Source organism: Callionymus lyra, chromosome 11, assembly GCF_982586985.1.
Source record: "Callionymus lyra chromosome 11, fCalLyr1.hap1.1, whole genome shotgun sequence".
Classification (NCBI taxonomy): Eukaryota; Metazoa; Chordata; class Actinopteri; order Syngnathiformes; family Callionymidae; genus Callionymus; species Callionymus lyra.
In genome coordinates, this window is record NC_141828.1 from 19,587,881 (window position 1) to 19,804,831 (window position 216,951).

General features: G+C 37.0%; 2 protein-coding genes across 2 annotated transcripts; one reads left to right on the top strand and one right to left on the bottom strand.

Moving 5' to 3' along the window:
* The first annotated feature begins 1,436 nt into the window (after positions 1 to 1,436).
* On the top strand, positions 1,437 to 86,733 carry LOC148069554 (VPS10 domain-containing receptor SorCS1-like). Its single transcript, XM_087802199.1, has 27 exons — positions 1,437 to 2,615; positions 39,995 to 40,062; positions 41,449 to 41,548; positions 43,682 to 43,840; positions 47,000 to 47,073; positions 52,938 to 53,002; positions 54,434 to 54,552; positions 54,836 to 54,925; positions 56,294 to 56,473; positions 58,235 to 58,381; positions 58,540 to 58,642; positions 58,781 to 58,857; positions 61,056 to 61,147; positions 61,268 to 61,375; positions 63,135 to 63,252; positions 63,365 to 63,498; positions 64,041 to 64,154; positions 64,237 to 64,408; positions 65,985 to 66,171; positions 67,232 to 67,365; positions 67,437 to 67,560; positions 73,510 to 73,622; positions 74,408 to 74,542; positions 77,999 to 78,098; positions 81,324 to 81,432; positions 83,585 to 83,739; positions 86,474 to 86,733. The coding sequence occupies exons 1-27, from the start codon at positions 2,142 to 2,144 to the stop codon at positions 86,530 to 86,532; spliced, it is 3,510 nt and encodes a 1,169-aa protein (XP_087658325.1). The 5' UTR covers positions 1,437 to 2,141; the 3' UTR covers positions 86,533 to 86,733.
* Positions 86,734 to 93,004: 6,271 nt separating this feature from the next.
* Positions 93,005 to 170,322, bottom strand: LOC148069555 (VPS10 domain-containing receptor SorCS3-like). The gene is made up of 27 exons (XM_087802063.1): positions 169,727 to 170,322; positions 141,244 to 141,311; positions 136,222 to 136,321; positions 135,937 to 136,095; positions 134,107 to 134,180; positions 132,935 to 132,999; positions 130,256 to 130,374; positions 127,281 to 127,370; positions 125,932 to 126,111; positions 125,696 to 125,842; positions 124,779 to 124,881; positions 122,471 to 122,547; positions 122,291 to 122,382; positions 120,542 to 120,649; positions 117,462 to 117,579; positions 117,261 to 117,394; positions 115,865 to 115,978; positions 114,903 to 115,074; positions 109,126 to 109,312; positions 105,563 to 105,696; positions 105,217 to 105,340; positions 104,800 to 104,912; positions 103,825 to 103,959; positions 102,693 to 102,792; positions 101,780 to 101,885; positions 101,545 to 101,702; positions 93,005 to 96,260 (listed from the first exon to the last, which is right to left on the bottom strand). Exons 1-27 carry the CDS (start codon positions 170,204 to 170,206, stop codon positions 96,196 to 96,198), a joined length of 3,522 nt encoding a protein of 1,173 aa, XP_087658189.1. The 5' UTR covers positions 170,207 to 170,322; the 3' UTR covers positions 93,005 to 96,195.
* Positions 170,323 to 216,951: the final 46,629 nt, after the last annotated feature.

Sequence of the window (216,951 nt, forward strand, 5' to 3'; positions counted from 1 at the left end):
TTGATTTATTTTGGTTTTAAATCCTTTCAGTGCTTCAGCAAATACATTTGATGGATCGAAATAACCCTACATACATATAAAGATACAGTAGAATGTGTCAAAAATGGGATCTTATTATCAGACATCTGTGATCAAAATTATATTAAATATTAATTGCAAACATAGAATGAAGCACGATTGATTATTTGATTGAATCACAGTCAGCAAAAGAAAACCGACAAACAAACTCTGTCTACAGCCACCCACGAGGGAGTCCTTGACCTCGGTACAATGTGATTCTATTCAGTGAAGCGCTGCCAAGTCTTGGCATTATGACCCGTGTAAGCAAAGGTTGAACATTAAGTCGGCGAGATGAATTTAATGTAAGAACATGTTTCCGCACCTGGGTCCTTCTGCAAAGCTGGTCCGATTCAAGAGCAACTGAAAATGTGTCTAAATGTGGTGAAAAGGTTAAAAACTGTAAGTCAACGTCTTGATTAATGTTGCTGTGTCATTGTAAATATATATAAATATGTCCATGATATTTTATATCTTTCAAATTTAAAATGTTTCTGCCTGACCCACAGTTTTAAATAGGTTAGGTTAGGTAGAACTTTATTGATCCCTCAGGAGGTCTCCTTTGGGAAATTGTTTACCACCCTTTTACGACATCAAAGACTGTTACAAAGACATTGTTTCTTTAAGTATCATCGCACTTAAAACTATATAATTAAAGATGGTGAGAGGTCTGTAAAAAAAGGCAAAAAATCTCACTTTAATTTGCGAGTGAAAGGGAGTCTATGAATGTATTTTATTTATTTATAAAAAACCATTGAATTCAGTTGTAGCCTTTTAGCATCAAGATAAAAGCACCAGTAACCAACATGGAAATCCCTTGATCAGCGCAGGAGTTTCCGTAACAAAATTACATATATTTATTTAAACTCCATACAAATAACATAAGAATTCCACAACATAATACTACTAGAGTGAAGGTGATGGAATGTGTTTATGAGAAGCTAATTCTACTGTTGCCATGATGCACAACCCCAAAATAATAACAATTACACTTTTATTTAGTTTCAGTTTGTTAATTTGTAATAGTGTTTTTGTAACTGATATTTTTGTCATTTACCCTTCAGGGCTACCATAGAATTGTGTTGAAAAACAGAGGATAATTGATATGCAAAATAAATGTTCTTTTTAAAGAAAACACTTTTTTTTTTTTTGAAGATGAAACCTTGTTAACTGTAACCAGGCTCACTCTGGTGTGATGGGTCAAACATCGAGGGTTGTCACTGCACATCATCAATCCAGGAATTCTCCACCTCCGATGGACTCGTTGTTTAAACAAAGCAGGGCATGATTACAGCTGGATGAAGGAGGAGTGAAGCCATTATTACGTCATAATGGACTCTGCTCTTGTAACCTTTGGTTCGCTGAGATTTCAGTATAAAGTAATAAGTTCAAAACATGGTCATGATCAGGGACTTATTGCCTCTTGGAGAGGAAGACTTTAAAATTTGAAACATGGGAGCGATTCAGGAAACAAGGGTTTTGACATTAGTTCATCAAAATATATTGAATAAACAAACCACCATTCACCAACTTGCCGGCTTTTTAAACAGAATAGTCACAGAATACAATAAGAAATGAACAAAAAAATCAAAGCGCTGTTGGAACTAATTGATTACAAAAAGCGAGTAAAGAGCCTCATTAATCCTCGAAACACACCAAAAATCATCACAAGCCTCAGTGAGAAAGCGAGGACCGTTTTATACGTTAGCACCTAATGGATGATGATGATGGCTTCGACTCTTTCATGAAGTTGCTGGCACACTGGCCAAAAAGAAAAAAAAAAAGAAGCACCCCTGGAGAACGTCTGCTGAGAAGTATAAATTGAACTTAATTACATTCACGCTCGTTTTCCCCACCCAGGTTGAAGCGAGGATGGAGCCCTTCCCTCTCACACTCTCTCCTCATTTGGCTCCAGCTCCTCCTCTGGTACAGAGTTGGGATCGCTCGTGCCCTGCTCCTCCTCCTCCTCCACCTCCTCCTCCTCCTCCTCCTCCTCGCCACAGCCTCCTCTCCTCCAGGTGATGACCAGCAGATAGAGGCGAACAAAAAAAAAGAAGATGCTTTTTTAACCAGACTGAAGTAGAATGGAGACGCGTCGGAAGCAGTGCGTATTTCTCCTCCTTTCCGAGTGGATTTGTCTCGTGAACCTAACTTCCATCGTGGCCGTGGAAGCGGAGATAAGGTGCGTGCCATCCTGCCAGGAGCCCCTGGACCGAGCCAGGGACATCTCTCTGTGGGATTTGGAGGATCTGGGTGAATATGTCGGATTACCGGAGGAATCGGATGAAAGTTCACCCAAAGTCCAGGAGAGCGTCGACGGAGGAAGCCGGGATGATAAACTTTCTGGGGTCCAGAACTCCACCGAGGAGGAGGACGACGCGTGGTTCCACGTGGACGCCGCAGTGAGACGCGCGCGGAGGAGCGCGGGGACCTGGTCCGCGGATGACGCGCCGTATTTGGATCAGGTGGAATTCGAGTTGACGAGTTCCACGTTCGCGCTGAGCGGGGACACCGCGCACAACCAGGCGATGGTCCACTGGTCCGGTCAGAACAGCAGCGTGAGTACCGGATAACGGGACGCGCGCTCCGGTGCGTTTTTACGCACGGACACGGTTTTGACGCAGTGTGAAGTGAATCATGAAGATGTTGCTGGAGAAGTTTGGACTCGACGAGCTCGGGATCGAGAGTTCATTAGAAATAGAAAGAAGTTGATATCTGCCCTTTATCTGTGACATTTATGAATTAAATCTGCGACAATGTTTTATTTGCAACTGCTCTTTTTAACTATATGACCCAAAAAAAAGGTTGATCCATCTTGCATTAATTGTTATTTAAAAATGTGTTTAATGGCGTTCTAAACTTAAAACCATTTTAAATGTATGCAAAGTCAAAACGTAAAAATGAACAAATAATGTTTAATATATTTGAAAGCCATTATATCACCTATAAATGATGCTTTTCCACATTGAAAAATCGATTGAACATGTCGTGTTAGAGCTTGGTGTGTCTTTCATAAATCAAGGTGGGGCTTCTTCTTCATCCCCCCCGACGAGCCAGTTTTGCACTGAAGTTCATGAAAATGCTATCTTAATTTGAGATTTATCTGCACTCTCGGCGAGGATGTTGGCATTTAGATGTTGTTGTCCATTTAGCACCATATTTTTAGTGAGCTCCAGACAGCGGTGGACTGTGCAATTAAAATGTAATAAACATTTCAGAGACAGAAAATGAGCTAAAAAGCCCAAATGAAAGATAATGATTTAATAGATAATTAGAATAATACGTTTTAGACTCATTTTTGTGGCTTTTGCTTATAAACAATGGATGAGAATCATATTTTGTGTAAAATCAATCATTGAAAAATGTGTTTGTTGTTGATCTGAATGTGTAGTGAAATCTTAATTTATTTGGACAAATAATATAAAGACACAAAGAAAAAATTATAGAGTTTAATTTAAATGAATATATATACACACATGTTTCCTTTATAACTACCATCTAAGTTCTTACATCAATAGCTATGACATTGTAAAGACAAAAAAAGTGCTTTTATGCATATCCATGTATTCTTTTAGGTCTGTTGGTCACATGGTACACACAGATGATGCGATTGATAAATAATGTTGTAAGAAAACATTCCAGTTATGCATCTAAATGCTTTGATTCATTAAAGCACATTTTGAATGATTTAAAGTGGATTTAGGATGATCACAGATACTGACTAATAAAAGTTGCTGTTGGCTTTTAAGTTAAAAGGTTTTTTTGACTCATGCTATTGACGGCATGGAAACCATAAGCTGTTTCTCCGAGTTTTAATAAAGAGCTCACACGCAGTTTCTCGATAACTGTCTATTTTTGACTTAAGAGGGAGAGGCTGTCAAAGAAAAAAAATCAGTATAAACTTAAATATTTAATGAGGTACTTGAAGAGATAACTCCTGTGAGAAATACAAAAATAAAGACATATGAAAAGATTCACATGAGGCTCTATTTTGAAGTTGAATCCCAGCATTGCAAATTCAGTTCGACTGAAACAGCAGCACCTTTTCCAAAAGTATTTTAACCTTATTCCATTTTTAATATTCAGAATACTCACATGAGCTGCCTTTGCTTAACCCTTCAACCCAAAGCAGGCTACTCAAAATCCAGTTGGTATTAAGTACTTCACAAACTTTTGAATCCATCTATTATTCAGTGAGTTCTTCATGTTTAAATCATGAAACTGATAACATACATCGTTTTGGTTTATTTTCTCTTGATTATTGGTAAATCATCAAGAGAAATCATCCACTTTAATCATACATGTGCGATTCTTTTTGAAATATTTTTCATATATTACGTTTGAAATCTCTCACGACTCCAGCCAATTGGCAGGATTATGCTGTAAAACAGAATGGATGTTATTGAGAGCTATAACGCTTTGTAGTACTAAATTTTGCATCCAAATAAATAAATCGTGGAGGGGTGTAGTTGATTTTGGTTTGGTATTTTGTGGTCTTCTGGCTTGTCAATATCCTCTGAAATGATTGGGGAATTTCAACCCCCTTTGTTATTTTTTTGAGATTTTCACCAGTTAAAACAAGTCAATTTAATCTGGATACTTTTAATGTTAATTAAAGAAATTACTCTTCTATAAATATTTCAGTAGATTTTATCTATGGATGGTCCAACAGTAACGTCACTACGATGGGAAATATGCATTTTCTTTCCCCACGAAAAAAAGAAAATTCCGCACAGGTTTGTGTGTCTGAAATGCAAATATAACTATTTAAAAGTAAAATCACTCTATAACAGCGTGACCTTGGATGCTTTCTTGTGAATTTGGAAAGCAGAGATGCAAACATGACTAAATATATTCAGGGGGTATTTTTTTGCTGACCCACTGGTTGAGTTTGCTAATGCCAAAACCCGAAAAAGAAACATAGGTGCTCCCTATTCTCGACCGAATACGAGCATTTGTCCATTTTTGTTCCACCAATTAAAAGTGTTACAGTGACACTTGAGGAATTGAGATGGAAAGAAAGATTCCCCAGTCATGCATTATTCAACTTCTGGCTGATTAAGAAACACTTCGAATTAGTTTTGTAACATGCAAATGGAGACGCTGATACAGAACAACATTGACTAATTTGAATAGAGTAATGAGAAACAACCCATTATTCTTTTTTTTTGTTGCTGACACCACACTTTAAACAGAAAAGTAACATTAATGTCACAAATAATATCTTTTGATCCATGCAACATCAACGTCCCTATGGTAACAAAAATGTTCTACCTTCATAATGAAAATATGATTTAAAATACATTTGCCTTGTATTTTAACTAATTAAAAAAACAACCTAAGATGGCCCCTAGTTTGACCAGTCCTTTCATAACAATCTCGTCTTTGTTGAGTTGCATCAAAGACCTATAAAAAAAACAAAACATGATGATGATAATATTCATTTCAAACAAGAGGCACAATTCAAAACAACCTTCGTAGCCACTTAAGCTAAAAAATATATGTGGCGTTGATACTTTCAGTACGTGTCATTGTTGGTTTTAAAAGGTTTTCATCAGGAAAAAAAACCCAACAAACAGCTAGTTCCTCTAATAACCTTGTAACAGAAAAAAGTATTTGGGACTCGGTAAAACTTCTGCTTCCTTTCCATCCTTCTTCATTTTCTTATAATTAATTGTTCTTTTTTATTTAGTGAATTCTTGTGGGCATATTTTTCCGATGGGTTGTTGATGGTTGTGCATTTCCTGAGGTAAAATTTCTTTCTTTTTTTTACCTTTTAGTCTGGTTTGATAACCTCAGAAACCTCCTCCAAGTGTTCGAGTACAGAAGTGTTCCCAGGTCAACAGAGAGTCATCATCTCTCTCTAGTGTGTCCCTGGGCTTCCTCCCAGGTGGACATGCCTGAGGAGTCATCTAGGCATCATCCCGACAATATTCCTGATCCGCCTTTTGATTTGGCTCTTTCTTAAAGGGCAACTAATGTGAAAACCCAACTTTCTTGACTCACTCACATGTTTCAAATGTTGAAGTCTTCCTCTCCAATATGCAATAAGTCCCTCATCATAGCCATGTTTTAAAGTTCTTAGTTTATAAAGTTCTCCCCTGTCTAAAATCTTAGCGAACAAGAGGTTACGAGAGCGGAGTCCATTATGATTTAATAATGACTTCACTCCTCCTCCAGCCAGCTGTAGATACGCCCCGCTTTGTTTATACAAGAGTCCCTTGGAGGTGGAGACCTCCGGGATTGACGACACGCAGTGACAAACCTTGATGATTGGCCAATCACAGCAGAGGTTGGAGTAAACAAGATTTAATTTAAGAAAATTGAAGCGTTTTCAGTGGATGGGGCTTAAATACATTTATTAAGTTTTGTTAAAACAGACACATACTGATGATATAATGGAGGTCCAAGATCAATTTAAGAAACACTTAAATAAACACATTAGTTGCCCTTCAAGACTGTGACACTGCATTCGTTTGCTTGCCGATCTCACGCTCCATCCGTCCAGTCCCCCCCGCTGGTCCCTCATTGAGATAAAGTGACTCCAAGTAAGCGAAAACCAGCAGTTCAGAGTCACACGGACCAGCAGCATCTGTCACCTGAGCTAATGTGGATCATTGAAATCAATGGAAACAAACCGGCAGCTAAATAAACTGCTTCTCACGTGGAAGTTGACGATGGAGTTGAATAGATGATGTGAATATAAGTAGATCAAATATACATCTTCCAAAAAAGATGGATGAGCCGTCGCTGGATAATCACTTTTGACGCCTTATCATGGGTGTGTGTCGACTTCTGACAGCACACTTGCATCATCTCATTACTTTGAATATTCCCCCGAAAAGGATACAATTTGATTTAAAAAAAAAATCATTAACAGGCTCGTCTTTATATAAACGATCTGCGAAATAATGACTTTTTTTTCCCAGCCACAGAATCTATTTCTCTCACGTTGCTCCTGCGCTTTCGTGAGTCGCACATACGGGCGCGATCACACTTGCTATCGTTGGCTTTTCGTGCAATTATTTAGCATCTGTTCGTCAAGAAGCCTCACAGTTTCACAGTTGGTGTATCTATAGGGTGTGTGACGTGTTCAACTCTATATCTGTGTGATTTTTTTCCACCAAGATTCTCTCCCGTAACTAAAACGGCTTCAGATGCAAACGACCAAAGGACATTTACTAAATAGTTAATTTAGCCTCCTGCTAATGAAAACCCCTTAATCGTACAACCAAAAGCCTTTTAATAGGGAGAATTTATAGGAAATTAAAGGGTTTTTTACTTCACTCTCTCCGTTAATGGGCACATGAATCTATCAGACGGCTGCTTTTAAACATCATTGACTCAAGACAAGCGTGTAATCAGTTGAAAATGCACCTCCAAGCAGGTCGTAATGGAGATACATGAAGATCCCTGCTGCTCAGGGACCAGCTCTACCATAGCACATACATTACCTCCTTGTTTTACTGAAACATCGAGAGGAAAGTATGATTAGAATATGGCTTAATCTAATTTCACAGATTGCCTTTTACAATCTTATGCTGATGCGAAAAATAGATTTGCCGGCGATTATCTTAATTGCTTAACGCCACCGTGAAACAAATCTGACTCGTTTTAGTGAAATACACTGATTTGTACTGTGACAATTAGCAAATTGCTTTCGGGAAAACTTTGAATATAAGACGCAGTCCAATGAAGGTTCATTATCAACTGGTTAAGAATGAAGAGTGCTTTCTATTAGACAGTGAAATCTGGTTACTAAAAGGTTTTTTAAAACCAGGAGGAAATGCAGAAGCATTAGCAATGAAACATAAAGTATTAAATATATTCAATCAGTGAAGAATGCTGCTTTTTTACAACAATTTTAAAGCCTCTTGTCTTGAAAGTTTATTGTTTTTGAGCAGCATCAGATTTACAAACCTCTTCAATCATTTAGTTGTATCTGTTAAACTACTAGAGGAAACAAACCTGATTTATTTTTTGTTTTTAAATGTTTTTATTTATTCATGCATTCATTAAAATGTAATTGAACAGAAAGAAAGTCGTACAGAGGAGATGAAAAAGACACCTTAACGCTCGTGTTATTTCTGGGTCAAGGTGACCCGGTTGCCTGAAAACAAATAATCCGTGGTATCCTTTGTGTTGTCTCTGGGTCAGGGGAACGACCTCCACCACTGCATATGTATTTACGGAAGCCAAGGAGGTCGTTCACGTTGACCCAGAGACAACATCATGTTTAAGCAATATTAAAGTTAATATAAAAGGAAGACATTTCGCCACATTTTTATGGTAAATCCAGCGACGAACGTTCTGGAGTTTGATCACACAGACTGGGTGCTGAACTGTCTGTCTCTGACGCACACAGTAAAGCACTTAAAAGTCATCTGTGTGTTTGTGTTGGCGGTTGTGTTGGTGATCAATCCTCCATGGGAATTTAATACTTAGGCTGAATGATGGGCTGGTGTCCCTTTCCCTTTTCATTAATGGTGTTTACCGCTGTCTCAAATAAATCTGGTCAATATGGAGGAGAAAAAAGCAGTCCCCAGATCTGCCTTGAATTATACAAGAAGTTTGAAGTAAAACATTGGAATACGATTATTTATCAGCTAAATGCTTTTCCAAATGTTATTAAGGACATTTATTTTGTCTTGCCATGGTTTAAGCAACATTTAGTTATGTTGTTAACCTGTGGTTCTTGCACCGCTTTGTCTTTCCAAACTTGCAAATCAGGAAACACACACTTGAAAGAGTTAAGCCTTCAACGGCGTTTCAGGTTGAACGTTCTCTTTGATGAAATCAATAGCTTTTCCCACATTGGTCAGTTCAAGCATCGAGCGCATAGTCCTTTATTTATAAGAGAAGGAAATGATTTAAAACTGGGATATACAAAGAACAGCAGCGATGCTGTGAGCAAAACAGGATTTTCTTTCAAGTTTCTTTGCTTCATGATGCATTTTTCCTTTCCAGAATAAGAAAAAAAAACTTCAAAAAAGCCGACCAGGTTTTTCAAGCAAACCTTCTGGCATGCAAGATGTTTTGTCTTCTTTGTTCTTTGCTCCGAACCGTCCCTCACAAAACAAGGTATCAGCTTGTCTTATACAATATTTCTTCTTCAAGAGGTGGAATGCTGTGAGCAACGTTGGCAGAAATGGCCTTCAAATAGTTTTCGTTTTTTTATTTCAAGTGTTCTATCACCCGTATCAAATAGTCAGCACTTCTTTTAATGATGTATACACATCTTTTTCCATTTACAACCTATACTGCCATTGAGTTACTCGTTTTGTTTCTTTTGTTTTTGTTTCACTTTTGTGTTTAAGACACACTTTGATTTTCCTTATGAAAATGTCCTCATTCTGCAGTTGTAGAAAACTCACCTTATAGGATTTCCATAGTGTTGATCCATTTCTAGATTCTCCTGTTTGGTTTCCCTAATTGGATACAGGATGTTTATTTTTGTCACTATTCCGTTGTTGCAGCAGTAGTCGGATTAAAATGAGGGGGATGGGTAGGTGAAGGGAAGGCGGTGGATGCTCCAAGTACAAAGTAAAAACTTTATGTTGGGTTAATAATGTAAAGTACGGGAAGGATATTAAGATAGGCGACGAAGAAAATGAAGGCAGGGTAGCTTTATAGACAGTAAAATAGCGTTATAACTTGTTTAAAGTTCACTGGCAGGTAAATTATTATGATTTTAATACTCATAAAGCATTTTTTAAATATCATGCTGTGGTTTCAGTTGCACCAAGTCATTCCTTTCTTGTTCCAAGAGGATGTTGTGACATATTTGAGAGGTGAGACGCACACAAGGCGACACCACGGTCCTCTTTATTAAAATGTGTTTTTCTGGGATCCCGGCGAGATCCAAACAATCAGTGACACCTGACATTAACATGAATCTCCGTCGTCGGCGCTGAGACAATAAGAAACCATGTCAGGGCCCAATACACTTCACACTTTCACCGCCCGAGGTTGTCGTAATAAATAGACCAGGTTGTCAAACTCAATCACCAAAAAAAAAATGGCCGAAACAGAATTAAAATAGCTAAAGAGTCGTAAACTGATTCATGATGAAATATGAAGCATCAATCAACCATTTTTAGACGATAATTATAGAACTCCTTGTGCCTTGGTGTCAAGATAAATAAACCAATTGACAGACAAAAGTTTAGACTTATTTTACCTCATTTTTCAATTTTCTTTGTTTATTTTATAGTTTGGGCATTTTAGATGGTTCATTTATATTCTTACTCATTGCTAAATCACTCTTTTAATTAAAAAGAATGAAGTATATCAAGTGGAAATCTTATTTCTGGTCGTTGTTGCCGTGTTTTTAGACTAGGGCTGTAGTGATACACTTATCTAATGATATGATACGATATAATCAGCTCATGATACGATTTTACTACAAAATATTCAGTTCACAGTATGACTTGTCAATATATTATACTTATGATACAATTCAATTTAGTATTTTCGGATCAGGATACGATTCTGCTACATAATATTCAGCCCACAAAACGATTAATTACGATATATTCAACTCACGATACGATTTTGCTACAAAATATTTAGCTCACAAAACGATTAATTACGATATATTCAACTCACCATACGATTTTGCTACAAAATATTCAGCTCACAATATGATTTGATACAATATACTAAGCTCGTGCTACAACTTCATACGATATATTCAGTTTGTGATACGATTTCATACGATATATTCAGTTCCTGATACGATTTTATACGATATATTCAACTCATGATACGATAAATACGATATATTCAGCTCACGATATGACTCAATAAAATATGTCCAAATCACGATACAATTCAATAGGATATATTCAGCTCACTATAAGTTACGATACAACATATTCATCTTACGATATGATTCAATACGATGCAATCTCCTCACAACATAATTTTAGTACAAAATATTCAGCTCATGATTTAATATGATATGTTCAACTCACAATCCGATACAATACATTGCAACACACTTGTATAATTTGCTCAACAATCTTAGTTGATACTGAATTTTAACTCCTTTTGATTGTTTGACTCTGTTTTTTTGTTTGATTAAGGATGCGAAGGATGTAATGATCGCTGCCCTCTAGCAGCTGGAAGTTTAATTGCAACACAAACACGGACACAAGTTGTACATTTTTGCAGGTTAATTGTGATGAAAAAATAAATAAAACAATCGAAAAACACATTAACACATGCTATTACATTTTAATAAAAATATATATCTGTCATATGAATATAAATTAATCCGTAAAAGGCTCCAAGAACTTTTGTGTTGTGAACCACGGTTCTAGATTGTACACACCGTCTCCCTGACATTTCTATACCACGGTCAAGCCATAATAACCTACGTCTCAAGGTCTGTAGACTGCTGTCTGAATGGTGCTATCGAAAATATCCATTGTTCGATTGTGAAGTTGACAATTTCTGTCATGAATCATGTTTTTATTGCACACAGGTCCTGGAGATCTACAGAAATGTGAGGGATAGCAAAGACATACAGAGAGACACAAAGGCCAACAACAGAACTCGCATTGATTCTGACCGCTTCTTGTTTTGAAAGCTCACAATTATTTCAGACACACGTGTTGCTCACTTGGCAATAAATCAATGTGCAGGCGTGCATGAATTTTCTTTTGAAAGATGGTTCGCTGTAATCAGAGCGGCACATGCTTCGCAGACTGCACACTGAAGGGTGTCTGTGCCGCCTTCAAGTGCCCTTCTGAAATCCTACCATACTCTTAATAGTGCAAATTAACCCAATATATGCAATATAAGTTAGAAAATAAATGTTGAAATGTTCTAAATCTGTCAATGAAGGAAGAAACTACAAACATTTGGCAGTGTTTCTTATTGTTCATTACATTTGTGGACACAGTGCAGCCAGGGAGGAGATAGTTTTTGATTTGTGAGGCAGGATGATGCATCTGCTTCTTCCCGTTGGCTCCACCAACTGGAACTTGTTTTTCAACCAAGTGTGAAGTGGACGGGATGAGGATTTTCTCCTGGAGTCGGATCTCTTTCGTCTCAGCTGGAATACGTTGGATATTTATGAATGAATTCATGTTAAGAAGATCAATTCTCTTTGGGGTTTTTCTCATGAGTTAGTGAGTATGAAGAAGAATCTGCACTCATAGATGGTCATAATCTATGGCTAGTGACTTGAAAACATCAGTTGCGGAAAATGAGTTTCGGTACTTCCTCCCAGATAAAGTCATATACCGTATTTTCCGCACTATTAGGCGCACCGGATTATAAGGCACACTATCAATGAATGGCCAATTTTAGAACTGTTTTCACAAATAGGGCGCACCGGATTATAAGGCGCATAGAATAAAAGATACAGTCAAACGTTTGACTGGGGTTGCGTTCCGCATCCACTAGATAAAGCTGTGCTAAAGGGAATGTCACAAAACAGTCAGATAAAGTCAAACTTTATTAAGTGTTCTGACAACTCCGTTCACTCCCATGGTAACGATTTTGAAATGATGTTTAAAAGGCTTCAAGCAGCAGCGCGCGAGACTGGTGTCATGAGCATGACAGCTGGTGTTGTGTATGACCGCTAGACCGCGTGTGTATGACATGTTGAACGCACGTGTATGACTGGTTGAGCGTGCAGCTGAGTGAATTTGACTGTACAACAACCAAGACACACTCGCTCAAACCGGTGGCAGTAATATCACTCCATAGACGTCCGCTATGATGTGACTTGCATTTTAAATCCCACCCCGTGATGATGCAATGACGTAATCCCGCCCACGGTGTGTCGGCTCAGACGGCGCAGAGTCATGAAAGTGTTTGTAAATAAGTCACCCACCAGGTTATGTTCATATGTAAGGCGCTCCGGATTATAAGGCGCACTGTCGTTTTTTGAGAAAATTTAAAGGCTTTTAAGTGCGCCTTAAATTGCAGAAAATACGGTACTTAGTTTTTGGTAGTGACATGTTAACGAAGCTTCATGAAAAAATGTCCTTGTTTCGAGGGGCCACTAGACTAAGGCTCTCTTTCTACATTATAATCTATTAAAGAAATTAAATCGAATGAAACTTCATGTAAACTGAGGGCTCCACCTACAGAGCTCATCCAAAAAGACACATTGAAATACCTCCATACTGCTCGTCTGTAAGGTCCATCTTGTATTGAAGCCTCAACATGAGAAATTCTTCCGAAAAAAAAGAAGAAAGAAATCTATACATTAAGTTTGTTTTTGGCAAAAGCTACTAGTCCATCAGCCTGATTCATGGCTGCAATTCGTCGCTACATTAAAATGAACAAACATACTTGTCTTTAACTCAAAAAAGGATTACTATGAAAATAATCCCAACCCTGAGTTGACACGATGGTGAGAAGAATTGAGTGAGTGAATTGTGGATAGTTTGATAACTCTTAACCTGCTCTTGCCGTTACAAAGCGTGTTTGTTCTTTATTGAGTATTTTAAAAATGCTTTATCAGCATCTGACAGTGATAAAATAACATTTTCTTCAATATATATTCATAGTCAGTCTTCTGAGGCTACACTATTACTCATCTCGGGATGCTGCCAGAACAACTTCCCTTTTTATTGGACAGTAATGTTTCTACTTTTCTTTTCATAACTCCTCTTATTTGAGGATACATGAAGCAACAGGGTAGAAATGTTTTAGTGTTCTTAGACCCTTTTACTAAAAGTATCCTTACTTACAGTACTTCCCACTCACCACATTTATAAGTCCAACACTAATTGTATAAAGAAGGCCTTCTCACAGAGGATTTAGAAAAATAAGGACACTCATTCATCACATTTTATACATGTTCGATCCATTAAGCTAACGAATGAAGAGACAAACTCGCTTTTATCTGTATCACACTTTAAACTTTTCAAAGCTGCTCTTCAGTTCCATTTCTTGTTGATTTTTTAAAACTCTTATTTTACTGTTTTACTTTTATCTCTCTGTGTCATAACCTGTCGTAGCTTTCTGTTGGAGCTGCAGGTTGGAGGCTGGCCAGGAATGTGAAAGTGCATTTCTTTCTTGTGTCACGTTGATGCATAACTTTCCATAAAACTTCCGAGTGGATGAACAATTCCTGGAAAGGTCATCTGTCTATAAGAAGGTCTTGTGAATGGGGAAAACATAGCTCATTTTAGTTTTCTGCTGACATGTCTGAAGATATCAAAATATGTTTAATTGACACTTAACTTATGAGACTACTTTTATGAAAATAAATAAATAATGTAAAATAAAAATATTTCAGATGCATTTTGCAACATGTTTGATGTCTTCCATGCTTGGCTTTTCAATTTTTTTTACGAAGAGTTAATTTATGAAAAAATGTTAATTGTGCAAAAATTGCCAACTGAGTTCATGATTTAACTCAATCAGTATAAATCATAAATTATCAAAGGACAACTAAACTCAATTTCCAAATACATTCATTATTTTAAAAGGCAACTCATGTGAAAACCCAACTTTCCTGACTCACTCACATGTTTCAAATGTTGAAGTCTTCCTCTCCAAGATGCAGTAAGTCTCTCATCATGACCATGTTTTGAAGTTAGTACTTTATAAAGTTCTTGCCCGTCTGAATTCTCGGCGAACTAGAGGTTCCGACAGTGAAAAGTCCCTTGAAGTTGGAGACTTGTGGTGACGAACATCAATGCTTGACCAATCACAGTAGAGTGGTTGTGGTTATGATGAACAATATTTTAGCTCCAGAAAAATGTAGTGTTTTCACTGGGCGGGGCTTAAGATAATTTTCTTAAGTAAATATTTCAATGAAAAGAGAGTTTTGTACAAAAGGACACATCCTGATGAGTACAATAGAGTCAAGGATATATTTAAGACACAATTAAATCAACACATTAGTTGCCCTTAAAATGACTCGGAGAGAAAATTAAAATAAGAAAAAAAAAGTCTATGCAAAGAGCTGCAATAAATGGTTTAATTTAACTTTAATTAAAAATGGCCCAAGCTATGGTCGTGTTGTCTTTAAAGAATATGTCCACGTTTTCAACCATTATTATTATCAATAACTGATAATCATAAAGTAGGTGCAGTGGACTCAATAAGAGACCTATATGTGTGATTGTATTGTGCCTTTGTAGCTCTGGTCCATGGTTTGATAACAACTCTAGTATTATGAACGACTGTAACGGTTTGTTCTCTTCTAACACTTATCGGATCAGCTGAAATGATGTACATCGAGGCCTGAGCAGTCAATCAAGATGGGTTGTTAAAATATAGGAGTTCTACTTTCGAATTTTGTGATTATTTTCAATGAGTTTCGTCCTTGTCCAAGGGCGACTTGACAGAAGGTAAACGGTCACTCTCATCGATGCATTCATTCATTCATTGAAGAGATTGAAAAGTATTTGCAAGTCGCCATCCTCATAATAACCCATCAGCTGCTGCATGTTGACCCCAGACAACTCTTGCTGAACCGGCATTAAAATAACCAACACTTTTAGGATCACTAGAAAACGTTTAGAGAAACAATATTGGGTCGGCGTGGTTATTTTTGAAATATAGTTTATAGGCATTTCACAACCATAAAAAGATAAAGAAAGGAATTTATATATCCTAACTTGTGTCTTTTAACTTGATTGTCGATACATTAGATGTAAAATGATTATAATGATTCGTCTTGACGCAACATTTTAATAAAATAATTGTAAAAACGTGGTTCCAGAGCTTATGTTAGGGCTTTGTTTCCTTCTTCAAGTTTCCTTCCTACAGTATTATTTTAAAAGATGTCACATCAGATTAGTCTTCACCACCTGTCTCGAGCCTTAAAGCCACAATAGATGAGAGATCCAATCAGATGAATGCTGCCGGCGTCGTGGCACTCTGCTGGTGTAAAGCTGATGCTCTCCGTGGCGAACCTTCCGGGGCTCAGACTGAGGACCCTCCACTTCATACCCCGACCTCTTTTTCACCATTTCACACTGGATTATTATGTCCCCGTCACTGTTGTTGTTCGGTAGCGCCGCATGGGGTCGGGCCGGATTCAGAGTTCTTATCGGATCAGACAACCCGTCAGCGCCGACCTCCACCAGCCTGCTCGTTGACGGACAGGCCATGGGTGGGAAGAAGAGTGTAGAGGGGGGAGCAGCACCGATTCCTCTTCATCATTATGATGAACTCACAAGCGCGGCCAGGAAGACACCGTGACATTCTGACTTAACCGAGTAAAGCACCAGAAAAATAATTTGTCTTTGTGACAAATACAAGGCTGTGGCACCGCCCGCAGTGTTCAGCGCCGCTCCGCCAAGACACCGGGAAGGGATTCTCTGACACCAAGAAATCCTGCTGAGCTTTTCTTTTCTTGTGCGGGCAAGCTGCGCTCACGGTGTTTCTGCGGCTTCCTCAACTCTGCCTGACAGATAAATAAATATATTACAGCAGAGAGAATCGTATAGCAGCAATAATGCCTGAAACGTTTCTCACCATAAATTCCTCTTGTGTCCTATTTCTTCTTACTTTTCTCCATTATGGTGATGTGCTTCTGATGTCTTCTTGGCCATTATTTAACTTAACTGCAAATCTGCACAAAAAAAGTCTAGGATAGCATCAACCATGTTTCTTGTTTGGTAAACTGACATTGCAGTGGTGCTTTGGGGGTTTCAAATCTGACACTGGATGAACGAGAAACAAATGTGTTGAAACTAAATTATTGCGTTTATCTTCAATAAATTGTGTAATCAGGTGAGTTTTTTTTATGGCAGTTTTTGCTAGTTCAGCAGTAGTAGCTGGTGATAAATGTTCTAGGTCTGACTCTTTGTACCAGTACATTTATCGACAATGAAAGAAACAGTCAAAACTAGTGTTTAAACTTAGACAATATTACACTTTACTAGCCAATAGTGATTAATAATAAATGTTTGCAATTTCTGTCTCAACAAGGACACACAGACACATTTTAATTACACAATATTAACCCATGTGTTTTCTCTTGGTCAAGGTGACCCGTAGGCCTGAAAACAAATGTGTTTTTAGAATCCTTTGTGTTGTCTCCGGGTCAAGAGAAGATACCGTAAACACATTTTATTTCGGGCCTCGGGGTCACCTTGAACAAGAGATAAATCAAGGTTTAGAAATTAAAGCAAAACTATTGAGAATCTGTCCTCTGCACCAGACATTCTTTCTACCCACTCAACAAAAATACACAATACATTTATTCAAACTGTATATAAAATTAGAATAACAGGATCTGGGATTGAACAGACCAAGCCAGCATCCTCGAAGTTCAAAAATGGTGCGCGGTACCAAGTGAGCTAACGGAAATAATAACATAAAATAACCTTTATATATCGCAACTATAGGGGTCACTTTTTCTAACGCCCCAAATCCTAATCAGAAACGCTTCTCCGCTACTTTTACGAAAATTAAAAACAGAACGTGACTGCATTAAAGCTAATATAATTTATCAATGTGTTGAATTCTGCAAACTTATGAAACTATCACTGTTCATGATTATGTTAAAATTACATTTACAAAAAATATTACAATAAGGAAATAAATTTAAAAAAAAGCCAGGTGGGAGGCAGGATGGGCCTCCACCGGTTTATAGGCTTTATTTATGTGACCAACAAACATTTCTTGACACGTGCAGAGACACAGCCTTAAAAAAATCCTAACCGTTTTCTAAATAAAACCCCTCAGACACTAATAATCAATGCAACGCAAGTTATAAAACTCTTAAATTCACCCACAGTGGGACCAATAAAGGATCGTCTTATAATGTAATATTTATTCAATATAAATGATCTATTGTTTCTTGGCCGGACCAGCACTGGGCCACTGCCCAAACGGTTGGTGGACCATTGGTGTAGATTACAGAAAACAAAAATAAAACATTCACAAATAAGAAGCTCCCGGCATCTGCTCAAGTGTAAATCGACACCCCTTAGTAACTAATCAATGCTGTGAATCCTTCCAGCTTGTTATTGACTCCAGTTCTTCGTTCAGTTAAAAAAAAACTTTGCAGTGAAGCAGCTTAAAAGCTTCAGAGCTGCCGGCGGTTTCGCTGATCACCTGCTGCTGACTTGTGAAGAGGTGTTTGAGCCGCAGGGCAAACGCCAGATTGTCATGGTCCCAACAGTATGGTGAATGGTCACTGTTGTGTTTGTGTATTTGCCTGTGAATCACTTCTTATTTTTCTCTCTTTTCTCTCTTTTCTCTCTGTGACTTTTCTTGCTCTTTTTTTATTCAACCATTCCAAGTAATGTTATTTTATTTACCAGAGCAACCGGTGATAGTTGAGCCACTTCTCGGCTGGTTCGGCTGTTGTTGTTGTAGAACCTTTGGTACTTTCCCTGGCTTTGTTTGCACATTTTTTATTTATGGACATGGTTGGAATATTTAGATGTTGCCATGATTTATAAAATAGTCTCAACTTGTTTAACCCTGTGTCCACTCCTGGGTCTCTGTCTCACTCTTTCCCTTCGGCACAGAGCAGATATAAAACATTTGTTAATATATCAGGACTGACTTGTTTGTTAGTTTTTAAAGTGGAAACCACACAAACAGTGAAAAGTCAACATGAAACTAAACTTTTTAGTTTAATCAAAATGAGATTTAGTCTTTTAAGGGTGACTTTCATCAAAGCAAAAACTTTCATTTTTTTTTAAAGTTCAACTAATGTGTTGATTTTAATGTGTCTTTTATAGATGTTGGACTCTATTGTACTCATCAGTATGTGTCTGTTTGTACAAAACTCTCTTTTCATTCAAATATTTACATTAGAAAATGTGCTTAAGCCCCGCCCACCGAAAATGTTCGTCTGGAGATAAAATCTTGTTGACCATAACCACACCACACGTCATCAATCCAGTAATCCTCCACCTCCAAGGGACTTGTTGTATAAACAAAGCCGGCGTAATTACAGTTGGCTAGAGGAGGAGTGAACCCCATTGTTGCGTCATAATGGACTCCTCTCTCGTAACCTCTCGTTCGCCAAGATTTCAGACACTTCCTCAATGAATCTCATGGATACTGATCTAATCACTAGTGTAACTTAACTAGAACGACTACAAAGAAGTAGTAAGAGGTTGTTTACCAAACACATTTCTGGAGGTGGAGTGACTTCTCACTCGGACAGAAATTACCCCTTGCTGTCAAATTCTGGCTCGTGTTGATCATCTCATCGAGCGCCTGAAGCTTCGCGGCTCAGCAGGCTTCTGAGGCCTCCTGATTGAACCAGCACAGGCTTTGATTTACGGCGAAGACGCAAATTAGGCGGGAACATAAGCTCACAGATGAAGGTGGATGTTTAAGAGGATCTGCCAGTACGTCTGACTGCTGGTTCCTGCTGCAGCTGTTGTGTCAACACAGAGATAAAATCTGACATTAACGTTGTGCTTTAATTTACATATTTAGACCAGGAAACTCAATGATCTTCCTGCTATTTAGATCACTTGAAGCATTTTGTTTACACCATGATGGATTTGTCCTGCAGAGCTTTTTTGAGCCCCCAAACGCCCATCAAAGATGGTAGCAGACAATGTGTTAAAATAAAAGATTCTGAGTGTGTATTGTAGCGTAAATTAGTTCTTGTTGGTCAAAATAAATCAGTGTAAGATTCCTCTGCTGTTGTCTGACTGACAATGAGTTTCTCAACATGCAGATTTTTATCAACAAGTTTGCTGCTAGACATCTGTCTGCTACAGACCCAGCTGCCGAAAAGACTGTCCTAATATTTGACACCAGGGTTAGAGTACAAATTACTTTTTAAAATGCTTTTTTTTTTGTTGCAAAATATAACCAACATTTCTTATTTTTATTAATTTTTTCGTTTGGCTTGGGAGCGTTGTTGTGCTTTTTCTTTGGCCAATCATTTATCAGGCATTTTTAAAAGGGAAACTTATTAGTTGATTTGAGTGTTATCTTAAATAGATGTTGGACCTTTATTGTACTCATCAGTATGTGTCTGTTTGTACAAAACTCTCTTTTCATTTAAATATTTATATTAGAAAATGTGCTTCAGCCCCGCCCACTGACAACTCTTGGTTTTTCTTGAGATAAAGGAGGAATCAACATTTGATTTTTTTCAGAAAAGTTGGGTTTTGACATTAGTTTCTCTTTAAAGAGCATTTTAAAACTTAAATATCTCTTTAAATTCCCCAGTTATTAAGATATTAAAACTATGCTGATACTTCCAGATTATTTTGTCTCTGTTTTAACCGACCATGTATTTGTTTGTCAAATCGTTTTATTTCTAGTTTAATCCTACTAACACTTTATTTTCAACCTTTTTACGTAACTTATTTACAATACAAATGGTTTAATAGCCCCTCATGGGGCTGTGAGTGCAACACGGCCTCTGAAAATGATGCAAGTGATTTAAGGAAAAAAAGGCACTCACAGGAGATGGTTTTCAGAATGATGATTTCAAATCTCTTTAATCATTAATAAAAAAACATTTATTTTCATTTCATTGAAAGTGCAGCGTGGCTTTTATAGTTTATGATTACAGTGACCTGCTCTCGGTGGGAAACCTGGTACCTCCGAACTTCAAACGACTCGAGCTCTGCACAACATCTGGTCCACGAGGAAGAGTTGCCTTTGTTAATGAGCTGCTGTAAATTGATGTGGCAGACAAAAGCCTCCGTACGTTCCGTGTCCCACCGTGGTGGGTTTGAAGTACAGTAGAAATCTCTCTCATGCTGGCTTCTGCTGCTCCATCACAACACAGACATTTATTTATTTATTAAATGCTAAACAATGCTGTTTAATGTGGTAATGCTACGGAGAGGTGATCGCTGCTATAGACGCCCCTTGAGTCTTTGATTTCGCTTCATTGGGTTGTTTGTTTCATATTTACCCACGGAAGTCAGTGGCTTATTAGTGTTTGAACCGTCCGCGCTCGGTTGTCTATGCACGCTCCACTATTCTCTTTACCTCCGTGACATTTACCTTCTCCGGTAATTAGAATCAAATCATCTTTTGCCGCTCGCATCCTACTTATTTAAAATTCTTTTTATGCAGTGAGTCATATCACACGATGCCAAACGAAAGAGAAGGAATATCAACTGCTTTAAATCAATGAATGAATGAAGCTGTTATAAACTCTCTTACATTAACAGATGTAAAGGTTGACAAATATTTATTTGACCTTAAAATGTCAAACTTTTCTTCTATTTGATTTGTAAGTGCCTAATAATAACATATATCTGACGTGAAGTTGTCATTTTAATTTATACTGTCTTGACTTGAACAAGGAAAAACATAAAAGAGAATACAATTAATCAAAAACTAAATAAATTAATAAAAAAGTATTATATATAAAAGATTAAATATAGAAACCACATTCAGACTTAACTGAATCCAGATCAGTTAACGATGCGTGTGGAGACGAAAAGGGAGGAAAAGCCTGTCATACAAAAACATCTTCTTTGTTGGTCATGTTTTGTAGTAGTTGGAAGGTAAAAAAATAATTCAGAGGATTTGAGATTCATCAGACAGTAGATTCATTTTTTGTTTTGTTTTTGCATTTACAAATCAGCAGAAAACTGCCAGGAAATTACATGGTCCAAGAAAAAGTGTGGTACTAAAATAACAGGGAGTTTCCTGGTAGTTTTTATAAACGAGCTAATGCTGGTCTGCAGAAAAAACAGCGTTTTAGTAGGGCTTTGGATATTTTCAAATTGCTGAACTGTCAGCAAAACCGAAATAATGAAGCAAAAACAAAATTGCTCAGGCAGAGATGGTTACATTTCTGTCAGCTTAAATCTTGTGAATGCTTCAAGAGACTTTAGTAGTAACCCGCCCACCACCTCTTACACATGTTGCACTTAATACCAGAGATTTTGATTTATATTATTTATATTTCAAAACGAGGTGCATGCTGACACTAAACAGCGCTAGCGAAGTATATTTCCTGAATCATCGGTAATTAAAACATTTAAACATTCAGCATTAACCGCCTCTGAAAAGGCTTCAAATGAACCAAGAGAGGCGCATAAATGCATCAAGGCTCCAGCAAAGTCATCACGTAACCCTATTAATTAATGACACTACTTTAATTTGAAATCTATTGCCTATTTATGAAGAAATCATATTGAGCTGCTCCGTAGGTGTTCAGCCTGGTTTTTAACAGGCTATGAAATGAGCAGGATAGAGTCGCTTTAAAGAACTTACTTGTAATAAGGCTATAATTATTTGAGCATGACTATTGCAATTATGTGCTCATAAGACCATCAAAGTCTCATCCTCCCATTTACAATCTGATATCTCACGGCTGCAAAATGAGAACTCATCCATCTCTCTGGTGAATAATCCCCAAGTGTGATTAATTTATTCTCTTCTTTTTATAACAGATTATTGCAACCTTGTACTCACACAAGTGTTTTAGTCGTCAACCATTTATGTAGGATCTACCTTCACACAACATTAATTGTTCACAAATATTTGCGTGTCTGTCAATGGAATGACGACCTCTCCCCCGGGGTCCCTACAGGCCCCTCGCAACCACAGTATATCATCATCATATCCTTTATATATATATATATATATATATATATATATATATATATATATATATATATATATATTATCATTATATATCATTTATCATCACTATCTCCATCATTTATCATCATTATTGCCATCATTTATCGTCATTATCATCATCATCATTTATATTTATGTTCATCATCATTTATCATCATTATCTCCATAATTTATCATCATCATTTATCATCATCATTAATCATCATTATCATCATCAATTGTCATAATTTATCATCATCATTTAACACCATTTTTCATAATTTACCATCATCATTTATCATAATTGATCATCATAATTTATCATCATTATAATCATCATTAAAATCATCATTATCATCATCATTTGTCATCATTATCTCCATTGTTTATCATCATCATTTATCATCATTATCTCCATCATTTATCATTATCATTTATTATCATTATCTCCATTATTTATCATCATTATCTCCATCATGTATCATCATCGTCATCTATCATCATTTATCACCATTTATCATAATTTACCATCATCATTTATCATAATTTATCATCATAATTTATCATCATTATAATCATCAATTATCATCATTATCTTTGTCATTTATCATCATTATCATCATCATCATTTATAAATGATTTTTCATCATTATCATTGTCATTGATCATCATTTTCTCCATAATTTATCATCATTTATTATCATCGTTTATCATCATCGCTTACCATCATTTATCATCATCATCATCATCATCATCTTCGTCTATCATCATCATCATCTATCTACCTTTATTATCTACATTTTCTATCGTTATCTTCTTTATTTTATTCCTCATCTTTTGACTGATCTATTACAGATGCGTGTAGAGACAAAAACAGAGGTAAGAGATGTCATGCCAAAATGTGTTTCATTGTTGGCGATGTTTTGTAGCTGGTGGGAAGTAAAAAAGAGATTTTGAATTCAGAGGGTGGTGGGCGACTGATTTATCCGTTGAAAAAAGTTTTGTGTTTTTTTTGCATTTGTAAATATATATAGGACCAACTTTATCCAATGATGTCGCCGCCACACAGAACTGACATCTCAGATACCAAAGCTGTCACGACATCTGCAGAACAGACTTTAAACTATACTAAGATATAGTTTGTGTGTACTGTGGTGATGTGTAGTCGAATACAAGATGATATTTGTCCCATTATTTTGTTTTATTACTTTTTTATTTCAGCAGGATTGAGCTTTTGTTGCCAGATTTCATTTTTTGGTTGTATTGTGTCATTAAAAGAGACGTATGGATTTATTTTCATTTTCTTTCTCCGCATCATACTATATAAATGACATGTTTTTACTTCCTTTATTATCGTCTAAGATCGATCACAAGACCGAACAACATCACATTTGTCATGATTGCCTTCCCCAGACCATTGAAGGTGCATTTTTTATTTAGTTTTTCCATTAAATCGAGCCATTACAGCAGCTACGCATTTACCTTTCTTCTTATTACCTGTCCGACTGGATAGAATCCGCGGGGTGCCGTCATTCTATAATTAAAAAGACTCTGTGGGAGCAGAAGTTAAAACTGTGTGTACATCAAACCAACCTTACAAGATCAATGGTTGAGGAACATGGAATATGTGCACCAACTGTCAAAGTTAGAAAAGAGCACAGCCGTTCTTGTTACCTGGTAAACAGTCGACACATCCAGAGAACCTTCGCTCTAACAAGCTGCCTCACAAGATTCTGCTCCTCATTTGTTCCCCTGCCACGCCTCCCAGAGCATCATAACACAATATTAACGAGAGTTATTTCAGGGATGTGTTAAAAATAAAAATTAATCACGCGTTTTTAAACTAACTGCTCGTAACGTACATGTTGTTTTGTTGTTGTGTCGCAGGATTTATGCCGGGGATTTTAAATCTGTCCCATATAAGTTTGAGGGGAGGCTGCCGACGAGACGGGAGGTTATTGTTTATTTATAATCCATCATTGTTTGTTTCACTAGTGTGCAGTTTATTGCGCCGCTGCTGACTTGATGACACCGTCTTCTACTCAGCTGTTCTACTTCTCCAAATGTTTATTCATTTAGAGCCCCGGAACAAAGTATGTCAGGTTTCTGAATCAATTAACCTCTCATTGACTTGGAAAAGTCTGAACGTTTAAGTCGAGACAAGCCGTTAATTTGAGGCGGCGAGTTCTTGTGTCTGTGGTTTGGAAGTAAATGAGTGCCATGGACTTCACATATGGATTTGTAAAACTGATAACAATAAATATATATTGAGTCTAAACAATTCAATGGAAAATAAATTAAATGTAAATAAATGCAGTTGAAGAAATTCTGTGTAAACAAATTTGGTACGGACAACTAAGGAGAAGCAATTGATCCCTGACATTACGCCTTCGACATCACGCAAAGGTCACGTGAAGAAGGAGGGAGTCGACACATAGATAAATACTACTCGACAGATTGCACATCGAATTTCTTACATTTAATTTTTATTAATATTTAATTTGTTTGCATACATTGAATTTCTTTTTACACATTCACTTTTTTACATTTTAACTTTTTTCATGCATTGTAAAATATATATATTGAAAAAATTGTATATTTAAAGTACAATGACACACATTTACCTCCATACTTTGGAGCGTCAATTGAATTTGAAATAAATAAAATTGCTGTTGATTTCATAATCATGTTGTCATCAGAAACTCTCAAGCGCACCTGAAACACACCGTCGATGAATTAAAACGCCACTTTGCAAATTTTTTATTAATATTCCAGTCACTAACTCCTGCAACAATTGCTTTTATAGAATCATCCATCTGGTTAATTGCAGCAGCTAAATGTGATGACAGTCTTATTGATGAGGCAACTTAATTCCGACAGCTGATAAGGCCAGATCATCACGCGGCTGAGAGTGGGAATGAATCTCGGCGGTTGCTCCGTTGCTCCTCTCATTTGTCTCAGGTGGTCATCCCTCAATAACAGCTTTCTCAATCCCCCCCAACCTCTATCCTGAGGCTTCATTTCGAAGATGTAATCCCCGAAACCTAAGCCTCCGAGTCTCCATTAATCCTCAATTTATTCTTACATGATGATTACGTTCGTATCACTGCTTTTACATTTAAGGTTGTAGATTTGAAGAGGATTAAGGTGTGCTTGCTCTTGGATGTCAGGTAATCCAGTTGGAGATGAGTTCCATTTTTTCGACGAGGGAAATATTGATAAAATAAATGTATTTTTAGAATTAAGATGTGACAGATAATACGTTCATGACAATACATTTACCGCAGATAATTCATACGTTTATATATATAAAAAAGCAAGTAAGTAAGTAAGTAATATTTATTTATATAGCGCATTTCGAGACCAGGTCACAAAGCCCTTAAACAATCAAAACAATACTCAAAAAAGTACATACTTTAAAGATCAAGATAATAATGAGAACAACACAGGAGTTCCAGAAAATCAAGGAAAAGCCTGAACAAATAGAAACGTCTTAAGATGTTTCTTAAAGGAGTCAGTAGACTCCATCAAACACAGAGGGAGAGGAAGATCGTTCCAAAGCTTAGGAGCAACAGCCTGAAAAGATTTCTCTCCTCTGGTCCTGAACCGTGTGCGTGGAACCATAAGTAGATTCTGATCCAAAGACCTCAGAGCCCGAGATGGGGTGTAAAGCTGGATCAGATCAGTGATGTAAGGAGGAGTCTGACCATGAATAGCTCTGAAAGTAGGAACCAGAATTTTAAAGTTGATCCTGAAAGAAACTGGAAGCCAGTGAAGAGTTTTAAGGACCGGAGAAATGTGAGTTCTTCTACTTGAGCGGGTCAGAATTCTCGCTGCAGAGTTCTGATTCAACTGCAGGCGAGACAGCTCCTTCTTGTTAAGGCATGAAAACAAACTGTTACAATAGTCCAGACGAGAAGAAACAAACACATGGATTACAAGCTCCAGATCATGTTCCGACAACATTTTCCTAAGTTTAGAGATTTTTCTCAGTTGAAGGAAACTTTCTGGTCAGTTTTCTGCAGTGTCGAACAAGAGACATGTCTTGTACTGACTCAACCCTGGAACCTTATCATCAGGAGCAATCACCAGATACGATGTGTAAGTTATTAGTGGTCAAATGTAAACCAGATAATGGGAAAATCTGTCTTATCTAGTGTTCCGTTAAAGTTTACGACCGATAAAATGGGAAGAGCGTGAAGGTGGAGAAAAATAGCCGATGCTGCACATTCCCAGAAATCCACCAATCCTTAGCGATGTTGCTGTTATTGAAATTTTCTCAACCATTTAGAGAAACACAAAGCTTTCTTTGATCATGACCCACATAACGATACATTCCGCGGTGATCCTCCCAAAAGGTGTCTATTTGAGTTTATGACGTGGGGAGAAGAATTGTATTCACTTCAGTGAAGCCGTGCACGAGGCCTCCAGCTCCGGCAACTGTGTTGAGCAGAGAAGGATACGGACTGACGAGGAAACAAAAGTTCAGATACAGGACAAAGTTTTTTTTTTGCCAAACAGACACGACAGATTCAGTAGTGTATCCAAAACAGTCCTAGAGCCCTTGTACAAGTATTTTTAAAAGAACAGAAAACACCCTTTTTTCCCTTCCAGTCAGCAAAGTTTTAAATACTGTGAATAAGTATTTCAGCTTCTGAAGTTGTCTGTGAGTCATCGATCCCATGATCCTTTGCAGGAACACACTTTATACTAGTGATGTCAGTGGGACTGTAGCCTCAGGAGATTTGCAAATAAAGTCATGTAGAGAAATATCATCTGGCTTAAACTTTCATTGACTCTTTTATGAAAAAGTGTAATAGTAGCCCTGGGAGGCAGCAGCCAGAGTCGTGATAAAATCCCCAAAACGTTAATCAAAGACTCCACATCATCATTCGAGATGTCAAACCGTTTTTTTTTTATTTCTCAAATCACGCTCTTCAAATACATGTATTTTTACATCTGCAATTACTGCTCATTTGAAAATCTTCTGTTATAAGAGTCATGTGACGGATGTCCTAAACGTATATATATCACCATGTGACTCAAGGATAACTTCACAATCAAGGTTGTCATCGACTTGATTAGATCTGATGAAGAAATGTTCATTCAACACTGATTTGTCAAGAGTGCTACCAACCTTGAGTACAGTATAAAAAAAGCATAAATCCTGAAGGTTTCAGCTTCAGAGACATATAAAACCTGTATTTACATTTACAGCGTAAAATCAAATAAATACAAAATTAAGTGATTTTTGAAATGCAATTTACTCTCCTTAAATGATAGCGGTATAGTGCCGCTGAGCCATCGTTTGGTGAGCTCCCACTGCCAGTCAGGCATACTAACAAGATGCTCTAACTGTCTCTGTTGGCTTCTTGCCCTGGATGACCTCATGTCTAAACCTAAGGCTGGGCACCCTGTGGAGGAAACTTATGCTCAGCCTTCTGACTCATTTCTCTCTTTACCACAGAAAAACAAAGTTCTCATTATTGCTAAGTCTTAACGGATCCATCTGTTGCTCTCCATCCCTTACTCACTACCCAGAGAGAACCTTGACCTGAGGCTGGACCTCACTTCCCCATCGGCATCTGGTGTTTCTCTTCCCTCCCGTTTGGGGGTGATTATGCAGACTCAGCCATGAAACATTCCAGCTCGAAGTTAAGACCTCATTTGTTTTCCTTCCAAACGTTTTATTCTTTGTTGTTACTGATATATTTGAGTAAACTACGAAGAGTACAGTTGACGTCCTGAATAGCCGCAAGAATGTATTCATCCTACAAAGCTAATTTTGTGCACCTGCAATCTTAAAACACATTCTCACCTCTCTAAGCCTTACAGATGGAGGAGCTGATTTGTTAGTATTTCATGAGTTATTAAACAAGGAGTCCCAGGAGTGGAAGAATGCAGTACAGAGAAATCAGACGAAGTGGTGCCAAGACCCACTGAGGGAAGAACAAAAAGAGAAAACACAAAAACAATTTACTAACAAAAAAACATATAAAAGTTCATCAAAAAAGGGTGGTCCAAAAAAAGGGTGTCAGGTGGTTTGAGCATAGCAACGAGCTGACGCTGGTCTGCAGAAAAAAACCCACAGAAAGCAGAGGTCGGAAAAGGAAATAACTAAGCAAAATAACACTTATCAGGAAATAAGACATAGCATGTACTAAAACATATTAAAACTGATTGCTCATGTTAAATAAAACCTATACATTGAGCTCTCATGAGGTTTACTGTTGGCATGACTGACCGCCAGAAAAGGGTCAGTAACAATGTATTTCTGCCGTAAGTGTCAACATTGAGACAAATGTTGAACTGAGGTGGAATTATAAGAAGATAATTTTTGGATGCAACATTTCAATCTGCAAAAAAGTCTTTACTACTCAGATAAACTTAGGTCTTGAAGCTTTGTTCAAATGGACCAAAAATAACAGTTGCAAGTAGGCAAAATATATCCGTCACTCTCACAACACTGATCACACACGAAATGTATTCTAATCCATTGATAATCCCTGAGCTGCTGAAATACTTCATGTATGTGTATTGTCTATTAAGAGCAGCAAGTGCACATAGATTTATTGCATGACTCACCCGTGTGATAGAAGAACCTTCAAAGTGAATATATTAGCGAAGCGTTAACTGCAGATGCCCCAACAACCTCAATATCCCTCAGAAAGTTTCGGAGCCGACAATGTGTTGAACAACATCTGCCTGCGATTCTGGATTCCTCCCAAGTAAATGCATAAAGTTAATTGCTGTACAGATGGGAGGTATAATTCTTCCTAATTTCCAAACTGCCAGGCCTCGTTTTACCGTGCATGACAGTGTCCATTAGGTTTCGCTCTGTTGTCTTTGTAAAGGCCATTTCACCAGAAGGTCATAAATATTTTACCCCTGTTATGACTGATAACAACTGATCTGAGCGCCTGTAAAATGCCAGCCACACCAAATTAAAGATCCGATTTCATATCCGTTTTATATTAAAGGCTAAATGAGACGGCGGTGCGAAAAGTTTAATGTGAAGCTGTTCAATTTACTGTACTCGCTGAAATGCCTTCAAGCTACTTTCAATTGATCAGAAACAGAGAGTCGGAGGTAGAGAAGTTCATGAATGTGTCATCAGGCAGGGATGTCTTATTTAAAACCGAATAAAAAAGTTCAATGATCCTATTTGAGGTATATCTATAGAGTAAATCAAACAAAATGGCCACTTATACAGAAAACTTTATTTATGTTTCTAGTTTTGTATATTTTTACACCTGCCAAGGAGGTTATGTTTCATGTTTATCGTTTCATGAAGACTTACTGAAAACAGTGAAAGAGCAACTAATGTCAAAATCCAACTTTCCTGACTAAACTCACTTTATAAAGTTCTCTCCCGCGTCTGAAATCTCGGCGAACAACAGGTTACCAGAGCGGAGTCCATTATGACGTAATAATGGCTTCACTCCTCCTCCAGCCAGCTGTAATCACACAGTGTTTTGTTTATACAACAAGTCCGTTGTAGGTTGAGACTACCCAGATTTATAATGCATAGTGACAAACCTTGAATCTTGACCAGTCACAGCAGAGTGGGTGGGGTTATGGGTTAAACAAGATTCATCTCCAGATTGAAGTGTTTTCAGTGGGCGAGGCTTAAGCACATTTTCTAATAAAGGTCCAAGATATATTTAAGAAACACTTAAATAAACACATTAGTTACCCTTTAAGAACGTGAACATGCAATATGTTGGAAATGTGTTCAGAATTTAACTGACAACAGACATATAGTACTTCCTGGATTGTGAGTATTCCTTCAAAAAAAGCCATAGATTAAGGCAGTAAAATATTTTTCTGTAAAAAATATTTACTTTAATGTAATATTAAAATACATATGACATCATCACTTGTCTTTGCAGCTGAAACACTCTAATCACGATACTTAATTTGTTACTTGACTTTGCCCTGCTTGTTTTATCATTATGATTAAAAAATACAATTGTTATTTCAGAACACAACATGGTTGGTGGAGCATTTGGTTGAATTGCATCACCAACATTATTTTTTCTTTCTCACATGATCGTCCTCTTAGTCTTTTATATCTGGATAAAAAGTGTTTTTCAAACTTGCCCTAGTCTGTAAATATATTCTCTGAAAGATTATACTGTTAAAATAATCACCTTTTAAGATGATTTAAGAACCAAGTACATTTTAGCAGGTCTTCGAAATGTTTAAAGTTGAATTTTGCTTCATACAAATGTGTATTTAAAAAAAATCGAATATCTTCCCTTGGGAGGTGAAACTCTCTGTATCATTTTTACCTCACTTTTCCAAGGTCCCTGAAGTAATCCTCCTGAGATGTTTTCAACTTCCTTCCCAACGCTCTGTTGTACTTTCTCCGGCTATTTTGCCTGAAGTCTTGCAGCTGTGAGAGAAGGGCATGTGGCGACTGTCAGTCACCACTCCTGGTGACATCACATCGCAAATAATAGCTACGATCATTCCGGACTCTGACTCGTGAACAATATTATTTAGGGCACGACAAGATCGACGTCCCTCGCTTTCATCCGCGGCTAATCTTAGAAGCGTAGTTTGCGGCGCTGATGTTATTGCTAAAGTAAACATCAGTCTGAATCAATACTGAGGTGGAATTATTTATGACAGATGGGCAGTGTAAAGAAGGGAGATAATCAAATTCATTTCAACACACTCGGAGACCTAGAAGGTCTTTGAAGATTCACTCTCGTCTGATATCACTCACAGAGCAGCAGATATCGTCATTTAGAGGTTCGACAGAAAATACACCTTTTTTTTCACGGTGCTTATTCGGCATTAATTTGCTGCGTTGCGACATATCAGCAAGACTGAACTGATAGATATGTATGTTCAGGAGACGAGCTTCGTAAGGGGAAATAAATTATACTTTCATATATATGGTTGTGCTTTTGTCAAACTCATGGTGAGTCAATAACGTGTCAACGTCAAGGCCAAATCGGGTTTATATATATATATATATATATATATATATATAATAAGTATTCAGTCTTTAATGGAGACGTTCTCACATTCAGTTTAGACGTTAAAGAAGGGTTGGTTCAAAACAGAAACACAAATTTTGTTTGGCCTGTGAGGAAACAAGGATACTAACATTTGTGTTAATGGCTACAGCATAACAAATATGACACATCATTTTAATATTTTCTTATTCTCTAGTTAATTTTTATTTGCCAAAGCTTTAAAACAAGACAGAAAGAAAACAGCTTTTATTGTGAAGAAACTTGCTTAATAATGTAGTCATCAAGCTCAGTTGGATGAGGAATGTTAGCGAAGCCAATATGAAGTAAAATAAAAAGAACAAGCTGACTTGCATTGGCAACACAGGATGGGAAAGAAATATATATATATATTCTTTAATTATTCTTTATTTATTATTATTATTATCATTAAAAAATCAGCATCATTCAAAACCAGTAAAAGGTCAAAGCAATTATGTTGAAATTTAAGCTTAAATTTAAGTTTTATTTGACAGCCCTTTGGACTTGTTTGAAGAAGCACAGACTTGCATTTTATGGAGAAAAAAAACAGACCAAAAACATGTTATCTTGGATAAATCAAAGCTCTTTCATAAATCCACTTTAGTTATTCAGGGTTTCAACTCGCTGTGAGGGTTTAGGTTTGAGCTCTTAGTCTAACTGATTTTACCCCCATGGTGGAGAACACAAGTAAGACATTCATGTGGTTTGAGAAATCTAAACAAAATAACACCGAGCTCCAACATGGACCTGGATGACTCGGGACAGAGTAGCTGAAAGATGCCTGCTGTTCCATTTGCTCCTCTGGACTTGGCTGTGAGCCCCGACAGACATTGCAGGTCAATGAACTTCATTTGCAGTACTCAGGGGTGTTTTGCACATCCAAGTAAAAGGAGTCTAAAAACATTCGGGACAGGGGCCGTCTCCAAAGACTGCTGTTTTGGTGTTGTTGTCAAGCCATTATTTACCTCCGACTTCTATCGCCATGCTCCACGGGAGACCAGAATTAGGGTGAAACCGCCAGTGTTTTGTAACCCTGAACTTCCAGTGACCCAGGTTTGGTGTAGTGGGGTTTGGCATTTCATAAAGCGGCGCTGATATCCCAAGTGGTAACTCAGGAAAAGTGAAGGACCAACAAGAATAAGAGATAAGAAACACTCTAATCCTGTTTACCTGGAAGCTGCGTGAGGGTAATAATAGCTGAGAGATGTCAAACAATCAGAGGCATCAGATCTGATGGCGCTCAGGAGGAGAGACTTGATGTTGTCATGTTTGCTGCTGGTGAATAATGCAGAACTGTGTTTGCCTCCTCCACTTTTCTTTCAAGAGCATTTCTCTTCAGTGTCAATGATAAACCATCTGTGCAGATATTTTCCTGTGAGCAGCTTGTAAAAATCAGACACACAATCAGGACATATGCGATCAGACATTGTGCTCAATTTTTCTTGTTCCGACTAATATTGTTGTGAATGTCATTACCACGAGGCCACAAGGACAATCTGCCTGAAATAGATCTTTTCATTAATTTCTGGAAAACAGATGCTTGAAACCAAATGTCACAAAAATTGTCCTTTATTTATAATCTTTCTCGCCCAAGCTGTTAACTTCCACTTATTACTCACTTATCTGCAGTGTTGACTTTTCTTTTTGGATGATTTGTTGTGAGGTTTTGATGTTGTTCGGTTACACATTAATTTGACATGTAATCTGCTGTCTTTGAATTGCTAAATGTCAGTTTAGGATTGTGACTTAAGGCTGGGACTTAGACAACGAAAAGACATCAGAGAGATCAGAATTGCATTAAAATCACATCAGTTTTAATTGCAAGGAGAGTTTAATACAGAACCTTCTCTTTCAATGTCCGATTTTCACTCTGAAGTAAGAACTGTTTCGGCCACAATTTTAAGTCCATCGTAAGTTATTGATTATCTGAGAGGCGAGAACACAGTTCAATACCGGAAAATCACAGACTACAATGAATTACAGATGGTCTTAAATAACGCATACAAAGGTTATAGTTTTCTTTCTGTTTGCTTATCTAAGGTTTGTGCACCTTTTTGAAATACCAGTAGATAACCCTTGTGTTATCTCTGGACCAAGGTGACCCAAAAGACAAACAACAAACAAACAAATGTGTTTGAGGTATACCTTGTGTTGTCTCTTGATCAAGGTGAGCGACCTCCACCACTGCATATACCTTGACCCAGATATTTCACAGGGGTTAGGCAAATTTTTAATAACATACAACACACACTATTTTTCCATCACCTAAACTTACAACAAAATAATGGGGACTTTAACCTCCATGATCTTGATAAAATGCAAGAATACACTGTTCTTTTATTTACCACATGTATTAGGTTTCAGACCCGCCTGCAGAAATGAAAATCTACTAAGTATGTTTTTTGTACTTTGCTTACATCTGAACCCCTGAAGTACCATTAACACTTTCATATGAATTACATTTTTTTTACCCAACATTAATATTATTGATGATGAATTTGATGAGCAGTGATGATGATGATGATGATGATGATGATGACGTTAACTGCACGACAAATAAGAGCTAATCTAGTGATGTTTCTGTTTGATTCGTTTGGATGGCATTGTAGGACTTGAAATACTGTTAAAGCAAGTATTGTTCTATTCATGTACATGTTGCATCCTGCAATCCTTTGAAGTAGACTAAAATACCTTACATAAGAAGACCACCCAGAAAACTTTAGCGATGTAAACCTGCAGTCAAAACCAGGGCATGTGAACAGCAGCGGTATGAAGCCATACAAGTGAATGAATTTCATAACCTATTTTAAATGAAACATTCATTTTCTCAAACTCAACAACTCACATTATTTTTACCTGTTATAAAAAAAATGGGCAAATATATTCAGGCTGTTGGGGTCTTCCAGTGGGTTGCTGTGAATGTCTTCCTTTGGTTGACTATGTGACTCTTGTGGGTTTCTTTAGTACTGTAGTTACATAAAGTGAGAGCACATTTTTCATGTCTTTTTATTTTTTATTTTTTTTAGCTCTGCCTGAGCTCCCAAATCCCAAAGACACTACTACAACATTTCTCCCTTTTCTGACTCACCATTCCTGGTTCAACATGTCACCTCAAAAGAGAAATATTGGCTTAAACCAGAATCAGAATTATTGGTGGAAGGTTCCATATATTAGGTTTTTGTCTAGGTACATATGTTCAAAAATAAACATGGAAAAAAAACCCTTAAACATAAATAAACATATAGTTCCACCATTTACATATTAATGTGCAACATGTTATTAAATTTGATGTTGATTGATGATGTTTATCGTGATATAAAAGTGGCTTCACTTTTTTTCTTAACCAGAGCTCAGACACACGCAGAGATTTGAGAGTCATCATTATTTCTAATCGCACCACGAAGCGATCCCGGAAAGTCTTTCCAGCTTTCTCAGGAAAATCGTCGTAATCTGCCCCAAGGAAGAGAACTACTTTCGAAGAAATCACCGAGACACGCCCACACACCCGCTTCACTATTTTATTATTTCTAAGCACATACACTGGTTCCATACATCTACATCTTATTCCGCCAATTTCTTTCTTCAACTTGTTTCGCTGATGCTTTGGCGACCTTTAGTCCTCGCACTGTGAGGACCTTCATTCTACAAAAATATCGACAATTTTTTGCCATCACTAATAAAACTCAAAATATATGCTAGAATACTCAAGTATGTTCGCTTCCCACTGGGATTTCTGGTTTACTCCCACAGTCCAAATAATAGATGATGGTTGCGATGAATAAAAAAAGGAACTGATGTGTTTGAAAATGTTGGAAAATAAGATTAGAATTATCGGATGAATGTATAAACTGATGTATTTATGACCAGAGAGGAACAGATGATCTAACAGATGATGCTGAAACAAGTGAGATTTTTCATTTTCATGATGAAGTTTCTAATCAGTCATTCCTGTCACACGAAGATCCAATTCAGGTGCAAAATAAATAGTTTATCAAAGTGAAACTAAGTGTATGCAAAGTGCACGAAAAGCCTTGTCCCTGCTTGATTTTGATTAGTCAGTGAGATAGAGCTGGGAACGCAAAGCTCAGCAGTATTTTAAAATTATTTTCCGAACATAAGTGCTGCCACAGAGGTTATTGTGCCAAGAACATTGAGCCTCCTTGAAGCGGAAATACATAAACAGCCAAAGTAATGCTGCCATCATGATCAAAGTTGTGGACGTCGCCCGGAACCTTAAAATAGAAGAGCGTCTACAGGGATATTTAATTACATATTGAACATTCATTTAAGAACGATACCTTCGCCGAAGAGAAAGAAATATTCCGAGTTCATGCTGAGACCAACACGTCGCCAGGGGAAGAAGTGAGAAGTAAATGAATCAACACGTGGGCGTTAAATGGAAGGAGGGAGGAGAGGAGTCGGCTTCCAATTGGAAGGTAGCCAGTTCAATTCCCGTTACCTGCACCTTGAGCTACACTCTCAACCCTGAATTACTGTTGCCGTTGAAGCAGTTGAATCTGAATGACATTAAAACCTTTCCAGAACTGCAGGTTGTTAAATACAAAGGAAGGTGATGCATTTATTGCAATTTACAGCTTCTTTTTCACAGAAGTAATTATGGAAACCGCTGTAAGTGTGATTACAGGGTGAATTTCTTTTTTTTTGTGTGCAAAACGTGTTCATTATTAAGCCATAGAATGAAAGTACTTTTCATTCATTGAGGGTTATTCAGTCGACCCACGCTTTGCTGAACACCTCGTGTGGTGTTTCAATGTCAAGGACGCTCAAGAGTAAACATAAACGATTGATTGTTATGTACTTTGTGTGTTTATTTATTATTTAAATCAAGATAAATCCATGTTTTCTCTCCTATTTGCTTTTGGGTTGAAGCCGGAGCAGACGGCGTGGGTGTGAGCTAATTGACGTCCCAGATGAAACTGGTTCTGATTATGGCTCTACCACCAAATGGTGGACTTAACTGAGAGTTACTGGGACGCGCCTCATGTGTGCACCGAGCGTGTCTCTTACAGTTCTGGTTCACTGAAGCAATGGGCTTCATGAGTTTGAATCTGGCGAGAGGCGGGGGGTCGTACTTGTTAGATTTTAATGAAATCCTCGAAGACAACATATGTGAGGGGGCAGATCCTTAGTCTTTTGTATCCATTTAGATGATGTGTTTCCTTTTCTGTTCATGAATAGTATCCTTGTTATCTTTATAACACATGATAATTGGAAAATACACATTAAAAACCCGAACAAGATGCTGTGAAAAGACCCAGGAGAGCGATGTGATCAGCAGATTTTATGATTGCTCTGTGCAAACAGGGCGTCACAAGGGTGTTCATTTGTCTAAAGGGTGGAGGGAACAATGCGAACAATGATGCTTTGGAGACTTCAGCGAGGAAAAAAAAAGCTTCTTTCTAAAGCCGATGCAAAAGATTATAGACCCTAAAAACGTTAATAAAAAATATAAATTCTGAGGGTTTACATATTCATGTGCATCTGCTGCGCGTTCTTTGTTTGAAAATAATTACCACAGGAGTTTAATCAGAATATTTTCCTCTAATTTGGTGGAAACACTTAGGAATCCCAGATGAAAGGGTTTCATTGTTTCAGTTGCAGTGATTGCAGACAAATGAAATAATTTGGGTTCAGCAATCGTTTCTGACCGAAATCTTTTCTTAAATACATCATAAAAGCTTCTTGTTTGGATGGATTGTGTAATTCAATGTATTTCTTTACCACCAAATGCAATTATCAATAGGGATGGTCTGATGAACTGGATGGTGATCTCTGCACTATTTTCCTTTGTTTTGAACAACTGTTCTAATGAAACGTCACATCCTTTTTTAACTGATGGCGCCACCTACTGACCTCTAAACAACATGGCACTGTTTCATGAAGCAATAGTTGAGTTAATTTCATTCATTTTTGCTATAGAAAAACCGGTTTCCTGTAAAAATGGAGCATGAATAAAATAAACAATACGATTCAACAATGTAAAAAAAAATATTATCATGTTCATCCCACTCTTGACACCATTTACTGCTGATTTAAAATTCCTGATCCTGGACCCTCCATGTCATACACAGAGGAGGAGGGTTTGAAAGACTTTTTCTTGCAAATGTGTCAGAACTGAAATGGTATTACTCAGCGTGCACCATTTCCAATTGAACCTCTCTGTGAAGGACCCAAGAGACACCGAGGCCCAAGTTTGAGGGGCCTGGGACTGATGCAGATTGAGTTGCTTGAAGGACGACAAATTGCATGAGGCACGAGGGTAACTTCCCCCGACGGAAGGGGGTTTTCAGGGGCCTTACCGTGGTTGAGCTGGAGATCTAGATTCACCCCACTTTGGAGACACGTTCCTGTGTATATATATATATATATATATATATATGAATTAATGAATTCATTAATGAAACAAGATATTTATGATCCAAAAATACAACAACCAAAAATGATCTAATACATATTGGCTGATGGTTGAAAGCATTTGTTGTGGGATTATGGGATGGGATTATACCAACACATTTGTAGTTAAATGGTTGGATGTAAAATGTATTAAGCCTTCCAAGAAAGTGGATAAATAACTAGTGGATGATAATGTATTGATGGAAGACAAACAAAACAACTGGATGAAGTTTAATTTCTATTCGAGTATGATTGTGTGAGGAAGCATGTGATTGATTGTTTTTATTTATTTGAATGGTTTTGGACTCAGTTTAGTGGAGGGACTTAATGTGAAAGAATAATGATAACAATATTATTTTTCCTGATGAAATATCAGCAAAATCCTTTGCTTTTATACTTAGAGGAAGTAATATTAAGATTGTATTCATTATATTTAATATATATAATTTCAACATTTGTTCAATAGAATAAAATAAATCTTCAAACTCATTAAAAAAAAAGAAGAAAGAAATAAGCCTTTCCATATTACATTGAAAAAAAATTAGAACGTAATGTTAATGATAATCGCAGTAATTATTGGAAGATAACAAATAAATAAATATAATTAAATTTGGATGATATAATAATATAATAATATAATAATAATGTCATATTTTCACTTGTATTTAGATAATAGAAATGTATTCTGGATAAATAAATAATACATTTCATTGAATTGAAAATGACATTTAAATGAAAAAAAAGAAGGATAATTCCAATGAAAATACAGAAAAAAAAAATGTCACACCAGTTAATTCAAGATGTGATTGATTATTTATATTATAATTTTTTTAGTTTTTTGAATGGATTTGGACTCAGTTTAGTGGAGGGACTCAATGTGAAAATGATAATCATGATAAATGATGAATAATGATAAAAAACGTTTTTTTCCCGATGAAATATCTGCAAAATCCTTTGCTTTTATACTTAGAGGAATAAATATTAAGATTGTATTCATTATATTAATCTCCTTTCCAATTAAACATTTCAACATTTGTTAAATTGACTAAAATAAATCTTCAAACTCATTACAATTTTTTCACAATTCAATGATGTTGATCTTTCTGAGCATCTACTCGTATTCTGTCTCGACAATCAAATGCCAAATAAATAATTGAATTCTAGCAACAATTTGTTCTGAATAATATGTTTTTGAAAAAGCCTTTCCATATTACGTAAAAAAAAACAACCTTAAAACGTAATGTTAATGTTAATCATAGTCATTTTTGGCAGATAACAAATAAATAAATATAATTTAGAGTTTTTCAAATAATAATGTCACGTTTTCTCTTGTGTTTTGATAATAGAAATTGTTCTGGATAAATAAATAATACATTTAAATGAATTGAAAATGAAATTTAAAAAAAAGAAGTATCATTCCAATAAAAATACAGAAAAAAAATGTCACACCAGTTAATTGAAGTTTTCACATTTTCTTAACAAGGCATCTTCTTTCTCTTCGGTGGCTTTTCCCGACATTCCTCTGTTTTCCCTCATGTGTCGTATTCTGTCTCCGGCATCATACATTTGAGATTTATTGTTATTGGGATTAATTTACACAGCCTCTAGAAGCGCACTCGTCATGCGTATCATGTGAACCAGTGTGTGCGGTAAAACACGCATGACATTTTTTATAGCGCTCTTCAAAGGAAGGAAGAAATAACGCTGCTGATATTTATGCAGCCTGCCAGTCTGTGTTAGCAGTGAATGATAGCGTCAACTTATTTATTCATTTAGTCATTGCCTAGGAGCAGCGGCATTCACGCAAAGTCCGGTGGGGCTTAAAGATCATTGCAGCATATATATGAGAAGGTGGTCCGGTGAGAGCGTGTGCATGGCTTTACTGCCGCTGACAAGGCACCGTGGTTCGGTTTGGGTTTTAATAAAGTCGACTCACGAGGGAGCGTTAAAGACAACAATGTGCTGCACGTCTGACTTTGTATGTATAGCACAATCTAAAGTGATTCTCTGTCTCTTAGGTGATACTGATGTTGACCAAGTATTACGACTTCAATTCCGGGAGAGTGACAGAAAGTTCATTATGGAGGTAAGAATGCCACATTAAATATATTTTTTATAGTCAGAAGGTGAGAAATTAAAGGTTGTATTTATTTCATTATAAAATTATGTTTAAAGGGCAATTAATGATGATTTAAGAGTCTCTTAAATGGATGTTGGACTCTATTGTACTCATCAGTATGTGTCTGTTTCTACAAAACTCTATTTTCATTTAAATATTTACATTAGAAAATGTAATTAAACCCTGCCCACTAAAAAACCCTGTTTTTCTGGAGATACATTCTTGCCTACTTTAACCACGACCAATCTTCTGTGTTTAGTCAATCATGGAGGTTTGAAAGTCTCCAACTCCAAGGGACTCATTGTATAAACAAAGTGGGGCGTGATTACAGTTGGCTGGAGCCATTATTACATCATAATGGACTCAGCTCTCGTAACCTCTCATTCGCTGAGTTTTCAGACGGGGGAAAACTTTATAAAGTAATAACTTTAAAACATTGTCATGATGGGGAACTTACTTCATCTTGGAGAGGATAGTTTTTTTTTGCTTAATTATCATTTTTTTTAACTATGTTAATGGAATTATGCTATGAAAAGGGGAATTAAGCTATAAAACTCAAAAGAAAGTTGTAGAAACAATAATTTTTTACCACAGAAGAAAGTTTTTCGTTAAGAAATAACGACTGTATAAACTATAAAGTTGCATTTCCAAATACAAATTTAATCTTCAGAGACTCAAGGTTATTTACTGTCTCCGTTATTCTTTATCATCTCGTCATTCTTCTCGCTCTGTGAAACAACAACACTAAAAGCCGGAGAGGAAAGCATTTGTTCTTGTTTTGTTGTCTCCTGTAAATCTTTAAGATCCATTTCCATTATTTGTTTTGTTTGTCCGAGAAACAAGCCCCTGTTGTAGAGAATTTTGCTACCGTTTGTAGCAAGAACATTGCTGCATGATGTTTTCTTTGTACATATTAAGCATGTTTTTTTTTTTTTTTATATAGGTACGATGTTAGTTTCTTTTGATGACATAAATGAGCACTAAAGCATCTGAAAACTGATTTGTTGATATCAATGAAGCGTACAGTTTGTTGTTGTTGTTCACGCTGATGATAGAATGTCCTCTGTAAACTAATGAATCCTAATATTGTCAACTATCGCAGCAATATTTGCTGCCAAGAGCGTCAACAATATGGTTACCATCTCACGCCACACAGGACATTCCTGTTTATTCTGATAATTAAAGGAATCTCCATTCATCTAGCAAATTGCCTCATGACTTCTGCTGTTGCAATTTTCCGCCTGCCTGACAAGCCTAATGATACTATCAGCATCTTAACTAGAAGGTGTTGTCTGGCCTCTCGTCTTTTTCTACTCAAAAGTCTATCTACTTTGTGCTATAATTGAATTTTAGGTCAACTGATTACGGGACAACGTATGTGAAACTTAATGAGAAAGTTGGGCTGAAGACCATCTTGAGTTATCTGTACGTGAGTCCCAACAACAAGAGGAAGGTAAGTTTTGCTTTGTACTTTGTCAGTTCTTTTAAACTTTTTTTTTACACCACAGACTAGTTGATTCTTGTCAAAATAACCCCAAAGTTGTTAAAGCATATCAGGAGGGTGATGGTCTGATGAAGCTTCATGAAACAGTGTCATTTTGTTTAGAGGTCAGAAGGTGGCGCCATCAGTTTAAAAATGATGTGACGTTTCATTAGAACAGTTGTGTAAAACATGGGAAAATAGTGCAGAGACCGCCATCTAGTGGACACTAGAAATAATGACACTGCTTTATGAAGCTTAATCAGAACATCACTAGTGATGGGTCAAAAAAAACTTAGGTGGTCCAAGATTACCATCTGGATCCACAAGACACTTACAGTGATAGTTCACCCAAAGATGAAATTCCACTCACTTTCTACTCACCCTTATTTCGACCAAGAGTTTGGATTATTTTCAGAGTAATCTGTTCCTTTTTAGAGTTATAGACAAAAATGTTAGTCAATGCTAACATAGCGACTAGCGTTAGTTAATCGTCGTCTTCATCCAAAAAATGCACTTAAAAACATCAAAATACATCCATACTGTTTTTTTGCAACGTCCCTCTTGTATTGAAGCCTCTTCATGAGGAATTGTTCCGGAAATGCGTTTATTTTAAGTTTGTTTTTTGGTGAACGTTGCTAGGCTAGCTGCTAAACCAACAACGTAAATAAATTGCAATGGGTTTCAATGAGGAAAATACGTCAGGCAGGACCTCAGAGACTGAGAACTTCTGCTACAAACAAGTATATACTTAGTTACTTTTTATCAAGTCTAATGTTAAGGCTTTAATACAAGAGGGACGTTACAGACGAGCAGTATGGACGTTTTTGGATGTTTTCAACTGCTTCTTGGACGAAGATGAAGACGAAGAAAACTTAGCTCCAGTCGCTACATTAAAATGAACATACATTTTTATCTATAATTCTAAAAAGGAACAGATTACTCTGAAAATAATCCCAACTCTTAGTCGGCATGAGGGTGAGTAGAAAATGAGTGAAATTTGAATTCTGGGTGAACTATCACTTTAAACTTATGACACTGATTTACTTCCATATTTAGTTAGATCATATCATTAAAGATGACTTATCTACATTAGTAGCACAAAACATTAAAAAAACATCTTTTATTGCCTTTATAACTTCAAAAGACAGAGTCATTTATTTTTCACAAGCTATAAAAATTCATGTATTTCAAAAGCAGCAGGGAGCTTCAGCAGACAATTATCACACTTTTAAGGTGGCGTTAAAGACGAGCGTTAACAGGTTGTCATAGTGAAGCAGGAGGAAAGATAAAAGAAGGAGGGAAGTTAAACGAACATCTGAGAGAAAGAGTCTCTTTTAGACTAGATTAGAAAGATGATGTTGACGTCTCACACACATCTGGCCGAGGTGTGTGTGAGACGTCAACATGAGGAGCTTTAAAACTGTAGTGTGTGCTGCGACATCTTAAGGATTAATAAATAAACGAGTGGGTTTTAATGTGAAAATGTGTTTGAAAAGTCAACAAGTCTTGGACAAAAATGGGGAAAAAATGGACTTAATGAGTCTTGATAAAGAGATAAACATGTAGATTCTATTTGAAATATTGAAGCTGATGATTAAATAAAATGTAATAACCAGTTATTAACAGTCTCTCAACGCTCTCCTTTAAATACTTGATAGTCTGAAGAGACGCACATGAGCACTTTGATTGGATGACATTAAAGTATGTACATATTTCTGATAAAACGCTCAATTCCTATGTCACTTTTTATGATTATTTTTTCTCCCTATTGCTCCCATAAATCATAAAAACAAACGGTAAATTGACTTCAGCAATTATATTTTTCATTCCCTGCTTATGTAAAATATGGAGCGAGGTTTATTGTTTCATGCTGCCAGGTTATTTATGTTTCTGCGGTTGATTATTTATTGGAAAAAATTGAATATTTCAGAGATTGTTAGTCGTGTATGTCAGGTGTTATTATCCTGCATATCAATCTCAAAAAAAAAAAATAACAACCAACCCAGACGCACCTCGTTTTTGAGAGCAGCTCGGGCGGGATGGAGCCCTTCGGCGGGGAAGCTGTCAAAGATGTTGATTCCCTCATCTCTTCCCTCGTCTCAGATCATGTTACTGACCGACCCGGAGGTGGAGAACAGTCTGCTCATTAGCCTCGACGAGGGGGCGTCCTACCAGAAACATGCCTTAGCGTTTGATATCCTCAGTCTTCTGTTTCACCCGGAGCAGGAGGACTGGATTCTGGCGTACAGTCACGACCAAAAGGTAACAAGGATCTGACGTCGGGAAAACATCTGACAAGGAATATCGGGCTGAGGGGCTGCTGTGTTTATTTGCTGATCACGCGATTGTTATGGCTGTCAAAATAACTGTCACCCGCCTTATGGAGCGTCAGAACAACTACAGAAATATAGGAGGATATTTGAAACTTTATCTATAGTTCGTTGCTGCCTGTCACTCACAGCAACCAGGCTTCATGTCCACATGTCACAAGTTTCAGCATCAGCAGTCTCTAAAAAAAATACATCCTATTGCAAGAACTCTCTGAGGTAAAAGAAGGATAACAAATAATAAAAAAAACACTATAATCATTATTAACGTTATTTTCTCCATTTCTTTTGTTAAATATTTTTGACTGCTGGAAACTCTTATTATATTTATTTATATAACGATAGAAAATGTATGTAATCATTAGGTATGAGTGAAAATAATTAAATTAATATAAATTCACCAGTCTTTCTAATGTTTACTATAATGTTTTTTATTTAAAAAAAACATATTTAATACAATATATACTTAATAGATATATATATGTATTATATTATGTTATTATTAAATATATATTTTTTCTTTTGAGATACTATAAGTAATAATTATCCAGTTTGTATCTTTATACAGTGAATTATTTTGAATACATTATTGGATGTTACAGTCATTAAAAACAAATAATTGTATCTATATTAACCTTACTTTTTACACATTACTTTACCAAGAAACTGATTCCTTGTTCTTTGATGTGTCTCTTTCATATGATTCCATATTTTGTATTTTATGGCATTCTTACATTTCTTAATAACATTTAAATTATTAAATTATTGTTTACGTAAAACTTATATTAATTAATGAATACTTTCAGGATTTAATAAATATTTATAGTTCTATATTCTAAGTGCATTTTGAACGATCTTTGGAAATTAAAATACAAATGAATAGTAAATAACAAACAAATAAAAGAAGAGAGTATGTTTATTAAATCAAAGATAAGAAACAAATGTTGTTTTTGGATTCAAATGTCTTTCTCTACTCATCGACAAGGTTGTGTAAATGTTGGTGAACAACCTTCATACACTATGATGCAGCTTCACATGTAATAAGGCAGTGGAAACGTCAGTTGAAGGTTTTCATTTTGTCAACAAAAATCGACATCGACGCACTACAGAACACATGGAAACGCACAAAAACACACACCGTGTCTCCCACTATTGCCAACATAAACTCACACGAGCTCTTCATTACACCGCGAGAACTCATTGTCCGCACTGCTCAACGGCACAGACATCAACCTCCACCTCCCCAGCCGGCTATTGCAAGACTTGATTTTCCGAGTGAAAACCCAGTTAAGGTCTGAGAAGTGAGATAAATGGAGCGGCGAGGAAGATGAAAGCTGCCCGACCGGTCAGAATAAAGACACCTCAGACAAGTTTTTGCCTGCGGGTTGCTCTGTAATTTCCTTTTAAGCAAAATCTAATCTTTTTCTTTTATCATTTTTAAGGTGGGTTTCGTTTTCCAAGTATTGATCGTCTTTAAAAGTCCTGAGCTCTATGATAAGTCAGAATGATGGGCCTAATCCTCGCGAAGCCTGCGGCTTTAACTGCATGTTGTTCGACATTATGGCAAAATGACGCCGGACAACAGTTCAATTCCAGGACAATAGTGAGACGTAATGGCTTTGCGGGGAGAAAATTGCACGATGACGGTGAAACTATTTATTTTACAATCCCAATTAGAGCGGATTCCTGCTGAGTTTCTACAAAAAGCTTTTTTCTTTTTTTTTTTTTAACAAGATCAATTTGCATAATAAGATGTATGCGTTTCTCTGTTAAGCAGCGACGCAACATCTCTACAACTCTCTCTACTATATTAGTGGTTGTTTTATATGTGCCCAACGTGTTTGGATCAGCCACACTTTGAAACGCTGTTTACTATGAACCTGCCAAATGAATGTCATGAAAGTACTTAAATCTGCAAATCATTTCTTGGATATTTCAGTTCACCGTCGAGCCCTGGAGCTAAAATAAGGCAAATGATTCTCTGCCTGGCGCCCAGAGGGGGGGGTGAAATCATCAAATCAATTATGAATCAGTGTTTGTTTTGTATCTTTTTTAGATGAGTAAGTTGGTCAAATTACCGTTTCCTCTCAAGGCTCTTACATTGATTCTTAGTTGAGCTTTATTTTTTTAACTCTAAAAGCAAGAGAAGCAATTTTATATTTCCTGCAATTCTACTCTTAGGTTTGTAACCATGTTTCACTCCCAAATATTTTATTGGAAAACCCAAATTAAACAAAATGTATTCTTTTTGTTTAACACGTTTGCCACTTCCATCACACACACTTTATTTTGATTCAAGGCAAATATTTTGAATAATAGAAATGTTTTTAAAAGTGAAAGGTTTTGTCCCATAAAAGTAATATTTTTAATATCTGGCAGTTCTTCTACTGTACATTTGTGATCATTTAATAGAAACAGATTTGAAAACAACTAGTTTTTAGTTTTAAACATTGCTGATGATTCATTTGAACTATTGCCACATTTAATCGAGGAATTGTAGAATTTTGTTTTATTTTTTAACTTTTTGTCAATTATTTCAAGTAATATTTTCAACATCTAGTAGTTATTTTATTGTATTACTGTTCATTTGTGACCATTTAATAACCATTTAAATGGAAACAGTTTAGAAAAAAAATAGTTCAGTTTAAACTTTAAACATGGTACAAATTTGAAATGAGATAATGCTGATTAAACATTTAAACTATTATAAATATATAGAACAAAACATATTTACTCATATTTCCTAGTTTTTTTTCCTAAAATATTTTTAATATTTTCGATAATAAGTCAACTTAAATCATTATTAACATGATTTTTCCCATTTTTTTTGTAAAATATTTTGTTGGACTGCTGTAAACGTTCATTATAGGTATTAATAAAACTATTATGCAATTATTGTGTATGAGTGGAAATATTTTGATGATTTCAATTCACCTGTTATATATCCTTATGTTTAATTATTGTTTTTATTTAAATATTTTTGTAAAGATTAGTCTTTATTTCATATCCTTTGTATATATATTATTTATGGTATATGATGTATAGTGTAATCCCATTGCAATACACTGTCTAACTCCCAGTCTCACGTTCTCAGCTCTACGTGTCCGTGGAGTTCGGCCGAAGATGGCAAACAGTCCACGAGCGCGTCGTCCCCAACAGATTCTACTGGTGAGTCGCTCCTTCATCTCGTCACGGAGTGTTTGTCTTCGCGACGCGGACACTTGTCAGACCTCGAGTTCATTTGCATCGATTTCCCTCCCTGGCTCACGTGCTTTAACAGATTGGGTGTGACCTCACTTTCCATATCTGATGATGATGGATGATTTGTGCTCACGGCTCCGACACATTCTTCAGACTCCGACACCGACGGACCCAAAACAAACTATTGATGCCGACGTCTGTATGGCAAATTAATTACATCACGCCATCTTGTTTACGATCACTAGATTAAAATGCTGTTGATTTGTTTGATGGATTGACTGCAAGAAAGAGTAACTTCAGTTTAAAAATGATGAATTCACTGAAAAACGTTGTTAAATCTTCAGGTGATTTAATTTTCCCTGTGTAAGTGGAATGATATCATTTTACTACAGAAATGTGTTAAATCACTTGTAAACAAATATATTACCAAAACATAATTTAGTTTTCGAGCCATTAAATGTTGTTTAAAGAAAGACATCAGTCTCACCTCCAAAAACAGACACCTGTGTAGACTTAAATTACCTTTATAATTACTTTTCAGAATATAAAAACATGTATTGCCAGTGTAAAAAAACCCCACAGGAATTATTGTGGTGGCATTACTGAATATAAAAAGGAAATATTATGAATTAAATAAGAAGGGATTAATTCAATAAAACACAATAAATAAAAATTAAATAAATGGTGATCACTGTATAACAATATATATTTAAAAAATCTTATAATATATATTACAGATATTAAATACAGTTTTTTTTACTATATTATTTTAAATAAATGTGTTATTTCACAAATGTTTACAGACAATAATGATGACTGATGAAGGATATTTTAAAAATATAGTGTGGAAAAATCAACGTAGATTATTGTATATGTTGATTTGGTGACCTATAAAGATGCCAATGTTTAAGATAAGATAAGACACAGATACAATGGATGTCAACAAAAATAGTAAAACTGATGTTAAAGCTGAAGTAATTTGTTTAGAGAAGGACGAACACAGAGATATTTAATATAGTTTGAATGAGAAAACAACATCCTACTTACTGTTGGGTAAATAAACATTTCTGGCTCATTATTCAAAGATAATAGAGCAGATCATGCGTGTGTTGTTTCTATTTGCACACGAGACAATCACATCTGTATTATAACTTCAAAAACACCTCATTACGTCGTACGTTCTTGACTCGAGCGTCAGCGGCACCTATCAATAGTGCAGTGATTGTAAATGAATCAAACTGTAAAAAAAAAAGAAGAGATTTTTAATCTTAATCTCTTCAATCAAACTTTTTGTTCCTTCAAATTAAATTACAAAATGAAAGTGCTACAGCTTGATTCGTATCAGCCGACAAATGAAAGCCTTTTCGTCTTCGTCTGTCCTTTTATCGCAAGCACTGGAGAGTCTCAGATTTGAGTAGGCAGATCATACGTCGATAAATAATGGATGGTTCCTCCTTCTTCTTTTCTTTTTCCTTATTTTAAAGCGTCTAGTTTACACACGCCTATAAATATTTGATGGGTGGAAGGCATTCTGCTCATGAAATATAGTCGGAACAGTGCTGACGCACCACATCATCACTCTTTCTCTTCTGTGGCGAACAGTGTCGAACGTCTTCCTTCCGACACAATTAAACACTTGTTAGCAAACGCTTAGTGTCTTATTAACATTCCTGAATACTTATGAATAGTTTGGTGTATTTTTAGACGAAAAAAAAAAAAACGTCGGGAGAACCAGGGCTCTAGCTAATGCCAGCTGAACTACAGCGATATGGAAAGTAATGTTCAATTCTTCATATTAAAAATGTGTTTTGTCGCTTTCGGAAATAAGTCTGCTGAGGCAAGCCAGTAAATTTACTCCGCGTTCTCGATGAAAGAATTACTTTCCTCGCCGCGCACTGATTCCTCAACGTGATTTACCCAGAAAAATATGCCGGCTGAAGACGCACTGAGGTGTGTGTGCTAGTTATCGCGGGAACAGAGTAACATCAGCGGGGCCTTTATTTAAGAGCAAAGTGAGCTGCTGTTTGCTGATAGAATTGGATGAAGTATTTGACAGAAAGTCCATTAAAAGAGATGGAACTGAGAGGCAATTACAGAGTGCTGAGGGAAGCAGGGCGGGGTGGTGGGGGGGCGGAGAGGGAAGGGGTCTTTATATTAGAGTTCAGACGCTCCACGGAGAATGTGAAGAAAGAAGCCATCGTCTGTCACAACAGCGGCTATTAATACAACAAGTGGTCACCCGGAGCCTCCCAGTGAAATGGCTTAATACACCTTAACCATAAAGTCCAGCTGAGGTCATGCACCGTTTATAGATTTTTATTTCAAAATGACACCCATGTAGAAGGTCAGAGGACGGTCAAGATCACGACCCAAAATCTTTTAATTATCCCGTCATGTGATCGGGAAGGTAACGACTTCCGGTACAGGGACGAGAGTACCAGTCCGTGAAATAGTTGTTGCCGGGCCGCACAAGAAAAATATCTTCTGAACAATGTTTGGCACGACCCATCTTTCATCAGTTTTCACAGAGAATTGCATGCACAACATGTGCTTCATCCTTAAATAAGGGCCACCTGATTGAAACCTGTTTCTTTCACATAATGAATGATGTCACTGATTGAACTCCACACTGCTATTTTTTGAACACGCCCCTTTTACTTAATTAGTCAATTACACAGACCCAGGAGTATTCATATCATTAAAGTTGGGTATGTTGGTTCCTCTGACTTTACTACACCTGCTGGTGTATTATTTTCCATTAATAATTATGTTTTATACCTAAAAAAGTGATTTATCTGATTAGTCATGTTGGACTGCTATTATTCTGAACATAGCTGTATATTGTTCCATTTATTATCACTTTCATTTAGAAAAAGAAAATTGATTTTCTTTGAAATAACATCAGCGGTTGACTCTTGACTAGTGAAATAATGGTTAAACACACACGTACAGAACAACATCGTTGGCATACAATCAAACATACATTCGATTGATTAAGCGCTTTGTGATCCTGGTCTGGAAAAGTGCTATACAAATAAAAATGACTTACTTACTTACTTACATAGATCTATCATAGAAATATCGTGTCGTAACCAATCCTTGGTGAGTCAGCGTTATGGTGTTTTTTCTTGCACTTAATTGTAGTTTATTTTGCAGTTCATGCTATTGTATTTTTTACTTTTTTTTCTATCTGAATGTCGGTCCGTGAATATAATCCTGACATGTAACCGGTCCGCGGTACAACAAAAGGTTGCGTAACCCTGTCCTAATGGACAGCAACTCTGAACAATTAAGTCCTAAGATTGCTGTGCCACGTGGTTACCAAAGAATACTTCTTCTGTGCAGCTCAGTTTTTCACCCGACTTAAACATCATCCTTGAGCAGATTTTTGTCTTCATCGGTGTCTAGGATTGACCTGACCTGAAGAACAACTGTGCACATGGATTTTAATTCAAAGTAAAAAATATGAATACTTAAAGATGAAACACGACCTGTTGATAAAGGGTTTATATGAAACATCTGCTGAATGAAGATGATTGATGGCAGTGAAATTGTCATTTCCCTTCACTCACCCATGATCGCATCATTTATGAAACAACAAATCAAAGACAAGTCTGATTACAAAACGACAATTTTAAAATGCTAAACTATCATCCGTATAGTGCCACAGAACAGATCACATTGGCAGGACCAAAAAAGTAACAATTAAGAAATGAAAAGGTTATATATTATATGCCAAATTCATTGTTTAAAACAAAATCAAGAATGGAAATCCTAATTAATTGAATTACTAATTAAGCAATAAAATCAAATAATTTAAACAAAACCATTTTTTTTGTTTTAACTAAAAACTAATGAAGCCTATAATGAATATTCATTTTTTTAAACAATTTTTTTTAAATAATATTTATAAACTAATGCAGAGCCAGTATCCACTTCTTTTCAAACATATTGAACAAGGTAAAAAGTAAGTTAAGTAAGTAAATGTTATTTGTAAAGCGCCTTTTGCCTTTCTGATCCCTGAGCTGGGGTGTAAGGCTGGATCAGATCACTGACCAGAATTTTAAAATGGATCCTAAAAGAATCTGGCAGCCAGTGAAGAGTTTTAAGGATTAGGGAAATGTGAGTTCTTCTACTAGAGCTGGTCAGAATTCTCGCTGCAGAGTTTTGTATCAACTGCAGACGAGACAGCTCCTTCTTGTTTAGACATGAAAACAAACTGTTACAAAAGTCCAGACAAGAAGACATAAACACATGGATATAAGCTCCAGATCATGTTGTGACATCATTTTCCAGAGTTTAGAGATTTTTCTCAGTTGAAGCAAAACAGTTTTTGGTCAGTTTTCTGCAGTGCTGAACAAGATACATGTCTTTGTCAAATACAACACCCAGGTGTGTGAGGCTCAGTTTGACAGACCCAAGTACTGACTTGACCCTGGAACCTTAAAAAGAAGAAGTCGCCCTGTTAGTCGGCCAACGTGGATGTCCACTCTTCATGGTGTCAGCAGAATAAACTAATATTTTAATAAATAATAATGTACAACAATGGATAATAATGATTGTAGTTCAAATAAATAACTATTTTAGAATGTATTTGAAATAAATAAATTGGTTAAAATTGCATCTCTCACTGCTATTGATCAGTTTTACAAACATTTTCTGTTAAATGTGTCTTTTTTAAGACAGTTCAATTTAGGGACATAAAAAGTGGGATATTTCCAGCTGCATAGGAGGTATGCAGGGGTAAAAAATATTAGTTTTCTGATCACGCAGGGGCGAGTTCTTTAAAAGTAATGTGATCTGATATTGGTTTTTGGATTGTATCAAATCTTCAAAACATGTTTCGTGTTCAGGATTCTGAATTTGGATTAGATTGTTCGTTCCAGTCCTAGTTTTAATCAGAAAATAAACCTTCTGTATGAGTTGATTAAAATCTTTCAATAGGATCTTAATAACTTGGAAGAGTTTTAGGATTTCAAGTTGGATTTCAGGAAGAAAATCTATCAAAATTTGAAAACTGGTGAAATAATCAATTTGCATCATTTTGTTTATATAGTTTTTTTTATATAGTTTGCATTTAATTTGCTCAACTGGTGCAGTGAGGAAGTACATAATGGAGACGTATGATACCAATTAATTCTTCCAGTATAGTGAAGTAAAAATAAAAGTGATCTTGAAGTCTAGTAAACACCCAGAGTTATCATAGTTAAAACATGGCATTTGCAAAATCTCTGTCAATGTATACCAATTTTGAAAACATAATCAGAGATAAACCTTTCATAATAATTTTTAACCCTGAACGTCCTTGTTAACTATTTTCCTCAAGGGCTTTACCTAAATATCTATCAGACCATTCTTTTTTTAAATTTAAGACTTTATCAAAATGTCCACAATGTATTTTATCTTATGTATTTGGACTAAAAAAGCAAAACGCAAAATGATTTGGTCATCTTAAAAACTGTGTATCTGGATAAGGGTGATCCAATCCAATGTTTCTTCAAACTACTTTCATAAAAGTAAAACAGAATACAAGCTCCTGGAAGGCAGAAAATGAGATTTTCAAACCTGAATCTTTTTGATCCAGTTTACATTTTTTCACGCAACTGGCCAGACGAGCACGTAATACCGATTATTTTCAGCTTAATTCTAAATCGGGGTCAGGGAAATGTCTGCTTTGCTTGATATACAACAACTTTAAATAACCAGCATGCATCAGATCAGTCAGAGGTTTGAAACATGAGTCACATGACTGGTTGAGCCACGAGCTAAAATGGTTGTACAAATATAAGAGAGAGACATAGAAATCATCGATTGTTTTTGCTATGTTTCAGGTCCAGATTGGGTTTGGATAAAGATCAGGGGATGATCCACCTGGAGATCAGTGTATCTGAGGGCCGTGAGTATTTCAGTGTTGCAACCAGCATCAGAATAACGTAAAGAACTAACATGTAGATTCAAAATTGACACAAAGTAAGTTAATTCAGATAAAATGTATAGCTTTTGGTGTGTCCTCTTTAGTCATATGTTTGTTTTACATGACTACATTACAACATACACAGTTTGTTTGTTGCCATTATCTTCTTCTTCTACTCTATACAAACCATCCCTATATCTCAGAAGTCTTCCTCTGATAGATATACTGAGGTCTCGCCTATAAAGCTTTACTTACTTACTTTCACTCTCTGCTTGTCTTCTATCACTGTCTGTTTGCACAATACTCTCATTTAATTAAAATAATTACATTAGAAAATAAGCTTAAGCCACGCCCGCTAAAAACTAGTGGTTTTCTGGAGCCTAAATAGAATGTACCATAACCACGGCCACTCTGCTGTGATTGGTCAAGCATCAAGGTTTGTCACCCTGCGTCATCAATCCTGAAAGTCTCCAGCTCGAAGGGATTATAGACTTTGTATAAACAAAGCGGTGCGTGATTACAGCTGGCTGGAGGAGGAGTGAAGCCATTACTATGTCATAATGGACTCCACTCTCGTAACCTCTCGTTCGCCGAGATTTCAGACAGGGGAGAAATTTATAAAGTAATAACTTCAAAACGTGGTCATGATGAGGGACTTAATGTATCTTCAACATTTGGAACAGATAAGTGAGCGAGGAGAGATGGGTTTTCACATCAGTTGACCTTTGAAAAACAAATAATTCGAATTTCAGAATAGATTGAAAAAAATCTTGCTCCCGGTATGATGAACCCCCTCCCCCACTGCATGTGGGCGATTCAAGAAGTGTACTTTGTAAACTTCCTTCAAGGGTAATTTAATAAATAAATAAAGACTTTTAAATGATTAACAGACTTACATTTTTTATCTTTATCTATTACTTGAGTATTCCTATATTCATTAGCCATTATTCATAAGATTAGTTATTAATCTCTGGACAGTCTGGGGTTATTTTAATAATCTTGATCTTTCCTTTTTTTCACCCGTAAATTCGCAGTTCATTACAAAACGTGCCCTTTTTTTTTAGAGCAGTAGTCTCAGTGTGTGATCCAGTTTATTCATTTTTCAAGGGCCAGTCTGCGACATGGCTTTTTTTTTTTTTTTTTTCTTGGCCACAGAGCAGACGGGGGGGCACTTCCATAAAGCCTTGTGTGTTAATGCTGCGTCCCTGGAGAGACCGCCTCATTTGGCTGACACTAACAAATTGGGACAGCTTTCTCTACTTTGTCTATAAGTAGGAATAAGGATTAGCCTCCAAACTTTCCCTTCCATGGTTCACTTACTACACAACATAAGCAACCTTGATTAGGCTCTCCAGAAGGTTTTTTGTTTCCGTCCTTGTTATAATTTCAGCGCTCTTCTCTCTCACCCTACAGGGTCACAGTATATAACTTGTAAACTTCAGAATTGCTCAGATGGAAACAAGGGCAGGCCGTTCCCGGGATTTATCATCCCAAACTCCCTGGTGGTGCAGGATGAATACGTTTTCATCCAGGTGGGTTTTAATTGCAAGGTCTGGCGTCATTAAAATGCAATTAAAGTCCTGCATTCAATTGCATCTTAATGTACAGGCATGTTTTTCATTAAAGATGAGTGGTCATTACAGCGGGAAAAATGTGCTATGAAATTTAAATCACAGACCTGTGTGTAAATACAACTCCTTGACATTCTCATGAGGTGCAAACCTATATTTAGGTCATGGTTTTACTGGTTCAATTCAACAGACGGAACGCTGTGAGGCGTGTATAACGGACTTGTTGGTTTTATTGCTTTTCCAGGTGCCAATCGGAGGCCGATCTGTACATTATGTGTCCTATAAAAGACATTCCTTCTACCCCATGAAACTTCCCAAGTACACGCTGCCCAAGGTGAGTCAATAAAAGATTCATAAATTGAATTCATCCTATTATTTCCTCCTAACCACGTAATATTGTCCTGATATTGACAAATGTGTTGAGATAGTTGTCATACCCAGTTATATTAACTGACACACACAGTTTTTTATTCTTATAATATTTAGAATAATCATAATACATATAAAAATCACATTTTAATGGCCTTAATGCTAAACTATTGTGTTGATTTAAGTATGACTTAAATAGATGTTGGACTCATCAGTATGTGTCTGTTTGTATAAAACTTTCTGTTCATTGAAATATTTACATTAGACAATGTGCTTAAGCCCCGCCCACTGAATGTTTTAATGGAGCTGAAATCTTGTTAACCATAAAACCATGTCCACTCTGCTGTTATTGGTCAAGCATCAAGATCATAATGGACTCCACTCTCGCAACCTCTTGTTTGCTGAGATTTCAGATGGGGGAGAACTTTATAAAGTAATAACTTCAAAACATGGTCATGATGAGAGACTTACTGCATCTTGAAGAGGAAGACTTTTGCAACATGGGATTAAGTTGTCATAATTTCATTGAAATAATATATCAAATTATATATCAAACGAATTTACAAATTATCTTACTTGGTCTAGATCTTCATCCATTACCCCTACACCTTCAACAATATAGAAATCAAATAATGTAAACACAAATAAAAAACATATACTAGACGAAGGAGTTCAACTATTGTATCTTGCTTTCTTGTTCACCATTAAAATAAAGATGGGTCTCTATTGAGCTGAGCCAAAAGGTAAAGCTTTGAAAAGTGACTAAAAAAAGATCATGTCAGATACAAATGACCGCAACTAGTTTTCTCTGCGTGGTGCTTGAAAAAATTACCTGGACTGTATTCAGTATTATATTTCCTGAAGACACCTGCACATTTTACATGATCGTCTACGACGCCCCCTTTCTGTGAGCTGCCTTCTACATGTTGTTTGACAAGCTTCATTATTTTATTCTAGCATGCCGAGAACTGTCTGCATGTCATGTTATTTCCAGAAATAGAGCTCTTTACGTACCCACCTGTGTCAGCGTGAGACGTATCCTGGTATGTACGGATCCATATTTGCAAGAGAGTTCATTTATACTTGAACCAAACTGTGTTTTCGCCAATGAAATCTGTATAATGGCACAGCAGGATGGTTGGCCACATAAGAGATTGTTCTTAGCAGCAGGGGTGTATTGCCTGAAGTATCTTTGTGAATGTGTTCATTTCCATTCCTCCATCTTTTCCGACCCACTAAAATGTCCTTGGAAATATCACTTACCCACTTCAGATGCCGACTATGGGGTATTGAGTTTGTCTTGAAATTCGTTTTTTCGCTCTCTGTGGTTCAGGATCTACAGATAATCAGCACCGACGACAACCAAGTAGTCACGGCCATCCAAGACTGGCATCAGAACGACTCGTACAACCTGTACATGTCCGAGTCCCGAGGGCTGTTCTTCACCACGATGCTGGAGAGCGTTGTGAGCAGCAGAGGACCAGAGGGCAACATCATGATCGAGCTCTACGAGGTAGAGAGTGACCGGGAACTTGTTGTGTGGGTGCAGCTGCCTCCATATGCTTCTCTTCCACCACGCTAACTCACACTAAATCACTTTCCTGGTTTCTCCGACCGCCGCAGGTTAAGATAAATGCTAGAAATAATCACCTCATAAACTCTCTGACTTGTAAAATATAATTAGTGTTAAAATCAATGTTGCACTTTATCCTAATTTAAACAAATTCAACCAACTATAGTCCTTACAGTTTACACTTAAAACTGATCTAGTAAACTTTCAGAATTTTAAAAGATTTTAAAAGATTCAGCAGAAATCGTTAACAGAATAAAAAAAATACAGGAGCGAGGACAGCAAACAAGCTGAATGAAACATTAAAAGCAATCAAAAGCACTCAGGACTGCAGCATCCTTGTTTTTAAGTGTGTTTTTATGTGGTGCGCGGCGGTGCTCTTGTCACTGCAAGTTCTTAGGGCAAGGTATAAGACAAATTGCCGTTAGCAGACTAGGTTGAGGATATACGCCAGCAGACTCTCACAATTGTGTATGTTGTGCTGAACACTTATATGTGTAACCCTAACCCTAATCCCACTTTTAAAACTCAGAAATTAATTATAAATAAAATGGAAACTGTATTGAAAACGCTTTAAAAGTCTCGAAAACAGTTGCGTTATATATCATTTGAAATCCCAAACCTATTCCTTAAGATATTTCATGAACACAGTACCCGTCTACGTTACTAATAATGCAAAGTGATTTCCCTGAAAATTAATTCCTGGTTCATCAATATTATTCAACATCAATTTTGCTTTGCAAATGTGTGTGTTGGTATTTCCCATAAGGGGTTTCCACAGGAAGCTCGAAACATCTGGCAGAACCCACACCCCCGAAGTTTATTGTTTTTTGATGCAAAATGTAAATTTTATTCAATCAATTTCAATTTATAACACAACCTCCATTACTGTGGAAGCAAATGTCACAAATGAGTTGTATAATTGGACCTGGATTTGAAGCAGAGAGGTTGACTTACATTATCATCCATCAGTTTATTTGCTAGTTATCCACAGCTCCAGAGAGTTGAAGCCTAAATTCTCCAGAATTCTCTTCTTTTTCCAACCATTTTTGGGATGGAAAATGTCTTGGATAGTACAATTTCTTAGACAGAATTAAAGCACCAGCTGTTGAGGTGCTCAAAAGCTTTGCATTGTAATCAAAAACATGCACTAGCTTGTTTTCGTTAGCCGCTGTCTCGACTTTTTCTCGTCAGCCCAAAACCAGCATTATTTCACTATGTTGAACATGGTACCCTGTATTTATAGTGGCAGATGTGGTGGGATGAGGCAGTACGCATCACTTCCAATTACTCTCATCTTCGCAGCCAGGCTTGTATTATTTATATATTTCAGACACACACCTGAGTCTACATGTACTAGTCGTTAGTCTCTATCAAGAAACAGAATAAAGCAATTATCATAGAGGACGTGGATTGTTCCCTGTTCCATTAGTTGCAGAGAGCTGCGATAGTTCCACATGAAAGACTCTACCGTCGTCCACACAGATACGGGAAATATCTGTGGGCTGCACCATATGTTGTTATTATTTTACAGATGGTCCAAAATAGTGCTCCCTGTCAGAGAAACTATCACTTTCAGACATCTCTTTCTCCCCGAACTAGGCCTTCAGCTTTGCTTAAGTTTGAATAATTTATAGCCTTTTTTTCCCCCATCCTTTTTTTTGTTTTTTTCTCCCTTTCACACGGTGTCTCTTATGTTTGCAGGTTGCTGGGATTAAAGGAGTCTTCCTGTCAAATAAAGTTGTAGAGAACCAAGTGAAAACTTATATCACGTACAACAAAGGAAGAGACTGGCGGCTTCTGCAGGCACCAACCGCTGATCTCCAAGGAAACAGGATCTTTTGTGAGCAGGTAAATGGGCCACTGACACGAAAATACTTTTGGTTATTTAGATTTTAAGCAAAAGCCTTCACCACCCACGGAAGATAAGCCTTTTACATTTGTGTGACATAGTGGTGTGAATTTAATTCTCACTCTCTGAATCTACATCTAAAACGTGTCTTTGTCAGCCGCACTGCTCGTTACATCTGCACCTCCATGTATCGGAGAATCCTTACACCTCCGGTAACATCGTAAGCAAAGACACGGCACCAGGAATTATCATAGCATCAGGTGAGGGGATTATTGGATTTTCACCTCAACCTATGCAATCCTTGATTAAATATCACATCCTCTTTTTGGATTGTGTTTGAAGCTACAGGATTATTTGCAATGTAAATATGCAGTTGATTCCATTGCTTTTGTGTGCAGGAGTTGTTGGGCCAGAATTGACCAGCGCTAATCTCAGCATCTACATCACATCTGATGCTGGAAACACCTGGAAAGAGGTAAAAAAAATATGTGGATTTCAATTCTGCTGATATGAAAGATAATGTTTTTATTAAGGCTAGGATTCTTTTCAGTTTTATTTCCTTCTTTGCTGGGCTCAGAGACACATTTAGCTCCATTCCTATAAGGTGGACTAACAATTCTCTTGGATTTTTGATACCTCTTGAAGGCCTCCTGCTGACGTCGACGGGTAGAGGAAAACAAAAAAGAGAAGGAAGAACGGAAAGACAGGGAGTTTAGGGCGGCAGTTGTCCTGACAGGGAAAAGATCCTGGATACTGTGTCACTATCACTAGGCGAGTTGTAGGAGATCATGGATCTAACAGAATGCTCCGGGGGTGCTGAAATAAAACAGGTGGAGCAGAAGGTCTCTGTGGGAGATTGTGAGTTAGATCTGTACAGGTGATGTGCACTCAAGAGAGACATGAAGACAGAGCTCTGTGTAAGTACCGAACTCCTCCAGCAAGCTCAGACTTGTGCTGTGTCCCATAACATTATGATGAACTTCACTGCTCCTCCAGCCAGCTGTAATCACACCCTGTTTTGTTTATAAAACGAGTCCAATAGAGGTTGAGACTTCCACAATTTATTAAGCGCAGTAGAAAGAACAAATGCTTGACCAGCATTCACAGAAGAGTGGGTGTGGGTATGGTAAACGAGATTTAGAATAGGATCAATGCATTTTGGAGGTTCTATTGACTCCATCAAGCTTCACAGCACCTAAAACAAGTGGAACAAAACAATAATTCTAGAAAATGTATATGAATCCAACATAAGTATATATTAGTAAGTAAGTAAAGGTTATTTGTAAAGCGCCTTTCTAGACCAGGGTCACAAAGCAAAAAAAAGCCTGCACAAATAAAAATGTCAGATATCAGCTGAATAGGAAACGAGTGATTCAACGATAGCTTTCAAAACTCTTCTCGTATCAGTAGCTTGTGTCACGAACAAGGTCTACTAAGAACAATGAATAAAAGCATGTATGAATAATAATTCAGTCTGTGAGATTTATTTAATGTGTGAATTAAACGATGAGTCCATTAAGAAAGTTTCTATCGTTAGCTACAGATTGACAAAGTAGAAAAAATCTCAGATTTCGGCAGAACAAACTAAATATCTGTAATACAGGATTTACTGTTTTTTAATCACATTGCCAGGTGGAATCAAATAGATTGTGAATATGATCGGGATAAGAACAGACCCTTGTGGAACACCACACCATACATATTTTCGTTAATTCAATAGAGGCTTTGCCAGGAGAATCCGTTGACAGTTGGCTATAATGTTAACGATAATCCGTACCCATCCCTAGTTTTGATAATAATCAATTACTGTAGAATTAAACAAGGTTTCATTGAGGTTCAGTGGAGGGTACTTGAGGAGTGAGGGGTACTGGATCCTCTAGCGGGAGGGTTTGTGGTAGCGATAGGCATCCAAACCTTGAAGGGGCTGAAGATTCTGTGTCAAGGATTCTACCTAATTGAGACCATGACTCTCAGTGGATAATAGGGTGGAACGTCATATCCAGGTGGCTGGAGAGATCCTTAGGTGGAGGGATTCAGGCATCTTGGAGTTTTATTCATGAGTGATGGAAAACCTTTTCAGAAGGCCTACAGGACTCATTCCTGTTACGATATTCCAGGTATGTCTATCTAGTAAGAGGCCCTGTGACGGACTAGGAGGCTCTTTAATGACTTGGTAATGCTTCGATGTTCACCAAGAAAAGCTGAAGGAGGTTTTTGGGTGAAAGTAACAGGTCGCTTGATGGATCAATGAATGAATCAACTGGTGGTTAAGCACTTAAAGGTGGAACAGGACAAGGAAGCTGAAAGATGTATATGATTCCAACATATGTTTAAATTGTGTCAGCTGTCAGCCGAAACCGGAAGCGAGTGATTCAACGACAGCTTTCAGAACTCTTCGGGTGTCAGATGCTTGAGTCACAAACAAGGTCTATTTAGGAAAAAGAATAAAAGCATGTATAAATAATAATGAGATTTGAAGAGGAGCCTTGCACTAAGATGTGTCTGATCTGTAAAAAGAACAAGACCAAAGGTAGTACATCGCTTTTTCGCCGCAGGCACACGGCACCCAAAAGTGTTTGTTGTCAGGTCTTCTGTTAAAAATAAAGATGCTTTTAAACTTTCGACTGTCACCTCTGTCCTGCTGCGATTAAGCTAGGCTGCTTCCTTCTGCAGGTTTTTCAGGAAGAGTACAGCGTGTTTTTCCTGAATCAAGGAGGATCTCTAGTGGCCATCCGACACACACCTCTACCAATTAGACACGTTTGGTAAGACGCTCCATGGATGTGTTTTTGGAAGCTGAGTCTTCAAAGGAAGTAGAGAGAATGCTTTCCTGCCTTCTATTTGAGTCTGGTCTGTCTGTGTTCTAACTATTGCTCTCCCCCTAGGCTGAGTTTTGATGAGGGCAGAAACTGGGACAAATATAGCTTCACCTCCTCACCGCTTTACGTCGACGGTGTGCTGGGGGAGCCAGGAGAGGACACCCCCATTATGACGTAAGGAACAGAGATGTGTCAGTCCCGTCTCTTTATGTTTGTAAGGTTTGTCCGAGTAAATCACTTAAGTGCCGCAGGGCGTCGAGTCACTTAGAGGTTTTTTATTTGTTTGTTTGTTTGCACCTGTTTCCCGGCAGGGAATACTTCTCCGGCTGCTACTTTATCAAATATGAAGAATGACATGATAACAAGTGAGAATTATGTCAGAAATATGGTTGGTTTAAAGTCACAACAATTTTACTTGCAAGGAGAGTTTAATACAGAATCTTCTCATCAAATGTCCCATTTTTACTCTGAAGTAAGGGCTGTTTTAGTCACAACTTATAGTCCATCGTGAGTTATTGATTATCCGAGAGGTAAAGTTAAAAACAGTCAAAACACAGACTGCATTACGTTTCATTATTGCTCTTTAATGAAGCATGTTTTTCCCTAATGTCTTCTCTGAGTTAAGAAGTGCCATTTGCGAGATTCATTGCATTTTCAACTACGACCAAGTTTTAAAACACAAGCGATGATTAATGTAATTCCTGTGGCTAAGCAAATTTGATAACACACTCAAACTATAGGCTCCAGCCCCCTCACAACCACATATGGGATTAAAGAAAATGAATAAATTAATGAATAATGTAAATAAAAAAGATCCAGTCCCAAAAAGACACAGAACTCTTATCTATGTGCTATTTAATACCATGAGATCGTATTAGTTGTATATTGGCTGTATTATAGCCCTTTTTATTGTGAATTATTTATTTTTAGTCTTTGTTTTTTCTAGCGGGAATTTTTACATGATTTTACATATATGGGATGATTTATCGAAGTAATTTATCAAACCGATTTAATCATGTTTTATAGAAAACCCGCTGTTTTGAACCGTTATAATTAAAATTGTATAATAATTTGATAGATTTTGTGAAGCTCAGTCTCAATAGTGTTAGTATTTGATTGAACAGCTTCAATAATAGAGAGTAAGTTTAAATTTGACAACCAACTTGGCCTCGGCCTCACAAATCCTTGATCAACTACAAACTGTATTGATGTGAATAGAATTGAACGATGGCGTGATCAGAGTTCAGGGACTGTCATCAAGAAAACCTTATGGTATTATCTTCTTTTCAAAACCTTTAAAGAGGAGAGTAAGAATATCAGTCTAAAATATTGGAGACTTTTGAATCAACTACATGCTCTCGAAAAAATATGTTGAAATAAAGTGTCTGACAAATATGGTGAACAAGAACGTTAACAATATTAATTGTTAATTTTCTTTGTAACCTTAAACTTCATAGAAAAAGTAATTTTGATTGGAAAAGATGTGAAATTAGAAGATTGATATTGAGAAAAAAAATTGCTGACATTCCTGTGTTGCTTGTATAAAAAAATACATTTTAAAACAAATGAATTCAAAGAAATGTTCTGGTTGATTATTGGTCTTGTGTTAAAAGGAGCTGAAATTGTTATTTAATATGTATTTAAATGTCATTTAATTTTGACATAATGAATAACTTTTTATGTATATATTGACAATTACTACAAAATATTACATCAAAATAAAAAAGTTTTTCACCTGAACACTCACTTGTGGTGGCCTCATATTAAAAAGTCAAAGCCTTGTGCTTTATTTTTCTTCAATCTCCTTAAATTTGAAGACTAAAATCTCAGTGAATATATTAAAATCCATCTTAACAAAAGATAAAGAGTTTAGCGTGTTACGTAAGCTACTTAAAGGCTTTGACTAAACTTCTTTCCTCCCTCCTTCATGCAGGATATTCGGGCATTTTAGCCACAGATCTGAGTGGCAACTTGTCAAAATCGACTTTCGCTCCATCTTCCAACATCGCTGCGCTGCTGAAGATTATCAAACATGGCAGTTACACGACCAGGTTACTCAGAATTCATGTTAACTAATTCATGTTGATTTAGCGGCTGATTAAACTCAGCCACATAATAGACTCATGCTGTGTTGAATCATTCATGCTGCATTTTACATTACAGGGCCAAGTTTGCATCATGGGAATGAAGAGATTCTACCAAAAGCTCAAAGAAGACGCGCGATGCATCAAGGCGAGGGATCAGTACGTTTCCCAGACATCGGACTTCTGCCCGTGCACTGAGGCCGACTTTGAGTGGTGAGTGGTTTTTCGGCCCCAGCAGCACCGAAGATTTCATCATTTCGCTGAGATCTGTAGCGGCAACCGGGACGTCTATTAATGATATCTTGTTTTAAAAATGAGGAACTCTATTAAAGAGCAGGGTTATTAGCTTCAGTTAAAGGGAAGGAAGTGATTTGCTTGTTACTGATCCACACATAATGTGTTCATATCACACGAATATGGAGGTTTAATACAAATATTCATTCAGAAATAATTAGTTTGATCCGTGTTCACGTCTTTCGTGTAACCATGTCAGAGCTTCAGAGGTTCTGCTTCACTTTACACTGTCATTCGGCTCAGACTCTTGATTCTTCTTCACAGTGTGTGAATTAAAAAGGCACGAAACCTATCAAGTTACAGTGTTTTGTTTCACATTCCTATTCCTTTTTTTCTGATCATAGAAATGTGACGCCTTCAACTATAGCTGTAAAGTGTTTGAGCTCAAACCCACAAGTACTTTGCTTTATTCAAATGATTTTAATGCTAATAATCCCTATTTTAATTGTATTATTTTTCAGCGACTATGGGTTTGAGAGGCAGAAAGACGGGAGATGCAGTCCGGCATTTTGGTTCGTTCCCTCACCCATGTCTAGAGACTGCATCACGGGGGACAGTTTCCTCAACACCACGGGGTACGTCCTTCACTAGCGTCTTCATGAATCACTTTTATTACGATGCCGTGCGACACCTACGCCTGCGTGTCTTGTTTTTCAGGTATCGGAAAGGGTTGTCCAACAACTGCACGGATGGCAGTCTGCTCAAGTACAGTCCGAAGCGACAGAAGTGTCCCAGCTGGCCCCCGCGGGGCCTCCAGCTGTTCACCAGTGAAGGGACATTGGTGGCAACACTCGACAAGAATGTCACTTTCCTTGTGTTTCTGGAAGAGGTAAGAAATAAATCAGAATATGTTTGTTTGTAAACAGAAAAAACTGACTTTTTTTATTTATTTTCCTTTATCTCAATTTTAAGAATGTCTCTTTCTCTATCCCGCGTTCATCAGCTGGAAAAGACAATAGGAAGAGCCTTTAATGCATGTTGTCTAAAGCACTCTGAAATTTGCCTCAAAATAATACTGACAGAATCTGACACTTTCAAAGTCTTTCATGGAAACATGTTCAAAGACGAACGCTTTTGAAAAAGTTATTTTATATTCTTCCGGCGCAGTAAAGCACTTGTGCCTTTGCATCTTGTTCACGAGGTTCACGAGGGAAAGATGGAGCGAGAGATTGGCGGGTGGGTGCGACAAGGACAGAAGAGAGTTTTCTCTACTTTTATGAGATATGATGAAGAGCTCAGTCCTCAGAGAGACACTCAAAGTAGAATAGTTTGCATCGAGAGAAGAAAATGTATCTCTATTATCTATCCATCTATCTATCTATCTATCTATCTATCTATCCATCTATCTATCTATCTATCTGATTATTTATCTGATTGTTTATGTGATTATTCATCTGATTATAGATGTATTTATTTATTTGATTATTGATTTTATTATGGACTGACAGTTTATATGATTATTTTTGTGATTTTTTATTTTATTATTGATCTGATCATTGATCTGATTATATATCTAATTATTTATGTGATTATTGATTTGATTATTGACTGATTATTGATTTGATTATTGATTTGATTATTGACTGATTATTTATTTGATTATTGATCTGATTGATTATGTGATTGTTTATCTGATTATTCATCTGATTATAGATGTATTTATTTATTTGATTTTATTATTGACCGATAGTTTATATGATTATTTCTGTGATTATTTATTTGATTATTGATTTTATTATTGACCGATAGTTTATCTGATTATTTCTGTGATTATTTATTTGATTATTGATCTGATCATTGATCTGATTATATATCTAATTATCTATGTGATTATTGATTTGATTATTGACTGATTATTGATTTGATTATTGACTGATTATTTATTTGATAATTGATTTGATTATTGACTAATTGTTTATATGATTATTCCTGTGACTATTTATCACATTATTTTTGTGATTATTGATTTGATTATTGACAGATTATTTATCCGATTATTGACTGATTAAGTATATAATTATTTATCTGAATATTTATTGGATTTATAATAGAATTGATGTATCTAAATATTTACCTAATTACCAATTTGATTATTGATCAAAATATGTATCTTAATTTATTTTAATAAATAACCTCAATTATTATCTTGTTTTTAAAAAAATAATTAAAATACTTATTTAACCCTTGTGTTATATCGGGGTCAAGGTGACCCGGAGGCCCGAAAATAAATGTATTTTTGGTATCACATATCACGTGTTGTTCAAGGTGAACAACCTCCCAGGCTTCCAGAAATACTTATGCAGTTGTGCAGGTCGTTCACCTTGAACCAAAGACAACACAGGGGTTAGGAGAATAATGTTTTCAGATGTTCTGATTTAATTCATGGGAAATGTTTCAAATTGAAGGGTCTCGGCTCCACCACCAGCATCACGGTGGACTTCGGTGACGGGACCGCCATCTCGTACGTGAACATCAGCTCCATTGAAGACGGGGTGAAGCACGTTTACGATAAAGTCGGCATCTACCTGGTCTCTGCTGTGGCACGGAACACTCTGGGATATAATCGAGTGATGCTCTACCTGCACGTGTCTTGTGAGTGTTAACCGTTTCATTTTTAAAAGCTGATCCGAATACTTAAAATGTAAGATGGATTCCTAAGTGATGTATTTCTTTGTATTTATTTTTGAGCTAGCTTTAGAAGATCTTGTAGAGTTAGCAAAACAGTTGGTGGGGAAACACTTTTATTTGTAGGAATTAGTATATACAAGATAAAACATCACAACACAGACAAGGAAGGGAGCTTCTTCTGCACCACAGAGAGTGATAAATCATTTAAAGGATGTGTAAGCACAGATGGCAACACCACAAAAAAGTGAATCATCTGATCCTTCATTTTAATTTAGTTTAACTGATCTGTTTCACATGTTCTTAGAAAGCATATTGGTTTTAAAAATCTGAAAATTAATTTTGTTTAGGAAGGACATCATGTAATATAAAGAGAACAGGATTAAAATGAAATCTAATTAGTCACAATGTCGGACAATTTTATATCATCCTGGAGAAAACAAAAATGATTTAAAGAACTACTATCTATCTTAGGATATGTGTTTTTTCTGATTTTGTCCGTCTGACTCATGTTTTCCGATTGACTTGACTCACTGTGAGTTTCATCTTCGGTCCCAATAGAAAGATTAATTGCTGCATTTATGACAGAGAAAGGAAAAATAACACTTATCTTTAACTGGTTCTCAGAACCTGAGACGTAAAAATGCACTTCCCTCTCTAGATTTCCACACTCTTAGCTCCACTGGAACTTGAAATTGGCTCATTAAAGTTCAGCTCCATCCAATAAGTTGGTTCCAAATACCACCTCCTCCGGCGTGGGTGTAGAATCTGACAGTATTTTTTCTATTTCCTTGTTGATGCACAGTGTCTCCGGTCAGCTTGAATTCAGCTCATTACAAAAGATTCCCACAGCGACATTTTCATGGCAGAGAAAAATACTGCCGCGCTGATGTTCCTCCGACGTCCACTTCTTCTTCCGAGCCACACTTCTCCGTGTCACACTCCTTCACAACTGTTTAAAGCACCAGTCGGGAACCATTAAGTTATTTTAGCAAAATGTGTGAATCCAGTGTTTCGTCTCCGAAAGGTCAACTCGAACAAGTCCAGCTGGCTTCTTCTTCAGTTGCCGTCAAGAATAAAGCCGTGAACTTGACCACTGTGTTGAAGCCGCAGAACGTTGGAACGGTGACTTACTACTGGTGGTTTGAAAATAAAACGGAGGTAAAATTCCTTTTAAATGACTTATTTGTTGTTGTTTTCTTATTAATTCTGTCTTTTTTTTGTTGTTGTAGCCACTCGTCACTCTGGAAGGTGGAACGTCTGTTACCTTCAACAAAGTTGGAATTTTCACCGTGACGGTTCAGGCAGCTGTCGGGAACAACGTCCTCCAGGACCAGATGTCTATTTCAGTTTATGGTAAAAAAATATATATATATGTTTTTTTACATTTGAGTTTTAACTTTAACTGGTTGATCGCATCAGTGAATAAGAAATTCAATTAATAAATTATCTCTGTAATGGGCTTAAAAAATATATATTTTACAATAAAACATTACGTAGACATTATTACTTGTTTTAAATATTTTATTAAATCAGTTTCATTTTAACATCTTATTCATCTGCAATTTTTCCTGCATTCAGAATTAAATATGTAATTTAATACAAATGTTATTTTTATTTTATTTTTTTATTTTAACGCAAAATCCAAAAAAAAAAAAAAGAATGTATTATCTGTTTCCCAGCAAAGTTAATACAAAACAAAATATTCAAAGCATAATTTTATAAAGTAAGATAAGATTATTTACTTAAATGATGGGAAAGTACATTTGTATTTGTATATATATATACTGTATATATATATGTTTTTAAAAAAGAAAAAAATATATATATACAGTACTTTGCAAAAGTTGTATGCAGGTGTGAAAAAAAAATGCTTCAAACTAAGATTGCTTTCAAAAATATAAAGAATATATTATTGTTTTAATCATTTTACAAAATGCAAAGTGAGCGAACAAAAGCATCAAACCTGCATCAATTCTTAAAGGTACTTTTGCACAAAGTCAGGTGTTTCGTAGGATTATAATGAGGTGTATGATCTACAAATTATACCAAACAGATGCTAATGATCATCAATTTCACAAGTAGGTTGAAACACAGTCATTGAGTGATAAAGATACAGATGTGTAGGAGCTTAAAACTGTGTGAGGAACAAACTCTGCTACCAAGCTGAGGTTGAGGAAGACAGTTTTTATGTCACCATGGCAGGACTGAGCACAGCAACAAGATACAAGGTAGTTCTTACATCAGCCAGGTTTCTCCCAGACAAAGATTTCAAAGCAGATTGGGGTTTCAAGATATGCTGTTTTTTGAAGAAGCACAATGAAACGGGTAACATTGAGGATCGTAGACGCAGTGGTCGGCCAAAGAAACTTAGTGCAGCAGATGAAAGACACATCAAGCTTATTTCCCCTTGAAATCGTAAGATGTTCGAGAGAGACAGAAACCAGTGGGTGCCACAGGTACACACATCTACTGTCGGAGAAGTGTGGCCAGAAGTGGTATTTCATGGAAGAGTTGCAGCCAAAAAGTCATTCCTCCAACATGGAAACAAGGCCAAGCGACTCAACTATTCACGAAAAAATAGGAACTGGCAGAAAAATGGCAGCAGGTGCTCTGGACTGATGAATCAACATTTGTAATATTTGGCTGTAGCAGAAGTTTGTACGCCGGAGGGCTGGAGAGCCGTACAATAATGAGTGTCTACATGCAACAGAGAAATCTGGTGGAGGTTCCTTGCAAGTTTGGGGCTGCATTTCTTCAAATGGAGTTTAAGATTTGGTCTGGATTAATGGTATTAATGCTGAGAAATACAGATACTTATCCATCATGCAATACCATCAGGTATATACGTATGATTGGCACAAAATGTGTTCTGCAGCAGGACAACGAACCCAAGCATACAGGCAAATTCATTGAGAAATATCTTCAGCGTAAAGAAGAAGAAGAATAAAGTAGCTATTTTTAAATCAATAAAAACCATAAACAATAATGATAAGTGGGATAAATACACATTCACAACTTCCACTGGAAACGTCTCACTGTGAAACCGAATCAATCCATCACATGTTGACATAGATAGGAATAGATAAGGAATGCCTTTCATTGAGACCCCATTTCAATTCCTCGCGGGTTATTCCATGTTACGCTGCGTCTAAAAATGTCGTAAATGAAAGATCCTTTTAGGTCTTCTGTGATTTCAGTCATGGGATTTCTCCCACCGTCTCTGTAAAGGCCACGAGTTATTTCTGAAATCTGAGTCAAAGGGAAAAAAATCCTCGAGGACGAAGCACAGAAACTGATACACTCGCACAAACTGGTAGATGCCCCGGGAGAAAAGTGTGGCGTGATTTATAAAGTAAATCTGTGGAAATAAAACCCAAAACATTAGTGTCTGGTGTATGGTGGAGTTACAGCGCCCTTAGTGGCCTAAAAGAGTAGTACAATAACAATAGTTTCATATCCATATTTATTTGTTCTCACCAAATGTGAAAAAAAAACAAAGAAAAAAATATGTAATACTTTAATTAGATTTATTATTTTTTCTGAAATAATTAAATACACTTAAACTATGCTCTTATATTATTTAACATATCATTTCAAATAATTTTGCACTTTTTTCTGATGTGTGTGACATATACAAATGATTTAATTCAATTCAATTCAATTCAATTCAATTTTATTTAAAGTGTCTTATCATAACAAAGTTATGTCAAGACACTATACAGTTGAAATAAGACTACAGTTGATTAAGGAAAAATAGATCCCAGCAATTCAACAAAGAGCAAGAAACAAAACACTGTACAGTGAGCTGTACAGTGAGCAATGGCGAGGAAAAACTTCCCTTTAGAAGGCAGAAACCTCGAGCGGAACCAGACTCATTGTTGACGGCCTGCCGCTTTGACCGGCTGGGAGGAAGGATGGGGGGGTAGACAGATGGATAAGGAGAGGAGTGAGGGAGGATATAGTGAGAGAAAAGAGGAGAGTGTAGGAGGGTCCATGGGGGTGCTGGAGAGAACTCGGGATCTGATGACGTGGTGGAGATCCTGGATCAGCAGCAGCTCTGGAGGTGGATCCCTGGATCAGCAGCAGCTCTGGAGGTGGATCCCTGGGGCTCCGGGAGAGAAATAAAAAGGTGTGGGTTTGGGACAAATGTATACAATACACAGGTATACAGACTCTGGTGACGGGTGAAGTTATATAGAGGGGGGGGGGGGGGGGGTTGAAATAGCCAGGCCAGAGGGCACATACCTAGCACAGCAGGATCCAGACACAGGGGCCCAAGCCGCGGCAGGAACCCGCGGGAGACCAGGACCCGGCAGGCGAGATAACCACCAGAGCCGACCCCAAACACCAGCGAGAAGGCGGACCACCACCGGGGGCGTGAGAGGGCAAGCACAGGCGAGGACGACCGAGGAAGCAGAGAGAGGGAGGCACCAGGCGCAGGCATGGAGGCAGAGGGACAGCCAGAAGAACAAGTCAGGGGATAGGGCCCCGGGGCCAGGCCGGGCCACTGAAGACCCCCAGACCGTCAGGCTGCCACCAAGTCCATAGCAGGGGACCGAGTCAAGGAGATAGGGATCCACCACAGCAGCGGCGGCGGAGCCCCCCCCAATACCCTGCGGACACGGCCAGTAGCCGGGTCGAGTGCCACCGCATGAGCCCGGGGGAGCAATGGCCAGGCACCGGCTCAGGTCCCCCGGTGAGAGTCCCCCGGGCCACAGGGGGGCCACGGCTGTGCGGGCAGGGCGGGGGTAATGGGGCTGCAGCCGTCCGGGAACGGCCCCCAATCTTTGAACTGTAGACCGTCCCCAACAGCCACAGCCCACCTCCCCCATGTCTATGATTATCAGAGATTATTTAGTTTTAAAATATACATCATTTAATTAATATTGTTTAATATATACATATAAAGAAGTGTAAATGTCATTTTATGTGATCGCTAAAAGCATCTAGTTGGATTTAATTCAAATATAATTCAACTAAAAGCAGGCTAACCTTTAGATCACCTCAGGTATGAAGTGTTTCCGCGATGAAGGAAGGTACTGACTCGCATCACATTCAGTTTCTAGTTTTTTGTTTTCTGTTTAAATTTAGTTACGTGAACTAGTATTTAACTACTCCTTAGTGATGGTTTGATGAAGCTTCATGAAGCAGTGTCATTATTTTCAGAGTCCACTAGATGGCGGTCTCTGCAGTATTTTCCTGTTTTGAACTGTTCTAATGAAACGTCACATCATTTTTTAACTGATGGCGCCACCTACTGACCTCTAAACAATAAGGCACTGCTTCATGACGCTTCATCAGCACATCACTACTACTTCCCTAATTGAGTGCGATAACACTTTCACTTCTTCAATGTTATATTCTAGAGCAGGGGTAGGGAACCTGGTCCAGAAAGAGCCGCAGTGGGTGCAGGTTTTCGTTCCAACCATTCAAGAGGACACATTTTATCCAATCAGGTGTCTTAGGAGTGTAATCAGTTGATTGTCAGTCTGGTGTTGCTTGTTCAGCTGAAACCTCATTGGTTAAACTGTACATGCTTGATCGGTTGGAACAAAAACCTGCCCCCACTGCGGCTCTTTCTGGACCAGGTTCCCTACCCCTGTTCTAGAGGTATATTAGTAACATAAGACAAACCTCTGCATGTTTTGAAATCTATTAAGTGGTTGAAACATTGTCTCGACTTCAGACAAGTACCATCCTCGTGCCAACCTTTTGACCTCCTGTTGCGAGGTAGAAAAGTGCTACACGTCCCTCCAGAGAACACACATGCACCGAGTTGACAGAAGCACATTTTCTGAAGCCCACATGAACTAACATGAAGGCCAAGTTTGCAGCTCTGTGGTGGTTGACTCAGGATGTTGGCGACCTCACGTGGCCCCTCTTATGCTCTGGTTACTTTAACTGTGCTACAGAACCACTGACGGTTGACTGGAATATTCAGCAGCGAGGAGACTTTTAAATCTGGAGTTGTGGCCCCGGCGTGACAACCCTTACCCTGAATATTGTATGTTGACTGTTGAATACAACTAAATTATGACCGGTCTTGTGAAAATAACAACATTTTGAGTGTTTGAAGCCTGTTAAAACATTTGCCTCTGAATGAGATGAAGACTGAGTTGCTCAGTGGGAGGTCGTCAGAGAAAACGTGTTTGAGACGAGCTTTCTTGTCCGACTCAGGGAAGAATCTTAGCAGGAATCGTTACAGGATCATGAGCACTGTTTGAAAAATTCTACTGTAATTGTGACGTATATTGTGTTTTGCTGTTTGTTTGTCTGTTTCTCTTTTGAGCAAGCAACTGATGATAAAGTCACTTCCTGTTTTTACTTTTACTAAATGAAGTAAAAAATACGTATCTAGTAGTGATGTGTCGATGAGGTCTCATGAAACACCTGTCAGTTGCCTTTTAAAATTAAGATACTGTATCATGATACTTCAATTTGGCATCGTGTTTAGTTTTTTCACTTTTCATGTTAATCAATGTATTTTTAATTATTATAAATATTTACATTTTCTTTTCTTACATTTTGTACTATAAATATTGTGATATATTTAAAGTACAAAAAAAAGAATATATCTATATATCTCTATATATATATGCATGTGTGTGTATTTTTACGTATGTGTTTGCATAATTACATTATTATTATATATTATATATTGTGGCATTATATGACATTTTTTTTTTAATTATTCATTTTATATTTGACTGTATATATGTGTGTGTATGTGTCTGTGGGTGTATATGTGTGTGTGTATGGGTTGGTGTGTGTGTAAGTGTAGGAATGTGTGTGTGTGTGTTTTTATACATGTGTGTTTCTTTAGGTGTGTGTGTGTGTGTGTGTATGTGCATTTGGGTGTAGGTGTGTATATGTGTGTGTGTGGCTGTTGATGTGTGTGGGTGTGTGTAGGTGTGTGTGGGTGGCTGTGTGTATGTGTGTGTGTCTGTGTGTGTATGCTTGTGTGTGTCTGTAGGTGTGTGTGCGTGCAGGTGTGTGTGTTTCTTTGGGACAACATGTCTATTTCAGTTTATGGTAAAACTATCTTTCTCCGTTTTGTTTTTTTTAATGTAAATGAAAATTAAGAAACTGTATCATAATACTTCCCTTTGAAAGGCCACTAGATGTCACTCTAAGGTTGAAAACAATGCCAGGTTTCATTCAATGAGTGGATCAGAGCTAAAGATTATAAAGCCGAGAGCACCATCTAGTGGCCGTTCTTATTAAAGTATCATGATACGGCGTCTTCACCACGAAGCAGTTTCATGAAAGTTTGTCAAACTCTTTCTTGAATATTCCCGTCAGATTATTTCCAGTCCCACCTGCTGGCGTTCTCCTCCAACCTGGACGAGATGAATCCGGGTGTTTCGGAGTGGCGGGGCGACATTGGCAGAGTGGTGACGCGCTCCATCGCTCAGGTGAGGAATCCAAAGCCATTAGAAAACATCATTGGAGGGAATTTCACAAATTACCACTTTCATATCGCGGCAATTAGCAGCTTGGCAGCGGAAAGAGGAGAGAAAAAAAAAAAAAACCCGGTGCCAGCCGGTCGCATTCCCCGCTCCTGCTTTAGAGCAATATAAGGACGTCGCTTCATGTCGAGACTTCCACCCCCGACACTTGTAGTGTCTTTAACCTCGACCGCGGCGTAATTAGTCGTCAGCCGGGCAAGGCCTGACATGGCACATCACCCAAAATCATTAGAGCTCTTTTGACGGAACTCGGCGGATGCATTAAAGGGCAGGCCGACTGTTATGACAGTTAACATTTGCTCTCTGAAGCCGCGCGCCAACGGAGAAGGATGTTCGCTCAAGTCATCCCTCTCGCATGTTGTCACCGCGTCTGAAAGGCAGCAGGTTATGTAAAAGACCTAGATGTGAGCTCTAAATAGATCCTACAGTAGCCCCTCAGTATGAAACATTCACTTTGACCTTCAGTCTTGTCAGATACTTGGGAGGTTAGCACTGACAGCAGACCTCTGGTTACGGAAGAAAGCACTAAAAGCCCTGGCCTTTACCGGGGTCTGTCAGAGGGAGTTTGAATATTCCAGGTGACGTGTGCATCCTCTTCCGACAGACAATGGAATTGTAAGAAAACGATAAATGAGTCCAAAAGACGAGTTATTAGGGAGAGTCACAGAGAAAAGGCACCAAGTTTTTCTAATGAGATGTTGTTGTTGTTGTTGTTGTGGTCGTGACTGAAGGTCACGGGAATAAACGAGGAGCAGCTCCTGGTGACGGTGCTTCCAGGGTTACCCACCACCGCCGAGATCTTCATTGTGCCGGAGAGGAAGCCGGGCGGAGGAGTCGTCGGGGAAAAGTCGGCCAACTTGGATCAGGTAGAGCCCACTTTGATGGATGCAGAACAAATACACCCATGTTACCATTTATTATATTATTTATGAATGACGTGGTGTTGGGTCTGTTCTTATGATTTATTTATTTTATTAATCCATTTTTTTCTGAAATTTCTTTTTACATTTTAAATGTTTGTATGCCATTACAATATCATATATATAATTGTATATATTATTCTGTATGTACAAATGATTTACAATTACAATTTACTTTTTTTTCTTCTTCTTTTTTTTAAAGTTCGAAATAAAGTTTATTTTTCATTATATGACATTTTTTGGTATCTTGTTTTGTTATTTCACTTTTTATTTATTTATGAGTCCAATTTCATTTTACATTATGACTAGTTTTTAACTGTTTACCTTTTCTTTTCTTTCCTTTTTGCACTCTATATATTTTGCTGTTTATAGACACAGTATGATGTTTTTAACTCATAGCCTTAAACTTTGGACTTTAGACTTTAGACTTTCTTTAATTGTCACTGCACAGAAAACACAGCAGTGAAACTGGCTAAGAAATGTCGTTGCTTGGCAACCGTTAAAAAACACAGCAGAGTGAATGTTTATATAAAAAGTATAAATATAAATATGAATAAGTTAAAAATAGTGTTATAAATAGAATAAATACATAATATATTAAATATTGTTAAGTAATATTTCATTCAACAGTCTGATGTTAGTTGCATAGTTATATATATTTACATTTTTAAAAGTGTTGTGTCGTATTTCCCTTGTATTATACATAAATATTTTCTGACTTTTTACCATTTTTATTTGATTGACATATTTATTCCTTTTTTTGTACTCTGGAAATATTTTTGCCCTAAATTAATTTAATATTCTACTGACCTAAACATTTTTTTTTTTTTTACTTTTACTAATTTAGTTTAATTTGAATGTCCAGCATTATCTTTGCAGTACTTGGATGAGAATACATTTGTATCATAAATTAAGTTTTCATAAGGCCACTTACAATAATGTTACACTAGATGGCAGTGTTGTATCTCCAAGAACATACTTTAAATTTATTGAGCTATTATGTCCATTTTTTTCTTACCTAGTTCAAGTTGTTTTAAGGTCAAACGTACATGGTCACCACAGACAGAGGCCGCTCTAAGGGTCACTACCAATGGCTTCATCCTGCGGCTCCTGACGCCTAGAAGTCATATTTTAACTTCCAAAATGTAAGATTCAATTTGAGGAGAAGGTTGGCATCTCGCCTGTGGAGGCTGTGGCACTAAATCATAATGTGTGATGGGAAACAAGAGTTATCAATGCAGCCTGATTAAAAAAGTTCGCACTCTATCGCCACCTAAAGTTTTCTTGGACAAGAATGGATGTGGACATGATGCTCATTGTGATGGATCGCTGGTGTCTGCCAAGTCTCGAGACCTCGTGCATATATTTACATGCAGCAGTGTGATAAATACACAACTGCACACAACAAGTGAGAACAACATGACAGTCGGTTAACGTATTGCTCTTAACGTATTGCGCGCTATATAAATAAATATTACTTACTTACTTACTTTAAGTTCAATGATAACTTTAATATTGCTTTAATATTAAAAGTATTGCTTATATTGTGGTGTGCTCGAAATATATTTGTTTAAAAAAGAGAAGAGAAGTTAATCCAACTGGGTTTTAATTCCTGGGCGTGACACTAAAATCCTCTCCATCTAAAAGTTACTCATAGGGTTCTAGTGTATAAGTAAGGGAGTAAATAATTTAGATTTTTAAAGTTGAAGCCACTTGTTCATACAATAAAATAAGAAATTCACTTCAAATTCATTTTTTTTTGTTTGTTTTTATTTGTAATTCTGGAAGAGGGTGTTCTCTTAAAGCCAGACCAGTTGAGAACCACTAATGTATATTATTGATCATAAATCAACTGCTCATTTCACTTCTATGGAACTCACCTGAGTTTTAACCCGATTTTAAACACGATATTTATTAAATTAATTACACTTTAGTTAGTCAGAGATCATCATTAAATTAAACTACTGGAATAAGAAATATTAAAAACTATACCAAAATTGCAGTTCATAATAATATTAATATTAATAATACTAATTATTATTTATTAATCAAAATGACTATCTTTGTCATCATAATTATATTTACACAATGCATGAATATAAAGTCTAATAACAAAGGATTATAGTAACTTGTATTCTTCAGTTTCTTTTTTTATTCTGAATTTCTGGTTCAACTTAATGTTGATTTGTAGTTCAAAAATACAAATTACTCAAGACAAATTTTACGTTTTTAATGTATAGTAACCTGTTCAGTTCTTACATCAATAACTGTCACATTATACTGACAAACACACGGCTTTTAGACATTCCATGTTTTATTTTCTGTCAGTTAGTCAAGTGGTACATGCAATAGTTTCTACTCGATTTATTAGTTCTTGGTTCCGTTTTTCTATTGCTTATTTTGTGCGTTATTTTATTTCAACACTGGCGATTAAAGTTTCTGATTCTAATAAACATTGTTTTAGGCTGGTCTGGTCGTTGATAACTTGACCGCTAGAGGGCACTGTCCTCCCGTGTAAAAGCGCAGGTACTTTTGCGGTGATGCTAAACTCTCCCATTTGTATGACAGTTCCGGGCAAAGACACTTCTTTTAAATCAAAATTGTGGGGGAAAAAAAGAGACTGTTTTGTCCTGAGCTGAAGGCTGTATGAAAGTGAAGACATGTGATCCAACAAACGTCAAAAATAATGTCTCTGGCTCACTCTCAGACTTAATAGGTATTTAATTACACTGATGCATCTTGTAATTGGTGCCATCAAGAAAGCAGACAAACCGGTGGATGGAGAATTAAAGGGACGTATTTATCTGAAGCCCTTCTGATCACCTGCACACAGACAATAGGGTCATAAATCATCACTTCACTCTTTTCATCTGCAGTTGCCGTGTGAACATATTAATGGCTCACGTGTGTGTGTGTGTGTGTGTGTGTGTGTGTGGTGGAGCTTATTAAAATGTGTAATAGATTTACTGACCCTGATACGCCACCAGAACAAAAGTAATTATTCACACTGCGTTCATGAGTCTAATTTTAACTGCTGGAAAGATTTGAGATGGAATTAGTGGAGAGTGTTTAAGAACTCAAACCGACAGCCTTGTGTAGGTGTGAGCTAATGGCTACGTTATTATTTCTTGTACCTCCCTCGAATTCTTTTGGAAAAAAAAAAAGTTTGCGGCCTTGGGGACAACACGACTCTTCTTGAAGGTGTTTCTATCAGCTGATGCTCGGTTCCTCGTGTCATATCAACATTTGCTCCTCTTTAGAAGGAAGCAAAAAAAAAAAGAAATTTTGATTCATAATTCAAGCTTCTGGATGAAATGATGGCGTCTGAAATATTGATGACGGCAGGAATATTGCTGCCGAGCTTGACAGTCTCTCCTCTGCTCTGTCACTCCCTCCTCGCAGCTCTCGCAGGTTCTGCTAAGTGCTCTGAACCAGGACCTCGTCCAGTTCACACTCAAGCCTGGAGTGCAGGTGAACGTCTACGCCACGCGTCTGTCGCCGGGTGAGTCTGCCAAGGAAGTCTTAAGGACGCTGGTCATGTGAGAGTCCCTGGATTGGAAAACGTCATTTATAATCCACATGACTTTATCAAAACTTCTATACCAAAGAGTTTTCTTATACCGTATAATATATATGACATATTATATGTATCTTTTCTCCCTAAATGATCAGCTCAGGACTCACTTATAACTCTGACCTTGCACAAGGAGCGCTTTTCAAACTCCATTCAGAGGAGTAACAAAGCCAGACAACAGCAAATATTCCGGCAATATCCCAGTTAATGAACTCATCCTCCCCACGCAAATCATTTTGGTGACTTTCACTTTCAGTCTAGACCTGCGCTTCTCAAGAGCCGAGCAGTGAGGTCCCTTTCCTGCAGCTAGAAATGTTTATAACACTTTAGTTTTACTCTGACAAACAATATATACAGTATATTAACCAGTATATATTTTTGTTTGGTTTCCCTGTCTCTTCTTCAAAATACTATCTTGTATTTTCGATAAATCGGGAATAAAACAGTGATGGAGCGTATGGTCACATGCTTTCCTGTTGTTTCAACATCTCTATTAACTCCCATTAAAAAGCAAAGTTTGAATACATCCATAAGCAGAAATTTTAACTCTTTAAACTTTGTGTTGTCTCAGGGTCAAGGTGACCCGAAGGCCCCAAAAACAAATGTGTTTGGGGCACCCATTGACCCTTAGGTAACACAATGGATACCTCAAACATATTTGTTTTCAGGCCTTCGGGTCACCTTGACCCTGAGATAACACAAGGGTGAACTTTTTAGACATTTTCCAACACAATAAAACTAAAGGTTATTATTCTGTTAACATTATGTTGTTATTTACAATTTAAACAGCCCAAACAATCTATAAATCTGTTAAGATTTAACTGGTTTTCTACTCACCCTCATGTCGACTAAAGGTTGGGATTATTTTCAAAGTAATCTAATTCTTTTTAGAGTTATAGACAAAAATGCATGTTCATTTTATTGTACAACTGGAGCTCAGTTGTCTTCATCTTCGTCCAAAAAGACATTTAAAAACATCCAAATATCTCCATACTGCTCGTCTGTAACGTCCTTCTTGTATTAAAAGCCTCGACATGAGAAAATCGCCCAGAAAATAATGAAATAAATCTATATTTTAAGATTTCCTGCAGCGGAAGTTATCAGTCTCTCAGCCTGAGCTGATTCATCAATCAGTCTTTCCTCATTGAAACACTTGTCAGTGTGAAAGTGCAAAGATTTACATTGATGTATGGATGGATCTTCCCCTTAAAAACTGGTTTAAATGAAAGTTATGTTTAGTTTTCGTTTGAACGAACGCAATGTTGAGGCTTTAACACTTTTTAAACAGGTTTTTTTGGACGAAGACAACTGAGCCTCAGTCGCAAAATAGTTTTGTCTACAACTCTAAAAAGGAACAGATTATTCTGAAAATAATCCCAACTCTCAGTCGACATGAGTGTGAGTAGAAAATGAGTGACATTTGAATTTTGGGTGAACTAACAGTGTAATACCTGCTTAAACTTTCCTTCTCCTTTTTAGAAGAGTATGCTCATTACTGCCTCCCACGGGTCACAAATAGATGCCAACAGTTTTTTAGGTATACTGTAAATATTGACACAATTTTAAAATGACTTCTTCACACACCTAATTATTTTTTTAAACAACGATCAGTTTGAAAAAAACCTGTGCGTCGTCTTCCTGCCAAAAGCCAGTTCTTGGATATAAGTGAATCTGAAAAGAATCTTCAGACCATTGTCCAGTTACTGAACTGTAATGAATGGACACAAACTCACTTTCCTTCATGGTTCAGTCCGGAGACGCAACACTGCTGGACCAGGTCGTCTCGGGCACCCAACTGTCTCAGCATCTTATCGTACACTCCGACACACCTGTGCACCTGCTCTCACACTTTGAGACCTCCAGACATCAGCGCGAAAAATAAGCGTTTTTGCCTCCCACGTCCCCATTTGTCAGAGCCTTTCTTACCTTCCCTTAAAACCACTGTTGACAGGTACTGGAAGCTCGACTTTACTTACATCATACAAATGCTAGTCAAGGTTATTTTAAAGAGTGTCAGAAAAAAATGTTGTTTAACTGTGTTAACTTTTAAGAGAAAGCAGAAATGATCCTTCCTCAAGCTTATTTAGAGTTAAATATCAAGTGATATACAACATTCCAGAGGGGCCATTATAGTGGAAAAAATGTAAAAAAAATGATAAAATGAGATAACATTATTGTTTTTTTTGTACATATATATGTAGTAGTAGTATTAGTAGTAATAGTTATTTGTAAAGCGCCTTTCTAAACCAGGCTCACAAAGCGCTCAACAATCAAAAGTAATGCACAGTTAAAAATACATGCTGAATTAAAAAATCTTAAAGGGCAAGACAACATAAGACAAACACAGGAGTCCCAGAAAATAAGGGAAAAGCCTATAAAAATAAAAATATTTTAAGGTGGTTTTTGAAGGATCAGAAGGCCAGTATCAGTATTTGAATCCATCAAACCCAGAGGGAGAGGGAGACCATTTCAAAGCTTAGGAGCAAAAGCCTGGAAAGATTTCTCTCCTCTGGTCCGGAAGCGTGTTCAGGAACCATCAGTAGATTCTGATCCACAGACCTCAGAGCCCGAGCTGGGGTGTAAGGCTGGATCAGATCACTGATGTAAGGAGGAGCCTGACCATGGATAGCTTTGAAAGTAAGAACCAGAATTACGAAATGGATCCTGAAAGAAACTGGCAGTCAGTGAAGAGTTTTAAGGATCGGGGAAATGTGAGTTCTCCTACTAGAGCAGGTCAGAATTCTCGCTGCAGAGTTTTGTATTGCTTGCAGGCGAGACAGCTTCGTCTTGTTTAGAAGACAAGTAACAAAACCACATTTAAGGAAGAAAAAAAGAGAAATAATACAATGAAACCTAAAACCATAATTTTATTCACTGATGAACCATCACTTCATAGTAAAACAAAAACACATTAAGCTGTCAGAAGCAGAAACTTGATGATGTCTAACCTATGTACTTGTTTTTATTCAGAACCAGCAACTTCATAAATTAATAAATTAATCATTAAATATGTCAACAAAAGTCATGTTTAGCCGTTGTTATATTGTTGAGAGTTTCCTTCAAGACAAAAACATACCTTGAGTTTTTTGGTTTTAACCTTTTCACACAAGATTATCAATGACTGACTCTTATGCTCTTCTTCTGTCTCAACAGCTCCTCTAGTGGACGCCAGTGAAAGCAGTTACAGCCTCACTGCCATTATAATGCTGGTGGCAGTCATCGTGATGGGACTCGTCATCTTTGTCATATTCAAATTCAAAAGGTATCGTACAAACATAAGGGGTGCCCATAATTGGATTCAAAGATCTATTTTCAGTTCCACTTCAGGTTGGAAAAGGCAACTTAAGAAGACGCATGATTATAGTTGAAATTAATTCACGAAAAACTAACCATACAACTCTTTTTCTGTGTAGGCTATTTAAAGAGGAATATTACATGAATAATTTTTCTTCATATATAGATGAGTAGTGGGAATTGGAGCGAGTGAAAAAGCGAGCAGTTTTTCACCAAGACTAAAGATACATTCACATATAAAAGACATCAGATTTTACCTGCATTGAGCGGTATTTCAATTGTTTTACGCTAATAGAAAAGTGATAGTTCACCTAAAATTGAAATTTCAATCCCTTTTCTACTCACCCTCATGTCGACTAAGGGTTGGGATTATTTTCAGAGTAATCTGTTCCTTTTTAGAGTTATAGACAAAAATGTTTGTTCATTTTAATTTAGCAACTGGAGCTCAGTTGTCTTCGTTTTTATCAAAAAATTAAACAAGTATGTATTTTTAGCTTGTTTTTTTTTTAGCTGAAACTACTATGCTATCAACGATTTTGTAATTGAAATGAGTTTGAATGACGGTTAACTTGTAGCTCGAGCTGAACGACCTGGATCTCCCTTTACAAACAAATATCGACTTATTTAAGTTTATTACGAACACTTATATTTAGGCTTCAATACAAGACGTTACCAACGAGCAGGTTGGAGGTATTTGGATGATTTTCAGTTGTTTTTTTTGGACAAAGATGAAGGCGAAGACAACTGAGCTCCAGTCCCTACATGAAAATGAACAAACTTTTTTGTCTATAACTCTAAAAAGGAACAGATTACTCGACATGACTAGTCGACATGAGGGTGAGTAGAAAATTAGTGAAGTTTGAATTTTGGGTGAACTTTAATATATTTATTTTTGGTTACCCAACGGATAAACAAATAGAATCAAAAAGTTTTAACGGTTGTGAAAACTGAAGCGTCACCAGACCAACCATCACCCACGACTGTTAATCATCAAATACTGTGTAAATTCTCTTTTAGCAGCCCTGTGTTTGATCAAGCATTGAAAGACAAGTTTGATATATTTTGTCAGAGAACATGTGGCAAACTGCTTTTAAACTGTAGTACATCGATTTGAATAAAAAAAGTTAAGATGAATTAACCTGATAAAAAACTCACCATAAAGATAAAGGACTTCTGTGCAGATACAACAGTGTTTTATGATCTCTTTTGACCTACATTAACCACACACACCATAACTCTACAAGATAAGCCAGAGAAGATGCATGGGTGAATACATTACCATACACGTGAACAGATCTGAGGCGTGTTTTGTTTCTCCGTACATTATCTGCTATAGGAAGCGACTCTCTGGTGATCTTTTAAGAGGCGTTCGGACTGAGTTATGGTGGTCGCCGTCACAATAATAGCTGCAGGAATAAGACAATCCCCGTCTGTCTCAATCTGCGGAATATTAGAGGGAACGACAGGCTAATCAATTCTCCCTGAGAGTCGAAGGGGTGTCAGAGTCCTGCAGTTATCAATATTCATCTATCTGAAGACGTGAACGCTGACCTTTAGGAAATGCTAAACACAGACATTCAAGGTGAGGCATCCTCTGCAAGGAAGGCAGGAAAGGTTGAGAAGATAAGTCCAGAGACAACATACATTATACAGTGAGGGCATACAGTAAATAGCATCCTCTGCTGCGGATAATCCCGGCGTCGATCACTGGAAAACATCCCAGACGTTTGGTATTTTGTGGAATTCCTCTCATTAAAAGTTAAACATGACTTCACTTGAACTTTCAGGTGGCAATATTCATATATTGAGAAGTGCTCGGGATGTCGAAGTGACAGGAGGGGCCGTCCGAAATTAGAAATGCAGGATGCGAGAGGACATTTTAAGCAGAATTGGGAATGCATCTAAGGGGATGAAAAATTGATTGAAAACTGAGGTGAACAATATGAAAGTGGGAGTGCAATACCCAGTGGAATGCAAAGTGCTCCAGATCCCAGTTTTCAAGCAACGCTCTGCTTTCCTTAACTGTTAAAAATATCTGGCAACACATTATGTTTAGTGGGTGAGACTTGACTTTGTGTTTCCGAGAGAGAAAGAAGAACCTTTCGCATTCATTTCCGCAGGAAGATCCCGGGCATGAACACGTACACTGTGGAGCAGCCTGATAAAGAACAAGAGGTCATCCCAACAGTGACCTCCATAGAAGGCCCAAACCCTGAGGGGAACAAGCTGACCGCGCTGGACCGTGTGGATGTGCAGCTTGATATAAAAAGTAGAGGTACTGCTGAGTTTGTGGTTTTCTCACAGCTGCCGGCATTCTTTTGTCCAAACCTACATTCACTTGTCAATGCAACACATTGACTTTCTCGTGATTGGTAATCTTTACTTCAAGACATTCATAATTTTGACCACCGCGGTAAACAATAAGAACTAAACCTACACAATAATGCAATCTGTCATCTTCAACTTAATTAAATACACCTTATAATAGCATCAATCTGACACCAGGGTTCGAGAATGATAAAGAATCAAACATACTTATGACATCAACCTTAATATAGTAAGTTAAAGCAACACTTCATTACCAGAGGAAATCAATCAACAAGTAGGTAAGTAATAGTTATTTGTAAAGCGCCTCTTTAAGACCAGGGTCAGAAAGCGCTTAAACAATCAAAACAATACACAGTTTAAATATATACTTTAAAAGGTCAAGACAACATAGAGATAGAAAAAGCCCCAAGGAAATCATGGAAAAGCCTGAACAAATAAGAAAGTCTTAAGATGCTTCTTGAAGGATTCAGTAGATCCATCAAACACAGAGAGAGCAGAATCTCGTTCCAAAGCTTAGGAGCAACAGCCTGGAAGGATTTCTCTCCTCTGGTCTGGTAGCGTGTTCAGGAACCATCGGTAGATTCTGATCCACAGCCCTTAGAGCCAGAGCTGGGGTGTAAGGCTGGATCAGATCACTGATGGAAGGAGGAGTCTGACCATGAATAGATCTGAAAGTAACAACTGGAATTTTCAAATTGATTCTAAAAGAAACTTGCAGCCAGTATTTAGGATCAGGGAAATGTGAGTTCTTCTACTAGAGGAGGTCAGAATTCAGAGTTTGGAATTAACTGCAGGCGAGACAGCTCCTTCTTGTTTAGACACTGATATAAACTGTAACAATAGTCTAAACGAGAAGACACAAACACATGGATTATAAACTCCAAATCGTGTTTTGACATAAGTTTTTGTTCAGTTTTTTTGCAGTGTTTTACTCGAGACATGTCTTTCTCAAATTGTCAACACCCAGCTGACATTCATCATTAAGCGTATGAAACTAAGATCATGGATTAACCTACCTATGCGACATTCTAAACCTAACACCAGTCCGTCTCAGCGCACACAAAGACACACAACTATTCACACACACATTCATATATAAGGATAAAGTTACCAATCAACCTTTGTGTGTTTTTGGAATGTGGGCAGAAACCGGAGTGCCTGGAGTAAACAGCAAGTTGCCTCCAGACTGGGTGAAGCAGAGCTATGTAAACGCCTGTAAATGTAAACTCTCCAGCTATTATTTGAACATTGCTCTTGACAAGAGCTTCTCTGTCGTTTTATATACTGATTAGGATCTCATCAGGGCCACTTGTGTCCCAGTGTGATTGAAGTTCAAAACTAATGCATTCCACCAGTGGCCCAGTTGATTATTGGGCCGACTGGGGTGGTATTAGCTCAGATTGTGGTGATAGTGGTCATGGGGTAAATTCGATCCTAACTCCTGATGTTTGTGTCAATGCATCCCTGAGCAAGACACTTAAACACCCACTGCTTCTGATGGCTCGGATGGCATGCTGCGTTGCGGCCTACCGCCATCAGTGTGAATCAATGACTTGTTTAAGCGTTAGACTTGCTTTGGCATAAAAATAATTATATAACCGAGTGAACCAGTATAGACAGTACACTGGAAGCTCTTGCAATATTTACCCAGAGTAGTTCCTGTCTGTTTAGCATGTTAGCCTTTTAGCTTCTGTTACAATGAGCTTAAAATATAGACTTGTTTTTTTTTTGCCGAACAATTCCTCTTGTCGAGGCTTCAATACAAGATGGATGTTACAGATGAGCAGAATGGAGGTATTTGGATGTGACTTTTTGGACAGTAATAAGGAGGACGAAAACTGAATGAAACTTTAAATTAACTTTTTGACGGAAAAATATATAAATTCCCTTTTAGATGACCCTTGTAAATGCGGCCGGCCGCCATCATCAGAAGGAATTTCAACTGACTTTTATGAACTGTTTGTTTACTAAATAAATAGAAATAGGAACTTTTATTTGTTTATTTCATGTGTCAAGTCTTCTGTATTTATCCTGGACCTGCAGCTGCACCCCATAGAAATCCCATCTCATGTGTTATTGAATAACCCTTTTAACTGCAATTTTTGAGTTGTACCTTCTAATGAAAAAGCGAAATGGTTGACAGCTGTGGAATCGTTATGAGAAATAGGCTATGAGATGTGCATTATAAAAACTAACACTTCAAAATAATAGGTTGGATCATAATTTTAAAAAAAATAAAAAAGGATGTGACAGAAAACTACTTTAAAAAAACTACGGGAGTAAATAACGGTCATTTTAACAAATTAAAGTTGAAGTCTATTTCGTCTCTTACTCCAGGATTAAGAGCCACAACAGTACAGGTTATTTTATGGAAGCTGTATTTATGTGTTTTCCCCTCAGCGTTTCTCAACAGCAGCCATTTGTATATTTACACTGAAGTGAAGCAGCTGGAGTGGTGAAAATGTCACAATGAGTTATTATATCCGATAAAATAATTAGCACATCAGAAAAAACAGTGGTGCGTTGAAAGCATTTTCATTAAGAAACATCTACAAGTTCGCCGTTGATTTACCTGCTGCTGCAGCAGCACAATTGAGACCCCGTTGAGATGAATGTGTTTGATGTAAACAGGTACATAAAATTCTACTTTTGTCTCTCTCTGCTTTCTTCTCCCTGGCCAGGCTACCTGCCATCTCACACAGACGTCAAGCTCCCAGATGAAGCGCCCCATGTGTTTTAATGTTGAGAGTCTATGACCGACTCGAAAGCAATACATCTTCTTTGGCAGTTACTTCCAGCAAGCTGTGGAGGCGCGGTCACAATGGATGGTCTCGAGTGTTTTGCTACCCATGCATGGATGGACCAGCTTACACTGTGCTGCCTAATTCCTCTGAGGAGACTGTACAGATTTCTATGTGCGACATGAGAAGAAAAAAACAAACACTTTTTTGAATGGAATACTTGTATTTTTGCAAGGACATTGATCTTTTTATGTAAATAATATATCCATGATGAAAAAGTCTGAGCTGTTCACATGTGGGACTGTCAAACAGAACTGTTGTACAAATATGTTCTCTACAACAATCCCTGTTTCTGCTCTTCAGGCTTGTGTTTGTGAAATTTATTTATTGGAAAATATTGGAGTTAGACAGCACGGAGAACTCATTAAGTTTTGCGGAATCACTAAATCTTATCATGAGAAACACATCAAATGAAAGCCGGCAATATCCAGGAGATGAGGGACGGTTCCTTGTCGCAGATCTGCGCGTTGCATCAAGCCTGGAGTCTTGTCGCTCAAAATGTCATAACAAAAATAAGAGGAGATGTAATCGCTCTTGTTTGGCGACCTGAAAGGTGCCAAGAAACTAAACTCACATTGGAAGCTTTAAAGGGGCCATAAATTGGAAAAGTGCATCTTCAAAGGTCTTGGTTAAGCCTTCCATGAAAACAATCTATGGCTTTATCTTGAAGAAGGTCCAGTAGATAAAATCCACTTTTAGTTACTTTATTGACATCTTTTACTTCACGAGACATTTTAAGTATATCCGGAATTTGAAGTCAAGAAGTTAAGGATTGATGATGTTGCAGAGGGAGAAAAACAAATCCATCATCCAAAACAACACAACTAAATTCAATGAAAATTCAAACCTCATCACATATAAATAATTGACTTAATCCCTAACATATTACAAGGTCATCAAATTGTGCTTTACATCAGTGATGACCCACGGTCCAGAGACTAGTACACATTTGTTACAGGGCCTCCCAGAAAATTATTATAAAATATTCGTATAATTTCTGTTCTATTTGGATGTTTTTAGTTTATGTTTTAAATTTCCAGTCGCTACATTAAAATGAAAAAACATTTTTCTCTATAACCCTTCAAAGGAACAGATTACTTTGAAAATAATCCCAGCTCTTGGTCGACATGAGAGTATATTACGACAATATTTAAAAACATTTAAAACATCTCCGGAACCTTAAAGAAATGAATATATAAAAATGAATATATACCTCAAACTTAATCATGAAAGTGTTTTTTAAATACTTTTACAGCTTTAAAACTTCTGAAAAATACCTAAATATTCAGAGGCTGTCCATCATGTCGTCCTTAAAAATAAAAAATGACCTATATCAAATTTTAGTTAAAGTTGTGTAATTACAACTTTTACTAAACATTCCCGACTGTACCTCACAAATATCATTAAATTATCCCCTTGTATCTTTTATCTCATCTTATTCCACAAAGTTGACCTTTTTTTTAATTTCTATCACGACCTTTGATTTCATCACTGCTACCTCATGTTCTGCTGCACCTTCAGTTCATTTCTTCTTTAAATCAATCTGCTGCCTTCTATTCAGTGTAGCTCAGAGTAATTCAGTAATTGAATTAGTAATAAAATTACCACATATTAATGCCTTTTATGGCCCAATAAACTTTCCAAATCCTCCATCCTTATGTCAATCATGCGTATTGAATAATATCACAGCATCCTTCTTGTTGATGTGAGTACTTGTATTCTTTATCCTGTACGATGTTGTTTTCCTACTGCTGTTTGTTGTTTTCAAGTACAAACGCTTGTTCATGACCAAAGTGTACATTTCTCAAGGCTGCGCTGCAAATAAGTGTTCTAGAAGTATTTCCAGCTGTTTTTCTTCCATGTTATTGAAAAAAAAAACACATCAGTGATTCTGCGCCGGGTCTCATGGGAAATCTGTTGGTTTGGAGGTTATGTTTAAATATTGCTTTTGTTTTTGGGCTGTTTATCTGCGATTATGGGGACGATATTAGATGCGTCGAAACATGTCTGTCACGACTAATGCAGGAGTTTGGTTGGCGTCGCCCCCTGAGGACTGCGAGGACTGCATTTGTACGTCTAGTTTGCTGCGAGGGACAAGGATAGACGCGTCTTCTGAAAACAATGCTCAGCCCACGCACCGAGCTGTGGTCAGCCTCATTGGTTTCACCACTGTTCCTCATCAAACTTTGTTTTTTTTCCCCCCCAGCGTTGTCTGGATCATGTGCCAGAAACAAGAGAGACTTAATTTCCACACCGTCCCCTTAAAATCCTGTAAATCAGCCGTCAATAATCAATATGTGAATACAAAAAGTTTGCATGATTTTTAATGACATTTTTTAAAAATGTATACAGCAGGATCAAGTGTAAAAAAAAAAAAAAAAAATGTGCCCTTTCGTTGTAGCAAACCGATTAATTTGAAAAGTGCTGTGATTATTCAGTGAGTGTGTTTTTCATTTGATCTTTCAGGCATAAACATGGCTGCAGAATAAAGCAGAGACATACAACTCATTGTGTCTTTAAGTGTCTGTTCAGAACGGATCACCGTTCACCTCGACCCAATTCTTGAGCTGGCATTGTAGAGGAAAGAATGATGCTCCTCGCTGTCGTGACAACTCGACAGTAACACAAATAGCTTTTATTTTCAAACAATTAACATCAGCTTTGAAACTGATAGAATTTCCGCTTCTTGTATTGATGATTTTGCATAATGACTGGCCTCGACCAGAGGTAAGGAGGAAATTAAAACTCTATTGCACAACGATCACTATAAATGTAAGTAAGTAAGTAAATAAGTAATTTTTATTTATATAGCGCTTTTCCAGACCAGGGTCACAAAGCGCTTAAACAATCAAAACAATATTCAATAAAGTAAATACTTTAAAGGTCAAGATAAAACTGACAACACAACCGGAGTTCCAGAAAATCAAGGAAAAGCCAGAACAAATAAAAACGTCTTAAGAAGTTTCTTAAAGTGGGGCAACAAAAGTGGGTAAAAACATTGTAAAATAAATATATGCATGTGAATGCAATGGTATGTGCTCTTGAAGTCCCAGAGAGTTACCATTTGGCTTTTCTACCTGTTAAATGTACACGGCAGCCGATTGGCTAGAAACCCCCTGTGGACATTTATTTTTTTGTAGATGAAGCGATCAATGTCGCACAACAGGAAGGAAAATGGTGGTAGTTCACCAAAAAAACATTTTTCTACTCACCCTCGACCAAGGGTTGGGATTATTTTCAAAGTAATCTGTTTCCTTCTAGTTATATTTTTTCTGGAAATACCCAAATTAGTCTAAATTTTAAGATGTTTTTTATAGCGGACACTGCTAGGCTAACATGCTACACAGACAGGAAGTACTCTTAGTAGATTTCGCAAACGCTTTAGTCTACTGTCTACGCTGTCGATGCTTCAATACAGGATGGACATTACAGATGAGCAGTATGGAGGTATTTGGATGTTTTGAAGTGTCTTTTTGGACAAAGATGAAGACGAAGACAAGCTCCAGTCGCTACGCGATTTTAAAAAAGGAGTACTCTGAAAATCATCTCAACTTTTAGTCAAAGTGAGTAAAAATTAGTTTTGTGCGATCCATCGCTTTAAGGGGAAAACTCTCCATTTCGTCCATTTCAAAATGTTGTCCATTTCAAAATGCAGTAGGTCATTCATCATGATGTTGCTCCATTTTGAAGTTATTACTTAATAAAGTTCTCTCCCGTCTGAAATCTCACCAAACGAGATTATGGTTTAAATGAAACATTCTGACGTCACTCTGGTGGAGGTGTTTAGTTTAGTGCAAAAAGAAACATACTGATGAGTATAATAGCGGTCCTAGAACAATTTAAGAGACACTTATATCAATAAATTAGGTGCCCTTTAAAGATGTCTTCCTCATTTGATAAATGAAGTAAGTTTGTAGATAAAATATTTAAGGAAAAAAAAAATGCAAGACCAACTATTACTTTCAAGCTGTTTTGTGTGTTTAATCTGTTGCTCAGTCATTTGTGGGACACAGTGGAGCAGCACGGGGGGACAATAGAAAGTACCAGTTGCCTGCGGAGACTCTAATGGAGTCGATCCTCGGCTATCCTGCTGCGCCACAAATTAATTATCTCCTCCCCGGGAAATCGACACAGCCGCACGTACACACTGACTCGGGCGAGACACTCCCTCGCTGAGTGGCACCTTGCATGAAAAATGTCCCGCCACGATAACCCCCGGCATCATTGTGTTAGCCACAATGTGGAATTGATGAGCGTGTTTCCTCTCGCTGAACGCTGCATTACGGCTTGTGGACGCGGCCAATCATCCATTAATGATCGTCACTGTTCAATTTGATTGTGCTCGGGCCGAACATCCCTGGGCGGCTCCGGAGAGGCCTCGGTGTTAATTCGGAGCGGGAGCCAGGAGTGGGACTCCTGGGGGGCGCCGACGACTGCTGGACTGATGCAGATTGCCGAGCGGTATATAAAGTGGCTCCATGTGCTGAGACAAAAAAGATGCAAAACAGACCCAGGTTTGTGTATTTGCGGGCACTTTGTGTGAGTGTCCTCAAATGCTACAATTTCCCCTCCATTTTAAAGACACGTCTTGTTTTTCACTCCGTCGTCAGATTGTCCACTTTAAAGACTCTGTAATTGTTCTTGCTAAGTGGAAAACATCTGTATGTGGCAACTTAATGGAGCTTCTGTCTCACATGGACATTATCACACTTGAGTGTGGCGTCTGCTACCCTAAGAGCTTTCTAATCTCAGACTAAGACAAACTATATTTAATTTCCAACCATTTATCTGTGGCTGTTACCATCAAGTCTTCCTCTTTTTCTTTTGTCTACTGTGACAGTTTTGACTCTGAAACCACAAGATAAACTTGGAAAAAAACAAAACTAAAACAAATACATTTCTGGTTTCTCAAAATAATCAGATAAATCCGGTTCTGCCTCATGTTTCTGGATCCTATTCCTTTCAGCTTTATCCTAAATCCAGGATTTTGAGTCTACAATTAAGAGTTTGTGGTTTGAAGACCGAAATTCATTCATGTACTTTCGTTCTGTAAAAAAAATGACACGTAAAACATTTTGTTGAAGAACTTTAATGATGTTAACACGACTAGTTCTCAGCTAATTCATGGATCATGGGAACGATAAGTAGCTATCCTGGTTAAACAACATCTTTAGTGAAAAGTGTTTTGTTGGTTGTAAGGAAGTGTATGTACGGTCCATTTGAGTTGTAATTTGAAAACAGGAAAAATAATACATCATTTATTATTCACTCCCAATCCATTCGAAATGTTTCTTTTAGTACTTGGTGAACCCCATCAGGATGTATGAATAGTCAATAGAAATATATTTAAACTAGATGTTGGTTTGAACTGGAAGTTTTGAAGTAATTTATTTAGTCCTTGATCCTGAAAACATTCTATAATGTGTCTCTGGACACATTATCCATTATTTTTGTTTACAGAAAAACGATTGGGCGAGTCCTGTGTTGACGTGGTCCACATTTATCCAGGTATGGATAGACACAGCTTGTATTAATAACATGGTTCAGTCAGTTAACCAAAATCCGCTCTTACTTTAAGAGTCAATTTTTTATTTTCTGTTTCCTGAATGAAATGGCTTTAATGAACATAAACATGGTGATAGAGCAGGCCTGGGCCACATGCGGCCCTTTTGATTGTATTTATGCCAAAGTATGATCATGTATAAATGGTTCTAATGCATTTAAAAAGTGCGTTTTGTATTTATTATTCATAACATTTTCACCTATTTACTTTTTCCCTCCTTTTTGTGTGTAATTCTTTGACTATATATTAATCCCTCAAAATAATTTTTTAAAGTTAGTTGAAGAAATGTTTTGAAAAAAAATCATATATACAAGAATTAAATTGCAGCTTATTTAGCTTAATACATGTCACGGCCTAATGACGAATGTCCTTTTTTGGGGGGATTTTTTCGTCTTTCTTTTTGCTCGACAGCCACTAAAAATATTCACAGAATTATATGTGGCCCTTGAAGACATTCAATTGCCCAGCCCTGTGATAGAGGGATTAACCAAAGTCCTATTTGTACGAGATTTAGTTTCAATAGTATATTGCTTCATGAAGCTTCATCAACTCATCATTATTATGTACATGTTGTGTAAATGATCTTCATCTACACCAGTCTTAATCATAACCTGGATTAAATAAGTTATTTAATAGTTTAAGAAAATTACATTAACATCAGGACTAGTCTTTTTGCTAACCGGTGTTTGGTTTCACGTCTTGTTTAAATAACTACAGACAACACTTTAAACCTTCAAGCGGTGAACAACTTTGAAGCTGCAGAAAGAAACTCAAAGACAAGTCGGGGACGTATGTTTTGTGAGACCGCTGGCATGCTGTTTGGGGTGATGTGACGAGAAAACCATAAATCCATATAAAAATACATTTATTTCAAACAATTTCAAAATGCCACTTTGTTCACAGTAGGAAATATGAAGCCAAATGGTTAAATAGTCTTGACAAAACTGAACAATATTACAGTTATTCATGCACAACTCGGAGGTAATCGCACACCAAGACCATTGACAAGTGTTTTTTTTTTAATGATTACTTTAATCAATGTATCGTGTGAGGCGCAAGAAAAACACTGCTTTATGTGTAGCTCACCCTAATATAAATTATACAGGGCATGCCACAAAGAAACAGAAAGACAATCCGACTTGATGTTGAGGAATCACATTGTTCATTTGTCAGGTGTTTTCATTTACAAGTGCCATGAATCTACAAGTGTGTTTTCTATTTTCTTATATACAAGATTTCCAGCCAAAACCAACTTCAGCATCCAGAAGGTCAAAGAAAACGTTAATTGTGCGAAATCAATACACAATCATTTTTTAAAGGTAACAATGTTCATTTTTGAGTCTCAGCACTTAAATCATCAAAGTCATCACTAAATATTTTCACTAAATTAACTTTAATTAATTCAATTTGTCGAAAGATATTCCCTCATTAAGAAATATTTTAATGTTCCAGCTCTACGTTTTAATTTTTAACATCAGTAACTTTAACCCTTGTGGTATCTCGGGGTCAAGGTGACCCAAAATCCAGAAACATGGTATCCCTTGTGTTATCTCAGGGTCAAGATGACCCAGAGACAAGGTGAGCTTGGTCATTTAGAAGACACTTTTTGGGATGCTTCCCTGCAGGGGGTGTTCCTGGCACATGCCTAACTGGGAGGAGACCTCTGGGCAAACCCAGGACAGAATGGAGATAAAATGACTCCTGCTTGTCCAGGAAATGCCTCAGAATATTTAGAAAATGTTCGGGGATAGAGGAAAGTCTGGGCCTCTTCGCTCCAGATGCTGCCCCCACGACCCGACCTTGGAACAGTAGTGGAAGGTAGATCGATAGACTTTAATAAAAACAAATCTTGTGTAAACTGAGTAATTTTAATGTCCAAAGTCAGCTCTTAAACCATTATTGATTGCATGGATGATGATGTTTTGGGATTTAATGGTGATTTGAATTGAGGGAATAAAAGGAAAGACATAATACATATGAGACGATAGGAGAAAGAATGGAGGAAGTTCTAATATTTTAGTAATAGAGAGAGATTAAAGGAGGTTCAAAACAGGGTACAGACGAGGGGGATATGACAGGGCATTTGGGAAATAAGTAGTTTTCTTCATTAAGTACATGATTTTTAAAAAACAAAAACACTCAAGAATCCATCTCCGGCTGCAGTAAATGATTAAACACAGGTGAAAGTTGCTGATTCATTAAATCACCGAGAAAAACCTGCAACACTGACCACCAAACACAGTTTATGTTTAACATGATTTTTCCACAAAAGGATTTGAGAGGCACCAGTTTAGGTGTTTGAATTTCACTACAGTGCTTTAATTGATTATATTTTTTAGATGAGATAATAAAATGTCATTAAGACAATTAAATAAAGGATCAAAAAAATAAAATGAATTTTTGAATTTTGAGCAGTGGAACAAAAAACTCAATAGAAAAGTGATAAATAAATCTTAAAAATGTGACACAAAAATGTCCTGTAGGTCTGAATTGATTGTGTTTATACATAAATTATCATTATGACTGCAGGAATCAACACAAAACGACACAACCATTGAACTACAGTTCAATTTTGCTCATTACTATCATATTTGCAATATATGTTTGTATTTAGTAACCGTCATTACTTAAATAAAACAGTCAGTACAATGTAACACAACTGCATAGCTCGTCCTTTGATTGGTGGAGCTTCGCAGTAAATCATCAGTCATTATTAGATTAATATTTTTGAAATAGTTTTACTCACAATTCATCAGAGAGGCTAGGTTGCTAAATGCGTTAGCTATAGGTGAAAAGGGTGAACATTTTTTTTATTTGATTGAGATTGTTATATTATTAGTACAAAAATGATTATTGGTGATTAAACTATAACTTTACCCTGTTTACAATGTAGTCATTAACACATTTAAGGCAACCCATATTTTCTTCTGTTTAATAATTTTGTTTATTTTTTTGTCGACAGATTCTGTAGGAACATCATATATACTTGTTGAATTATATTCTTTATTCAATTCATCAATTGACCTCTTAAGACTAAATACTAGTTGCAACATTTAGTCGTCAGATTTAAAAACGTATTTTTTGTTTAAATAAATCAACTCGCACAAAACTTATCACTAATTTTAATCAAAATAAAATGACTTAGAAGCTACGAACAAGAATGTCAATCTATAAATCAAATATTGGTGGACACTTTGTATCTCTTATAAAAGCTTTTTCCTCAAAATTGTTTCCGCCACAGGCCTATTCCATTAATACAGCAGTCAATATTCTGCTGTTTTTTAAAATATATTTCTTTATTTTTCAACTGACTTTGACCTTTTCTTTTGTAACTCTGACATATTCCTCAACATAATGCGTGTTTTTAAAAGTATTTATCTTGACATACAATCTTTATAATGGAGGTCCAAAAAGAAAAAAGATGAAACAAACACACACACAAGGAAGGATCTGTGTGAAACTTTCCTTTTAGCCGGAACATCCCTTAAACACTCGATATTGATCTCTCCGTTAAATCTCCATTAGTGTGTTGAGTATTTGAAGCGATGCTTTTATTTTATAGACTTGTTGTCACCAAAAGAGCTGAATAACACTTTGATTATTGACAACTGAAGAGAAAGTTTGTGACCAACTTTTAAATCATAAATATATGTACATCTCTTTCTAAAGATTAAGAAATAACAGGATTTAAACACTTTATTATATTATTTTTGTTTTGACAAACAGGTCTTTTTTTATATTTTAACATTGTTGATAGAGTCATGTGCTTCTTAAGACATTATCTAACCTAAAGAAAAACTGTACACTGTCGTCTGATAAAATGTAACATATTCATAAGACCACACATATTATGATGCAGTTGAATAATCACAAAATATTATAACCAGCACCAAGTGGTATCGTCCATATATATATCTAGAAATTTAGAAAATAAAACCTGTATTGGACTCACAACTGTAAAACCGAGATAGGAGCTCATGAAAGAAAAAGGCAACACAAGTAAAGCACAAGAATTAGTACCTGGGACAAGGAACATGTCTTAGACGTTTGTACAGTTCGGAAACTCTCTTGTAACAATTCTCTCCATGTTTCTTCCGATCCCCGCTGGAAAAAAACAAAAGGGACACGTCAGATATGTATTCCAGAATGAGAAAATATACAAAAAAAATGTTAAACTTATGAGTCCAAAGACATACAAAACGTTAAGCAAAAGATTAAATAAAAACTTTTTTATAAAGCTTTTGATGAACAAATACACGAGTGATTTATAATTTTAAATGTATGTTTTCCCTGTGTTCATAATTTATACATAAAAACATTTAACATACATGTTACACATATAAGCTTTACGGTTAAAGAGGTAGTTTGAAATACTTTTTTTAGAGTTATAGGCTTATATGTTTGTTCATTTTAATGCCCCCAGTCTCCCAGCCACAAGTTTACCCTCAACAAATCCCAAGTGGCAAGATTTATGCTGATGGCCTGGAATCTTGTTCTAAAAACGATGATAAAATAAAGACTTGTTCCTTTTTTTTCGGAACAATTCCTCATGTCGAGGCTTCACTACAGGATGGAGGTTATAGGCGAGCAGTATGGAGGTATTTGGATGTTTTAAAGTGTCTTTTTGGATGAAGATGAAGACGAAGACAACTGAGCTCCAGTCGCTACATTAAAATGAACAAACAAATGCGGGTCCTTCCTCTTGTAATTAAAATTAAAATGTGTCTTTGAACCAAGATCTGATTTCTCAACATGGTTTAAAGTGTTATGTCAGTTTTTAATCTGACACTTGAAATCATTTATACCTAAAAAACCATCAATAAAAGATCAAAGTAACAATTTGTAGTTATTAAATTCAGATAAACCATCAAAAACAATAGAAAATAAAAATCTATTGAACATCTACGAGCAGCAGATTTAGTCTGATTGATGACCCACAAAGAACCATATTCCTGTTTGAAGAATTCCTCTTTTTCACGTGATAAATATCATCATTTCAATCCGGTCCAGACAAACATTGATTTCATTCTACACAGTGAATTCTGCACCAACCTTAAAACCTTGTCTTTTAAACACTGCTACCAATCTGTATTTATCTCCTAACATGATCTTCCAGAACATGATGAACAGCATGTTTGATGCTAATCTGTGAAAAATATCTCTCAGCGCACCTCGTACGCAGAATCCTGACTTTCCCTGACACGCCGCTGATTTATGGGTGATGTAATTAACGCCTTAAAACATCAACTGAAGCACTCGCACTTCAATCTTGTCTGCTTTAATCTTCCTATTACCGCCAGATCAAGCACGTTTTTGAGGCATCTGAATTAGTTGCTGAGTATTTTGGGAGGGGGTGGGGGTGGGGGGGGAGTGCATCTTGTCTCGACAGGGACATGTTGAGTGCATCGAGCAGAGAAAGAAGCCAGTAATGATTCTGAAACTTTCAAGAGAGTAGCTCGAAAAAAAACAAGAACATCTGAGTCACTCCGTCGTTTAGCCGTTAACCCTTGAAAGCACCTCCGACGCCAGGGTCCGAGCGCCCGACCGATTTATGAGATGGAAGCCGCATTTACATGATTTAGACTTCCGCGCCGAGCTCGGTTTCAAGAGGAGGGAGATGTAAAATAAATAGCAGTGAGTCGTGTGGGATTAGCTCCTGCGATTTTCCGACGTTCACAACCTCGGCAGCTCGTTCATCATCCCCCGTGTCACGGAGAAGTGTCGCAATCCAAACTGCTGATCACGAGTGGAGAGAGAAATGTAGATCCGCTCACAAATTCTTCAGAGGGACTGACACGACTCAGACTCTAAGTGTAAGCACTTTCTTTTTTTAAGAGGAATATTCTAACCAGTTGAAATATGAGGCCGGGCCGCCATGTTGTCTTGCCCTCCTCCCCTCCCCCTCCTCCCCCCTCAACAGGACTCTGAATAACTTTTCGACTTCATTAATCTCGTTTCTTGCCAACTTCTGATGAAATACGAGCCGCGGAGCCACTTTTGAATACTCGGAGAGAATTAGTGTTCGGGAGAAGCAGTTTAATAAAGAGTTTAAACAGCGAGATTACATTATATCAAGTAGATATTCATAAAATTTCACCGCCTGTTGATACAAACAGGAGCAGACATCTTTTATTCTTCACTCCTCTCAAGGTGAACACTCAATCTTATAGATGCTTTATGACGTCTATGGCATCGTAATTGGATTCGTCTTCGTGACGTCCTGTTGTTAATATAGCATTTATGTAGGAAACTAGGAAACTAAGTGTATTGAGCCTAAGATCAAGACAGGGGCAAAAAAAACAAACTTTATCTTCTTCCTTGATAATAAATAATTTTGAAAAGCAAAATGTGTTACTTTCCGTTCTGTCCGACTGAAGGAAAGTATAAGAAATGGAAAAGCTGAAAATTAATAAACAGGAAAATGAATACATACGATTTAAATGTTTGGTGGATGATCAATATAAGGATTTTCTTTTAATTTGTCCAACATAGAATTTTATTTATATCTGTATTTTTGGGGTATAATTGAGAATCATGACCAAATAATACTTATACATTGAAATTAACAATATGTAATTTTAATTCATAAAATTAATCTAAAGTGGAAGTACTTTTCCAAAGTCCATCACACAAGTGGTCAAAATTCTTTGAAAAAACTAGGTCTTAGGAATTGCATGTGATATTGTCTATTCATTCTTTATAATATATCTTAAACACCTCTGTATAAGTGCTGACATCAATATCTCATCTGAAACACTGATATCTTCATATCGACATGCACATTTATCTACTTTGATTTCAGCGGGTCAATGTTGCTGCTACAATAAACACCAGAGACTTCAGTTCGAGTCCTACAGAGTTGATGACACGACAGGTTGATCCACAATTAAATATTCTACTTACAGTTATTTATAGGTTCAGTAAAAAGGGACAAAAGAACCAGAAGGTCATCAAGTAGTTGCTTGTCTAAACTGTGTGACATTTTTGTTGTTGTGTTCTGCCATATTAAATTAGATTTGTCAAATATAAGAGCAAGAAAATTCTCAAGTAATGAAGTTATTATAGTTTTTAAAGCCGCAGGGAGTTCTTAAATCAAGCCGGAGTATCTACGAGCTCACACTGAGCACTCTAGACATTCTCAGGTTGTTGACATCACATCAGTAAAGACTTGACAGGTAAGATTCAGAAGAGAACTGTGAAATATGCTGACTTGACCACTGGTGTAGTGTACTACAAGCCCAGATAACTTTGTGTTCACTTGCTAAATGGAATAAAAAAATGTTGGTTTTGCTTAAAAGCGAATGGTATTTTTCCGGGAGTCGATGTTGTTTTCGACTAGTCGTCTGCATCTCCTATTTTTGGACATTGTTATCACTGTCAATAACAGTTTGGTTCGGCTCACTGTCGCCGATGTATAATGCAGCAGTGGTCCTGTTTCCTGTCTGCATGTTTTGTTTAGATATTATTATTCTGTTTTGAGAAACTGTAGTTCATTATATCCTCTCTCCTTTCCCTCCCTCCCACCCCTCTCTCCTTCCCTCCCCAGGCAGCCAACTCTCTCTGGTTCAGTCAAGTTGTCAAGTTCCACTTCAGCCTCTTTCTCTCTTGTCACCAACGAGTTACACATGCGTGCTTTTAATGAATCTCTGGTCGGCGCAGGACCAAGCAAACGACTCCCCGTCTCATCATGTAGGAAAATATCGTACGTCTTTCGCAACATATATTCCGTTGTATATTTCACGCCGCGTTTGGCAGACACACAAGAGTCAAGCGCTAATTCGATTAATCAAAATTAACTGGAAGAGTGTTTTTAAATTCCACCACCAACTGTGCTGAAGTGTCCTTGAGAGACTGATACTTAATTACATGAGAGAAGAAGAACACTTGCCGCCATCTGTGTGTGTGAACGAGGACGGATAGTGGAAGTTGCCAAAGAACCAAACTGAATCTGCTGCAACATATTGTACAAATTGTCTTTTGTTTACTTGACATTGCAAAGTGGAAGCTTTTCATAGCAGACAGAATGCAGAAACTCCCCCCAAAGAAAGATTAAAAAAATGCAAAAAAGGATTTGTAGAGTATTTCATGAAGCTACATGAAGAGTTAAGATGATATTTATTCTGAGAAAAATTAATTCATATAAAATTCTACATTAACTCCCCATATTTCTAGCTGTTACAAAAACGATAAATTAAATAGAGGTCGAAATTTAAGTATTTCTATTATCTTATAAAAAATTAAGTTAAACAAGAGAAGGGGAAACAAAAACAAAAAGTACAATTTATGAAATAAAAGATCATATTTTGTGCACACAAAATTAATAAAATAACATGACATTTTTCAAAAACTGAAAGAAACTGGACCAGAGATTTCAGCTATAAATAATAGGGATGTTATTGTGTGATAAATCATGATTTTTATTTTCTGTTTATTAATATTCAACAGCACTATATCATTGGTTTTAAATAACAAAAATGAAAACCAATATATTTTTTTTATTTACTTTTTGGCCTTTTGAAATAATTCAACACAGATGTTAATTACTATTACCATGCAAATATTCACAGCGTTTGTTCATTTTTGTTTTGCGATTATCTCTCTTCTATTATAGAGCAGCAGTCATTACATCCTCAGCAGCTAAAGGAACAAAGGCGTTGACTGAGGATGAGAGGATACAGTCAATTCCAGCAGATTTTAAAGCTGATATTTGGGAATATTTTGGTTTCAAAACAAATAAAAGCAGTCAAGAGTCATGTGGTCTGTAAATTCTGTAACACCAGAGTAAATACTACAATACGAGAAATATATCCTTGTTACCACAGTATTGCAATATATAGTATCATTGTTCCTGTATCGTGATACAGAACACACACCATTAATACATAGCTATTGTTTACATGTTACAAAGATTTTTCATTGCAGGAGGTAGAATAAAACACAGCTTAATAAGAAAGAGAAGAAATAGGCCATTGGAATAATATCTAGTTATAATACTTTAATCAAAAAAAATCAGACCCATTTATTTTATAGAAAAGAAATTACTCTGGAAACCCTTTTAACCATAATTGTATTATTATAACATTTAAAAGTCAATTTAACACAAACAAAATCATACAGATGGTTACGTTATATATTAAACAAAGGATAAACATAAAGGAAAGAGAAAAGTAAATTACACACACACAAAATTACACACTATTAAAGATGTAAAACTGTGTAAAAATAATCTTGATAAGAAAAATGGGGAAAGAAATGGAAAAGCTAAATATAAACAGGAAAATTTACACTATTTTAATGTTTGTTTGATGATCACTAAAAGGAGTTTGTTTATTTTTCTATCTTGGCATTTGATTTATTGACATTGATTGACATGACAGACCAGACTCACCTCTGCTCCGGGCCTCCAGCTCCTCCACCAGCTCTTTCTGTGACGGGAATTCGCCCAACTTGACTTTTGTCATGTTGTCATTCTGACCGACGGTGCTGATCACTTCAGGCTCTTTCTCGTGAGTGTCCTCCGTCTGCACGTGGATCCAGGGGATTTTCCTGAACACGAAAAACACATGAAATGCTTCAATACTGGACCAGAAATGGAAGAGCGATGAATAGTTGACGACTCCAACCTTTTAAACTTGTAGATGAAAAACGCCACTATGCCGACAAACACCACGGAGAGCAGCATGAGCATAGCCGACCCGCTGTGGATGGCGTTGGAGTCCACCAGCGGAGCTGAAGAGAAAGAAAGTAGCAGAAAAGAAAGCGTGAACTGACCCTAACCCTGACTCTTTCTATCACTTTTATTACCCACTGTCATGTTACAGTTGCAGTCAGTGTTTGAAGAGATGCACTCTCTGTGTTTTCCCCTCAGGGCATTGAAAAGAAACCTTTTTGGAGGTCCACCGGTTGTCCCGCGGGTCCTGACGAGATGACTGGCTTATGCATAGTCATGTCTTTATAAACGCTGAAATGCAATATTCAAAGTATTTCACCCCGCCGCCCATCTTTATCCCCCCCCCCTCCGTCACACTGAATCCTATGAAGTCTTTGACCTTTCCCGGATCATTTTAAAGGCAACCCAGACCTTTGTGTGAAGACGCGAATGAAGACAGATCCGTTGGTGGATGAAAAGGGTAAAGCCACGCTGGCTTGATCGACACGTTTTCGCGATATGCAAATGCCGCGGTGACCCTGCAGTTTTCCTGGACGCATACCAATTGCCCTCTTTGTCAATCACGTCATTGATCGGATCATTCCCGGAGAAGTACTGTCCTACAGAACCAATCCACGGAAAGCGATTTAAATCCTGTTATATACAGATGAATCTCACACGTTTTTTGGTTTTTGATCCTTTGAACAGAACTCAATGTCAAATCATCTGGAAAAAAAAAAGATGTGGTTTATCTCGTGCACATCAACCACGCACCGAGCAGGTTTTTACGCATCAGATAAGCCGACAATTGATGCTTTGTTTCCTTTCAGCAGCAATACAATTTCCAACGATTTTCCATCTATGGAAGTTTTTGAGGGCAAACTCACCCAGTGTCTGCTGAGTCATGTACACAACGACGCGGGTGTTGACTTTCAGCTCAAACTGGATCAAGCCTTGGTTCAGAGCCGTGACGAAAATGTCCGATATCTGCGTTTGAATTCAAAGGGAGACGACAACAAAAGTCAGTTCTGTAGCATCACTTCACCCTTCGCTTTCTAAAATAATATTTATTACATTAATTAACAATTGTGTTTTTAGTACTGACATATTAAAACAAATACACATTAATTCAGTGATAACCAACAAACTACAAAACTTCAAATGTATTCGTAGCTCCTAAGCTTAGTTAGCATAAAAACACCATATGTCGTACTACACCTACTACATTTAGGTTAGGTTAGGTAGATATGTATATTTATATACATGACTCAAAATTAAGAGTTAATTTTTGTAAAGCTAATCATAGGTCACCACAGAGTACAAAATGTATCTGACATTGCACTTGACATCCATAACTGAAGCTGCTAGCCTACAATGCTAACTCAACTTTGGAGTTAAAGTTATTTAAAAAAAACAACCTAAATAAAATGAGATCTTTTACCATCTTACTCAACTTTGGAGTTAGTTTATTGAAGTTATTAAAAACACAACTTTAATAATATGAGATTTTTTCCAAAGTGCTTCCCTGACCGGTGATAAACAACAAATAAATAACAAGAATACCTTCATTTATTTTAAGAGATTCTTCTCAAACTGATGTTCTTTTGTACTTGAATAGCTAAACTATGGTGGCTGGGAAGTAAAACACAATACTAATTCATCATTAAATAAATTCTAATTTGTAGTTTTGCAGTCTGTTAATCTTTTTAGAATAAATACTTATCATAACTGATTAGTCACTAGCACTTTAGGTAGTAATGGGTTGATGATCATGATACAGCTGTTTAGTGCAGACACTGTATCATGATGCAGTGTCTTCATTTAGAAGATAAATGGCATTCTGTTATTTGAAATCTTTGTCTCTTAATCATAATACAGTGTCTTCACTAAACGCATCAACCACCAAGATTTCTTTGGTGTATTTTGAATGTTTGAAAGTGAAGAAAAACACGTTTTATTTTGATTTACAAAACAAATTAAAGTTAAATATAATGTATTCCGGTAATTGTTTTTTCTTACTCTGGCCAGCGCCTCCTCAGACTTCTTCTTCTTCTCATGCGAAGTGTTGGCATCAGGCAGGATGAAGAGCTCAGCTGTGGTGGGAAGTCCCGGGTAGAGACACACCAGCAGCTGCTCTCCAGGAACACCTGACACCTGCAGGAGCAACAGAAATGAGTCGAACCAAAACAAACTGATGACTCGATCAGACTGGAAGTTATATATATATATATTTATATATAAAGTTTTTTCCACTGCAGTCAATCTTTTATTAACCTCTCAAATGAATAGAAATGTTGCTTCAGTCCAGAGGCAAATTCTTTTCCTCAATTATTGACCCGAGCATCTGCTGGTTTCTTCTAACAATCATAACAGGATTTTTTGTTGTTGTTAGAAGTGGATAGGATGTCTCGGAACTAATGGACTTACTGCAATGTTATTTATAATAATGGTCTTTTAAAAAAAGCATCACAAATCTAAGCTTTTAAATTAATAACAATATGTTGTATTTATGGAGAACTTTTTAGTAGTGATGGTCCGATGAAGCTTCATGAAGCAGTGTCATTATTTTCAGAGTCCAAAAGATGGCGGTCACAGCACTATTTTCCTTTGTTTTGAACAACTGTTCCAATGAAAAATCACATTATTTTTTAAACTGATGGCGCCACCTACTGACCTCTAAACAACATGACACTGTTTCATGAAGCTTCATTGGCCCATCACTACTTTTTAAGATAGACAAAGATGCTTTACAAACTAAAGACTAAAATACAAAAAATATAAACAAAAAAAGTTACTAAATTGCTACGTGGAACTGGGAGTCTCTTAATCTGGAGTGGCTCAAGAATCTGTGTCATATTCTCACTAGAAATAACTTTTTTTTGTATCATAACACGTCATGACTGATACTTCTTCTTCGGCGAGAGTCAAGCAGTAGCGACCCTGAACGCCACCCGTGGGTCTCACGATGTACGGGGCAACAGGGATTTGATGTACCTGTGACAGAGCTGTCTGCACCACGCGGCCTATATCCTCCCTCCACTCTGGGATGTCAGGATTGTGTTCGTCAAGAGCCGGCGAGAACGACAACAGCAGCGACCTGAAGAACTCTGAGGGAAGAAGGGGCCTTGTCAGTTCGGAAGATAAACGCTACTTCTGGTTTCATTTCTGATTACTCTGACGCACAGTTTTGTCTTTTCCCATTTGCAAACATACACCTTGAAGTTAATTGCCCCTTCCGATTGCTCCGTGCGCACACGCCGTGACATTTTATTCATTAGCCGAGTCCGCTCTGACACCGGCGCGGTGCTGTTTGCAGCTCGGGCCGGGAGCCAGAGATAGCATTTTTTTGCATATTCATGTTATCCGCATCACACCAATTAAAGTTCTTTGAAGATCGTCTCCTCGACTCACCTTTAACTGTGATTTCTTTTGAGTCCTGCATTACGGTGCTCCCAGATGCAACCTGGACCGTGACCTTGTTTTTCCCTTCTTTTGGAAATGTGTACGAGATGCTTCCCTCCAAGGTTATAATGGGCTGCATTTTCAAAAGGTAAAAAATGGAGAATTAAGACGGAGCAAAAAAGCAAAGCATCTTGTCAGCTGAATATAGAAGACTAAGAAGCACCAGCAGCCCTTGACATACTGTATAATGAGGCGCCGCAGTGAACACAATCAACCTGGTGAATTAAGATGCTGGAAAACTCAAGGCGGTCTGCCGCGAAACAGAAATGTGTTAGGTAGAGAACAAGTGCCTCACCTCGGAGCTGTTGTCAAACCACCAGAAGAAGGTCAAAGTTCTAGTGTGGCTCGGCCAAACCACCGCTGTCAGATTAGCCACCTTCCCCCGGACGGCTACTATAGGAGCGGAGAGATATACACGCTCCACTGGACCTGAGGCGGCAACACAGACATCAACACACTAGTTCAGCTGCTTTTTTTTTTTTATTATAATTAAAGCTGAAGCACATTTAGCTGCAGGTGTCGTTCGCATTTTTCTGAGTCTAAAAGGCAAAGCGGTAATACAGCCATCTTGAAAAGAGAATGAGAAAAGACGTGACTATCCATGAGAGGAATGAGGTTCATGCATCGGTGCTGAATTTGATTTTCGCCAGCGGGGAGTCAATTTCTTAACCCGTGGGAAAATAACAGCATTAAAATATTATTCGGGCGGTCTGCTGGTGCGCTCAAGACGATGGTAAACAGTGTAATCCTATTTAAGGATTTTTCTATAGCCATAAAAAAACATTAAAACAAAATAAAAAAACAACTACTTTTGTTACTCTTATTGACCAGAACAAATCTTTGGATTAAGTTAAATGTAGAAATAATGGGAAAAGTATCAATTTGGATAGACTTTTAAAAGTATTTTCTTAAGTTATTTTTCTCAAGTAATTTTTAAAAACTATTTTTATATTACCTGTTGTCAATTATGAGTATAATTTCTTAAATATATTCATCATCTTAAAACAAACATAATACAAGTTAAAAATCTATGGTTTACCACATTTTTTTTAAATGATATATATATTTTTTTATTTATATTTCCTTTACATTGTTTGAGTGTTTATTTCATAATTTGTTTATTCCACATTGTGCACTAAAAAAGAAACTTTTTTGATTCTTGAAGTTACAATCAGGATAACATGCTCTAAAAAGTAAACCTTCACTTTGGGATCATTATTTTATTTATTTAATGTTTATATAATAATAAGTTTATAATTAGATTGTTGTATTTGTTCATGTTCACATATCTAAAATGTGAATGTGTAACACACTTTTGTCTTATGCAAACCATGAACAAGAGACAGTTTGGAGTAAAAAACGAATTGAAATAGTAACTTCATGTATTAGTTTAAAGTGTGATTTAATTATTTCCCCGTCATGTGATTAGAAACACATTATCAAATCTGACCTATTTTCCTCTAATTTTAACTTTAGATTTGCACTTCATGACAACATGTAATCCAAGTCAGAACAAAGCCACGATCAATGCAACCATTATCTCCAACAGGACCTTGTTTGTGTCTCCCAGATACCTCCTCTAGCTCTTTTGAAGGCTGTCCCTCCTCCATAAACACCCTATTATGTCACAAATGGACATTCCTAGAACTTCAATCCACTTATTTTGACAACATTTTGCTCTTAAACAAGATTTGTGGAACCTGTTGACAAGATAAGTTAAATAAAAATGAATGTATCGATTTCCTGAACTCCTCCGGAGTGATACATTTAACACAAATCTACAAACTTTGACTGTTGCCAGGGACCTTCAAGCCAATAGAAAGAAGGAAAGCTTAACCCTTCTGTTATCTCAGGGTGACCCAAAGGTCCTAGAAAACAAATGTGTTTGTGGTATCCCTTGTGTTGTTTCTGGGTCAAGATGAATGACCTCCAAGGCTTCCGAAAATTAATTTGTAGTGGCTGAGGACGCTCACTTGACCCGGGGGACAACACCAGGGATACCACAAACACATTTGTTTTTGGGCCTTCGGATCACCTTGACCCTGAGATAACACGGGTTAAATAAGGAAACTTTTAACAAATTAAATTCTGTAACAAGGATATTACTACCTATAATTAATACACTGTACATATAATTGTATTTTAGTTTAAATTATTTATTTTACATGAATTCTATTTGAATATAAATCATATTTTAACTTTGGACAAAAATATCACTGGACTCATTTTAAAGCTGAACAAGTACTGCAAAAAATAAATAGATGTTTGTAGCATTTTCTACAATGTGTTTTCACTAACGCATTTCACTGACCTCATGAGGGCAAGTCAAAAGGTCAACCATACTTTTTCTTCTGTAGAGAGAGCTGATTTAATCACGAGGGGATTTGGTTCTTGCGAGACCAGGCTTGTTGTGAATCCTGTCAGAACTGATGGACTTTGTTGACTCTTTTTTTTTAAATCCATAAATTAAAACACGTGCACGGACGTCATGCATTTATTAATGGAGAGCTAATGAGCAGCATGCAGTTCGTGTGTAGCTTTGATCCGGTGGGAGTCGTGTGCGTGTCTTTGTAAGCATTTTCTGAAACAACACAACATGTTTGCATCTCAGGCTACATATTAAAGGAACCAAGAACCTGAGAGACATGAGAGGATGTTCACTGGTATCTACTTATGTGTCACGATGTGTTGACGAGCCTCACAAAGCCTTTTTTCAGACTCCACTAGATTTCAGTCTTTAATCTGTCGCTTTAGAGTCAGAGAGAGAGCATGGCGTAAGAGTTAAGTTGGGTAAGCAGAAGGGTCAATGGGTAGGTGGGTTAGATCTAGGGATAGGGTTAGGGCCAGGGTTAGGGTTAGGGCTAGTGCTAGTGCTAGTGCTAGGGTTAGGGTTAGGGTTAGGGCTAGAGTTAGAGTTAGAGTTAGAGTTAGAGTTAGGGTTAGGGCTAGGGCTAGGGCAAGGGCTAGGGCTAGGGCTAAGGCTAGTGCTAGTGCTAGGGCTAGGGCTAGGATTTGGGGCTATGGTTAGGGTTAGGGTTAGGGCTAGGGCTAGGGCTAGGGCTAGGGTTAGGGTTAGAGTTAGGGTAAGGGCTAGGGTTAGGGTTAGGGTTACAGTTAGGGCTAGGGCTAGGGCTAGGGCCAGCGTGCTGCCTCAAGCCCAAGGGCCGCCACAGTTTTCAAAATCGCAATTTCAATGGGGAATCGAGATAGAGCCTTCGTTGCTAAAAATATTCCTCAACCCCAAAGTAAGTGGGGTGGACGGTAAAGGTTTCTGGCGGTCACTAATGGGTTCGAATTTCCCATTTCACAGAAATAGCCATTCGGAAAACCTAACATTTGCGGCACTTTGTGCACAGTTATTAAATACAATAGTTTGGTGGTATAATAGTTAAAGAGTATCCTTGCACAACAGACTTATTTGAGTCGCATGAATAGATATACTTTACGGCCATTTGGCCTCCAATTGGGAGAAAATCTGGTGCGCAAACATAAAAAGCAAATCTTCCTCTCAGTTTTCTGTTCATAAGTGAAGAGAGGAAAAATATAAAGATTTGTTTTGGTAACATAAGAATCTCTCCTCTACTAAGTTGTGTTAATTGCTGACAAGGTTAAAGTCTTCTTTAATTACACTTCTGAAGCGTACGAGGAAATGTTGTGAACACTCTATATCCCCCAGAATTCTATTAAATCAACGTGATTGAAGCCGGTAATGGTAAAGCTCTGTGCGAAGGTGCTACGTGTAGATTTGTGCGCGTCATAAATCAAGCAGCCACAGACACACACATGAATCAGCATTCATTTGATTTATGCTACGAGTTCACGCAGCAGACATAAGTTATGATGTTCCGTCTCACGTACTGGTGATGTGTAAAAACAGCATGCTGCTGTCTGATCCATGGCTGTTTTCCGCAACGACTGTCACTCTGTAAATCCCAGTCGCTCGGTAGATGTGACGTATGCCGTCATCGGTCCTGCTCATGTTGGAGTAGATGATCCGGATGCCGTCCCCGAAGTCCAGCTGGATGTTGGTCCTGAGTGAGTCCCCCTACAGATTGAGAGACATGGCACCTGTCAGGACCAGTTAGAGCAACGGATTCATTCCTACTCTATTAGAGCATGCTCTGTCCACTTAGTCTGCAGCCCCAGAGTCTCTAAAATCTGTGTCAGGAAGATTTTTGGGGTGAAAAAGGAATCAAAGCAGACACAAACTCAACCGAGGATAGAAAAACTAGGGTTAAAAAAGGACTTTGAAGTTGAAGAAAGTTATACAAACTAAGATCCATTTTTCTAGTAAGTAAAACGAGAAACCTAATGAAAAAAGTTGATTTTCTTTCGTTCAAAGTTTTTCCACAAATACTAATGATTAAAAATACTGTTAAAGAAAAGTGAAAAAAAAGGACAATTATTGAGCGAAACCAGTTTTGTAAAATAGTTCATTTTTCAACAGTATTCAAATGAAATAAAAAGTAAAAAAAAATAGGGATATTTAAAGTTTTTAAGAAGCATGTTGTTCTCCAAAATAAAATGTTCTACATTGTAAAGAAAAATGAAAAAATAAATGAAGAATGTCTTCAAATAAAATACAGAATAATCCAGGATTTTTCTGGTATGTGTAAGGTGCCTTTGAACACAGCCCAATTTTTGGCTTTAGTTTTACATACAGACGTCATTTATTCACACTGCAAAAATGTTAAAATAACAACTATACTCTTTAAATATATATGATGAAAATGACTGCCATTTAAAGCGTTTTTTTGGTCCAATATACTAAACAAATAGTAAAAATAATGACTTCATACCGAACACCTGTGCACACGCACACAAACACAAAGTGAGATAAATTCTGTGTAGACTGATGGATTTGACTTTTAATTCAAGATGCACCATCTTAATTGATGTTTTAAATGTCTTAATTTATAATCTTATATTAATTTTCTTCTCCCCTTTTCAAAGTGAGTGAAAAATAATAATCCGCAGCTCCAGACTCACCCACACAAACATCTGTTCGCCAATTGGTGTTAGAATTACAGCAGAGCATCAAGCAACAAACTGGACAAGCTCCAGTTTGTTCTGAACCCAGCTGCTATGATTCTCACCCACACCAGAACTCGCCAGCCCACCACCCTCACCCTCATCAATCTTCACTGGCTTGGAGTCAAGCTTCCACATCCTCAGAATCCCCTTCGATCTTCTGGACCCTGCAACAATCAACGCTTGCTCAAACACGGCAGTAACCTTGGAACATGTTTTTGTTTTCCTTGGGCCCTCTTTTGTATTTGGGGATTAAATATGAAATAGGACCTTTGACGACATGTTGCTTTGCTCATTATTACCGCTGCCAAGGAGGTCATTCGGTAGTCCGTGTTTATCTTTTAGCAATGGAAGGCAAAATTCAAAAACGGATTTAAATTACATTTTTGGGTAATTTCGAGAGTGGGTCATTAAACCTTTTCATCTGGACTGAAGAACATTTAGGAAAAATCCACCTGCTGTCCCATTCAGTTTATTTTAATTTGTATATCAAAAGACACTAATAATTACACTTTAAATCCTATTAAATGTAATATGGATAAATACAATGTAAAGCAGTAATGTTAGTAAAATCGTTACAGGAAAAATAAGAGGCGTTTTCAAAAGTAAAATACATTTATTTCATCATCCTAAAAATAGATCCTTATGAAGCTGTGACTGAGGAATACGACTTCCTGTTTTGAAAAGTCTTTTGAGTTAAAAACTGATAAGTCGTTTGACTTTGCTGATTCACTTTTGTATATAAGACATAGAGGTGCTGAATCTCAGACAATTTTGCATTTATATATCTAAGAGCTAACAATAAGCACAATGTCTGACTACATGAAGTGATGCTAGCAAATAGATTAAAATATAAATATCACAATATTTATTAGGATTCATAGAAGGTGTTATAAGGGTTTATTATCATCTAAAGCAGGGGTCACCAACATGCTGCCCAAAATATACTGTATGAAAATAAAAATATAAAAAATATGATTATTCAATAACAATGTTATCATGTATAATGTATGTATAATATTTTGTGTTTTCTTTCTCGTTGCATCATTGGTAATTATTAAAGGACTATTAATGTGATAATGGAGAAGTTCGTGACCCCTAATCTATAGCAACTAATCAGAAGGTTTAATAACCACTATAGTGGTGGAAATAATGCATTATAAAAAAAACGTTCAGAATGTTTTAAATACTACAGTCAATAATAATTTTATGAGCTTTAAGTAAAGCGTGAACATTATATTTTGTAATTAAAAATAAAACTGTATTTAGTGATTTATTATTGGAACAGCTGTTCAGAATGAAATCTCATTATATTTATATAATAACATCAGACAGTGTTCCCACTTTAATAGGAGACCTTATCAACCACCACTTATAATACTTAGTCAACCATGTTATAAGTTCATAAAGATTGTTATAAACCATCAGAATGTATTGTATAAGTCCTTATACATACATGATAATGTCTTATGGTTGTGTTTATAACATGTTTTACTTGAGAACTACATAGAAAGTGTCACCAAATGTTTTTTTTTATTTTATCTCTAATCCTTCAATGGAATCTTTTTGGGATGAGAAATGAAAAGAATTACGAGGCTCCGGCCAAAAAGAACATTTCATGAAAAACTGTACTCTGTCCAAATGTAAGATTATTGCATTCACCTCACAAAAGAACACTGTAATGAAAACTGCTGAGGCAATGAAAAGATATATTTATTGAGATCCTCACAGTCACGCACAACCTCAGCCGTAAATACCAACTTTAATACCAGAGTAAATCCTGTACTTATCAGCTGAACTTTGGCTGGGACTCTGTTTACCCTCATTTTTGGTCTCGGCAGTCTGTGTAAACAGACGAACGTGTAAAGATTTACAGTTTCATATATATATATTTCTTTCTTTAAACAGCTTTTATGTCCTTCAGCCTCATCATCGATGGGACAGTGATTTATGACTGTGTTCAACAACTTTCCAAACTCAGCGAAGAGCCTTTCATCATGAGAATAAATGGTTAAACACGGTTGATAGTGAGAGCATCGCTTTCATTCAATGGTTTATACCATCTTAAAATGTTAAAACATCATTCAGTTTTATTCAAATATACGTTCAAATCTGGAACAACAGATTTAGCGTGAGTGTAATGTAGCTTTGAGCATTGTTCTCTCCGCTGTTCAAACAGTTATTGTGTCCACAGATTCAGGTCTTGAGGGTCTTCTCACCGACTCTGAATACAGCACAGGCGTAACTAATGTCTTATTAAAAGCACCGGGGTCAGTCTGGTGCCAGAGTCCATAATTACCCTGCATTTCCTCCACAAGCATGTCATTTATTCAACATGAGCCTTTAAGACATTCAACTTTTATCTCATACCCCATCTTCTGATGCAATATATCATCCATTAAATAAAGATTTCACCCTTTTTCTACTCATCCTCCTTCATTATTTACACCATCTAGGCACATACGCTCAAAGTGGCGCACGTGGCTTCGCAGCAGATCCTGGAAAGCGACGTTTTTCTCGGTCACAAAGGACTCGCTGTAGTGACAGTTCATTTCCAGCGTGGAACACCTGCTAGCTTTATAATTGAATAAACATTTTTTCCACACTGTTAATCACATTTTTCCACACACCCTGACAGATATTACCCTTGGATTATGAGACCATCATTCTTTGGAATTATACATATTTCAACAGCGTGTCAGGTGTTTGGAAAGTATTTTACAATCAAGTTGCAGACTTGGTTTATTGCACCTAAAGAAGCTTTTATTGAAAGAACTGTTTCTCACTTTATTACATCTCCAGTTTATGGAACCAAAAACCAATAAATAAGAGTTTCCCTTGGGATAAACTGGAGCAATTTAGGTGGTAATCCTGCTTTATGAGACTAAATTAAGTCAGTGTCATTCCCATCAGCTGGAGATAAAGTGTGTGTTTAGTGTTCATTAGCAATACTAATGAGCCGGCATGCGCTAATTGGAAAATGTTTGTGCGTTAGCATGCTCAAATAACATGGCAAGGATAACTTTGCGTTTATGGTGAATTAATGGGAAGGATGACCTGGACAGGTCAAGGTTGTTGTGGCATCTGTAGTATATAAATTGGTTTAATAAAAAAGACAGACGTCAGTCTTCTTTGACTAGTGGATTACAATTGATCCAGAGTTTAATCAATTTTTGTTATAAAAGTAACTTACAACAGGGTTGAAGAGGGAGGTTTTCCTTCCATGACCTTTTACCAGGATTTGCTAAATCTAGTACCTTTCCTTGTTGATTTGAACCAAACCTGTGGGGCCAAATCTGATTTTATTTGTGGCCCTAATGAGGTAAAACATGTAACTTATCTAATTTAACGAAAAATTCAAATTGATTATTTTGTGTTTGTTGTTATTCATTTTACACAAGATATATACTGCTTAACTTCTACTTCTACTTAACTTACATTATTCATTTTTACATTTAAATTTAGATTTTCCTTTATTAGTCTCACAAGAGGAAATTTTATATTAGATTTCTCCTGTTTGGGAGTATTTTTGTCCCTCAATATGTACTAAATAAACATAGTTGAGATGTGTGTATATAAATAAAGTTATTTTGTATACGTCAAGATATTGTATCCATAGTTATTTGACTTGTTGTATTCACATACAATTACTTTAATTCGGATTTGAAAATAATGTTGTTGCCTAAATATTCCTCCCTGCAAAATTTGATTATATTGTCATTGTTCTACGTAATTCCTGTGTTTTCTGCCTTAATAACTACCAAATAGTGGTAGTTTAATTTTTTATTGCACACAGTTATTTTGTATACGTTAGGATGTTTTATCAAAAGTTCTTTTTGCTCATTTTATTTACATCAAATTCTCTAAATTCGGAATTTTCTTTTCTACTAAATTTCCATTTTTCTTTTTTCTTTGGAGTATGTTTTTCCCTTGAATATTTATTTAATAAACATAGTTTTAATTTTTGTATACACCATACATAACGTTCTTTTGTATACGTAAGGAAGTTAGTACTTTAACTTTTTTTTATTTACATCAACAATGCTTAAATTGGTTTTTAAAAATAATGATTAAAAAAGGTTGTCATTTTTTTTTTTTTAATGATAATACTTGATTGATTACATATTCCCTCTATCGAATATTTATTAATAGATGTGTCCTTGTCTAGCCAACAACAGAACACAACCTATGTTCACTAAATAAAAAATATAAGTTTAACCCTGGATAAATTTTTCTACAATTTCAATTTTTATTTTTTTTCCATTTGTCATCTTTGGTAGAATTTTGTACTCTCAATATTTACTGAATAATCAGAGTTTTATTATTTATATATACACAATGTTCTACCAAGAGTTATTTCCCCTAATTGTATTTACATCACACTGCTTGAATTGGGATTTAAAAATAATAATTTAAAATATGTTGTGGCCTTTTTTATGATAACACTTGATTAATACATATTCCTTGCTACAACATTTGATTATACTTTAATCGTTCCTTGTCTAGACAACTACAGAAAACAGAACCTGTATTCACTTAAAGCAAAAGTTTCTCAGTCACAAACATTCTCACAGAATGCAGCTTTAATGCCTGAATTTACTCACATCATCGAGGTAGACCATGAAGGTAACGTTGGTCCCAACATCTGCGCTGAGCTCTCCGTGACCGGTGGTCAAGCGAAGACCTCTTGGAGGTCTCGGTTGACACGGTTGCCTCCTTGGGGAGTAAATGTTCTTCCCGCTCTCCTTACAGTTGTTGGACAAAACCTTACGATACCTAGAAGACACACCTTTTTAAAACCTACGATACATAAGCTTTTTTTCAGAGAAATAAAGGAAAATGCTTATGCTACCGTCAAACTTCAAGCACACAAAATGAGATTTATTCGACAATAAAAATTATGTTTAAATAGACTTTTGTTTAGTTTTTGTTTTGTCTCTTTTTTATTTATCAAGTTCTTTAAATTCTCATTACAATTAATTCCAGTTTAAAACTAGAAGGAAAAGAGAATAACCCCAACACTGGTCGCTTTTCACCGACTCAGTATAAGAAGTTTCAGTCATTCAGCTTTTCCTTTTTTTTTGCCAGTTCAAAGCTGAGGATCTCCAAAGGGAAGAAGTCATATTTCTCTTGTTTATGTCTTTTGTTCGTGGAATAAAAGTCGTCTTGCTGCGTCATAAAACTTTGATCACAACCGTCATGCTTCTGTTTTCCTCCACCTGCCAAATTTGGTCAATTTCTCTCCCAGCTGTTGGTAACAATTTGTATCAATTCCAAAATCCATTGTAGTTCCCTCTTCATGTTTGTAAACCGCCCGTGGGTTTTAGCACAATTAAATTCCTCCAATTTAGTGTCTTTTCAAGTGTAAACATTCTTTGTGCTGTCAAAGCCAATTTTGATGCCACAGGAATTTAGTCTGTTTTTTTCTTTTTAAGTCGCATTTTCGCCAGCCTTGTTTTCCTGACACGTTAAACTGGTGGAGAATTTATGTCTTGGACGTTAAAACAAACAAGCCGGGATGGAAAAATATTGGTCGGTGATGGATTGTGCATTGAGGACCACTTACCCTGTGCTGTTAAGGAAGCTCTGGCTGCTGCTGCAGCTTTTAGCCGCACTATTTGGATTAAACCAAAAAGCCGGGGAACACTTTCCATCCGCTTGGCGCTCCCACCCATAGTCACTGCCAAAGGAAAGAGAAAAAAAACAACGACAGTTCATTAAATTATAAAGACCACCACCAAAACAATCTTTTATCTTTTTATTTAAGCGTTTGTAGTGGAGGGGAATATTAAGCAGGGGGGGGGCTCATTGGCACATTTTAAGGCCCTAACGAAAGACATGATCGTCAGACAAGCAAGATCAAAGAGAATTTCAGACAGACGGAAAAAAGACATTTAAAATTCATTTAGGAATTAATTATTAATTGAATTCTAATAAGTCGCCTGACAGGATGCAAATAGAGGGGCATTGATGTAATGTTTTCATCCTCCATCTACATTTTTCTGTCTATAATTAGACTGGATGAGAGCGTCTTACTGGCCGCCAGGATTGTAAGCGTTTTAAAGTGATAGTTTACTCAAAATTCAATCAAAATTTCAACCATGTTCTACTCACCCTCATGTTCATTAAGGGTTTGGGATTATTTTCAGAGAAATCTGTTTCTTTTTACAATTATAGACAAAAATGTTTGTTCATTTTAATGTAGCGACTGGAGCTCAGTTGTCTTCATCTTCATCTTCGTCCAATAAGACTCTTAAAAACATACAAATACCTCCAAGCTGCTCATCTGTAACGTCTATCTTGTATTGAAGCCTCGACATGAAAGGTTGTTCAGGAAAAAAATTAAATTATTGTTTTTTAAGCTTGTTTTTGCCAGACGCTACCAATCAGGCTTCATGGTCGTCCAAAAAGACACCCAAATACCTCCATACTGCGTGTTTGTAACAAATCTATATTTAAGGCTTGTTTTTAAAGGACAACGCTAGGCTAGCAGACTAAATCTTGCGCACTGACACTCGCAATGTGTTTCAATGAGGAAAGACGTCAGGCAAGAACTGAAAAACTTCTAGTACAAACAAACTTAAAATATAGATTTATTTAAGTTTATTCAGAACGATTCTTCATCTCGAGGCTTCAATACAAGATGGACGTTACAGACGAGCAGTATGGAGGTATTTGGATGTTTTTAAGTGTAATTTTAGATGAAGACAACTGAGCTCCAGTTGCTTCGTTAAAATGAACAAACATTTTTGTCTATGACTCTAAAAAGGAACAGACTACTGTGAAAATAATCAAAACTGAAGGTTAGAAGAAAATGAGTGAAATTTGAATTTGGCTGAACCATCACTTTAAGAGCTTGTCAATAGTCATATTATTGTGGAAAAAAATGAGGTTTATGTCATTTAAATGGGGAATTGTTATGGATGTTACACTGAATTAGGAAATGTTCTCATAGGATTTACCACTCGAAATCATAGGACGTGCAGTCACAGGGCTCGGACGAATAGATGCGTGAGTAGTACTGTGACAACATGCATCGGTTCCCAGGGCGCCGCTTCATGTAGATCTGCTTCTCGCCCATCACGCACAACTCGCCCTGTCAAAACGAGTTAGAGATTGAATCAGTCCACGTTTTGAGAAAGAAAGAAAATTGATATTCTTACCTTGTTGTGCAGGTACCACGTCTGATAATCTCCGTCCATGCACCGTCGGCTAAAAAGTCCTTTGTAATCGATTTTGATCAGTTGCCACTCAGACCTGTGGCCAAAGTGTCCAAAGAACCTAAAAGAATCAACACAATCATTGGTAAAATTGTCAAAAAGTTTGATGCGACTCATCCAGCCTTCCCTTCTGTGGTTCTTTTTCGGAACAAATTAAAGAAAAAGTCATTCTTGCTTCCTCTTCCACCTCCCATAATGCAACGCCATACGGTTTCTTCTACACTCCCAATTGGAGTTTCCATTTGACCTGGATGATTGTTTTGAACCGCAGGAGGAAATTGAAGAGAATTTAATGGATACATGTGAAGAACGTGGAACAGAGAGGGGTCCAAACTCGACAAAGAAATATTTAATTCAAGTTTTCTTGTTTTTTTTACTATGGTTCAGTTTTCGTTTGTGTTAAGACACAACTTACTTGGTTGTTAAAAAATCCAAATTAAAGCAGGCAATGAAAACCAAAGGAGCTCTTGGTAAATTAGCCTCTCCCTAAAACTTGCTCATCAGCTAAGGTTTAGTTTCACCAGCGTCAATCTCAAGGCCCGGGGAGCAAATCAGGCCAGCATAATCTTTTTTTTTTGTCCTATTGAAGACTTGAATACACACGGGGCCGAGAACCAAATGTAGCGCTCATGTCAAAAGCTCCATCATTACCCATGAGCGCTGTTCACCTGATCTACAGAGGAGGTTTTGTTGTTGAGTAGGTGAGGAGGTTATAAACGTCAATCTGGAGACTTTCAATTACTAAATGGAAGAAATTCAATAAATGATTCAGACGCAGATGTGAGTACGTGCTTCAGTATGAAAAACCAGAGTGACTATGGTATTTTGAAAAGGACACTAAAATAAATCAGCCTCAAGTAAATCCTGTCTCTTGCTTCTGTTAAATAGTATGCTGTATGTCTTGATACATGTATATTTGAAAAAAAAAGCAACTCGAACTTGATATTATTTGTATTCAACTTTTGTTAAAGGGCAACTAATGTGATGATTTAAGTGTCTCTTAAATTGATATATTTAAAGCCATTATTATGTCATAATGGACTCCGCTCTTGTAACCTATCGTTCGCTGAGATTTCAGACGGGGGAGAACTTTATAAAGTTCAAAACATGGCCATGATGAGAGACTTACTGCATCTTGGAGAGAAAGACTTCAACATTTGAAACATGATTTGACCGTTGTTGTCCTTAAATGATAAAAGACAAACAACCACAAAAAAAAAGTAAAAATACAAACATTTTTATAAAAATATAGATAAAATCCTATACCTTTATCCCCTACCATCACTTTAATGTGTTTACAAAAGGAAAATACACCTGAAATACTTTTTATGATAAAGAATAGTTGAGGAAAAAAAACCTGTTTCACCTTGGTAATCAAACTATAACTACAATATTCATTTACTTGAATTTCTTTCCGAACCAATTATTGTGCATCTCGTATTTCTTCCCGTATCCAGAGCGACTGTGAGGTTGGGGCTGCATCCTTGAATTTTTGAAGTATCAACCTTCTCCAAGAGAAAAGTGAAAAAAAAAAAAACACTTTAGTTCCCTAGTCCTTGAAGTGAAGCAGTGAAAGTCTGGCGCATATAGAGGATGAATGGACCTTTTACAAAAATCTTACCCTGGGTTTCGAGCTCTATCAAGGTTTGATGGTCCGCTTCCCCATTCTGTGCTAATGCCAGATGTGGATGTTGTGCAAAGTGATTAGATAAGACCCAATATAAAGTGGGACCTTCTGTCTGATGGGTCAGAAAGCATGATGGTATCGATTATTGTATTCTCTGGTTTAGTAGGAAATCGTAATAAAATATTTAACTGGGAAGAGTCTAGTTTCCTAAAGCTAAAGTCAATATTCCAACATTGACTTTTACTGTGTTTTTCAGTTCAGCCCCTTGTGTGTTTGAGTTTTAGACATGGAGCCAATCTTTTTCATATTTTAGGAATCATACTACAGGAAGATTCATTTGTCGACATTTTGGAAATTTCTTGTAGATTGTAGTTCGGGCTTGTAGGTTTATTGCAACCATCAGCGATTTGCGTTAAAGATTGGTCCTTGTTTGGAATCTCTACGGAGCCCGGTCATTGGGCTCTTTCGCAGCTAATAATAATAATAATAATAATTAGTTTAATTTACAAAGGCACCTTTCAGAACACACAAGGACAGACAGATAAAAAACAACAGTGAGTTTTTAAAGTTTTAAGAGAAGTACAAAGTTTAAAAGGTTATTTGAAGGAAATAACAAAAACATGGAGACTAAAGAACAAGAGTTACAGTTTAAAAAGGTGTTTTTAGCCGAGTTTTAGAAACAGAAACAGCCGAAGGCTCACTTTTGGTGCAACAATAAACCTCTTCACCTCTTCAAAATATGTTCAGACAATGACTTGCAGGATGTAACGCTATGAAAACATCATCAAATTTAACGATTCATCATATAGTTTTATACATTCCCTCTTCCTGTAACCGTCAGCAGAGACTCTTCCAGGGTCTCACAGCTGTTGTGCGGCTCATTACTTCCTTCCGTGCATACGACTCTTGAAATACTCCTGCTACGTCCGGTTGTGTCACTCATCCTACTGATAACTAACCGGTTTTTGCGATGACTGGCTGTGCAGTTTTTGCTCGCGTTAGCACTGAGATACTTTGACAGGTGGCTTTTGGACTTTAGTAAAAAAAAAAGAAAAAAGGCCGATAAGACCGTCTTTAAAGAAAGTTTCCGGCCAAACATTATCTGTGGTGCACACACAGCACGCTCTGCCAGGCGGAGACACAACTTATCTAATGAACTGCAACGACAGAAACTGGAGGAAAGATTTCTGCATCAGTCTATTCAAGAACTGTAAGTTACCTTATGAATCCCAACTGGTGATGAAACTCTTTCGTGTTTCAGTGGTTTGAGACAACAGATCATTATTTCCTAAGTTAATATCATGACACTAAAACAATAACATCAAGAACTGTGGCTTTCACTGTGAGAAAGAAAGTGAACACTGGCACCCCTCTGACGGTAACTAGCTTTACTTACGTGATAATATGATTGTCAGATTCTGGCTCCATCAAAACGCCATCCACATACAGAGGTGTCAAAGAGAAACTGTGGCGATCCCATTTCTTTCCTTCATCCAGACTGATCCTGGAGTGATGACAGAAAAACAGTATCCGTCTCCATCGTTCATTATCAACAGGCTTGACGCGCTGTATCGCTTAGAATGGTCTTTAACAGCAACACAGGATGTTTCTTCTGAGCATTTTATTGTCCGCTGAAGGTGAAAACTCCACAGACACTCTGTGAGAAATTGTCTCACAAATAGGGCTAACAATTGAACAAATGTTGCCAGGTACAGGAACATTTTTGGAAGGTGACAAAACAACAGGAAGGAGATAAATTGCTCAGTTGCCGGCACTAAAAACAGATTCGGAGGTTTTCAAATCACCCTTCTCTGAGCTTAATCACTTTTGACAGGGCTGCACTGCACAGGGACATCAAAGTAGATATTGTTACAGAGCTCCAGCAGTACCAGGGACTTATGAGGGCATCCTCAGTCTCATATTTCTACTCTGATTTACATAAAAGCACTCAAACCATCAAGCACGGAGCCATAACACACACTTCTTGTCAGGGATTGCATTCAGGCCGAGACACATACCAGCACGATTATTCAGACTTGGTCCATCTGTAACATTAAATGTAATCAAAAACCACATACGACACCCACCCTGCTGGAAAAACATGGAATTTCAACTCTGGTAATTTCACCCGCATTCATGGATCAGTAATTACGATGTCAACCACAGAACTGTGGGAAAGTGCCTGACAGGTCCATGAACTACTGAGAAATATTTTAAAACATATCTTTGAGTCAAAATCTGAAACCCTTAATAATTATAATAATACAACTGTAAAATCATTACATAATGTTTCATAAAATTCAGAAAAAAAACCAAATGGCAATGATGAAGGTTTTTTTTCTATATAAGTGTTTAATATTTAATTATTGTAAGAGTATGTAATATAAATGTGTCATTATAAAATGTTTATTGTTAAATAATGATTTAGAATATGTCTTTTAATTCTCATTTAGTCATAAAATCTTGAATTTTGCTTAAAATATAGTTTTCATACTCATATACTTTTAAGTGATGAACTCATATATTTAACTTATTATACCGCGTGATGACGGGTTGATGAGCTGTGTGGTCATGATACAGTGTCTTCAATTTGAAAGGCCACTAGATGGCACTCTCTTCTTTATAATGTTATGCACTAATCCAATAATTAAATGAAACCTGGCATTATTTTCAAATTGACAGTGTCTTCCCAACACAGCTCTATCATTAGCATCCCATCACTACCGAACAAAGTTTATTTTTGTGTCATGATTGTTGTTTTTTTTCTTATTGACATTTAGTTATATCTTTTTGTTTTTACAAGAGGAAAGTTAAAACAATGTGTAAAACTTTTGTTTTATCTGCAAGTTTATCATATTTTTATCATGAAGAAGTTTCTTAATCTTATATTGATCTGCAAGTGTCTTATATTAATACTTACACTTAAATGATACACCACTTTTCTTACAATTCAGATAAAAAAAATAATTCTCAAGTGACTTTATTAAAAATATTTTTGACTAAATGATGCTTACATGGGCCACTTAATCTTTAAAATAAGGTATGTATTCCATTTGTCTAAATCAATCAATCTTTATCCGGTATTAATCCTTTTGTTTTCAGATTCTTCATTTATTACCGACCAAAGTTCTGATCCTGAACCTACCACAGGTGGCGAATTGGCGTTGGAGCACGGAAGACTGCCAGCAAAGCTCCTCCATTGTCAAGAAACCAAATATTGTGTTCCTCATCAAAGATCTGGAATAAAAGACACACAAACGGCTCAACTTTCATCAAAAAGAAATGAATCTTTTGAAATAACAGGGCTAACACATGTGGTCCTCACCTGTCTCCAGCTGTTTCCTGCATCTGACGTGATAAACATCCCAAGGTTGGTGGAGGACAGCTCCTTTCCAATATTCCCTGTGTTAAAAAAACATGAATGCATCTTTCTTTGGGTATTTGCATAGCAAAGACTCGCGGCTGAGACGAAAATACACAATTACTATGAAGGCAAAAAAATGGTGCTTGAAACTGTGTGTCCTTATTTTCCTGCAGAGGACACATTTATAACTTAAACTAAATATAACTAAAATATGAGATGGAAGGTATAATATTTCAACGACGGAAAGAGGACACTGTGTGATTAGTTTCGTGACCTTGTGAAGATCAAATTGACTATTCTATGTAGAAGGACACCCTTAAATGACGAGTGTTCCGACTAAAACTCTTCCCAACATGTTTTGTCACTATGAAAAGTAGAATGTATTAATGTTAATTCCACTCTTACTTCTGAACTGAGGGATGCTAGTTGAATATCTCCCTCAATTGTATCGTACAAATGCCAAAACTCTCCAGGAAATTGTTTCAGATCTAGGAGTCTCTGGGTACAAAACTTCTCTAAAAGCTTTCCAGTTGCTTGGCGGCAGATACATTACAGTTAGTCAATTATTCACAAGTGTCAGGGGGGGTTTCCTCCCGAAACTGCCGGCATCAAATCAGTTTTATAATAGCTTATCAAGAGTTTCAGTTCGTAACAGGCCCAAGGGCCAAATGTAAAAATACATTGGATCATTAACAAAATGGCTCTTTAACCTGCTGAAAGCTTTTCTAATTTGAAAGTGGCGTTTCTTAATGGAACACATCTATTTTAGACACACCAGTGCATGGATGTCACAGATCATCTCCTAGCAACATAAAGTTCCAACTCGTAACAAATAAAACCATTTAAGCAACAAAACTGTTTGTCTAATTGAGGATCTCTGTGTTCATGACAAGACAGAAGCAAATCGACTGTTTCACATCAGTCAGTATCAACAGTAGCAGGAAATCATCTTGAGTTGCAGAATATTTTTCAACTCAAAACCATTTTAATCAGTGAGAATCAGACAATTTGAAGACCAAGCATTGTTAGCTATGTATGCATTGATGAAAACTTCAAATAAAATGTAAATTTAAATGTAAGTTTTGTCTGATTAAGTCCTAAAAGTGTGAATTAAGAATAGGCAATCAACCCTTATCTTATCCTAGGGTCAAAGTGACCCAAAAACAAATGTGTTTGTGGTGTCCCTTGTGTTGTCTCTGGGTCAAGGTGAACAACCTCCACAAATGCATATGTATTTATGGAAGCCAGGGAGGTCGTTCATCTTGCCTCGGAGACAACCCAAGGGTTAAAAAAAAGTCGGGCAAGAAAAAAAAAAATCCTTTTCAATCATTGTAGTAAAATGTTTTTTAATTAATTTAGTTATTGTTTTTGGGAGAAAAAATCATTTCAATATTCAATTTATGATTGACTTTTCAGCATACAGAGTCAAGCATTACCACAAATAAATAAATATATTGATCTTAGTGTATTACAGTAGTGTATTTTTGTCATTTTGTTCCAATAATTTTAAATAATTCTGTCGAAAAATTGTTTACTGCTCAGAAATAAATGTAATAACTGGATCAGAATCAGTCAGATGTTTGAGACGATGAGGGAAATACAAGTTGAATTCCGTCCACGTTCGAGTCAACGTTTATTTTACCCTTTGTCTGATGTCATTGTAGTCTTTCCAGATTAATGGGGATGGACAAGAAAAGAGTCTGCTGCTCTCTTGGCACCGTCCTAAACATCTTCCCCGTGTTGAAATGATGTGTCAACAGGGCACAGATCTCAACAGTACCTGGAGCGTTGCCATTATGGACTTTTCTTTTCGACTGACTGAAGCACTTGAGGTTTCAACCAATCAACATCAGTTCTGTATCGTTACGAAAAATCTACTCTCAGATTGTCGACAGTTTGAATTTGTTTCTACTTAAAAAAAAGGATTAAACACACCTAAAAGTATTGATGGTTTGATGAAGCTTCATGAAGCAGTGTCATTGTTTTCAGAGTCCACTAGATGGCGGTCTCTGCACTATTTTCCTTTAGTATGATCACTGTTTCTGGACGAGAGTTTATTCATGTTAGTTAAAGTTGACGGACGGTGTTGTTAGCATGTTAGCATGTTAACTGTTCTAATGAAACACCACATTATTTCTAAACGGATTGCGCCACCTACTGACCTCTAAACAACACGACACTGTTATCATCTTAAAGGTGTTAAAATGTGCAAAAATAAAAGTAGTATCAGTTCAGGGTTTTGTCTGAAGAATAACATTTTACTTGATACCTGTTGCGATGATAATTCCAGGTACAGCCTTTTTGCTGGTTACCGGTCCAGAAGTGTAGGGGTTCTCTGACATTTCCAGATGAAGATGCAGCGAACAAAATGGCTGTCAACAAAAAAAAAAAAAAAACGAAATCCAATGTAGCACAGCTTGAGACAATGTGTATCAGAGAAATCTTTAAAGCAGCTATTATAATTGGCTGTGCTTCCAAACGTCCCACTGTGAGAAAAGTGCCAACATTTTCACAGACCATTTATGAAACAAAGATACTTTGTTTCTCTCACTCCGCTGCCAGAAAGAGAAACGGCTGAGCGGACATGGAGGGCATTTCAATTCTTTGGTTCCAACGCAAACAAGGCACGTAATTAAAATTCTCTAAGATGCGCTGATAAAACTGCTAAATTGATTCAAATCTTTTGCACTCATCCGCCAGATGAAAGAGGAATTTAAAAACATCAATAGGACTCCAAGAGCTCGACTTGACGAGGGGTCAGGGAGAGGCGAGTGCATCATGGTCCTTTGTGAGACTCACTAAAATCTGGGAAGTTCTCAAAAAGTTGTAAGAGATATAATCAGACGAGCAGGTGTTGAATAAGAATACAAGCATATGTATAATCCAGGGTGATCTAATATTCATTAGTCCGAGATGAGTTAATTTCCGAAGAGAAAATCATGGAGGTTAATGGAAAATCTGGACACAGGAAGTAGGACATAATGACAAATTATGATGCAACGGGTAAGGTAATGTTTCAAACCCTTTTTTTATTCGACTTCTAGGAAGCTTGCAGGATAAAAGGACGAACAAGGTGGCGACTGGCATTAATTAGGCTCCTAATGTAGTTATGGTCAAGGTGATGAATGATGTATGTCAAGCGCTCGTTTCCCCTTAAATCCAATTATACATTCACTTCGTCCTCACCAGAACACAGTGCAGGTTGTTCCCCGCGACGTCGGTGGCTGGTGCCGGCAACAGTGACCAGGTTTGCCCTTTGTTGTACGAGATGAACGTCTTGACGTGGTTGTCCAACAGTTTGTTGGCCAGATACATCCCGTTGATCCCTTCGACCTGTCAATCAGATCAGACGTCGATTCATCACATCAACAAAACACATTTACCTCAAATAACTTTCAACCAAAGTCAAATGTGTCCCGCACCTTGTAGATGTCCACCAGTAGATTCCCCGTTGGTCCTCGACTAGTCCTCAGATTCTCCAGTGATAATGTGAAGTAAACTCCAGTAGAGTCAGAGATGTAAAGACTGTACGTCAGGTTTTGGTTCCATTCCTGGACGGCAGCAAAAACTTGTTTCTCGTCGGTGCTGATGATGTGCATGTCCTAGAATAGAGAGAGGGGTGCGGGGGGTGTAATACATATATTTCGGTATTTGACTCCAATCCACATCCACAAACAGACATAGATATGTAAGTGTCCTGGGTCTGCCCTGTAGCTTCCCCCCGAAAATGAAGGCCTAAATAGGTTGTTGAGACATTTCAACTGACTACTCTGGATGGGGAGGTTGGGCTTTGAGTTTCATCCTGATGACAGAGCACCTCACCCTTTCTCAAGCCAGTGGGCTATGTAGAATAGTCATTATGGAAACATATATCCTCAATCTTCCTCTAACTATTTATAAATGTACCTCAACCTATAAATAATAAAGAGCTTAAAATGTTGGTTCAGTTCTTAGTTTGCCCAAATTTACTCATTTTCTACTCACCCTCATGTCGACTAAGGGTTGGAATTATTTTCAAAGTAATCTGAGTCTTTTTAGAGTTATAGACAAACATGTTTGTTCATTTTAATGTAGCGACTGGAGCTCAGTTGTCTTTGTCTTCATCTTTGTCCAAAAAGACACTTAAAAACATCCAAATACCTCCATACTGCTAGTCTTGAAAGTCCCTCTTCGTCCAAGTATATAGAGTAGACTATCATGAAATTTAGTGTTTCCTGTATTTGTAGCATGTTGGCCTTTTAGCTTCTGCTACAAACAATCTTAAAATATAGAGTTGTTTTTCCAAACAATTCCTAATGTCGAGGCTTCAATACAAGATGGACATTACAGACGAGCAGTATGGAGGTATTTGGATGTTTTTAAGTGTCTTTTTGGATAGATGAAGACGAAGACAACTGAGCTCCAGTGGCTACATTAAATTGAACAAACATTTTTGTCTATAACTCTAAAAAGGAACAGATTGCTCTGAAAATAATCCCAACCCTTAGTCGACATGAAGGTGATTAGAAAATAAGAGACATTTGAATTTTGGGTGAACGATCACTTTAACATATCTGACCTCAAACCAGGAAAAGAAGAAAAATCTATTTTTTATAATTAAAAGAAAGAGCCAGGATCAATGAGTTGAAATATTACAGCCCACATCGAAGACCATCATGTTTCTGCCATCTTAATAGGATTAGAACATCTCGTCATTCTTCAAAGTCACTCATTGTGCACGATCACTAAAAGAACACACCAATAAATCACGCTGGGTTTTACTTGCAATTACCTTTGGAAGGCAGTATTTTGGTAGTTTCATCCGCTTGAAGGTCTCTCTCATGTAGGACACGTAGTAGCTAGCACGCCCCGACTTGGTTACCTGCCGAGGAAAAATAAATATCTCAGTATGTGCTGTATATTAAATGTCATATATATATTTAACTCCAGCGTGAGCGTGAATATTTATGGGAGTCACTGGGATGCGGTGGTGTTGACACAAGACATATGTGACAGGAGATGTCAAAGCAACAGAAATATCAGCTGCACCACAGAGAGAAACGGTAGTAATAATCCAAATGACTCTTCATTTAAACAATGCCAGGTCTATCTTGAAGATCTTAATGCTTCTCTAGCCACATAAAGGTGTCGTTCGGTTGCACGCTTGCCTATTTTCTAATCAACTAGAAGGATGGTGTTTGTCCCCCAACACACTACATTAGGGCTCAAATGGAATAATCTATGGAAAATCAATGAGTTGCATTTTCCCAGGCCACATTTTGAGGATGTTGCACTTGGCTGTTCCTTCTCTCCCAAGAGACTTTGGAGGTGTTGAAGACTGCTTATTTCGTTGTCGCCCAATCGATAACCTCATTACTCTTTGTCAAGTTAAATCCAACTGCCCTGAGCAATGAAAGTCACTAGAAAGTCATCTGTGCCACGGCGGCCCCGCGCCGACACTCCAGTGTCCAGTTATTTTCACCGCCATCTTCCTCATATCTGCCTTCGCCTCTGCGGTCAATCTCATCTCAGCTAAATGCAATTTGAGCATTTTATTCAATCACCATTTCTGACTCACGCTGTGACTTATTTTTTCGCTTGGTATGTAGTTGCATTCTCACACGTCTGCCGTTCCAATCAAGTTTTTGGATTGGATGAAACTGGGTCACCACTAAAGTTATGCTCCATATCGAACCATTCGATAACCCTAATTTCGTTTTAAAGATTTTCACAGATGCTGTTGCCACAGCAGACATTCGACTAACATCGCTGAATATTTATCTTGAATTGATATGATAGCACTGTTGCAAAATACAGTGTTTTGCTGCTCCTTGTTTTGGAATGTTGAGTGATCTACTGCAGGTTGAACGTGGATTTAAATGTTAAAAAACAAAGTCTGTACATTTAATGCAAGTAATTTAACTATAGAAAGTATCATGCAACAAAGCATCATAGGAGATCATCAGACAGAAGGTACAGACGATAGGCCCAGTGTGTGTATATATATATACATATATATATATATATATATATATATATATGGATTTCTTTATAACACATTAGTGCTTGATTTAATTTTAAAATGAATTCTGTCGTTCAAAAACTGTGTATCACCACCAGTAAGTAAGTGTCCTTTGACCAAAAATAATTATGCAATTTTCTTTTTTTATACTTCATGTTGTCGCCTGCATTAAAATTTAAGGCAAATATAAATACTCTGGGGTGAGAAGAATTAGCTAGATAACAAGTTTACTTTACAATAAATTAAAATGATCTGTTCTGACAGTTGACTCGTCGTCCAGAAAAGCACTGTAAAAGAGCAGTCTTCTGACAAGCAGCTCATTTCCATCGACATCGGCTGTAAGTAAGTAAGTAATTTTTATTTGTAAAGCGCTTTTCTAGTAAGCTTTGGAACGATCTTCCTCTCTCTTTGCGCTTGATGGAGTCTATTGTCTCTTTCAAGAAACATCTTAAGACGTTTTCATTTGTTCAGGCTTTTTCTTAATTATCTGGAACTCCTGTTGTTTTATCAGTGTTATCTTGACCTTTAAAGTATATACTTTATTGAGTATTGTTTTGATTGTTTAAGCGCTTTGTGACCCTGGTACTTTATAGCAAGAGAATATTTACATGAAAAAATGTTTTTTTTTCTAGCATTTGAAATGTCAATTACATAACCTCCTTGGCAAAGGTAACTAACAAGTCATATGAAAATAGATAGGAACTATCTGTAAAAAAAAAAACAACTGTATAAATGAGGAAAAGCACATACAGTATGTAAAAAACATTATTTAGTCTTATAAAGAAAAAAATGATTACAAGTCAAGGAAAGTCATTTTGCACAGACACCTGGAAGGTTATGGAAGTAAATAGCTTTTTCTTGGAGTATGAAATTCTGACACTAAGTTTTTGCAGCATCAAAATCGAACTTTCGATTTCAAAAACCATTAAAAAGAAAAAATGAAATGCATGAAAAAATGAAAGTGTAAAAAGTATTCAGTGTAAACAATTAATGATACAAAAAAAAGATATTTCAAAATTAAATCAAACAAAAATTTAATGTAAATAAACTTAAGGTAAGACATTTGCTGTGGAGAAATTCAGTGTTAATATAATGGCAACCAAGAAGAAGAAATCAATTCTGATTGATCTTAACACCTCATTTCTTGCACTGAATTTATTAACATTGGAATCTTTTACATTTTTTTTTTTTCAATTAATTGTTGACATTAAATAATGTTTCCAGATGAATTTATTAAGGCATTGAAACAACTATAGACAACAAAAACCAACACTGCTTCAGATTTGACAGTTTTTGAAATTCAAAGTCGTATTTTGATGGTAAGAAGTCTGTGTAAGACTTTCATATTCAAAGTCTGATGGAACATACAGTATTTACTTCTATTTACAGGAAGTGAATGAATCACTGACCAACAGGGAGAAAAAAATCACTCAACTGTGGGCAGAAGAAATGACAGAAGAGGACGTCTTAAAATTACATTTCTAATAATGAACCTGACTAATGCAGTCTAATTGAGATCAAATTAAAGTTTTAAAAAGAACACTAAGCTAGTTCTTCGTTACATCTTCGCTGCTAACAAACACATTTTCGAGGATGAAAAGGATAAAGTTGCTCTTCGTCGACACAAAACTGTGAGTGCCGCCACGATGACGGACGAGGATGGATGGACTTGTGAAACGTGTGGTGAAGAATGGTAACAACAGATATGACAAAAATGTTGACGCCAATATATTTCATTTTCAAACCTGCGTGAAAACATATTCATCCTGGACAACCAGTGAGTTAGTGTCTACGTATCCAGGGAAGAGGTACTGCTTGTTGGCCTCTGAGCACCGCTGAGCTCGGCATTTTACATACTGAGCACCTAAAACGGAGCAAAGAAATAAATTAGAAATTAAAAAATATATATAAATTAAGACTGTCAAGAATCTAAGTGCACAGGCTCAGCTTATGTAGCTTATGTGTAGAACAATTAAATTGAACCAACAATTACTAAACACCAATAATATTGCTTTAATTCTTGCCTTTTTTAGTCAAAACCACCTTTTTCTTGATCAGAAACCACACTTGTGATACAAGCAGACACATGCTTACACAACATTGCAACACAAAACAACATGTTTAAAGCGTTCCCGACATCATGCCGTATCCCCGGAGCTGCTTATGAACCAACAACTCCGATCGAAGAAAAAAGGGACATTATCTTAATAGACTATTTGTGGAGGTAAAGCAATTCCCATCAACACATCATTAAAGTGTCAAGGGGAAAGTTTACGGCGCCCGCAGAATGAGTGAGAAGTGAAGACAATAGAGAGTAGGGAGAAATAGAGCACTCTTGTTTAATCTGTCACAGAAACGACAAGCCACAATGTGGCTAACACTATTAATCCACACAGTCATTACACTTAGATTAAATACAACCTGTCAAACAGCTATATTGATATTAAATCGTCTGAGAAAGAAGGAAAGAAAACAACTTTTAAATTAATGATACCTATAGAGTAGCTGTTCCTGATGTAGGCAAGTGGATAATTGGTTATTTTGAAGTAAACTTAAATAGTGGACATGCTGTGACGGTCCAGCAAAAATCAATGTCACGGCCTCAACAAACTAGAGTGGCATCAACTCAAGAAGAGTAAATTCAATCTGTTTTTGGATCCTATTAAATGTAGCATTTTTGACGTTGTTTATTTTTCGGTTTATATTTTGTAATCCTGATTTATTCTTTAACTTCTTTATGGCAGCGGAAATGGCGGTTGCATTCATTTTTATCTTGAATGAAGTATTTGTTATTATGTATATGTATATATATATTATTATTATTATTAAGTGAGGACCAGAAAGAGAAAAAGGGGCAAACTAAAGAGCCATCTTTGTCTTTCTTTGAACAAATATAAATAAATAGTGTTATTTAAGTTTCCTGAGTTAATATTAAAACTTTAAACTAAATTGAATTTAATAGATATGTGACTGTAGCAACGGAGGGAAATAATCTTCTAACCCGTGTGTTAGCTCAGGGTCAAATGTGAGAACACTTTCAACCAGAGACAACACAAGGGATTCCTCAAACACATTTGTTTTCGTGTCCCCTTGACTCCAATACAACACAAAGGTTAAAAGTATTACCCTATTTTAATGTAAGCCTAAACAAATATGTCCACAGTGTTAAATAAGTCAAATAAACGTTGATAGTAAGTAGTACACAGGAATACTTTGAATTTCCTCCTGATATGTTGAGGTATTTGTCACAACACCAAGCATTTGCTGGCTCACTGGTTTGCAACAATGACTCTGGAGTAGGAAGTCACGCACTACGTGCCTGCGGGCACAATCTTTGGCACGACATACTGCACCAATGTGCTTTGGATCAACGGGTTTGTTAACTTCCAATGTGGGCAGATTCAACAAACTTGATAACAAAGTGGTTTACATCAAGAATAACAGTACTTCACCTGAATGGTGTGGTTTTGTTTCTACATAAGCGAGGATTACGGAAGATCACACATCATCAGTTGTTACTGCAATATGATCTGAATACATATATTAAGAAATTATGGTATGCACTTAAATGTTAAGTTGTTAAAAGTTACTCATACCTAAGCATTAAAACCAGTGTAGGATTGTACCAGAGACCCAAAATCTATTGTATTTTAAGATAAATGATGACACACCAGTTATAAATAGCAAGACTAATGACTTGGAATAAACAAAATCAACAATGACGATAATTTGTCGTGCAAAAATATATACTCTCGGGTTCAAAAAAGACTCCAGCAGATGGCTGTGGCAGGCCGACTACAAGTTCAAAATATGATTAAATTATTCTGCCTTTGGCCTTCTGGAGGATAATTGATGGCAGACAGACGGTCAGATTATCATACAAATATGCTAGCTAGCTCACGAAAAATGACATTTCTTACTTTTTAATTAAAATTTCGGAGCCTGGAATGTGCTAATGGAATTTCAATTATTGGAAAATAACATTTGTCTGCTTCTTAAATGAAAGATCACGTTTGTGTCACTCTAAAATGCCAGACTATTTCACTAAAGTGTTTAGTGAGTGTATTAAATTGACCATTGCCATAAGAAGTCGATTTACATTAAATGATTCGTAAGAGTGTTTCTGTGTTTTCCACTCCAACTTTGAGAGCACTTCCTTCTGGCTGAATGCATCACTCTGTTGAGAAGGTGGAGATAGAATTCGTCTATTCGGCACAAGGGATAGATTAAGAAGAAGCAACATCCATCAACCCGCTAAAACTCCCTGTTTTTGTCAGGAGACACCCATTCTGCTTTACTCAGACTTCAGGGACCAATCTGAACAACCGAGCCGGTCTCATCTTCGCAGTGACCTCGCTCTAAATGAGAGGCAAAGGGCCCTGTGGGTCCCGGTGTTCGGCGGCGGAGTAGACTGCAGCACTCACGGCCTTTTGCGATGCGCGTCTCGATGTGGACCACATCAGATTCTCTGTCCAGCCCCATTACCGCCCTTGAAAGATCAGAAGGAGGGAATATAGAGAGAAGTGGTGAGAGAAAAGAGAAAATAAGAGAGACGTGGATGAGTGTTGAAAACACTTTTTTTTTGAGAATATATCACAATATTGAAGGGCAACTAATGTGAAACTCCAACTTTCCTGACTCACTCCCATGTTCCAAATGTTGAAGTCATCCTCTCCAAGTCTCTCATCATGATGATGTTTTTAACGTATTACTTTATAAAGTTCTCCCCCGTCTAAAATCTCGGCGAACGAGAGGTTACGAGAGCAGAGTCCATTATGACGTTATAATGGATTATTTAACGCCCCGCTCTCTTCATAAAACAAGTTCCTTGGAGGTGAAGACTTCTGGGATTGATGACGCGGGGTGACAATGATTGACCAATCACAACAGAGTGGGTGTGGTTACAGTAAACACGCTTTCATATCCAGAAAACAGTGTTTTTCAGTGGGCGGGGCATACGATTATTTTCTAATGAAAATGTTTAAATGAAAAGAGAGTTTTGTACAAACAGAAATATCAACACCAAGATCAATTTAAGAGACACCTGAATCAAAACCCGTTGCCCTTTAAGCAGTCATCAAATAGAAACCAGAAGAAAGCTTTTCCCTGAATATTTTCCAGCGTCTGTTTGTTTGTCGCAAGTAGTTTTCAAAGAAATTACTGAGAGAATGTGTGCATATTTTTTCAAAAGCAAGAAAAATGCTTTTGTCACTAGCCATGATAGCCCACTGGGCTATTCATATTTTTCAATTGGTTTGTTTTTCAGATGATGTCCTCCAACTGTCGTCCTCTCTTTCTCAGTGGAGAAGAGAAAAAAAAAGAAATGATATAAAAACACAGTTGAGTTGACAGATACAGAGACAAACAAGCCCTAAATGCGCTCACGTCGGTATTTACTGTCCAACAGCTGAGATCACTAAAAGACAACAAAATGTGCGATCAGAAAAAGAGGGACAATGTTCCTCTGGTGGGACGTGATGTGAATGTTGTGGCTCGTCTCGGCGAATATGTTTTTTTTAGACACGTGAAGTCCGACAGCGATCATCAGCACATGACGCTACAGTTCCCGATCAATCTCCACTTCTCATCGTCATACCAGTAGAAGCGTCCCGGCATCACGTTGTCATGAACGAGCTGCCACCTCTTGCCGAAATCCAGTGAGCTGTAGAGCTGCGAGAACAGAAACGAATAGAAGAAGAAAAAAAAAAAAGAGCGACATTTATCTCACTTGAACAAGAATTGAATGGACAGAGCAGCATTTCTCAACACACTGTCTCTACACTGGATTTGTCTTCACAGGCACCGATTAATATTTCTTGCCATTTGTAGATCCATTTAGTTCCTCCAAACAACGTTCTCTCACAGAGCGAGGAATTGTAACATCCTCAATATAATTCACGTTTATCATCCTTCATCATCATTTTCGCTCCTGCAACAATCCCAAAGGCAATTCATGTTATAGCTCTATCTGTGTTTCAAAACACCGTCTGAGTCTGACTTTTTTTTGGTTTCCTGTCTCAGAAGAGTGACATTTTATTTATTAAATAAATAATAAAATCATTTTTTCTGGCAAAAGCTGATTAAACTGATCATCTTCTCCTATATTACCATAATAAACGAAAGAAAATGGAATTTTAAACCAAATAAATGCACTAACTCAGATGATAAAGAGGGGTAAGAGAAGATAATAAGTTTAATTATTATTTTTACTATTAAAATTATTTGAATAATACCAACCCTTATTTGACATGAGGGTTAGTGGAAAATATGTGCAATTTGAATATTAACTATCACTTTAAGCATTGATAATTATCATAAAAAGGATTTTTACTCTATATTTACTGCAGTTGTTCGTTGTTGTTTTCCCATTTTTTATGTAAAGCACTATGTGACTCTGAAGGGTTATATATACATTAATATACATCATAATAATTTTATCATCATTATTATAATATTATTATTACTATCAATTCAAAATTGGAGAGTACAAAAATAATAGGACATTAGGTCTGCACAAATTTGACAACTGAAGTAAAATATTATAACGCTCGTTGGTTTGCATGTTACTGTTCCTTTAAGAGTGAGACAGGTGAAGGCGAGGAGTCAGAGTCCTGCTAATGACCGTGAAGAACTAATGTTGTTCTTATATCAGCGAAGTTACGTCTTACAGTAACAGTTTTGGTTAAATAAAAGGTAAAAAAAGTGCTCTTTTTCAAGCATAATTGGAGAAACGCTATGAGACATTTAAAAAGTATTCCCACATTTATACTTACTTATTTTCAAAAAACTCAGTAAGCCACATCAGAGGGCTGAAATAGCTGGCCCCTGGTCTACATGGTCACTTTCAAGACATTTTATAGCGAGTCCATAAGCCATTAAGATCGGTATAAAATATTACAATATCTAGTATTATCATTTTTTATTTATTTTTTAATCACTGTTCAAGCAATAGCAAATTTAAATCAAGTTCAGAGAAATAAAACCCAACATATATAAATAATCTTAATGATGTTTCGAGTGAGCGTATATAGTTATAAAACATTTATTAAAATAAGAATTCATTTTATTTGTAAGGCGCCTTTTTACAGACCCTTATATAGAATGTGCTAGTCCTTTGTTAATAAGTTACATGACACTATATTTAACTAATAATAAATATGAATATAATTTGGCATAGTTAAGTGTTATTGTTGAGAATTATCCTCACAAATATAATATATATATGATTATGAATATAAATCTCTTGAAGGCAACACAGAATAAGTTAGATTGACTTTGACCTATTAAAGTGCTGAAACTAAACTAAACTAGATTTAAGTGCTGAAAGACAGTCAGGTTTCCTGATTAAACGTTGGAACTCCTAATTGTGCTTCGAATTCAGGCGGTTGCTGCAGGATTTGTGCATCAAACCTCACTTGGATGTTACCTTGCTGTCGTGGCTGTAAGCGAGTATCCAGTTCTCCTGCGCCGGGTGGAAGAGCAGACTCAGGATGTTGAAGTTAATGGGATGTTTCTCAAAGCTCGCCCCTTCATCTGAGCTGATGAGGACGGCGCTCTCTACCTCGGGATCGCTAAGCATCATTATCTAGAGTAAAGAGCAGCGGGCAAAAGGAAGATGATATTAAACAGAGACAGAAAGACCTTTTTTTTTTTTTTTCCAAGCAGACATTTGACGTCACATGAACAAGACGCAGGACAAAGAGACTCTGACCTTTTGTTTGTTCGTCGGGCAGACGTACAGGTAACTTAAAACAGTCCTTGATCCCACTTTGTCGTTGAGTTTGATGTAGGTGCTTCCATAGTCCACAGACCTGCGCATTAAAAAAATTGATTTAGCTGAATTTATCTTTAACCCTTGTGTTGTCTCTGGGTCAAGGGTGACCCGGTGAACGACCTCCTCGACCCACAAGGGTTAAATCCATGTGTATATGCAACAAATGCTTTATTTATTCGTTTTATTTTACACCTTATCATAGTAACATATCCAAAGATATTCAACATATAATTATGGAAAAGAAAGTTCAACTTTATAAGTCGTGTCAACACTTGAGTGGTAGGACGAGAGAAGATGTCGTTGACCTTGAAATACTTTCAAATGTAGAAGGGAAATGCTGGCAGAACAGCATCTCCATGAATCTCTTTCAAAATTATAACTCAATGAATCAATTTGGATGGAACATTTTGGACTTTTTTCTAAACTATACTGTATATATTGTTGTACAGATATTTCTTAATACTAAAGCCAGACTACGCTTAAAAAGTTCTTTCTACATGGACATCTCCAGGGACGATCTTAAGAGCATGTCATCCTCATCTCCGAGTGACTCATGTAGAATTAAAACTGTGAGAGCAGACCTTTCTGTGAAGAGGTGAGGCAGCAGGTGTGGACATTTCCTTTAACATGTTGTACAGTAAAGGTCAAAACTGTCAACAGCAAAACCCTCTTCAGAAAAGTAGAGCTTCTTGGGGAACATGTGCCATGACCACTCCGAATGTTGCGCGAGCACAAATTGATGTTCTTGTGGAAGGAGAGAAATTATGCCGCTGACCTTTCATGGTGAATCCTCCGCTAATAACAGCTGAGGTGTACATCAGTGGTGTTAACATTCAAGGCGTCGACTTATTTGCAGGTCCCTAGCTGTTGCCGGTTTTAGGGAAACTAGTAGTAGCAAGTGTAGACCGTCCAAGTTTCACGCTTTGAGTTTTTCATTTGGTCCTCAGTGCCTGAATCTAGTAACTCACAAATGAAACAATGCAATATAAACCAATTAGAAGCAATTTGTTTTATAGATAAAACATCCGTTTTTACTTTTAATTTTAAAAATGAAGATATGTCTTTCACTCAGCGCAACATGACACTCAAATCCTACTCTAGTCCTTTTGTGAGTAGTATGAATAGTAGGAGTCACATCATTTAGGATATGGAACCTTGTCCGTCAAACTCACTTTACATGAATTCTGGGAAATTACAGGATCAATAACTGTAATCCAATCACTCCACATGCTTTTTTGAACTCCACAGTAATGCAGGTAGACTTCATTTCATCAATCCAACCATTTTGCCTTTCAAATCACATTTTACTTGAATAATATTTGGACTAGATACTGGTTTTCTGTTACCTTTTTATACATTTCCTTAATTATTGTATATTTGTGTACTCATAATTCATACGTGTGATTGTAGTTACAATATTAGTACATTATATCCCAGCTACATCAGAGAATAGGTCTGATAATGGAACACAAAAAGCACTTGCAGAGATACTGTTGTATCTTCAGGGTATATTATGGGTCAGATTCTCTTGTAACTTTTGTAGAAGCTAATGATGCTCCGTTAATTTTAATCGCTGGTGCTTCTATTATTTGTCTTTTCTTTAGGTTAACAGCTTCATGAAAAACTCCTCGAGGACTTCTCCAGGAATATCAACGTGTCCTAATGACAAAAAGCTTTCCAGCAGGACCTGGGCCTGCCCCTGGACCACCTGCTAGTGGGACATGCAGGTTAAACCCCTGTGGTTATCGGAATGTAACCCATGTTCTATGAATACATGATCATTCTTGTAACCAGGCTTGGCTAATAGCCTCAGGAGACTAACCATTACTGAAGCCTCGATGAAGAGCATAGCATCTTGAAGCAGAACCAGACCAGGAAAATGGTTGAGCTACATCCAAGGCTCAACTGTAGTCTCAATTCAATCTCATTATTGGCTGCTTGAACTTGAGATCTTGTTCTTCCGGTCACTTTTATGGATAATTTTAAAGGTGTTTTCTGGTTTCTTTCTTTCCTTTTCCTTTTTCCTACCTAAATCCTCATCCAATCTAGAGAGAACATTTCTGACGCAGGATCTCGTTAAACTGAAAGCTGTTTTTCACTCTCTCCGTTATTTTTTCTGCCATTATAAAAAAGTGAATTGAAGTTATATGACGCACAGAACTCTGTTGGATTCTGTCATAGAGTGTTGACTAGTTTAAGAGTATGCAGGGAGTCTGAAAGAGTGTTTTTCAACAAAATTTGTTTCATCTTAGCCCAAATTAAAAAGAGTTATTACTCAAACAATTCAGCCAATCACTCATACTTGCACATTTCCACAGTTTGAATCAACACGTCAAGTTAAAAAATATATTTTAAAAATACAATTAATCTGTATTGGGCGTTCCTGCAGCTGACGTGACAATGACCCGCAACACACACACACACCATGTGAAACAATTACTTGATGGTGCTGAAACCTAATATTCAGATTAATTAAAATGTATTGAATTTACGACACGCACACCGAAGCGGCTTCTTGCTTTCATGTCAATAAATCAGACAAGGTTAGATGTGTTTGTAATCCCAATCCTCGTATTCCTCTGCACCACCGACATCCAGCCCTCGCTCTCTCCTCCACCTGAGTGCAACTTAATGTAATTTTGCTGCATAATTGGATAGATACGCCACGTCTGCCATCATTGTCCCTGCATTCATCTGGATTGCCTTGCGAGTTGTTGACATTGTTTTCAAAGACTTGGCCCTGGACACGATGGTATTCCTGACTAAATACATCTTTAAAAAAATGATTTGTTTAACAGAGGAAGTCCTTCTATATCGTAACGATTCCCAGGTGGCTTTACAATCGGCTTGACCGCACACGGAGGGTGATAATAACGTCTCTGTTGCTTCATTATTTCTAAGGATTTCAGATTCATTCTTGACAGTTGAGCTTGTTAAACACAGCGGTAGGTTAACACTTCAAGGTCAGTCTATCTGTTTTAAGTCTTGACAATTTTCTGTTTGGCTCCAAAATATTGGAATTAAAGATTGTTTATTTGTGCTTCTTCGATATGAAGCGTGATCTTCATTATTTTGTTGGGTTTTCATCGGCAGCTTTCCTACCAATGAGGATCTCAAGGACTTCATTCAATGCCGTATTCCCCCAGTGATTAATGGGCATCCAAGGCCACCGTCAAGATTCCGAGGAATTTCGCTTTCTTTACATTCTGGAGAGATTCAAGTTTGCTACAGGTGTTTTAAATAACCTTGTGCCGGATGGTTGCAAGGATTAAAACTGGACACTCTCTCATGGTGTAAGTGTATTTCCCATGTTGATAACCCTTGTGTTGTCTCTGGGTAAAAGTGAATGACCTCCACCACTGCATGTGTGTTTCTGGAAGCCAGGAATGTTGTTCAACTTGACTCAGAGACAACAAAAGGGATAGCACAAAAACTTTTTGGGGGGGCCTTCTGGTCACCTACCTTTAACTAAGTGTTAAAGCAGCACTACATAACATTTTTCCTGTTTATTTTCTGTTATTATGGTTAAATATTCATCAGTCATGACTCAGTAAGAATCTCTAAAGGTGATCATGATTCCGTAACTTCGTCTAATAGACCCGCCTGGATAGTGTATGTTTTCATATGCAGTATTGAAAGAATTTTTCAACTTACCAGAAGATAAAACCAGAAACTTACACAACAAAACTTTATCTGGTTTTGTAAAGTACTGTACATGCTGTATGTGGCAATAGAGGTTCCACAATACTGTTCTTTAGTTGCTTTAAAGTGACAGTACACCCAAAATTCAAATTCAAAATTTCACTCATTTTCCACTCACCCTCATGTTGACTAAGGGTTGGGATTAATCTGTTCCTATTTAGAGTTATAGACAAAAACAAATGTTCATGATGGAATTGATGGAGGTATATGGATGTTTTTAAGTGCGTAATTTTTCACAAAGATGACTTCACTAAGATCAACATACATTTTTGTCTATAACTCTAAAAAACAGATTACTCTGAAAATAATGCCAACCCTGAGTCGACATGAGGGTGAGTAGAAAATGAGTGAAATTTGATTTCTGGGTGAACAATCCTTCAAGTCACTGGAGCAACAGCATGAGCATCATTAGATTTTTTTCATAACTGAAATTATCTCTCCAGCATTTATCCCCTGCGGTCCACTCAAATGTACTTTGTGGTCCCGTAGTTAAGTAGACATCTTGATGATGGAAGACCTTCTGTACACAATATGGGATTTCAAAACGTGTCAAGTCAGGTGTAAATCTAAGCAGCGCCGCTGGTGAAACAGATATTAATTTGAAATCTCTGCACGGCCGGCTGATGGTCTCTTTTTCCACGTGTGTTTCAAAACGAAATGAGTTCTCCACAGGCGATGTGAGAGGTTAGGGAGAGAGAGAGAGAGGCGCAAGGATTGGTCTCGATTTTATAATCCTTAATGAATTCAATTCTTATTTATGACCTGACAGGCCACAGTTACTCACCCTTCAATGCCATTACTGCGGCTATACAGTAGCAATTGCATGTCAATTGCTTATGAAACAAAAGGTTACATCGGACCATCAATCAAAAACCCCATCAGGAAGTTTCAAGGGGCCGAGAATCAAAGAATCGGTTGGATATTTCATCTGATTGTGTGCTTCAAAAATAGCCTTCATAAAAATAGAAACAGATGACGGGCGGAAAATGGACTTTTCTAAAAGGTCGCTCCACTTTTGTAAGTCTGCGGAGTAACAGAGCTTCATCGTGAACTACTTAGGATTGCTTTATTAAAATATACTTCATCTGGTGTAACTTGGTTTCTCATATCGGTGCTAAGAGGTGCACCATAAATCACGCTTACTGCAGACGGCTCCCGGTATGAATATAATAGCGTTTTTAGAGCTTCCTATTTTTATAAAATCCTCCAATGATTCGATTACCTTTCAATTTAGATGATTAAAAAAAAAAGACTTACCTCCAGAGCGAGCTCTCAGTTACAGCCCCCAGGTTGAAATCAAACAACTTTGTCAATATCAGGATCACCTAGAAAGAAAAGAAATGTAAACAGTTGATATCGTTACAATATTAGGACCTTTAATCTGAAATGTATTCACAGTGTTTTATAAATAGTTTAGCAATACACCCCCAGGATAGAAAACAATTATGTGATTAAAAAAAAGAGTAATTATAGCCTTCTGAAAGTTTAAATGTTTCTTATTCTGAGATATTTGTCTCTATAAGGTTTTCTTAATGTCATGATTATTGTACAGTGTGTTTTATTTTGGTTAAATTCAATCCTGTTTTGTTTTCAGACCTTTCTGCAGGACCCAGTTGCATGGCTGAGTTGGATTTCTTGCGGTCTCTTCCTCCTTCTAAACATCGCAGGTCAGTCGCCTGACAAGGTTTGGCACAACTCTGATCGCCACCTTCACTTGAACTTTGTATATTCCCGACTGTTCCTGACGCTGTTTTGTTTTGTTATAGTAAGTTTTTCTCTCTTTTTTGTTTGCAGGTCTGAGTTCTGTTCCAGTTGTGCTGCTATCTCCTGTGTTCTGGATTTTATTTGCCCATGTCTGGACTTAGATTTACCCTTTGTGTATTTGATTTATTATAGACAGTGACTATATCGCGGTTCACCTATCGCGGTCTTGCTGTTTCGTGGATTTTTTTCAGTGTAATTTTGCATGATTTTTTTTACAGCGCACAGTATTACGCCCATTGTGTTATGCGTCCTGATTAGCTGAGTGTTACCAGCAGGTGTTCCTCCTTAATAAGGTGGGATTATTAGTTGTGAATGCTGTGTAGTCGGGGGCATGTGCGCGTGCATTTGTTGTGAATGTGAGAAGGCGAGCGAAGCAGCTGCATGTGTTTGTGTAATCGAGATGTCCGGTGGTCCTGCTTCCAAAATAAACCAGTCAAGCCAAAAGAAAGAAAAGTGTATAAAAGTGTGTGGTTTGGGGTTTTAAGGCCTTAAACCATGTATAATAATTGTAAAAAATAAGTAAGTAAGTAATTTGTATTTATATAGCGGTTTTCTAGACCAGGGTCACAAAGCGCTTTAACAATCAAAAAAATACTCCATCAATATAACAGAGAAAAACACAGCAGTCCCAGAAAATCAGGGAAAAGCCTGCACGAATAAGACAGTTTTAAGATGCTTCTTGAAGGAGTCAGTAGACTCCATCAAACACAGAGGGAGAGGAAGATCGTTCCAAAGCTTAGGAGCAACAGCCTGGAAGGATTTCTCTCCTCTGGTCCAGAACCGTGTGCGAGGAACCATCAGTAGATTCTGATCCACAGACCTCAGAGCCCGAGCTGGGGTGTAAGTCTGGATCAGATCAGTGATGTAAGGAGGAGCATGACCATGAATAGATCTGAAAGTAAGAACTAGAATTTTAAAGTTGATCCTTAAAGAAACTGGAATCAACTGCAGGCGAGACACTCCTTATCAAGACATGAAAACAGACTGTTGTAATAGTCCAGGCGAGAAGACACAAACACATGGATTATAAGCTACAGATCATGTTGTGACAACATTTTCCTAAGTTTAGAGATTTTTCTCAGTTGAAGGAAACCGTTTTCTGCTGTGTTGAACTAGAGACATGTCTTTATCAAATACAACACCCAGGTTTCTCAGGCTCACTTTGACAGACTGACCTAAGTCACCTAAGTTCTGACTCTGGAACCTTATCATCAGGAGCAATAACCAGAGTTTCAGTTTTGTAAAACACTGTCAAATCAAATTATCAAATAAAGCTGATTACTTCGCGGATTATTTTTAGAACGTATCCCCCGCGATACACGAGGGACCACTGTTTACTCTCATTTGTTTGACTGTATCTGCTTCTGGGTCTTTGACGATCCTCCTGTAAAAGCTAAAGTGAAAATCTGCATTTATAACGTTGTCACATTTTTTATTCAGTTGTTGTAACTGATTCAAAAAACACTAAGTAATATATTCAGATATTCATTTCAACTTTACAATTAAATACCTTTTTAAGCATTTCAAATATTGTAATTTGGACCTTAGGTGGCCCAATTCAGAGGTGCGATACAAAGTAAGAAGTTTTTCAAAATATTTGTACAATTACACACTTAAATAATACATTAGTTGCCCTTTAAACAAGTCCCAGGCTTCCACATGGCACAATCATCTACCTAGTGAACCTCAATGTGTTTTTGAAGTATGGGAGTAAACCCACGCAAACAAGATGGAACATACAAACTCCCAAAAGAAAGGATGAAAGTTGCCTCAAGCTGAAATAAAACCCACAACCTTCTTGCTAATATCATTTGGAAATTTCAAAAAACTGTCTGAAAAATAGGACATTGAGAGAGCAGCTGGAGGGGCATGAAAGAGCAGCTATCTATCTGCAAAGATGGGGCTTGAGAGTGCAGGTGGGGGGCGAGGGCGGCTGGAATTGCAGTTTTGAAACCACACTGTTTTGAATGTTTACCTGTTGTTTCTTGTATAACTAGATGAAAAAAAAAGTAAAAAAAAAACAATGGTAGGTGGAATAGATGCAGCCGTGTATAACGTGCTCTTCCAAAGAAAAGCGATTCCTGAGGTTGTCATGAGATGTCATTCTGCCGGTGAAATAGGAGAAGAAAGCCCATCGGCTGGCAGAAGGTGTCTCTACCTCATGTGGAATGATGGCTACATGACAACGGAATCTGAACATAATTGTTCAGTGAACAAGGAGAAGAAACAGTGGTTGTAATGCATCAATCTGTCTACGCCGTTTTCTTTTATCCTACCTTTTGTCACGCTTTCGGCTCCACTTTGTGGGCAACAGAGACGACAACAACAACAACAACAACAACAACAACACTGGGTGGTGGATCAAAGATGTTGTATTGTAATCACTGGCAGAAGTCCGAACCCACTGTTTGCATTTGCTTGGAATGGTTGGAGATTGTGTGCGGGGACAGAAAAAAAAAAAAAAAGTGGTGGTCCATAATAGCCCGCCAAGGTGCATGGGGCACAGTGAAAATGGTGTGCAAACCCATTATTGTCACACCAATGGTATTATAAATGACTTCCCATGGGGACGCTCATAATTCAGCCTCCAAAAGAGGGGGCAGTGGGTTTTCAGCAGAGCTGGAAGGGAGGAGATGGAATAGCAATCAAGCAGGAGAAACAAGGCATATTATGACATTTTTTAAGATGCCTGAAAGCGAGGTCAAAAGCTCAATTACAGTCGGTTTAAAGACATTAACCTTGTGGGACCCGCAGTACGAGTCATTAAACAGGAGAACGCGACGCGAGGCTCTGCGGAACAAAGACGTGCCTTTAAGTTGGCTTTGAAAATGTTAAAAACCCAATTGACCCACAAGTCGGCTATCAAACGACACAGTGGAAGCCCGGGACTATCGGCGGTGCAGGTTAATTAACCAATCAAACGCAGAGATAAGCATTTGCATAAGTAAATGCGCCACGTCTGCGAGGGCCGGCGCTGGAGTCGGAATCAATTTGGTGTAAGGACTCAGTTAAATGGCTGTGATGTTTCGGACTAATTGCCTTCTTTGAAAAATAGATACAAGAGAAAAACCCAAAGCTCCGATCATTCGTCTCTCTTCTAGTCCTTCGCCAACCATGACTCGGAACATCATGAATAGTTTAAGAGTGAAACTGAACCTGTTAGATTGACTCTCTTTCATAAACATTCTTTAAAGGACATTTAAACACTCTGGGTGTGGATACAATCTTCAATGCTATCCATTTAATGGATATTTCACCCAAAAGTCAAATTTCACCTATTTTCTACTCGCCCTCATGTCAACTAAGGGTTGGGATTATTGTCAGAGTAATCTGTTCCTTTTTAGAGTTATAGACACAAATGTGTGTTCATTTTAATGTAGCAACTGGAGCTCAGTTGTTTTCTTCTTCATCTACTCAGAAGACACTTAAAAACATCCAAATACCTCCAAACTGCTTGTCTGTAACGTCCATATTGAGTTGAAACCTCAGCATTAGAAATTGTGCAGAAAATGTATCAATAATTCTTTATTTTAAGCTTGTTTTTAGCGGACGCAGCTACGCTAGCTACCAGGCCATCAGCCTAAATCATGCGCACTGAGACTTGCAATGTGTTTTAGGAAAGACGTCAGGCAGAAGTTGAGAGACTAATAACGTCCATTACAAATAGGGTTGCCAACTGCCTGAAAAAACTTTCCGTTAGTGATTGTTTTAGCTCGTTTTGTGGGTGAAACAATTTTTCAACTATTTAAACCTGAGTTGAATAAGATGCATATTTTCCCATGATATAAACACAACAAAAAAGTTATTATCCAAAAATGATGTTATGACAAATAACAAGATAAACTTATCAAAATAAATAACTCTCAAACAGAAACTGTACCTACTTAACTTAAAGCTGTATAAATAAATATAAAACAATAAATAATGAGCAGAAGATTCATCATGTTATAAACAGCTCAATACCTATTATGTGGAGACAGCCTATTTTTTCCATTTATATTTCCTCTGAGATCCTGCTGCTGTGAGGAGCACTTTGTCTTTGACTGTTACAGAGTAAAACTCTGAGCAAGACAAGTCATATTTGAGGCTCACAATGAGCAGGCGCGGTGCAAGGAACATGACCGTAACTTTTCAAAAAAAAGGGCACTGTTGTTCATTAATTTTATCGACATTTTACAGACTATTTGACTCCCTGTAATACGGGACAAAGTGCGTCCCTTTTAAAGTCAATACGGGACACATACTTATATTTCTGAATACAGGAGGATTGGCAACCCTAACTACAAACAAACTTAAAATAATTTTTTTTTACAATTCCTCTAGTCAAGGCTTCACTACAATAGTGACGTTACAGACGAGCAGTATGGAGGTATTTGGATGTTTTTAACCGTCTTTTGTGATGAAGATGAAGAAGAAAACAACTAAGCTCCAGTCACTACATTAAAATGAACAAACATTTTTGCCTTTAACTCTAAAGAGGAACAGATTACTCTGTAAATAATCCAAACCCTTAGTCGACATGAGGGTGAGAAGAAAATGAGTGAAATTTGAATTGTGGGTGAATTATCCCTTTAATAATCCTTGATTAATCATAATAATAATATATAATAATCATTTGCATTCAAACTAATACGATATGTATTTAAATATAAAAGGGATGTAAAAATGAATTGAGTCATGCATTGAAACATATATATTTATTTGTGTTTTTTATTAAACCTGTTTGGGATGAATATATATATATATATATATATATATATATATTGTTAGTTGTTTTTTAAGTGTATATTATGTTTAATTAGAGCTAATACAAGAACAATTGTTAAAACAATTACAATTTCACATGGAAAGACTCAAGACTAAATGAAGACAGATTGACGATATGATTTTTTTCAAATGAAGTCCGTGTGCAGGGAATTGTGTTACTGCCGCTCGCTCATTAACAAAATGTGACCCGTTCAATCGGCTCAATGAAGATCTACCTCTGGGACCGGCGCACTAGTTAGGCGCATGACTGTCTGCATGATTTGTCCCTAAGTGGAGACATCATGAGTACATCAGCGAGGACTATATGTTCTCATGTCTGGAACACTATTGACGAACCCCGGTCAACTGGGAATGACTACTATGTATGCAAATGACACGACCAATATGGAGAACAGGAGACATAAGGGGCAGAAGTTGCACCAAGAAATCTTAAAAATAAAAAACCTCAACGTGAAGAGCTTTTGGCGTGGCAGCTACATTTATGGAAATTCAGGCAACAAACAAACACAAAATGGCTTCCGGAATGATTTCAAGCCTTGCAGGTAAATACAATTTCCCATGCATATCATCGCTCACAAGCATACATGAAATTAAGTAAGGACCCTGGAAGGCCCGGAGCAGTGCATTTATTCATGTTTATGTTTTATTGATGTGAGTAAAGAGAGCTTTGCCTCGGGAAAGTCAACCAATCATTTTTCAGAGTGGCTCTCGCCCTCAGAGGACTTGAGTTTAGTCATCCTTTTATCCAGCCTTTCTTTTCCCTTTTCTCATTTCTTAGATGTCCAATATCTGCCGCTCCTCCATCGCATTGTGTTTCCTCCTGCAACTTGTATATGAAATATATATTTAGAAGCATCTGTTGCTACAATTTGTGTGAAGATTTGTGAAGGACTTTAGATTGTTTATGTAAATAACATTTAACATTTAACTCATTTATAAATATTTAGAGACAATAATGTGGGGGTGAAAACGCCAAAACAACACGCTTAAAAAAATGTACGAATTGATTTTCCCGTAAGCAATTGTTTCACTGCGAGCAGTAAATATCCAACGTTCATTGCAACAAGAACAATTTTGTGGGTTCAGGGAGAAGAATATATGAGGTATAATTATGACCACCCACTGTCTGTTTTCTCAAGCTTCTGCACGAGGAAATTGTCTCTCCGTTTAGCTCACTCTGAAGATAAACAGTTTGCAGTGACTGTGAGAACAGAGATGGTCTTCAAGTAGTTTGTTCGTCGAAAAGGGAAATACGTTTTATAATGACACGAAATTAGACAAAAACAATATGTCAATACTGTTTCCTTTGATCTTTACATCTCTGGTGTCCTGGTTATGATTTGTGATCGACCAAAAGCTGTTTTAAAATGATCATAGTGGCCAATTTGGACCAGCAGTTATTTATCTTGTGGCGTTTTGTTTGTTATTATCTGAATATCATGACTGAAATGAATAATATTGCTCCTGTTTTTTGTTTTTTTTATTCTTCACATGTATAGAATTGTGTTCCTGCAAACAGGACCTGTCTGCTCAGTAACGTAGCCTAAAGTTTTCCAGCTAATCATTTAACGTTAAAAAGGGAAATTATACATCTAACATAACATGTTGAGCTGCATGGAATTCAGCATCACATATTATTATTGTTATTTATACTATTAGTTTTAAATAGTTTGTACCTTTTTGTATATATTATGATTATTTAGTTAAACTTTTGTAATCTTAATCTTCCACTTCTGTCTGAGCTGACATCTTATATCTAATATACTGTATATTTCATGAAAAACTAGCTCGAAACAAGCTGAAAATTTCATTAAATGAACAAAAGACCAATTTTAGCAACACTGAAATTAACACTAGAGTTGCCCTTTAAATAAGTCCAACATGTTGAATTCTTTGACAGTTGTTTGAAAATGTTTCTAAGCTTTAGGTTTGTCATCTTTCATGTTCCAGTTAACATGAGGTCAGTATTGATCACCAATACAGTGAATCCCTCGTCACAGTGTAATTCAGCTTCCACAGCTACCTTAGTTATGGTGCCAACAAAAGAGAAATAAACTCCCATGATGTCTCTCTATACATTGCTCTACTTAGTGATGGCTAACTAGTCTCTAAATACTGTATTTAAGTGCATTAAGTCAGAAGGGATGAACATTAGTGATTTGTTGGCTAGGCGGCAAAGCATTATAGTAGCTGTTCAGGTGCCTATTACTGAGAGGGTTGTTGGCAACACATACGCAATGTTTACTTTGTTAGTTCAATGTTTTCGTGTTTTTAATTCTAAAATACTGCAATGGTCACTACGTTTTCCACTAATACAGGAGGTTTCAGAAAGTAACGCATATAAACAATATACATTTTTTCTAATTGTGAAAAATGTAAACAAACGTGTGAAACCAACAATTTGAAATGATCCGTTTCGAAGCTTTAACGGTAAAGTACTTCTGTGGGATGGAGAGGTGTTTCATTTCTGCATTTGTGGGCAGCGGAAAATATTCTCGGAGAGCAATTTAGGCATGAATCATCCCCCGAATCTGCACCGCAATATGACTATTAATAAAACCAAATGGAGTGTTTGAGCAAATCTACACTTTTCTCCGAACGCTTCATGTCCGATATAACCTGTTGCTCATTTAAACCCCAGTAAGCATCATTAAAAAGACCCCCCTCAAATATTATATCCGGCTAATTGGATGGTGAGTGACAGAATTATAAAATCAACAATGGCTCTGAGCATCAGATCTTTGCCACTCAGGAGGGAAACAACATTGTTTTATTGTTATTAAATCAAGCACTCATTCAGAGCTCATACTGTTTTGCAACCCGATGGAGGGCAAGTTTAAATTGATTTCCGTGGCACCCCCTCTCCCGAATCCCCCACCTCAGCTCACCTCTGCCCGCAGAACTGTTGCTGCGAGTGATGTTGGGTGATAAACAACTTGTGCATGTGTCACTGTTTTATTTACCTTTCATGCCCCCTAAAGAGTTCACAGCTTAATGATTTTAACATTTTCAAACTCATAAATAAACATCAGCTGAGCAACAGCCGTACAGAACCATTTTTCCTGGTTACGTTTTTCATCTGTTCTTGTCGACTGACTTACACCATAATAAAAAAATTCAAGATTGAAAATTCAGAAAATGATGTCTCCATCTATAAGTCTCTTGAACCCTACTTCCATTAGCTCCACTTATATTTCAATTGCTAAAAACTATTAAATTATATGTATAAATAAATGTAGTGCAATCACATTGTAATATTATTGTTATTGTCATTAGTATCATTAGTATCAATATTTTTATCAGTATCAATATTATTATCAGTACCAGTATCAGTGTTATTAGAAGTATCAGTATTATTAGAAGTTTCAGTATTAGTATCGGTATCAGTATTATAATTAGCATCAGTATTTTATCAGTAAGTATTAGTATTATTATAACTATCATTTTTAATATCAGTATCAGTATTATAATAAGTATCAGTATTATTATAAGTATCAGTATTATTTTAAGTATCAGTACTATTATAAGTATCAGTATTATGATCAGTATCAGTATTATTTTAAGTATCAGTATTATTATAAGTATAAATAATAGTATCAGTATCAGTATTAGTGTTATCATAAGTATCAGTATAAGTGTTATTATAAGTATCAGTATTATTTTAAGTATCAGTACTATTATAAGTATCAGTATTATGATCAGTATCGGTATTATTATAAGTATCAGTATTATTATCAGTATCAGTATTGCTGTTATTATAAGTATCAGTATTATTATAAGTATCAGTATTATTTTAAGTATCAGTATTATTATAAGTATCAGTATTATGATCAGTATCTGTATTATTATAAGTATCAGTATTATTATAAGTATCAGTATTATGATCAGTATCTGTATTATTATAAGTATCAGTATTATTATCAGTATCAGTATTAGTGTTATTAAAAGTATCAGTATTATTATAAGTATCCGTATTGTTGTTATTATAAGTATCAGTATTATTATAAGTATCAGTACTTTTAATTTAAAATAAATCTTCTACTGATTATATACAAGACTGTTTTCTGAAAAAGAGAAACTACATAAGACTTGTTCCATCTTGTCCGTCTGCACTTATCAACAACTTTCCTCAACATGTCAGCAATCCAGCGAAGGTAGAGCAGCAATCGAAGTGTGAATAGAAAACAACAGGCTGTGTTTGAAAAGCCCAAAAATCTCACAACAAGAAAAGCAAGTCTGGACTTCACAATGCTGCATTTAATTCACTCAATCTAAAGCAGTCCGGGGAGACACACTAAATAAAAGCAGTGCCATTTGTCAGTAAACTCATTAAAAGCTCAAATTCATTTAACGGAAGAAACACAGAAGCCAGAGGCAGCAAAAAGCCATTTGAGCGATTTTCACAAACGCTTTTCTTAAAGTCAACTGGTTAATTAATGTCTTTTATATTTCACTGATCTGTTGTGGACGACTACTTTTCTTTTCCACCTCTGGTGATAAGAAAACACGTCTCAAATAAAGCAGGTTGCGAACAAAAAACACTCTCTAATGTGCGACCGTGTTTATGAGCCGATTTCAAACGTAATTGGCGGTAATAACATAAAATATTCATCCGCGTCGCCGAAGTTTTAAAAGACGGACTTGTCAGACTGAAAGTATGTGGGAGGACATATTTTTTCAGCTTAAAAATGAAGTCCAACAACTTGATTCTTCTTTTCTTTTTTTATTTAATTGCCAATGTAAGACTTTTTAATTACTAACATTGACAGAAATATTGGAAAAAATATATATATGTGGGTCAACAAGAGAGGAAGCTCAAGTTAATGGATAAATTATTGAATATTTTATTGTATTTTTTTGCTAAAAGAACAAAAATGTTGATCAGGTTTAAGCATTTCATCATCCAACATGTTTATATTGTCATGATCATTTCTCATCCAATGTCAAAAGACTTTCTGTTTCTAGTTCTTTTTGTCTTAATCTACTAGTGCTTATGTTTACTAATGACATGTTTATGTATCTTTTACATCTTTAATATCTGCTTAGAAATCTTCGGCAATTTCCTGACTCACTCGCATGTTTAAAATATGAAGTCTTCCTCTCCAAGATGCAGTAAGTCCCTCACCATGTTTTTAACTTATTACTTTATAAAGTTCTCCCCAGTCTGAAATCTCAGCGAACTAGAGGCTACGAATGCAGAGTCCATTATGATATAATAATGGCTTCACTCCTCCTCCAGCCAGCTGTGATCACGCCCACTTTGTTTATACAAGGAGTCCCATGGAGGGGGAGACCTCCGGGATTGATGACGCACAGTGACAAACCTCCATGTTTGACCAATCACAGCAAAGTGGGTGTGGTCACGATTTAATTTACAGAAAACCTTTTTCATTGGGCGGAGCTTAAGCACATTTCCTAAAGTAAATATTTCAATTAAAAATACAGACACAAGATCAAGAACAATTGCACTCAACAAATGAGTTTCCCTTCAAACAACCTATTTCTGACACTATTTTGTAGTAGTTAAATTAATAGCAAAGACAAGATAAGAAATAAATACTGCATGATTTTTTTTTAAAGTTACAATACTTTATTCATTATAACACGTTTTTTTTCTTGACAGCTAAACAGAGTTTATTTTCAAAGCTTCTGCGGCGCTAACTTGGAAAAGAACCCTCGTGAAAAGATTCTCCTTCAGACCATGTTTACTGAATGACGGAGCAAACGACATTCAATATTCATCTTCATTACGTCGTGTCTTTGAAAACAACAAGTGTTTGCATCCATTAAAATATCAAAGCCTTGCAGATTAATCTATTCGGGCATATATTAGAAGTTATCGTCTGCGAATACCTGCAAAGAAAAAAAAAAACTACTGTATTAGTGGCAAATCTGCATAAATTTCTTCTGGGATTAATAGACGAAATCACGAAATCACGAAGCGCAGCAAGTAGAATCTCTCTGATTATGGCTCCATGAGGAAGGCTTCAAAGTGGAGCACTTAGCAGACCAGCACTTTTTTGATAAGAAATGGTGAGATGGAGAGGAAGGTCTTACTCAGTCCTCATCTTATCTGGAGACCAAATTGATTGTTTGTACTTTTTTATGGGTGAAAGCGCACTCGGGGAACGCTGCTTTCATCAAATAACCCCCGCTAAAGTGTCCCCGATGCATTAGCCTGCCATTCGTATGTTTGCACATCTCAATGAATCCCGATGACTGCGGTCAGATAGCCTTGATTCTCCCCGGCTTGAGAGGTTTCAGGGATTCAATTGAGTCCGTCATGTGAGAATTAATGAAACGGGTCGAATGCATGAGGTTTTTCACCGCAAACGTCTCTCCAGTGAGAGGCGATAACACAAACATCATTTCGCTTCCGCTGTTGTCTTTCCAGCCTTGAAAAAACATCATTCATTTGGACCTAATGTGCTTTAAGAACGCTTCCCCAACACTCCAGACACAAGGACAAGACTCATATAAGCTATATAAGCATCTCATTTAGTGCTTAATATGACGCAGTGTTGCGAGTTACATCCAGAAACCTTGACAAAAAGAAAACATTTTGAAGACATTAATGAGACATAAACGGAGAAGAAGTACAGTCGCTCTCTTAGATTCTCAATGAAATCTTTCACTGGTGGGAGGATGATTTGAAAAAAGAAACTCACTGACTTTTAAGACAATCGCTCTATTATAGTCAGAAAGTTGAGTTTCTTTCACGAAGAAGGAAAGTTTGGGATGAATATCATCTGAAAGAAAGTGAAACAGTTACGACGGTGTCGACAGTTTTATGAGACACGGAGAGTACATGGACAATTCCATCCACGTGGTAAGTCCCACCCATTTCTAAAGCCGACACAGCTGTCGGATGTCAATCACACTGCTCTTACTGCGCTAGAAAAGAAGCTTTTGATGCAGAATTGAGACCTTTGACTATGTGACTAACCAACTCACCAATCCTTATATTAGTGAATGATTTATAACTAACTATTTAAACATGACCTAATTGTTTAAACCAGGGCTTCAGGAAGTAACTTTTATCTCATGTCTTTAACTCTATGTATATTGTCACACAATATATATGGTTATATATATGTTGCAGACTCCAGTGAGGACAGTGATGCCCAGAACTCTCATAATCAATCAAGGACCAAAAATTGAGGCCCAGACTTTCCTCGCCCCAGCCACATCATCTAGCTCCTTGCAGAGGACCACAAATCGTTCCCAGACCAGCTGGGAGGCGAAGTCTCTTCAGCATGTCCTGGGTCTGCCTCGTGATTTCTTACCGGTGGGACATGCCCTGAACACCTCACCAGCGAGGGGTCCTGGAGGCATCCTAATCAAATGCCCAAGCCACCTAAACGTTGGTTCTACTTCAAGCATCTCCTGGAATGATCTTGCTTCTCAACCTCTCGCCCATCTTGGACCTCAATTGTACCCATCAGTATGTTTCTGTTTGTACAAAACTGTCTTTTCATTTACATTAGTAAACATGCATAAGCCCCGCCTACTAAAAACACTTTTTTTTTTGGAGCTAAAATCTTGTTTACCATAGCCACACACACTCTACTTTCATTGGTCTAGCATTAAGGTTTGTCACCTCGAGTCATCACTCCTGGAAGTCTTCACCTCCAAGAGACTCATTGTATAAACAAAGGGGGAGTGAGTACAGCTGGTTGGAGGAGGAGTGTAGCCATTATTATGTCATAAAGGACTCTCGTAACCTCTCGTTCGCCCAGATTTCAGATGGGTAAATATAAATATAAAATATAAAAATATAAAGTAATAAGTTCAAAACATGGTGATAACGAGGAACTTACTGCATCTCGGAGAGATAGACTTCAAAATTTGAAACGTCAGTAAATCAGGATAGTTGGGTTTTCACATTGGTTGCCCTCTAAGGCTTTAGGTCATGATAAAAGTCCAAAACAATGCTGTTTTTTCATCAAGGTGCAGGGAAGTGGTTGCCGTCCTGATGGCTTCCCACGCTGCACATGAAGTGGGCTGATCAGTCAAAGACTCCCGGGCCACTTTTCCCTGTGAATTGATAGCCCTAAATAGTCCACGTGGGATATGCCTGAACCCTTAAATTTCTACCAGTGGGACAGAAAAACAATTTGGCTGCCAGCTCTCCCTAAACATATTTTTACTATTAAGAGAAAAATAGTTTCCTAAACTACTTTTTTTTTATCCCAGATTGAGCACAAACAGAAACTGTCTTGAAACATCTACTGAAATTCCAAGGTTATTTATTTCAAATTCAAAGTCAGTTACCGCAATAAACCAGCCATCTGCTCTGAGCTCAGTATGAAACCACTAAATTTAGACTAGTTAACCACCTAGAAACCAATTCATAGATTATAAATAGACAGTTTCATTCCTTCCAGGCCTTTTTTTGTTTGTCTGGCTTCAAATAAACGCTCCTATTCCAACTATAAAAAAGCATTCAGGCGGCTTCTTAGCATCTCATAAGAAGTCTTCTATCTGTGAATATTTGGCACGCAGCAGATCCGGCTCGCCCTGCTGGAGTCTTTGCTGGGAGCCAGGAGCTGTGGTGGAACCAAATGGTGACTGAAGAAGAAAAGGATAATCCCGGATTGTCCACTGAATTAAGGGGGAAAAAAAAACAGCATTCATGGTCCTCCTCTGATTTCCTTTTGCTCATCAAGAGCTCAGATTTGAAGCTGGTACATTAAATGTGAAACACAGGAACCCTGCCTCACAGAACTCTTGATGATCTTCTTTAATTTCCTCATAAAAACCAAAAACTTCTCTCAGTGCTTTGAAGAGAAAACAGAATCCATGCTTCAGTTCCTCTGAGGTCAGAAGAAGGTGTTGAAGTGAACTTTTGTGTTTAAGGTTTGCCAAAATTCCCATCCCACTTTGTCTTGTTTTGTGTGGGCATCTATTGCTTTCGGATTCTGGGTCAACCTGATTACCGTTCTAGAAGAGAAGGTACCGAGATACTTGCAAGTCCAAGAAGGCAATTAAAAAAAACATCTGATCCTGTAGTGAATGAAGAGCCTTGATTTTGAATAATCCGACCGGCAGGCTTATTTCCCATTCCGTTGTGTTTGCATAATTACAATAACACAAGTGGAGGTGTGCCCAAACAAATCATTTATTTGTTCATAACCTTCTTGCGTTTTTCATTCATCACCAGGTTCTTTGAAGGACCAATTCCCTCCGCTTAAAATACCAAACTGTCTGGCGCAGATAAGAGTGCCGCTGATGACTTGTGCCAACATTAGTGGGTGTTCAGTACCGCACTTCTGGTGCTCAAGACACCGGTTCACATCCCTCGCTCCTGTGTGTGAGACAACAAAAGCACTTTGTTCCGGGTTTGCAGCCAGGCAGGAATAAATTAATAAACTGCTGGATTAAACAAATGTACACCACCTCCTCCTGATTTGCTCTATTAACCCCTAATGCAATCTTTTCAACGTAGCGTTAATTGAATATTCATACGGAATCGTGCTCTGGATACACTTGCATCCTTCCTTTGTAATTTGTCCTGAAATTGTCACTGAGGAGCCAGAGATCAATCCCAACCGAGATTGTGCTGAATTATGCAAAACCCTGATCCAATCCAGGAAAAAAAAAGGGGCAAACAATCAAACATTCATCAGTCATACAGCCCGAAGCAGTCGATCAGGAGGATGTACATCTTCAAATATATCAAAAATGAAATAAAACCAGAGGAGAATAACAACAGAAAAATACTTCCTTGGAGGTTTTGTCGAACACACATGAATACAATAAGAGAAAAATACAAATAAAAACTGGACCAGAAGAAGGTTAAATATCCTGAACTGCTTCTACACACAGATGCAGTAAGAAATTTGTTTTTTTTCTGCTCGTCATATACTTTAAACAAAGAGCTGCCATTTTCTGAACTTCTGCTCTTCCGAGTATGAATTTCATACATGAGTAGAGTTTCAATTCCGGTCTGTCAGAAGTGGTGAACCTCACGGAGCTGACTGAAAACCTACACAGATGTGCTTCAGCTGATTCTTTTTTTTCTTTTTTTTTCTTTGATGTTAAAGCACGTTAATGCATAAAAGGATAGAATGGTTGAAAATATTTCCATATAAAAGCCAGTTTTTTCCACTCACAGCCCTTTTGTTCAAAATGTATCTTTCCACGTAACATTATTTGTATTTTAAGGTCAAATTGCAAACATATAATTAAATGCTATGATGCAAATGAAAATGTGCTCTAATTTATCATTTTTTATTGTATAAATCAAGCATTTATTAAATACACACTTAGACCAATCAGTGTCACATTATGTAAAGTTGTCAATTTGTACTTCTATGTCTCGTTGTGTTTTACGGCTCGGTCTTTGTGTGAGCTGTGCGGTGCAGCTTGCTAGGCTCGGTTGCTATGGGGACGCATCTTGCCGACTAACGTATGAGTGCTTACTCAAACGAGTGTTTCAGTCTGTAGCCACTCAACTCTTTCAACAACCTTTGCTAAAGCAACATATTGTCAATACTTTTCATCTCGTCTCAGTGGTTTGCAGCGTTTTTATAAGATTGCGGAACTTCAAAACAAGTGTAAACATGTCCGTTTTCACCGTATGCTAATGAGATACGTTGTTAGGGTCAGGTCATTTATTAACTGTTGTGTGTGCGTGTTCAAAGAGGTGGGATTTATTATTGATTTGGTGATATCGCGACGCGCCGGCGGCTCCTCTCTGATGTCAATCAGTTTCGTGGGAAACCGATGCAAGTCATGCAAAACTGAGCGTTATAGGTAACATTTTTCTCCGATTATTTCGGCACCGAAGCGCGGAACTAAACGAAAGAAAATTATAGCATCGTTTTCCTCATCTAAACCCCTGTACCTCCCCTACAGTACCCACATTTTTAGATGAAAGAAAAAAAAATGTTGCATTAATATCGATATCACACTTCAAGACACCAATATCATTGATTTATATATGGTTGTCACTTTTTCCTTTTGGATATTAGGCCCCGATTTCCACATAAATAATAATAATAATAATAATAATTAAACATATAAATTAAAAAAAAATGTTTACAGTTTGTTCCTGAGTGCATTCAGTACATTTCTCGGTGTGATATTGGATCATAAAATCTACTCAAAACTGGTGGACGTAAATACATATGAACAAAACTTGCTCTGCTTTTATTCAAAATAAAACCAAATTCTTGATTACAAATGATTACATACTTAATATTACTCTGTATTTTTGCCATATATGTGTTTCTTTGTCTAGACAAAAACCTACAGAAAGGGATATCTTCTTATAACAAGAAGAAATTGTATCTCATGTTTCTTTATTTTTGATATGTTTGTAAATATGTTTGTAATATCATTTCATTTTTATAATTATATCTATGTATACTGTACATATTCATGTTATATATTGATATATGTTTTTATATGCACTGTATGTATTTAAACGGATATTCGTGTAGCTATATTACCAAATAGTGAAAGTGAACAAGTGAAAAGGATAGTTAATAAGATGAAGCTAATCTTCTCCCTTTGGAACTACTATTTTTTATCTATCTATCTTTTATTGTTTTGTATTTATTTTATTTAATATATAAATTAATTATACAAATAAAGGTTTGGTAATTGGTAATAATGTCATTGCTATTACAAATAACACTTTTTTAAGTACATTTTTACATCTTTTCAGTATGTAATAATATTCCTACGATTTACAATACATCATAAAGATGTTAACAAGTTGTTTTATATGATTATAAACTTTTTTTTATTTTAAAGCCTTATGAATGCATGGTGTCATTGGAATGGGTGCCTAATGTATTATAAATAATAGAAAGTGCGACTGAAAAGTGTAAAATATAACTGGGTCAAAAAGACCCTCCTGATGCATTCATTGATATTAATGTTTATCAACATGAAAAGTTGGTTTTACCTCTGAAGAAACAAACGGTTCTCGAACCCTTATTTAAGTGACTTCTTGTAAATGGAGGCCGGTTCAAAACCCGCTCCTTGTTTGCTGCATGTGGCGCTTCAGGTGGAACTTTGTCTCACATTAGCTGCCAAAAAGATAATTTTCCAACACAACTAATGCGCTCCTGTCCCAGCAAACCGCCGAGTCAAACAAGTCATTAACTAGACTGACACTTCATCGGCCGCTTCGCCGGCGCCAGTAAGTGAATCTCGACATGTATCGTTACTAAACCAGGAGCACTTAGCAGAGCTGATAGCATAAGAGGTGACATTTTAAAAAACATGTTCATCAAGACGCACAATATTAGGCCTCTCTCTCAAATGGCACTTAACCAAGCACTTCTCTAATTTGAATATAGGCTTTTTTTTTATACATCCTCAATCAGAAAATGCATAAATTTGCCTTCATAAACTAATCACAGATATAGTTTGTCACTCTCTCTCCGCGACAGATATGAAACTAATTAATTACTTGCAAATCCGTCAGACATGCCGACCGCTCTGTGATTGGGACGGGAAGGTGTGTGTGTGTGTGTGTGCGAGGCGAGTAAGACGGAGTGAAATCAAGTGATGACAACATCCTCACGTAGACAACTGATGGCGAACTCTGTTTGCTACTTAAAAAGCACTTTGCGGGACACAACTGCAGTTTAAGTGCTGAGGAAGTGCTGAGAGCCGATGTTGATGGGATGCATTATGGTCTCCCAGCACAAATGATTCATGGCCCAAGATGAAAGTCCTCAGAGTAAAAACTGGGATCTCCAACTAAATTATGACTGGAACAGAAAGGCTTCTGTCTCTAAAATATACCACAGAAGTTCCTTAAAATGTACCCATCAAGCCTCACAAGATATCGGGTCCACTCTGCCTTCCATCAGCTTCTTATGATCACGAGAGGAAGGATTTATGAGTTGACATCTGGAGCGTCCGTATGTTCGTATCGGTGATTCTAATTTTGATAAAACAGGGTTTCACATCAGTTCATATTTTGAAAAATGTGTTTAATTCCAATGCTCAATGTTTTCATTTTCTGTAAAAAATATTTGACAATTCTAAGACATTTCTAAACATCTGCTTTGAAATGTTATTTTCATATTGTGATCTTTTTTTTCTAATACATCTCTATCGTTTCTTTCAGAAACAGCACAGTTTCTGATACTAAAGCTGTCACATTAGTTGCTTTTATTACCGAGCTCCATGTTTTCTGTACTTCTATCGACTCTCATTTTCAGAACACACATATTGTCACTACACAATACTGATGATCACAGCTTCCTCGCATTTTTTCAGGCTGTCACGTCGGAAAATGCATTTTTCTATTGAACACATTTCATTGAACATTTAGATTCTTATAATTTATTATTTCATGTTATAATAATAATATTACCTGTTGAGGTGAATGAGGATGTGAAACAGGTTCTCCATATTCAGTTTAATCTGAATGTTCGCTGACAGATACAAATTCCAATGAAATACTTAAAAATACATCTGTGTATTACCAACACTTTTAGATCAATAAGTAATGATAAACATTAACATTTTCGTGTTCAGGATGTATATTTTCGTTTGGCAGAATTAAAAAAAAAAAAAAAAATGATAAAAGACATTAATTTCAGCACACTGTGTCTTCATGACCATAAATCATTCAGGGAATCTAGAGCTTCAGCTTCTGGCTCAGCTCATTTATCACACCATAAATTAACTTGTAAGAAAATAATGTACATTTTACTCATATATGCCATGAATAATACCTAGTGATGAATTTGTTCATTTTAGGCAAAGTGGTCTAGAGCTCTCTTGTCTATACAGACTGATTGAAAATAACAAAAATAATGCCTATAAATCACTCTATATACCTATATATATATATAGATATATATATATATATATCTATATACATTTTTTTCACTTTTCTAAAAAAAAAAGAAAATTGAAATTAAATAAAAGACATTCATGAGAAGCTTTAAAAAAAAGTTGATGAAATATTCGTCAAAATGTACTTTGATAATCCACTTGAATCAACAACAACATGAATCCAAAGATAAGTGAGAGTCTTATTATTAAGAAAAACAATTCAGTACTACAGTGAAAAATAAGATGTTGTAGGATTTCTAGAAAATTTAGATAACATCTAACAAAAGATACATTCATAAAATAGGTTTTATTGTTATCTTTATATTTGCACTTTGTCATCCTTTGCACTTTGTTCTTGTTCTTATGAAATTATCATCTACTGTGAACTGGAAACCAAATTTCCTGAAGGAGATGCCCAGAGGGATTAGCAATCCTATCCATCCATCAATTCATCCATCCATCCATCTAAAAGAACAATTGAATCGATTTTTACTCAGCTGGGACGTGGCAAACATCTGAGTAGAATAATTCAACATTTAATTCATTTTTGGACTATGATGACACATTGAGGAGTCCAAACGCAGCCAATCCACAAATTATTCATGGCTTATCATGACAGAGAAAGGTCAAAAGTCACATCAGAAAATTCTGTCAAACGTTTTTTCTCACTTAAAAACATTAAAGGCTTTTTCCGTGTACTTTTCATCAGCTCGTAACACCCACAAACTTTGGTCAAACACCTCTGTGTATTGGGAACTTATTCCATTTGATTTTTATGGATCAAAGGCTGTGTATTCAAGCCGGCCTGGCATGTTAAATGGAAACGCTGTCGGCTAATGAAGCGGTTTTTCATCACAGGTGTCCCCCCAGGCTCCACGTTTTCTCTTCTTTACTATCTATTTATACCAGCGAGATTATGTGCAACAATAACTGCCTGATTCTGATTGAGTATGCCGACAACGCGGCCCAGGAGGCTTGTCTGACTTCCAGTCGGCTGCGGCAGAAAAAAAAAACGTTACGACGCTGACAGATTGGTTTGACTCGCGTCACCTCAGACCAAGCCAGGGAGAGAAAACTGAGATTTGACTCCTCAGCTCTCAGAACAGCTGCTCTCATCAACACGGCTGCAGATAGAGATGACCAGGCGCGAACCCACCAGCTTATTGACTTCGTTTAATCCTTCTGGAAGTATAATTTCAGCAGTCGGAGAGACCAAGATGTAACGTCAATATAGACGTTCATTAACTTTAATCCTGGGAATTGAACCGTCGCGAGTCTCCCGAGAAAACTGCTCAATCACTTCTCACCGCAGCGTAATTATGCTGTCAACCAATCACAGCAGAAGAACACATTAGTGCAAATTGAAAGTTAATTTTATTTGGATTATACTCCACATCGCTGTCGTCCAAATATGCTTAGAATCAAACTATGTCATTATTAGGTTCAAGCATATATTCACAGTCCTATTCTGGCATTTAAAGAATACTTACTTTATTCATGAATTTAGTTTTAGATGTTGATTTAACAGGAATAAAATGTGTAATACTACCCCGTGTGTTGTATAATTGAAAGATAATTATGGAGTGAAAAAGATAATGTTCATAAATTGAACCAAAAATTACTCTGAGAACAAACAAAACATGGTAATTATTCTGTAAAAGCTAACGTAAAATGAAAATATGTAAATAAAAAAATTATATATATTTGGGGAAAATGAATATAAATTCAATGAAAGAAGTCTTGTGTTGATTAATTTAACCCCAAATATTTCTTATAGTGATTATAAAATCATATACAAAACTCTTTCTTTTTTCCTTTAAATTTGCTATTAAATCAATGAAATTAAAACATAGCTAAACACAGCCTACAGGTTTTCTCTATGCAAACTCGTGCACCCTGATCTAGGATTTTGAAAAACAATTACTTCAATTTCCAAGTAGCGTGATTCACAAAAATATGTTGAAAAGGTCAAGTGTCCAGGTACAGTGATCTTCTTCCATATTATAATATACTTCTCTTTTTTTTTAATCGTCAAGGGTTATTTCACAAAAAAAATCAAATTTGACTTATTTTCTACTCACCCTCATTTCGACTAAGGGTTGAGGATTCAAGGATGTTTTAAGTTCCAGTCGCTACATCAAAATGAACATACATTTGTGTCTTTTTCTCTAAAAAGGGTGAGTAGGAAACAAGTGAAGTTTGAATTTTGGGTGAACTCCAATACCTGGCGACACAGACACATTTATATTTTATACGGATTCTTGAAAAAGAAAAGCGTAGATTGATACAGTCAGGACTTCACATGGAGCACCAACATCAATGACCTTCTGAAAAAGGCACTAAAGAAATTCAACCTGCAGATATTCTGTAGAGAACATCTTAACCAAGGCCACGTGGTGTGGTGCAGGAGCAAGTCTCAGCCTGACAGGAAATCTCTGGAGAGAATCATGCTGAGAGAATCAAGGAAGTACATCTAACTTCTCTGTCAGACATCTATGACAGCGGGACCAGAAATCTTTACAGGAAGAAACACACCCCGTGTTTGTTGTGTTCTTGAATATGATGATTTAAACATGTGTTAAAGGGAAACTAATGTGTTGATTTAAGTGTGTCTTAAATAGATATTGGACTCTTTTGTACTCATCAGTATGTGTCTGTTTGTACAAAACTCTCTTTTCATTGAAATTCTAACATTAGTAAATGTTAAATTATTATTATTATTTACCATAATCTCTCCTATTCCGAGTCAAACATGGACGTTTGTCACAAAGCGTCATCAATCCGGGAAGTTTCTACAGTCCAGGGACTCATTGTATAAACAAAGCGGCCGTGATTACAGCTGGAAGGAGGAGGATTGAAGCCATTATTACATCATAATGGACTCCAATCTCGTAACCTCTCATTCGCCAAGATTTCAGACGGGGGAGATCTTTATAAAGTAATAAGTTCAAAACATGGTCATGATGAGAGACTTACTGCATCTTGGAGAGAAAGACTTCAACATTTAAAACATGTGAGTGAGTCAGGGTTTTCACATTAGTTGCCCTTTAAGGTATTTTTAACAGCACTATTGAATAATAAATAAATGGTTAGAAATAGTTGAAAGATAAAGTAGTACTGATTAAATGAATGATCGGATATTTGTTGGTTTATTCTTTTCTCTGTTTAATATTTGAATATGGATGACGCTCAGACATGTCCTAGTTTGGTAACAAACAGTCAATCAGGAATCACAAATCTCAGTCAGGTGCCAATAATTCCCAGATCATCGACAGTCAGTTGGCTTCGCACACTAAGACTCCCGCCTTCAGGAGGACGAGGGATGGATCCCAGTGCGAGTGTGCAGCATGTTTGTGTTTTACAAACCAAATGAAACAGACGCACCCCCGGCTACGTTGGGCCGTTCCAAGTGACTCGACAGAGAGTGAATATAAAGTCAAATACAGGCAGTATTTTCTTCACCACTTGCTCACATCAATATACATTTTCCAACACGACTTGATCACTTAAGGGCCTGTCCGGAGAATTTAAGATATGTGCAGACGAATCAATCCTGCATGTGGTTAAGAAGCATGAATTTAAGATCTCACGCAGCACACATTTTCTCCATGAACAAGCCCCGATCAATGTATAGAACAGCCGGAGAGTGACGACTGCGGCATCTTAGGACTATGAATTAGAAAAAATAAAGCGTTAAACACCTTCATATTGCTTCGCTCTCACAAGCTGCTGCGATTTAACTTCTTGGTCAGATCAGAGGCGAAAATGTCCTGACGTGAATATTCGATGGACATAGCTAAGACCAAAGGAAGCAAGTAATTTCCCTTCAAACATCCCCTTTAGATTGAATTTATTATCAGTCATTTACATCTAATATAGTCGGGGCTGTATCACCTAGTCGTAAAATGGCATCAATTTATTCCCTGCCGTTCCAGGCACGCTTTTGGGGACTGTAGCCGCCGTCCGGGCCGCATAAATCCAGAATCTGGTCTCATTGAGGAGTCCATCAGTAATGACGCTGCGAGCTGTGTTTAACCGAACAAAAGCCTGGATGTCGTGACGATATCAAGGAGATGGAAAGCTCAGGGGGAATGTTGGATTCTTGTTGCCGCACAGTTTTCATATTCCAGCTCGACAGAGAGATATATGTATTTAAAATTTAAAGAGAAGCATGCCTTGCTGAAGTTTCTAGTGATTTTGACAGCTAGAGAGAAGAATGAGAGAAATAGATGAGAAAGAAGTCTATCATTGCATTATATAACTGACCGTCAGAGGCATTAAAATCATAGACATAGCCTATTATACATGGATCGCACCCTACAGGGCTATGGCAGAGGTAATGTGGGCAGATGATTGAACCAGCCCCCAACAAATTAGAAGATGAACCAATCGGCTCCTTTTTTTGTCACAAGGTCTGCCCATTGGGTCAGTGCACTATACGATATTAATGTATCAGCCATTTGTCAATTAAAACTAGGATCCAACTGAACACCGATCCGATCCTGGTAACGGGAATCGGTATAAAGAAGCTCCACGTCAAAGAATGTTAGCAGATCGAACAAAAAGATTGATAATACAAAGTAGATTAGTTTGCCGGAAGTTTCAAATCAATAAATAGTTAGTGTTTTTTACTGGTAAAATGAACCGCAACAGTGCTCAGCATTTGTGACGTCAGCGAACACTCCGCTAAATCCAAATGACTTCAGGATGATCAATGATGAATAATACTCGAAATACATGTTTTGTTCACGTCATAACCGCTTCAAATGGCTTACTAACCAACTTAACTAACCAACGAATGCTCCTACCCAGGTGCAAAACAAATAGACTCAGGGACTCATTCATTTCTCGGGCTATTAAATTGTACAATTCTGAGTTCGGGGGCAGGAGTGGAGTGAAAGTATCTGGATGTTCTGTTCTATGTTAGTCTTTGTATCCTTTGTCTTTGTTGTTTTTCTTTGATCTATGTTCTTTGTCTTTATCTTTAGACTTAGAATGTGTCATCTTCTTCTTTCTCTTTATGTTCTTCTTCTAATTTTATTTTTTATTTTTTATTGTTTATGAAAAATTGCTGGCTATTGGAAAAAAAACAATTTCCCATAGGAGACCTCCTGAGGGATCAATAAAGTTTTACCTTACCTTACCTTACCTAAAATCGTGTCGATCAGGTACAGATGACGATCTGAATTTAAGGGGTTGCAATAGAAAACTCACTGCACATTCAACAAAAAAAGCATCGCACATTATTCTTTGTTACTAATGTAATAACTGAGAGTTTTTCATGTATTAGAATTGTATTTGAAAGGATCACGATTGAAAGTTGACGAGACTTCCTCTGCGTTCTGAGGTCCCTCAAACTAAGCTTTTGTGAATAAGATTCAGACTAGTTTATTTTATTTGTTTGCATAATATGTGTTGTTCTAATATGTGATTATATTTGAGTGTGTTGAGCATTTATTTGCAAAACCTAATTTAAAGGAGGGAAGACTATAAATCTGCTTTGATTTGACTTGTTTACAAGCGTTTTGTAAGTAAGTAATTAAGTAATTATTATTTGTGAAGCGCCTTTCTCAGATCAGGGTCACAAAGCGCTTAAAAGGTTTAAAAAAACATCACCCAATTAAAATACATGCAATAAAAGGTCAAGACAACACAGAGACGAACACAACAGCCCCAAGGAAATTAAGAAAAAGCTTGCACAAATAGAAGGTCTTAAAATGCTTCTTAGAGTCAGTAGACTCCATCAAACGCAGAGGGAGAAGAAGATGGTTCTGAAGCTTAGGAGCAACAGCTTTGAAGAATCCATCAGTAGATTCTGATCCACAGACCTCAGAGCCCGAGCTGGGGTGTAAGGCTGGATCACATCACATTGTTTAGACACGAAAATAAACTGTTACAATAGTCTAAACGAGAAGACAAAAATGCATTGATTATAAGCTCCAGGTCATGCTTTGACACCATTTTTCATTTTTTCATTTTGTTGTTTTTAACAATATTAATATTCTTTTTGGTTTTATTGCTATAAAAAACAATGTTCAATTATTTAAGCATTTAAGTACGTTCTTACATCTTGACTACACAATACTAATGAACAAAAGTCACATGAAATGTTGACACCATCCTCATCTTTATTCTAGAAAAAGTGCTTTTTTTGTTTAGTTCTGCAATGTTTGTGTTCACTTAATAAACTTGACAGGTGCAGGGTTTGCACTATGTTCCGAATTGTCACTTTGATAAAGTATGTTGTTACAATCACTTCTGTTGCACAGACCGTCTTCTTTTTTAGTAGGTCATAGGGTAAACAAAGTTTACAATCTTACTGTATTTTCTTTTTTTTTGTCAAATGCTGGTAAGAAATTATTTTTATTTTTTGCTTTGTATTACAAGCATAATTGATGTTTATTCACAGTAGGATGGAACAGTTAATATTTTAGTATCAGATCCTGATCAGTATGTGTCGATACTCAAAACCCACGTACCATTATTGGGGTCATAAAGGTGGAATCAGTACATCTCTAGTATGACTGAACTGTTGTTTACATCGACATGAACCAGCCTCTCAGAAAACCTCGAGATGCACCAGTGAAGTCAATTTGAAACCAGATGTAACACTTTTTTAATTTATTTAGCGATAACATTCCACAGTTGGAACATGGTTGGGTGATATGAGATCATTTTATACTGATTTTTTTTTTAAGCAGAAATCATCATCGTTTGAATTTGAGGATAAAAATCAGCCGTCATGCAGTGATCGACCACTATCTGTCGAGCAACACGAGTGAATAAAAAAACAAATGGTGTTTAAATAAAAAAAATAGTGTGGAGGAGATTTATTGAGGTGTGGTGAGAGAAGACTCAAAAAACAATCAATGTAAGGATTTGAAATACAATACGGCATTTACTGAGAGGCAACTGAGAATCTGTTCACAAAGAAGAAGAAGGAAGAGACTATATCTCTTACATCACAAACATTAAAGACAATCACAATTAGAATCAGATATCAATAATATAATCAGAAGTTTATACTTAACTTTCCCTTCAAGGCGTGTGTAAACTTAACTTAAAATTCTGCAGTTTTGAAGCCAAATTGTAGAGTTTCAGTGACAACATTATGCAACAAAATATTCTCTCTTGCAATCCTACTCCAGCAATTCTGACAGTAAGTAAATGCAGACTCCAAATTATTTTGTGTTTTTCTTCTCCAGCTAAAAGATATATATACACTTGAGTCACGGTGTTAAATGAAGTCAGTGTATCATGTCAGCTGATATGTTTGTATTCACCATTTATTCTTGTTTTCACAAAAAATTGTTTTATTTGCAGATCATCTATGTATCATCTGAATACATAAGATATTAAGATTTAATGGATAATTGTACATCCAAAGTATGGCCTGGGGGCCAGCAGCAGCCGTTTGTCTGTATGTATGTGGCCCTAGTGGAATTGTTGTGAAACAATGACATAGAAATGTTGTGACTTAAAAATATTAATAATTGTTTTTATATTTTTGCAAAGCTTTTTAAATGTAATGTAATTTAATTATACATTATCATTAAACTTTATTTCCTTTGCAAGAGTTCAAATCTTATCTGATAGAATTTTGCGATTTATTTAAAAATGTTTATACTATGGATGATGTGAAATTAAAAAAAATAAGGTTTTGTTTCTGTTTAGCTTTTGTTTTTTTTACTTCTTATTTACATCTCAGTATAATTTCCCCCCTCAATTAAGTAAAAAAAAACAACTTTTAAAACCCATTTAATTCCAGTTTATTTGTTATACAAATAATCATAAATCAATCAAATCCCTTTACAAAAATAATAATGATTATAATGTGGCCCCTTTGAAGATTAAATTGTCCATGATGCAAAAATAAAGAAAATTACTTTAGTTCAGTTTTGAATTTTTCTTTTTTCTTTTTATTATGTACTTGGAAAACAAGAAATTCAGAAACAAGAAAATAAATTAAAACAACACCAGCAGAGGTCAGAGGAGTTGGTGGTCCAAATATGGCCCTCGGGCCTCATGTGTATATGTAGAGAACCATTCAATTGCATTTTGAACAGCCTTCATAAAACTGTGTGCGACTCCTGTGGCATTATTGCAACACAACGTCAAACAAAAGACTCTCCAATACCAGCAAACAACATCTGTAAACAACAGTAGCTTTAGATTAAGATTGTTTATCTGACACACACATCTGTGTAGCTGCTTCCAAGGTACCATTGGTGACACACAAATCCTTGCCAACCTTGTTTTTGTGTTCAAAGGAAGATGCGAGTGATAACTGCTGTAGCTCGTATCACTTGTGTATGCGGAACATATTAAGTAGAAGATAAAAATCTCCCCCCAGTCAAGCATGTGTGCAGACCTAACTGTGAAGGAGGGGGGGTGGGGGGGGGGTTTCAGTCCATACTGCAACATCTTGTCAGTCGGCGGAGCAGACTTGGAACGTTTTGCATCATGCCCACCCCCAAACATATCGCAACACCGCACTCACCCCGGCAATTAGGTGACAGAGTAGGTGAGCGTCAAATGTCAACGATGGAGGTGCACTTCCATTTGCCAAAAAGGTCAGACGGTGTCTCATCAGCTTCACGTGCCAGTCCGGGTCGGACACAATTATTTTAATGAAACCAGCTGCACCTTCCTGGTGGTCGCACTTGATTACTTCATAAATTATTAATGCTTTAGGATTGCAGGAGTAAAAAAAAATATGTATTCACGCCAGGATGGGGGTCAAACAAACTCACCTGCAGGGGTTAAATCTTTAATTGAAAGTCAAATTACAGTTTAAGGTGAAGAATTATTCCTTCAGACAAATAATAGACGCAGCAACAGTCCAGAGGCAGAAACCCCAAATTGAATCCTGAGTTGCATAAATTGAACATTAGTGTGAAATTAAATATTATAATAGACTGGAGCAGGTGAATATGTCTGTGGGTGTGCATATTAGGGATTGTGTCGCTTTTTTTGAGTGGCAGCATGCATTTTTTTGGGGGGGGGGGAATAGTTTGTGTCGTGTGAGAATGTTGTGTTTGTGAATGAGACATTCCATCGTGTTGTGTGTAAAGAGCGTGTGTTTATTGCGTGCGCTTTCCGAACTGTACATCAAAAGTGCTCACATACTTTTCGGAGTCGAGATTGCAACTAATCTTTCTTCATATTTCTCAGCAGTTGTGTGTTTTTTTTTATATTATCTGTTTGGGTCTGAAGTTGTGTTTTTTGCTCACACGCGTCATGATCATCCGTTACGCGCGCGACCATATCCGCGCGTAAAATGATGCCAGCGCTAAAAAGTGGATGTAATATATATATATATATATATAAAGAAAAAGATAGTGAGATTAGATGTGTGTGTATCTTGTGTAAACACAAAGTTGTGAGTGTTTCGACTCACGCTGCTGTTGTGTCCGGACCAGTGCACCATCGCCTGGTTGTGCGCCGAGTCGCCCGCCAGCGCAAAAGTCGACGTGTCCAGATGCGGCTCGTTCTGTCTTTGGTTCGAACCCTTGGCGTCATCGCGCCTGTACTCGGATCTGTAGTGGGTCGGACCCTGGACCCCCTCCAGGAGCGACTCTCTGCTCGTATCCACACTGTCGGCGCGCTTGGCTCTGACTGGACGCGGCGGCTCCGAAAATGTCCCAGACTTTTCAGCCGATCCGCGATGGTTTCCAGATCTCGGTGCGTCAACTGCGCGTAAAACTTTATAGTCGTCCGCCGATCCGCCTTTAAACGACAGATCCGTGCGCGTAAAATCCACTCTCAACCTCCTGTCTGCTGTGAAACTTATATCCGCTTCTGACAAAAACTTGTGCTGAAAGTAAAACTGCAGCGCCAAAGACAAAAGAGAAAAACTCCCAAACGACCGGAGTCCCATTGTGTGCTCCGAGAGAGAGGTCAGGTGGTGGGAAAAAAAAAAGGTTGAAAAATGTGGAAATGACTTGTTAAAAAATATTCACGGAACCATCAGCGGTGTGAAGAAGAGTCTGCAGACCTGCTCACGTCCAGGAATTTGTCAAAGTGAGGAGCAGTGGGGAGGTGCGTCAGAGAGGATGGAGAGGAGACTGCAGGAGTGAGACTTCAATATGTTTCTGCTCACTTTTTTTTTTCTTCTTGTTTATATGTTTATGTAAAGCCACGGTTTTATGCATAAACGCTTTAAGCTGTATATTTATATGCGTACAAACTTCACTTGTTTGTGTCTAAGAATCCCGTGGCAATTCACATTTATTAAAAAATATCTTCACATTTTACTAGACGTATAAAAACCACATTTATATTATCGTTTTCACTTTGCCAGAGATTTATTCATTGAGCCATCTTTACCACCCTTTAACACAGAGTGACATTTATTTAAAAACGTTTAATGTTTGTCATCAAACGATCCTCAAGTTAATGTAAGAAAAAGTACATGTTTATTGGAATCTTTATATAGATGTTGGTCTGTAAGTGTTACACGTTCAGGTAAAGGTGTTGCAGCTAGCACTGTTACAGGCTATGTACGCTAGCAATGATCCACTTAACTTTACATTTGAAATGTCACAATTTAACAAAAACAATGAATTAAAAGTAATCTGTCAGTTAAACATGCGTTGTGGACAGGTTAAGCTAAACAGACTCATTCTAAGTATAAAAAGTGAAAATAAGTGTGTTACCTGCTTGAGACCTTGGCTCCTGAAGTATAGATTATAAATAATGCTATTTATTTTGAAAATATGACTTTTAATGAAAATATATTAACAATTGTATCATCTTTCTTTAAAGTCAATGAATAAATAGGAGGGTTTTAAATCATTTGTATCTTGAATAAATATTAAGCAGCTGATTTTGTGTAGGACCTTCCAGGCATTTCAATTATCCATGAACTACTGAATCGTCTAAGGTTGTTTTTTACTGTAAAATGTCATGTTTTGAAACTTAAAATTAACAGTTTAGATTTTTGCGAGAGATCGTGAATCGTCAAAACATAATAGTTTTAGTATTTATAGAAAATGTTTTACTGCGATGAGAAATGTTTTGGTCTCAATAATTTACATTAATGTCTATTTGCATGTTTTGATCTGTGAAATCATTGTGTTGCATTATGGGAAGAAAAGTTTAGTAAAGTTTAGTGGATGATAATGATATGTCATTGTGAAGGTAAAGACTGGTTGTGTGTTTGTTTATGTGCATGTGTGTTTGTGAGTGCATGTGAGTGCGTGTGTGCATGTGTTTGAGAACGTATGTGTGTGCACGTGCATGAGTGTGTGTGTTTGTTTGTTTGCATATTTGTGTGTGTGCATGTTTGTGTGTGTCTGCATGTTAGTATGTTTGTATGTTTGAGTGTGTGTTTGCATATATGCGTGTTTGTACGTGTGAGTGTGTGTATGTGCATGTGTGTGTCTATCTGTGATTGTGTGTGTCTATCTGTGCTTGTGTGTGTCTATCTGTGCTTGTGTGTGTCTGTATGTGTGAGTGTGTGTGTGTGTGAGAACATGTGTGTTATAGTTATATTAAACTACATAACACATCTGTGAGACTAAATCCTTGTTTGCATTTCTACTGTAGAACATCAAGTAATATATTGTGTTGTTTTCTCATTTTTGTGTGAGTCTGTGTTTGTAAAATGATGAACTATATCAAATTTGAAAATATGTCTGATTTGTATGCGTTGTATATGTTTGAATCAACATGTAAAGACATATTGATGAAAAAAAGGTTAATAGAAACATACACAGGACAGTCATCTCGGACACACATACACAAACCCACTTCCTATCATAGCATCGTGACAAGAAAACATCATTTCCCTTCATCACTCAACAACCTCCGACACTTGTCATCTGTGTGCATGTGTGAGAGGATATTCGGGAATGTCTGATGATCCTGCTGACAGTTCAGATGATCCAGACGGGGAAGTGATGTGCACCGAGGGTCAGTACTCTACACGAGGACTCCCTGTGATATCATCGTTTCTACCCCGAACATGAGGTGCCGGGGTTTCGACCCCAGCACGAGCTTTGAAGTCATTCTCCAATGATATGTATCTGACATATTCATGACTTCTGGAGCCACACACCCCCAAACGTGTCTGATCTAAACTTAGCAGCTCCCCTTATAACTGATTTATCTGCTTTGTACATTCCAGGGAAAAAAAAGAAGGTCTTTTTACTACCAAATCACTATTTGAAATGCTGTGTTTTCAATTAGCGTAGCAGCCGCATGGAGAACACACGACCTTACAGGCTTTGAAGAAGAAAAAAAAAACACAACCTTGTGAAAACACAAAATGGTTATTTATTTGAAATTGCGGCGGCTAAAACACAATATGCATCTGCATGAGCAGCAGCTCAGGGGAGAGCCATTAAGAGAATCCTCGCCTCAAGGTTGACAAGAATCTCTTGATCACGGTAAAAAAAGGATCAAGAATCCGACCAGATGTAGAATCGTTGCGTGTGAAGCACCAGGAGCACACAAACACACACAACAAGACAGCATGCGGTGGATGATGCTGAGCTTATATTTATAGCGAAGCAGTTTTAATGCTGACACAATAATAAAAAAAAAAAGGCGTTAACTGGTCGGTTAATATTTTAAGAGTAAAGTAGTATCTCTGGTGAAGTTCCTCAGCACTTGACGATAATTGTGTTAATCACCGAGGGACTACTTTTTTTTATTTTACAATCATTGAAATTAATAATTCATGAAGACAACAACAAATTCATATAATCCCTAATAGCAAAATTAAACTCTTCATTTCCTACTTCAATTTGCAAATTTTTTTTTCAGCTTCAAAGAAGGAATATATGAAGCCTCTCTTCTGTTTATGACGTCAAAAGCGAACACTCAGAGTGACTCACTCCTGCTTTATATCACTTCCCTGTGTATTAACCAAATGATAGGCTATGAGATCCATGAAACAAAGCGACGATGCTTGAGGTAACACAGGTTTCACAGTCATAGCAGGAGTTTTTATAAGGACACACGTGCCAGAATAAAGGCCCGGGAGCTGTATCCTGTGTCGTTTTTTGCAGCCTTTCCAGAAGCTTGGCTTAAAATAAATGTTGGATTTATGTTCCTGTTGAAATGGTCACCTGTAAGATTCTAGTTGGGTAAGATAAGGGAGATGATGGATGTTAGTAAGAGTAAAACTGATGTTGAAGGAATGTATTTTTGGTTTGGTGAAGGAGGACAATCACAGAGATAACTGAGATTCTTTGTGCCTCGAAGAATGAAAAAGCAAAATTTAAGTCAGAGGACTACTGACAGTTTTTTGTCCCCTTTTGTGATAAAGTTTTACACCCCTGATTTCGGATGTCCAAGTCGCACCCATCTCAGTTTTATGTGTGCGTTGACTTGCTGATCAGATGGTTAAGAAATAAAGATCATCACATCAAATGTTATCACTTATATAGCCTTGATTATATGGTTAAAATGACACATTTAAGTCGTATTGGAAGCACACGAAAATCCATCATCCAATCAAATCTAATTAAACATTTGAAAAACAAAATGTCAATGAAATTTCAAAGAATCCAGTCCAGTCTCAACAAGAATGCAGTACTGAAACTTTTGCCACTGAAATTGACCACGTTGTTACAACAACCTATCCGTAGGACGTCAATTAAACATGGCTCTCTCAAGGCGAGAGTAAACTTAAGTAAACAGACTCAACAATTATTTCAAAACGAATGGACTGGAAATATCTTCACGAAGTAAATGCCAGAGGAAATCCAGCGTGCTTTTCGTGTCACAATGTCTGTGCCGTCAACAAGGAGTATAACGTGAGGAGGCACTTAGCTGTTGTTATTTCAATAAATGAGAGCTTAATGATTTATAACACTGTTTATCTATTTTTAATCTGTTTGAATAACACCCAACAGCAAATGGTATCAGAGGGGTTGACGGGCTCTCGTGTTGGACCTGCTTAAAGAAGTTTTAATGAAATAACTCCATCATATATGTTTGCATGGAGGAAGTGCATGGCTACAGCCATTTAAAAATACTTTACGTCCATAAATAGATTTAAGTATTATTCATCAAAACAATTTTTTAGTAAATCAGCTTCGAAGTGTAATAATTGCTTCATGTAAAATCTCATTGAAAACATATAAAGGGCACCTTATTTATTGATTTAAGTGTGTCTTAAATAGATGTTGGACTCTATTGTACTCATCAGTATGTGTCTGTTTGTACAAAACTCTCTTTTCATTGAAATATTTACATTAGAAAATGATCTTAAGCCCCGCCCACTGAAAATACCACAAATATTAAATCTTGTTTACCATAACTACGCCCAATCTGCTGTGATTGGCAAACATCAAGGTTTGTCACAGCGTGTCATCAATCCCAGAAGCCTCCACCTCCAAGACTTGTTGTATAAACAAAGCGGGCCATGATTACAGCTGGCTCTCGTAACCTCTTGTTCGCCGGGATTTCAGACGGTGGAGAACTTTATAAAGTAATAACTTCAAAACATGGTCATGATGAGGGACTTAATGTATCTTGGAGAGGAAGACTTCAACATTTGAAACATGCGAGTGAGGCAAGAGAGTTGGGTTTATCATTAATTGTCCTTTAAAAATAAAACAAATCTAAGAAGATACTGATTTAAAGTAACACTACAAGGAGTACATTTATTCAAACATTGATAAAAAGTAATGCTGTTTGGATCATACAACCTTGATTGAACCCTTCAATTTTAGTTAAAACATTCATGACCCTGAAGACGTTAAAAAGTTAACAAGAAAAGTGGACATAAATCCTAAAATATGGGGGGAAAGTGGAGCTGAACCCTGGGCCACAACAGGAAAAAAAATCAAGCAGCGAAGGTGTGAAGCGAAATGTTGAGTGTGAAAAAAAGGGAACATTTTGCCGTCCTTGAAGGGCTGCGAGCTAAAAAGTGTCGAGCAGGAAACATTGACATTGATGCCAGTTCATTGCTGAGAACAGCACCTTCAGATCCGGGGCTCGGGTCGAAAACACAGCAGCAGAAGGCTGGCCTGTGCCGCTCTCCTCCGAGGGCTCGCTTCTTGGTCACCGTTTTCTGGCACGCCTGTACAAACAAATTGAGATTCGTACAAGTGAGAGCTTCGGGCAGCAGGTGCTACTGTTGCAGCTCTTCCTGCACGCGAGACAGCTCACTCTCTCCGCAGGCCATTCCCCGCCAGAACGCCTCTACGATGAGGGGGTAATTGGACTGATCACAGTCTGTTTACCCATTATGCTGCTCAAATGAAGTGGGTTGCTCCTAAACACACTCTGACAGGCCATGAAGGAAGGAGGAGTCTCCTCCGTCCGCGGCTTCTAATCTGAACTAACCTTGTAAAAATGGCCATGGCAGTGCTGTTGACTCTTTCTTTGTAGGTGGGAAAGGAGTCAAAATCCCTCTTATATTGGTGAGCCCTTATGTGCTTGTGTTCAGGCTTTTCCTTGATTTTCTGGAACTCCTGTTGTATTATCAGTTTTATCTTGATCTTTTAAGTATATACTTTATTGAATATTGTTTTGATTGTTTAAGCGCTTTGTGACCCTGGTCTGGAAAAGCGCTATACAAATAAATAAAAAAGAATGACTTACTTACATGTCCAGTGTAATGGAGAGAGAATGAAGATGTGAGCTTTATTTAGTAAAAACAAATAAAGATGAGAGATTGTGACTGAAACTCATTTTTATTCTCTTTACTAGTGTAAATGATAAAAGACTTTTAATAAACATTAATATTATTTTTGCAGAGTGTAAAAGAATCACAATTATCGCACTTTTAGCTTCAAAATATTATAAATATAAATATATTAATGCTATCAGCAGCCAGCCACACGTACCTTACCCTGAAATGGATATTAAGATATATTCAATTTATTTCTTGATTATGAATACTAAAAAAAAAAAAATGCAATAAATATTCTCTTTCTGCTTTCCCATCTGAATAAGTATCTTGTTACGTAAAGTGATTTCACTCATTTTCTAATTACCCTCATGTCGACTAAGGGTTGTGATTATTTATCAAAGTAATCTGTTCTTTTTTAGAGTTAAAGAAAAAAATGTTTGTTTATTTTAATGTAGCAACTGGAGCTCAGTTTCGACATCTTCATCTTCATCCTAAAAAAAAACTTAAAAACATCCAAATACCTCCAAACTGCTCGTCTGTAACATCCATAGTACTTCCTAGTATTTGTAGGATGTTGGCTCTAAAGATTCTACTACAAACAAGCTTTAAAACAAGCTTCATCCAACATTTTCATTGACTCCACTCTCCAAGATTAAACCTATTTTTCATAAATTAAACCCTAAAATCTACTAAAATGTCATCATTTTTATGCAAAAAAGTCAGATGTTAAGGTCAACAAAGGCTATATTTGAAGGGATGATCGTACAAAATCAATATAAACAATGAGGAAGTTAAATCATTATGAACTGTTACTTATTTTCACATTGCAACACTGTTGCTCATAAATAATATAATTGGAGCACTCACTTTTCTTCTTTTTCTTTTGCATGTATGTCGGGCTCTAGTGGGAGAAACGTCACGAGGGATTTCTCGGTATTCCTGATTGAAAAGACAAGAATACATCCTTTTTCAAGTCCCTTCTTTTACTGCTTCTCCGTCTACGGATTGATAACAAACAATAAATGGCAATGAAGTCTGCGTGTTATTAAGTGATAACGTGATTAAGTGAAGACAGAGAATCATGATACATCATATTGAAAGGCCACTAGATGGCACTCTTAGATTTAACAGGTTAACAGGTTTCTTTAAATTAGAAGATTAGATGGATCGATATATAAACTTTATTAATCCCTTAGGGAAATTGGTAAGAGCCAAATATTATAAACCAAGAAAAGACACAATTACTAATTATTAACTCATAACTAGTGATGAAGCTTCATGAAGCATCATTATTTTGAGAGCCTACTAGATGGTGGTCTCAGCACTATTTTCCTTTGTTTTGAACAAGGTTTCTAATGAAACATCACATCATTTTTAAACTGATGGCGCCACCTACTGACCTCTAAACAACATGACACTGCTTCATGAAGCTTCATCTGACCATCACTACTCATAACGTATCTCAGAACTTATAATTAAGTATATTGAAGTATAATAATTTGAAAAAAATGTTTTTTTGTTATTTCAGATATAAGACAAGATTTCTTTCTATAAAAAATGTTTTTACAATACATTGGGTTTTTTTTAGTATTTAAACTAGATGACATTATAATATAGTAATAGTAATTTATGACTGGATTTATAATGTATTATTTCAACACTTATAACACTTAATATACTTGGTAATAACTTGATGATTATAAACCATCACAGAATCTTCTATAATGCTCTATAAATGTATAGTAATATCGAAGTGAATCGGTCAATATGAGCATCATTGGTGAAAATAAATGGAAATAAACATGATGGTCAAATTGTCATGCTACCAAATGAGAAATCAAGTTCAATCCAGGTTATACAACCAACAGTCGACATGTGATCACCCCTATCACTCTGCGGTCTTCCTTAACAACATAACTCTAAAGTATTCAGGACAAAAACTCATTTGTGCTTCTGCTGTCTGCATGGCGGGCTTGTTAGTTCCAACACTTGAGTGATCCCAGCGGAGCCAACGCGGCGGCTCCAGCAGGAACCATTATGGCCACCTCACAGACAGTGCACTCGCAGGCGGGGGACTAACAGCAAGGTGCGCTCCCCACTCCACTAAACCATCGCCATTAAAAGACAAACTTTCTTTTATTGCAGATGGCAAAACACTTATTTTGTGCCTCCTTCATCATCCAGATGAAAGAACGGCGTTTCAGAATCACAGTAGGAGGAACAGTTAAGGACAATTTGCCAGCGCAATAAAGTGGCCCCATCTCAGAGAGTACACCTTCGCCTGCCGCGGAATCAGTATAATCTCTTTGAAGTCTTTGTTTTGCTGCCTTTTTCCTGTACACCAAGAATGAGAATGAGACGCAAGCCCGTCGCCATATCAATGCAGTTTACTTTGTCTGCAGCAGCTGCTGCTCACCTCATCACGTTCGTTTTAGGAATGACGGTGCAAGGTCATCTTTTGTGTTTCTGCTGTCGGATCGGAGAATGTTTTTGCTCTTAAATACAAAACATAGATGATTATGTGGTTCATACAGAAGCTTTGATAAATCATAGTAACCTCGAAGCATGCACAAAATTAAATGAACACAAATAGAAACTGTACATGTACAGATTTTAATGGATTTTTAGGAATTTAAGAATTAAGAGATCCATTGTAGTAAGATCCCAAATCTAATAAATAATTTGTCCTTAGACTTGCTGGAGCATTTGCAGTCATAAATTTCACAACTCTTCTGTTGTCTGTCTGAGGTAAAAGGCGCCTTACGAATGATTTCATTGATCTGAAAGACAACTTTACTTATTCAGGAGATAGTTTGTTCTTCTTTGGTTCAAGAGGATTTAGTTGTCACCATAATAATTTGTGTTCTTCTTTTCTTAAAAGAAACTAGACTTGCTCCTTTTAAACTGGTCTTATTTTGCATAGAGAAGTGTATAGGAGAGATATTTGTAGCTAAAAGAAACTGAAATAGATAAAAGTAAACAAAAAAACTTCACATCAAGAGGTCCCTTTTGTGCCTGTTCTTAAAACTTAAAGTCATCCATGAAGTTTTTCCGTAGTAATTAAATTAAAAGAAAATGCTTGTGCGTAATATAATGGTCATTGACTCTTGTGGTATCTTGGGGTCAACAAAGACCTCCACCACTGCATATGTATTTCTGGAGGCCAGGGAGGTTGTTCATCTTGATTCAGAGACAACACAAGGGATAACACAAACAAATTTGTTTTCGGGCCTTTTGGACAGCTTGACCCTGAGATAACTATTTTTTTCAAGCAGTTATTGTGAGATCCAGTTATCTGCTAGTATTTAAATTTTGGGAATCTGGATCCAAATTGGTGACCTCTTGACCTTTGCAACAGGGGGGTGAGTGGATCGTTATAGAGTAATTTGCAGGTCATCATTACATCAATACTTGTTTGGTGAGATCAATTTCTTGAAGAAGAGCATCTGTTTTGCTTGACTCTCCTCTTATCATTTGTTTTGCCTTTTATTATTTAAAAAATACACTTATATCTGTGTTGTTTTCCTGTGTATCATGATACTATTAAGGTAAAGCAATTTGTTGTCACCTATGAACCTTCTCCAAATGATGTACCAGGTTTTAAGCCTTGTGTTATCACAGGGTCAAGGTGACCCAAAGGCCTGAAAACAAATGTGCTTTTGGTATCCCTTATGATGCCTCCAGGTCAAGGTCAATGACCTTAACCACTGTATATGTATTTCTGGAAGCCAGAGAGGTCATTCACCTTGACCTGGAGAAAAGAAAGGGGATATCAAAAACACATTTGTTTTTGGACCTTCAGGGTCACCTTAGACCAGAGATAATACAAGGGTTACCAAAATAATCCACAAGTAAAACCATAAACACTAATGTCAACTTTTAAGAAGAAGAAATAAAATACATTTACATTCGTAGGCGTCCTTTCACGACCGTTAAGGTCAATTTACATTTTTCCCTCAGCTTTAAAAATAATACTACCAGAAGTGAAAAAAAATATTTATATTTTGTTTCAATGTTTAAAAGTTTGTTATTCAGAGTTGGAAGAAAAAATAATTTCACAGACAACTGCATTCTTCAAAACATAAAAGTCCTCTTTGTCAACTATTTTCCTACTTTAATAATCATAATTATTCTGTGATCACGGTGAGCACTCAATGTGTGTCTAATTTACGGTGACTGTTAGCGGGACAATCCTGCTGTTCATTGTTATAAAGCCTGAGAGAATTACACGGACTAGAAAGAATAAAATGATCAAATAGAATCTGTTTGCCAAAATAAATAGTCTGGTGCATATTGAACATAAAGCCACTCACGTTGAAACATCCCTGAACATCTGACCTTGTTTGTCTGCAGTATTCAGAGTTATACTTTTTTTGTGATTCATTTGATTTTAAGAGCAAATATTTTTCTGTTTTCATTCCAGCATTGCCGTAAAACCCAGATAAATAAATGTCCCTGTTTTTAGGGTTGTTTGGTAATTGCCAATGGGATTGAAGGCTGACAGAACCAGTGGGCCTCTTCACGCTGCTTTACAAGTTCCACTCTGCAGAAGTTCTTTCACGACTCCCACTCGCTGTTGGATGAAATGCAAAAAGTGAAATTGACACACCTGGTGAGGAATATGTGTGACTGTCAGGGCTGGTGATGGACTGACAAGTTCCACTGGCTGGTGTCCCTTCTCTAACAACGCCACGGCGCTAAAGATGACAGTCGTCAAACTCCTGAGTGGAGGAGTGGAAGAAAATAATGGGATGTAAGAAAGAAGCATGACTGACAGTCGAATGTATGTCAGCATTAACTCAAATATAATCCAAATAATATGATCACAAAACTGTTTAGACTCACTTCTGAGAACCAACTTCCATTATTTCCAGGGATTCAAAATCGACTTTGGGTAGCGAAACCTGTGATTTTATGTACTTTTGTTGTTTTTTCAGTTTTTTTTTTTTGATGTTGTTGCACCAGATGTTACCTACGCAATTCTTATGCGAGTGACTCCCTTTATTCTCATTAAAACTAACATTAAGTCATTGATTTATGACTTAACAAAGGTTCGAACCATCAAAAGTTTGGACATAACAGAGTAAAAGTCCATAATTTCGACATCTGGACTTGTTTTATGTAACATTTTATTAATTTTCACCAATAAATCAACATATCTTCTCGTCAGCTATTCACTGTTGTACGTCGTTTTTATGATTCTAAAGCTTGCAGTGGCCACTTACTCATAGATATCGACAAGTAACTAATTATTTCAAGATAACTCCACGTAGCCTTTTTAACCTATTAAAGCTCAGTCCAGCAGGAAGATCCATCAAGAGGCGGGGAAAAGGGGTTTGAGAGATTACATTGAGTTTCTTGCTGACCACTACCTGAACTGCACCCAGTCCAGTCAATGGAAGACGGATCTATAAGTGGAAGATGATGCAGTTCCAATCTAGCCTTTGCTTTCTTTGAGCGTGTTGTGCAACGGGTGGAAGTCCTCGGTCGAAGCGGTGAAAATCACTTCTGAAATCTGACGAGTCTCGCGGCTCGGTTTGCGTACGGCGCTCTGTAGATTTACAGGGTCATGACGAATTGTAACGCGCTCCCAGTACGTGTCCGGAATGACGACTTGGCGAGGAAATTAAAGAGGAAATTTCCAGCGTCGTTCTTTCTACAACATAATAAACGAGTAACGGTTGCTTCGCTTTACGGTCTCGTTATATTTTATGCTGACAAGACAAGCCAGAGGAAAGACATTTCTCCCCCATTATGGATGTCTGACATTTACACTTTAGCTTAGCTCAGAGTTCTGTCCGACCATCATCAGTTTCCCTTTAGTTTTTTTCCACTCTAACTGAAAGGAAAGTCAATACTGTTTAAAACCTTTGAGGCTTTTTTTATTATTTGCCTTTAACTTGTTTTTTTCTTGTCTTTTATTGTGTTTATTTTGACCAAGCGAGAGCATCGCACACACACACATATACACACACAATCCTTCCATTTCTTGGTCTCCTTCCATGTTCCTTTTAAGTCCATTCTCACCCCTCCCTTCTCGTGGACTCCCCCCCGCTTGCTGTGTCTTCACTTGCACTCTCGTTCCCATCTCGCCCTTTTTGAAGTCAGAGACAGCCTGAAATCCAAGGTGGTTCTTTTTTGGACAGCCGAGGGGGAAAACGACTGAGAAAGCGAGGCTCAAGTCCGATCACAGCTGTTACTCAAAAATCTACGCCGAGGCAGCGTGCCGCGGTGTGAGAAATTATTTTGGTTTCCATCCGTCAAAAGCACAATACGTCACACGGACCTTCATGAAGATGCATCGTACATCTACAAAACTCACACGGTGGAAGAATTAGAAAAATGGAAACTAAACACAGCAAGTTATACATGACTGGACAAATGAAAGAAAGCGGACGCATCCAGGTGAAGAGCCGGGGCTCAAGCTACGGATCTTCTACGGCTCAGCAGAAATCATTAAACATGGATACGACTCCTCCAGATGACAATCCGTCTATGTTATCGAACATTTACTTCCATCTGTCTTCATGTCAATCGGGATCGGACTTTCCTCGTGAATTCTGTCTGGATCTATTCTGGATTAAAGCAATGATAGATCATAGCAGTGATGAAGCAAATGATTTTTTTAGGTACCGTTTCATGCCGGCTGAAGTAAGTAAGTAAGTAAGTAATATTTATTTATATAGCGCTTTTCGAGACCAGGGTCACAAAGCGCTTAGACAATCAAAACAATACTCAAAAAAAGTACATACTTTAAAGATCAAGATAATACTGAGAACAACACAGGAGTTCGAGAAATTCAAGGAAAAGCCTGAACAAATAGAAACGTCTTAAGGTGTTTCTTAAAGGAGTCAGTAGACTCCATCAAGCGCAAAGAGAGAGGAAGATCGTTCCAAAGCTTAGGAGCAACAGCCTGAAAAGATTTCTCTCCTCTGGTCCTGAGCCGTGTGCGTGGAACCATAAGTAGATTCTGATCCACAGACCTCAGAGCCCGAGCTGGGGTGTAAGGCTGGATCAGATCAGTGATGTAAGGAGGAGCCTGACCATGAATAGCTCTGAAAAGAATATAATTGTAATATATTTTTGGGGGGTTATCATTTCTAGGTAGGCAGTGTCAAATGAACGCAGAAAAAAAAATGAGCAACTTCACATTGAGCCAAAAATGTCTAAACTCAAAAATATGTATTGTTTTATTTCATAGGACCCTTACGACATCAGTGTATAATGTGGCAACACTGTAAATAAATTACTGCCTCTGCTGTGGCTTTCATTGTATCAATTACACTCAAATACCTTTCTTTTTTCAGTCACATTTTGGAAAACCAATGTGGCTCAAACACCAAACCGTCCGAACAGTAGTTTCAACTAAACAAGAGCAACATCAATAGATTGTTTGGCAGTTCATTTTTAGTGATATAATTTAAATAATGTGTATTTATTCATCCATTCACTGCCACTTTTTCCCTTATAGGGGTCGCAGAAGGGCTGGTGTCCATCCCTTTTTTGTCAGGCGAGAGGCGGGGGACACCCTGGACGGGAAGCCAGTCTGTCGCAGGAGACACAAAGACACACAACCATTCACACACACTTATATCTACGGACAATTACCCCAATCAATGTGTATGTTTTTGGACTCCGTGAGGAAACCAGAGTGCCCAGAGTAAACACACGCATCATGGGGAGAACAAACAAACTCCACACATAAAAAATGTGTACTTAAATATTGTAACATTTTCCATTGATCTGCACTGAAAACTGAATACTTGTTTCATGCTGGATGTCAGCTTTTAAACATTAAATATCTCTGTCTGTCATTCTTTTGTAAAAGCAGTAAAAGTATCAAGGACGAAAACAGTAATGGTTTTCTAAAAAGAGTGGTGGGATAAAGTGAGGCTATACTGAACATCCAAACAAAGACAGATTAGTATAGATTGGTCTGTCATGATCAGTGGAATCAAAGGTGTCGGCACTAACGTCCTCGCTGTCACGATTATCATGCAAGGTGCAGGAGTGAAGGTAATGAATTGCATGAGACACATCTCAAAGTCACGGCTACAGGGCGTAGATTTACTGGCCTCACTGTAAATCTCGCCGTTAAATACTTTGAGATGGTTTTATTGAACTTCTCGGGTTCTCTGGGCCATTCGTAGGAAATTTACGGAGAATGTGGAGAGGAATTAAAGAGGAGAAAGAGAGAGAAAAGAGGAGGACTTCATTAGAGAAGAGGAGCACACACTGCTGACTCAATCTTGAGGTGTTGACGTGAAGTCCTGGTGAAGCATATGAATTAAACATGACGGCAAAGTCCTCACTGACACCCGAATTACACTTTAGACTCAAGTAACACCTGGACTGGACTTCTTAGGACATTTCATCACCTTTCAAAAGACAAAGACGTTGCTCGAAGTACACGAGCAGTTCATCCTAGATGGTAAAATATGTTCGACAGAGAAGTCAGATGGGTTTGTTTCACAGAACATACACCTATTTTCGCATAAAAATGTACTTAAAAGCAGGGGTCGTCAACCTTTTTTCACCGTGGACCAGTTTAATGTTGGTATTATTTTCACGGAAAAATGCCTAAAGATAGAAACAACAAAAGTAAAATGTCACAACCTGCAAAAAAAACAAAAAAAAACATTAAAGGTCAACCAACTCTCGAGACTTAAAAACATGTTTCAAATGTAGAAGTCTTCCTCTTCAAGATGCAGTAAGTCCCTCATCATGACCATGTTTTGAACTTATTACTTTAGAAAGTTCTCCCCCATCTGAAATCTCGGCGGACGAGAGGTTAAGAATGCTGAGTCCATTATTAAAGTAAACACGGCTCGCTTTGTTTATACAATGAGTCCCTTGAAGGTAGAGACTTCGGGGATTGATGATGCGCGGTGACAAACCTCCATTATAGACCAATCACAGCAGCGTGAGTGTGGTTATGGTAAACAAGATTTCATCTCTACAGAAACTAAGCATTTTCTAATGTCAATATTTCAATGAAAAGAGTTTTGTACAAACAGACACATACTGATGAGTACAATTGAGTCCAACATCTATTTAAGACACACTTAAATCAACACATTAGTTGACCTTTAATAATAATAATAATGTTGAATCAACATCAGCCCTTGAACAAGATAGTTTGTGATTTACTATTTTTCTGAAATATTATTTGAGAAAAGCTGACATGTCAAAACTCACATGTTTATTTGACTGATGCTAACATGGGAAAAACCTTTTTTGAAATAAAACATATTTTAAAAATGTATAATCAACAACAATATAAACTTTGAATAATCAAAACTGTTCATTGAAGAACTTTGGATAACAGTTTTGTGATGTTGAGCACCACAGATAAGAATAAGATGTTCTTTATATTTGAACCAGATGTTCATTTATTTATTTATTGTATCCTTTTTAAAACTATTAATTAACCTCTTACATAAAATAACTCTTAGTCTTGATTTTACTTACTCTTACTCTTACTTTTACTATAACTTTTAGTCTTACTTTTGTTCTAACATTAACTCTTACCCTCACTCTTACTTTTACACTTAACTTTGTTCTTACTTTTACTCCTACTTTTATGCTTGCTATTCAGGGTAAGAGTACCCTTAATCTTACTCTTACTTTTACACTTATTTTTGTTTTAACTTTTACTCTTACTTTAACTCTTGCTTTATCTCTTATTTTTACTCTTGCTTTTGTTCTTACTTTTACTCTTACTTTTGTTCTAACCTTTGTTCCCAACTTTTACTCTTACTTTTGTTCTACCTTTTTCTCTTACATTTTTCTGATTCTGATTACAAAGACATTTTTTATTAAACCAGTCAGTTTCTAGACAATTTAGGATTTCTTATTATTTTAGAGGGTGAGGGATAGTTAATGAGTTTAAGTTTAAGCTTAACTTTACCCAGAAAAGTCTGTGTCAAACCGAATCTGGCTTAACAAGTCATTTGATGTGGCCTGCTGGATGGATGGCTCAGATTACACCATCATATTAATAAAGTGACTTATAAAAATGGCAGTGTTAAAGATAAGATAAGAGATGATCAACAGAACCAACAGAGGGACAGTTAATATAGACGGAGCGTTAAAGAATGAAACGATAATAATCTGACACACTTTTTTTTTTCTGACCTCGACCATTTAAAGAGTTTGGCCCCTTAGGAGTGAGAACGAGGAGTAAATGTAGAGTCCATCACACATTTCTCGCTGGCACTAAAACGTATTCAAATCGTAAGGTCATCCAATATCTGCCAATCTGGAGGTCCGTCTCCTCCCCCTCAACACAGCCAACCCTCCCGGGTCCTCCTCCATTTACCTTCTTTCTTTGGCCGTCCGTGAACACCCCCGGTGTCTCCGAGCACATCCACCCACGCCATTAATAAACCAGTGTGGGGAGACGAGGACCTGCGTCCTTGAGCCGAGAAGCGACAACTTCGCCTTCCAGCCGATTCCAAACCTAGCCTGGATAGTTACCACCGCTGCGGTTACCATTAGTCATTTTTGTGACTCAGTGTTTACACAGCTTTTAACTTCACCAGCGATTGTTCAACGTTTACATGACTCTTTGTACATTTTTCAAAGAAAAATGTTCTTTGGACATGTGTCTAAAATATATATACATATCTTTGGTGTGGTAATATTGAATAAACATGCATTTTGACATCATAAAAATAAGTATTAAAGCAATTTGAACCATTCTTTAATAGTTTCAATAAGTTATTTATGACATATTTTATGTATTTTATATATAAAAAATCAATAAACAGTCTATAAGAACCCCTAAATTACCACTCTGGTCCATGGTGAAATCTTATTATCTGGTCTTTAAACCAACAAAATGTTTCGACACCTTATTTTGGAGAAAAAAAAGTCTTTGAGCAAATGCTAATAATGCTCTTCATTAGCCGGTTGTGTATTTGCATGTTAATTTAGGAGTGAATTAAACAGTGGGAATCTGTTTGAAAGGGATAATCAGTGTTCAATTCTGTCTCACTTTCAATTATTTTAAATTGGAAAATCCAAGCTAGCCAAACGTGCAGGTGAGGAATCCAATCTCCAAAATCCCTGAGTATGAGTAAATTGAAGTCTTTTTCAATGTAGAAGGGACAGGAAGTTAACTCAGTATGCTGCACATATATTTGGAGGTTTTTAGCAGCTAATGGACCATCTAGATTAATTATATGCCAGTCTTGGTGTCGGATCATAACACACCAATCAATTGATAGAATTGTATTGATAAAGTGGACAAATGTTTCAGCATTTTTTAAATAATTTATCAAGCATCATTGATCAAATTAGAAGATTCTACAAAATAAGGCGATTATGTACAGTGTTGGGAAAGTTCACTTTCTATGTGAACTAGTTCAAGGTTTAGTTCACCAATTTTAAAATTAACTAGTTCAGTAATTGAAATTGTTCAAAAGTTCACTGTTCAGTTCCTGTTCCTCCAAATCATGGTTAATGAACTATCATTCAATGAACTATTGTTAAATGAACTAGTTCAACACTGATTATACAAGTCTTCCTGTCCTTCCACCTGTACATCTAAAAAGTCTTGCTTAGACGTGAATATCTCAACGTATCAGGATTCAGTAAAAATCACTTCACAGAGTCGTCTGAGATCTCTGAAAAAGTACTTGGCAATATTTGATTTTTAACAGAAATCCCTTTAGTTAGGCGACCCTTTGTATCACACAAACCTAAAACACAACACAATAAAATTTCACTTTTAGTGCTGTTCTTAAAATAAACCGCAAAGATGATGAAAATGTTTATTTTTATTTTTATGAAACATAACAATTCCAGTAGCAAGATTTTTATCTGTTTTACTTTTTTTAAAGGGTGGATTTAAGTGTGTCTTAAATAGATCTTGGACCTCTATTGTACTCATCAGTATGTTTTTGTTTGTACAAAACTCTCTTTTCATGGAAATATTTACATTAGAAAATGTACTTAAGCCCCGCCCACTGAAAACATTTTTTTTTTTTTCAAGAGTAAATCTCGTTTACCATAACCTCACTCTGCTGTGATTGGTCAAACATCAAGTTTCTACACCACGCGTCATCAATCACGGGAGTCTCCATCTCCAAGGGACTCGTTGTATAAACAAAGCGGGGTGTGATTACAGCTGGCTGGAGGAAGAGTGAAGCCATTATTATGTCATCATTTAATCCGCTCTCGTAACCTCTCATTTGCCTAGAATTCAGATGGGATGAACTTTATAAAGTTATAAATTCAAAACACGGTCATGATGAGGAACTTACTGCATCTTTGGGAGAAAAACTGCAACATTTGAAACATTTTAGTGAGACAGGAGAGTTGGGTTTTAACATTAGGTGCCATTTAATGGAAGTTGATCAGACAAATGTTATTTGTCATAAAGTCTCCTATAAACAAACTGCTTTTGTTTGATACATTTTGACCCATTGCCGAATTTGCACCTGGAGTTGTGCACGACATGAAAGAAAAGATATGAATAAGTGAAACATCACATTTAAACTGAAGCTTGACCAGCATTTCCACAATGAGTTAGCAGAGCAAGAGAGAGGATTTTCAGGCTCAGTGTACAAACGCGGAGTAAAAGTCTTGAAGGCGTTTAAATTTTCAAAGTTAAAACTGCCTCCTGTTGGGCTAGAGGCTGAGTCTTATCGGGGATGACACGGCTTTTACTCTACACATCCCCTTTAACCACTAACTCTTGTTATCTCAGACGCTTTACATTTCCTCAAAGCACTTTGGGAGGTAAACTGGAGGATTGTTACGGAGCAAACACTTGTAAAGCAGGGCGCGCTATCACACCTATTGCAGGATCTCATCAGCCTCACGCTGATGTAGGTGCTGCGATGGAAGCGAGCGATTTCAGAGGTTAATGCAGAGGCTGCGGGGCTACACGCTGTGCTTTCCTTCCACAGCAAGATGGTGGCTTAAGGCTTTTCCTCTGAGCCTAAATTAAAGAATCGCACCCCCCACCCAGTGCCCGGGCTCCTCAAAAACTGCTCTCCTCACTGCCGGGGAAGCTTTCACCACAATGAGATGGAAATGTGACACAGTTAGGTGGGACTCCTGCCTGGGCTGGCACAGAGCGACGGAGGTGTATGTGACATATTTCCGACGAATCCAAGCTGCTCTCAGAACAGCTGCTGAGGAACGCTATGACAGCCTTCCACTGAGAGCACAGGAATCCATCTTCTCCCTGCGACACTTCTATTCCAGTTCAGTCACTCTCATTTCTGTATCCTTCCTCTTTTTTTTGTCATTCAGCCGGTCCAAATTGAGGTTTTAAAGCCTGAAAAAAATGATTGGAAAACATTGCCATTTAAAAAACAACCCTCTGAAAAGGTGTTATTATTCAGCTCGCTGAAAACTTCATGATACACCAGCTATCATTTCTGCCCGACTAAGAGATTTTTTTTTTTTTAAATACCCTTTGATCTCAGTCGGCTTTCATGTGTCGTTTGACAGCTCTATCATCTCAAAGGTTTATGCCTTTGGACATATCTGGGATCTGAGGTGTAGAAAAGATGAGCAAACCTATTGTGTATATGGGATTCTGACCGGTTCTGGATTCCAAATAGAGCCGATCTACACGGTCGAGACGTGGTTCGTTCATGTCACGCACGGCTTCGCGTAGTGGTTGGTCATTAGAGTCGCTTTAAGAAAACAAGCCCCCCTGGAAAAACTCACATTTATGCCCAGAAGAAACATCCCAACTCCTCAACGCATGGACTCTCTGTTGCCGTGCTGGAAACTAGTTTGTGGAAAAGAGAATAAATGAGCTTTTCATTGTGTTATTTCACGCAAGAGATGTCAAATTCAATCACAGGCAGAAACAAAAGTCTAAATTAAATGGGATTAACGCTGATGGATTCTTTTTTTTTTTTGCTGAAACTGACCCATCAGGAATACAAATGTCATTCAAACCTCTGGTTAACATTGTAATTAGACATTAAACCAACAATAGTTATTCTCAATCCTTAGTGTGTCGCGACTTCTCTCCCAGATATTCTGTTATTCAATCATGTCCGTCCATTCTCCCATGATTCCTAGTCTTCACCTACAAAGCAGTCTTTATTCTGCAGAAAATTTTAAGTAAAAAAAAGATATATTTCTAGTTAATAGTCCTTTATTTTTTGCCTTAAAAACTGTTAACACATAGATGCAATTTCAGAAAGACAAAATAATCTTCTATGCGACAAATGCTAATATTGCTAATAATCAGCATCATTACCTTGAAACGCCACCAATATTCATTGAAGCAAAATAATAACATTTATTTTATAAAGAGAAAACTTCCTAATTAAAGTGATAAATGTTCATGTTGTTGATTCTGCTGATTTTCAGATCAAGGTTTTTTGACAAAACTTTTTATTTAAAAAATAATATTTCCAGTCCAGCAACCTTAGTGTTGAACTAGTCATCAGAGCGTTTAAACCCAAACATGATTCGGATCATTATTGACCGTCCTAAAAATCTTGTCATGAAACACAGACTTGATCCTTGAACCCATTTCTTCTTCGACCACACCAGTACAGTTTTATAGAATTTCTGACATGTTTCCGCCACAAAGCAGCTTCACACTGTTTATAGAGGCTGTTCGAATTTAACAACATCAGATCTGTAGCGACCTTCCATCTCTCGCTCTGCCTTGATTCCCAGACATTTTTCAATCTCATTATTAAATCATTATTAATATATTTTTCAGTTTTCAGCTTTCAGCTTTGTGTAATTAATTAGATTGCACAGAGCTGTGGACCATTGATCTGGAAGATTGTGTCCTCCATGTTGTTGATAAACCCGTTCTTTGTTGTTAAAAGCATATTTAAAAGACATTAGTTCAGCCGTACTTCACTCGTTTTCTACTCACCCTGATGTCGACTGAGGGTTGGGATTATTAACGTTTTAGAGTTCTTGGCAAAAATGTGTGTTCATTTTAATGTGTAGCGACTGGAGCTCCGTTGTTGTTGTCTTTGTCAAAAAAAAACTTCAAAACATCCAAATGTTTCAATGAGGAAAGACAGATTAGATTGACTTTATCAATCCTTCTCGAGATCTCTTTCGGGAAATTAGGTTTCCAGAAAATAGAAGGTACATCAAATTTCATAAAAGCAGAGCAAGAACAAAGGTCAAATAAAAAGAACAAAGTGCAAATAAAAATAACAAAGGGAAAAAAGATGACAAAGTGCAAATATAGAGAATCAAACTTCAGGCAACAGTTGAGAGACTGAGAGCTTCCGATGCAAACAAAGTAAAATACACATAGTTAGTTAAGTTTTTTCAGAATAATTACATACATTTTGAGGCTTCAATACAAGATGGATGTTACAGACAAGCAGTATGAAGGTATTTGGATTTTTTAAAGTGTCTTTTTGGACGTAGATGAAGATGAAGACAACTGAGCTCCACTCGCTACATTAAAATGAACAAACATTTTTGTCAATAACTCTAAAAAGGAACACATTACTCTGAAAGAAGTTTCAATTCAACGTCCAGTTATTATCTTATTTTAAGATTAAGTTTCTCTTCCATGGTCTTCCATTCCTCTTCTAGTCAGACTTAAGCAACTGCTCCTGGTTTTCCGCTTGATTCCAGTAAATAAATGCCAAATTTCAGTTCGAGAGCTACTACAAGAGGCCCAGATTTCACCTGGATATGGTAAAATGTGTTAAAAAACCAACTCATCCAATCTGCTCAGCAAAAACCAAACGGCTTGCTGTTCCCTCACAGAGAGGATTATCAAACTCCACATGTCAAGACTGTTTGCCAGAGGCTCCCAAATGTGAGAATAAAGTCCTGGTTGATGTGAGGCTGCAGGGGGGTCTTGTCTCTCATAACAGGAGCACTATGAACTACTATGGCGCCAGGTTACTCGCAATGTTTTTAATTAATCAGAGCAACATTTCTGGATCAAAAAACCTTGTCTTTTTTTAACTTAACAAGTAATTAAAACATTTGTCATAAATATCTGAATATTCTAAGTTTGTGCAAAATTCAATAACTGGGTGGAAAGAGTAAATTCAAGTAACTTTCACGGCCAAATAGCTCAATATAGACTCAATAATCTCAAAGCGCACACCTGTTTATCATTTCACTGCTGTCCAATTCCAGAATAAAAAAATGAAGATGTGTGGTTTCTTTTTCTGAGCAGCAGCTTTTTGCATAAAATGTTGCCGCAAGATATGCAGCCTGAAAGTTGGAATTAAATACTGGAATAAAAATGAATTTCTTTGTTTTCAGCGGTGCAAACTTTTTGTTTATTGGAGTAATCTCTGAAAAACAGATGACATTAGCAAATACTTGGGGTAAAAATGGCTCAAAGTTTTCGTTAAATCTTGTAAATATTAAAGAGTGCGTGGAGCAGCGAAGCGTGTAGTAGACCAGGAAGACTTGAGGCTAACTTGAAAACATGCTGGCTTGGATTTGATACAAGAAAATGAAATGCATGAAGAAGTTAGCTGCCAAAATACAAACCGAATCAATATAGATTTCAGGAACTTCAGCAGTTTGTGTGTTTCACTTAGAAGCCTGTTTAGGCTTTAATCATTTTAAAATGGTTTTCAAGCACAAAACATATAATCTCACTTTACAAATAAATGGTAAACACAACTCTTTTTATACTTATTTGTGCTGGTTTACTGTTGCCATCCTGTATCAAAAAAGGATGTTGACTTACTGTACAACTTACAGGAACCACCTTGGAATCACTGCACACATTTTGGTGAAACTTTAGATGAAAATAAACCTTTTGTTAGTATAAACGTGTTCGTATAAATCCACATCTGTGTTATAGATTAATACTTTGTCTATATAAAAAGTTATCTTTTTTCAAAAAATCATTTGACCACAAGAGATATACAGGGGGTGTACAATAATGTAATATATTGCAGTACTGTAAGAAAGATATATTTGTATAATTGCCCAAGAACTTTCCTTTAATTTTGCAGAATTTTCAGACCACATGACTCTTGACGAAGTGATAACTGCTTTCAGCGACTTTGAGCTTTAAACATTGAATGCATCCTCTCGTCCTCAGTCATACCTGGGATTTTAATAATTATTCAGCTGTGGGGGCCTTAATGACTGCTGCAAGAAACATTTTTGAAGAAAAAAAATGGATACAGTGCTGTCAAATATCCATACAGTAACGTGAAAAATAATATCACAATATCGATATTTTCCAACAACCCAAAAGAGTAAAGAAAAACCTTTAAAATGTTCCTGCCCCAGAAGGTAATTCCGAACAACCAAAATATGTAACGATACTTGTTAGTACTTTGTGTTTTGAGTTATTTATTCGAACAGATGGACCAAAAAGACAAATACAAACAAGGTAAAACAAGTGTTGTTAAAGTAACTTGGAATGATCTAAGCAAAGGGCTTGGATGAAATTCAAATGTGGTTTTGGTTGACCTTGTAGCCAGGTGAGCCCGATTTAGACAGTTTATTCCAACAACAGTGAAGCCCGGGTAGATCAAACTTTACTTTAAGCCCTTCTAAGCTCCCAAACCCTAGAAATCTCCACTTCTCAACTTAGCGGAGCACGGCGCCTTGGCCTCACGGCTCGTCCGGGCTTATGTGTATGTATTTCTGCCACTTTGTTCTGAGCCTTTACGCCTCACACCATTAGCAAGCCACCTCTGTTTCCCCCCCCAGTCCGTCTCCCGCTCTCCCTCTCTGTTCCTGCACACGCCAGCAGGATTTAGACTCGATGTATTATGGATGGCAAGAAGCAAACAAAATGTGCCGGCCACTTATATGACACTCCAGTCAGATGAAGAAGACAGCAGCGATTAGTCTGGACAAATAAAACCTTGAGGAGAAGAAAAAGGGGGGAGGAGGAGGGGGGTGCTAACAAAAAAAAAAAAAGTTTCCGACATCCCTCATTCTTTGTGACGTGTTCCTCTGCGTGTCATCTGGTAACCAAGTCGATTAAAGCAGCACTCCCACTCTTGCTGCGACTCCATTAAAGTTGGCCTTAATCTAATAGAGGGCTTGTGTATATGCTGTTGCGATAATTATTCCTCTTATTAGGAGTGATAGCACCTTCATCAAGCGAAGCCCTCCCTCTGCACAAGAAAATTAAAATAACAGCGTCTCCGATGTTGTCGTGCGCGGCGACATCATACTTGTGCTCATAATCAGTCTCAAGGTTAGAATGGACCCGGTTTCTATTACATGGTCTATAACTTTATGGCTGCAGAGCTTTTTAAAATTACATCGACAGAACATTTGCTCGAAAAAGCCATTCGTTGTAAGTGTGATGCAGAGAAAGACACGTGGACGATGAGCGCGTCGGAAGTTTTTAGGGTAGAAAAACTTTGATTTTAATAACAATAAAGAATAACTAAGAACGATAAAAACAGCTTTGCCTGTAAAATATTTTTTATTTCATAAATTTAGTCCAATTGCATCCATCAATTATCCATCCACTTGTCCAGAATTCCCAATACCCACACACATTCCTCATCGTCTCTCCAGGGAAAATATCTCTACCTAAGACCTTCCTCCCACTTGGAAATGCAGACAAAACCTTAGATATCCATGTAGGTTCCCATTCATCCAGGTCTTGGTTATCCAAGGGGTTCCAAAGTGAGTCAACTGAATCTCTATGAAGATGTTTCATCTCTCGACCCTGAGGCTTCGTCAGTTCCAAATAAGCTGGTCTGATCTTGCTAAGGGCAGGACAGAGAACAACAGGGAGGTGTTGGGATCAAGAGGTGGGTAGAAAACCATCAGGGTACTCGGCCTTGTGAGGGTTGTTATCACCTAGAGAGGGTCGTTGAGCTCTTACTACCAAGTAAATGTAGTGAAAAAACTGTATCATGATACAGTGTCTCTATTTTGATGGCACTCTCTTCTTTATAAACTTTGGCTATAATACAATGATTCAATTAAAACTTGTAACCAATGTGGAAGACACTATGTCGTGCTACTACACATGGGGTTGTCAAGAACAAGAACCTATACTTTGGTAACAATTCAGTCATGATGAAGCTGATAAAGCTTCATGAAACAGTGTCATGTTGTTTAGAGGTCAGTAGGTGGCGCCATCAGTTTAAAAATGATGTGATGTTTTATTGAAACAGTTGTTCAAAACAAAGGAAAATAGTGCAGAGTCCGCCATCTAGTGGACTATGAAAATAATGACACTGCCTAATGAAGCTTCAACAGACCATTGCTGTGTCTCAAATCACATACTTCTCTTAGTATCCTAGAAGTTGGTATGCATCAGGATAGTGTACGTATTAACTAGTACGCAAATTCTCCACAGATAGTATGTTTCAAATCAAACACTGCCGCTACGCACTAACCGGAAATGACGCGACAGCTTCTTCTTCTACTTCTATTTAACGATGTTGCAACCAGCTGTTTGAACGCTATCGCCACCTGCTGGCAGCACGTTTTACAAGTTTGGAAAAAGAAATAAAGAAAAAATATGAGAGTCGAAATATTCACGAGATATATAAGCTGGTATCAGCACCGAAGACGTCTCATCCTTCTACTGCTGCTGAAAATGCACCTGTAAGTATAAGCATATATATGCATTTATATATGACGTAACTTCCGTTTACAACTTCACTGAGATGGAGCCGTTTAGGGTAGATAGTGTCCATCGAACCATGCTCAGTTTTGTGGGCGTTTTAGTACGCCAATTTAGTGTGCATGGTGCACTAAATTTCGCATACTAAGAATTGAGACACACTTAAGCACTAAAAATAATATCTTTTAGTACGCAAGTATGCGATTTGAGACACAGCACATCACTACCATAAAAAAAACAAAAACGATACCAGCTTTCTTTTGGAACAGTAAGTAACTAATACACATGTGCTTGGCGGAACCAATTGGCGCAGTATATGTGTGTGAAGAAGAAACTCTGCTGTCTTCAAAACAAGATAAAACAGCCCGTCTAATTGATAAACCTGCCAGTCGGATTCAATTTTGGAAATACTAAAAGGCAAAGAAAATGTGAAAATGTGTGTTGTTTTTATACTTGAAGGCTGCACATCAGCACTAATGGGATTAATAATAGTTGAAGGTTTTGTTATTTTTTGCACTTACAAGACGAAAATGTTCCATTTTTTTTATTCTTCTCATCACCACTGTTGGAATGTATAATGTAAGTTGGTAATGTTAATTATCTGCACATATAGAAGACAAGTTTTGTACTTCAAAGAAAGGCTTATTTTTTTCCATGATATCTAAAAGTCTCCAAGTAGTTTTGCAAAATTGTACGGGTATTGGTATCAACTACTGAAATGTTGGTATTGTGACAACACAGCTGTATAATGAGGCCTCATCATCTCATCACTACTGCCAAGTGAGGTGTGGATAGAGCTCAGATATGTATTATAGTTGGCTAAAACTCCCGGTAAATATCGCGAGAGTTTCAAGAACGTTTAAAGTCTACTGTCTACACTGACTAAGTGCTAGCGATATTACCTGAAGTACTTCCGGTCTGTTTTGCTTGTTATTATTTAGAAATATGCAGCAAACAAGTAAAATATAGACGTGTTTTAATTTTTCCGGAAAAATTCTTATCACCGAGGCTAAAATACAAGATGGACGTTGCAAACGAGCAGTACGGAGGTATTTGGATGTTTTTAAGTGTCATTTTGGACAAAGATGAAGACAACTGAGCCCCAGTAACTACATTAAAATGAACAAAAAATGTTGTCTATAACTCTAAAAAGAAACAGATTACTCTGAAAACATTCCCAACCCTTAGTCGACATGAGGGTGAGAAAAAAATAAGGGAGGTTTGAATTTTTGGTAGACTAGAGTCTTGAAGTGTTTTTTTTTCTTTCTCTTTTCGATACTCCTGCTACGTAAGGTGCGCTTGCGTTTCTCTTCTTTTTTCTGTTCTGTCTTTCCTCTTTTCTTTTTTATTTCAACCATACATATACACAAATAGTCACTAAAGGTGAAAGTAAATATTCATTATGTTGTCCTGTGTGACTCAATTGAGTAAAACCACAACTGCGAAACACTGTTGTTAAGCTAATGATTATAACTAATGATTATAACTATATAAGTAATTGAATTGTGGTATTGAATATCCCCCTTATAATAAATCAATGAATGAGTATCTTGTCTTTTGTTATTATTTAACATGAGAAAGCTAGAACAGAACGAAAGTCGCAAGAGTCGAAACGAGACCATAAATTGTCTTTGGCCAGTTTTATTGACCCATCGTATATCTTCTCGCTCAAGTATTTTACATTGAAATGTCACCAAAATATATCTTGCGATGTTGACGGACAGAATAATTCATTCACTATGAAATTGACGGTTGATGGACATTTTAGAATGCACAATTCATGTCTGACAACCCGCTAACAGTCAGAGTTCTCGCCCAATTCTACAAACAAGCTTAAAATATATAGACTTATTAAACTTTTATTCAGAACAATTCCTCATGTTGAGGCTTCAATACAAGATGAACATTACAGACGAGCAGTATGAAGGTATTTGGATGATTTTAAGTGTTTTGTTCCGGATTAATTAAAGTGAGCTGACGTCATATGAACAAGCATTTCTGCCTCCAAAGAAACACAGATTATTGTGATCATGTTTTAATTAAATATGATAAGGCAAAGAAAGTAAAACTGTCTAAACGGAGACGCAACAATACAGCTTGTGGAGCTTTAGGTCTTGCTGTGAGTGGTAATTACACTCTAGTGATCCTGTAAACCGCAGACGACAGGAAAAGTTAAATATCTTCCAGAAACAATCTCGAGGTATCGGTGCTGAAACATTATCAATTACCCAGCAGCCTTTGGTGCAAGTACACCACGGTACCTTTCATAGCACTCATCCAAGTTCATGATATCAAAGGGCAGTGGCTTGTGATAAGAAATTCAGGATATTCAAAAAGCCCAGCAGTGAAAATTACACATATTCCAAAAGCAATAACTTTGTCAAAATGAAAGTGTTACGTGTACAACCTAAGCGGGAGTTGAACTCTGAATGAATCCCAAATGAGAAAACTGTGATTTTAGACTTGAATGATTTGAATGAAGTGAGGAGTTGGACAGGTGAGGCTGCTAGTACTTTGTCACACACGTCTGCTGCTTTTTTAATAACTCAGCAATATACTGTTCCACGTACTTCACTGATCTCTGAACAGAACAACGTTTTTCAGATACTCCGACCACCCACAGTTTTAGCAACATGTAGAACCATTCATTATTAATCGTAATCTGAGCTGAACCGTCATCTTCAAACATAAGCATGCGTGATTATGAACTCAGAACCAAGTTAAAATTTGCTTCACCTCAAACAAAAACAGAATATTCTTAATGAGTTAAAAAAGAAAACAGCTGGTACAATCATTTTTCATCATGACCACAATATGCTTTGTTTAAATTTTTATTTTCAAGTACAGTTATTCGAGTTAAAATAGTGCTAATCCTTAAAATCTATTGAGGTGCTGAATGTCAGGCAAGCATGTGACCTGATGCTTCGGCCTAATGGATTTCTTGACACTAACTACATACATTTCTAGTGGAGTTGTCACCCACTTTAATGTAAAATAAATCACAGATTTTTAAGAGAAAATATCAGTGTATCTTTAAAAAAGATATCTTTGTGTTTTAATTGAAAAAATTAGGGGGGGGCCATGGCAAAAATTGTTTTCCTTTATTCTAACCTTCTTCACCACTTGAACCTCCCACATTAGTGTGTGTAGCTGTCCATCCATTTCCACTTGAGAACTATTTTCCTGCTTTTATCAAAAAACCTGTTTTTGTTTTTTTTGATTTGTCATTTTAACTTTCAATTTTTAATCGAATACACAATCCAGGTTCGTTGTCATTAGTGTCGATGTCCTTAATCAACCATTGGTCAAGAAACTAATAGTTATATCTGGATCTACAAAACATTAGAAGATATTATTGGTTAGTTTTCGCTTCTGCAAGTGAGTTATTTACATTAGAAAATGTGATTAAGCCCCGCCCCCTGAAAATACTTTGTTTTTCTGAGATCTTGTTTACCATAACCACACCCACTCTGCTGTGATTGGTCAGCATCAAGGTTTGTCACCACATGTCATCAAACCCAAAAGTATCCACCTCCAAGGGACTGATTGTATAAACAAAGCGGGCATAATTACAGCTGGCTGGAGGAGGAGTGAAGCCATTATTACGTGATAATGGACTCTCGTTCGCCGAGATTTCAGACGGGGGAGAACTTTATAAAGTAATTAAGTAACCTTCAAAACATGGTCCCGATGAGAGACTTACTGCATCTTGGAGAGGAAAACTCCAACATTTGAAACATGTGTGTGAGTCAGGAAAGTCACCCTGTCATGTGGAGAAAGTAATTTCTTCCGATGTTTCTACAAAATAAAACACGGTCAAATCCTGTCATTTCTGTCTTTTGTGCGTTCTTGATCGCCCTCCAAACATGTGGATGAAGGTGGGCTGAAACCGGGTCAGAAGCGGCGCTTTTGTTTAGCACAGCACTCAGCCCTCCTTTACAAATACCCGCCGCAGTGTTCCTGTCAGCCGTGTGACAAATAACACTCACAAGCCCCTCAAATATACGCCAACTTCCAAAGTTGGTTAGAGATGAATGAATGAAGTTCTCACATATGCATAATTCATCGTCATTATTCTTTCTCTCCTGTCACTCGACGATGTGTTTGAGTTCAAGGGCAAAGATGAAATGATAGTACAAAGATGTTGGATAACTCACAATGGCAAAATGGCATTATATCTCTTCCTTAATGTTTAATCAACGCTGTCACTGAGCCCACACAAGGCTCAGTCAGACTACTCTATTTCAATGACTTCCCTGCGTGTGTGTCGGGGAGTGTGTGTCTGCGCGCTTGTGTATGCGACCAACTTAGAAGGGAACAATCTTTTCTGAAATGTCCTAGAAACTTTCCCCCGCTGTTGGTGTATTTTGGGTGCAGAATGAGCTGGAAATCACCAATTAAAGTGACAATGCTAAAACCAGCCGACAGGACAATGACAGACTTTCATCAGACTTGTGCTCTCGGCCTTTCGCACGCATATTTCGTAATTGCTTTGCTCATTTGACTAATACATTCTGCCTCCCGCTTCGGTGTAGAGAAGCTGAACCCCAACCTGGTCCTTGAATATTAACACTCCCCCCAACTGACTTTATATCACACCAGAAACATCTAGAAGAATTGAGCGTACACTTGAAAATAGGTTCTCCAGTCTACACTCCCATGGATGAGTGTTAGCCTGTGGCTAGGGCTTCAATCTCAGATGATGGGGAGCCGACTGGTGGGTCGCAGCCTACTCCCACCATTGTGTTTAAAAGAACTGCTTTCAGCCATTTGGGCCGTAAGTAGGAATTTTATAACTGAAAGAAGCTGCATTTTGTGTGCCCTTCACATTAAATTATTTGAATCTTTTATATAATTTAGTAAGCCTCCTCACTGAAAAACATGCCTGGTCTACAGAAAAAAATTACTTTGAGAAATTGTGCCTTTCTTATAGTACAAAATGTTGGTCTCACAATTACGGATTTCTACTCTCTTTTAAGTAGTGATGGTTTGATGAAGCTTCATGAAGCAGTGTCATTATTTTCGAAGCCCACTAGATGGCGGTATCTGTAATATTTTGCAACCATTTTAATGATATATATCATTATATATCTTATGATAATCATTTTTAAACTAATGGCGCCACCTACTGACCTCAACATGACACTGTTTCACGAAGCTTCATCAGCCCATCACTACCTATAAGAGTATCCAGGAATATTCTACACATTTATACAAGTGTCTTTCTCACTGTTTTTAAATCGGTCTGTATGGTGTCCTTGTCTGTTTTGAAAAGCACCTTATGAATAAAATTAATTATCATTTATTGAATTGGAAAAACTGAGTTTTGGACGTGTTATTTTTAATGATTCAACTATTATTTTGGTTTTGGTCTTCGCGGAAAATTAATGAGATATAAAATAGGCTTATAAGATGCTAATCCTAAATGCTTCGCTAGTCTTAATTCCTATATTATCTTGTTTTCTGGTATTTAATTAACACAATATGTTAATAGTAGGTCACATGTTATGATTGTTTCGTAGTGGAGAAAAAAAAAGTGCTTTACAACATCTAAATGTTAGCTTCATTGTAACATTCTGAACATCTTCCCATTGCTTATTTTGTTTTTGTCTCATTAGTCTGGACAAAAAAAAAGCCAGCTTTTACCCTTTTGCTCTGCCAGTTCATCTAATAGTCTTAGTGAGACGTTCTCTTTTTTTCCTCTATGCATAATTCCGGAGAAAGAAAAAAGCCTGTTTTTGTTCTGACCTTACGTTCACCTCTTTTCTGTCTGTTTTAGTTCTTTGTTTTGTTTTACATCTCGAATCAGGAGTTTGGGTCGTCATGGTATTTATCATTTGCTCCTAATGGATAATTATTATTATCTCTACTAATAATATCTTTAATATTTTTGTATCTGCTTGATTACTTGGCTTCTGCAAGGGTTTTAGACATGCCCCTTGCTGGCTGGGAAGTCACTTCAAAAAAAAACATTAACTTTAGAATAGCAAGAAAACATCGAAAGGTTGTTTTTAAAATCAATGAACCAGATTTTTACTGTACATCTCTTTTTATTTTCAAAATGCCACAGTGATTAAATGTGTTTGTTGCTAATTTAACATGGGACTTCAATCAAACTTTTTGAACAAGGTTTTCTCTTAAAGAGCTAGAATTGTCACAGTGCATTGTGGGTAAGATGTGGATGTGACTGCCTTTAAAAAAAACAGGAAACAGATATAAACGTGTTTCACAGACCATTTGTAACTTTATAAAGGACCAAATCCAACATGATGAAGAATGCAATCCTTTGAAATGATAGCATGTGTGAATAAATGAACATAAATTCAGCACAAAAACATTTGACAAATTCACATTGTCAGACCAAAATCGGGTAAAGCTCCTTGACTCCTGGAGAAAATGGCTTATATTGATTGACTGCTTTTAAATTGTCCAGGGGAAGCTCGTGTGTTGGTAGAAATCTTTTAGAAAAGGACAACTGAGATTGAATTAATGTTTCAAATATTTAACGCAGAAATCGTTGAACCAGTCGTGACATGTTTAATTTCGTCCTCACACCGACTGAGCTTCTCTGCCCGACTGATCCAGAATAAAAGAAAATCTCCAACAGGCCAAAAATCAATGAGAGATTTCAACGGAAAAAAAAATTGATCTCCCAGATTAAAAGCAAATTTTAATTAGACTTCATGAGTGCAAATGAAATCGACCCACAAGGCCTCAGTGGAAAACAAACGTCTAAGCACCAACAATAATGACTTTAATCTGGTTCATAAGTCATTTTAGACAATACATTTGAATCAAAAGAATTAAAAAAAAGAATGAAAAATGTGTTAGTAAGCATCCTATATGGAGATTATAGGCACACAATCTTTAAACATGAACAATAAGGAAGTATATTTATATAAATATTTACATATATTTCTAACATACTTTATTTAATTTAATATTTAATTACTGAAATATCATGAAAAAGCTAAAATGAACTGTTACACCTATCAATCATTAAATGTTTATTTTTAAATAATTTAAGACATAGACATATTGAAATAATTAAGTTGAATTAATTATAAAAACTTGGCAAAAACATTTTTTTAAGACAATTTAGCGCTTTTTGGGACACTTTACAAAAAAGGATGAGAAACATACAAACACACAAAAAATGGTTAAAGAGAAAGAAATGAACTCATCAAAGTGACTCAAATAATGTCAGCAGAACAGGGAATAGGCTACAATTTGATGGTATTCCAGATAATCATCTGGATCAACACATCTTTTGAAGAATTTGTCACTATCTGGAGGAGACAGCTGTAGTACGTGATGTCCCATGAATCTTATAGCTATTAATGGTATTTAAAATGAAAAAATAGAATGTATCAATCGATACATGTAAAGAAAAACTCCTCTTTCATTAAAATATTTACATTACAAAACTTTTTCTGGTGATTAAATCTTGTTTACCAAAACCACACCCAGTCTGCTGTGATTGGTCAAGCATCGAGGTTTGTTACCCTGGGTCCACCAGGAAGTCTCCACCTCTAAGGGACTCATTGTATAAACAAAGCGGGGTGTGATTACAGCTGGCTGGAGGAGTGCTGCCATTATTACATCATAATGGACTCTGCTCCCGTAACCTCTTGTTCGCTCAGATTTCAGACAGGGAGAACTTTATAAATTAATAAGTTAAAAACATGGTCATGATGAGGAACTTACTGCATCTTGGAGAGAACTTTAACATTTGAAACTAGTTGTAAATGAGTTGGCCTTTAATGTAAATGGTACTAGTAAATAAACTAATGTACACGAGGATGAATGGATGAACTGTGGATGTTTGAGGGGAAAGAGAAGAATTTCCTGCAGGCAACATAATGTTCATTTAACCTTATGTAAAGCAGAGCAGCTGTGTGAGTGGAAGTAAATAATCTAGCGATACAAGACGAGCTGCTGGCAACAGAGCGCTCGCGCTGCTGTTCAATCAGTCGTCGAGAGTGTAGCGAGAGTGAAACCTTCTAATAGCGAAGAACTTCCATCACCATCACGGCGAGTGTTTGGGGCGAAAAGGTCCTTCTGCTTCATCAGAACGTTAGCGACAGATGCAGGATATTTGTAATGAATAACCAGGATGTCATGAATCTCATCTAGAAGAACTAGGCTGCGGCGACTTGAAAAAAAAAAGGACCGGCGGAGTCACACGAGCGGTCGAGAGGCATCACACGCACCTTCAGTCAATTTGTGTCTGAAGTCGGTGTCTTTTACAGATCAAGCCGTTTGATCCGTCTCCATCGGCTCGGCTGCCTCTCCTGTGTTCTCAGCCGAGTCCACGAGGCCATTGACCCGGGCGGCGGAGTCGCAGGCTGAAAGTGATTCAACCGAATTTCCATTTAGTTGCTCCCGGTGTGGAGGAAAATACTCCGGCTTTGAAAATAAGAACATGCCAAGACTGATTAATGTCAAAAAAAACAATTGTATCTCTCCCTGCTGATGTGTGTGTTTGCAAAGAAAGGGATGTTGCATTGCATCCTGGGAAACGCATCATATTAATGACCATTTTTATGATGACTTACAGACTTTTTTCACTAGGAAGATCACAATAGTGCCCTCTGAATGAATGACTTTCTTATATAAACTCGAGATTCTAAAAGGTACAGCAAAGAAAAAAGAAATGGACTTCATATTTGTTTAATTTGTTTCATAAATAAACTATATTTTCTATATTCTTTCAGTTTTTTAGGGGAAGAGTGGTATTTTTATAAATATAATATTTTTTAACCATTTTGTTTTGACTTCCTGACCCACCTCTTATTTAAAGAGTTTTAATGATGCCGAAAAGTTAAAAAATACACAGATATTTTGAATGGATTTAGTTTTCATAAAGTGTTCTTTCACCCAAAATTGACTTATTTTCTACTCAACCTCATGTTGACTAAGGGTAGAAATTATTTCAGAATATATATATATATATATATATATATATATATATATATATATATATATATATATATATATTATAGTCTCAGAAGTCCCCAATTTTCAAAATACAGTTAAACAGTCATTAGGAGTAACCATGGAAAATACTTGTATTCCGGTCTGTTTTGTTTTTTTTACTTCATCACCACGCCAAGTTTTCTTTTTCTACATCAAAATGCTAATTGCTTTTGTTGCTATACGACGCTGCTGCAGGAACTTGAGCTCACACACTCGCCAAGAGCAGGAATGATGATAAATGTGACTAATTGGGTTTCACACTCTCAACCCTCATTATCACTCGCCATCGAGAAGTCCATCATGGTGTAACATGTTACATAGAGTGCAGACACACTCTGATGCGTAACCCATGTGAATATGGTGAAACGATGGACTTTAAATGCTGGAAATCATCAATCATAAGAAGACTTAACAAGTAAGTCAAACACGATCTTTCTTTATAGCTCCGCGCAAACAAAAATAGTTCACCCAACCTTGTTGTGATCTTGAACTATTTCCTCTTTCCTATTAACATAGTTACTGTACATTCATATTTTAAGTCCGCAAGAGGAAACTGGAGCATCAAGGAAAACCATGACAACAATTTGTGTCTCATAGAAAATGATGCAGATTTCCATTGAGACCTTCAATGCAGAAACGTATTAACATTTCCCCAAAAATAACTGTTTGAAAGCTGGTAAAGCATTTATAACAAGGAATTGTTGAGATTAGGCAGAGAGGGAGTCCAAATGGTGTGCCCCAAAAAAAGAGGAAGAGTGTGTTACAAATAATTGTTTTATTGTGATCACTTTCAAGCTTGAACTAGAAACTGCACTAAAATCTTCATGAAGATAAGAATGTATTTATTATGTGAGTTCAGTGACTAACAATCTCATAATTTGTCAGTTTTTTTCACCTTAAAACAACATTTAAGATAGTAATTGCTGTGAAATATAACTTTTATTGGACGCACTAATGATTATGATGAAGAGTTTGAAACGTTCACTTTATGGTTTGGAAATTGGCACTTCTTAAAGGGCGACTAATGTGACTTCCTGGACTCCTTCACATGTTTCAAGTTTTTATAAAGTTTTCCACCGTCTGAAATCTTGGCAAACGAGAGGTTACAAGAGTGGAGTCCATCAGGGCTTAATAATGGCTTCAGCCAGCTATAATCATGCCCTGCTTTGTTTATACAACAAGTCCCTCGGAGGTGGAGACTTCCAGGATTGATGACGCGCAGTGACAAATACTGATGTTTGGCCTATAACAGCAGAATCACTGTGGTTATGGTAAACAAGATTTCATCTCTGGAAAGACCAAGTGTATTCAGTGGGCGGGGCTTAAGTAAATTTTCTAATGAAAAATATTTCAATGAAAAGAGACACATCTATTTAAGACACACTTAAATCAACACATTAGTTAAAAAAGTAGAACATATAAAGTAGTTGCATTAGTTTCAGCTTCAGAAAATAAGATTTTAAATATTATTTCTGGCTCCCCCTAGTGTGAGAACCGTGTAGCTGCAATAACCTCGCTTCTCTATTGCACCATGGCCAAATATAGCATGTGCATCGGTTTATAAAACAAGAAACACTTTCTGGTTGTTTCATTTACTGGTTTCAACCTCTGGGAACTTTAAAAAGTCTCTCAGATTAACTGCCCTTTGTAAAATGGCTCTAAATAGATATTAATCATTGTGAAATATTGTTTTCATTTAATTCCCATGAAGGGTTTCAAATATAGCTTTGTGGAAAATGAGTTGGAGATATTTGCACCTAAAATTTTGACATTTTAAACATGATAACAATTTGTCACGTTCTTTGGAAGTACTTTTAATTAGTGCATTTTAAAGGAGGTTTTGGTAGATTTCACCTCGTCGTCTTTTGCCCTCTTTAAAGAAGTTTGGTTTATTCTGCTCTAATGACTAATCAACTACGTTCTGTCTATCCAGAAACAGTTTTCTTTCATTTTTTGGGAGTCGGAGCACAACACCTCCGTGCACCTCTAGGGTACGAGTGCAAAGGTAATGAGGCCTATCAGAAATAATTGACATGGAGCTCAATAAGGTTTTTTACCTTCTCCAAACGGCGACGACTGGACTCACTAATTACTCACCTGCAGACGTCTGGATTAGACGCGAGGAGGAGAAGATGGTGGAAGACGTGAAGGCAATAACATACTCATCTGCCCAGAGATTGCCAGAGAACCGGCTGACATTTTGATTTCTTTCCCGCGAGCTTGATGTTAATGATTTAGCGTTTGGACGGGGACCTTCATGGAGTCTGAGCCATATGAGTGCAATTTCCGTCCTGGGGATGAAAGCACATCGATTGCCCTCTGATGGTTTTTATGGGACGCTGCTTTCATCCAGGCTGAGACATTATTGAATTGCGTACACCATTAATGTAGGGCTCATTCTGAGCAACTATATCAACAGGGGTCCAGCCAACAATCAATATTCCATACTTGAACGCTGAAGCTTTTGTAGAACATATGGACAGTGTTGGGAGAGAATATGCAAATAGGCGAGTGAACTGGAATTAATTTATTTTCGAGGTTCTCTTTCTCGCCCTCCGATCAATTAATATTGTAATTAGACTTTACAACTGGCAAACGGCTCTTTTCTTCACATGAGGGATATTTCTGTCCCTGCTGGGTGAGCCGGCAGGAAGATGCCAGGGAAAGCTGGGCTGTCCTCGGGAGTCGCTCTCTCTCACTTCCTGCCTCGGATTAGCAAATCTAATGCCGTCTACTTCTTTTTTTTTTTTCTGCTGATTACGTTTACAGTCAATCTAAATGTTCACATGTTCTCAAGTGATTCCCTCGTCGGCTGAATCTGAAGTGACCCAGAAAGAATCATCTGATTGTCTTTATGATTTAAAATTCAAAAAGCACAAAAACAGGAAGTTGTGACAGTCTGTAAAAGGAAGTAACACTTTATGATTATAGCTGTGAAGGAGAAACTCTTAAATAGAAGCAACATGTCAAGCTCTAGCATTATGAATTCCTTTACAAACATTTTAAACCATGTATAAGTTTAATAAACACTTATAATGAATACAAATGTTGAACTCGCTATATATGGGGCTATTGTTGCTAAAGCTTAGTAAATGCGTGAAAGGGTTTGCAAATATATACCTGTATCTGTACAGTAATCCTCAAATGCGTAACTCGATTTACGAATGTGCAACTCAATTTGTACTCTGTATAAGTCGTCTTATAGGGGCTGAATGGTTTGTAGAATCGAGCGATACAGTGTTTTGGTTATCGTCCAGATGAGTTGGTAGGTCTACCTGAGGTTTGTCCGGTTGTGTTTGTGTTTCTTTGTCTCCCTCTACCGACTGTCCTTTCCCACCGGCTCAGACTGGCCCACCTAGTTTCTGATTTTCATCACCCCAACCCTGTAGTCAATGTCTTCTCTTCACCTTGGATGGATACTCCTGGTATACCATGCTTTCGCTCTCTCATGGCTGCAGTTTTGTGTGGTTGGTTTAGGTTGATATGCTATTTATTTGAGTTACTACTTTCTGTTGTCTTTTGATGTTCTATCTTCTTGCACACAGAGATAAATGACTAGGGTGGACTCCCATTGTCCTACATCTGCACGCACATAGTCAACCCACTGTCGATACACACTAGGTAAGTGGTGTGCCAGTGTATTTTGGGATGGTACTACTTTGGAATTGTACTTTTGATACGACTCATTTTCTTATAAAGTAGTACCTTTCATGACTTCCAACTGGCCCAACAAGACGCTGCAAACCTGAGGCACCATTGGCTGTAACATTGGACCATTTCAGTATCACCCAAATCCTCAACCAACTCCCACATATACCTCTAAGGCACAACACCAAAATGCCTTCTCCGTGTTCATAAAAACCCAGCTTATTGAAAAATGTAAGGAGATTTTCAATGGAAAAAAAAAGCTGTCTTTTAAGAGGGGTCTTAATTAACGATAGTGACAACGGCGCTAAGACTGTGAAATGCAACTTAGATTAAGTCTTTTCTCTCTTCGGCGAAGTCATTTGTAAAGCCTGGCTGGGTTTCCGTTGCCGAAAACATTTAATCAATATGGCAGTTGGTCCGAGTGAACAGTCGAGTGAACACTGATGTTGCGGCTGCTAAAGAATCGCTAGGTGAGATTTGGACGGAAAATGTAGCTACTTAATCATGTCAATGCGGCTTTTTCTAACAGGAGGATTAGCATATCCTTTGTCCATGAGTCTCTGGGGGATGAATGTGTAAACAACTAAAACAAATTGTGGAAATACAGCTAGATTAATAAAGTGCATCTTTATAAACCATCTAATAAACCTATTATTTAACTTTATTTGTTTGCATCTAGATTACTTTTTTCTACGTACTTCCTGTTGACATCATATACACTCACCGGCCACTTTATTAGGCAGACCTGGAGTATTGTTGCTGACCATGTCCATCCCTTTATGACCACAGTGTACCGTCTCTTGATGGCTATTTCCAGCAGGATTACACGTCATGGGAGATCATGTCAGTATGGACCAAACTCTGAGGAATGTTTCCAGTACCTTGTTGAATCTATGCCATGAAGGATTACGGCAGTTCTGGAGGCAACCCAGTACTAGCAAGGTATACTATGGTATTAACCATTGAAATGGGCCGGTTCGTTCCTTATGTGCCTTCTAGTGGATACAGAAGGTCAGGATTGGCCTTTTTTTATGGCACACTACTGTCAATGAACTTGGATTACAAAAGAAAAAAATGTATGTATCACACAAGCAAGCCTTTCTGTGGTCATTTGATGTTGGCAGGGAATGTGTTTGCTCACATTATATTTACTATAAGGTACAATTTAATAGACTGGAAGCAGCAGTATATGGTGCCAATACTGACCTGTGCCACACAGTTTGAGGCGCCAGGATTCTCTCCTGGACTCAACGTACTAAGAAAAGTAAATGTATGTTGCTCATAATGTTATATTATATTCACTCGGCAAGTGTGTTTCAAGTGTCAAATATGATGGTAGGGTTTTTACCCAATCATGTTTCAGTTAGCTAGTGATGTCACTGACATTTATCATATAATGTTTCAGAAAGGTAGATCTTGTAAAGTAAAGTGACATAAAGGTGTCCTGTGATTGGATAGACACAACTTACAGTGAATTGACATGTTCTTGTCATTTCCTGTGATTGGATAAGCACTTTAGAACTGATAGATTTGGTTTTGAATATAGAGAAAATACTTGCTCATTGACCTGAAAAACTGAGATAAACTGTAAAACAAAGATATTGAGGTCACTGTGAGAAAAGAAACTTAAAACCTTGAAAAGAGTTCTATTTTCAAGTAAGCAGGCTGATTGGAGGAGATGGTTGGCGATTGCAAGGATTTAATTTGTATTTTTTAATGTTTTAACATTTAATTTGGTTAGTATTCAATCGATGTTAATGAAATAAAATGGCAAAAATGCAAAAAAATTATAATTTATGTAACGCGGTTCTATTATTAAGCATAAAAGGCAAACAATGTTGTTTTTTTCCTTTAAAAAACATATTGAATAATTTTCCCCCATTTATTTCGACGTTTAATTGCACATTTGTATTATACAAGTTCTCTGTTTACATCAGGTCTGAAACCAACTGTGTTCATCAATAATTAGATAACTACATATTGTGTGGTGAAAATGCCAAACGCAAACACTCATATTTAGTAACCAACACAAGGACGCCCAAGCTGCACATTTGACTGCAAGGTGACTTGATCTTTGACCTCCTTATTTAATTTACTCTCCAAATATAAATATGGAATACACAAGGTTGGCCCCGGCATCTGAGCGAGCGTGGCAGCAGGTCGACTACAGGTCACAGGGTGAAGTCAAGAGTCAGGCGTTGAACTCATCGCGATTGAGTCGAATAAATCCTCATGCAAGGGTAACCAATTAAAAACAGTCACTGAAGGAACTACTGAGAATGTATTATTGGGAAGTTTTATTTAAGTGATGATTCAAGAGTTTCTTAAATAGATTTTGGACTCTATTGTACTCATCAGTATGTGTATATTTGTACAAAACCCTCTATTTATTAAAATGTTTACATGTTTTTAAGGCCTGCCCACCTACCACACCCACTAACTTCATCCCTGGAAATCTCCACTTCCAAGGGACTTGTTGTATAAACAAAGCAGGGCATGATTACAGCTGGCTGAAGGAGTGCCATTATTACATCATAATGGACTCTGCTCTCGTAACCTCTCGTTCGCTGAGATTTCAGACTGGGGAGATCTTTGTAAAGTAATAACTTCACAATATGGGTTGGGTTTTCACATTATTTGATTTTTACTAAAATTTAATTTTATGATACGCCTTTATGTATTATTTATTTTGCATGTTTTCTCGGTCAAATACTTTTTTATATAATTTATTTGCTTTCATTCCTTTACATGTTTTTATTTTTTATATATACTGAGTAGCATGAGATAAGTCTTTTATGATCAAATTTAATAATCAAATACTGTTTTTGAATTGTGTTTCTTGTGGTATCGTCACAATTTTTGTATATAATCTACAATGTTTTAAACACATTTTACTGCTTTGCTCATGATTCATTTTTTCAAGAGACAGCAGGACTTCAAATAAAGACAGGATGCACAAGTGATTTTTTTTACTGCACACATTTTGGCAAGTTTAAAGAGTTTGACCACAGATAACTAACCTGAATTAAATTAATATCAAGTTTTGTAAATGGCGTTTTTAAATGATTATAACTCGAGTGATTCTCTTGCCGTTTGCACTAAATCCCGACTCACAGAACAACTTGTTCATTGTTGTTTCTGCTTCAAAGCTGCATCTTCCAATTATTGTAACTTTAACCGGCGTTGCTGTGTGCGCGCTGGGGTGTTGCATAATGAGCTCCTCGGGTTCTGCACGGTGAATCTTTGCAAAATTAAGAGCAAGAGGCTCAATTTTAAACCGCCCACAAACAATGTGGAGCACTAACCTCCACGTCGTTTTCCCCCACATGTTGATCTTAGATCTGTTTATCCATTCACTTCGACACCTAATGGTCGGGATTTAAGGAAGCACGACTGATTGCCGGCCCGACCTGCTCACCATGCTTCTTAAAAAGCCAGCACACCCACAGGACACTTGCATCTCATCCCATCCAATTTGCACTTTTGTTCTTTAGGCTGCGGCGCATCACTCTGTTCTTTTTTTTCCCCGTGTTTCTCTTTTTACTCTCTCAACTAAGACCCACAATCCTTTCAGATCTCAAGAGGCTTAATCAGTGTCTGTGTCAGACTACTTCATGGCAGCCTTTGGCCAGAGCGGATATTATCCATCTTTTCCTTCTAACAAATCTGTCAATCCACTCAACGGGAAATGAATCTTCCTCTTTTCAGCAGACAAGCGAGCCGTCATAGTGGCAGAAAGAAATTACAACGCTGAGCCAAGATAAATAAACATAAATACACGAGACAGAAAAGCCGGCTTTCAAGTGGGACCGGAGCCATGGCCGACACGATTTACAAGTGGCATTAAAACTCTTTTTCTCGTCCGTCTAATCACCTCATCTGTCGGTGGGAGCACAGGTATAAGTGCACTATTAATACATCGAGGAGTCATCGAGAACCGGTTTTGAACACTCGCACTCGCGGACAATGAACCACAAACGCTCGTTTCACATCAGCAACCGAGGGTCGGCGTAGAAGCCGCCCTGAACTCAATCACAAAATCATTTAAAAGTTTATGCTCCGACAGGATTGACGGTCAGGTAATGAAAGATGTTTTATTCTCCATCACGCTTGGAGATTTGCAAAAATCTAAATTGTGCCAGTGAAAATAGAAGTGGAAACACCTGATTTATTCAATAAAGCTAAAAGCTTTTCGTAAAGAGGCTTTAGATACTTCCTTTAAACCACTTTTTTCACAATTAGATCGTAATGTATAGTCAAATTACGAGTTTACTTTAAATAAAACATGGCAAGATACATGTAGTGCTCTTGGTATCATAGTTAAAGGATAACTAATGTCAAAACTCAACTCTCCTGACTCACACACATGTTTCAAATGTTGAAGTCTTCCTCTCCAAGATGCAGTAAGTCCCCCATAATGACCATGTTTTAAAGTTAATACTTTATTAAGTTCTCCCACGTCTGAAATCTCGGCGAATGAGAGGTTACGAGAGTAGAGTCCATTATGACATAATAATTGCTTCACTCCTCCTCCAGCCAGCTGTAATCACACCCCGCTTTGTTTATACAACAAGTCCCCTGGAGGTGGAGACCTCCGGCATTGATGATGTGCAGTGACAAAACTCGATGTTTGTCCAATCACAAAAGAGTGCGTGTGGTTATGGTTTAAACAAGATTTATTTCCTAGAAAAACGAAGTGGGCGGGGCTTAAGCACATTTTCTAATGTAAATATTTCAATGAAAAGCGAGTTTTGTACAAACAGACACATACTTATGAGTACAATAGAGTCCAACATCTATTTAAGAAACATTTAAATCAATCAGTTTCCATTGAATAAAACATTTTAGCCATTAAATAGTCATCAGATTTTTTTTCATTTTTATTTTTTTATTTTGTATTAACAATAACTTTGGATAAATTCTGCATATTTACCTACATAACGTTTTTACAGCCTCTTGAGCTGGTCAAGTCACTGACAGGAAGTTGATCATTTTTTTATGCTTTTTGAAGCTCTTGTGGCCACAAATGTATCTTGACGTGCCACATATAGCCCCCTGGCCTGACTTGGAAAATGAGGATACTGTTTTATTTTACCTTATCAGGCCATTACGGAAGGACATACAGACAGGAATTGAGTTAAGTGTAACTTAAGAAACTATGAAGGGATCTTCGATGTATCGGAACTGATGGTGTCACGATATTTCACAGGGTCTCTTTGGAACATGAATGAAGGAGGGATAGGATAAGATGGAATCAAACCTGGGGTAATTCCCACCACGTCGATCGCCATATCCCTGTGATTGCATGGCCATGTGAGGGAGACGAGTCTGGGAAAATGAAGCTCTTAAAATCACAATGTATGCAGGGGGGGGGCTAAACCGAGGGAGAACTTGCTTTGATTTGACTTCATTACCATAAACCCTCCCAACTATGCTTTTAATAAATGATCTTCACCCAGGGAGTTGCCAGTGCACAGCAGATTAGCATTTTCCAGACAACATAAGCGTCGCTCGATGAGGAAAAAGAAAGACGGAGAAACGAGTAAAAGTGGTACAAGGGCAAACCAGCGGAGGAGGGAGGTGTGCAGGGGAAGAGAGGGGGGGCAAACAGACTTGTTTGTTCTGAATTAAATTTTTAGTAACAGAGCAACAAACAGCTACAGCTGGAGAAATAAGTCTCATGACTCCCCTGTTAATTCACTAATGGCTGGGTTGTTTCACAGTGACCCCTGGTGGTTTCAGTCGGTCCATGTCTGGGATGATGCGAGGATCAGATGTCACGATGGAGCTGCTGAGTGACAGGTGGACCTGACGAGATGAAAAGTCACGACACAAACCTAGACTCACGCGGTATTTGTTACTGGAGGGAAAAGAAAAGAAACACACATCTGCTTTAATGCAAATCAAAATCAACTCAACCAGTTGAATATGTTTAACTTCCTCAGTGATTGTTTCTTTATACACTAGAGGGGGCTATATCATTGAGAGCAACTGACTTTTAATGTGGGCTGATTAAGCGTCCGATGAAAAACAAAGTGGATGAAAAAGTACAGTAAAGGAAAAACACCTGTAAAACACGGTTTTAATTTTAAATATACAATGTATGTTGTTAAAATAAGAACTTTTTTTTCTCACATTCTATACTTTTAACGTCCATTTGTTTCTATTTTTAACTCTTTGCACTTCATGTAACATTGTTTAATCTGTTTGTTTTTTAATGTGTTATTATCTTCAATAACTGAAACTTGAAACAGTTTTCCTAAATTTTTATGTGTATTGTCGTAGGAATATGGAATTCTATGCAGCAGTGTGTTTATGTATTTTTATGTTGTCAATAAAAGAAATGCACATATTAGGATTATAAGGTTAAATAAATACATTTTATCTTGAATTAATTCTAGCACATTTCATTAAAGTATGTTTATGTAAATGTTTAAAAAAATAAAATAATAATTATATATTTTTAATTTTTTCATGAAAAAAAAGTACTACAAACTCAAATGTGCTTTAAAATTTAAAATTTTTATTATATGCTTTTATAGTTTACGTTCACATTTACCTCTAATCTCAGATATATAATGTTATGTATAAAATAAGCTTTAATACATTTGTATTTATGCATCTTAAATTTTGGAGTATTTAAAGAAATGCATAAAATAACTTAGAACATTTTTTGCTAATGTCTTGTTTTTTAACATTGTGCCTTTTTTATCCATTTTCTCCTTCTCCCCTTCATTTTTCAAGCCATAATGCGTTCATTCCAGATTCAGCGAAAACAAATCTATTTTCTTTGTTCTCCTCCTACGGGAGATAAACAACTGAATCACTGTCACCTCCATCTGATACCAAATTTGAGTCCATCTGAAGGAAATAATTACAAAATAAAAGATACAGCCGAGCGACTCCACACTCCGCAGCACAGGATAAGCTGAAAAGTTAATTTGCAGCAGTTTTAATATGCATGTATTGAAAGGACAGAAACTAATTGTGTGCTGATAAAGTGGAGGAGAGTGGATGTGGACGGGCGACCACGGGAACATCGGTTCTATTGTTTAATTTCGATCCAAGAGGGGCCGATCTCATTAACTGACAGAGAAAAACTGTTGACTTCATAATCAAATCTGAGTTAACGTGGTCCCCGTGTTCAAGGAGATAATTTTTACATTTTAGATATTTATTGGGAAAACAATGATTAAAGTTTTTTGTAATCTCCTGGGAAAACTTCCAACAGGGTCCCAACTTGAACTTCAATACAGGGTATTTGAAATGTGACTCAGTGACCCGAGAACTTTATGTTCACCTTTTTTATTTTATCTTAAAAGTTTAGGGAGGTAAGTTGACTGGTTTATTAAGACCAAACAAAACTGTAGAGGAGAACTGGTTAAATGTCAAACCAGTTGTTAAGTCCAGTTTTAAGAACAAAAACAATGGTTTGAATCCAACAATGAAAACTTCATACAACTGATAATTAGTTTCCCTTAGTCCTCTTGTTATATATTGCAAATTCTTAACATAAAAACTTGATTAAACTTGTCTTTTAGTTAAGTTAGTTAAGACCTTCTGCATGTCCAAGGAAAACCAAGCTACCAGTGAACATATGAGACTTTAGGAAAAATAAATCTCAGTTTGTGTGTGTTTGAGTTGTTTTAGTATTTGAGAAATTAGATTTATATTTTTGTAAATTAACATTTTTATTTGTGAGGTTTTAATGTAAATCCCAGCCCATTTAGAACAATTTAATGCTTTATTTTATCTTTGAAATCTGTTCTGTGTGAATTACAGAATCAAAGCTACAAAAACAATAATATCTGATGATAGTTTTGATCTTCCCACACTCATAAAAAGAATATCACCTCACATTATGGAAGAGAAGATAAAAAAAATAGGTTCCAACGAATGAAAATAAGAAGAGAGAAGCGAAGAAAGACATCCGTTAATAGGCAGAAAACTTGGCAAAACCAGACTCATGAACAAGAGAAGGAAAATAAGGGGTGGAGAGATAGCAAATGGCCCAAAATGCCAGTGTTTAATATAAGATAAGGGACACAGATTCTGAATTGTACAGACTTAAAATAAGAGTAAAACTGATGTTGAAGGAAAGAGAACCACAACAAACACAGACATAAATAAGTTAAATTGAGGCTCAAAGAATACAAAAAATAAATCAAAATTGAAATCCTACTTCCTTTGAGATAAATAAACATGTTGTTTAGCCCTCAACTTATACTGCTTTTAATATTTCAACTGAACAATCAATATGTTTGCAAAAAAAGAGACGGGAGAATCTCAATTCTGGTCAACTGCAAAAGTTTACAATTGCTAATGCTAACTATGCTAGCATGTTATGGTTATCCCCCATGTACGACACGTTAAAAGACAAAACTGTGGACCTTGGAGCTACACTGTTGAAGAAAGACGGAGTGATTTTGAAAATTCAAGGTTTTATTTCGGGAAGAACAAAGCGGAGAGTCAGCATGGGATGACAGTTTGGAGGCGGAGTGACGGATACTTTGGCTGCCCAGGGAATGAGACACATGAGCGGATGTGGAAGGAGATGTTTCGAGAACTAGAACTTTTCATCTGTTTTCTTATCTTCCTCCCGAGATAATTAGGCTGCAAGAATTAAAACAAAATCATGCTTCCTCTTTTGCATCGACCTTCTGTGCTCCTGCATCCTGGATTACTGTCAGTGGAACAGATGCCTGTTGTTGATTTGATTTATTTACTACCCCCCCCCAGTCCCTCCACCACACTTCCATCTGCATGCTCCAGAAGTGTCTAACAGGGAGATGGTGTGTGTGTGTGTAGAGATGATGTCAGTGCAACAGAGTGAGTAAAGACAGATGTGCGGAAGACGGACTGT

Excerpts from the sequence above, each read along its gene's own strand:
- LOC148069554 (XM_087802199.1), top strand. The coding sequence starts at position 2,142 with ATGGAGACGCGTCGGAAGCAGTGCGTATTTCTCCTCCTTTCCGAGTGG. Across the intron at positions 47,074-52,937 it reads GTCCCCAACAGATTCTACTG|GTCCAGATTGGGTTTGGATA; the intron begins GTGAGTCGCTCC and ends GCTATGTTTCAG. Across the intron at positions 58,382-58,539 it reads ACAGGATCTTTTGTGAGCAG|CCGCACTGCTCGTTACATCT; the intron begins GTAAATGGGCCA and ends TGTCTTTGTCAG.
- LOC148069555 (XM_087802063.1), bottom strand. The coding sequence starts at position 170,206 with ATGGGACTCCGGTCGTTTGGGAGTTTTTCTCTTTTGTCTTTGGCGCTG. Across the intron at positions 130,375-132,934 it reads GACGCGCATCGCAAAAGGCC|GTGCTCAGTATGTAAAATGC; the intron begins GTGAGTGCTGCA and ends GCTCCGTTTTAG. Across the intron at positions 126,112-127,280 it reads CAAAATACTGCCTTCCAAAG|GACATGCACATCATCAGCAC; the intron begins GTAATTGCAAGT and ends TCTCTATTCTAG.